Consider the following 214,585-nt stretch of genomic DNA (forward strand, 5'->3'; position numbering starts at 1 on the left):
CAGACAGCACCTGCCCTGAATGCTTCCCAGGGTGGTTATAAGGGTCTCATCAAGTCACATGTGTCAGGGTGCCCAGTGACCCACCCATGAAGCGCTGCACTCAAGAGGAGAGGTTGTCATCAGTGTGGTCAACACTGGCCCTGGGGCTGAAAGGGCTCTTAGTTGTGGCGATGGCCCCAGATGGCTGTGGTCTCCCTGCTAACCGTTGACCACCACGGAAGGAGAAAATGCTGGGACGTTGGTTGGCCACCAGAAATGTCCCTCTGTTGTGCTGAGGGGATTTTGATGATCTTGAATCTAGAAGCTTCTCCCCCACCCAAGCTCTTGCACCTGGGGAGGGTGACCCGATGAGCCATGCTGTCCTGGCAAGCCACTGCCCCCCTCCCCCGGTGCAGAGCGGAGGCTGTTTCACTGAACAACTGCCCAGATCTGTATCTCTAGACAGCCATGCGGTGGTTGGATGGATACACAGCTTCCTGTCTATCAGACCTCCATGCCTTCCCCAGGGAAAAAAGTTCATGGCACAAAACTAGGTTTGGGGCCTTCACAGCTGGAGAGAGGTGAGTGGTACATGGGTTTCTTTGGGTTAGAAGGAGTTCGGTCGCCATTGAGCTAGGCATCAGGTGTCCGTTCTTTTTCCTTGTTTGAGTATGTCCCGTGAGGACAGTGCTGGGGGCATAATTTGGAGAATAAGGTGGAGTTTGAGTGGGCTGGGAAGTGAGGAGCAGAGTGTCTAGAGGCATGAGGCCAGTGTATGAGTGACTCTTGTTCTGCTGTCAGGTGTGGGGCCACCACGGGGCCCTCCACACCTCTGGGTGGGCACTCCCATGGTACAGAGAAAGGAACAGAGGCGAGAGACATGGGTTGGAACGAGAAGGCTAAAGCATCATTTTTTTTAATCTTGGCGATGGCTCTCCATGCACCGAATAAATCCAAGCATTCTTTTTTTTTTTTTTTTTTTTTCATTTTTCTGAAGCTGGAAACAGGGAGAGACAGTCAGACAGACTCCCGCATGCGCCCGACCGGGATCCACCCGGCACGCCCACCAGGGGCGACGCTCTGCCCACCAGGGGGCGATGCTCTGCCCATCCTGGGGGTCTCCATGTTGCGACCAGAGCCACTCTAGCGCCTGAGGCAGAGGCCACAGAGCCATCCCCAGCGCCCGGGCCATCTTTGCTCCAATGGAGCCTTGGCTGCGGGAGGGGAAGGGAGAGACAGAGAGGAAAGCGCGGCAGAGGGGTGGAGAAGCAAATGGGCACTTCTCCTGTGTGCCCTGGCCGGGAATCGAACCCGGGTCCTCCGCACACTAGGCCGACGCTCTACCGCTGAGCCAACCGGCCAGGGCCCCCAAGCATTATTCTTGATGTCCTTCCTTTCCCCCAACACCAAGCCCCATCAGGTTTGTCTTCTAAATTTCTTCCGAGGACATTACCCACTTTTCCATTTCCGCGGCCATTACCGAAGTCCATGTCACTGTCATTTCCTCAGCCAGTTCCCATAAAGGTGCCCCTCACCCCATTATTCTCTTACGCTCTGTCTTCCGGTCAGCACGAGGCTGAACCTGGAGAGGTCGGAGGCTGGTCCTGCTCCTCCTCCGCGTCAGGTGCGGGCCCTGGAACCCGGTAAGTTTTTTAGGGAGGTGTCATGGAGAACTCCTTATGAGTGCATAGCTAATATAAAAAGTCAATGTTAGTGATTTAGTAATTAGGTGTAGATAGAATTCTACGTGTCACTTCAAAACCTCTCAATGTGGACTGACTTTCGCGGCTAACGGTTTAGGCTCTCTAGCAGGCTCTCTGGGGTGTGTCAGGACCCGCATCTGGCCTCTGTAGCGTGCTGTGATTGAACTTGGCCCTGAATTTCAATAAGTGTGCTTTTCTATCTCTTTATGTCAGAAAACCTCTGACAGGCACAGAAGTAGGGCAGCATAACGACTCCTGCGGATGCATCCATTTCGGCGGCAACCAGCTTGAGGGCCAGCTTTGTTTTCTGTGTGCCGCGCCCCCCCCCCCCGCCCCCATAGTTTTGAAGCAAACCCCAGACACCATACGGGTATCATCTGTGAATAATAAATGTGCTGGGCAGTGCCACTTCCAGGATTGCATGTATGCCTGCCACATGGGTCCTTTAAAGGCTCCCTGAAGGCTTTGTGAAACGCGACAAAGTCACAGTTAATGCGAAACCTGTGGAATAGGGAGTCCCGATCGATCAGATATTGTTTCACGGAATTATCAGCTAGAAAACCCTTACCGTTTAAAAAGGAGAAAAGCTTTCAAGATAAGCGTCTGCTTTCCTGCCTGAATAGGTATGGTACTGCAAACAGTCTAATCTCTTCATCTCGAGTGTGATTGATTTTCGCTCCTGGGGGATGTGGCCCAGCGGGGCTGGCTGTTTCCATCACAGATTTGTAGTCAGGGGAGGGCCCCGGTGAGCCCGAGCCAGTAGCCCCTCCCATCTGCCCCTCACCGGCCCCCCCCAAGGCCAGATGGCAGCCTGTTGGTGTCCCCGGGTCCGCAGCCCCCATCAGTGTAACTGAATGACCCACTGGGATATGCATACTGTCTGCCTCCCCCCACCCCAGCTGCCCTGAGTTGACCAGTTTTTCCCTCTTCCCTCCAGTCTCTGTCCAAGGAGCACGTGCTGACGGCTGAATTTGAACTGGGCTCAGGGAACACAGAACACAGCAGGGACTGTATTGAGACACAGCAAAATCTGTGAGTGTGAGTGATGGAGTCAGCCTGGGGTGCACAAGGCATGGCAGGAGCAGGTCCTGGAACCGGGGTTGGGAATGTCCCCTTGGTAGGTGGCACCTGAGCCAGGAGCCAGCAGGACGAGCAGGGTCAGCCAGGCAAAGGGACAAAACCCACAGGAGAACACTTTCCATGGGCAGGAAGGCCCACGACCCTAACCCCTTAGGCACACGCAGCTGGGCCCCCCCCCATCTCCCTGCTGCGGCTTTTTCTTATGTTATCTCTTCTGTCTCTTGAAGTTCTCTCCTCTTCCAATTGACTCATTCCTCTCCACACACCTGTTTCTCGAGTCTCTCTGCTTCTAACCTGCCTTTCTTTGGCTTTCAATCTCTCCCGCAGAAATGTCATCCGCCCCCATTCTGCACCTTGATACGTGGCTCCGCCAGCCACCCTATCGCTCGAGGCAGAAATTCAGGCCTCGGCCTGGTGGCTTCCTCCCTTCCCGCCTTCAGTCTGTCAGGACATCCTGTCCGTGTTCCCTCCGACATAATCACTGGTCCAGCACTCCTCATCGCCCCACCGCCATCGCGGGCATCTGCACTGCCATCGCCTGGCCCGTGCTGTCACGTTCCCCAGGTTTCATCTCTGGCCGCTGCTCCTCATCCCTACGGAACTAGAATCAGCTCTTTAAAGACACGAGACACATGACACATTGTGTCTTTCCCCTGCATAAATGTCCAGTGCTTCCTGTTGCCGTTAGACTAAAGTCCAGATTCCCCACCATCTGGCTCTTGACTGCCCTGGGCTAGTGACCACGTCTCTGGGCCAGAGAGTCTCCATCTGTCAACTGTGGGTGGTGGCACTTGGCCCCTGCTGGGTTGCTGCAAAGATCAGTGGTCCTGCATTGTAAACATTCCCGCTTCGCTGCTTATCGCCTCTCTTCCTGGCCTGCTTCCTCATTCCCATCAAATCGTGTCTTTCAAATTTCTCAGCATTTATGAATGCTGCTGCAAAGACCATCCTCCTTTTTAGTGTCCGGGAGTTGTATGATTCTCCTCTCCCTACGGCACCCTGCCTGCCCCCTTTTCACTGGTCAGATCCTGTGTCTGTGCCATGGACACAGCCGGTACAGGTCAGCATTGAGTGGATCCTAACAGAGCCTTCCTAGCTCCGGTCTAAAAAGGTCAGAAAAGAGCTTTCAGCTTTCTAACAAACATCCATCCCTTTTTCAAAAATCTGCTATCCTCCTAGCATTTCAGAACCTATTGCGCTTATAGAATCAAGTCCCTAGTCCTCAGCATGGCCTTCAGTGTTCTAAATGTGACATCGCCCCGGCCGAATAGCTCAGTAGGTTAGTGTTCTGGTGTGCAAAGGTTGCAGGTTCAATCCTTGGTCTGGGCACATACAGGAACAGATCCATGTTTCTGTTTTCCTCTTTCTCTCTCTCTTTCCCCACCCTTCCTCTTTTTGTAAAATAAAAATAAATAAATAAATAATGCATAAAAGTATGAATAAATACAACCTCATCTCCCGCTACTCCCTATGATGTGGCCCGGTTTCCAGGCAGAAGGGACTCCCTGCGGCGATGTAGCCACACCCCACAACTCGTCCCTCTGCCTTCGCCAGCGCCCCCTCCCCTGGGAGCCCTCGTGTTGCCCCCTCCCCAGCCTGCCCGGGCCCACCCCACTTCGGACAACTCCCAAGGCTCCACTTCCATCCCTCACAACACATGCCACCTTCTGCTTGGAAATGGGCCTTCACATGACCAGCCTTCCTAAGAACAGGGACCAACATCTCAATTATCAGTCATCTCCCCTGGCACCAAGCTTCTGAGTCCCGGGCACACACTTAGTAAGCTTTTGATTTAAATCACATCTACCACTCCCTGCTCAGGGTGATAAAATGGGTGCTGTTATCAACCCACTTCAGAGATAAGGAAGTTGAGGCTTGGAGAGTTGCATCTCATCAAGTGTGAATCTGAGCTGCAGACGTGGGTGTGTCTGGCTGCAGAGCCTCCTCTCCCCCCAGTGATCACAGCCGCCATGTCCCCGCCCTGAGCGGGGTGGTTTCTGTTTATCCCCTTTTTATCCTCAGAGGATCCTGGGTGGTAGAAATTATTATCCTTATTTTACAACTAAGACTCACCTTTTGTGTTAAGGACACTCAACAAACTGAGTCGAGGGAACTTCCTCACCCTGACAAAGGCATCCATCAACATCCCAAAGCTAACAGGTTCCTTAGTGGAAGACTGAGTGAGACAGGGGTGTCTGCTCTCCCCACTTCTGTTCAACACTGTTCTGGAGGTCCCCGTCGGGGTGGTTAGGCGAGATGCAGAGATGCAAGGCATTCTGATTGGAAAGGAAGAAGGGAAAACACGATGCCAAATATAGGCAACCCTAAAGGACACACATACAGCCATTAGAGCGAGTGCACGAGCTCAGCAAGGTCACAGGACACGAGATTGATGTACAAACATCAACTGCTTTCTGGGTACTAGCAATAAACAATTGCATGTACAATAGCTTCAAAGACAATAAAAAATACTTAGGAATACATTTAATCCAGGATGTGTAAGACTTCTAGATTGGAGTCCTGGCCGGCTAGCTCAGTTGGTTGCAGCACCATCCCAATACGCCAAGGTTGCAGGTTTGATCCCCAGTCAGGGCACATACAGGAATCAACCAATGAATGCGTAAGTAAGTGGAACAATAAATCAGTTTCTCTCTCTCTCTCTCTCTCTCTCTCTCTCTCTCTCCCTTTTTCTCTAAAGCTAATCAATCAATACAACTTTTTTAAAAAGATGAGTCAAGTCCAAAAAGTAAACCAATTAATCTGTTGTCAAATGATTTTCTCCAAGGATGCCAAGCCGGGGGAGGGGAGGGCATAGTCTTCTCAGTAAATGGTGTTTGGACTTAGGAAAAAAATAGTGTAAGTCTTCATGACCTTGGACTGGGCTACAGTTTCTCAGACATGACGTCAAAAACATAGGCAGCCAGGGGAAAAATTGATCAGTTATACTTCATCAAAAATAATCATTTTTGAGTGTCAAGGACTTATATCAAGAAAGTGAAAAGACAACCCACAGAAATTGGAGAAAATACTCGCAAATCGTGTTATCTGGTTAGGGGTCTGCTGTCCAGAACACATGACTCCTACAACTCAATGATAAAATTAAAAACAACCCGATGAAAAAAATTAGAAAATAATAGCCACCCAAATGCCCTTGACTTGACGAACGGATGATCAAAATGGTGTCTGTAGACAGCTAGATGGAATATGACGCAGCCATGAAAAAGAACGCCATGCTGACCCTGGCTACCACGTGGACAAACCTTGAGACCACCAGACACGGGAGACCTTGGATTGTATGATGACATTTATATGAAATGCCCAGAATACAGATGAGGTTGCCTCACATCGTTCGTTGAGGGCCAGAAACTGGAAGCCAAGAATTATCTGGCCTGGGTACCAATTTTTGTTGGGGAAAGAGTGTTTTTGAATAAGTCAGTGAATAAAACTGGGAATTCCAAGAGCCTCACAAGTGTCATTCTGCGTATCTCTACTCATGACAATGTATATACTATCGTATGGGACTATCTGTAAAAAAAGGGGGAGGGAGAAATAACACTGCACTGGCTATGCGGAGAAATCGGTTGTGCTGTACAAGGAATGAGCTGCCTTAGCCTGACCAAGCGGTGGCACAGTGGATAAAACATTGGACTGGGATGCAGAGGACCCAGGTTCGAGACCCCAAAGTCGCCAGCTTGAGTGTAGGCTCATCTGGCTTGAGCAAAAAGCTCACCAGCTTGGACCCAAGGTCACTGGCTCGAGCAAGGGGTCACTCGGTCTGCTAAAGGCCTGCGGTCAAGGCACATATGAGAGCAATCAATGAACAACTAAGGTGTCGCAACGAAAAACTGATGATTGATGCTTCTCACCTCTCTCCTTTCTGTCTGTCCCTATCTCTCTCTCTCTCTCTCTGTCCCTGTTAAAAAAAAAAAGGAATGAGCTGCCTGTCGGCCGCTTTGGTTGCAGCATTTAGCTGAGAGTCTGAGGAGCAGATGGAGAGCTGTGAACAGGGGACCCGGGTCTGACCTTGGAGATCACACACACCCACTGCGACAGCGGACAGCCACAATGAGGTGGCCAAAGGTAAAGCCCTTCGAACCTCTCCACATCTTGCCCTCTTTTCTCTAGTCACCATTTCCTCTAAATTTGAAATTGTCTTTATTTTGCGAATTTCTTTTTTTCTTCTTTTTTTTATTATTAAGGGTTCTTTGAGAAAATGACTTTGCATGGCCTCATAATGTCATCTTCCAGGGACAGCATAGTTTGCTCTGTTTTGTATTTTAGCCATTTGCTTAACTTTAGGCATTTGGGTTATATGGCAACTGTGGAAATGTGTCTCTGAGCTCTGTTTTGGGGAAATATAACAGACCAAGGGCCCGTCATTCACTGCTGTGCTCTGAAACCCCTCAGCCCATTACACAGGGCTGTGCCTCCAGCAGGCCTCTCCGAGCCAATAACTGTGTGCGGTGGGGACACTGAGGCCATCTCCCTTCTCTGACAGTGACTGTGAGGACTCCCCAACAGCCTTGCTGACCCCTCTTGGAAAAGCACTTGAGTCTCAGCCCTCCTTCCTTCCGTTTCCTTCCATAGGGAGCAGACCTGCCTGGGTCAGCCCTCTTTGCTGACTCCCCTCCCCTCCCCTCCCCTCCCCTCCCCTCCCCTCCCCTCCCCTCCCCTCCCCTCCCCTCCCCTCCCCTCCCCTCCCCTCCCCTCCCCTCCCCTCCCCTCCCCTCGCCCCTCCTCCGCCCCCCTCCCCTCGCAGGCTCGGCTGCTGATGAGCCCTTTGCCCAGAGAATTTCATCCTGCTGCCCACTTCCCCGAAGACTTGGGCTAACACAGGTTGGATCCGCTCTGGTTTCCTTGTTTGTTCTCCATGTTATCATGAATGCCGTATCAAACAGAAAGCGAGTGTATCCCGTCCAAGCATAGGGTCGTCTCCTTGGGAAATTTCATGATGGTTGAAATCCCAGGAGGGGGTTACCAGGTGAAGAGTAGGATCTTTTTTTTTTTTTTTTTTTTTGCATTTTTCGAAGCTGGAAACGGGGAGGCAGTCAGACAGACTCCCGCATGCGCCCGACTGGGATCCACCCAGCATGCCCACCAGGGGGCGATGCTCTGCCCCTCTGGGGCGTCACTTTGTTGCATCCAGAACCATTCTAGCACCTGAGGCAGAGGCCACAGAGCCATCCTCAGTGCCCGGGCCATCTTTGCTCCAATAGAGCCTTGGCTGCGGGAGGGGAAGAGAGAGACAGAGAAGAAGGAGAGGGGGAGGGGTGGAGAAGCAGATGGGCGCTTCTCCTCTGTGCCCTGGCTGGGAATCGAACCCGGGACTCCCGCACACCAGGCCGACGCTCTATCACTGAGCCAACCGGCCAGGGCCAAGTAGGATCTTTTTATTATAAGACAGACAGCAGCTTCCAGAAGTGGCTGAGCAGGCTTTCCCCATTGCGACCTCATCATCACACCATGTCAACTATGAAACCGCTGCTGATCGGTGGGCAGAAGACAGGATCTGCTTATTTGCCCTTCTTGGTTACGAAGTGAGATGGAGCATGGTTTCACGTGTATTGGCTATTTGATTTCTTATCTTATAGTAAAACATCTCCTTCCCTCCCCCTTCTTCTCCTCCTTCTCCTCCTTCTTTCTCTGGTCTCTCTCGTCAGCTGATTGCTCCTTCGAGTTCCTTTTTACTTTCCTCTCCCCTCTTAAGTCTCCTGAATAAGAAAATGATGTTGCTTAAAAGCGGTTTTCTTGCAGCTTTCTATCTCTCCCCCGTCCTTCCCTTTATAAATCGGCAAGTTCAAGCTGTCACTCGGTCACAGAAAGCTCCCCCCTGAAATAAATAAATCCTGTTATTAAGTTGGTTTTTGCTTCTCTGCGACCCTTGCTTATTGGTTTATCTGTCTTCCTTCACTCTGTAAGGGGCACTTGACTTTTACCATTCCTTTGAAGGGTTGTGATTGCAAGACCTGCCATGGACATCGTTTGGTGGAGGAGACCGCACCTTGGTCACAGAATGCCAGCATCTCATCTTTCTTGCCCCTTTCCTGGTTTTGACAGATCATCACAGAAAGGACTGATTACTTAGGAGACAGCATTCGTACTTAGCATTTGTCACGCTTATCACATGTGGGTGTTTCTGCTACGTGTTGTCACTTTCAGGAAAGGTGAGAATGAATTGGTTTGTGTTCTTTTTTTCCCTTTTCCATATATTGTAGTTGGTGATCTTGATTTCAAGGCGTATTTCTGGCCCTAATCTCTGTCCTCATTTCCCTTTCAAATCATTCTCGTTTCTGAGAAATGGGGAAAGTAGGCATCAAGGCAAGGGGCCTGGCTGGTGGGCCACCAGCGTCCAGCCGCGGTGGACGCGTCCAGCCTGTTTAAAAAAATTCTGATCCCGTGTGGCTCAACTCTGAAAAGAAAGGAAGGAAGAAAGGAGGCATCAGTCCCTCCTACAACGTGGGTTTTCATGAAATCATCACACCAAGTGACAGAAGTCAGACACAAAGGCCACATGTTATAAGATCCCACGTATTTGAAATGTCTGGAACAGGCAAGTCCACAGACAGAAGGTACATCCGTGGTTTCCCGGAGACTCAAAGGAGGGGAGTGGGGAGGGCCTGCCCACGAGTACAGATTCTCTCTGGGGTGATGACAGTGTTCTGGGGTTAGTGATGATGGTTACACCACTCTGTCACCTACTAAAAAGGACATGGAATTATACACTTCAAGTGGGGGACTTTGAAGTGTGTCAATGATACGTCTATAAAGCTGTTAAAAGCACCGATTCCAGTCCGGGCTGATTGGCTCAGTGGTAGAACATCAGCCCGGCGTGCGGAAGCCCTGGGTTCGATTCCCAGTCAGGGTACATAGGAGAGGTGCCCATCTGCTTCTCCACCCTTCCCCCCTCTCCTTTCTCTCTATCTCTCTCTTCCCCTCCTGCAGCCAAGGCTCCATTGGAGCAAAGTTGGCCCAGGCACTGAGGATGGCTCCATGGCCTCCACCTTAGGCACTAGAATGGCTCCAGTTGCAATGGAGCAATGCCCCAGATGGGCAGAGCATCGCCCCCTGGTGGGCATGCTGGGTGGCTCCTGGTCAGGCACATGTGGGAGTCTGACTGCCTTCCCGCTTCTAACTTCAGAAAAATATGAGGAAAAAAAAGGAGAAAGCACCAATTCCATCGAGATGAGTGGACAAAAAGCTGTGGTATGCTTACACAATGGAATACTACGTGGCCATGAAAAAGAAGGAAAACTTCCCTCTTGGGACAGCATGGATGGACCTGGAGAGCGTTAGTTATGCCAAGTGAGATAAGCCAGCCAGAGAAAGACAAGGACCATATGACTTCACTCATAGGTGGAGTCTAATGAACCAAATGAGCTAACAAGCAAAATGGAGACAGACTCATAGATAGAGAGCAGGCTGACAGCTGTTGGGGATGGGGCTGGGTGGGTGGTGGAGGGATTGAGCAAAAAGGGAAAAGGAACAAAAAAGAAGAGAAAAAACTCTCGGTCACAACAACAGTGTGGTGATCGCTGGGGGGCGGTGAGGAGGGTATGGGGGGTTAAATAGTGACGGACAGAGATCTGACTTGGCGTGGTGACCACACAGTACAGTGTACAGAGATGTGTTGCGGAATTGTGCACCTGAAACCCTGTATAATTTTCTTAACCAGTGTTACCCCCAATAGAGTCAATAAAAAGGGGGGGGGAAAGTACTGATTCCAGGGCCCAGCCCAGACCTGCTCAGTCAGAATCTCGGGGTAAAAAAACCCCAAAAATGAGCACTTTAGCAAGCACCCCAGCAGGACTGGCGACGTAATTAGCAGGGCCAGTGCAGAACAAAAGTGTGTAGGGCCCCCTTGTTCAAGAATCGTTATGAATTTCAGGATAGTGACAAGAGTGCATCAGAAGCAGAGTGGGCCCTTGTGAGGGCAGGGCCTGTGTGACCACAGGGAAGCGGCGAGGTGCCCCCCTCCCTGCAGCCCAGGCCTGTGTTGGGATGTGGGCCCTGTCCCCAAATGAAGGAAGGTGGTTGGTTAGCAGATAAGCCTCCTCCTCAGAGAAGCTGTAGGTGGATTTGCTGGAAACACCAGGAGAAATCAGAAACTTCAAAAGGCTTCCTTTCCTTGCAAGAACGCTGGGGTGGTTTGAGTCAGAACAGCGCAGCCCCCCAGCCTGCCGCTGAGTCATCTCCAGAGCTGTGGATTTTCTGGGGCAGGCTGCCTGATCAGAAGGGGGACCCGCTGGCCTCGGTGTGGTGTGCAGCTTTGCTCTGGCGGCGGCGGCTGCCCCAGGGGCACTGGCCACCCCTGCCTGCAGCTATGAACCCTTCACTGTCCCTGCTGCACCAGCCCCTGAGCTGCCGTCTGATCGTATTGTCATGGTCACATGCTGTGACAGAATAAGAAATATATATAGAGAGAGTTGGTCTTTGCCCCTCGCCCCCCAGTTCCTCACCCAGAGCTCCAGAAAGCCTTGGCTAGTTTCCAGAGCACTAGACATGTCCTTGGTTCTAATGACAACTCTCAGTGGACTCCTGGACAGCTTCAGGATGGGAGCTGGCCACCAGCAAGGCCACACCAGGGTTAGGAGTACAGGATTGTCAGCCCCACTGAAGATTGAGTTAATAGTCAGTCATGCCTGAGTAGCGAAACTTCCATAAATATCTCTAACTTGCGGGGCCTGAGGAGTTTCTGGGTTGGTGAACACACCCCAGGTGCTGGCCAGGTGGCCCATCCCACTCCGCAGGAACAGAAAGCTCCTGAGCTTATGACCCTCCTGGGCCTCACCGTGTGCGGCTCCATCCGGCTGTGCATCTGTCTGTGTCCCTTATCAGAACCCAAGTAAGGAGTGGTGGGACATGAGACTGACATGCAGGTGACCTGGGGGACTGTGATTGGCATCTGACCGTCTGTGGGTAGGGGACCATGTTGTGGGGCCGAGCCGTGATCCGTGGGGTCAGTGCCAGAACCGACTGACCTGTCGGACCCCTGGCTGGTGCCCGCAGAGAGCTGAAGAACTGCTCGGAGTCGTAAGCCCGCATTTGGTGTCAGGAGTGTTTGGTGAGCGCAGAAATGTCTTCCTTCGCGCACCCACGTGCTTGCTACAGGGAGGCCATGTTGGCCACTGTTTCGGCTCTTCTTTCTACCAAACTAAAGTCAGTCTCAAACTATTACCACTTCACTCATACAGAAACAAAGGTTCCCTTTTCCTCCGCAAGGAAGGGCTCAGTCAGCACAGCACAACCAAGGACAGGAGACGGACGCCTCTCTCTCCTCCGTCTCTCCTCCGTCTCTCCTCCGTCTCTCCTCCGCCTCTCCTCCGTCTCTCCTCCGCCCGAAGGAGTGAACGCCAGAATAAAATGCTCTGGTGGCCTTCCCACAGGCTAATGTCCACCCATCAACAAAACCATCCCCTCAGGGGTTACCGTCTTGATGTGATGGGAATTATTTGCATCGTATCAATTTTCTACAAGTCCCCAGGCGCTGACAGCTAACCCACAGTAACTTGTGCCAAACTAAGCCCATTCCCCGAGACCATCGCTGTCCGGCAGAACTTTTCTGCACTGAGGGAATTGTTCTGAATCTGCTGTCCACTATAGCAGCGCTTAAAATGTGGCTAGTGTGACCGGGACGGCTACGCCCTGTCCTGGTCCCTGGTCCCTGACACCCTCTGAGCAGTGATGCTCTCCTGCTCCCATGCTCAGGATGCTGGCCGCCGGGTTCTCCTCTGTCTGGTTCTGTTCTCTGTGCTTTAGAAGTGAGTCCCCACATCCCGCCCACTGACTGTCAGGGGGTAGGGAGCCCAGCCCCACCTCCTGGAGGAGAGATGTCAGAGAAATTGTGGCAGTAACACTGACCAGTTCATGTTTGGGGAGATTTCCGTGAGGCTGTGTGCATCCCTGTTTCTGCTCAGAGGTGTGTCGGCTCGTTAAGGTCCCTGCAGGGACCAGCCGGTGGCAGCTGTCCCTGTGGTCCGGGGGCCACTCTGTTCCCCTCCCTCCTCCTGCGTTGCTGCCTTAGAATTCTATGAGTAACCCCTTCTCCTCCGTTTACTTATTTATATTGCTACAGACTAGTGGGTTTTTATTTTATTCTTTGGAAAGATAAATGTTTATCTTTTTACCTTATTTCCCAGTTTCAAATAGTTTTTTCCTCAATAATAGTGAAGGTGTTCCGATATTGGACAGTCAGAAAGAATGATAGAGGTTCTCCACAGGGGGTGCTTATGGAAGAACTGACCAAAGCATTGTCACTGGGGGTTAGGGTGTTTCGGGGTTAGAGGTCTGGTGGGGGAACTTAAGAGAAGTTCAAGGTTAAAATAGCAGAGTCCTAAGTTTATACTGCCCCCCCCCATATAAGAACTTGGGCAAGTCATGTTACCTGTTTGGGCCTCAGTCTCTCCCCAACTAAGATAAAGATGAAAGTGCTGGTTGACTCCAGGATAGGGATTCTCAGGTGTAAGTGTGTGTGTGTGTGTGTGTGTGTGTGTGTGTGTGTGTGTGTGAACAGCCTGCTCTTCATTAAAGAGCAGGTTGCTGGCTGCACCCCCAAACTGTCGGACTCAGTAGGTCTGCGGTGGGGCCCCCGGCCTGCATTTCTAACACACTGTTGCTGGCCCAGAGACCATGCTTTGAGAACCACTAGTCCAGATGACTTCTAATAGCCGGTTAGCAGCTCTGGGCTCAACATCCAGTCAGGTGATCAGCGCTTTGGCCCTGACTGTGGAAAAGTCACTGACCAAGTGGAGGAACAGGAGCCGGGGACTGGAAAGGCTGTGAGGGCCACACAGGGGACACCGGAGTGCTTGACCTGTGCACCGTCACTGCTCAAGGAGAGACAGAGGTTGTTGGACAGAGTGCTCAAGAGGTAGCTTGAATCCGGGTCGCACCATTTAACAGCTTTGTGCCCACAAGCAAGTGACCAAGGGACTTTTGGCTTCAGTTTCTCAAGAGGACGATAATGGTACCTACGTGACCTGGCATAAAGAAAATGCCCAAGATATGACCCCCCAATTCCCCTATCACAACATTCATGACAGATAATGAGAAAAATTCAAAATAATTTATTAAATAGGCCCCAAGGGCTCCTCCAAGCACCATTAACAACACTCACATACAATAAATATCCATAAGTTAATGTCGTCGCCACATCCTGCCCTCATAAAGGTGTCAGGAGAATAATATATAAATAAGACATCAGTCTGCCCAAGAGAAACATTCAATAAATACCAAGGCTAACAACAATGACCTAGTTCTGTTTCAAGTTCACATGTATTTGTATGTCAGTTTCCCCAGGAACTGGTCCTTCTAGGGGCGGTGCACTGAGATCACGCATTGGAACAACTGACTTGCTAACTCACAGCAGAGTTCGCACACTTCGCGGTCACCCCTGTTTTACCGAGGCCCTGACGGCCTGGTACAGGGATTTCATGCAGTCGTAAAACTTATGTAGAACAGCCAAGGTGAACCTTTTCTCTTCAAAGCTAGCTGTGGGCAGCGAAACTTCGACTTCTGGTCCTCGTGGCAATTTGGTTTTACTGAGCTGGTCTATGATTTTATCGATGACAGATTTGTCCTCCAAGAGTGGTCGGATGGCCTGGAAGTAAGGCAGAGCAGCTGAGCCATTGAAGCCGTGCGGTCTCTGGCAGTCGGAGGCGAAGGCCAAGGCTGGCAGCGTGTTGGACGTAGAGGGTGGCAGGCCATTCTCGTTCTTCAGAGGCGGAACAGGGGGAGAGACGGTGAGCATTAGCTTTGCTAACCATCCCAACGGGAAGCTTCTGGTTGCTTCCTCTGACTGGCATGGGGCCCCTCCCCCGCCCCAGCATTTCCTCATATTGGTGCCCTGGCCCTGGGGGGCTCTGGTCATCACTGCCCCAGAAGAAACTAAGGCTCAGGGGGTTTGTGGAGCTGGCCCAAGATCCAGTGGCTGGCCGGATTCTGACCCACGCCTGGGAGCTGTTGCGAAGCCTGGGCTGATCACTGCCCCATCTTGCCTCCTCTCCCCATCTGGCTGAGGCCTCCACAGCCTTCTGGAATCTGTCTCAGCTGCTCTGGGACTCAGAGAGCTGGGGAGTAAGCGACCCTCTGGGTTCCCGTGCTGCTGCTTGCTCTTGGTGGCTCTGGGGCGGGGGTGGGGGGTTTGCCTCCTGGAAAGGCCGCCCAGATGCCCAGGAGAGCTTGGCCAAACATACCTGGACTCCGGACCACACCCTCCCCTGTCCCTCCTTCTGGGGACTAAGAGCTTTTGGGTTCAACCTGAAGAGCGAAGAGCACCCAACAGCCTGAGCTGCCTAGTCACCTCGCTGACAACAGCCTCTCTCTGCCTTTGTGTCTATGAAAACGGAGGCCAAGGTTTGAATGCCAGGGTAGAAGGAAAGGTCAAGGCTGACATCACAAATTGTTTCCATGCTTTGGTTGTTGTCTGTCTAATCAAAGCTGCCTAAGAGGTTCTGAGAAAATGAGGGACGATGGACACCGAGGCGACCCCAGCCACCCCCCCGAAGGGGCGGGCCCAGCCGGGCCTCAGCTAGAAGCAGACCAGGTCCCACCTGAACCACGAAGTCACAGAGGAGCAGACGCCCCATTTGTTCACTGTCCTTCTCCGCGGTAAGCAATGCTTTCCGTGACCCACGCGAGGATTCTAACATCCAGCGTTGACAGGGACACTGTTGACACTTGGGTTGGTGTTCACTACTCCTTCGTGGGCTCCTGGACCGGGTGGCAAGATGGCCCGCACCAAGGTATGTACTACAGATGGGAAATGTCACTCCATGGGACTGTGAACCAAACGTGTTAGGGCTGGACGGGCCCACTAACACAGCCCATGAGAGATTGTTAGGTTTGGGGCTCTCTGGGCTCCTCTCTGCCTCTAAGCCCTACTCACATAAAAACTCCACAGTAGCTGTCTGTCTGTCCCTGTCCCGTCTGACACGCCCTAGCTTCAGGTCTGAAAAGGGCCCCTTCTTCTGGGGTCAATAAAAGGCGTTTTAAAGAAATGGCTTGGAAGAGAAATCTTCAGGGACTTACGTTTCTGTAGTTTTCCAGAAGCTTCTTAGATGAGTCCCATAATTCTATGATCATTACTTGTAGATCGTTACCGACGGGCGCCATGTGGACGGACAGCAAGGGTCCCATACAGTAGAGCAGGAACAGGGCAAGCCCGGAGGGTCCTGGAGAGAGAACGCGGCTGTGAGGCACATGGCCAGGCGCCCCTGCACACCTGGCCGCAGCCCCTGCCCACCCGGCCACAGCCCCTGTGCTGCGCCGCCCGGGGTCCTCGCTGCTGGCTGCTGTACCTGCATGGGAGACCATGGCGAAGGGCAGGGTCGGCTTTGGGAACAGCTCCGGGAGCCAGCTGTGCTCGCCATGTCTGCGGGAGGTTTATAAAGGGCCCGACGCAAGGAAGGACACTTACTGTCCCGCCCATGGCAGGACTATTGCTCAGCTTTTCTCTAGAAAACGCTCTTCAAAGCTCTGCCACTCGGGGCTGAGTGAAAGCAGGGCTGGAAGGAAATGCTGAGGTTACCCTCAAGGTGGGCAGATGCCTGACTCAGTACAGGCACACACACAGGAAGGCACACACATCTTTGCCAGGACTTCTTGGAAAGTGCTTGCTGAGGTGACGAGAAGAAATTTTGGAGTCCGGGGTTGACAGTCACGGCCACCAAGAAACTGATGAGACAGGAGGGGCTGGCCAGCGCCCCACAGGGAGTTTCTGGGGAGGGCCACAGCTGAGCGCGTGTGGGCGTGAAGGGAGCATGTTTGCAAAATGCATTATCTTGGTAAATTTCTGAAGCGTGCTCGTGCCAGCGTGCGAGGCCAGTGCTGATAACCACCGTAGATGTGGTGCGTCAAAGGCTTTATCTCCCCTCTGCTCCGTCATGAGCTGTGTCTTTGCCAAGGCAGGGCCTGGAACCGGAATCCGTGCTCAAGGGTTCTTTGTTGCAGCCACTTGTGCTTATTGTGTGCCAGAGGTGACCAGGCACTCCTCTAAGGCCTCAGGGATGGTGGCAAAGAGTTAAACAAGGTCCCTGCCCTCAGGGAGCTGGCATTCTAGTGGGCAAGGGATACCACAGTAGTAAACAAGAAAGCATCAGCCCAGAGCTACTGGCCCATGGCCGCCAAAAAATACTAGACATGCTAAATGAAGGCTCAGCCCGGGATCTGCGCAGCTTGCAGCACATTGGCCAAAAGAAGGCCCAGCTCATCTTGGGCTGGAGGGAGCTCCACAGCTCCTTCAGCCAGGTGGAGGACTTGGAACGTGTGAAGGTCATGTCAGGGAAGCAGCTGGAGTCTTTCCTGAAGGCAAACATCTTGGGTCTCGCCGCTGCGGGCCAGCGCTGCCGCCCCTCCTAACTGAAAGCGCCTCTCTTCACTCGGCCTTTTTTTTTTCCCCCCCCTCTCCAATCCTGTACAACTGCTCCTTTTATAAATACAGTTTTAACTCTGTTAAGAAAAAAAAAAAAAAGAAAGCATCAGCCCTGGCCAGTAGTTTAGTTGGTTAGAGCATCGTCCCGACACGGCAAGGTTGTGAGTTCAGTCCCCAGGCAGGGCACATACAAGAATCAACCAATGAATGCATAAATAAGTGGAACAACAAATCAATGTTTCCCTCTCTCTTTCTCTTCCTCTCTCTCAAATCAATAAATATTTTTTAAAAAGACAGCATCAGGCAATAAGAACTATAAAAATCTAACAAGGTGATGGGATAGAGAGCGTCAGGTGAGCCTCTTTAAGTCAGGTGACCAGGAGACGTCTCTCTCAGGAGGTGATAAACTGAAACCCAAAAGATGAGATGGCCCTGCTGTGGGAAGACCTGAGGAAGGTGTACTCGCAGCAAAGGGGACCATCTCACAAAAGTATTCAGGCAGAAATGAGCTTGTGACCAAGGACAGGACGCGGGTCGGGGTAGCTAGAACGAAGTGAGGGAAGGGGAGGATGGTGGACAGGTGGGCAGAGGCCAGGTCAGAGGATAAGGACTTTGGTTGTATCCCAGGTGTGATGAGGCAGGTAGGAAAACATAGGAACTGGTTTACTTTAAGAAGAGAAGAAAGAGAGGCTGTCGAGTGGAGAATGGATTGTGGGAATCCAATATGGCAGCCGAGAGGCCAATGAGGAGGGCCGGCACCTGTGCGGGCGAGAGGTGAGAGTGGCTTGGACCAGAGTAGAATGGATGAAGATGGTGTCCACAGAACTGGCTGATGGAATCATGTGGAGTTGAATTGAAGACAGGAATCAAGGTGACCTCTGGGATTTTTTTTTTTTTTTTTTTTTTTTACAGAGACAGAGAGAGAGAGTCAGAGAGAGGGATAGGCAGGGACAGACAGACAGGAATGGAGAGATGAGAAGCATCAATCATTAGTTTTTCTTGCGCATTGCGACACCTTAGTTGTTCATTGATTGCTTTCTCATATGTGCCTTGATCGCGGGTCTTCAACAGACCAAGTAACCCCTTGCTGGAGCCGGCAACCTTGGGTCCAAGCTGGTGAGCTTTTGCTCAAACCAGATGAGCCCACGCTCAAGCTGGCGACCCCAGGGTCTCGAACCTGGGTCCTCGGCATTGTAGTCCGACGCTCTATCCACTGCGCCACCGCCTGGTCAGGCGACCTCTGGGATTTTAATTGAGTGATTGATGTGCAGTGAGGAAAAAGAAGTCCAGAGAGGGGAAACCAAAAGTCCTGTTTGGAATGAGTTAAGTTTGCAATACCCAATGGGCATCTGTTTATTCAATGTCAAGTCACCCTTTGGATAGGAGTCAAGAGCTCAGGGAGAAGAGGGTCAGGCTAGGGTGGACCATAGAACCCAAGACGTACAACAAAGACACAGACACGAACTACCTCCCACCTTAATCCTGAGTCCCCTTTTAGCCACTGCTAGTCTCTTTCCTCTTTTTATCCAAGTTTCTTCTTCTTCTTCTTTTAAGATTTTTATTTATTGATTACAGAGATAGATAGAAGGGGGGGCAGCAGGAAGCTTCTCATATGTGCCTTGACCAGACAAGCCCAGGGTTTCAAACCGGCGACCTCAGTGTTCCAGATCAACGCTCTATCCACTGCATCACCACAGGTCAGGCCTCATCCAAGCTTCTTGACAGAGCAATTCAGGCTCACTTTTACCTCTCTTCTCAAACTGCCACAATATGGTTCTCACCCTAACGCTCTATTCAAAATCCTCTAACAAAGTCTGTGGTAGGGAGGATCTGGCCCCCATGACTTTCACCCTTCGGTGTTCACTTCCATAATTATGTTATGTTACACGGCAGAAGGGACTTTGCGGATGTAATGACGGTTACTAATCAGTTGATGTTAAGATGGGTAGATTAGCAGGTGGGTCCCATGTGGTCACATGAGCCCGTCCGAGCAAAGAGGAAGACAAAAGAGAAAAGTCAGAGAGACTCAAAGCACGAGAAGGATTCAAGTGCCATTGCTGGCCAAGATGGAGGGAGCCACGTGGAAACCCAGAGAAGAAAACGACCATGTCCAGTGACCAGTGAGTTTGGAAGAGGACCCTGGGCCATCAATGAGAACCATAGATCCAGACAATAACCTCACCTTTGCCGGGTAAGACCCTGAGCAGAGAATCATGTTTTACTGTTCTGAATTTCTGACCCACAGAACCTGTGAGACAGTAACTGTCGTTTTAAACTGCTAGGTGTTGCCGTTTTTATTTTTATTTTTTTAAATTTTTTTAAGTTTATTTATTTTTTATTTTTTTCTTTACAGGGACAGAGAGAGAGAGAGAGAGAGAGCAGAGAGAGAGTCTGAGAGAGGGATAGATAGGGACAGACAGATAGGAATGGAGAGAGATGAGAAGCATCAATCATCAGTTTTTCGTTGCAATACCTTAGTTGTTCATCGATCGCCCTTTTATATGTGCCTTGACTTGACCGTGGGCCTTCAGCAGACTGAGTAGCCCCTTGCTTGAGCCAGCGACCTTGGGTCTAAGCTGGTGAGCATTTTTTATTTTGCTCAAACCAGATAAGCCCGTGCTCAAGCTGGTGACCTCGGGGTCTCAAACCTGGGTCCTCAGCATCCCAGTCCAACACTCTATCCACTGTGCCACCACCTGGTCAGGTGGTGTTTCCATTTTTAAAGCAGCAATAAAGAACCAACGGTCTCCAGGGACCTCATGGTGCCAACCTTACTGGGTTCTTTATAGACTTCATTTTGCTTGTCCCCTCCATGGCATGCAGTAATACCAACCACTTCTACTATCTTTTTCTAAACCAGCATTGTTATCTCTTTAATTTTTCCATTGATTTGAAAGAGGGAGAGAGAAGCATCAACTCGTTGTTCCACTTGGTTTTTTCATTTAGTTATGCAATCGTTTGTTGCTTCTTGTATGCGTCCTGATCAGGGATCAAACCTGTGACCTCAGAGCCCCGGGATGATGCTCTATACAACAAGCCACCCACCCAGGACTACTTACACCTTCTTGAAAACCTCTTTTTCTTCTCCTTCCCGATTACACAATCCTGATACATTTTGGCCCCTCTGACCCTTCTGAGGCTGAACCACCTTCCTGCATTGCCCTTTAATGGACTTGTCTCCAAAGGCTTCACCCTTGACTCATGCTTCTCACACTTCAGTATTTCTCTCCTTCAGACTCCAGATCTAAATGTCCCACTGCCTAGTGGATGTCTCCACCTGAATGTCCCATCTGTGCCCCACACAGACGTGTCCAGAGCCGAGGACCTGAACCAGGGTACTGGCGAGCAAGAGATGATGTCATGTGGACGGCCTGGAGAAGTCTGAAGCTGGAAGAAGCCACAGGAGGTGATGACTGACTGGATGTGGGGAGCGTGGAAAGGGAGGAGTGGAGGGTAACTGGTAGGTGTCTGTCTGGTTCTGGCAAGTGGATGGATGGGGGTGCTGAGAACAGGACCAGAGGGCTCAGTGATGAATTCAGTTGTTGATGTGGAGAGAAAGATGTGTAGGGACCTCTCGGGTGAAAGGCATTGAGCAGGCCACTGAACATTTGGATTTGGAGCTTGAAGGGAGGAACTTGGGGCATATATCTGGGTGCCATGTGTAGGTTGTGGTTGAGAGAACTGTAAGCCTATGAGGTAGGACCACCATGAGGTGTATAAGTCAAGTGTGGAGCTCAGGGACACACCTCCGTTTGCAGAACAGGAAGAGGAAGATGATGACCTAGCTCTGAATACTGAGAAGGAGCTCTCAAGAGGAAAAGAGACGTAGAGAAAAGCATGTTGTCATGGAACAAGATGAAAAGTGGTTTTCAAGAGGGAGGAAATGATCGGCCCCATCATAAACTACAGAGAGGTCAGGTAAGATAAGGGCTGAAGACAGTCACTACGGTGGGAACATGAGGTCACTGGGAACTTTGCTAGGGGAGTTTGAACAAATCGTCCGGGGTGGAAGCTGTATCATGGTGGTTTAAGACGCGAGAATAAAAGTGAAACCACCCAACTGCTTATTCAAAATCCCAGGAATTAATCTTGATTCATCTCATTGATTGGTTTATATCACGATAGACTCACAGATCTTTATTTTACTATTTAAAAAAAAACCACAAGTCTCTTTTTACCTTTTTTCATAGTTTTGCAGAATTTTTCTTAATAATAGGAAGAGTGGTTGCCTACAGGGAAGGAAAAAAAGATTGATAAGCTATCCCCCACACACGGTGTGTTTGGAAAAAAAATCAGTCTAAATTGGACTTCCTCAACGTTAAACATTTGTTTGCTCTTCTAAAGACACTGTGAAGAGAATGAAAAGACAGGTCTAGACTAGGAGAAAGTGTTTGCCAATCACAAGTCTGACAAAGGACCCGTGAGTGGAATAGACAGGGAAGTCGTCAGATGCAATTTTACGGATCAGATAATGGTTTCTTCAAGATGAGACCAAGAGTACAAGCAACCAAAGGAAAAAATAGATAAATTACACATCATCAGAATGGCACACTTTTGTTTCTCCAAAGACACAATCAAGAAAGTGATAAGAGCCCTGGCCAGATAGCTTGGTTGGTTCGAGCACCATCCTGATGCGCAGAGGTTGCGGGTTCGATCCCAGGTCAGGGCACAAGAGCAGATTGATGCTTCTGTCTCTATCTTCCTCCCTCTCTAAAAGCAATTAATAAAAATAATTTTTTTTATAATGAAGTGAGAGGAGGGGAAGCAGAGACAGACTCCCCCATGCGACCCGACCAGGAAGTTGATGCTTCCTGCTCCTCCTCACCCTTTCTCTCTCTCTCTCATCAAATAAAATCTTTTCAAAAATTAGAAAAATAGCCCTGGCCGGTTGGCTCAGCGGTAGAGCGTCGGCCTAGCGTGCGGAGGACCCAGGTTCGATTCCCGGCCAGGGCACATAGGAGAAGCGCCCATTTGCTTCTCCACCCCTCCGCCGCGCCTTCCTCTCTGTCTCTCTCTTCCCCTCCCGCAGCCAAGGCTCCATTGGAGCAAAGATGGCCCGGGCGCTGGGGATGGCTCTGTGGCCTCTGCCCCAGGCGCTAGAGTGGCTCTGGTCACAACATGGCGACACCCAGGAGGGTCGCAACATGGCGACGCCCAGGATGGGCAGAGCATCGCCCCCTGGTGGGCAGAGCGTCACCCCCTGGTGGGCGTGCCGGGTGGATCCCGGTCGGGCGCATGCGGGAGTCTGTCTGACTGTCTCTCCCTGTTTCCAGCTTCAGAAAAATGCAAAAAAAAAAAAAAAAAAATAGAAAAATAAAAAACTAAAATTGGTCTTGGTGCTGAAACGGGTATGTATGTAGACAGTAATTAAAACCCAAGTCAGGGGTTAAAGAGATCCACATTTGGAATCCATTGATTAGAGTCTCGAGGTCGGCTTGGGGCTCATTTCTCCTTTCCAGAGCTGTCAAATCGGTATGAGTATTAAGCACTTTTCTTGCGAGAAGTGGATGAGCATCCAGGAAGCGCTCGCACCTGCCCAGAGCCGCTGCAGTTCCGACCCCCAGCCGCGGTGAGACCTGTCCCGTCGCCCCGCTTTACAACAGCTGCGAGCAAAGACAGTCCAGAGGGAAAGCTTGGGCCGCCTGGGGCTCAGTCTGGGTCTCGGGTGGGAAAAGCGGGCTCCACCCGCTGATCGTGGGGCCCCGGCACGCCAGCGCCGGCGCTCGCGGGGCCGCCTGGAGTACGTGCGCGTCCCGCAGTTGCTTAGCAACCGGGAGAGCGTGGCGGCCGAGAGACCATGGAGGAGCGGAGCGGCACCGTGAGCGCCGCGGTCCGGGAGCACCTGCGGCAGCTGTGTCTGCACGAGTTTCCTTGCGGCGTGGGCAGCTGGGTGCGGGCAGCTGGGTGCAGGCGCCGGCCGGGGTGGCCGGAGGGAGCTGCAGGTGGAAGGAGGGGACGGACGGACGGAGCATCCAGGGTCTAGGGACTGGTAGCCGGGCGGGCAGGGCAGGGGGGTATGGGCGCTGAGGTGGGCGCGGGGCTCAGGGCCCCCACCTGGGCCTGAGGGAGCTGTTTCTGGGGGTAGAGCGCATCGGGCTGACCTGGGCAGGGTCTCCCGCTCTCCTGGAGACTCCGGGCCCCTTTTGAGGCGAAGAGCTTATTCCGAGAGCAAGGCCAGCAGTTGGGACCCCGCCGCGGTGTGGCCAGAGGGCCGGGTCATCAGCGCGGTCCCCGTGGTGGGGAGAGGAGGAGCCGGACAGGGAGACGGGGCTTCTCAAATGTGCGGAAACTCCCTGAGCCTGGAAGGGTCGCGGTGGGAAGTCGGGCCCCACGCACTCAGCGCCAAGGGGGAGTCGCTGTTTCCTCAACAAACATTGCTTGAGCACCTACTGTGTGCCTGGCATTATGCTGAGCTGTAGGGTTTCATAGAGGCCTCACTCAAGAGTCCCCTGGAGAAAGGAAGGGGGAAGGGAGATTCTGGGTCCAACTGGGTCATCTCCCAGGACGGCATCTAAAGGTTCTGACTTGACCTTGGAGCCTTGCCACCTCTTCAAAACCCTTCCCTTTGTTAGTGACATCCCACAAGTTGCCCCTGGGGCCTCCTGGCTTCCAGAACACAAGTCTTGCCTTAAATGTTTGATCCCTTTCACTTGAGTCTGCCGGGTTCCCAGTCAAGAGCAAACTCCTAAAGGCAGGAACGAACCTTTTTATTATTTTTTCGTGTCCTTCGTTTGTAGTTACAGCTACGGCTGATGATCACTCACAAGCATTGATTACTTATTGTGTACATGTCTCAGTTCTTTATCCCTGACTGTCCTATTGTGCAGTCTGTTCAGGTCGGAGTCATAAACAGAAATTCTCCATCTCCACCACTACAGAACAAGTCGCGCTTTCTTCCTCAAACTTGCCGGCCACACAGGGAGCTGATCCCCAGAGAGGAGGAGGCCGGGAGCCCCTGGGAGGAGACGGTGGGGGACTTGCTGGGCCTGGTCTGCAGCCCCCAGTCGCCCTGGGCTCTGCTGGAGGGCTCCAGCGCTGAGGACAGTTTCCTGAGACAGCTGGCTGTTCGGAATCCCCTGATGGTCAAAGACGACTTCTTGTACTCCTATTTCAGGTCCCTTCGGGTGGTAGACAAGAAGGTGAGTGCACCGGGTGCAGAGGGGATGGTAGGAGGCCACCCTGCTTAGAGCACTTCGGGGTAACACCCGGGTGTTGTGTGGAGGGGGGATGGATGAAGATAGCTCTGCCCTCCTAATGAGTCTCACCAGCCCGTCCACCGAGCAGAGCCAGCTGCTCACTTGTTCTTTATTGTACGTTCTCTTCCTTCACCCTGGGCGGAGGTCCACCGTTTGTCTTAAAGAGCTGACCTCTGAAGCACCCTGCCATCGACCTTCCCAGGTCCTAGTAGAGACCTTTCAAAGTGTTCATATTGGTTTTACTTCATTTTAACTGTGGGGGCCAATGTCTGGGTTGGGGGGCAATGTAGTGCTATAATAAAGTCCTGTTACTCAAAAGCCTGTGCTTATATCAAGAGCAGAGTGCAAAGTGTGCACAGAAACGTGGCTCAGACTTCCCAAGTTCGCCCCTGCGTGCCCAGAGAGACTGTGCATAACACAACCCTCAGGGGCGAGGGCAGAGCAACCAGCTTGCCTGGGATTCATAATGCTCAAATGTTCATGTCCTTGGAGCCCCTCAATCCTAGGCAAGCTGGCATGCTGCTCAGTCACCCTAGAGAAGAGAGGCCCAGCCAAGAAGGGCCCTTAATGTCTCTGGGGCCACAGGGAGCTGCAGCCTCATGAACAGGCTCCTGTGTGCAAACCAGAGTGACTCCTTAAGACCCGAGGGTTCACCGTGGTTCGGGGGTGGACAGCAAAGGAGGTGGGACTCCTGTCCTCGGGAGCTCCCAGTCCAGCAAGGGACATAGGACATAAGCTGGAAATTGTACCATGCCCACAGCCAGAGGAGGGGTGAGGGCTGAGGTGAGAGGTGACCACAGTGCCTGAGATGCCCAGATCCTGGCAGAACGAGGCAGGAGAGGCTCACAGGAGAAGAAGGGGGTTGGGGGCTTGGGAGATGACTCTGTGCAGATGGGTAAGCTGTCGCCGTCCTCACTTCTACTGGGTTTCTGCCCCACCGCTGTCTTGCCCACCCAAGCTTGTAGCATCTCTTCCTTCATTTCCAGGTGAGCCTGGTGGATAAAGACCTCCTGAAATTTCCAAAGCTCAAAGAGTTGGTGCTGAGTGCTAATCAAATCAAGGAGATTGATGCCGTCAATCTGCCCCCAACTCTTGAAGTAAGGTGCCCTGGTTCCATTTCAGGCCTGTGAGCCAGCTAGACCCAGAGGCCTGCCCCACCCCGCCCCACCCTGCCCCGCACGCAGAAGGTGTGGCCGCCATGGCTGTGTGAGGCTGTCCCAGGCTTGTCAGAGGAGGGTCAGAGTCCTCAAAAGTGTAATTTCTGTAGACCCAGCCATTCCCTTCCTAGGAATAGCCCAACAGAGTCGAAGGCAGGGACTCAGATTTTTGTATGCCAATGTTCATTCATGGCAGCATCATTCACAAGAGCCAAGAGGTGGTGACAACCCCGCTGTGGTCTGTTCCTACAGTGGAATATTATTTGGCCATAAAAAGGAGTGACCCAGGCTACACCAAGGATGAACTTTGAAGACATTACACTAAATGACAAAGGCCAGACACAGGAAGGCCACATATTAGATGGTTCCACCTCTGTATGTAGAAGGGACAAACAGGAGCAGCAGGGGGTGGGGGTGGGGGTGGGCAGTGGGGAATTGTGGCTTAATGGGTACGGAGTTTCTGTTTGGGGCGATGACAAAATTTGGAAATATTGATAGATTGTGATGGTGGTTGTATAACAGTAAGAATGCACTTAAGGCCACCGAATCTTATTCTTAAAATGATAATTTATATATATTTTAGCACAGTAAAAAATAGCTTACCGTGGCCTCTGCCTCAGGCGCTAGAGCGGCTCTGGTCGCAACAGAGCGACGCCCCAGTTGGGCAGAGCGTCGCCCCTGGTGGGCATGCCAGGTGGATCCTGGTCGGTCGCATGCGGGAGTCTGTCTGACTGCCTTCCCGTTTCCAGCTTCAGAAAAATGCAAAAAAAAAAAAAAAAAAAGCTTAGCCCTGGCTGGATGGCTCAGTTGGTTAGAGCATTGTCCCGAAGCACAGAGGTTGCGGGTTCAATCCCTGGTTAGGGCACCTACAGGAACAGATTGATGTTCTTGTCTCTCTCCCTTTATTATAAAATCAATAAATAAAAAAAGAATAGTTTAAAAGGAAAGGTAGGCTAGGCTTTATCATAAGCCTTGAGCCCCGCCTATCATAATGGTCTCAATATTATTTTAATTTAAATTTTATTGTTTAATTGCAGTTTACCTTCAGTATTACTTTGTGTTGGTCTCAGGTGTGCAGCATAGTGGTCAGAGGGTGGTCATACACTGCACACCGTGGGTCCCCCGATGTCCCCCGTACCCACTGGGCAATACTATCGACTCGATTCCCCTGTGCTGTACTGTGCATCCCCATGACCACTGTGGAACTTCCAATGAGTGCTGCTTAATCCCATCAAAAGCAGTCTCAGATTAAAATCAGAGGCTGAGATGAGCAGATTTAGTGACAGAAGGCACTGAGAATGACATCTCAGTGCCAGGCTCAGGACAACACCAGGCGAGGCCGTGAAGGCAGCACACAAGAGCTCACGGCCGTTTCCGTGCGGGACTCTCTGCTGCTCGACAGCCCAGGATTGAGAGATGGGGGCTGGGGAAAGGAAAGTGGGCTCACTCAAGAGCCAGCAGCCTGGGAAGAGGGTGGGACTCTCGTCACCAAGGCCCTGTGAACATCTCGGTGCAGGGAGAGGTGGTTATGAGACAAGAGAGGGAAAGGAGAACAGAAGTCAAGGGCAGGGGTTTGAACCGGTCTCTGCGTGCAGACGGGCCTGGTCTATTCTGATAAGGATCTCAAATGGGTCAAAGGACGGTCTGGTGTATGTCATCTTGGTTTTACGCCAGTCTGGTTTTATGTTACCCTGGTTTTATATCATCTTGCCTTGATGTCATCCTGGTATGACAGTTGAAGATCAGCAAATGCCCCAGAGCCCGGACACCTAAAGGTGGGAGTCTGCCTGCTTCTATGGAAGTGAGCTCCTAGGATTCCTGGACCAACATGCCATTTACCTGCAGTTACAGATCAGTCAGTCAGCACTTTCAGGGACAGTGTCAGAAGGATGGTAGCGTGGGGTACACAGAGACTCAGCGCCATGGGTTGGGAAGTCGCCAGGTGTTAGGTGTGTCCCCTCCCAAGCTCACCAACATCAACTCCCATTCCCAATTTTAGTTTCCTTCACAAAAGAAAAACTTCCCAGTACCGGCTGCAGGAATAGCTCCTTCCCAGACCCCGGGGGGCTGGGGAGGCGCACATGGCTGATGGGTGCTTCCTCTGCTGCGTTTCCCGGGCGGGCGGACGGTGCCGGCTCACGGGTGCCATCTCTGCCCCTTGCAGGTGTTGGAGCTCTACGGCAACGTCTTGACCAGCATGGAGTGTCTGTGCGCTCACCCGCCGCCAGGCCTCCAGCACTTGGGGTTAGGTCACAACAAACTTCAGGGCCCCCTGCAAAGTCTGTACGTCACCTCGGAGCACTGGTAACTCAGGAGCCTCAAAAGGGAGAGTAGGGGAAGGGGTTAAGCGTTAGATTTGGGCGGTCCCACCCTGGTAGCGTGCAGGACCTAGCTTTGCTCTTTTCTATAACTCCTGGTTGGCTGCTGACTGCAGACCTCAGGTTTATTTCTCTGGCCCCATGAAACAGTCCCACGGAGGGCCAGGAAAGGACAGTGAGGGGCGCTGGGAGTAAGTCGGACCTTTGCTCGGGTGCCCTGTTTTAGGGCGGGGTCTCACGACTGAGCACTGTTGACATTGGGCTGGATAACTCTCCAGGTGGGGCCATCTTGTGCATGGCAGGAAGTTGAGTAGCATCCCTGGCCTCTGTGCCCACCGGGTGCCAGTAGCACCGCCCCACACCACTTGTGACAACTGAAATGTCTCCAGATAGTGCCAAAGGTCCACTGGGGACAAAATCACCCTGGGCTGACAATGGCTTTCCTATATACGACTATTGGTTTGACTTTGTCTCCTTGGTGGAGAGTGGGACACTGAAAACCCTGGATCTGAGGTTCACTGCGGGTCCCGAAGGGGCAGAGGGCACAGGTCAGCATTGCTCCCTGCTTTCTCACGTACCCCGGGGGTGCACTCTCAGAGGTTCCTCTCTCTGACCACCGTTTCCTTCCTCCCATCTCTGACTCCCGGCCACGCTGCCTTGGCTGTGTTTGTACGATTCTGATCACTCTCTCCCACCGACTACAGCCGTCAGGGATGTTGGATTTCAGACTTGTGCCATGGACAGGGTACCAGGTGTTCCGACTTTTTATTTGGAAAATAATACTTTACCATAAACCTAGGCAATCTCGTTAATGCTGAGTGTGGATTTCATAAATACATAGATGCGAAACCTCCACCTTTCACCATTCTGAAAGGAAAAGGAGGGAGGGTAGACATCTTGTGACTTGGCTTTGCTGACGCTTCCCCTAGTTCCGTTGAAAAGGCTGGTATTGGGTAAAGTTTGTGTGTTTCCCACTGACTGGCGGGCCACCATCACAGGCAGGACGGGCCATAGGAGGGCAGGGGACAGGGCGGGGGAAGTACCGGAGCCAGCCTGTGGGATCGCTCTGGTGTTTGGTGGCCGTGCAAGGGGGTGCTGAGGAGCTGTCTCCCTGTGTTTATCTTGCCTCAGTTCTCAGAGCTGAAGTCACTTTGCTTTCTCATTCGCTGGGTGTGTGTGGGGGGAACCACCCTGCCCCCTGCCTGGTCCTCACCCCCCCACACACCAGTATGCTCTCCTGCGCCATGGGCCCCAAGAGAGGAGCCAAAGGGCTTCCTGTGATGGGCCACCAGTCTGGCTTGGGAAGGCGTTCTCCATGCCTAGACCCTCACGTCTCCTGCCTCCCTCCCGGTCTCCATATTACCTTCCAGGGTACTCGCACGCACGCCCCTACCCATGGTCATTCCCTCTGCCTTTCATGACAGTCGGCCAGTCTTCGTCAAGAACCTTCTAGATGCACAAAACAGTATCAGGTTCCATGGGAGATACTGAGATGTTTATCCTGTAAGAGATCTGTGTCAATAGGAGTCAGGCAGAGGCAGGATGTGACAAGGGCCATCTCTGACCTGTGAGGATGGCAGTGCCACAGAGAGAGGGGGCAGTAGAGCCAGGAGGTCCTTGCCTATGTGTGGAGGGGGCTAAGTTGGGTCCTGAGCTGCCCAAAGTGTGCCAGTCTGCCATGCGGCCCTCAGCATCAGGCCTGCCGTCTGCCCTGGACCGGGAGCCGGGGAGGCTACGCAGGCAGGCCTGTCCCCACCTCTCTGCTCACCTCCCAGGCCCAACCTGGTGTCTCTGGACCTGGGCTTCAACGACCTGACGGACCTGCAGGGCATGGTGGCCAGCCTCAGCACCCTGCAGCGCCTGCGGCTCCTGCTGCTGCAGGGGAACCCGCTGGCCCTGGTGCCCTACTACCGCGGCTTCACCATCGACAGCCTGGCCCACCTCTGCGTGCTGGACGACATCACCGTGTCTCCCAACGAGAAGCACCAGTTCCGGGGGCTCCACCACAGTGCGGGTGAGCGTGCTGATCGGGGCGTCGCCACAGCTCCCTGGGCAGCCCAGACCCTGGTTGGGTGCAGCTCACCTCCTTTGTCAGAGTTCTTGCCCAGATTTGGTCCCTGTGGTTGGGGTTTGGGGGCAGAAGGGGTAGGACCTCCTCGGTCCCCTCTCGTCCCAGGCCAATGGAAGGCATTCTTTAGATCAGCATCTCATCTTCCGTGGTGACTTGAGATCGCCCCCTTGTGGCCTAGACGCCACCAGCAGCACCAGGGCAGTCTCCAGGTCAAGAGGATCAACGTTGACAATGACAGCTGCGCCTACTGCGTGCACGGTGCATGTGCTGTAACCATCCTGCAAAGCCGCTGCTGTCATTCCCCTTATGCAGACCGGGAACAGGAAGCCCAAGAGGGACGTCTGGCCTAAGAGGGGTGTCTCGCCCAAGAGACTTACCCAGAGTCACTGTGATTAAACCCGTGTGCAAACTCAGGGCTTAGCGCGTGTGGCAGTCTACCGCCCGGGCCTCTTGCTGCCTGTCGTCTGCCGCTTCCAACCCCGCAACGCCCTCATCCCTGCCCGTTTCTCCTGGCAGACTTCTTGGCCTGTGAGGCACAGTTGGTGGTGACGATTGGAAACATCAGAGGGGTTCTGGACAGCTCTGTCTTGGACCCAGAACCAGGGCCCCAGGGCCCTTTTATCACTTACAGCTACTACGTGACCTACGACTTTATGGAAGATGAAGATGGCAAAGTGAATGAAGACGCAGAGGCGCGGGCCGAGGTGAGCGTACTGGGCGGGTCCTGAGAGTAGGTGGGCGGAGTCCTGCTCTGGGGTCCACGTCTTCCATGCAGGCGCATCTGCTTCTGGAGGCCCTGGGGTGGGGGTGGGGTCCTGAGCAGGGTTCCTGTGATTCAGCCCTGCTCGGAACCAGGAACCACCTCCCGCGCCACCTCCCAACTGCACGCACTCTTCTGTCCCCCCCAATGTCAGCAAACGGCCCTGGCCAGGTGGCTCAGTAGGTAGAGCACTGTCCTGGTGTGCTGAGGTTGTGGGTTTGTGTAGCCATCAATGAGTGCACATCCAAGTGGAACAACGAGTTGATGCTGCTCTCCCTCTCTCCCTTCCTGCCCACCCTTTCTCAAATCAATGGACATTTTTTAAATTAAAAAAATATATGAGCAAACAGCCTCACAAGCGCGCAGCCTAGAACTTCACCCCCAGACTGACCACTCCTCCCACATCCTTAGTCCAACTCATACACCTCCCATCCCCCCCATCCAGAGGAACCCCAAGGAAGCCACCCACTGTCTCAGGCACCGGTAGTCACTGTTTACACTCTTGGCACAGACCTTGCGGGAGAAACAAGCTTGGCATTCTTTTTAACCTGCATTCCCGTGTGTGCTCACACTGCAAGTCCATCCAAAAACGCTGACCCACGTCGGCTCACCCACATTCACGCTGCGCCTGGGGGAACCTGGCCGCACAGCCCTGTTCCCGCGTCTCTTCCCGCAGATCCTCAAGCCCCCTGCCAGCGCGGAGCAGCTGGACGAGGACATGCCCGCAGAAGTCGGCTCCCCCACTGCGCCCACTGCGGCCGCCCTCCCCAAAGAGGCTGAGGAGGTTGCGGAGTCCTTGTTGGCCACCGTGTCCCAGTTCCCGTCGGCAGAGCTGGAGGGCTCGGTGGGCTCGGGCGGGTCGATATCCTTGCCCAGGTCCGTGGACTCTGTAGAGAAGTTGGCAACGTTGCGACCGAAAGTGGACCCCCGGCTTTGCCCATTGCCAGGGTAAGGATGGAGGCCCGGTGGCAGTAAGACCCGGGGTCGCCAGGCCTCCCCTGCCTGTCCGGACACCAGGCCCCTGAGGCCACTCTCTCGGGAGTGTTTGGGCCTCGTGTTCACTCTCTTTCCTGGGGTCCTGACCTTGCCCCCAGAGGGCAGGTGCATCTCCTCCCTGAAGGGCCAGGGGGCCCTGAGGGCCTGACTCTTCAGTCACCTGAAAACAAACAGATGCACAGCCCTTCGCACTTCGGCCTTAGGGCTGGAAACCTTTCTGGTTTAACTTGAGTCCATCTTGAACTGACTCTGGCGTCTGGCGCATGGCACGGATCTTCCAACCCGAGTGCTGCCTCTTTCTCGCCTTCCTAAGTCCCGTCTGGTCCTCTCCACAGCATTCATGTGTTGCAGTTTCTTGCTTTGATAAAAAATCCTTTTTTTAAAAATGTCACTTTATTGATTTTAGAGAGAGAGGAAATGAGGGAGAGAGAGAAACATGGATTTGTTGTTCTACTTATTTATGCATTCATAGGTTGTTTATTTAAGAGAGGAAGGGTGAGAGAGAGAGGAGAAACACGAGCCTATTGTTCATCTATTTGTGCTCTCATCGGTCGCTTCTTGTCTGGGCCCTGACTGGGGATCCAACCTACAACCTTGGCGCACTGGAACGGCATTCTATCCATTGACCCACCTGGCCAGGGCTTAATTACTCTTAACAGGCATGATTCTGGGTCTACAGACAACAGGATAGATGGTGACCTGTCGGGCCCTGACCCATCTCGAGAGGGAAATGACCAAACAGTCGTTATCCCACACCCTGCGTAGTAAGTGGCACTCCAGGGAAGGGCGGGGTGTGTCTGTGCCCCTACAGTGACACGAAGGGGGGGACAGATGGCAGGAGCTTGAATGTGGAGGAAGGTGGGGATTGGAATGGTGGACAGACAGAAAGATAGCCTACTTTCTATTAAAGGGATACCATGAACAGTTTTAAGCAGGGCCGTACCTAAATCAGATCTGCCTTTTGGGAAGGTGACTGCAGTGGAGACAATGGTCTGGAAGTAGATTGTGTCGCCTGCTCTCTCTGGTGCATTTTTGAGTGTTATTCTTTTTTTTTTTTTTTTACAGAGACAGAGAGAGAGTCAGAGAGAGGGACAGATAGGGACAGACAGGAACGGAGAGAAATGAGAAGCATCAATCATTAGTTTTTTGTGGCAACACCTTAGTTGTTCATTGATTGCTTTCTCATATGTGCCTTGACCGGGGGGCTACAGCAGACCAAGTAACCCCTTGCTCAAGCCAGCGACCTTGAGTCCAAGCTGGTGAGCTTTTTCACTCAAACCAGATGAGCCCACGCTCAAACTGGCGACCTTGGGGTCTTGAACCTGGGTCCTCCACATCCCAGTCCGACGCTCTATCCACTACGCCACTGCCTGGTCAGGCTTGAGTGTTATTCTTAAAGTATTTATTTACAATATTTTATCACCAGGGTTTTTTTTTTTTTTTGGCCTGTATGTTTTAGTTCAGGTTATAGAATTTCTTTACCTTGCCTGGGAAGTACAGTTAGTCACATTCTGTCTCAGATTCTGTTTGTAGCACTAATGTTTTATAGACCTATTTTTAACTGATTGATTTTAGAGAGACAGAGACAGGAAGAGAGAGGGAGAGAAGCATTCATTTGTCGTTTCACTTAGTTGTGCGTTCACTGGCATCTCCCGTACGGGCCCTGACCGAGGATCGAATCCACAACTGGCTAGGGCTTTGGGACTAATTTTTTAAATTCGTCATAGCCACATGTTTCCTCCATTAAAAATTTTTTTAAATTTATTTATTTTAGAGAGAGAGGAAGGGGGGCAGAGATAGAGAGAGAGACAGGAACATCAAGCTGTTCCTGTATGTGCCCTGACCGGGAATCAACCCGGCAACGGCTGCAGTTTAGGATGATGCTCTAACCATCCGAGCTATCTGGCCAGGGCATTCCCTCCATTTTCATGTTTCCCTTTTAACATTTGTGTTTGCCCAGTTGATTCACACTGTATGCACGCTCTGGATTGAATTGTTTTATTGGGCTTAACTTCTGTTGGATTTCAATTCATAACTGTCTTTGCATCCTCCTTTGAGGGAAAAGTTTCTTCCACCTCAGTGCTGGAAGAAGTATTTTATTCTACTTTCTCTGAGTTTTTATCACTTCAAATTTGTGATCATTTAGGCCCTGGCCAGGTAGCTCAGTTGGTTAGAACATCATCCTGACATGCCAAGGTTGCCAGTTCAATCCCCGGCCAGGGCACATATGAGAATTAACCAATGAATGCATAAATGAGTGGAACAACAAATCAACGTTTCTCTCTCTCCCTCTCTCTCTAAAACCAATCAATAAAAAATTGAAATAATTTTGTTATATTATTAATTCTCCTTCATGCTGTAATCCAGTTTTTAAAGCAATGTATGTTACACTATTTCCTACCATGGTCACATATGGTGTCTAATCCTAGTGTAATTCTAATTACGGATTCTGAATTCTGGTCTGGGGGATCGCTGTTTCTGATTTTGACCCAATATCTTACCACTTTGAGAACTTTTACTTTCCAATATGCTTTGGAATCTGGCTGGCATAAGTAACATTTATTCACTTACGAACGACCCCTTCTGTTCGTCAGCACCTGTGGCAGTGTGTCAGGAAGCAAACGAGGAGGCCCTGGGTGGATGAAAATGAGCAAGGCCACACCACACTCCTGGGGGGGGTCACACCTCACAACACCATATCCTTTTTTATTGTGATAAAAGACCGTCACAGAAAATTGCCCACTTTCACCACTGTAAGCACACCGCTCAGGGGCATTCCGTGCGTTCACGTCATTGGGCGGCCATCACCAGCATCCACCTCCGAAACGTTTTCCTTTTCCCAAACTGAACCAGTTCCCATTAAACACGAGCCCCGCCCCTCCCATCCCTCCGCCCCTAGGAACCTCTTTTCTATTTTCTTTCTCTTTGTGAGGAGTCTAGGGACCTCACACGAATGGAATCACAGCTTTTGCTTCGTGTCTGGCATATGTCACTGGGCATCATGTCTTCAGGGTTCATCCACGTGGTGGCATTTGCTTCCTTTTTGAGGCTCAGATTCAGGGGGCAGTGATCCCACATCTGTTCCTGTTGACTGACGTGGGCCATTCCGAAGGGTGCCGCGCGCACCTCGGGCTGCAGACATCTGTCTGAGCCCTGGCATCCTCTCCCGAGTGCATGGTTGGAACTCCCCCAGTTCCTATTGGCACCAGAGAATCACTTTGTAACAATTCAGGGAATTCAAAATAGTTTTACTCCTACCTTGCTTTCTTTTTTCAACTTATGATTCATTTCTGGTTGGTTTCCACCCACTATTTAGTGCACAGTCACCCCCTGCAGGAAGTCCCCATGTTGTGTTCACTGTCCCCACAGCTTTGTCCGCTGTGCCCGTGTCCCTTCCTGGCTCCCGGCCCCCTGCGCCACCTGGCCGTGGTCAGCGCCAGGCCCATATTGTCCCACGGTGCCCCACAGCCTGGTGGGCCCTGCCTGACGGCCCCCTGGGTCATGTCCCCTCTCAGGACAGTCCTCTTCAGCACCGTCCGCAAGCCCTGGGCTGATGTCATCCCCTGCAGCTACGAGATGCAGCACACGCTCAGGGACCTTGTGGCACTCAAGGCCTTCCTGCTGGCGGGGACCATCGTGACCATCGTGGAGGAGAAGGTGGGCACTGGCGTTCCCCGAGGTGGACCGTTTCCCACCTCCCTTCGGTTTTCTGCCCTGCTCCCTGGTTGGCGGGTCTCAGCCCCTTTCCGGAAAGACCCCAGGGGGTCCCAGTGTGGCCTGTGTCGCTGCCCCCCAGGTTCTCTCCTGGCCTGTAGTGGCCCCTCCTGTGGACAGTCCTTTGCCCCCCAAGAAGGGAAAAGGAGAGAAGGACAAGAAAGGGAAAGGCAAGGCTGCTAGAGAGGACCAAGAGATGACGAAGGTACCGCAGGCCGCGGGTGGTGACGCGGGGGGCCGGGCACATCCCGGCACATCCCTCCTGGCTGCTCCTCCCTGGAACAGATGGGGTCCAAGAAGAAGAAGGAGCTTCCTAAAGAGCTCCGTCAGGACCTGCCCACCCTGCGGGTGCTGGGCAGCTGCTTGGTGGTCCTGGAGCCTCTGCTGGCCGGGGAGTCGCTTGTGACTTCCCTGTGCAACTTCGGGGTGATCCGCACCTTGGAATCCGACAGACTGACACTTTCCAGGGTACCGCAGGGCCCCCGCCACACCCTCCCCCACAGGAAGGGTACTGGGGGGCAGGTGGTGGGAGGGGTGGGGTGGGAGGCTGGGGGAGGAGGGGCCCTGAGCCCTGAGCCCCCTCAGGGAGCTGCAGCACTGGCAGGACCCTGGGAACGGGAACGTACAGGCCGGCCAGGGACCGCAGGGCCTCTCCCAAGCTCATGGGGCGGGGGGGGGGGGGGCAGCTCTGTGGGACACAGCACATCAGGCAGCCTTCTCAGGGGCAAGGAACAAGGCAAGAGGGCAGGTAGGGCCCCGCTCCCCCTGTGAGACGCAGCCCCCATCGGGGACCAGGAGAGGCCCTGGCAGGGCTGGGAGCTCCCACAAGAAGGCGCTGGAATCTGCATCCACCCCTCACCCAGCATCTCTCACTCTGTGAGCCAGCGTCTTATCTGGTGGTCCTTTCTCTCAGGATTCAAAGAATAAGAAAGCTAAAAAACGTAAGAGCCAGTGATGGTGACCGCGGGCAGGGAGCATACCCTGAGGACCTGCCTTCATCCACTGGGGCTGCGGTTAACAGCACCACAGATGTGGCAGCTCACGAACAACAGACATTTATTTCTTGCAGCTCTGGAGCCTGGGAAGTCCAAGGTGCCAGCACCGTTGGGTAAGAACCCTCATCCTGCTTTGTAGCTGCATTCTCACAGGTCCTGCACATGGTGGAGGGAGGAGGGAGGGCTCTCTCCGGAGCTTTTATTTTTTTAAATTTTATTTTATTTTTCTGAAGTTAGAAGTGGGGAGGCAGTCAGACAGACTCCTGCATGCACCCCACCGGGATCCACCCGGCATGCCCACCAGGGGGCGATGCTCTGCCCATCTGGGGCGTTGCTTGATTGTAACAAGAGCCATTCTAGCGTCTGAGGTGGAGGCCATGGAGCCATCCTCAGCGTCTGGGCCAACTTTTCTCTAATGGAACCTTGGCTGTGGGAGGGGAAGAGAGAGACAGAGAGGAAGGAGAGGGGGAAGGGTGGAGAAGTGGATGGGTGCTTCTCCTGTGTGCCCTGGCCTGGAATCGAACTCGGGACTTCCACACACTGGGTTGACCCTCTACTGCTGAGCCAACCAGCCAGAGCCTGGAGCTTCTTTTATAAGGGGGTGCTAATCCCACTCATGATACCTCTGCCCTTAGGACTTAATCACCTCCCAAAGGCTCCACCTACCACTACTACCACCTTTGGGGGTGAGGATTGCACATATGCATTTTTGGGGAGGACACAAACATTCAGATCATAGCAGGATCTGCTGAGGAATCAGCCTGATTTAGGACCAAAGACCAGAAGGATGGAGGATCCTATCTTAGTCTAGTCAGCAGTGAGGCCACACCACCCTGAGGACCAAGCTCTGTGTCTTCCCTGTGGTCTTGAGACAAGAGGGGCTTGATGTGGGTCATTACATGGGCAGGAAAGCATTCTGGGATAGGAGCCAGGCTGAGGTGGGACAGGGACATTCAGAGTGGGGACTGACCCATAGTCCTTGTGGCTCTATGGGTCCTATAGATTCACCAGAATCTCAGACATAATCCTAGAGGGATTTTTTTTTTTTTTTTTTTTTTTAGAAACCTGCAATCTGGTTCTAAAATGCATATGGAAATACAAAGGACCTAGGACGTACAAAATAGCTTTGAAAGAGCACGAAGGATTTATACCTCTGGCCTTCAAGACCCACTGCTGTAGGCTTTCAAGTGATTGTGGGAATCCTTCTATGATACCAGATCAAATATGACCCCCTAGTAGTTTTTTGAAGGTTATTACAATGTGGAAGTTGAATCTATACAAATGAATGTTTTCATATTCAACTATGTTAAAACCCATTGGGCTACAAGCGCATTTTGAATGGCTGTCTTACCCATAACATTGGTTCTTTGTATAATATTAGTTCCAAGTGTAGACACGTTTCCATTATATGTTATCCAAAAATCACATTCTTTTTTTTAAAAATTATTTATTTATTTATTTATTTAATTTTTTTTTACAGGGACAGAGAGAGTCAGATAGAGGGATAGATATGGACAGACAGACAGGAACGAAGAAAGATGAGAAGCATCAATCATCAATTTTTCGTTGTGACACCTTAGTTGTTCATTGATTGCTTTCTCATATGTGCCTTGACCGCAGGCCTTCAGCAGACTGAGTAAACCCCCGCTCGAGTCAGTGACCTTGGGTTCAAGCTGGTGAGCTTTTTGCTCAAGCTGGCACCCCGGGGTCTCGAACCTGGGTCCTTCTGCATCCCAGTCCGATGCTCTATCCACTGCGCCACCGCCTGGTCGGGCAAAAATCACATTCTTTAATATCACCAGCCATGTCATGAGTCTTTGAGTGTGGAAAGCTAAGTTCATGCTGACAGACACAAGGTTCCAAAATTCTGATTTTGCCTGACCGGGTGGTGGCGCAGTGGATAGAACGTTGGACTGGGATGCGGAAGACCCAGGTTCGAGACCCTGAGGTCGCCAGCTTGAGCACGGGCTCATCTGGTTTGAGCAAAAAGCTCACCAGCTTGAGCCCAAGGTCGCTGGCTCCAGCAAGGGGTTACTCGGTCTGCTGAAGGCCCACGGTCAAGGCATGTATGAGAAAGCAATCAATGAACAATTAAGGTGTTGCAATGAGCAACGAAAAACTAATGATTGATGCTTCTCATCTCTCTGTTCCTGTCTGTCTGTCCCTGTCTATCCCTCTCTCTGACTCTCTCTGTTAAAAAACAAACAAAAAAAAAACAACAAAAAATTCTGATTTCTATTTGAAAGCTCAAGTGTTAGATTTATTTATCAAAATGCTTTTAGTTGTTTTCCCTGAAGTGCCAGGCTTACTTCATTCGTGTTTGTTTTTTTTTAAGAGCCTATCTGCCAAATATTCACATCTTAATAACCAGAGTCTGTCAGTGTTTTTTGTTTTTTGGGGGTTTTTTTGTTTGTTTGTTTGTTTTTTGTGGCAGAGACAGGGAGAGTCAGAGAGAGAGACAGATAGGGACAGAAAGACAGGAAGGGAGAGAGTTGAGAAACATCAGTTCTTCATTGAGGCTCCTTAGTTGTTCATTGATTGATTTCTAATATGTGCTTTGGGGGGTGGCTATAGCAGACCGAGTGACCCCTTGCTCCAGCCAGCGACCTTGGACTCAAACTGGTGAGCCTTGCTCAAACCAGATGAGCCCGCGCTCAAGGTGGCGACCTCGGGCTCTCGAACCTGGGTCCTATCCACTGCGCCACCGTCTGGCTGTCAGTGTCTTTTTAAGTAAAACGGTGGTCCCCTAGTTAAATGCGACTTCATTTTCCCTATTTCCGAGTCTGAGCCTGAGAAGGGTTTGTGTTTTGGGGACAGTGACGAGCCCGCCCAGAGAGGCGGAGAACGGCCCGCCCACGTTGCGGACTCGCGTGCTCGTCTTCTCAGCAGGCGAGAACTACAAGCCGGAGCCCCTGACAGTGGAGGTCCAGATCCAGCTGAACCAGTGCCGCTCGGCCGAGGAGGCGCTGCGGACCATCGCCGCGTAGTGTTGCCGCATTAAAGGCTGTTCTGGCGACTGCCGCCCCGCGTCTGTCCTATCCGGCCCTGGCGCGTCGGAGAGCGGGCGGCCTCCCCGGAGGCCGCAGGGGCGCGTAGTGGGAGGGACGCAGCAGTTTAGTGGAGCCCGGGTGGGAGGGGCCCACTCCGGACCCACCGGCCACAAGCCCCGCCCGTATGTGGGCGTGGTCAGCGGTAGGCCCTGGTCGGGCTCCGCCCACTGCCGAGCAGAGCCGTGAGCGTGCAGCTGGTGCTCCCGCTCGACGCTCCGCTGCGCGAGCTGCCAGCCTAATTCCTCGCCCGTGCCCGACCCGCGACAAGGCTCAGGTAGGTCCGCGAGGGCCGACCCGCGACACGGTTCAGGTAGGTCCGCGAGGGCCGCTTCGTGCCGGGCGGAGCGCCTGGAGCCCCGCTGCTGGGAGGGGGGCTCGTCTGCAGAGGGGCGCCTCGCCTGTCCGGGGGACGCCGTGATCGGCAGGCAGGTAGGCGGCCCTGCACCCCTGTGGACGGTGAGGACCGCTCGGCTTCGGTTCACCCCGGGTGTTGGGACGGAGCCAGCCTGAGCCGCTTGCCCCGGACGCCTCGACGGGCGGCGCTGCTCGCTGTGCCCAGGTTTTTGGGGGGAGGGTGTCCACCACGGGGCTCCTGGTCTGTGCTTTGCGACCCCGCAACAGCGCTGTAGACTCACGTGGAAGGAATGAATTAGCCTTTGGCCGTCTGCCTTGTCGTGGCATGACGGGGCACCCAGCCCTGTGAGGACCAGAGGCGTCTGTCACCCCAGAAACAATTGCAGACCTTTGGGACTCGGCACCCCACTTAGAGGGGGCCGTGCACTCGCTGACCCCGGTGCCGGTTACAAACCAGGCTTGGTGGGCTCACGGTAGGGAGGGAGAATCCCTTTAGCAGGCTTGGTGTGGGGCGCCCCGGCGATGTGGGGCCCCCGGGGTTTATGGGGCGGAGAGCAGAGGCTAGCCGCGTCACTGCGGCGCGGGCTTGCAGTTTTTCAGGCAGTGGGGGGCGCCAAGACGCTTACGAAAGAGTACCGCCGCCTCTTTGCGCCCTTCTGGGTAACTGGCACCACTACTCATCTGGGACGCCGGCACTCCCAGCCCGCGTGCGTCCACACCTGAAGCCCATCCAGCTCTTTCCTCCGCAGCCAGCGCCCTGGCCGAGTCCTGAGTCCTCTCCAACGGTTTTCATCTGGGCTCGGCTCCGTTTTTGCTCTTCCACAATCAGTTATCTAGGCAGCAGCTGTAATGACCTTTCAAACAATAGTTTTTTTTTTGAGAGAAGGGGAGACAGTGAGACTGACTCCCGCATGCGCCCCCGCCGTGATCCACCCGGCCACCTGGTATTCGACAACCCCCGCCTGAGGCGGATGCTGGGACCAGTGGAGCCACTGGCTGCGGGAGGGGAAGAGGGAGAGAAGCAGATGGTCGCTTCTGTGTGTCCCGTCAAGAATCGAACCTAGGCCCTCCATGCTCTAGGCCGATGCTCTATCCACTGAGCAAGCCGGTCAGGGCCACAATGCCAATTCTTTTACTGCCTCTGCTAAATCCTCCAGTGGGTCTCTGGGCGCCTACAGTGACACCCAAGCCCTTTCTCTGCCCTTCACCATGACCCTTATACGAATCTACTGTGCCCCTTCGTGCCAGTTTCTTCGCTCTATACTCCAGGCCACTGCGCTCCTGTTGGGGACAGCAGCCTGCTGCTCAGTCCGCAGCTCTGCGCTTACCTGTTCCCTCTGCCTGGCACACTCTCCCCTAGATCTTTATGTGGTTTGGCTCAAATGTCCATCAAGGTGGGCTTTCTAAACTACTGCGGGTTAAAGAAACTTCACTGTCGCTGGATTTCACAACACTGCTTTAATGTCCTCAGCATTGTCTGAAGTTTGTACTGGGCTTTTGGGGTCTCTTTTCTGAGGGCTGAGAGCCTCCCTGCCTGTTTTGTCTGCCACACATCCCTAGCAACTAGACACTTGTGTGGTGGTGGTGGCAGAGACAACAGGCTGAGGCTAATGCGGTACACTGGATGGAGTGAGGGCGTGGGGCCCAGACAATTTGGCCAGGGGGAAGATGAGGGCATTAAGGCCTGGCTTTGCTACTCAGGACCTTAGCACATGCCTCTGCTGGTTAGCATTTCTGGGCCTTCTCTTTGGATTGCTGAGAATCTTATTGAGACTTGGCACCTCAATTTAAAGTGGCAGCAAGTCATTTTGGGAACAAGTTGTCTACCTAAGAACCCTTTGATGATAGCAGAAGGTAGGTGAGAGCCAGCATAGCAAAGTGTGCTGAGTCCGTCCTCTGGGAGAGGGACTTGGGAAAGAGCTGGAGGACAAAGGCCAACAAGGACTTAGCTGCTGGGCTGTGGGTCATGGTCGTTCTTGGGACTGGGGAGGCGGAGGCTGGCTGGGGTTGCGCCAGCTGCTCACACACTCTTCCCCTGCAGGCCCTGCCATGCTCCGCAGGCTGGGCTGCCTTGTCCTGTACAGCATCGCCGTACTGCTGCTCAGCTGCCTGCTCTTCCTGAAGAAGGAGGTCAAGCCAGCAGGGACACTCATAGCCCACCCGCCCTTCTGGGCGCCCCCGGGGCCCCACCATAGCCAGTGTCCACCCAACCACACAGTGGCTAATGCCTCCCAGTCCCTGCCTAGCCGTCACCGCCTCTTCTTGACCTATCGCCATTGCCGCAACTTCTCCATCTTGCTGGAGCCTTCTGGCTGTGCCAAGGACATCTTCCTGCTCCTGGCCATCAAGTCACAGCCTGGCCATGTGGAACGGCGTGCAGCCATCCGCAGCACATGGGGCCGGGCGGGGGACTGGGCTGGCAGCCGGAAGCTGAGGCTGGTGTTCCTCCTAGGGGTGGCCAGACCCACACCCCCGGCCCAGCTGCTGGCCTATGAGAGCCGGGAGTTTGATGATATCCTGCAGTGGGACTTTGCTGAGGACTTCTTCAACTTGACACTCAAGGAGCTGCACCTGCAGCGCTGGGTGGCGGCTGCCTGTCCCCAGGTCCACTTCATGCTAAAGGGAGATGATGATGTCTTTGTCCATGTCCCCAATGTCCTAGAGTTCCTGGAGGGCTGGGACCCAGACCAGGACCTCCTGGTGGGAGACGTCATCCGCCAGGCTCTGCCTAACAGGAACACCAAGGTCAAATACTTCATCCCGCCCTCCATGTACAGGGCCCGCCACTACCCGCCCTATGCTGGGGGTGGGGGCTATGTCATGTCCAGAGCCACCGTGCAGCACCTCCAAGCAGCCGTGGAAGAGGCTGAGCTCTTCCCCATCGATGATGTCTTTGTGGGCATGTGTCTGAGGAAGCTGGGGGTGAGCCCCATGCACCATGCTGGCTTTAAGACATTCGGGATCCGGCGGCCCCTGGACCCCCTGGACCCCTGCCTGTACAGAGGGCTGCTCCTGGTGCACCGCCTCAGCCCCCTGGAGATGTGGACCATGTGGGCACTGGTGACGGACCAGGGGCTCAAGTGTGCGGCCACCCCCTTGTCCCGGCTCCCAGGGGTGGGCTGAGTGTACTGGGTGTGTTTTTCTATCATGAGAGTCACTTGCAACGACCCATGATGGTCTACAGGAAATGCTTAGTTTTTGTAATCCCCTCCCAAACTTTTCTAACTTTGATTAAAAGCACTGAAACCTGGCTCACTTGTACCAGCTCGTGTTGAATGGGAGCCAAGCACAGCAAGTGCTGCCGGCCCCCTGGGGGGCTCAGCCAGTCTGAGGCGGAGGCTGCAAAGTGGGAGGCTGCGGAGGGTCCCAGAAGACACACACACAGTTTTTAAATGCAAAACAATTCTTCTCCGGACACAATACAGAAACATGAAGGAAAAGAACACGAGAAGCATGTGTTGGAGTTAAGGCCTGTGGGAGCACCAGGGAGTACTCCTCTTCCAGTCCCTGCAGAATAACTGACTTTTGGCACCCTGGCCTGAGCTGTCCTTACAGCCTGTGGGGCCAGGTCAGAGGTGTTGAGAAACAAAGAGATCTTTATCAACAGGACAGGCTCCCCTCTCCCCCTCAAACTCACTTCCCTATGGGGGAAGCAAAATGAAATCCTATTTGAAAATGTAAGATTGGAAACGGGTTAAAACAGCTACTGAACCTGTGGGCGTGACACAAAGGGACTTCTGCCCCTGGCCAGGCTGGTGAGGTGCTCCAGGCAGGCAGGTGGGAAGTAAGACTGGTGGGTGAGAGGGCAGCAGTGGAGGGGGGAGCAGTGCCCCAGGCGGCCAGGGGGAGGGCAGACACTCCCAGCTCACAGAGGCTTCTGACCTGATGGGCCAAGGCAGGACCTGGCGTCGCCTCTCCCTGCAAAGCAAGCTGTGCCCACCCCAGGCTGAGTGGGCATGTGGGCAGTAGCCGAGGCCCTCAATCTTCACGCAGGTAAGCCTCCTGTTCTGGCTCAGCCCTGTCGTCCCCCTCCTGGGTTTTCTGACGGAGTTCTTCTGTCTGTGCTTCTGCCAACTTGGTTTCTGCTTTCTGGGAGAGCTGGCGCACCTCCTGCACCTGTGACTTCACCAGCTGAATGTGATTCCTGGCAGTTATGGAGGCCTGGTCTGCTCCTGCCAAGAGATGGGACAATTAGCCTGAGCAGGCAAATGGCAGGTGCAAGTGGACACAAGGGAAGTTGGGGGGCTCCATGTTGTCATCCGAGCCCCTCTTGGGGCCACTTTCCCTGTCCTCCATGCCAGCCTTCTCTCCACAGAGAACTCTGGGATTCCACATTCAGGTCTGCATTTTATTTATTGTCAAAATCCTAGCATGTTTCTCCAGCTGAGTAGCTAGCATTATGGTTGTTAAATGCAATTCCCACAGCTACGTAGCTCCTAAAACAGATGGTTTATGAATTTAATTTTTAACTACACATATTTTTGACAAATTAAGTAATCACTAATAAAATTGTCAAAGATTTCTTTCCTCACCCTAACCAATCTTCAAATATAACCTGTTGGAAGTTTAAAAGACATCTTTTAAAATGAGACCATGTACATATGGAATACCTAGAAAAACACTGTTGGTGTAAATTTACATAATAGCACAAAAGGTATTGAGTGTATTTTGCAGTTTTGTTTAAAAATGTCTTGGAGCTCTATCATTTCTTTTACCAGCTGCTGGTATATTTCATCCTACAGCCAGGTATAATTCTCAGTTAGCCAAGCAATGTGGGTGATTTCCCATCTTACTGCATTAAGGAGAACCTTCAGTACAATGTTGAAAGGTAGTGTATAATAGCAGGCATCCCTCTCTTATTTCTGACCTTGATGAAAATGCTTCTCATATATCACTACCAAGTAGGATCTCTTAACCTGTATCATTTAAGAAAATTCTCTCTATTCATAATGGACTCAGATTTAAATCATAAATGGGCACTACATTTTACTAAAGGCTTTTGGGGCATACATTGATAGGATTACATGGTGGCTTTTCTCCTTTACATAGATAATCTCAAGTAGTGAATTATGTTGACAGTTTTATTCCAAAGATGAATTAGCACTGTATTTTCAGGGTAAATGGCTATATTTGATTTACATTTGTATTTGTGACACTGAACTATATTTTTATTTTGGTGCTGGCCTAGTGCAGTCTCGGATCAGGCCTGTGCTGGCTCTGTACAATTGTACTGGTACACTTTCTAGAACAGGAATTATGTTTCCTGAAGAGCTGATAAAACTCCCCCACAAGCAACCTGGGCATAGTGTCCACTTTTGGGTCACAGAATCTTTGAAAACTGTTTCAATTTTTATGGTTATTGGTCTTTTTTGGGAAGTTTAATTCTCAGGCCAATTCAGGATTCACATAACAATGTTCATATAATGTAAAAAATCTTCCTAACTATAATAGCCCTTTCTCAATTTACTTCTGCTCTCTGAAAATCATACTTGCCCTATCTTTTCAAGGAACCAAATTTTGCCTTTTTCTTATACCTTTTATTTCTTTTATTCTTATACTGTGTGGATTTATTTGCTCTTTCTCTAAGTTCTGGGTTAAAGATAACTTGGTACCTCTTGCACACTGCCTGTCACTCATGGCTCTGTTATTGGTATTGACGCATAAGGCCTTTAAAGCTGTCAATGTCTCTTTAAAGCTGCTCTCCCTGGGTCTGCTAAATACTGCACTTGTTATCACCAATTCTAAATATTTTTAAATTTCCATTTTGATTTTTGGTGAGGAAGAGGTGCAAAGGAATTTCCCGAGTCTCTGTCACCTGGCACAAAATCAATTTTTGTATGTGTTCTATTTGTGTTTGAAAAGATTTGGGGAGAAAGGAGTGAGCAAAATTTTCTTTTCAGCATATATATTTTATTAAACTTCTAAAAATCATTCTGTTCCAACCCTTTTAGATTTAATTTTTTTGGTCTCGACCAGAGTCTGAGGTGTGTATAAAGCCCAGTTTCTCCCTCTGAAAGTCTATCAGTCTTTAACAGTCTTGAGGGGGAACAAGAAAACGGAAAGACTGATCTGGTACCATATGAAGCTGAAAAAATGAGGCCTTAAACATGAGTGGGAGTTTTACTGCTCTGTAACCTAAGACTCCCCCATGCGCCCTACTGGGATCCACCCGGCATGCCCACCAGGGGGCGTTGCTCTGTTGCAACCAGAGCCATTCTAGCGCCTGAGGCAGAGGCCATAGAACCATCCCCAGCGCCCGGGCCATCTTTGCTCCAATGGAGCCTCAGCTGTGGGAGGGGAAGAGAGAGAGAGAGAGAGGAAGGAGAGGGGGAGGGGTGGAGAAGCAGATGGGTGCTTCTCCTATGTGCCCTGGCTGGGAATCGAACCCAGGACTCCTGCACGCCAGGCCGACACTCTACCACTGAGCCAAACGGCCAGGGCTTCTGATTCCTTTTTGATTCCAACATTGCTCTGGAGCTGTTTGAGGGTAACACTCTTTGTGAGTTTCTTCACTCATTCAGTTTTTTAAAAAAAATAATTTTCAACCTTCCTATGCCATTTTGTTTAAGAGGTGCTTCTGTAAATGGTCACAGCTAGAATTATTTTTTTGAGCACAATCCAAAAAAATCATTTAATAACAATAAATTTAATCTACGATTGTGATTCCTGATGTCTGATCACGTTGCTTCAGACGTTCTTTTCAGCCACTCCTGTTTGTGTCTGCCTCTTCCCTAATCCTCTTTGCAGTGCGTTTAATATCTAATTTTTTTTTTTAATATTTTATTTATTGATTTTTTTAGAGAGAGAGGAGTGAGAGAGAGAGACAGAGAGAGAGAGAAGGGGGAGGAGCAGGAAGCATCAACTCCCATATGTGCCTTGACCAGGCAAGCCCAAGGTTTCGAACCGGCGACCTCAGTGTTCCAGGTCGACACTTTATCCCACTGCGCCACCACAGGTCAGGCATATCTAATGTTAAGTAGACGTGTTTCTCCTTCCCCAATAAGGTAAGAAGGCTTAGCATGCTTTTACTTCTTCCCTATGTTGATTTTTAAATACTCAACCTCTGTCAAGTTTTACTAATTTTTTTTCATTATTCTTGTATCTCAGTTGCTTCTAATTTTCTTCACAGTTTTTCCAGAAAACATATATTTGGGTAAACCATGAGTCTTTGTATGTCTGAAAAAAATCTTTCATTCTCAATTTTAATATTTGGCTAGATATAAAATTCTAGGTGATTAGGTTTATCACCTTGCATCTAAAATTGCTAAGACTCATGTCTGATTATATTTCCTTTGTAAGTACATCTATTTTTTCTATGTATACTTTACATTCTGAATCTTCTTTTGCCATTTTATTTTTTAAGTCTGTTCAGAACTTGTGTGAGCCCTGTCAATCTGTTACAGGAAATGTCTATTTCTCACAATGCTTACACTTCAACTTCCCTCGTTCTGTTCTCCCTTGCTCTCTGTCCCCCTCTGTGGGTGGGGTGGGTGGGGTCTGCCCTGCTGCAGGCCCCTCCCAGCACCGCCCCCCCCCCCCAGGCTCCTTTCACACTACCACTGTTTGGCTCCTCATTCCAGTTCTGTTTCCAGAATCTCTGATTCCTTAGGTTTTAGTTAGCTAAGAATTCTTTTTGTTTTTACTTTAAAAAAGTCTTTTGTATCCTTTTTAAGATTTGGTGCTCAAGTCCCAAGTCTGATATCCTGGAATCAGAAAAGTGGTGGGTTTCTTTTTTTTTCCTTTCCAGAGACAGAGAATCAGAGAGAGGGATAGACAGGGACAGACAGGAACGGAGACAGATGAGAAGCATCAATCATCAGTTTTTCGTTGCAACACCTTAGTTGTTCATTGATTGCTTTCTCATATGTGCCTTGACCGTGGGGCTACAGCAGACCGAGTAACCCCTTGCTTGAGCCAGCAACCTTGGGTCCAAGCTGGTGAGCCTTGCTCAAACCAGATGAGCCCACACTCAAGCTGGCGACCTTGGGGTCTCGAACCTGGGTCCTCTGCATCCCAGTTCAACGCTCTATCCACTGCGCCACTGCCTGGTCAGGCGTGGGTTTCTTTTTTAACTGTTTATTGATTTGAAAGAGGAGATAGACGGGGAGGAGCAGGAAGAACCGACTCCTAGTAGAAGTTGCCTGTCCTAGGTGCTTGGACCAGGCAGGCGGGGGTTCTGGGCAGCGACCTCCATGGTCAGGCTTTCTCCCCTGTGCCACCACAGGCTGGGCAGGAAAGTGTTTTAGCATACCGGTTTCTTAAGCACTGGTCGTGGGCTGTCATTTCTGTGAACTACCTTTTTGGGACAGGTCAGGTAAGATGTTAAACTGGAGTTTCTCTCAAAATACATTTAATTAAACAACCATTCTGTAGGCCCAAAAAACACACTGGTGAGTGAGAAGCTGCATTTTCTACACGGAGGACCAAGGAGCAGGGGATGCAGCCCGGGCTGAGTTCCAGTGTGGCTGCTTGCTTCTCACACACAATGTCCTGGGGGAGTTGCTCAGCACCTCTGTCCCGTTTCTTCACCTGTAAACTGGGAATGAGCAATAGGGCCTACTTTAAGGGAACTGGGGGAGGGGTGTGTGTGTAAATTAAAAGTGCCTATAAAATGCTGACCACAAGGCCTGAAATATTCATAAATTATCTGTTTTATAAAAAAGTGCTTAATAAACTATTTGAAAGCAGCCAAATTTTTTAACTGGTGGTAGTTTTTATTGTCTAGGTATTGACAACATTGCCTCCGCTGGCCTGGTCTACAGAAGCATTAATCTTCCCTATTGTGCAAATAAAATGCTGGATATACTGGAAATGGGGACCTTTTCTCACCAAGTTAGAGCCATGGGGGCTTCAGACCATCTAACCCAAAGCCCTCATTTTACAGCTAGAAGGAAAGACCAGCACCTCCACCGAGACGATGTTAACCTACCAGTATGGTACGCGGCTTCTGCTGCCATTTCCGAGAGACCAACTGCGGTCATCCACGTGGATTCCAGCCTCAAATATTCTTGTTGTTTTGAAGTCATCTGTAAATTAAACAAAGTGCTGCAGACAAGTGGAAGAGGTTAAGCACATTTAAACGGGCTTATTCAAAACGTTAGACTTAGAGCACAAACACTGGTGAGACCTCTACCCCAGTCCTCAGACGCCACGAGGCAGGGGCCGCAGCACAGACAGGCCTAGCTTTCTGCTTACCTCCACTCGGGCTCCTATAATCACTTGCCACACTTCATCTTCCTCCTGTGAATTCATTTTCCCGAGTAAACTTGTATATTGTCGGTATAGGGAAACCAGGGTATAAACAGCCTGCAAATATAGAACAAACAGGTCTGCATGATGTAAGTGAGGCCTACGGGGTAGGGCCAGGGAGACGGACACCTCCAGATGTCCCATGACTGCAGACTGGCCCTTCAGTCCGCACTACTGTGTGAAGTAGGGCCATATGAGAATTTTAAATAATTTTGATTATTCACATGCTCTATTAGCTCAGATAAATGGGGTCCAAATTGTCCTCACAGAGAAGGCCCTGGTGTTGCTGATGGTGGGAGACTTGGGGCCCTTTTACCCCTAACCAAACCAAATCAGCTTGGTTCTGTTTTATAAGCTGGGCTGCTATATTTAAGACTTTCTTTTAAAAACCTGTGACTTAGATCAGGGTGAGAGTGGCTCTGTAAGCCATATAGTCTGTTGCAACTATTAAGTCACAAAAGCAGCCCTTGACGATACTTAAACACGGGAGCCTGGTATGTCAGGTACCTACAAAGGCAGACACCCAACTGGACACAGCCTGTGAGCCAGTCTGCTTACCACTGGTCTAGGTGGCTAAGATTTAACAGGAGGACACTTACCTTAGTGTACTCAGTGATGGCTTCAATCAGTGCGTATGTGGTCTGGGAGAGAAAGGTGGAGGTGCTGTCTGTTACCAGGGACACAGCCCGCCTCATTAGTGCATCGTTACTAAGAGAATGAGGCTCTGATTTCTGAAAGACAAACATTTTCACTCAACTTCCAAAGCCTAGCTGAGATGGTCGGTCACCACAGACGGCCAGGTGAGAAATGTAATTCTCATGCAACTGCACCATGCTTCTTTGTACCAGCAGTTTCTTTTCAAGCTTTCTCTTGGCTATTTAAAATAGCAATAACTCCAGCTTGTTTTCTACCTACTCCTTTAGTTTCTGCTCCAAAAAGCAAAAGTATCTCTTTATATAAAAGGCTATTAATTATGACCAATAAATTTCAGGACATTATGATTCATTTATTACCACAGTACTAAATGCTTGGGATATGAAGATAAAAAAGATATTTTCTGCCCTCAAAGATTTCAGACAGAGAGGGGAAGTGCCAGAGCTTACAGAAACTTGAAAATCCATGCAATCAGTGTCAGGGAGCTGAGGCAGAAGTCTGTATGGGCCAGAGCAGGGGCCACGGAGGGGAGCAGTTGCTTCTCAGGTGAATGAGAACAGCTTAGGAAGGCTTCAGAGCTGAGGGTAAGCTAAATAGAGGAAAGTAAGTGGGCAGAATGAGCGGTACAGTTTTGGGGACTCTTCACTCTGACCTCAGCTATTATGTTAAAAAAAAAAAAGCCAATATCCTTGCCTTTTTCTTCCTCAGCAGAGCATTTATTATACTAGAATGAAGAAACCAATCCCTCTATTGTCTTGTTCTTGCCAGAGTATAACACGCAGAATCGTGCTGACTGACATGGTAGTGGAGAAATCATTGATACATGAACAAATCAAGAATTTATTTACCATGTTTATATTTCATTCAACCAAATTATTGAGTTTTCATTACATACCAGGCACTGAAAGGCTAGAAATGAAGGAATGATGTTATCTGTGCTTATGAGATGCTAAGATGGATCTATTCTGACAACTTATGTCTTCACGATGCCCACATGTCACCGTGCACTTCACCGGTTCCCCACTGCAGTCTGGGCAGCACCACTTCTTTAACAGATAAGGAAAGGGAAGCTCAGAGCAGTTATATGATGGCACCCAGAAGGCACTCATCTAGACCTCACACTCCAAGGTTTCCATTACGGCCAGGAGAGTGTCAAATAAATCATCAGCAGATAGAAACAACAATATGAAGTGGTCAGAAATGGAGACTGTTGGAACTAGGAAGGGTTTTAGAGAGAGGTAGATTTGGGCCTGAAGAGAAGCAGGGTTAGAAGGGCAGGCGCCTGGGTGGAAGAAACCAAGGAAAGAGGAAGGAAGGATGCAGGCAACAGGCAACGCTCAGGAGTGGAGCCCGGACAGTGGGAGCAAGAGGGTGAGCTGGCTGGGCACATGAGCGCAGGGGAAGGTTCTAAAGAACAGAACTGCTGTTGCTGCAGGAGAACGAGAGGCGCCTGGCATGGGGCCCAGACAGAGGTAAATAAGGCTTGAGAACAGTACATAAACTCTGAAAGGCCAAACCCCAAAATGTCCTAATTGTGGCTGAAAATGGCCTGCTGCTCAGTTAAGGGTTCTAGGGTTAGAGTCATCCATATGCAGTGATGAGGACTGGAGTAAGGCCCAAAAAGCTGAGGGCTCAGGAGTGAGCCTTGGACGATGCTGAAAACACTTATAATAAATGGGATTAATCATATTGTGATAAATACATTGGAATCAGGAATAGTTTGCTGATTTCCTATTTTTTTTTTTAATTTTTATTTTTTACAGAGACAGAGTCAGAGAGAGGGATAGATAGGGACAGACAGACATTAACGGAGAGAGATAAGCATCAATCATTAGTTTTTCTTCATGACACCTTAGTTGTTCATTGATTGCTTTCTCATGTGCCTTGACCATGGGGCTACAGCAGACCGAGTAACCCCTTGCTCAAGCCAGCGACCTTGGGTCCAAGCTGGTGAGCTTTTTTGCTCAAACCAGATGAGCCCGCGCTCGAACTGGCGACCTTGGGGTCTCGAACCTGGGTCCTCCGCATCCCAGTCCGATGCTCTATCCACTGCGCCACCACCTGGTCAGGCTGCTGGTTTCCTATTTAGTTCTTCCTGATAAAGCATATAACCAGCGATTTTAAAAAATAAGGTAGCGCCTGACCAGGCGGTGGTGCAGTGGATAGAGTGTCAGACTGGGATGCAGAGGACCCGGGTTCAAGACCCCGAGGTCGCCAGCTTGAGCGTGGGCTCATCTGGTTTGAGGAAAAGCCCACCAGCTTGAACCCAAGGTCGCTGGCTCAAGCAAGGGGTTACTCGGTCTGCTGAAGGTCCGCGGTCAAGGCACATATGAGAAAGCAATCAATAAACAACTAAGGTGTTGCAATGCGCAATGAAAAACTAATGATTGATGCTTCTCATCTCTCTCCGTTCCTGTCTGTCTGTCCCTGTCTATCTCTCTCGCTGACTCACTCTCTGACCCTGTAAAATAAAAAAAAGTAGCACTTTTAGCCTGGCCTGTGGTGGCAGAGCATAAAGCATTGACCTGGAATGCTGAGGTTGCCAGTTTGAAGCCCCTGGCATTGCCTGGTCAAGGCACCTACAAGAAGCAATTGAGTTGGTGCTTCTGCTCCCCCCACCTCCTCCTCTCTCTCTCCCTCCTCTCTAAAATCAATAAATAAAATCTTAAGTAATAAGGTACTACTTTCACATCAACTGTCTACTTGGCAGTTCCACCTATATGTCTGCTAAACATCTCAGACTGTCATTTCCAAAGCTGAACTCTATTTTTCCCAAAACCTATTCCTCTCTCCATCCCAGTAAATGGCAACTCCACTGTCTCAGCTGCTTAGGTCTTCTGAAAGCAGTGGAATCTGGGTAGTACACTCCACATCTAACCCCTCAGCAACCCCTGCTGATCACATGTCCCTCTTCTCTCCACCTCCACTACTGCCCACCTAGACCAAGCACACTATTACCTCATGCCTGGACTCATATTGGTCTTCCTAGTTCCATATATACCTTTCAAAATTTGTCACCAGATGACATGATATTACATATGGAAAACCCTAAAGACACCACCAAAAAACTATTAGAACTAATAAATTCAGTAAAGCTGCAGGACACAAAATCCACATCAGAGATCTGTTGCGTTTCTATACACCAATAACAAATGATCAGAAGGAGAAATTAAGAAAACAGTCCACTCACAACTGCCTAAGTGTAAGATACCTAGGAAACCTGAACAGACACTTCTCCCAAAGAGACATACAAATGGCCAACAGATATATGAACAGATGCTCATCTTCGTTAGCTATTAGAGAAATGCAAATCAAAACTACAATGAGATTCCACCTCACACTGGCTGTAATCAACAAGACACGTAATAGCAAGTGTTGGAGAGGCTGTGGAGAAAAAGGAACTCTCATTCACTCCTGGTGAGAATGTAAACCGGTACAGCCATTATGGAAGACAGCATGGTGGTACCTCAAAAAATTAAGAATAGAATTATATGACCCAACAATCCCTTTACTGGGTATCAACCCAAAAAATTCAAAAACATTGGTACACAAAGACACATGCACCCCCATGTTCATTACAGCATTATTCACAGTAATCAAGATATGGAAACAACCAAAGTGTCCCTCAACAGAGGACTGGATAAAGAAGAGGTGGTACATACATATAATGGAATACCACTCAGCCCAAGAAATGATGGCATATTGAGATTTATGGCAACATGGACGGACCTTGAGAACATTATACTGAGTGAAATAAGTCAGAAAAAGCTAAGAACTATATGATTTCACACATAGGTGGGATATAAAACTGGGACTCATGGACATAGACAACATTGCAGTGGTGCAGCCCTGGCCAGATAATTCAGTTGATTAGCACCCTGTCCCAGTATATAAAGGTTGCGGTTTGATCCTTGCTCAGGGTACAGACAGAAACAGATCAATGTTTCAGTATCCCTCTCTCCCTTCCTCTCTAAAATCAATAAGTTTTTTAAAATATTAAAAAAAAACCCAACCTGGTTACCAGGGGGAGGAGGGCAAGAAGAAGGGGAGTAAGGGGGGACAAATATACAGTGATGGAAAATGAGCTGACTTTGGGTGATGGGCACACAACACAATTGACAGTTCAAATGCTACAGAGATGTTCACCTGAAACCTATGTACTCTCATTGATCATGTCACCCCATTAAATTTCTTTAAAAAAAAAAAAAAAAGGATACCTAGGAATAAATTTAACCAAAGAGGTGAAAGTCCTGTACTCTTACAACTGTAAGATAAGTGACAGATTCAGTGCAGTCCCTATTATTATAATACTAATGGCATTCTCCTCAGAATCAGAACTAATCCTAAAATTTACATGGAACCACAAAAGAAAACTAAATGACCAAAGAAATCCTGAGAAAGAACAAAGTGTTATCACTCCCTGATATTAAACTATACTACAAAGCTACAATAATCACACAGTATATTAATAGTGTAAAAAAAAGAACAGAATAGGGAGCCCAGAAATAAATCTTTGCTTTTATGGCCAATCAGACAAAAAAGGCAAAGATATACAATGGGGTAAAGACAATCTATTCAGTTAAGTGGTGCTGGCAAAACTGGACATTTTCTAGCTCCATATACAAATTCAAAGTAAATTAGAGACTTATGTTAGACCTGAAACCACTGATCTCTGTTTTTGGTTTTTTTTTTTTACCACTGATCTCTTAGAAAACAAAATAGGCTATAAACTCTTTGACACTGCTCTTAGCAGTATTTTTTTAAATGTTATCTCCTCAAGCTAGGGGAACAAAAGAAAATATAAATGGGACTGTATCAAACAAAAAAGCTTTGCATAGCAAAGGATACCATCAACATAATGAAAAAACTTACTGGATGGGAGAAGATATTTGCAAAAGTTACATCCAGGCCCTGGCCAGTTGGCTCAGTGGTAGAGTGTCGGCCTGGCGTGCAGGAGTCCCGGGTTCGATTCCCGGCCAGGGCAGACAGGAGAAGCGCCCATCTGCTTCTCCACCCCTCCCCCTCTCCTTCCTCTCTGTCTCTCTCTTCCCCTCCCACAGCCAGGCTCCATTGGAGCAAAGATGGCCCGGGCGCTGGGGATGGCTCCTTGGCCTCTGCCCCAGGCGCTAGAGTGGCTCTGGTCACGACAGTGCGACGACAGGAGGGACAGAGCATAGCCCCTGGTGGGCAGAGCGTCGCCCCCTGGTGGGCGTGCTGGGTGGATCCCGGCCGGGTGCATGCAGGAGTCTGACTGTCTCTCCCCATTTCCAGCTTCAGAGAAATAAAAAATAAATAAATAAATAAATAAAAAGATACATCCAATAAAGAGTTAATATCCAAAATATATTAACTCATACAACTTAACCTCCCCCCCATCCAATTTAAAAATACCAGGACCTAAACAGAACTTTTTCCCAAAAAGACGTAGAGATGGGCCTGACCAGGCGGTGGCGCAGTGGATGGAGCGTCGGACTGGGATGCGGAAGGACCCAGGTTCGAGACCCCGAGGTCGCCAGCTTGAGCGCGGGCTCATCTGGCTTGAGCAAAGAGCTCACCAGCTTGGACCCAAGGTCGCTGGCTCCAGCAGGGGGTTACTCGGTCTGCTGAAGGCCCGCGGTCAAGGCACATGTGAGAACGCAATCAATGAACAACTAAGAAGTCGCAACGCGCAATGAGAAACTGATGATTGATGCTTCTCATCTCTCTCCGTTCCTGTCCGTCTGTCCCTGTCTATCTCTGCCTCTGTAAAAAAAAGACGTAGAGATGGCCAACATACATGAAAAGAGGTTCAACATCACTTACCATGAGGGAAATGCAAATTAAAACCACAATGAGTTACCACCTCACACCTGTCAGAATAGCTATCATCAACAAATCAACAAATAAGTGCTGGTAAGGATGTGGAGAAAAGGGAACCCTCCTGCACTGCTAGTGGGGTTGTAAATTAGAGGAGCTACTATGGAAAATAGTATAGAGGTTTCTCAAAAAATTAAAAATAGAGCTGCCATATGACCCAGAAATTCCACTTCTGGGTACTTATCTGAAGAAAATAAAATCACTAGTTAGAAAAGATATATGCACCCCTACGTTCATGGCAGCATTGTTTACAATGGCCAAGATACAGAAACAACCTAGGTGTCTACTGATAAATGAATGGATAAAGATGTGATATGTATGTCTGTGTATGTACACACACACACACACACAAGGTAGTATTTTTTTTTTTTTTTTTGTATCTTTCTGAAGCTGGAAACGGGGAGGCAGTCAGACAGACTCCCGCATGCGCCCGACCGGGATCCACCCGGCACGCCCACCAGGGGGCGATGCTCTGCCCATCTGGAGCGTTGCTCTCTTGCAACCAGAGCCACTCTAGCACCTGAGGCAGAGGCCATAGAGCCATCCCCAGCGCCCGGCCCATCTTTGCTCCAATGGAGCCTCGGCTGTGGGAGGGGAAGAGAGAGATGGAGAGGAAGGAGAGGGGGAGGGGTGGAGAAGCAGATGGGCACTTCTCCTGTGTGCCCTGGCCGGGAATCAAACCCAGGACTTCCACACGCCAGGCCGACGCTCTATCACTGAGCCAACCGGCCAGGGCACAGTAGTATTATTTAGGAACAAAAAAAGAATGAAATCTTGCCAGTTGCAACAATATAGATGGACCTAGAGAGTATTATGCTAAAGTGAAAAAGTCAGCTAGAGAAAGACAAATACTGTATGATCTCACTTATATGTGTAATCTAAATAAAGCAAAATAAATGAATAAACAAAGAAGACACAAATGTAAAGAACAGCAGATGGCTGCCAGGTGGGAGGGGATGGGAATAAGAAACAAGTAATTACTACTGAGGAGCACAGAGCCATAGGCAGTACAGCTCTGTGTTTAACAGAGGTTTAACATAATTCCCTCTCACTGAAATTAATACTGCTTATGTAGAACCCACAAGTTATTTGATAAGGCTTAAAGTTTTATTTTCACCATATTTGAGAGAACCAGAATGGGAAAAAATTAATTTAATGAATCTTCTAGATGTCTTTAAAATATTTCTATTTTATATTTTTAAATATTCAAGAATAGAATCCAGTCAATTAAACAAATATACTTTGCATAACTGAAGAAACAGAAATATCTAGGTGGTATTTTCTAAGCAGCCTGCTAAATGTATGGAACTCTCTGTGCTAAATGTACTTCTTCCAGTCATATACAACAGTCTCAGATACATGCAATGAATAGATTGCTATCCTTAGAAAATCTGTACTTTTTATTTTGAAGAAAATATAAATAAAAAATTAAAAGTTACATCAGATTGTAATAATCTTGTGCTAAAATCCTCTGTGGCCTCCTTTTCAGAAAAATCTAAAACTTTACAGTGGCCCACAATATACAAGACACAATTCAATCCTCAGCTGTCTATGGCCCCATCGTCTTCCTCATTCCCCTCCAGCCACATTCCACTCCAGGCACAGCCCAGCTTTCTCCCTCTGCCTGGCAGGCTGTTTCCCAGGGTATCATACGGTCTCCTCTCAGGTGACTCTGATCTCGGCCTAAAGACCACTTCCTCAGCAACCTTCGACCACCCTATCTCACACAGAACAGCTGCCTCACAGCACTTCTGATTCATTTACCATTTTCTGCACAGCACTTAGCATCGCCTGGCATTTTAAAATTTACTGACTTTTAGAAAGGAAAAGAGAGAAAGCGAGACACATCGTTTTTGGTAGTTTTTTAAAATTCATTTTTATCAGAGAGAGAGGAGAGAGCGAGAGAACAGGGGGAGGAGCGGGAAGCATCAACTCCCATATGTGCCTTGACCAGGAGATCTCAGCATTCCAGGTTGACGCTTTAATCACTGCACCACCACAAGTCAGGCGAGAGAGACATCGTTTTGTTGTTCCCATTATGTCAGTGGTCGACTCCTGCCCATGCTGCCACAGGGGATCTGACCTGCAACCACCATGAACCTGGGACACTGCTCCAACCAACTGAGCTACCACCCAGTGCATTACCTGGCACTTTCTGTTGATTTTCTTCCTTTTCTTGTTCCCGGAGTAAGCTTTAAGAGAGCAGGAAGTGGAATGCTGAGGTTGCAGGTTCCTGTCCCTGGGCTTGCCCAGGGCAAGGCACATATGAGAAGTAAAAACTAGGAGTTGATGCTTCCTGCTCCTCCCCCACTGCCTTTCTCTCCCTCTTTCTCTCCTCTGCCTACAATAAAAAAATAAGATCTTAAGGAAAAAGAGAGCAGGAACTTTGCTTTTGCTCAGTGTGTGATACACAAAAAGTGCTCAGTAAATTTTTGTTAAATGAAAGACTATTTTGTTGATAGACTAATATACTTATTTCTCTCTCCTCTATACAATTTGACCAACCTGACATACCATTCCAACCAAAACAGACAATCAAAATGGGAGTATTAATATGTTTGTTTAGCTCTGAAAAGATGTGGTACAGTCCTAAGGGTACCATTATGTGCGCACGCCCAGGTGTGAGAGCACAGGTTAACTGTGAGAGCTTTTTTAAAATTATTTTTTTATTATTTATTATTTTTTGTATTTTTCCAAAGCTAGAAACGGGGAGGCAGACAAACAGACTCCCGCATGCGCCGGACCGGGATCCACCCGGCATACCCACCAGGGGGCGATGCTCCGCCCATCTTGGGGCGTCGCTCTGCCGCAATCAGAGCCATTCTAGCGCCTGAGGCAGAGGGCACAGAGTCATCCTCAGCGCCCAGGCAAAACCCCGCTCCAATGGAGCCTTGGCTGCGGGAAGAGAGAGACAGAGAGGAAGAGAGGGGGAGGGGTAGAGAAGCAGATGGGCGCCTCTCCTGTGTGCCCCGGCCAGGAATCGAACCCGGAACTTCTGCACGCCGGGCCGACGCTCCACCACTGAGCCAACCGGCCAGGGCTATTATTTTTATTTTTATTTATTCATTTTAGAGAGGAGGGAGGGAGAGGGAGAGAGAGAGGGAGAGAGAGAGAGGGAGAGAGAACGAGAAAGAAAGAGAGAAAAGAAGAAAGGAGAGAGAGAGAGAAAGGAAAGAAAGAAAGAAAGAGAGAGAGAGAGAGAGAGAGAGAAAGAAAGAAGGAAAGGGAAGGGGAAGGGGAAGGGGAAGGACAGGAAAGAAAGGGAAGGAGCAGGAAGCATCAACTCCCATATATGCCTTGACCAGACAAGTGCAGGGTTTTGAACCGGCGACCTCAGTGTTCCCAGGACGACGCTTCAACCACTGCGCCACCAGAGGTCAGGCTGTGAGAGCTTTCTGATGCTTTATTTTCCACGAGACAGCAAACACGAAGTGACACGGCAGTACTCTACCTGTGCAACAGGAACGGCACACAGGGCCACACCAAACCCAACGGCCACAGTTCTGCGACACGGTCTCATCAATACCGAAAAACAGCGTCTCTTCAAGTCAGCCATGGCAGGGGCACACTGTCTGTACCTAAACACATAAGTCAGATTTAATAAAAGGCACAACCACCCCTCAGCTGTACAAGTTGCTCCCACTTCTTTTTTTTTTTTTTTCCACTTCTTCATAGGGGGTGGAAACTCAGCCTGGGGCTACGCAGGAGCCCACGTGAAGAGGTCGAGTCCCGGACTCGCCAAGGAGCACCCGCTGCCCAGCTCGCGCGAGCCGCCGCCGCCGCGCGGGAACGCGGCCGACGGGTCAGGAGTTCAACAGGTTCCAGGTGTGGCCGGTGAACGGGAGACCTCAGGGCTTTTTAAAAGCCTCCCGCTCGAACAAGTGCTTCTGCAGGCAGGCTTTCCTCTGGATGAAAGCAAGGCGTCACGGATAGGCGACACCCGGGGGCCGCGGATGCGGCGGGGCGCGGGGTGTGTGTGTGCCGACCAGTCCCGGGCCCGCTGCCCCCGGGGAACTGTCTCCCCCGCCCGCCGGGCGCCCCAGGAAGACTGCGGGGGCTGGGGGACCGGCTTCCCGCAGGTGCACTAACGGAGAAGCCGTCGGCGAGGAACGAACCCCGGTCCCGGCCGAGGGGGCGGGGGCCTCGGGCCCGGCGGAGGCGGGACATCCTCAGACCTCTGAGAGGGGCGGGCCGCCGCGGCCCGCTGGGCAGAAGGGAGAGTGAACGCCCGCAGGGCCTGCGCTGCGGCTGCCGCCCAGCGCTGACTGCGTAACCTGCCCCCACTTCCATCCTGCCCTCCTGCACTGCCGCAGCGATACCTGAAAAAGGAGGACACGCTCCGCAACCACCAGCTCCGCAGAGCCGCCATCCCGCTGAGGGTGGACGCCGGAAGTGACGTGTTCGCGATCGAGGGCGGGGTCAGGTTTCCGCTTGAGAGGGCCTGGCCCCGTGACCACGCCCCTCCCCAAGGGACCAGCCGGGGATTGGACAGGTGCGGAAGGCGGAGCTTAGGGAAACGGCTGTAACGGTCGTGTCTGGTGTCCAACCGCCGGAGGTTCCGTACGGGGCTGCCCGGGCCTGAGCGGCGCGGAGGGGGCGGAGCGAAGACGGCCGTAGTGGCAGGACTGGGGCCTGGGTCCGGGCGGTGCCTCTAGACTCAGGTCAGGTCGGGACAAGAAGACGGGAGGGGCGGGGAGTCAGGGCGGAGGCGCTGTCACTTCAGCACCAGGAAGTAGGTGGTCCAGCCGGCCAGCAGCAGCGCCCCGATGAGCACCGTGTAGCTGAGAAGCACGAAGGCCAGCAGCTCCCTCAGCAGCTGTAGCACGTGGATGGTGGACGAGGCCGGCATCGTCCCGCGTCGGAGGCCCGAGGACCTGCGGGGCAGGGGCACCGGAAGATCCTGAGTACGCAGAGGACGGTTTCTGCCCCCGCGGGATCCCAATCCGACAGCAAGGCTGCTGAGCCAAACCCTATTTTCGGCACCGTGGACGCAGGTGGCTGCAGGTGGCTGGATTATGTCCCCGCCCTCCAAAGAGGAAACACTTTCCTAAAGTTAAGGAAGCCCAAAGTATTGATTTTCTCCTAATTAACCATCTGGATGTTCTATGCATTTCACTACAGCTTTTTTTTTTTTTTTTTTTAACAGAGACAGAGTCAGAGAGAGATAGACAGGGACAGACAGACAGGAACGGAGAGAGATGAGAAGCATCAATCATTAGTTTTTCGTTGTGCATTGCAACACCGTAATTGTTCATTGATTGCTTTCTCATATGTGCCTTGACCATCGACCTTCAGCAGACCGAGTAACCCCTTGCTTGAGCCAGCGACCTTGGGTCCAAGCTGGTGGGCTTTTGCTCAAACCAGATGAGCCCGCGCTCAAGCTGGCGACCTCGGGGTCTCGAACCTGGGTCCTCTGCATCCCAGTCCGATGCTCTATCCACTGCGCCAATGCCTGGTCAGGCAACTACAGAATTCTTCTAAACCCCATTCTTGGGCTCCTGATCTACATACAATAGATTGAGGCTTGGAGGACAGCGCTGGCTGCTCTGTGAGTCTTCATCCCGGCCCTCTCCTTCCATCCACCTCCTGCATTTTTAATGCTACGGGTGCTGCTAATGGGCTAGTGGAGTAAAGCTTTCTTTTCCTGTCGCTCAGCCGCTACTGCGGCTGTCTGCGGCTTGGGGAGGGGAAGAGAAGAGAGACCCACTTGGGGAAGGGGAAGGCAGCGGCCGCCCTTCCGCGATTCCTCTGGCCCCAAAGCTTGCCAATAGCAGCGTCTGATCTCTGTGGTCCCACATGCTAGCTAGCCCTTCGGGCCAGCCAGGAGTGCAGGGGTGCTGAGAGGTGGGTCTCAATTTGATGCTGGGCTTATCTCCTTCCTCATGGTCCTCTTGTCCATCTGTTCCAGCCCCACGGCTCGTCCAGCACAGCCAGAATCAGATGGTAACCATCACAAACGAGCTCTTACCTCCATTGCTGCCCTGCCCAGAACTCCCCTCAGCACCAGCCACTAGCTTCCCTCTCCCCATTACACTCACTCAGCAAAGTTCCCAGGGCTCCTCTGCCAGGGCGGCTCTGAGCTTCCTCCCGGATCTTATCTGCAGTCCGAAGGTAGCTTGTGTGCACTCCAGTGATCTCCACAGAGCTGAGGGATTCTCAGGCAACAGCTGCACTCATCAACTAGGTGTGGTCTCCAGACCAATCACAATCTCCACGTGGTCCCTGAGCACCCATGGAGCTGCGCAGACGCCATCCCAGGCCAGGCGGGGCATTGGCAACCCTGCCCGCCCCCTTTCCCTGTGTCACCACCACTGCTCACCACCTCTGCCCACAGAGCTCCCAGGTTGCCTGCAAAAGCTCCTGTCTTAGATGGGCTGAGCAAATGGTACAGTAGGGAGTATTTCATGCCCTTTCTTGTCTGCTTTTCTAAACTCTGTGGGTGGGATATAGTTCAAATCTGTTTCTAACACATTGAGAGCAACCCCATCCTACTCGCAGACTAGAACCACTGTACAAACTACATTCAGTATGACCAAAAAAGCTGTTGTCTTAAAACACATGGAAGTGTCAGTATGCATGTAACAACCAGGAGCTGAGAACCAAAGCTCCTGAGTGCTTGGTTCACAGAGTTAAGCAGGTTAGAGACTCATCATACAGTCACCTCTTCAATGTGCCCACTTCCAATTTTAGGTCCTCTAACTGAAAGGCAAAAAGAGCCAGTCAGTATTGCAGCAAATACAGAACAGACCCTTTTCCAGATGTAACAGTGCAAGAAAACACAAACTTCATGCTGCTTCTATTTTGCTATTTGCAGTAGTTCATAGTTACTGTTTTTCTGATCCCCCCCCTTCAAAAAAAAAAAGCAGGCAGTGTGCACACCAATCCTTTTATCAACATCATCATGCAGAAGCAAATGGCTCTTTAATTTGATCAGGATCTCTTATTATCAAATCATTGTTCTGGCCGCAGCTCAGCTGAAAACCAGAGCAGTCCATTACCAACCTGCTCAGGAAGTCAGTGAGTAGGAATTACTCCCCGAGAGAATTGGTCATCTGAAGGGCTTCTGTGCCCTGCATAGTCACAGGAAAGACAGTCTGGCTAAGATTATACCCTCATCCCACACCGAAGTAATAGATGAAAAGAGAGGCTGTTAAAATAGGCCCATTCTGTTCCTTTACCTCTCACACCCTTCAAATGAATGTCTCAGGGCAGTGGCATTCTAGCCTTTGCAGCCACTAGTCACCACCCAATTCTGAATATTTTATAGCAACAGAGTAACAAACTAAAATACGCGGCTTCAAGTTCATATGCATTCATTTAGAAATGCGAGCATCTGAGAAATTTTAGGCAGCCTCTGCCTTCTGTAGAATGCCATCATTAAACCATGTGATGATATAATACACCAGGCTCTGGTATAATCATGATCTGTTCACAATTCATGGTCTATGTAATGTCTGTGTTTCTATGCCTTGATCTAGGCCTTGCCATCCCTATCACAGCCCCCTTCCTGTCTGCACTCAGTTCCCTTTGCTATTTTAAAGTATTTCTCCTTGAATTCAACTCTGCTGAATGTAAATACTTCCTCCTGGTGATAGGCCTTTTTTTTTTTTTTTTTTTTTTTTTACAGAGAGAGTCAGAGAGAGGGATAGATAGGGACAGACAGATAGGAACAGAGAGAGATGAGAAGCATCAATCATTAGTTTTTCAATGCGACACCTTAGTTGTTCACTGATTGCTTTCTCTTATGTGCCTTGACTGGGGGGCTACAGCAGCAGAGTAACCCCTTGCTCGAGCCAGCGACCTTGGGTCCAAGCTGGTGAGCTCTGTTCAAACCAGATGAGCCCGCGCTCAAGCTGGTGACCTCAGGGTCTCGAACCTGGGTCCTCTGCATCCCAGTCCGATGCTCTATCCACTGCGCCACTGCCTGGTCAGGCAGGCCAGTCTTTATTTAAAGTTTTTTCCCATTGATTTGATAGAGAGAGGGAGAAAGAAGCATCAACTCTTTGTTCCACTTAGTTCCATTTTTAGTTGCACGCTCTTTGACTGCTTCTCGGATGTGCCATGACTGGAATGGAACCCATGACCTCGGGGCATCAGCTGCTTTATTTATTTATTTTTTATTTTAATTTTTTAAATTTTTCTTAAGCTGGAAATGGGGAGGCAGACAGACTCCCGCATGCGCCCGACCGGGATCCACCCGGCACGCCCACCAGGGGGCGATGCTCTGCCCATCCAGGGTGTCGCTCTGTCATGACCAGAGCCACTCTAGCACCTGGGGCAGAGGCCAAGGAGCCATCCCCAGCGCCCGGGCTATCTTTTTGCTCCAATGGAGCCTCGGCTGCGGGAGGGGAAGAGAGAGGCAGAGAGGAAGGAGAGGGGGAGGGGTGGAGAAGCAGATGGGTGCTTCTCCTGTGTGCCCTGGCCGGGAATCGAACCCGGGACTCCTGCACGCCAGGCCGACGCTCTACCACTGAGCCAATTGGCTAGGGCCAGGACCGCTTTATTCACTGAGCCACCTGGTCAGGGCCGACAGGCCCATCTTTAACGTACAACTGAGAACAAGAGACAAACCGGTACATCATGATCAATCATAATCCACTTCCAGGGAAAGCAGAGCTAGAATGGACTGGACCCATATGGCATCTTCCCCTCCCAGTTCTCTCCAAGAACTCAATGTGCTCTTTTTGATCTACCTCCTTTTAACCATGACACCCTTACTCCACAGTTAAACTACAATTCAAATACTCATTTCTCTGCTGGCTAACATTCAAAAGTGTATAGTAAGACACAAAACAGTGCCTATGTAGCCTTCTTTGTCCACGCAGACTCCTTTTTAGGGGACTGCTAGTGTAGCAGAACTGTCTACACAACGAGACAAAAGTCCAGACATGATGTAAACAATCCACCCTCTCCAGGAATAAATGTACCATTCACATACTCTCTCTCAGTAAGGTCACACTCCTTTGAGACAAAGACTGCTTCTAGTATTAAGTGAACGAACACAAAGGCGTATAATATATAATTATCCACCACTTTCTATTTGCATACAAATGAAGCAATTGATGTTTTTTTTAAGTCTTCTGTGGAATGCAGTTTTAGGAGCTGACCTAACTATGCTCTCAGCAGGCAAGTGGAGAGCCATGAGTGAATGTGGACACATGAGACACAACTGAGTATCTGTTCATAGCACAAAAACCTCGGCCAAGGAGACTTGACCAGACTTGAATTGAATCCCATGAGCTAAACACACTGAAGGACAAGGTGCATTCATTTCATTCTTGGAGGCAGCTGAGGCTGACAACCGCCAGGCTGGAAGGTATAAACTAATCTCCCTGGGATAACAAGGATCTGAGAAAGGATTTTCTAAAACAGGAATCATTTTCCTTACAGCCATTTCCAAATACTGAATGCCAAGGCCAAATTAAATCCAGGACAAGCAAATCTTCTAAATATTGCCTCTTCAACATCTCATTCTTAAAGAATTTTTTTTTAAAAATTTCTTTTTCACTACATAACATGCAAGGGCTGTAGAACTGTCAACTGGCCCTAGGGCCCCCAGGCGCTGGAATGGGGCCCCCATGCCCCTCGTCCACAGCCTAGCAGGCCCCTGCAGGAAAGGTGGCAGCATGGCTGCCGGACTCCAAGATCCTCTACAACAGCGGTTCTCAACCTGTGGGTCGCGACCCCGGCGGGGGTCGAACGACCAAAACACAGGGGTCGCCTAAAGCCATCGGAAAATACATATTTATTATACAATACATTTTAAAATAAAATATTTTAAAGTCCATGCAGCAGGGAGATGGAGCTGCAAGATGCTGAAAAAGCAAAGGTGCCACCCATCACACTGGGGCCAGTTGTATGTTGGGCCCATGACGGGCAGGAAAAATAACTGAAACCTCAACAGAGGCACCCACCACTGAAATATCTTAGGGTTAATACATGTGCACTAAGACTGTGTCCTTGAATGATTCAATTCTCAGGAAGCCGCTCCCCAGGTATTACCTCCTTCTGTGTAAAAAGCCCTGGATAAGTGCAGAAGCCACACATTTGCAACTGATCAGATAGGTTATAAGCTTGGTTTTGTGGCAATAAGCTCTCCCAAACCTCTTGCTTTATAGGAACAAATCAAAAGAACATGGAATCAAAACTTGCCTTAATGGTCGGTTAAGACAGAGGTGGCAACACTGAGTCTGATGTACCACACTGTGCAGGAAAAAGAAATCTCCACCCGGTGGTCTACCACCTTGAGCCCCCAACACAACCACTGCCCTAGGCATGTGACTTCAAGAAAGTTGGCTTTACTTAGTAGGGGTTTGACTTTTCACTTTTATTTCCATTTTTACCTGCTTGGTCCCTGCTCTCGTTGAGACCTGGCCCCCTTTGTGCAGCTGTATGGATGCTCCGTCCCCATCGCCCTTCGTGTATTTCCGGGGGTCTCTACCGAACAGCCTGAGCTGAGGGCATGAAGAACTGGTGTTTCTTTACCTGGGTCGTTCTCTTCTGTTCTCCTTTCTTCAAGACGTTAGCAACACAAAAGAGAAACAGGAAGGAGAAAACAGCACATTCAAGAGGCTGACCCCCAAGTGAATTCTGTGTTTCTGTTATTCCTCTGTGGGGTTGCACTTCCTTCCAGCAACTTCTCGCCACTTCTTCAAAGGGGCCGTTGGTTCAGCAGTCTGCTTTGCAGCCCTCTCTAAATACCTCACAAAAGCTTTTCCATCAGAGACTCGATCCAGGTGGCCCCGTTCATCAGTTTCGTGGTGGCAATGACGTATTCTGTGCCTCCATCTTCCAACTGCGAGAGGAAGCGCAGGGCGGCAATCTCCGCGAAGGTCACGCCCCCGAGGAAAAAGATCAGGGTGACTCGGTTCTCTCCCAGCTGACCTGAAATTGGGACGTTTCAGAATTAAGAGTTATTATTGGAGCTTCTCTTCCCACCTCTTAAAAAACCACATCATTTATAAGGGAAATAAAAAAGTCAAGCGTGCCTTGGCCCGACAGTTCATTGGAAACGCAAGCACACATTTTTGCTCTCCTGTTTTTTCTAACTGCTGAGATCCTCAACTCTGGAGCTGAAAGCTGCTACCCCCGAGGGAATAATAGGCTCCCATGTTTACAATATACATTAGCAACTAACAACAGGGGTGCACTGGACTCTGACTCCCAAGGATCTGACAAATGTATCTTACGAATCAACCGCATAATACATGGAAACCATGCTCACAGTACCAAGCGATCTGCAGCCCCGTTGTGGACTCACGTTTCTTCTGCAGGCCCGTGGGCAGCAGCTGCCGTTCTTCAAAGTGGGGTCCTGGGAGGATGCGGAGAACCTCCTCAATGCTCCGCCAGCCTGGCCGGGAGAGCAGCTGTGCCAGCCGCACGCTGAGCGGGGCGTAGCCGCTGTACACATATGATATGTCCGTGGGGTTCTGTTCAGTAATGCAGGGGGAAAGACTGGAGCTATAGAGACCCAGAGCCACCTAACTGCGTCCTCCTCTCTGTGGCAGTGCCGGAGGCTGGCTGTTCCTCCCCCCCACCACCACCAGAGGCCTCCCACCCCTCGCCTTGGTAGATAGCCTCTCTGTGCTGTTCTTCTGTCGTGGTAGGGACAGGTTTCTGGGGTAGACCCTCTCCTCACCCTGAGGCCTCGGCCGGGAAGGGCTGCCCACTGCACTGCCTCTCTCTAGTACCCTACTCCATCCTACTGAAACTCTCCTCCAACTACCTCCTGTCTCCTGCTGGGATCCTGACAGGTGTAACACACACGCACATGCATGACTTTTTCACAAACATCAGAAAACTGTTTTTATACAGCAAGTTGGATATGGGGATCGAGTAGCAGAGGCTGTCACCAAGACGGTTAACCAATCACTAACTGTGTGGACGTGGGGAGGGTGCCTTACTTGTTCGTTTACATCATCCATCCAAAGGCGTAAGGTTTTCCGGATCGTTGGGTAATTGTTTCTGCCCCCCGCCTGTGGTCTCAGCAGGCCGGCTTTCTCCAGGTTGTGTAAGGTCAAAATGTGCTCGTAGCCATACGTCTACAAGAGAAGTCATTGGACGGGGATGTTCAGGAAAAGGGTTTCTGCAATTTTCAAAAAAGAGCACTTCCATTTAACCAATGTGGGTTGCAGCGCAGGGTACATTACTGAGGTCCAGGTAATGACTGTTGTCATGGGCGCAGGGAGAGGACAAGGGATGGAACCGGCCCCAAAACTGCTGGTCTTCCAGTTAACCCAGCTCACTATTTCAGAGAGGGATCTGACATGTTTAGAGTTAAAATTTATGGGCTCAACTTAACTAAGCAAAGTGAGCATCAAATCAATTCGTTAACCCTGAACAACGGGGTTTTGACCTCCACAGGTTATACATGTGCTATTTTCACTAAATACATACAGTACTGTAAATGTATTTTCTCCTCCTGACTTAATCTTAACATTTGCTTTTCTCTAGCTTTGTTTATTGTAAGAATATAGTATGTAATACATAGAACACACAAAACGTGTTGATCGACTGTTTATGTTATCTGTAAGGCTTCTGGTCAACAAGCAAATAGTAATTAAGTTTCTGGGAAGTCAAAAGTTATATGTGAATTTTCAATACCCAAGTTGGTCAAGGGTCAGCTATGAAGTATATATTTACATGAGATTTAAATAAGTATAAAAAAAAGAATGAGGCAGATCTATACACCCTGATAAGAAAGATCTTGAATACAGTCCTAAGAATAAAATAGTAACAATAAAATATTGTCTTTGGAAACTAAATAGCATGTTATTAAATAACGAATAGGTTAACAATGAGATCAAAGAAGAAATTAAAAAATTCCTAGAAACGCTCGTTATCAAGTATACATCAACTCAAAATTTATGGGACACAGCAAAGGCAGTCCTGAGAGGGAAGTTCATAACATTACAGGCATACTTCAAGAAGCTAGAAAAAGCTCAAATAAACAACTTGACTCTGCATCTAAAAGAACTAGAAAAAGAACAGCAAGTAAAGCCCAGAGCTAGTAGAAGGAAGGAAATAATAAAGATCAGAGCAAAAATAAATGACATAGAGGCTAAAGAAATAATACAGAGGATCAATGAAACCAGGAGCTAGTTCTTTGAACAGGTAAACAAGATCGATGAACCTTTAACCAGACTCACCAAGAAAAAACGAGAGAGGACTCAAATAAATAAAATTAGAAATGAGAGTGGAGAAATAACAACTGACACAACAGAAATACAAAATATTGTAAGAAAATACTATGAAGAACTACTGTACACCAAAAAACTAGACAACCTAGATGAAATGGACAAATTCCTTAAAACATATAATCTTCCAAAAATTAATCTGGAAGAATCAGAAAATATAAACAGACCGATTACAATAAATGAGATTGAAACAGTTATCAAAAAACTCCCAGCCCTGGCCGGTTGGCTCAGCGGTAGAGCATCGGCCTGGTGTGCAGGAGTCCCGGGTTCGATTCCCGGCCAGGGCACACAGGAGAGGCGCCCATTTGCTTCTCCACCCCTCCCCTTCTCCTTCCTCTCTCTCTCTTCCCCTCCCGCAGCGAGGCTCCATTGGAGCAAAGATGGCCCAGGCACTGGGGATGGCTCTGTGGCCTCTGCCTCAGGTGCTAGAATGGCTCTGGACGCCCCAGAGGGGCAAAACATCGCCCTCTGGTGGGCATGCTGGGTGGATCCCGGTCAGGCGCATGCGGGAGTCTGTCTGACTGCCTCCCCGTTTCTAGCTTCGGAAAAATGAAAAAACAAAAAACAAAACAAAAAAAAAACTCCCAAAAAAGAAAAGTCCAGGGCCTGATGGCTTCACAAGTGAATTCTACCAAATATTCAAAGAAGAACTAACTCCTATCCTTCTCAAGCTATTTCAAAAAATTCAAGAGGAAGGAAGACTCCCAAGCTCCTTTTATGAGGTGAGTATAATTGATTCCAAAACCAGGCAAAGACAACACAAAGAAAGAAAATTATAGGCCAATATCTCTGATTAATTTAGATGCTAAAGTCCTCAACAAAATATTAGCAAACCGGATCCAGCAATATATGAAAAAAATCATACACCACGATCAAGTGGGATTTATTCTTGGGAGGCAAGTCTGGTACAATATTCGCAAATCAATCAATGTGATTCATCACATAAACAAAGGAAGGAGAAAAACCACATAATAATTTCAATAGATGCAGAAAAAGCATTTGATAAAATCCAGCACCCATTCATGATCAAAACTCTCAGCAAAGTGGGAATACAGGGAACATACCTCAACATAATAAAGGCCATCTATGACAAACCCACAGCCAACATAGTACTCAATGGGCAAAAATTAAAAGCAATCCCCTTAAGATCAGGAACAAGGCAGGGATGCCCCCTTTTACCACTCTTATTCAACATAGTTCTGGAAGTCCTAGCCACAGCAGTCAGACAAGAAAAAGAAATAAAAGGCATCCAAATTGGAAAAGAAGAAGTAAACTATCATTATTTGCAGATGATATGATATTGTATATAGAAAACCCTAAAGTCTCAGTCAAAAAACTACTAGACCTGATAAATGAATTCAGCAAGGTGGCAGGATTTAAAATTAATACTCAGAAATCAGAAGCATTTTTATACACTAACAATGAACTGTCAGAAAGAGAAATTAAGGAAGCAATCCCCTTCACCATTGCAACCAAAAAAATAAAGTACCTAGGTAAAATTTCACCAGGGAGATTAAAGACTTGTACTCAGAAAATTATAAAACACTGATTAAAGAAATCAGGGAAGATACAAACAAGTGGAAGCATATACCGTGCTCATGGTTAGGAAGAATAAACATCATTAAAATGTATATGTTACCCAAAGCAATTTATAAATTCAATGCAATACCTATTAAAATACCAATGACTTACTTCAAAGATATAGAACACATATTTTAAAACTTTATACGGAATCAAAAGAGAGCACGAATAGCCTCAGAAATCTTGAAAAGGAAGAATAAAGTGGGAGGTATCACACTTCTGGATATCAAGTTATACTACAAGGCCACTGTACTCAAAACAGCCTGGTACTGGCATAAGAATAGGCACATAGATCAATAGAACAGAAAAGAAAACCCAGAAATAAACCCACACTTTTATGGACAACTGATATTTGGCAAAGGAGGTAAGAGCATACAATGGAGTAAAGACAGCCTCTTTAATAAATGGTGTTTGGAAAATTGGACAGCTACCTGCAAAAAAATGAAACTAGACCACCAACTTACACCATTCACAAAAATAAACTCAAAATGGATAAAAGACTTAAATGTAAGCTGTGAAACCATAAGCATCTTAGAAGAAAACATAGCAGTAAGCTCTCTGACATCTCTCACAGCAATATATTTGCCGATTTATCTCCATGGGAAAGTGAAATAAAAGACAGGATAAACAAATGGGACTATATCAAACTAAAAAGCTTCTGCCTAGCTAAAGACAATAAGAACAGAATAAAAAGACAAACTACACAATGGGAGTATATATTTGACAATATGTCTGATAAGGGGTTAATAACCAAAATTTATAAAGAATTTGCAAAACTCAATACCAGGAAGACAAATAATCCAATCAAAAAATGGGCGAAAGAGGCTCTGGCCGGTTGGCTCAGCGGTAGAGCGTTGGCCTAGCGTGCGGAGGACCCAGGTTCGATTCCCGGCCAGGGCACACAGGAGAAGCGCCCATTTGCTTCTCCACCCCTCCGCCGCGCTTTCCTCTCTGTCTCTCTCTTCCCCACCCGCAGCCAAGGCTCCATTGGAGCAAAGATGGCCCGGGCGCTGGGGATGGCTCTGTGGCCTCTGCCTCAGGCGCTAGAGTGGCTCTGGTCGCAACATGGCGATGCCCAGGATGGGCAGAGCATCGCCCCTGGTGGGCAGAGCGTCGCCCCATGGTAGGCGTGCCGGGTGGATCCCGGTCGGGCGCATGCGGGAGTCTGTCTGACTGTCTCTCCCTGTTTCCAGCTTCAGAAAAATGCAAAAAAAAAAAAAAAAAATGGGCGAAAGAAATTAATAGACACTTCTCCAAAGAGGACATACAGATGGCCAATAGGCATATGAAAAAATGCTCAACAAGCCTGACCAGGCGGTGGCACAGTGGATAGAGTGTCAGACTGGGATGCAGAGGACCCGGGTTCGAGACCCCGAGGTCACCAGCTTGAGTGCGGGCTCATCTGGTTTGAGGAAAAGCCCACCAACTTGAACCCAAGGTCACTGGCTCCAGCAAGGGGTTACTCGGTCTGCTGAAGGCCCGCGGTCAAGGCACATATGAGAAAGCAATCAATGAACAACTAAAGAGTTACAACGCGCAATGAAAAACTAATGACTGATGCTTCTCATCTCTCTCGTTCCTGTCTGTCTGTCCCTGTCTATTCCTCTCTCTGACTCACTCTCTGTCTCTGTAAAAATAAATAAATAAATAAAAATGCTCAACATCATTAATCATTAGAGAAATGCAAATTAAAACCACAATGAGATATCACCTCACACCAGTCAGAATGGCACTCATCAACAAAACAACACAGAATAAGTGCTGGCAAGGATGTGGAGAAAAGGGAACCCTCCTGCACTGCTGGTGAGAATGCAGACTGGTACAGCCACTGTGGAAAACAGTATAGAGATTCCTCAAGAAATTAAAAATTGAACTGCCTTTTGACCCAGCTTTACCACTTTTAGGAATATACCCCAAGAACACCATAGTCTGTTTGAAAAGAAGAAATGCACCCCCATGTTTATGGCAGCATTGTTCACAATAGCGAAGATCTGGAAACAGCCCAAGTGTCCGTCAGTGGACGAGTGGATTAAAAAGCTTTGGTACATATATACTATGAAATACTACTCAGCCATAAGAAATGATGACATCGAATCAATTACAATAACATGGATGGCCCTTGATAACATTATACCGAGCAAAATAAGTAAATCAGAAAAAACTAAGAACTATATGATTCCATACATAGGTGGGACATAAAAATGAGACTCAGAGACATGCACAAGAGTGTGGAGGTTATGGGGTGGGAGGGGGGAGAGGGAGAGAGTTGGGGGAGGGGAGGGGCACAAAGAAAACCAGTTAGAAGGTGACAGAAGACAACTGGACTTTGGGTGATGGGAATGCAGCATAATCAAATGTCAAAATAACCTGGAGATGTTTTCTCTGAACATATGTACCACGATTTATCAATGTCACCCCATTAAAATTAATTTAAAAAAATAGAAAAAAAATATTGTCTGGTTAAGAGCAAGGGCACTAGACCAGTTGCCTGGATTTTAGAACTGGCTCTGCTCTAAAACCTGGTAGCAGGGTGACCGTCAGTAAGGCACATGACTACTCTGTGCCTCAGTTTTACCATCCATATAATGGGGATGAATCACAGAGCTGTTGTGAGGATTAAACAAATAATGAACACCTATAAAGCCCTCCCAATAGAGCCAGGCACATGTAAAAGCTCAATAAACCTTAGCTATTATTATTATGCAAACACAGTAAACAATGATTAGCACTAAAGACAATTCCTCTAAGTGCTAAGAAGTTTAAAATACAGTGGAAACAATACACCAAAACAGCAAATATGGGAAGTCTTTTTAAAAATGTTTTCTCCCTTAGCCCTGCCCGGTTAGCTCAGTTTGTTAGAGCATCGTCCTGACATGCCAAGGTTGTGGGTTCGATCCCCAGTCTGGGCAAATACAAGACGCTACCAATGAATGCAAGGATGAGTACAACAACAAATAGATGTGTCTCTCTCTCTCAACCTTTTCCCCTCTCTAAAATCAATCAATAAAATTTTAAAAATAAAATGTTTCCTCCCTCAGCATATTAATAACTTAGAAATATACTGACCTGGAGAATTTCTCTTTTGTAATAATCCAAAACTTTCTGTTTGAGTCCACTGTTGCACACAGATTGGAGGCAAATTAGTCTTAACACCTTGATCAGAGGATGCTTTTGGGCAATACAATCCTCAATGTAACTGTTGACCTGGAAGCAGTACACAGACACATACAAGCACCTGGTTTGGGCACCTCAAGGACATGTTATATATGACTGTTTTTCAAAATCAAATAAAGGAGATAGGGGAAGAAAGGCTCATCTGACCCCACATTTCCAAAGGCCCCTCCACCTCTGCTGCACACACCCATCACGGGGAGCATGGGCTGGCAAGGACACACTCAGAGAACTAAATGCCTGCCTGGACTCATCCATCTCTGTGTAAACCTCCTGAGAGGCCTGAGGGACCCAGTCTATCCCAGGAGAGTGGCAATTCATCACAGACAGGAGTTTTTTGGTTTTGTTTTTTGAGGATGGAAGTTTTTACAAATTAATCATTTAAAATTTATTAATAGAGGTGAATCTGTAACGAAGTCATATGACCAGGTCTCTCTGAAAGTGAACACTTTGTCTCTCAGCCCTGAAGCTCTGGTTTTGGGGCCGGGTCCCGCCTCTCCATGCTGCACAAAGCGCCCTCCGCAGAGTGACGTTCAGTATCTGCTACTCGACGAAACCTGCATTGTCACATTTTGCATTTGCTCCTAAAAATATTTAAGCAAGACACTGGGGTCAAAGCCACTGACTTCTAGCTATGATCTTATGTTCGATGAAGTATCCATCATTGGTTAGATAGTTTCATTGTTTATGTACCTTATCGGTGTCTATTCCCGACATAAACTCCTGCTCCACAGTCAGCTTATCAAAGAAGTCTTCAGAAGCTAAAATGTAATTAGGAAATTTACAACTTAGAAATGAAATAAACGACCACCTGTCTGAGCTGTGTGCTGTTATGAACACAGCAAGGTTAAGAAAAGAGACGTGCCAGAAAGCAAGCAAGCAGAAGACTGGCCCTGGGTATACCAGGCAGCGCGGGGAGCCCACCGCCCCGCCAGACACTCACTGGTGACATCTTTGATCAGCTCTGCAATTGAGGTATGGTTCGCCAGGGAGCCTCTTGCCGCCTGCATGTGGGGCAGCTGAGAGACAAACTGCTTGATCTCCCCCACCGTCTTGGCGTTGTGCCTTTCCTGAACCGGGCAGAATGGCAGAAGCATTGAGAAGGGAAGACACTCACTTTTAAGGGTTCTGTTCTCTGTATTGCTCAGAGGACGTTTAGTTTCTTTTAATGTGACAGGAAGAATGGGATACAAATGAATCGAACTAAAATCAGCTCCAGCATCACAGAGAAGAACAGAAAAGGTAAGTTCACAGCCTGTTAAAGGCATTAGTCTACTGCAGAGAGCAATCCGCCATTGTTTTCTCTTCTGATGCACAGCTCATGCTGTGAACAGTATTTTGTGGGTGTCTGAGTATCTTTGGGGAACAGTACTGGCTATAAAACACTAAAATGAAAACAGTATGTTAAGAGGGAAACAAATAGCAGAAAGCTCCCTCTATCATAGGGAAAAAATCCATTCTAAAAAAAAAAAGACATTAAAAAAAATCCATTCTTCCTGCTGAACCTCAATCTTGAATAATGTCTGTACACAAAGGGAACCTCAGCAATGAGAAAATATTTTTTCCACAAAGTTGAATCATTTATACCAAAAGTAACTTTTGGTATAAGACATAGGGAACTCAATTAATGAATATAATTCCTAAGAAAGATAAAATCTGCTGCTGATCAGGTGGTGGTGCAGTGGATAGAGCATCGGACCGGGATGCAGAGGATTCAGGTTCGAAACCCCGAGGTCGCCAGCTTGAGCGCAGGCTCATCTGGCTTGAGCAAAAAGCTCACCAGCTTGGACCCAAGGTTGCTGGCTCGAGCAAGGGGTTACTCGGTCTGCCGAAGGCCCGCGGTCAAGGCACATATGAGAAAGCAATCAATGAACAACTAAGGTGTTGCAACGAAAAACTTATGATTGATGCTTCTCATCTCTCTCCGTTCCTGTCTGTCTGTCCCTATCTATCCCTCTCTCTGTCCCTGTAAAAAAAAAAAGAAAGATGAAATCTGGAAATACATACTCCATGGAACATTAGTTTTCAGAAATTCTCCAAATTCATGTCTCTGAAGTCTAAGGATTAGGTCTGTCATCTTACTGATTGCCCGCGTTTCAGAAATGAGTGTCACTAAGAGTCCAGTGGGGATGGGGCCGCAGGCAGCAGGAAGGCAACAATGAAGCTGCCGCTGGAAAAGCTCCAGGCCCTGGGGACCTCACTCTCATTATCACCCATCCTGTCTGCAGGGGTCCCCGGCCACTGGCAGGCTGTCAAATTGGGAGTTTTCACCCCAAATTGCAAGTTCTATTACACAGGATCTTTTATTTATAGTACAGCTGACTTCCTCTTAAATGAGGTAGAAAATCATGAAAAAGATGGGAAACCAATGTTTATGACAAAAGCTTTAAACTGTAAACACTGTCTCACCACCACCTGCCTCCCCCCCCCCCCAAAAAAAGGGAGAAAAATTTAAAAAGATACCTTTTCTCATGGGCCTGGGGAAAAGTTTAAAAGAAACCCTGGGTCCTCCAACAGCGGAGCCTGCGGTTTCTGAGGACGAGAAAGACGCCACCACACTGGAGTCTGGCTCGTGGCTAAGCCCGTGGGCAGCCCTCACTCCTGGTGGCGGGTAGTCTAGGCTGAGACCAGAGTGGCAGGGTGAGCCAAACCGTCTCACCTCAAACGCTGCCGAGATCACCTTGGCTTTCTTGCTCAGCACGGTGCCCACGGCGTTGAAGTTCTTGTCTCGAATTTCGGCGTATAGCTCCTCTGCGGAGTTCAGCTGAAGCTTCTTGGCTTCCGTGGGGAGATCCTTTCCACCATCACCCTGTTTCTTGGGCGCAAACTTCTCTGGGGGTAACTTCACATAACCTGGACAACATGGGTGGGGACATGCACCTGTGTGGGACCTAAAAGGACCATTCACGTGCCTACGTGCAAGGCAGAATTTTCCTACTTGGAAGAGATGAAAGCCGCCTTTATGAAAAAATGGTGTACAACACTGAGGGTTTTAGCTTTTTTCATGATCAAAGCATACTCTGGTCATAAATAAGTAAATCAGGAATCATTATTAAAATTTTCTCCAATTTTTAACACTGACAGAAACAAACATCATGTGGGCCAAGACCAAACCAAGCATGTTTGTGACCTCTGACCTAAAAATCTGCCAACCCTACACGCCTGCAGGCCTTGTCACCCATCTAGTGTCCCCAACCTCCAGTATCAGCCTTTCCCCTATCATGACGTCCCCAGCGATTGTTTCTGCTTTAGCAGGCTTTCACCTCATCACCCCCACTCTGATTACGCTGCCTGCCCCTCACCAGCACCCTCTAAACACTACCTCTTGCCAAACCCACCCTAAGACCACTCCCCACAGCTTTCTTGCATGATTTCCAGCCATGAGGATCTGTGTTCTCCAACTGTGGTGCCACTTTCTTTTTGTTGTTGTTTTTACAGAGACAGGGAGAGAGTCAGAGAGAGGGACAGATAGGGACAGACAGATAGGAAGGGGAGAGAGATGAAAAGCATCAATTCTTTGTTGCAGCACCTTAGTTATTCATTGATTGCTTTCTCATATGTGCCTTGACTAGGGGGCTACAGCAGAGTGAGTGACCCCTTGCTAGAGCCAGTGATCAAGGTCTCAAGCCAGAGACCTTGAACTTCAAGCCAGCAACCATGGGGTCATATGATCCCACGCTCAAGCTGGCAACCCTGCCCTCAAGTCGGATGAGCCCGCGCTCAATCCAGTGACCTCAGGGTTTTGAACATGGGTCCTCTGCATCCCAGTCTGATGCTCTATCCACTGTGCCATAGCCTGGTCAGGCTGTGGTACCACTTGTATTAACCCTGGGTCTTTGCTCAGAAGGGACAGGCACATCTTCACACTACACATCTGACCAGCTCTTGTGTGGCCAACAGTTCGTTTGGATGCTGTTAAGCTCTATTTTTATATGTTCAAATATTCTCTGATCTATATGCAAAGAAAGTACCTTTAAAAAAATGACCTTCTGGATATTTTTCATCAGATGACCTATCAGTAAAAAGAGGCAGCACTTTACTTACTGTTCTGAATGCCATAAATTTCATCGATGAGTCCTTCGTACGTGAGCTGAGTGGCAAGAGGCGTTAACAAGTCCACGTTTCGATCAAGCAACAGGAGATTATCAAACACAGGAAATATTGAATTTTGGCTTCCTGTAAACTCTCTCTTCATCCTGATCATCATATTGGCCACTTGCTGGAAACAAAACATTGGATCAGGTGGAACCCTCCTGGGAATGAGATTTTAAAATTTGGCTAAAAAGAGAAAGATGGTCAAAAAAGTAAAAAAGGCCCTGGCCAGTTGGCTCAGCGGTAGAGCGTCGGCCTGGCGTGCGGGGGACCTGGGTTCGATTCCCAGCCAGGGCACACAGGAGAAGCGCCCATTTGCTTCTCCACCTCCCCCCCCCCCCTTTCCTCTCTGTCTCTCTCTTCCCCTCCTGCAGCCAAGGCTCCATTGGAGCAAAAGATGGCCCGGGCGCTGGGGATGGCTCCTTGGCCTCTGCCCCAGGCGCTAGAGTGGCTCTGGTCGAGGCAGAGCGACGCCCCGGAGGGGCAGAGCATCGCCCCCTGGTGGGCAGAGCGTCGCCCCTGGTGGGCATGCCGGGTGGATCCCGGTCAGGCGCATGCGGGAGTCTGACTGTCTCTCCCCGTTTCCAGCTTCAGAAAAATACAAAAAAAAAAAAAAAAAAAAAGTAAAAAAAGAGGAAAACTGTGGAATAGTGAGATAGATGAGAAATAAGCAGCTCCAGAAAATCATGTGCTATTGGCCGTCTACTCCAACACTTACACTGTAGCGGCACTGCTTTCTCTCAATAAGGTACAAAGTCTGATACGATCTATTTTTGTTATTCCTGGGAGCTCTGTTCTATAAAGTCACCATGAACATGAATTAGTGGCTACTGAGCCACTGTTCCAAGGGGAAACATGAAGTGAGGTTCCTGTGAGTTTCTGGTCACAACTCATTACCTGGTCAACGTGGAACCTTGCTTATGGGTTTCTGTTTGAAGACACTTTATTTAATAGTATATATTGTTGATTCACTACCATTGAACTCACAGCCAACAACCCTACCACTCATGTCTGAATGAGATGAATCTAACCCACGTGCCTTCTCTGTAAGGCCTGTCACAGCCTTCCTGCGTGCAGGGACAGTGGACAGCACTGTCCACTGCACTGGACCGTTTTACAAGCAAAATCACCAACAAAGACCACAAAAATGCAAAAAATGTAGCATTAAGTAGCGTGTGGACCCAGTTAGTGGCGGAAAGAACAGTGTTTACAGTGGGAGCTGAAACAAGAGGGCAGAGCCTTGCTTTGTTTGACTTCAGCTGCCAACACGCACGTTGGGCAGCTCACATGTCTTGTCGCTTTGGGAGTGTCCACAAAACACTGCATATCAATTCTGGGGCTCTGAATGAGTTTCAGCAAGCAGGCAAATTCCCAATTGGAAAGGAATGACGGGACTTGCTTGTAAATGGCTTCCCACCCCTCCCCCTGCGTGGGTGCTGGGGGACCACTCCCCTCACCGCCAGAAACACCTGCCATTTCTCACCCGGGCGCACTCTCCTTTCCCAAAGATCTGGGGGATTGTCCCGTACAGAGCCTGCAATGTCATCAGCCCCTTGGCTGCATGGTAGAGGCTGGTCTGGTCGCTCTCCAGGTAGCACTCCTGCGGGGAGAAGGGTCAGTTACAGTAAGACCACGGTCACTGGAGCGCCCGCCTAACTGGCAGTGGGATTTGTCAGTGGATAAGATTGTCTCCACTCTGCCAGGGAAGCAGGAAATGGGACCCAAGTCCCTTTCACAAAGTTGCTATTTGGCACTCTAGGCCACAAAGCCAACACCTCAGCTCTCTGAGTACAGCTGTGGAAGCAATTCTCCTGCGGCAGAGCCTTCTGGAAGAAAGGTATTCACCAAGCCTACCAGCTCTTAGTTTATCAGAAATGACTGATGAATGAAGACTTCCATAGGTTCTTTCATTCGCTGTGCTGAGTATAAGCTTCAGGAGGGCCACATGCTAATACCCACAAATACATGTGTCCTTTGAGCCCCGAAGTCCCAGATGACCACACAGCAGAATGCTTTGCAGTTTTTACAGACAAGAGGCAGGTTTCCATATGTCCCAGCAAATAAAGGCCATAACATCAGGAGACAGGAAAAGGATAGTTGAACAATCTTTACAGCATAGTCTCGTTCTTAGAGAATGTATTTTACTTTATAAAATATACAGAAGTGTATCTTGTAGAGTATACAGCGGACTATCCGTTGGGGAGAAATAATTAACTCCCTACCTCACTTCACATACTCCACACAAGTCAATACACGATTCAAGCTGGATTAAAGACCTCAAGGTGATAACATGATACGAAGTGAAATAAGTAAATCAGAAAAAACCAGGAACTGCATTATTCCATATGTAGGTGGGACATAAAAGTGAAACTAAGAGACATTGATAAGAGTGTGGTGGTTACGGGGGGAGGGGAGAAAGGGAGAGGTAAAGGGAGAGGGGGAGGGGCACAAAGAAAACTAGATAGAAGGTGACAGAGGACAATCTGACTTTGGGTGATAGGTATGCAACATAATTGAACAAGATAACCTGGACTTGTTATCTTTGAATATATGTATCCTGATTTATTGATGTCGCCCCATTAAAAAATAAAATTATTTTAAAAAATAAAAGACCTCAAGGTGAAAAGCAAAACTTTAAAACTTTTAAAGGAAAATATAAATCTTCAGGGTGAAGAAGGATCTATTAAGTCTCAAAAGGCACAAACTGAAAGGAAAAAAAGTGATATATTCAATGACTTTATGTTGGAGGATTCATAGCCCCCAATTTTAAGGCTTACAATGTGATGGTAACCAAGACAGTGTGACTGGCCAAAGACAGACATACTGATCAATGAAACAGAATTGAGACACCAGAAATAAACTCATTTATGGAAACTGATGTTTGACCAGATAGACAAGGTAATTCACAAGGAAAATCGGGTCTTTCAGCAAATGGTGCTAGAACAAATGGATATCCATGTGCAAAAGAATGAAGTTGGACCCCTAGCACATGAACATATAATCAACATGATTAATCATTACAGAAATGTAAATCGAAGTCACAATGAGACAATACTTCATGCCCAGTAGGACGGCAAAATTTAAAAGACAAACATTCACAAACATTGGCGAGCATGCAAGACTGGAACCGTCATACACAGCTGGGGGGAGTGTAAAGTGGTACAACCCCCAGGAAACAGTCTGGCAGTTCCTCAGAATGCTAACTATAGAGCATGCATCCCAGCAATTCCACTCATAGTCAGTCTATCTAAGAGACACGAAGACATGTCACACAAAACCTCGTACAAATGTTCACAGCATCATTATAGCCAAAAAGTGGAAAGTCATCAGTTGTCTAACACAGATAAATGATAAACAAAACATGGGATGGCATTATAATAGATTGCAACAGTGTGTCTGTAAAGTCATGGTGCACTTTTGACAAGTCACAGGAAAGCAACAAAAGATGATAGAGGCCCTGGCTGGTTGGCTCAGCAGTAGAGCGTCGGCCTAGCATGCGGAGGACCCAGTTCGATTCCCGGCCAGGGCACACAGGAGAAGGGCTCATTTGCTTCTCCACCCCTCCGCCGCGCTTTCCTCTCTGTCTCTCTCTTCCCCTCCCTCAGCCAAGGCTCCACTGGAGCAAAGATGGCCCGGGCGCTGGGGATGGCTCTGTGGCCTCTGCCTCAGGCGCTAGAGTGGCTCTGGTCGCAACATGGCAACGCCCAGGATGGGCAGAGCGTCGCCCCTGGTGGGCGTGCCGGGTGGATCCCGGTCGGGCACATGCGGGAGTCTGTCTGACTGTCTTTCCCTGTTTCCAGCTTCAGAAAAAAAAAAAAAAAGATGATAGAAATGTGAAATCTGCACCAAATAAAAGGAAAACTCTCCCAGTTTCATACCTATTCAGTGCAGTTCGATGTGGGCTCATGCACAGATTTTTTAGGGCTCCTTAGGCAGCTATCCCGTATAGCCTCTATAGACTCATCACTGACGGATGGTCTACCAGAACGGAGTTTCTACACCAAACTGCAGGTTTCCTTCAACTGCTTATCCCACCGAGTAATGTTATTCCTATGTGGTGGCGCTTCGTTATAAATGCGCCGATATTCACGTTGCACTTTGGTCACAGATTCGAATTTAGCAAGCCACAGAACACACTGAACTTTCCTCTGTACTGTCCACATCTCAACTGGCATAGCCGTGGGTCACTCCACTGTATACACGCTGTTATGTCATCATCTGCGCATGCGCACATGCTGCCACATCATCCTACAGAAACTGGGAGGGTTTTCCTTTTATTTGGTACAGATTTCACATTTCTATCGTCTTTTGTTGCTTTCCTGTGACCGGTCAAAACTGCACCATGACTTTACGGACACTGTATTTGGCCATAAAAATCGATGAAGTACTGATACATGCTGTTACACAGATGGACCTTGAAAATATGACGCTAAGAAAGAAGCCAGGACACAAAAGACCACACAGTATAAGATTCATTGATATGAAATCTCTAGAATCAGAAGGTCCATACAGACTGCAACAGACTAGAGACTGCCAATGGCTGGGGGAGGGGAGGGAGGAATAGACAGGAAGGGACTGCTAATGGGCAGAGAGTTTCTTTTGGGATGATGAAAATATTCCAAAATTAGACAGTGATGACAGCTGCACAATTCTGTGAGGATATTAAAAACCACTGACTTGTACACTTTTTGAAAGGAATTTTGTTTTGTGAATTATGTCTTAATAAAGCTGCTATTAAAAAAATTTAACTACTTTATCATTGGAAATGCCTACATGCTAAACTAAAGTCATAACTAAAGTTAAGAGACAAGCCACAGACTGGGAGAAGAGTTGGAGCTTTTATAACCCACAATGATAAGCATCCAGAATACATAAGGAAATCTTCAAAAAGAAAATCTGGGCAAAAAAACAAACAGGCAATTTGTAATTTACTAAAAAAAAAAAATCTTAACCATTAATGTACCCGTGAAAAAGCTCTGCTTCCTACTAACCAAAGAAATGTAAATAAAAACTATAGCCATGACATTGTCATTCTCACAAATTTGGCCAAAGTTAAAGTCTGACATTAAAAAAGAAAACACCAGCCTGACCGGTGGTGGTACAGTGGAGAGTGTCGACCTGGGACACTGAGGTCTCCGGCTCGAAACCCTGAGGCCGCCAGCTTAAGCACTGGCTCATCTGGCTTGAGTGTGGAATTATTGACATGATCCCAAGGTCACTGGCTTGAGCAAGAGGTCACAGGCTCAGCTTGAGCACCCCGGTCAAGGCCCGTAAAAGAAGCAATCAATGAACAGCTACAGTGCTGCAACTATGAGTTGATGCTTTTCATCTCTTTACCTTCCTATCTGTCTGCTTCTCCTCCCCAACCCCTCTCTTACAAAAAAAGAAAAAAAAAAAAGAAAATGCCAAACTTACTTTGAAGGCACCCTCAGATTCCATGGATAAAAGATCCCCATCAAAGGGAATGAGGTCCAGGCTGTACTCCTCCCTGTGAATGAAGGAGCCCAAAACACCCAGATCCTTCAACCGCTGTTCGCACAGTAAGCTACGTCGTGGCACGAACAGAATGTGGAAATCTCTTGCTGGCCCACGTCTGTCTTCACTGCAAAAAAAGGTAATGTCTGTTAGCTTATCAGCTCAGACTGTTTCAGAGTCTTAGACTATTTTGCTTATGTGATTCTCAGATTATTTTGCTTATGTGATTCCCAGAGCTGCTCCTATGCCTGGTACACAGCAGGCACTTCATTAAATAAATGCTGGCTACCAGTGTTGACTTTCAGACCCAAATTGTTCCAGTCGCTCTCTTTTTTATCCTCCCTGACCAGAAAGCATCACTGGTTCAGAGCCATGACTTTGTAATGCATTTTCTAGCTTCCTCTTAAATGACTGATGAGGCCTTAAAAGCTCTCAGGTTTACTGAAACAGGATATCTGTGCCTTCCTGAAAACAAATGGCTCTTTAAACCAAAAGAATGCGGTGATATGGGGATTTACATTAAAACGCAAGATCATGCTTGACTCCCACCTCTACTCCACTTAACAGCAAACTTCCCAAAATAGTCCATTTGCTTTTAAGCTTTTAGGGGCCACATCAATCAATTGTACTACAGAGTGCAGATTGGTTTCGGACACTGTCCTCTATAGAGAGATGCTGTATTAAAGTTTAAACAGCTCTTACTTATTCTGCTTCTGAGATTCAATCATACTATATTTGGTATATTGAAAAATAACCATTAAAGGTTTCCTTTTTTTTCCCTTTAAATTAGGGTCTCTAGTACTGATACAGGTCCAAAATATTTAACTGTCCTAAAGAATAGTGTTCAACTCTCAAACTGTCTGAACAATGTGACAAACTTCCCATCCCCCTCTTATCCTTTCAGGCCTGCCCCAGATTTCCAAAAGACCACCTTCCAATACACTGGCAAGAGAAGGGAGGGGGGCTGCAGTGAGGAGCTCAGTACATTAAGACTACCTGAAGGACCAACCTCTTTTGGACCAAACATAAGCTCTGAGAAATACCTGAGCACATTTTCAGCAATTATATCCATCAATTCTAGCCTGGGTCTGACAAAAAAAATAATATTCTTGACATCAGCTGCCGGCAAACGACTTCCTTTAAGGGTGAACATTTTTTCCACTTCATGTTCCTATGAAAACACACACACAAAAGATTAATAAAAAAATCCGTCTTCCCCTATCTTATCCAGACTCAGGTGTCAAACACTTTCAATCAAATGCACTTAATACTTAATTGCCCAAATTTAGATTCCCCAAAGTCAGATGTATAAAGCAACAAGTTTCAGGATGAAGTTGCCACTGTTGCATCTGTATCCACAACTCTTACAGGATGAACTATCAAAGATACCAGGTAATGGTCACACAATACAATGCTAGTAATCTCTCTAGAATTAGAATCAGTATAGCATCGCGGGCCAAAGGACCACTGTATACTAAACATTAGTCATGAATTAGTATCAGTGTTTGTTTTTTTTGTGTGACAGAGACACAGAGAGAGACAGAGAGGACAGATAGGGACAGACAGACGGGAAGAGAGATGAGAAGCATCAATTCTTCACTCTGTTTGCTCTTTAGTTGTTCACTGATTGCTTTCTCATATGTGCCTTGACCAGGGAGCTACAACAGAGTGAGTGACCCCTTGCTCAAGCCAGCAACCCTAGGCTTAAGCCAGCGACCTTGGCTTCAAGCCAGTGACCTTTTGGCTGAAGCCAGGGACCATAGGGTCATGTCTATGATCCCATGCTCAAGCCAGTGACCCTGCACTCAAGCTGGTGAGCCTGCACTCAAGCCAGCAACCTTGGGTTTTTGAACCTCGTTTCCTCTGTATCCCAGCCTGATGCTCTATCCACTGCACCATTGCCTGGTCAGGAAGTATCAGTATTATATAAAGACCAAACAGCTTTACGAACCAATTACTCAGGAGGAAATGTAAAGACCCCATTATTATTGCTAACGTGCAGAATTATTATTTTTTTTTTTTTGCTTTTTTTTTTTTTGCATTTTTCTGAAGCTGGAAACAGGGAGAGACAGTCAGACAGACTCCCGCATGCGCCCGACCGGGATCCACCCGGCATGCCCACCAGGGGGCGACGCTCTGCCCACCAGGGGGCGATGCTCTGCCCATCCTGGGCATCACCATGTTGCAACCAGAGCCACTCTAGCGCCTGGGGCAGAGGCCAAGGAGCCATCCCCAGCGCCCGGGTCATCTTTGCTCCAATGGAGCCCCGGCTGCGGGAGGGAAAGAGAGAGACAGAGAGGAAGGAGAGGGGGAGGGGTGGAGAAGCAAATGGGCGCTTCTCCTGTGTGCCCTGGCCGGGAATCGAACCCGGGTCCTCCGCACGCTAGGCCGACGCTCTACCGCTGAGCCAACCAGCCAGGGCTAGAATTATTAAAAATTAAAATCTGGCCTGACCTGTGGTGGCGCAGTGGATAAAGCGTCGACCTAGAAATGCTGAGGTTGCCGGTTTGAAACCCTGGGCTTGCCTGGTCAAGGCATATATGGGAGTTGATGCTTCCTGCTCCTCCCCCTTCTCTCTCTCTCCTTCTCTGTCTCCTCTCTAAAAATAAATAAATAAAATTAAATTTAAAAAAAAATCTGAACAGCTCACTTACCTTCAGTAGTGAATACTGTGCAATCAGGCCAAATGGTCCTGTGAGGTACTCATCCCAAACGATAGCCTATAAGGGGGGAGAAGTATTCTCTTATTATGGTATACATCAGGAACTTCAAACAGTAACAAAATAGCAGTCATACATCTTAGGACTATGTTTCAAACTCTGAATTAACAAAAATTTTAATAGGCTCTGACCACATTGATATCCTGCGGGTCTCAAGAAAAACAGCAAGGGCAAGTAACACTATTGTTGGTCATGGAACAGTTAAGATTTCGTCACCGTCCTCAACACAAAGAAGGAACTGTAGTTCGCTGTGTATCTGTGTCACGGTATTTCAGACTAAACCATGTGGAGACTGCCAAGGGCAAAGTTCAACCTAGTATTTTATATATGTAGAAGTATCAAGTAACCCAATTATATAAAACTAAAACCTTTGAGATAGGTATTACTAATCTTATTTTGACAGAAGAAATTTTAAAAAGGCTCAGGAAACTAGAGTAACACATCAAAGGCCAGATAGGAACCTAGGACCTTACATATAGTGAGTGTAAGAGAGTCAGGACTCCAACCTAGGACTTAACAACCTACAGGTCACTGCTCTGGGCCTCTATGAGCATTTCTACTGCTAAATTCTGGGGTCATCTCTTTTACTTTTCAGTGAAATTTTCTTTTTTTTTTTTTTTTTTTTTTGCATTTTTCTGAAGCTGGAAACAGGGAGAGACAGTCAGACAGACTCCCGCATGCGCCCGACCGGGATCCACCCGGCACGCCCACCATGGGGCGACGCTCTGCCCACCAGGGGGCGATGCTCTGCCCATCCTGGGCGTCGCCATGTTGCGACCAGAGCCACTCTAGCGCCTGGGGCAGAGGCCACAGAGCCATCCCCAGCGCCCGGGCCATCTTTTGCTCCAATGGAGCCTTGGCTGCGGGAGGGGAAGAAAGAGACAGAGAGGAAGGCGCGGCGGAGGGGTGGAGAAGCAAATGGGCGCTTCTCCTATGTGCCCTGGCCGGGAATCGAACCCGGGTCCTCCGCACGCTAGGCCGACGCTCTACCGCTGAGCCAACCGGCCAGGGCCTCACTGAAATTTTCATTGAGATAATTTAGAGGCCACTTCTACGTTTTACCCAGTTTCCCAATGGGAGCATTTTACAAAGCGCAATTACAGCCAGGATATTGACACTGAGCCAATCCATGATATTATTCAGATTTCAGCATCATTTCCTGAGCATGAACTGGGCACCTAGGACTTAGCCTGCTTTCTTCTTCCTTTAATTACTGGAGCACCCACTCTACCTCCTGGGTTTCTAGTTTTCCTAAGACTGATTCCTGCATTTCCTCAGTTCTCCTTTTCTGTTCAAGGTTGTACTGCCAGTAATTTATAAGGGCAGAAAAGTCCTAAGGGGAGAGGTAATATCACTTAAAATAGCCTGACCTGTGGTGGCGCAGTAGATGGAGCGTCGACCTGGAAATGCTGAGGTTGCCGGTTTGAAACCCTGGGCTTGCCTGGTCAAGGCACATATGGGAGTTGATGCTTCCTGCTCCTCCCTCCCTTTGCTCTCTGTCTCTCCTCTCCTCTCTCTCTCTCTCTCTCTCCTTTCTAAAATGAATGAATGAATGAATGAATGAATGAATGAATAAATAAATAAAAGTTTTAAAATAAATCCCATGCGCTGGCCGGATAGTTCCGTTAGAGCATCATTCGGAAGCACAGGGGTTGCGGGTTCAATTCCCCGTCGGGGCACATACAGGAACAGATCCATGGATGTTTCTGTCTCTTTTCTTATTCTTCTCTCGCTAAAATCAATCAATAAAAATAAATCCTATGAAATCCTTGACCTACAGTTTCTGATTCCATTGTGAGCTGGGTGCTAGTAGACGTCTAACAGGAGAAACAATCTTATTTCAGGAAGGTCACCGTTAAATCCTCACATAACTACAACTCCTCTCCAATCCGTGTGAGCAGCAGATTGGAAGGTGTTGATGCCTCAGAGACGTTCCCACGTATGACTGGCAACGACATGTATGATCTCTGTAATGCATGACACCACCACCCCACGGTCCCGGAGTCTCCGGGGACAGCGGATCTGCCCCTCTGCACCTGTGGGGCACCTGACAAGCTACCTCACAGGGGCTGAGAAATCACGGTGGCTGATTCTGATACCACCAAACAGTGCGACGGCCACGCGGACCCCGGGCTGTTTGCCCCAGGCCCCTCTCCCCGTCTGCTCGCCTCCTCGGAAGCTCCAAGGACCTCCAACACCAGGAGCTCAGGAGGTCGCACCGGATTAGGCCAAGCCGGATGTGGCTCCAGAACACTGTCGCCACCTCCCTTCCCTCACCTTGCTCCCCGCGCACTTGTCCAGGAATTCGCGCAGCTCCCGACGCACCGCCTCGCGCAGCACGTTCAGGTTCACTCGCCCGTAGGACAAGTGCGCCGCCATCTTGCCCCTCCGCCTTTTCTGTCTCCACTCTTCGCCCTCCAACCCAACGCGTCCCCCGGCCCCTCGGCCAGGCGCGCCGGCGAGGTCACGTGACCGTCCCTTCATGTGACCACGCCGACGTTTGCGTGCATACCCGGAAGTCCGAGCCAGCTGGTCTGCTGCTCCCGGCTCCAGCGCCGCCTCTTTCTTCCGCCAACGCCGTCTTGGTCCTGGTACGCTGGACATTGAGAACTGACTTGTAAGGCGGAGGCTAGATTCTCTTCGTCCCGTTTAAATAAATAAATAAATAAATAAATAAATAAATAAATAAATATATATATATATATAGAGAGAGAGAGAGAGAGAGAGAGAATTTTCCCATTCACAGGTAAAATTTTTCTGGGAGTCAATCCAGGGAATGCAAAAGAAAGCATCTTTTAAATCTAGAACTGTTAATGTTTGCTAGATGCTAGGAGGTTGGTCAACAGAGTGAAAGGTGAGGAACAGTATATATATATTTTTTTTCTTTTTTTTGTTTTTTCTTTTTTACAGAGACAGAGAGAGAGTCAGTGAGAGGGATAGGTAGGGACAGACAGACAGGAACAGAGAGAGATGAGAAGCATCAATCATCAGTTTTTTGTTGCGACATCTTAGTTGTTCATTGATTGCTCTCTCATATGTGCCTCAACCGTGGGCCTTCTGCAGACCCAGTAACCCCTTGTTCGAGCCAGCGACCTTGGGTTCAAGTTGGTGAACCTTGCTCAAACCAGATGAGCCCGTGCTCAAGCTGGCAACCTCGGAGTTTCGAACCTGGGTCCTCGTTATCCAGGTCGGATGCTCACTGCGCCACCGCCTGGTCAGGCTATATATATTTATAAATTGCCACTTTCTTTCTTTTTTTTTTTTTTAACAGGAACAGAGAGAGAGAGAGGGATAGACAGGAACGGGGTGGGGGGGAGAGATGAGAAGCATCAATCATTAGTTTCTCGTTGCGCATTGAGACACCTTAGTTGTTCATTGATTACTTTCTCAAATGTGCCTTGACCGTGGGCCTTCAGCAGACGGAGTAGCCCCTTGTGGAACCAGCGATCTTGGGTCCAAGCTGGTAAGCTTTTTGCTCAAACCAGATGAGCCCGCTCAAGCTGGCGACCTTGGGGTCTGGAACCTGGGTTCTCCGCATCCCAGTCCGACGTTCTATCCACTGCGTGGGCCACGGCCTGGTCAGGCTAAATCGCCACTTTCTTAACAGCAAGCGTACTCATTGTGAAATGGTAGTTTGAAGCCAAGCGTGCATGGAAATCTTACTTATAGCAACCAAAAGTGGCTTTTTTGGTTTTGGGGGCGGAGAGCCAATGTTGACAAAGATGGCCGGAGTCTGGAGGAACCTCGAGTGCCTTGTCGGTTTAGCTCATCCTAGTAGACTTTTAGTGTATCTCACACAAATACTGTCCGATGTGGAAGCCACTTGAGTCATCAGCAACTTTTTTTTTTTTTTTTACTTTACCTTGAGAGTTATGGGAATCCTAGGATCTTGTGAGTCACATAAAAAGCTTATCGGGCCCTGGCCGATTGGCTCAGTGGTAGAGCGTCGGCCAGGCGTGCAGAAGTCCCGGGTTGGATTCCCGGCCAGGGCACACAGGAGAAGCGCCCATCTGCTTCTCCACCCCTCCCCCTCTCCTTCCTCTCTCTCTCTCTCTCTCTCTTCCCCTCCCGCAGCCAAGGCTCCATTGGAGCAAAGATGGCCCGGGCGCTGGGGATGGCGCCTTGGCCTCTGCCCCAGGCGCTAGAGTGGCTCTGGTCGCAACAGAGCGATGCCCCGGAGGGGCAGAGCATCGTCCCCTGGTGGGCAGAGCGTCGCCCCCTGGTGGGCGTGCGGGGTGGATCCCGGTCCAGCGCATGCGGGAGTCTGTCTGACTGTCTCTCCCTGTTTCCAGCTTCAGAAAAATACAAAAAAAAAAAAAAAAAGCTTATCGGGGTGCCTGGGACTTAATTGCTCAGTAATTACCTGTTATTTTAGGATGATAAATGTGTTTCAGTACTTTGAGGTAGAAATCGGCTATTTGGGACCTGGGGAAAGGCCAATCCTCCCACCCCACCGCCTGCCCCTTCAGCCTTTTGTTCTTGTTATAAAGACAAAACATGACCATGGAGCCCGAGTGAGCAAAGAGGAATTCGGGGATATTTTAAAAAACAATCATACATCTATCTATACAACCTTCCATTCTCAATTTTTTTTTTTTTTTTTTTTTGCATTTTTCCGAAGTTGGAAACAGGGAAGCAGTCAGACAGACTCCCGCATGCGCCGGACGGGGATCCAGCCGGCACGCCCACTAGGGGGCGTTGCTCTGCCGCAATCAGAGCCATTCTAGCACCTGAGGCAGAGGCCACAGAGCCATCCTCAGCACCCAGGCAAACCTTTGCTCCAATGGAGCCCCGGCTGCGGGAGGGGAAGAGAGAGACAGAGAGGAAGGAGAGGGGGAGGGGTGGAGAAGCAGATGGGCACTTCTCCTGTGTGCCCTGGCCGGGAATCGAACCCGGAACTCCTGCATGCCAGGCCAACGCTCTGCCACTGAGCTAACCGGTCAGGGCCATTCTCAATTTTTTGATCCTATCAATGACATTTAGATTTTAAAATAGTTTCCACTCATGCAGACTGTTCACGACCTATTTCTGAACCTGTATCACAAATTATCCCATATGCATGCGGGTCTTGTGCTCAACAGAGAATGTGTATTATTTTAGCACCGCCTGTGAGAATAAATGTTGAGCTCAGCAGACTGTGTCATGAGCGGTTAAGTGAAGCACAAGTTATCTAAGAGGAAAAGCGCCCAAGGCTGGTGAAATCTCAAGCCCTCAGAGTGGGAGCAAGCCAGACCAGGGTGATAAACTATCCTCCTCTACGGGATCAGGGTGCGAGATGACCAGCAGAGATGTTCTACTTGAACACAATGTTTGCAGATCTTGCATTCCTGATGTATTTGCCCTGTACATACTGCATACTTGTTTTGTGTTGTCTTTTTTAGGTGTACATAACTTGCTATATGTGTATATTGTGAAATGATTACAATTAGTTTAATATAATATTTTGAGTCTTTTAATCCCCTACAGTCAATACTGAAGTCAAGGACTACTGTCAGTTTTATTTAGGTAAAAGAAATTGTTCTTGTTCAACTACTACAGTAAGTCTGCTTTGGAAATATATGTGTGAAAGTCTGCTCATAAAGTAGATGTTTGGGCCCTGGCCAGATAGCTCAAGCAATAAAGCATCGCCAAGGTCACGGTGTCAATGCCAGGTCAGGGCATGTGGGGGAAGCAATCAATGAGCGCATAACTAAATGGAACAAGTAAGTGGAACAACGTAATGCTTCTCTCTCTTTCTATCTCTCTCTCTTCCCCACTCCTTCCTCTCTCTCAAATCAATGGAAAAAGTAAAAAAAAAAAAAAAACCACCAGAAAAAACTCCAGATGTTTGGTTCAGTAAGCATTTTGGTAAATATTACAGCAACTTTCAGAGTTTCTAAAGTTTCATGGATTGAGAGTTGGCACTACATTGTGCCACTTATATTTCTGTCAGGTTATATGGTATGACATAGTAACAGATAACAACCTTAGGTATTTATTTTATGCTGAGTCATAGAATGCTTTGAGATAAGGATATACCACATTTCTCTCTCTTTTTTAAAAATATTTATTGATTTTAGATAGAGGAGAGAGAGAAAGGGTGGGGGAGAGCAGGAAGCATCAATTCATAGTAGTTGCTTCCTGTATGTGCCTCGACTGGGCAAGCCAAGGGTTTGAACCGGCAACCTCAGCATTCCAGGTCAACACTGTATCCACTGTACCACCACAGGGCAGGCAATATACCACATTTCTTAAAAGCTGCTTATCAGCAAAACTGTAGTAGGAACTGCTATTTGGATCTACAGCACTTGATTAATTTGAAAAACCATTAACCATTATGACAAACCTGAAAATGACGATCAGATACTACTACTGGGCAAAAAAGTATAACCATTTATTAAAGTAGGTACAGAACATCTGTTTGCTCAAATTTTAATACTGTTTTACATAGTGTTTGTGAAACAATCCCTATTATGTTTATAACAAAAATTGTAACTGATTACAAATTTTCACTTGTCAAACACGTAATCATCTCGAAGGGAAAATACATCAAAGGCATATATACAATTATAGAAGTTCTTATTATACATGTAGCATGGAAGATACATTTATTTATTACTTTTTACATCTTCTAAAAGACATTCAAATCAAGATAAATAGATTCAAACTGTTTGACAAACTTCTGGTGGCTGAGGTCCTTCATTTAATTTTTTGTGATAAGAAAATCCAAAATTATTAATGTTGAATTTCTCATCATACATTCATCTAAAAACACAGTAAGAACAACTTGTAAAGATTGTAGATTGGTTGATGTAGGTGTTGTATAGTGGCTGATTATCTAATTAATTGACTGCTGGAGGTATCTGCTGAAGAAGGAAAAAACATATGTATGTATGTATTTATTTATTATTTATCTATTTGTTTATTTATATCCTGTAAAGAAACAAAGACAGAAAGAAAAAATAGTTCCCAAGCCGTGTGATGCTATTTCTGACCTAGCCCGCTTTGTCCTGATAAACGTTCTAAGTGTTCTTGTTTCTCATAAAGGTAAGAACCTAAAAAGAAAGACACGTTGTGTATGCTTTTTTCCAAAATAGAGATTTTTAAAAAATATATACATATAATATATAGAAACTAAAATTATGCAAAACCAATAAACAAAATGCCACAGTAGAGTGAGTGAGTGCAGCATATCGATTATAAAACGTGCCACAGCAGTTGGGGGCTCACCCGTCCCGTTACCTGTCTCATGACTTTAGAAGCACACCGAAGTGTCCCCACGCCTGAAGTAAAGGCACTACTGACAGCAGGTAGTGCAAAGAGCTCAGTTAGTTCCTCAATTACGAATAAAATACTTTAAATGAGGAGGATGAAAATGCAAAATGGCACATTTTTTTTTCAATTCATTCCAGTGTCAAAGCTTAACCAAAACCCCTAAATATACAAATGCAGCCTGGAAGGATTTTAGTGCAAATATGAAAAGTAACAGCATAATTTAAAGTTACTTAAATAAGGTACTGGAAGGGGAGGGATTGTCCCACAAGGTTTCCCTCAGGACAGTACAGGTAATGGCCTCTGGTGCAACATCTTGTGAGAACTTCAAAATCAAGCAGACAGAATGAGAGGTGAAGACTCACCTATTAAGTTATTTATTCTTATAACTTATAAGAGGAAACTACAAGGGCAATTTGTTGAAGATCAAAATATTTTCTTAAAATTTGTTGATGGGGGTCCAAAAGAATAGCGTGAGTTGTCCTGAAATCTGCACACAGAATGCTGGTGTTCGGCTACCTCTGTGCTTGTGCCCCTGAGAAAGCCCAGTTCTTGGGTGGCGGCATCATCAGAAGGTCTCGTCATCATTGCAGTTGGTTGCCCAGTGCCCGAACATCTCACAGATCTCGCAGTACGGGCGCTCTTCGCTCCGACGGCCGTGGTGTGTGGAATGGGGTGGGTCCTCAGACATCTGTGCCTGGGTGGGACAATCCTCTGTGTCGTGGAGGTCGAAGCAGTCACATATGTCACAAAAGAGGCGAGGTTTCTTCTTGGCCTGTTTCTCCTGGTCATCACTGCAAATGGTAATGTGTGTAATCAGAAGCTCATCTCTAGCAGAAGAAATTCAAGAGACAGTGCCATTTGTAAAGAATAAAAAATAAGCAAAGAGTTGTGGCCAAATGTGGGAGCCTCAAGTGTAACCACTACAATCCATATTTTAAAGTTTCCTGTCAAACTCATTTGCAGTATGTCTCACTTTTGCCAAATTTATGGAAATAGATTTATGGCCATTAACCACAGAGCAAGTGTTTCTCCAATCCACTGGAAAACCTAACTTTAAAAACAATTTATTGTCCTGGCTGGGCTGCTCAGTGGATAGAGCGTCATCCTGGTGCACCAACATCATGGGTTCGATCCCCTGTCAGGGCACATATGAGAAGCAACCAATGAGTGCACAACCAAGTGAAATGAGTTGATGCTTCTCTCTATCTCAAATCAATGGAAAAGTAAATAAAACTATTTTCAAAAAAACAAATAATGTTTAGGTGGAACTAAGGTTCTGATCAGCATTGCTTTATAAGAAATACCTGTCATAATCATTTAGGTCATCACCGTTCCCATTAAGAGCTGCTTCTGACATCATCTCCACCTTCATCTTGAGGTCTTGATTCTTCCTTTGAAGGTCCACTATTACTGAATTTAGGAAATCAATCTAATTTGTTCAGAAAAAAAAGAAACAGATCTGTAAAATGTCTAATGTGTACAGTAGAATATCAAGGAGGCATGGGTGTGGATTCTCATGCTATGGCTGCAGAATGTGCTGGACATCACAGCGGCCACAGTGGCCATTACTAAACCTATGTTTCATACACACACACACACACACACACTTTACGGAAAGCACAACTAGGGAGTTGTCCCATTCCACTGATGGGCCAATCCACAACTTAGCATCTGTAGATCTGAGAAAGTATGGGGAAATTCCCCTCATACCACATTGACTGATGAATCATGGTGGGATGGTAACTGGGTCTTCAGAGAAAAATGGAAGACATTTTAAAAAGAAGGCTCAAGCTCCATTTTCACCTGAGGGAACTCGCACACACTCAGGCTTGGGGCAGCGTTCAGGTTCCACAAGTGGGAAGAGCAACAAGCCAAGGTTCACTCTGACGGGCTGACCGGCCGGAGGAAATGACCAGCCAGAGGAGATGCTCATCCTCACATTTGCTTTCAAACCCAACGCACTTTCATTGAGAAATCAAGTTTCTTCCCTCTTCTACAAATAATAAAAAGGTCTCATTTCTCTAGATAGCCATGAAAAAAACCCCTGCTTTACAATATTAAAGAAATGTGCTCTGGACAGGTAGCTCAGTTGGATAGAGCATCATCCCAATACACCAAGGTTTTGGGTTCAGTCCCTGGCCAGGACACATACAAGAATCAACCAATGAATGCATGAATAAGTGGAAAAACAAATTGAGGTTTCCCTCTCTCTGTGTGTGTCTCTCTCCCTTCCTCTCTCTCAAAATCAATTAAAAAATTTTAAAAAGGCTCTGGCTGGTTGGCTTAGCGGTAGAGCGTCGGTCAGGCATGTGGAAGTCCTGTGTTCAATTTCCGGTCAAGGCACCCAGGAAAAGCACCCATCTGCTTCTCCACCCCTCCCCCTCTCCTTTCTCTCTATCTCTCTCTTCCCCTCCGCAGCCAAGGCTCCATTGGAGCAAAGTTGGCCCAGGCACTGAGGATGACTCCATGGCTTCCACTTCAGGTGCTGGAATGGCTCTGGCCACAACAGAGCAACGCCCCAGATGGGCAGAGCATTGCCCCCTGGTGGGCATGCCGAGTGGATCCTGGTTGGGCACATGTGGGAGTCTGTCTCTCTGCTTCTCACTTGGCAAAAATACAAAAAATAAAAATAAAATAAATTTTAAAAATGTGTATGAGTATATACACATAGATATTTCCATTCTTTTTTTTTTAATTTATTCATTTTAGAAAGGAGGGGGGGAGAGAGAGAGGAGAGAGAGAAGGGGAGGAGCAGGAAGCATCAACTCCCATATGTGCCTTGACCAGGCAAGCCCACGGTTTCGATTCGGTGACCTCAGCATTTCCAGATCGACGCTTTATCCACTGCGCCACCACAGGTCAGGCCTAGATATTTCCATTCTTAAAGAAGCAGTTGGCCCTGGCCGGTTGGCTCAGTGGTAGAGCGTCGGCCTGGCATGCAGGAGTCCCGGGTTCAATTCCCGGCCAGGACACACAGGAGAAGCGTCCATCTGCTTCTCCGCCCCTCCCCCTCTCCTTCCTCTCTGTCTCTCTCTTCCCCTCCCGCAGCCGGGGCTCCATTGGAGCAAAGTTTGCCCGGGCGCTGAGGAAGGCTCTATGGCCTCTGCCTCAGGCGCTAGAATGGCTCTGATTGCGGCAGAGCAACGCCCCAGATGGGCAGAGCATCGTCCCCTGGTGGGCATGCCAGGTGGATCCTGGTCGGGCGCATGCAGGAGTCTGTCTGACTGCCTCCTGGTTTCCAACCTCAGAAAAATACACACACAAAAAAGAAGCAATTGGCCTTTTCCTCCTACAGAGCTAGCAGTCAGTAGCTTGGTGGTTCTCTGCAGAATATCCCTACCAACACTGCAGGCAGACCCACTCTACATGTCCATTCTCACTTCTTCAACTGCAGTTTCTAAGACTTTAACATGTTAGGAGCTCTGTTTCAGGAAGAAGAAAAAGGCACAAAATGGATGTAAGGATAGTGGGAAACCATACATACACATGCACACGCACACATACATATACACACATGTGCTTGCAAATTAGGAAACATAAAACAAACCATTTGCTGATTGGAAGGAAAGTGTTGGCAGCAGCAGAAACAAATGGAAGCAGAAAGGAAAGGGGGAGAAAGAGAAAACATTGTTAATTAAGTTGCTGTTTATTAGACATATACACTAAGCAGAAAGTGCTAACTAGGGGAAGTTAGTAGTCTGCTGGGCCCCCTCATGCCTTTCAAAGCAGCTGTCAGACAAATCCCAAACTCCCTGAGCTTTCCTCCTATTTACAATGATAGGTAGCTTTTGTATCTGTGGTTTTTAAACAGGATAAATATTTCCAAAACATATTATTAAAACTGAAGATTAAATACTTGCTGTCTAAGTGCTATTACATTTCTAAATAGAGAACATACTGTCTCCAGATAATCCCATTTTTAAATTTAAGGCTGTTCTGTTCATTTTGGCTTTAGGAAACAGTTTTCAAGAACCCCATCTTTTTAGCCCTGGTTGGTTGGCTCAGCGGTAGAGCATTGGCCCAGCCTGTGGAAGTCTGTTGTTCAATTCCTGGTCAGGGCACACAGGAGAAGTGACTATCTGCTTCTCCACCTTTTTTCTATTACTCTCTCCCCTTCTCACAGCCAAGGCTCAAATGGTTTAAGCAAGTTGTCCCTGGGCTCTGAGGATGGCTCCAAGGCCTTGCTTCAAGCATGGAAATAGCTCAGTTGCCGAACAACGAAGAACTGGCCCCAGATGGGCAGAGCATCGCCCTGAAGGGGGCTTGCCAGGTGGATCCTGATCAAGGTACATGTGGGAGTCTGTCTCTCTGCCTTCCTGTCTCCCACTTAAAAAAAAAATAAAAAGAACCCCATCTTTTTAAGGTAGAGATAAACAAGGGACCTTTTGACATAGCAATTCTACTTCTAGGAATTTATCCCAAAGAAATATTAGTATATCTGCAAAATGAGGGATGTCTAAGATAATTCACTTCAGCATTGTTTACAATGTATCTAGAAGGTCAGAAACATCCCAAATGTCACATCAACACATAGAGAACTAATTACATTAAGGTATGTCCATATAATGGAACACTATACAGCTATAAAAAAGATGAGTGCAGATAAGTTTATGTAATATGCCATCATTTATGTAAAAAAGGAAAGAAAAGACTATGAGTCTTGGCTTATATGTACTTTTTTAAAACCCCTGAAAAGATAAAAAAAAAAAAAAAACCAACTGAGTGGGACATCTGAAACTACGTCAACATAATAAATCTAAAAAAAATTTTTTTAAAGAACAGTAATAACAGCAATTACCTGTTTGGAGGGTTGGGATCTGACCAGAAGAGAAAAGTTTGGAGGGAGATTTTTTACTGTCTATATTTTTAATATGGTTTAATGTTTAGACCATATGAATGTATAACTTGTTCAAAAGATGAAATGATTTTTTAAAAAAGAGCTAGTAAGCAAAGCAAAAGGCAGGAATATTACCTGACTTTCCTGGACTCTTTCATCCTCTTCTGCCTGAGTATCAGTATTACCTTAATTTAAAAAATAAAAACAAAAGTGAAGAGGGGTTATTAAAATATAGCAATCCTTCTTTCTTGCTATCCCAGTGAAACAGCCGGTGTTAGAAACTCATTTTCTGTGGCATTCCCAGACGTGCCTCTTTGAGAACCACACATCACGAGCTCCTGTCTCACACCCGGTCCCCTAGGGACCGGCACCCGCAGTGGCTCTGCCCCTTCCGCTGTCTCCCTTCGGGGCTGGCTCTCCGCTGGGTAAGAAGGGCCCTCCCATTTATCCGAACCTAAAGAAGCGGGGGACCCTCCCTGCTCTCCATCACTGGTCACTTTCAGCACCCCCCACAGCACTGGGACGGCAGCCGGTCCCCACCACCTTAAGTTCACCCCCCAACACTCAGGCCCGCGGGAAGGACCAGAAGTGGGGAGACCAGGCATGCTCCTCTGCCTGAGCCCCGGGTCGGGCCAGCCCGCTGTCTGATGAAACGGTGGCGGAGCGAGAGCAGGGGGTGGAGGACTCACAGGGGCAGAGCATTGGCTGCCTAATGGGGCATCTGCGCCAGGGTGCCCCCTGCCGGGAGCACCGGGAAGCAGCAGACTCGGAGAGCAGGACCACACACCTGAGGAGCTGCTGAGCTGCCGCTTGTTCTCTTTGAGTTGCAGCTCCAGGTTCTTCACTTTGAGCTCCAGCTTCACCTTGTCGGACTCCAGAGACTGGACCACCGAGTGCAAGGACTTGGCGGAGGCGTTCTCTCCCCGCAGCACCGTGACCTGAAACACAGCGTTGGTGCGCGGCTTAGGAGCGGCGTCACGCAGAAAGGGGGTGGTGGGGACGGTGGGAACAGTCGCCTTGGAGTCACCCTACCTCGTTCCTCAGCTTCTCCAGCTCTGCGTCCTTCTCTGTGAGTAAGGCACTCGTCAGGCTGATGGATTTCTGCAAGGAGGCTTTCTCTTCATCGGCGTCTTTTATTAGCTTGGATTCTCTAAAAGACCAAAGAGTTAAACATTCCAGAAGTCAACCGAGAGAGTGATCCATTGTACCACTGTCCTAGAGCAGACACGCAATTAACTTTTAGTTAATGTAACGGAAAAAAAAAAGTCTATCACAGGTAAGTTTTATAGGGGGTTCAGGCTGTTAATGCTTCCAAATTTTACTTGAAATTTTACTTACTGTGAGGGGAGAGAAAGTTTACTACGCACAGACATGCCAGATTCTGCATAGCATTGTCTCCATTTGAATTTAAAGACACAAGTTAATGACTCTGGAAAATGTACAGTTAGAAAAAGCAAGACTGTAGCACCCCCAACTAATTCCTTTAAATATCTAACCCCCCCCAGCTGAATTCTGCTACTTTGTCAATAAATTATTACCAAGCAATAACAACAATTAAAATACACACATGCAAAGCGAGTATACGGATGTCATGCAGAGCAGCTTTTATGCTGGAAGTATCGATTGGTTCTCACTAATTTCAGTCACTTTTAAGCAAATTCCAAGAATGTGTTTTTGAGATCTTATGGGCCAAAATAGTAGCAAACAGTCCTGCTATTCAGACTGAAGGGTTCTTAGTTTTCACCCATGGAATCTGAGAAGGACGTTCAATTGCTCATGGAAACGAGAGATCATTACAGAAAGCGCCAAACAGAAACATGAACATGGGTCTCCAGGTACAGAGTGAGAGCGTGGGGGCGACAATGGAGGAAGAAGGCCGGGGCACTGGGCTCACCGTCTCAGCCTGGCTCAGCCTTTGGCTATCAGCAGAGGGAAGGGACTGGGCCTTTGATGAGAGGAAGACCCTGATCTTGGAGGCAAGGGAGTGGGGACAGAAAGGGAAAGATGAAGGAAAACAGGGAGAGAGGGCAAGACACAACAGACACAGCCCAGAAGGGCTGGTCATGACGTGTTTATGTGTGTGCGTATTCACATCTTTGTTGGAAAAATTACACACATTTGCAAGTGCCGCGGTCATGGTCACCAGGACTGTTACAGACTGACAGACTGGAAGAGGCTAAGGATATATGACAACTGAATGCAAGGTGGTATCCTAGGTTGGATCCTGGAAGAGAAAAAGGACAAAACTGGGGACATCTGAATAATGTCTAGAATTCTATGGCTAAGCATATACACACCAATGTCGCTTTCTAAGTTTGGATAAATGGACCAGGGAATGTAAGATGCACACCAGAGGGAGGGGCATGTGGAAACACTCAGAACTCCTCTGCAACTTTTCTGTGACTCTATAATTTTAAAATAAAAACATTTTGTTTGTTAAGTTACATGCAGTGTGAAACAAGGAAAAAGACCTTGTAACAGCAAAAATATTTTGGGCAAAACAAAACTGGAGAAAACTTTCCTAGCTAGCTAGCCCTCAGGCCACACAACCTACACACTTCATGAATGTAGCTAAAAACTAGTGAGAATTCGTAACTTAAAAAACAACAAGCCAAACTGCTCCCGGTTCTGAGAAATAACCGGATGCATGTGGAGCATGTCAAGGTTCGGTCTGTTTCATGACCAACTGGAAGAATCGGAAACTGAGGCCCAGGTTAGAAATGGCACAATGCATGTCTGGTTAGTGAGACCCAAGATATCCGGCACACGAATTACAGAATTCTCGTGATTTATGGGAAATTGAAATTCTACACAAGAGGTAAAAATATAAGTGTTTGTATTTATCTCATTGTGTGGCTTACGCCTTACACTCCAGAATAAGTAGTAAGAAAAGAATTTGAGACTTACAGACATTTCTTGAATTCAACACCCAAGCATTATTTGTACACTGAAAAGGGGGGGGGTGGGCACCAGTGACTCTAATGTACTGAGTAACACCTTGCTAGGAAATAGGATCTCATTTAGGTAGAAACAAATCAGATTTTAACGGAAGGAATGTATGAAGACTTCTTCCACCTGGAAAGTAAACATCTAATGTTATCCAAAGAGTTCACAAAGCTTAGGCTGTTTAGGCCTCTATTCAACCTACCTGTGAGGTTACTCTATTGTAAAAGAAAGATCTTCATTTATTGTAAATGCAGCTCAGATGTGAACATTATTTAAAATGTTTTTACTGATAAACACCAGGATTTCGGGATTAGTAGACCGATTCAGAATCTCCATAATCAGGACCCTGGTGGGTCAAGATGTCACAGAGGCTTTGTGTCAGGGACTGTCAGCGGGCAGGAGGAGAAGGTACAGGCATATTTACATGCTTATCACCCGACACGAACAACCTGTAAGCAAGGCTGCTATCTAAGCAGAACGCTGCTTGTCCAAGTTACCAAAAGATGCGTGGTTAAGAAAGGGACCTAACTTGTGAAAGATGACAGGACAGACAGACGCTGGCAGCTCATCTTTGTGACAGATCTTCACTGCGGGCATCTCGGGCTGTTTCTTAGCCCTAATCCCACCATGTGAACCAACAGGGGCTGATTAAACCGTTTCTGCCAACGCCACTGACATCTGAGCTGCAAGTCACGCTGACGGGAGGGCCGAGTTACTTTTAAGCCACCCTGACTAGAATGACTCGGTGTCACTCAAAATATCAAAAAGGGAAGATAAACATAATATGGAAGAAGGGTCGGAATGGGTCAGAAAGCTTTTTCCCAAGGGAACGTACTACCCAGATTCTTTCCTTACTACTTTCGTAAGAAATACATTCTAGTGACAAAGCAAATACCTTCAAGTGTGACTGGGCAAGCTTCAGAAATGCAAGGTAACAAGAACCAAATATTAGAAACATGAAGAGAAATGCAAGTCAGTGAGGGGAACTATGTTGGCACTAAAGTTCTTTGCTGTATTTAGGTATTAAAAAAAAGACCATATAATGTGTGTGTGCGTGCGCATGTGCGCACTGCTGAGAATATTTTACAAAACAAAAGCAAGACACAGAGGGACAAAAGCAGCCAAAAATATATACAACAATCTGGTTTACTAAAAATATATGAAATTTATTTATTATAACGTGGATAGACTTTCTTTAGTCTTACCATGAAAGACACACAGATAGAGCAAAGGAAGCAGGAGTAGGAAGGGAAAAGAGAGGGTGAGATGAGCATGGTGAGCAGCACGAGCTGGAGACAGTCAGCCAGCCACCCACAGTGCGCGTAAGGAGCCAGAGGAGCGAGAGGCCTCGGCAGGGTCTGTGACAGGATCGCCGCCCGGGCTTCAGTCCTGACAGCGACCTCGCGTTTACTCGAACATAACTGATTCTGACTCCACGGGGTCCACATCTAAAATGTTTGGCTCTGAAGTCCCTTTCTTGACATCAAAAAAGCCTCGAGGAGGGAGAAGCCAAACGAGTTCCCCAACCTGCTGAGGGCAAGCATTAGCTGTCAGAGGGACCCCATACACACTGTCACTTACAGCAGTTCAAGGTCACCTCTGCCTCATCTCCTGGAACCCGCTTGAAGGGGGTGTGCCTAACTCAGAGGCCAGTTTTCCAAAGAAATCTTACATTTTTAAGAGAACACTCTTCGTACTTATTGCCTGCGACTCAATGTTTAGATACCAAAAAACTATAGCAATAGAGGATGATGTTACTAATTTCTTAATGATAAGTAGTTTCATCCTATATCAGGAGTGAGTTCTGCACTTCCATACAATGACTATGTGAATTGGCAATTACAGTATATGCTTTCTTGACTATTATGTATACTCAATGATCACTTCTAAATTAGACTGTCCACTAAGATCTCAGTTCTTGCTTAAACAGCTACATTTCAAATATCTTTGCGATTTAAGGACTTTCCAGGCTTTTCAATTAAGAGCGTATCAAATTCTTTTTTGCATTTTATGCTAAATACACTCAACTATTATACACATAGACCTACGTACTAATCTTTTACCAGACTGATTTTAGAAGGCACTTAAGGGCCTAATTACTTGTTCAAATATAGATTTGCATTCATATTTCTGAAACAGACATAACTTTTCATGAGGGTTAATTAACAATGTGACAAAAAAAAAAAGGTTGTAAATATGACAAACTAGATTTAAAATTTTTTCACTCCCAGAAAAAAATGACCTTAATATGCATTCATTGATTAGCAAGAGTAATTTTCAAGAGACAGTCTCCTAAACATACCCAGCAGCTACAACGGGGATGGAGACAGAAAAGTATGAAGACAGGAGTGGACCTGTACCCACATCAGTCCCATCTTTTGAAGCCATGAAAAAATTCACATGCCCATTCGCATTTTGAAAGGCATATGATTTAGTTAAAGTCATATGGTAAGGATGAACAAAGCATACATCTTTCTTTAAAAAGTAATAATAAAGCCTGACCAGGTGATGGCGCAGTGGATAGAGCGTCGGACTGGGATGTGGAGGACCAAGGTTCGAGACCCCGAGGTCACCAGCTTGAGCACGGGCTCATCTGGCTTGAACAAAAAGCTCACCAGCTTGGACCCAAGGTCGCTGGCTCAAGCAAGGGGTTACTTGGTCTGCTGAAGGCCCGCGGTCAAGGCACATATGAGAAAGCAATCAATGAACAACTAAGGTGTTGCAACGAAAAACTGATGATTGATGCTTCTCATCTCTCTCTGTTCCTGTCTGTCTGTTCCTATCTATCCCTCTCTCTGACTCTCTCTCTCTCTCTGTCCCTGTAAAAAAAAAAAAAGTAATAATAAATATCCCTGACTGGGTAGCTCAGTTGGTTACCGCATCGTCCCCATACATCAAGGTTGCGGGTTCAGGGCACAAAGAAGAATCAACCAATAAATGCATAAATAAGTGCAACCACAAATCTATGTTTCTCTCTTTCTCTCTAAAATCAATAAATTTTAAAAAATTAAGTAATAATAAATAAATGTATAATAAGACAAGAACCAGCATAAAAACCTGAGGACCTGGGTGTCATGCCTGTGTCTGAGTTCTCGGCCAAGTGGCCTAGCTCTTTGAGCTTTCGTTTCATCCTTTTAAATGCATGTCCCACCATGCATTTCACTGGGTTGTTTGAGATTATATAAACCTGTGAATTAGGAAGTGCTACATAAACACAAGGGGACATACTAGTACTTATATCAACCTGTTTTTATATGTCCCCTGGCCAGAATGTCACAGTATAGCCCTATGGAGTTGTTCTGGCAGAACTTTGTACATGCGGTTCTTTTTAAAGAAACAAAGCCATACGGATAGAAAAGTAAACATTCTGAGCCCCACGTAGGCAGGGCTGTGCCTGTACACAGGAGCTGGGTTAAGGCACGGGAGACCAGTCACCACAAGGATGCCTAGCTGGACCAGAGGGGTGGCAATCCGAAACATATCCATTCTGGTGAGAAACTTTAAAGAAGAATGAATCGAGATATTCCTTAATTAAAGAGGGAAAGGCGGAAAGTCACCCCCTGGGCCAAGGCCTAACGGCTCTTCAAATGTAGCTCACGGAACCCAAATCTCTTTGTGGGCCGAACAAAGCCCTCGGGTTCCTGAGCCGCAGCCTGGGCAGAACGCGTGGGACAGCGGTCCAGATGGGCATCTTCTGCCCTGACCGGCAGGGAGAGAACACTCTGCAAGAGCATGGAGCATCCTTTTTTTCTTTTGTAGTATCTCTAGATACAAACTGAACATTTTAAGAAGAGCAGACTTACTGTCAGGGGATATAGATAAGCATCAAGCTTCTAAACAATTATTTCTGTGGGCCCTTTCCTTACTGAAGGCTTCTGTTTGAAAGCTGTTTATCATGAAAAAAAAAAGGTATTTTTTCAGAAAATAGATAAGAATCATTTATAACTGTTACCCATTAGAACTAAAAAATTAAAATCTTATAAAACTGATATCAGTATTTACACGCAGATTGCTGACTCCACATAACATGACAGTGTTTTTAGTCACTGGAACGAGGAGGGAACAGCAGTGTGAGAGGATCTAACCAGAGAACACCTCTGAGTAAGTGCAACCAACCATGGCCTAACAGTTCAGCTCGTCTTTGTCTAAGTAACTGACACTGAAACTTCTGCAAGTGAATTTTCGTCATTTGTCAATTATGAGTCTCAAACTATCACAGCGCAATTTTCTGAATGAGAAGGTCGTATGTTCTCTACAAGTCACCATCCACATCATGTTCTAATGTTTTCCTTAAAACACACACAAACACTCACACATGCCAACGATAAACAGAAGAGGGAAACCTACCTCTTTTTCATCTCTAACAACTGATTATTTAGCACAGATCTTTCTTCTTCCACCTGGAAAAAAAAGCACACATTAAAAAGTTCAGTTCCTCATAAGCCCACAGAGAGGTCTATCTCTCATACCACGGGTCACGTTCCCAGGCTTCAGGGCAGCAAAAGCAGTGGTCGCTACATCACCGGATATACAGTTACTAGTTTACAAATCACTGGTGACCCGACTGACCTCCCTTCCTCATGGACTTGCGAGTTACAAATAGTAACAGCACTTCAACAATCCACATAGTACACCCTAGACAAGCAATACACATTTGTTAAGCACTGAAGGGAAGCTCCACCATGAACATTCTAGCCCCTTTACTGAAACAAGAGGCCGAGTGTCACTAACTCGAGGAGGGCTGGGAGCAGGCCATTGACTCTGCGTGGGCCCCATTTCATGCCTGCTATATTCCAAGCACCTGTTTCTCACCTGTGAAATACGGCAGTTACAAATGAACGTCCAGTGGCCCTTTACTTCTAAAACTCTATTATTCCACAGAAGGTAGAGAACAAAATATTCCATTAGTTAATTTGAAAGAACCCTCACCACTATCTGCACCCAAGTTTAGCCAACTGCTAATTTCAGTTCACATTGTTAATAAAACGAAGGGGTGAAACGCTCTTGTGTGGGACTTTTATTTAAGTATAACACCAGAGACTATGTAATGACTTTTTTTCAGTAGCCTAGGATTTAAGCTATATGTAGTTAAGGCCTTATTTCTGTTTATGTATCTGTTATGCACATGCTTTGCTATAAGGTCTTTATACCTAAAAAGTTCTTAAATCTACACAGACATGTTTGAACATTAGATTATATTTATCATGTCTATCAAGGTTAAATATAGTCTTTTACTTTTTTTTTAGTTTGCTATAGTAGCTGACCATACTACAAACAGTATGTTCAGAATAATCCTGGTTTTTTTTTAAGATTTATTTATTGATTTTAGAGAGAGAAGAGGGGAGTAGGGATGCAGCAAGAAGTATGAACTCATAGCTACTTCACCATTCATTGCTTGCTTGTCGTATGTGCCTTGACCAGGCAAGAGGCCAGGACTTTGAACCAGCAGCCTCGGCGTTCCAGGTTGATGCTTGATCTACTGTGCCACCCCAGGTCACACAAGGGGATGTTGATTGCAGTGTAAGTTATGACTGTATATATGCCATTAAGAATGAATTTTAGGCCCTGGCTGGTTGGCTCAGTGGTAGAGCGTCGGCCTGGCGTGCAGAAGTCCCGGGTTCGATTCCCGGCCAGGGCACACAGGAGACGCGCCCATCTGCTTCTCCACCTCTCCCCCTCTCCTTCCTCTCTGTCTCTCTCTTCCCCTCCCGCAGCGATGCTCCATTGGAGCGACGATGGCCCAGGCGCTGGGGATGGCTCCTTGGCCTCTGCCCCAGGCGCTAGAGTGGCTCTGGTCGCGACGGGGCGACACCCCAGAGGGGCAGAGCATCATCCCCCAGTGGGCAGAGCGTCGCCCCTTGGTGGGCGTGCCGGGTGGATCCCGGTCGGGTGCATGCGGGAGTCTGTCTGACTGTCTCTCCCCATTTCCAGCTTCAGAAAAATACAAAAAAAAAAAAAGTGAATTTTATACAAATCATAGCTTAAGAAATATGCCTTTGGTCTGACTGGGTGGTGGCGCAGTGGATAGAGCATCGGACTGAGATGCAGATGACCCAGGTTCGAGACCCCGAGGTCACCAGCTTGAATGCGGGTTCATCTGGTTTGAGCAAAAGCTCATCAGCTTGGACCCAAGGTCGCTGACTAGAGCAAGGGGTTACTCGGTCTGCTGTAGCCCCACGGTCAAGGCACATATGAGAAAGCAATCAATGAACAACTAAGGTGTCACAACGAAAAACTGATGATTGATGCTTCTCATCTCTGTCCGTTCCTGTCTGTCTGTCCCTATCTGTCCCTCTCTCTGACTCTGTCACTGTAAAAAAGAAAAAAGAAAAAAAAAGAAATATGCCTTTGGGGGAAAATGGCAAGTTTGAGTAGTAATTTCTACAATGTAGCTTTTGTTAGAAACAAAAACTGTATGTATACCCGCATCTGTACAGGCTGTTACACACATGAAGGACAGTATGGGAAAAGACACCAAACCATTTATAATGTTGCCTCAATGAAGGGGCAGCAGGAACAGCAATAACTTGGAAATACTTGGAAATGACATATGTTTGTATCCCGTCATATTTATAAACATGTATTTCTAATTTTAAAATAACGCTGTAATTTTTTTTCCAAACTGTAAGAAAGTTTATGTAGAAAGTCAGAGGTAGAAGTGAGCTGTTGAAGACGTGGGCTCGGGAAACAAGTTCTGAAGGCAGAAGAGGGGCCCCTGAGGTGAGGAGAGAGGGGCCAGGAAAACGTGCCTGGGGGAGGGCCAGGGCTGGGGGGGGCCGGGGAAGGGCAGTGGCCAGGGGGGCAGGGGCCGGGGAGGGCAGGGCTGGGCGACAGGGCTGGGGGGGTAGGTTGGGGGAGGCAGGGGCTGGCGGGGCTGGAGGGGCAGGGGTCAGGGGGGCAGGGGCTGGGGAGGGCAGGGGCTGGGGAGGGCAGGGGCTGGGGAGGGCAGGGCCGGGCGACAGGGCTGGGGGGGGTAGGTTGGGGGAGGCAGGGGCTGGCGGGGCTGAAGGGGCAGGGGTCAGGGGGGCAGGGGCTGGGAGGGAGGGCAGGGGCTGGGATAGGCACCAGTGCTTCACAGAGAACCGCTAAAGGAATAAGTGATTCTTATTTTTAGATACAAAAATATCTACAGATGAAATGATAGGCTAGCTAGGACGTACTTCATATTAATCCATGATGGGGTGCAGGCTGAGAGGGGGCAGTGCAGAAGCAGCCCGATGGCTTTCGGAGCCGGTACGTGGGGGCCCCCTGTGCTGCTCTGCTCACCCTGCCTCTGTGTGTGGTTGAAATCTTTCATAATACAAGGCTGAATAAAAGGGAAGATTACTTTGAAGAAAACTATTAAGAAAATAATATTACAGTGAAGGTAATATACAAACAATCATTGTCTCAAAGAGCTTATCTATCCATAAAACTTCTATAAATATTAAACACGGGTAATTTGCTTTTTTTGTTTGTTTTTGTTTTGTTTTGTTTTGTTTGTATTTTTTCTGAAGCTGGAAACGGGGAGAGACAGTCAGACAGACTCCCGCATGCCCCCGACCGGGATCCACCCGGCACGCCCACCAGGGGGGTGACACTCTGCCCACCAGGGGGCGATGCTCTGCCCCTCCGGGGCGTCGCTCTGTTGCAACCAGAGCCACTCTAGCGCCTGGGGCAGAGGCCAAGGAGCCATCCCCAGCACCCGGGCCATCTTTGCTCCAGTGGAGTCTCGGCTGCGGGAGGGGAAGAGAGAGACAGAGAGGAAGGAGAGGGGGAGGGGTGGAGAAGCGGATGGGCGCTTCTCCTGAATCGAACCCGGGACTTCTGAACGCCAGGCAGACGCTCTACCACTGAGCCAACTGGACAGGGCCGGGTAATTTGCTTTTAAACTATCATTTAGCCATGAAAAATACTAGGTTATGTGAGAGGAAGGATGTGCGGAAGTTCGAAGTTATTACATACACAACCCCTGCTTTTGTAGGCTCAGTAATACCACTTAAATAAGTTTTCAGGAAGGAATAGCAATTTCCTCCTCTGCTTTGTTCCCTGCTGTCCCCACCACCCGGGCACGCTGGCAGGTACCCAGAAGCTGTGTGCTGGATGGACAACTGTCAGCTGGAGGGAAGCCCCTGCCATCCCCAGGGCCTGGGCGAGCTGGACTGGAGTCTTAGAATGGACTCTGCTGGACTCGTCTGATCAAGCCAGAGCCCAAACCCATGCCTTCCTCACTGACTCCCCAGTGAGGCTTTGGGCTGGTTCACATCTGGGCTATTTCAGTCTCTTCTCCAAGCAAATGCTTTGAGGTCCAAAACAGCAGCTCCACCTTGACAGCACAACACACACAACACACACTCACTCCCGCATCTGAGGAGTCTAGTCTGGCCGTCTACACACACACACACAGGCTGCTGCCGCCGAACGTGGACACGGGGGTGGGGAGAAGGAAGAGGATTTAGTGAGTTCAGGAATTTCGGTGGACAAGATCTCTCAGAGAAGAAAGGAGGGTGGCGTGGACCCTGGGAAGTGCTGCACAGATCCCATTTTCAGGCCCGGCCTTGTCGCCAGCTTCTGGGGGTGTGGTCGGCAGGCAGCCCCCTGCTGTTGGCCCCTTCAGGGGTCACTGCAGCAGAGCCACCTTTGGCCAAGGTCACACCCCCTTCTCAGGATGGACCGCCCCCACTGACAGACATGGGAATATCACAGACCAGCTATCTGGTCCACTTGGGACAGATGCGAAGAGCCACCCAGCCCCAGAGCTCCCCCTGGGGGCGGTCGGCCCAGGCCCCCAGCAGGGCTCACTGCCCCTCCAGCCCTCTCCAGCCTCCAGGCCCGCTTTCCCACGGGCGTCTGGGGGCCCGGCCTCACACACAAGGCGCACACCACCCCGCACTCACAGCCAGCTGCCCGGGAAGCCGGACCATGAGCGGGGGCGCTCATTTACCGCCCGTTCTTAGAAAAGACCCAGGAAGACAGCAGGCCTCGGACACTGGCTTGCGTTTATATGAGTTACGTAAGGAAATAAATATAAACACATTCACATCCTAAAAACATGCACACATAGGTCTCATTGTCCTTTACCAAGAATGCTGCTGATGGTGTGGCTGCTGGGCAGGGGAACAGCAACTGGATGAGCCATTCACTCCACGTGAAGTAGCTCTCCATACAGTGCGTGCGCGCACACACACAGACACACATCCCTCAGCCATCCACTTCTACTCCTGGGTGCTGAAGAGACTGCAGCTGCTCTTCCCAGAAGGCTGTGGGCATGGTCGGGGCAGTTAAAAAGCATCCTCGCCTGACCAGGCGGTGGCGCAGTGGATAGAGCGTCAGACTGGGATGCGGAGGACCCAGGTTCGAGACCCCTAGGTTGCCAGATTGAGCGCGGGTTCTTCTGGTTTGAGCAAAAGCTCACCAGCTTGGACTCAAGGTCTCTGGCTAGAGCAAGGGGTTATTCGGTCTGCTGAAGGCCCATGGTCAAGGTACATATGAGAAATCAATCAATGAACAACTAAGGTGTCACAACGAAAAACTGATGATTGATGCTTCTCATCTCTCTCCCTTCCTGTCTGTCTGTCTCTGACTCTCTCTCTGTCCCTGTAAAAAAAAAAAAAAAAAAAAAAGCATCCTCTGCGCGGCCGCACACGCCCTCAGCCGGGCAGAAGCAAGCTGAGCAACCCGCATGCCATGGCTGAGACACCCTGGCGGTCACTGACGGGCCGAACCACATCTCAGTGTGAGGATGGCCTTGCTACAGATCTCCTCTAAAGCTAGAGAGGTTGAGAGGACTGTGGAGAAGCCTACAGGGACGTCTCAGATGGGACACTTACGATATGAGAGAGAGAAGATGTAGGAAGAGAAAGACCTTCAGCAGCTAAACTTGTACCTTGGCCCATTTCCTGAAGGCAATGCTTGCAAACGTCTTATTGGGTGAAAGGAAGATTCCCGCAGAACCCAAACAAATCCGAGTTTTTGGCTTCAGCAATTTCTCAATTGTAGATTAAATTGTTATTTTAAAAGAATAATCACTCTATTAATGATACATGCTCTGCCCTGGCCAGATATCTTGGTTGGTTCGAGTGTCGTCCTGAAGTGCAGAGGTAGCGGGTTCGATCCCTGGACAGGGCACATACAGGAGCAGATCAATGTTCCTGTCTCTCTCTCCCTCCCCCTTCCTCTCTTGCTAAAATCAATAAGTTAAAAAAAATTTTTTAAAGAATCATTTTTAGGAATTTTAGCAAGACAGACTCCTGAGATGGCAGAAGATGGTGTCTAGCCTCAAAGGTTTTTCCTGGACTTCTCCCCCAGGATAAGTTTCTCCAAAGTGGATTGGACTCAAGGATGGGAAGAATTAGAGTGAAAATCCTCTGGACTTTGCTATTTGTTTTCCCTTCTCTTACCACTGTGAACACAGCGTCAGGGTCAAATCACAGTTTTGCTTTTCTTGGCTGTCTATTTTAAGGTTTACAGCATGAGGTGGACTGGCTTTGCAGGATTTTCCTGGAGACATTTTTTAAATTTTATTTTATTTTATTCTGTATTTTTCTGAAGCCGGAAACGGGGAGAGACAGTCAGACAGACTCCTGCATGTGTCCGACCGGGATTCACCCGGCACACCCACCAGGGGGTGATGCTCTGCCCACCAGGGGGCGATGCTCTGCCCCTCCAGGGCATCGCTCTGTTGCGACCAGAGCCACTCTAGCGCCTGGGGCAGAGGCCGAGGAGCCATCCCCAGCGCCCGGGCCATCTTTGCTCCAGTGGAGCCTCGGCTGCGGGAGGGGAAGAGAGAGACAGAGAGGAAGGAGAGGGGGAGGGGTGGAGAAGCGGATGGGCACTTCTCCTGTGTGCCCTGGCCGGGAATCGAACCCGGGACTTCTGCACGCCAGGCCGACGCTCTACCACTGAACCAACCGGCCAGGGCCCTGGAGACATTTTTTTAACAATCAAGAAAGTGTGCTCATTTCATCAGATATTAAGAGAAATATCTGCCCTCTCTGCCCAGAAGTCCCCTGAGCCCCAGATTAAAATTTTGGTAGCTGATGATCACCATTTCTCCAAGATAAAACAGGACAAGTTAAAAATAGCATTCCCTTTCTAAACATTCAGGTGTGGGAATTCAGGCTTATTTAAAAGGGAGGCATTCATTCATGCATCAATTGAGAGGCTAACCCCAGTTTTTTGTCTACTACATGTGTTATAACCTCGTCAGGAAGGACTGGGTATGAAATACAGTTACTGAGCCTCTAATCCCTGCCTCGTTCCTCACAGGCAAACTGTAACCTTGTTCTGCAAATAACCAGGGGGAAAATCAGCACTGTTCCCATAGTGACAGCTGAGAGGAGCTGTAATCCTTACAACAGGGAATACGCGTGAGGTTGGGAAGGATAAATCAGACATTTCCAAGGTGATTACCTCAGGTGACTATCAGAACAGAGCTCACGTTATTGGGATTATTTTTAGTATTCTCTATGAGGAGAAATAGTGCTCTGAATGGTTTCCATTCATCTTGAAGTTATGCCATGACGTCTGAATTCACACTGTATGCATACGCCATTCACACATAGCAAAACCCACTCATTGGAAGACCGGGGTTTTGGCAACACATATGTCTATATATATAAATATTAGATCTACATCACAAGAAGAACTATCTGTGCTCTTTCTCAGTGATCAATATTGTTAACGATTTCTAGCATCGAAGCCTCTGAATACTTGAGTTCACATCCATTTGTGTGTGTGTGTCTCTCTCTCCCGAGTAAAGCATAGAAAACTGCAAAGGGCGTAACAACCCCATCCCTTAAGGGAAGTTAGTGTCTTAGTTGTTCCTTTGTAGGTGCTATTTTCTAACACCCTTTTTAAAGTCACTGATTTTCAAATGTTTAGTCACAAAGCCTTTTCAAAAGGAAGTTAATCCAGATCTTGATACAGAAAAGAGAAAGAGCTGAAAGTCGGACAGGAGACCTGAGAACTTCTGCCCAAGCACCATGATGCTTCCTTCCGAACCCTGTCTGGGCCTGGGTGACGGAAACAAAAACGGAACCAACCATCCGGGGACAGGCTGACCTCTGGGTGTCCCTCTCATTTATGGAATCCACTCTCTCTTCCAGAGAAGTTCATCCCAATGAGATAAAGAAGCTGGGACCATCCCTTGCACGTCCTTACAAACACACGGACCTTGGGGCACCCCGGCGGTCAGACGCTCAGGCCTGTGCCAGGGAGGAAGCCATCTCTGGTCAGAGGGCTCCCACTTGCATGTGCTCCGACCTCTCCCACACCGATCAAAAGAGACGCAGCCACCCTCTCAGGCCCCCTACCCTGACTCTGCCAGGCCCGGGTCAGAGGAGGACCGACAGCTCCTGACACCACTGGCTGAATGGGGGTGAGTAAATCACTCTCTTCTTTGTGTCCCTGCCCCTCCTTTTACAAGTGGGGAGGACAGTGCCATTTCCTGGAATGACTGAGATGACAGCTGTCACTGGTAAGTGCCTGTCACAGAGCAGGACCCAACAGAGAAGAGAGACTGGAGGCTAGAGAGATGTGGCACCCCTCTCGTGAAGTAAAAAACTTGTGGAGAGCTACAACGAGGACTTTAAGGTCAGAAACCAGCTTTGCAAAAGGGGCTCCCGGCAGACCGCTCGGGGCCCACGGGGCCCCTACAGCTCCCAGACTGCTCCGTCCCGTCCCGTCCTGGAGAGCAGGGTGTTTGCAGAGCATGCTAGGCGGGAAGTACTGCCCCCGACAGGCAGAGCAGGAAGCGCTACAGGTAAGATTCTCTTTGCAACATCATCTTGAGCTGCTGCCTTGAGATGAGATGAGATGAGACTAATAACCCAGCACTTTTGACCCAACTGATCAAGAATAAAGAGCAGAATAAGGCAGTTTTTCACATCAGTGTTCATTGTTGAACAAACTTGTCAGAGACCCATGTGATCTCACCACAGGAGCCTGTGGGCGGCTGGCGCACACCCCGGGTGTAGCACGCATTCTGTGTACCATGCACCTGTGCACACAAGGGCGCGCACGTGCACTGCTCCACTGAGCAAGGTCTGCAAAACTGTGTCTGATTTCGAGGAAAGCAGAGTTCTGTGTAAAAACAGCTGCCAACCCTCACACCAAAGCCACACTCCCAGACTCTGTTTCCTTAAAACCAATTTTGATGAAAGGGGAAGAAAAAAAATCTTAGAAAAAAAATAATTTTAAAATTCAAGCAGTAGTACGAAGAAGACACAGCCCCTCTCTGTTTAGATGCACTGCTGTAAGGCCAGCTGACGAAGATCTTAATTTCTACTTGCTTGCAAGTTCCCAGTGTCGGTCCTTTTTTTTTTTACCTGAGTCCTACCCTGGGCCCCAGAGCAGCAGCGCGCTGGGAAACAAGGAGAAGGGACTCAGGTAACATGAGTCCCACCTGGGAGCACCTGGACCAGCCGCACGGAGCTCCAGGCAGCACCCGGGCTGGGCCAGGCAGAGTGAGGAACGCCCACCCGCAGCCCACTGACCTTTTGATGACTGGTAACTTCGTCCCTGCTCCTCCCCAGCTCCTCGGCAAGTTTCACATTCTCCTCTTTCAGTGCTGAAAGCTGCTGGGACTTCTGAGCTGCTGCCTGCTTCAGGGTTTCTCTGCATGGACAGCGGGTGCAGGGTTACCATAGAAACAAGACAGGCAGGGAAACTGTGGGAGACGACCAACTCCACAGCACTGGCGAGAACAGATCTGGGTCACGTGCCCGACAGGCTCTATAATAACAGGAGCAGTGTTATCTCCCTGTGGGAGGGGCTAAATGACTTTCACCTGGAGGGGGGGAAGTGCCACTCATAATTATTATCTTTTTTAAAACTTAATGAACACTGCATCCAGCCTCCCACCATCCACATTTACCTTACTTCTAAACACTCCCCACACAAAATGCAAAGTTACTTTAAAATAAATGGCAAGTGAGATGGTTAGTGTTCCTCTTGTCTTTAGGACTTGAACCATTAGAAAATTATATATACTAAAACCTACTATGTAGACCAAGGGGTTTACTTTGTGGCTGATGCGCTCTGTTCTAACTGCGCAAGTCTGTCGTCTGGTTTTTTCCTGGCAGAAATCAAAATCTACTGGTCTCCTTTGTCGGTATCTGTCAGCATCAAGTGCCGGCACGGATCCCGGTATATTTTTTGGTCAACTAGAGGTGCAGTCAAAGGAAAGGCAGCTTTCTGGTTATGGATCAGGTGCTTTATTTGGACGATAGTTGCCCCACACTGCTAATTTGTAAATAAATATATAGTCGGCTAACCTATCTCATGGATGCCAGCATACGAAACATGAGCAGGGTAAGCTCATTAATTTGGCATCTTTCCAAGATAAAAAGCAATCCAGAATATACACTCCAAATTGTCACCCTTTACACGTAGACATCCAAAATATTTCATGTGATCCACCGGACTTCCGTTTCATGCTAAAGCAGGGTGATGCTCTATAAGTTTGAGTCTGTGTGCTGGCTGTACCCCACTGAGTGAGCTGTCCTCTGTGGCTGAGCCCTGAGTCCAGTCATCTGTGTATGAATCCATCTGCTGACGCATGAGCACATCTATTTTTAACTTCAATCATCTAAGGGATGGTGTTGCCTGGGTGGCACCTCAGTTCTCTTAATTTCTCATTCTCCATCCACCTATCTGATGCACACTGGGCTGACCTCATGAAGATTTAGGACAATAGATCTACCAAACAATTCTCTTAGCACATTAGACATGGCATTTTACAGAGATGCTTAGTTAGTAAGTGAAGAAAAAATGACATAGAGGAATTTTAGCCTCAGGTAATGAGTCATTCAAAACCTGGGAGGCTTGATTTTAACTGTGGATCAAAATAAACACACATATGTGACAGATGAAGTTCGTCTTCTAACACCCATTACTTCTTGACAAAACAGAAGATTTTGCTCCTGATGAAAAATCATAAGCCAAGCCTTTTGTTCTTGGGTGGTCATCTCAGTGCCTTTCTCAGGGGACGTCTGGTCCCAGTATTTGTGTGGCCTATGAGTGACATTTATGATCCTGCTCCTTCTCTATTAAAGATTTTCATCTTTTGCCTAGCACATGGTGGTGCAGTGGATAGAGTGTGACCTGGAACGCTGAGGTTCCAGGTTTAAAACCCTGAGGTCACCAGCTTCAGCATGGAATCATCAACTTAAACCCATGGTCGCTGGCTTGAGCCCAAGGTCACTGGCTTGAGCAAGGGGTTACTCGCTCTGCTGTAGCACCCCGGTCAAGGCATATATCAGAAAGCAGTCAAAGAACAACTAAGGTGCCACAACAAAGAATTGATGCTTCTCATCTTTCTCCTTTCCTCTGTCTCTGTCTCTCTCTCTCAAAAAAAAAAAAAAAGATTTTCATCTTTTAAAGCTTTTTAACTCCTTGGTGTCTATTAAGAGCCCACTCCAGGGAAAATTAAAACAAAGAGTCTAAGAAATATCCAAATGTCCTAAGTACTTGTCCAATGTTTTAAAATCTACAAAATGCTTTTATGTACAGTTTCTCATTTAACCCTCAAAGCCTAGAGAGGCTACCATTATTATTTGTATTTTGAAGATGAGAAAACGGAAGCTTGGGGAACTGAAAAGATTTGCCCCAGATCATAAAGTCAGTAAGTTGTAGAAGCAAGACGACTGGGCTTAAAGCTGGCAGACAGACACAATTCGAATACAGAAGCACCTTTTTCCTTTTGAGCGCAGTGGGCACATGCACTTCGTAGAGGAAGGAGGTGTTCTGCCCAACTCCTGGAAATACGCTAAGGGATAATTCTGAAAATATCTACAGATATACAGTGTGTCCGTAAAGTCCTGGTGCACTTTTGACCGGTCACAGGAAAGCAACAAAAGACAATAGAAATGTGAAATCTGTACCAAATAAAAGGAAAACCCTCCCAGTTTCTGTAGGATGATGTGGCAGCATGTGCGCAAGCGCAGATGATGACGTAACACCCTGTATATAGCGGAGCAGCCCACGGCCATGCCAGTCGAGATGTGGATGGTACAGAGGAAAGTTCAGTGTGTTCTGTGGCTCACTAAATTCGAATCCATGACCAAAATGCAACGTGAATATCAGCGCATTTATAACAAAGCGCCACCACATAGGAATAACATTACTCGGTGGGATAAGCCAGGGGTCCCCAAACTTTTTACACAGGGGGCCAGTTCATTGTCCCTCAGACCATTGGAAGGCCGGACTATAAAAAAAACTATGAATAAATCCCTATGCGCACTGCACATATCTTATTTTAAAGCAAAAAAATAAAACGGGAACAAATATAAGATTTAAAATAAAGAACAAGTAAATTTAAATCAACAAACTGACCAGTATTTCAATGGGAACTATGGGCCTGCTTTTGGCTAATGAGATGGTCAATGTCCGGTTCCATATTTTTCACTGCTAGCCGTAACAAGTGATATGACATGCTTCTGGAGCCATGACGCGTGCGTCCTGCATCACCGGAAGTAGTACTGTACGTGAGCGACGCTGCGCTTTGCGGTGCTGCCACATACAGTACCTCAGGAGCACAGGATATGGATGCATCCTGTGCTCCCCTCACTAACCACCAATGAAAGAGGTGCCCCTTCCAGAAGTGTGTCGGGGGCCAGATAAATGGCCTCAAGGGGCTGCATGCAGCCCGTGGGCCATAGTTTGGGGACCCCTGGGATAAGCAGTTGAAGGAAACCGGCAGTTTGGTGGAGAAACCCCGTTCTGGTAGGCCATCAGTCAGTGACGAGTCTTTTTTTTTTTTTTTAAGGAGAGGGGGAGGGGTGGAGAAGCAGATGGGTGCTTCTCTTGTGTGCCCTGGCCGGGAATCGAACTCGGGACTCCTGCATGCCAGGCCGACGCTCCACCACCGAGCCAGGGCCTCAGTGACGAGTCTGTAGAGGCTATGTGGGATAGCTACCTAAGGAGCCCTAAAAAATCTGTGTGTGAGCCCACATCGAACTACACTAAATAGGTATGAAACTGGGAGAGTTTTCCTTTTATTTGGTGCAGATTTCACATTTCTATTGTCTTTTGTTGCTTTTCTGTGACCGGTCAAAAGTGCACCATTACTTTACAGACACACTGTACTTCAACTATTTTTAAGGCTACCTTTCCTTCTACATGACAAGATACCATGAAACAGAAAAGAAGAATGTCCGTTACAAAATTGAAGCAAAATAAACAGTTAATGTTGAGTTGCTAACATGTGACTTATGGATTGATCCTAAAGCTATTTATTAACTGCTGTGCTAAACATATCCTAGATTTATCACTGTGCTAGGCCAGTAAAGACAAAAAAATTAGACTGCTTATGTCATTTCCCTTAGGATTCAATATTACACAGCGGAGAGAAACCATTTTATTCGTTTTCTCCATCTGAACGTAGGAGCTGGCTAACCCAGATCAAGTTAACTTGAGTCTAGTGAGCGGCCTTGAGGAAAAGGAACGTGTAGTTCTAAGTGCTGGCTTCCCAGTGCCATGGGTGACATTGTGTAGGAGACAATTCCTAGTAGACCCGTGTCTATTTTGGGGTCCCGCTCCCTCGAGGAGCAGCAGCCCCGTCGGGTGAGGGAGATGCCAGGGCAGGCAGGGCCCCCGTATACGCTAAGCCACAGAAAAACTTGCTCGCTCTCTAGCTTTCAGCCCTGATCAGCTAAGGAACAGGCAAATGACTGTTTTTTTTTTGGGGGGGGGGGGTTGTTTTGTGTTTGTTATTTTTTGAGAAGCACTGTTCCCATTACAAAGTACATTTGTATCACATGGTCTTTGGGATGTGGCCAAGTCTCGGGCAGGGAATAACATGTCTCTGGGGGCAGGGGCTCACTCAGGCTACCCTCCTGTCCCCCACCACCAGCTCCTGACATGTTACCGGGGTGGCCCCCACTGTCCTCCCTTCTGCTAAGAATCCCAGGCAAGTAAATGACACAAGACTTGAGTCTCTAAGGCAGCGGTTCTCAACCTGTGGGTCGCGACCCCGGCGGGGGTTGAACGACCAAAACACAGGGGTCGCCTAAAGCCATCGGAAATACATATTTTATTTTTTAAAAAATGTATTGTATAATAAATATGTATTTTCCGATGGCTTTAGGCGACCCCTGTGTTTTGGTCGTTCGACCCCGCCGGGTCGCAACCCACAGGTTGAGAACCACTGCTCTAAGGGCTCCCTGGCCAGAAAACACTTAAGAATCAAAAGCAGCCTAGGTCTGTCCACCCTATAGTCTGGCTGCTCAGACTACTCCCCTCAGGGGTCTAAGCCAGAGATACAGCTCCAGGGAAGACAGCGGGCCAAGCCAGAAAGGCAGTGGCAGGGGCCACAGGCTTTTGCTCCTGATTCTCTGCTCCCAAAGACACAAGGCTAAGATTTTATTGTTCAGTGGGATCATTCAAGGAAGGGGGCACAGAAACAACTGATCTCTTAGCATGATAGAATGGCTTAGTAAGAACTCCAAGCACTTAAATATGTACTATGTAGGCCTGACCTGTGGTGGCGCAGTGGATAAAGTGTTGACCTGGAAATACCGAGGTTGCCGGTTCAAAACCCTGGGCTTGCCTGGTCAAGGCACATATGGGAGTTGAGGCTTCCTGCTCCTCCCCCTTCTCTCTCTCTCCCTCTCTCTCTCTCTCCTCTCTAAAAAAAAAAGAAAAAAAAAAAGTACTATGTAGATCAGTGGTAGTCAACCTTGTCCCTACCGCCCACTAGTGGACGTTCCAGCTTTCATGGTGGGCGGTAGCAGAGCAACCAAAGTATAAATAAAAAGATAGATTTAACTAAAGTAAGTTGTTTTATAAAGATTTATTCTGCCAAACAGCAAAAATCCGACATAAAGTACTTGGTAAGTAATTATTATTATATGCTTTAACTTGCTGTAACTCTGCTTTATAAACTTTATAAAGTAAAGTTACTTCCCTACTTTATAAATCACCATTACTGTGGAACCAGTGGGCGGCTAGAAAATTTTACTACTAACAGAGATACAAAAGTGGGCGGTAGGTATAAAAAGGTTGACTACCCCTGATGCAGATCAATGTAATGACCACAAAAAGAGACTCCAAAGTCATGAAGTAGGAAAGAGGAATTTCATCAGATCCCCTAGCTCTCCTGGCCCAGCCCGCTGGGGCCCTGCCCCTCCGTGACCTTGGGCAGCCCAGAGGGTTCAGAGGGCCCAGAGGCCAGATTGCGGTGGGTGGGGAGCTGGCCCAGGAGTCTTCCCCTGAGGCTCAGACCCTCCCTCACCAGCTGCTTGTGCGACATCAATGAACTCAAGTTAAACTCGGTGCTCCAAGCGCTCCAGGTTAGCCTCACTACCATGTCGGTGGGGCGGGGGGGTGGGGACTCTGAGCTGTACTGACCCACCCTCTCCACACTGACCCTGAGTTCATGTTCCCCATCATGGTGACCAGTGTCTGTGTCACTGGCTGTAGCAAGCCAAGGAGTTTAAGCCTCTCTGAACAGCCATCACCACAACTGCAAATTTGCGAATCTGCGTCCACAGAACTGCTGGGAACTGCCCGAACGGCATCAGGAGAAGTACCACGGAAACCAAGACCGAGGCAGGGAACAGCCACCAGCACCGGAAACCTCAGCCGAGAGGACTCCCAGGGGTTTTTAAGAACTCTCTGAAGAACCAGACATGTGCTACCAGTTTGATTCCCGTGTGAGCAGCAAGTAGTGCTGAGGACCGTAACTTTGAGCTGCAGTTCAGAATCCCATCTATTTGTTTGATCAGAACTGCACATAAATCATATAAACCCTGGAGGGGCAGGGACCACACAGCATTCAGCTCTGTATCATTCTTCTTTTTTTTTTAATTTATTTTTAGAGAGAAGAGAGAGAGGAGAGAGAGAGAAGGGGGGAGGAGCTGGAAGCATCAACTCCCATATGTGCCTTGACCAGGCAAGCCCAGGGTTTCGAACCGGCAACCTCGGTATTTCCAGGTCAACACTTTATCCACTGCGCCACCACAGGTCAGGCCAGCTCTGTATCATTCTTGGCTTACCTGTACCTCGCCTGAAGGAAACAACACTCCAATGTTCGCCAGAATCACCAGCTTAAAGTTTTTAGTTTCGCAGAGCAGATACAGCATAGTTCTCAGAACAGAAAAGCAAAATGAAATCCACGTCCGAGCTGTCCTTAAAAATACCAGCAAAATAACCACCTGCACAGCGATGCAAACCAAACCAAGATGGCGGTGCTGACAAAGGACAAATGGGCAGCTGCTCGCCTTGCGTTGAAGTTGAACCAACAATGTACCGGGTAACTCTCAATTAGAAAAAAATCTTGCAATATTCTGCCCATTTAATTTCCACGCCAAGAGACTGGATGACTCTTAAAAAATCAAGATTAGCCTGACCTGTGGTGGTGCAGTGGATAAAGCGTCGACCTGGAAATGCTGAGGTCGCCGGTTCAAAACCCTGGGCTTGCCTGGTCAAGGCACATATGGGAGTTGATGCTTCCAGCTCCTCCCCCCTTCTCTCTCTCTCTCTCTCTCTCTCTCTCTCCCTCTCTCCTCTCTAAAAAATGAATAAAAAAAAATCAAGATTATTCATAATCTCAGTAATGCTAGGTTTTGGGGTTTTTTTTTTCACTTCTAGAAAGGGTTTTGAGGGATTTATTAATAACGGGGGTTTGATGTTACCAAATGGCTATCATGTGATCATACAACTTTACAAAATTGTGATTCCACTTGTATTTTCTTTCTTTAGCATGTGAGAGACAGAGACAGACAGGCAGTAAGGGAGAGAAATGAGAAGCATCAACTCATAGTTGTGTCACCTTAGTTGTCTATTGATTGCTTTCACATATGTGCCTTGATGGGGAGGACTCAGCAGAGCTAGCGACCCTGGGGTCATGTTTGTGATCCCACGCTCAAGTTGAATGAGCCAGTGCTCAAGCCAGCGACCTCAGGGTTTTAAACCTGGGCCCTCCGTGTTCCAGACCGATGCTCTATCCACTACACCACTGCCTGGTCAGGCCCGCTTGCATTTTCATAAGCCTTTCCAAAGGCACATGTGAAGCCCAAACGTCCTAACCATCCGCCAGCACACCCTGTGTGATCCTCCCCATACCCAGAGTTCTGACCTAGAGCACTGGCCGCACACAGGGGCTGCCGCTCAGGTGCGGTTGCAGTTAGGGGACCGTTGTCATTTCATGTACTCACAAGCATTTTTTAAAAAATAATTAGCACTAATTTCACTTCAGCGATTTGGGGTAAGTGCTCAGCCTCCCCCTTTTCCCCCCCTCGGGGGACAGACTCACATCTCCTTCCGGAACTGCTCCATCCTGTGGTTATCCGCCGTCAGGAGCTCCTTCGACTTGTTCAGCTCCTCCACATTTCTCAGGTTGTCCTCTTTGAGCGTATCCAACTTAAAGACCAAGAGAGAAAAACGTGGTGGAATTACTTCACTCTCCAGCACAGCTGAATACAGACAGATGATTTATGAAAACGTACATTAAAAAAAATAGGTGAAATCAGTCGCTTGTAAAAAATAATAAGTAAATAAATTAAGTCCGCTGGGTGGAGAGGTTACAACTAAACGAGTCTGTCACAAACTGCAAACCCCTCCTTCCCTTTTAATGGACACTTCCTGCACACCTGGCCCAAGGGTCAGGCTAAACTGCTCCATAAGTTAAAACAAGAGCTTCCTTTCCCCTTGTGCATAATTACCAATATTTATCATTGAATTTGCTAGTCAGGTATGAACCAACCATAAAAAGAAAAACAAGAAATAAATTGCAAAGACATGATACCAATAAGTGTCGTTCTTTGTAACGAAGTGAAACCCCTTTCCCTCCTCATAAATTAGCAATTTAGGGTATATTTTTCAATACCAGTCCCAAATGTACATCGTCCTTATTTTAAAATTATTTGAATCAAAATGTGCATCAATGGGGAAAATTTTTAGTTATCCATCTGAAAGGGAAAGAGCCATTCAGTGAGGCCAAGCGGCCCTCACACACAGCCCCATCGCCTGCCACGGGGCACGCGGCCGACCAAGGGCCTACCTGGCCCCTGGCAAGAAACCCAGACGTGTCCCAGCAGTAACTGGGGATGGGGCCGGCCACAGTCCCTGGCAGGAGCTAGGGTCCAATATGTGGCGCCCCCATCGAGGACGGGAGCTCGCTATGGGCCACCTGTCACCCCAGCTGTGCTCTGGTGCCACGCTGGCTTTCTGGGAAGTGTGCAGTCACCTCCCCCAGCCAGAGATACTTTCGCTATGACACATGTCACCAGTCGGGAAGGAGTCCTAAAAAATGTCTTGCTAGTTTTGACAACACCATCTTCCATTTAATGCCCTTTAATGTTCCAGGTTCACAGAACAAGGAAAACAAAATATCACAGTGGGTCCAAAGAAATGATTCACCCAGACCTGTATTCAGGCTGTTATAACAAAGACACCGGGGGTATATTATGGAAGCACCCAATTCTCCCGGCTCTATCCTCAGGGGTTGGAGACATTCCCTAAAATATTCTCATTTACTTTGGCTTCTAATTTTGATTATTGTCAATGATTTTTTTAATGCTTTTATATTTTTAGCTCAAGTCTTCTCTGAAGACTGTCAGTTCTATGAATATATTCCCTCCTATGTCATTTTATTTACCCTATAATTATCTCAACATGTTCGTGTCTTTCACAGGTTTCCATCTTGGACCTTCAGCAAGGTTCTTTATTGCAGGTATTCAGTCTGGCTGTCCCTTCCCTCGCTTTACTTAATCTCCTACCTGTGTTATCACTTTAAAAAGCACCCAAAGTTCGCCCTGGCCGGTTGGCTCAGCGGTAGAGCGTCGGCCTAGCGTGCGGAGGACCCGGGTTCGATTCCCGGCCAGGGCACACAGGAGAAGCGCCCATTTGCTTCTCCACCCCTCCACCGCACCTTCCTCTCTGTCTCTCTCTTCCCCTCCCGCAGCCAAGGCTCCATTGGAGCAAAGATGGCCCGGGCGCTGGGGATGGCTCTGTGGCCTCTGCCCCAGGCGCTAGAGTGGCTCTGGTGGCAACATGGTGACGCCCAGGATGGGCAGAGCATCCCCCCCTGGTGGGCAGAGCGTCGCCCCCGGTGGGCGTGCCGGGTGGTTCCCGGTCGGGCGCATGCGGGAGTCTGTCTGACTGTCTCTCCCTGTTTCCAGCTTCAGAAAAATGAAAAAATAAATAAATAAAAAGCACCCAAAGTTCTATAGAACATCATGTACTATAACTATTTTGGTGATTCAATCTGCTTAGGATTTAGGTGACATCTTTCCAAAGATGGAAAGGAGTGGAGTTGGGAGGGTGCAAGAAGGAACTCAAAGAAGGGTGTAAAGAATGAGAATTGCGGCCTGACCTGTGGTGGCGCAGTGGATAAAGCGTCGACCTGGAAATGCTGAGGTCGCCAGTTCGAAACCCTGGGCTTGCCTGGTCAAGGCACATATGGGAGTTGATGCTTCCAGCTCCTCCCCCCTGTCTCTCTCCTCTCTCTCTCTCTCTCTCTCCCTCTCTCTCTCTCTCCTCTCTAAAATGAATAAATAAAATAAAAATTAAAAAATTAAAAAAAATATTTAAAAAAAAATAAAATAAAATAAAAAAGAATGAGAATTGCTAGTTTTGGATGGGATCAAAATTATCTTGATGCCACAAATTTGTTCAAGACCCAGAAGTGACTCATTCAAGATGACACAATTGGGAACCAGTACTGAATTAGGCCAACAAATGTCTATGCCAAACTCAAAGCTGAGGAATAAAATTTTGTGGCTCCAAGTTGGCAGGGAGTTGAGAAAGAAAAATGTATGTGATCTAAGATAAAAGCTACAGCCCTGGTCGGTTGGCTCAGTGGTAGAGTGTCGACCTGGCGTGCAGGAGTCTCGGGTTCGATTCCCGGCCAGGGGACACAGGACAAGCGCCCATCTGCTTCTCCATCCCTCCCCCTCTCCTTCCTCTCTGTCTCTCTCTTCCCCTCCTGCAGCCAAGGCTCCATTGGAGCAAAGTTGGCCCAGGCACTGAGGATGGCTCTATGGCCTCTGCCTCAGGCGCTAGAATGGCTCTGGTTGCAACAGAGCAACACCCCAGATGGGCAGAGCATCGCCCCCTGGTGGGCATGCTGGGTGGATCCCGGTCGGGCGTATGCGGGAGTCTGTCTGACTGCCTCCCTGTTTCCAACTTCAGAAAAATACCAAAAAAAAAAAAAAATAAAAAGCTACAACTAGAGAATGTTATCAGCCTCTCCCCTCACGTGTTCTATCACTGAACAATTACCATAGAAAGCCATGCCATTAGGGTTTCCCCCTCATTTTTAAAAGGTTGATTCTACTAAATAAGTAATGAAGTCATACAGTTTATTTAATACCCTCATTGTTCTGATGTATATACATGCAACTCCACTAACATCGATCAAACCTGTATGAGGCCAAACTTCAAAAAATAAGACAATCATCCCGAGTTAGTGATCACACATCCCATGAAGCTGATAAGCTGTCCTTTGTACAAAAAGCCACTGAAATCTGATTACTTCATTCTGTAGCTTTTCATTTGTTTGCCTGGTATCCTCCAAGGAGGCCAGAGTCTCGGTCTTCTCTTTGGTCATCTGCTCCATTATCTGCAGGGCATCTTCTGCCGTCTGTGCAGCCTGAATACAAGAGAGCACGGTGAGAAACGTGGGCAGCTTTGCTCCCTGAACCACCACCCCTCCACCCCCCCAGGTCTGCACGGTCCAGGATCCACACAGAGAGGACGGGCAGGCCTGACGTCAGCACAGACGGACTGAGCCGTGACCCATCTCTACTCCCAAGTAGAACAAACACAGCCTTTCCAGGCCATCTTTTGAATAAGCCAATTGTCGGGTGCAGTCTGCAAATCTCAGACCCCTCTTAGCCTGCAACTCCCAGTGCCAGTTCCAAGTGACACTGACAAGTCGTGCTGGTCGCCTTGGCTACATCTGGGAGAAAACATTCAGGTATGATGAAGAGTAACATCCTCATATGGCTGGGCTTTTCCTCTTAATTGTAGGTACTGCTACACGTTTCAGATGCTAGTCTTACTATCTCCAATTTGGGGCTTTTGAAATTGCTCAGAATTTAGGCTGGGAATTTTTCAAGTGGAAATAAAAATTATTTGGGCAAGTGTTTAATGAGAAGCACTGAATGGAAAAATCTAGGAGAAGCTAAGGGTAAATGAATATAAACATGGCTGTGAATAAAAAAGATAACATCAACATGGAAACAAATCCTTGGCGGAAAACCTATTTTAAAAAAAATCATAAAACAAAATGAAAATCTTTACAGGCACTTGCTTACAACCTCACGAGGTCTAATACAGCTCACAGGAGTTCTGCGTTGTGCCCCTCCCCATGACCAGCCATGGAGGTTTCGCTGGAATCTTCCAATGCCAAACCGACAGACACAATGAAACAGTTCAAAGCCAAACAGAAGACACTCTGTGTTTCAACATGTGCCCATTTTACTATGGTAGGTAAGCCTTTAAGAACCACATCTGTTTCAAGAAAATTTCCCCTTAAATTAAAAAAATAATATCCTTGTTATTCACAGTTTGCAATGTTTTCTAATGAAAAGAGAGAGAGAGAAAGAAAGAGACTACTGTAATTAGATATTTAGTAAAAACCTGTCCTTCCAGGTGGCAACAGACAAGCTGGAGACAGACAAGCGGCTGACTACACGGGGATGACTTCCATCTAGGGACAGGTACACAGGTCCCTCGGCTTCTAATGGGTTAGTGCACAGTGTTAGTAGTCGGGCACTCAATGCTGGAACCTCCCACTTTACCGTGAGTGAGTGAAGACTCTCGAGCTCCCTAATCTTAAGACTGAGCTTGCTCTTGTCTTTCCTCAAAATACGGTTTTCACTTTGGGACTCGAGGAGATTGGCTGAAATATGGCTGTTAGTCTTGGCCAGCTGGCTGATCTCCTTCTGGAGGACAAAGTAGCTCTCTGCCAGCTTCTCCTTCTCCTTCAGGAGTACGTCCTTTCTCTGCGCCATCTCCCGCTTCTCCGCCAGCAGGCCCTCGTTGTCCTGCACCGCCTTGGCGCACTCGGCCAGGGCGGCCTCGTGGTCCAGCCGCAGGTCGCCCAGGATCTTGGTCAGGTCGCTGTGCAGCTCCTGCAGCTCGGACTTGGACTTGGACAAGGCAGCAAAGTCGCTCCTCAGAGTATCGATGTCGGCTGCCAGCCGCGCCGTCTCTGCCGCCAGGAACTCCTTTTCCTGAACGATCTCCGCCACCCTTTGCTCTGACTCGGTCTTCTCCTGGACTAGAGCCGAGTTTTCGGACTGGAGCTCCTGGGTGCCTGCCCGCAGCTCTCCCAGCTCCTGTTCCAGCAGCACCATGTGGCTGCGGAGCTGGCTGCGCTCAGACAGGGCCGCCTCGCTCTCCTGGGCCCTGGCCTCCCTCTCCAGGACGAGGGACCGCCGCGCTGCCTGGACCTCAGCGCGCAGCTTGTCCTCCTCGGAGTGGCAGGTCTGCAGCTCAGCACGCAGCATCCGGCACTCCTCCTGCAGGCTTACCTGGTCCTGGCATACATCCTCGTGCTCCCGCTCCAGGCGCTGCCGAGCTCCCTGGGCCTCCTGCAGCAGCAGAGACAGCTCACACCTGCTGGCTGCTAGCGCTTGGTTTTCTTCACTCCTCTCCTGCAGCTCTTTCTTCAGAGCATCGAGATTCCCGAGCAGTTTCATCTTCTCCTGAGCGAGAACCCTCCGGCTTGCCAACTCCTGCTCGTACTTCCTTTTCAGCTCCCCCAGGGCATCGATGGAACTCTCCCTTTCTGCTAGCAGATCTCTGTTCTGCATTTCCAGCGCAGACTTTTCTTTTAGGAGACTGTCCAGCTGCTTCTTGATCTTGGAGATTTTCTGACACGCCGCCTCCTTCTCGGAGGTCAGGGCCACGATCCTGTCGTTCAGGCCCCTCTCCACGCGGGCCGCCTGCAGCTGTGTGGCCTCCACCTGGGTGGTCCGCAGGGCCCCGCTGCTGTCCCCCAGCTGTGCGCGGAGCCCACTGGTTGTGCTGCTTAGCAGCTGTTTGGTTTGCACTGCGGCCGCCAGGCCCACACTCAGCTCCTCCTGGTCCTGCAGCAGCGCCCACTTTTCCAGCTGAAGCTCCTTCTTGTTCTGAAGGAGGCTGTCTCTTTCGACCTTCAAGGCCAAGCATGTGCTTTCCAGACCTGACCGCTTCTCAGACGCCGACTTTTTCTCAGCAGTGAGGTCCCTGATGTCCTGCACCAGGGTTTTCTGGTCTCTGACCAGCTCCTCATAAGAGCTCTGCAGCTTCTGAACGACCTCATCCTTGTCTTTGGCCAGGGCAAGGTTGTCGGCGACGAGCTTCTGGACGTGACTTTCCAGGCGGTCTTTTTCTTCCCGGTTCTTCTGACACTCGGCCCCCAGGTGATCTCTGCTGACCTGCAGTTCTTCCACGAGAGCCTGCAGGGTAGCTCTGGAAGCCTGCAGAGAGTCATTGTCCGCACTGACCTTCAAGAGCTCTTCTCGAGCCACTCGGACTTCTCTCAGCAGCTCCTCCCTGTCCGCGGCCACTGCTTCCTTCTGGTGACACAGCTTCTCAGCATCCTGCTTCTCTCTGAGGGCTCGCTCCTTCTCTGCGGTCAGAGCTTCATTTATGGACCACAGTTTCTGCTGGTCTTCCTGAAGCAAAGTGAATTTGGCCTCCAAGTCTACGAGCTTGGATAAAAGCGAACCTTTCTCTAACTTTAAAGCATTTCCCTCCTGAATGAGAAGCTGCTTCTCTGATTTCAGACCCCTCAGCTCTTCTGATATTAGTTCAATTTCTTTTTTGGCTGACGTTAACAAATAAGTTAGCGACTACAGGAACAAAAGATAGAAAGAATGGGAACAAAATGAATCAAGCAGACAAATGCAAGCCCAAATAGCTTAATGTAACCTGAATCATAAGTTAATTATTATTATTATTATTATTTACAATAAATTCCACAGAAACTATCTGGGTAACAGGGGAAAGAATCCAGGTGAACAGAGCCCATAAAAGGATAACACAAGGCAGGTCTCGTCCTGCAAAGGGCTCATTCAGCTACTCATTTATTTTATCTTTGAAAGAATTTTTAAAATTATTCCTGATAGCTACCTACGAAGATAAAAATAATGGTGTGATTTTGACATCAGGGCATAAGATTCTTCCCTGCCATTCTAATTATCCAATCATTTCTAACGTAGAAAGGATACATAAAAGAATCTTTTTTTCTTTTTTTGTGTGTGACAGACAGAGAGAGGGACAGATAGGGACAGACAGACAGACAGGAAAGGGAGAGATAAGAAGCATCAATTCTTCGTTGCAGCACCTTAGTTGTTCATTGATTGCTTTTTCATATGTGCCTTGACCGTGGGGCTACAGCAAACCAAGTGACCCCTTGCTCAAGCCAGAGACATTGGGCTCAAGCTGGTGAGCTTTGTTCAAACCAGATGAGCCCATGCTCAAGCTGGAGACCTCAGGGTTTCAAACCTGGGTCCTCCGTGTCCCAGTCTGATGCTCTATCCACTGCGCCACTGCCCAGTCAGGCCATAAAAGAATCTTTAAAAATACAATCCAACACACACACACACACACACACATAAAAAAGGTGGATTAGAATGAGTGGAAAAAACTGTTGCTTTCTAACTCACTGTAGGACCTTACTTAATAATGGACAATCAATAGCCTGACACTGATTAGTCCCAATATTACATATAACATTAAAATTACAGGTCCTGGCCAGGTGGCTCAGTGCATAGAGCACTGTCCTAGTGGGCCAAGGTCATGGGTGTGATCCCCAGTCAGGGTACATACAAGAAGCAACCAATGAGTGTACAACTAAATGGAACAATTATGCAGAACGAATTGATGCTTTTCTCTCTCCCTTCCCCCTTTCTATCTCTCCTTTCCTCTCTCATTCTCTCTTAAATCAATGGAAAATTTTTAAAAAGTAAAAATACTACAGACTTAATTTGCTAAGCTTCAGCAACTAAAATAAACGTTTTTCTTAAAAAAAATGCATTGGTTTATAAAATAAAAATGTGACCCCAATGTCTGTAACAGCGCTGTCCAGCACTGTCTGCAAGGGTGTTAGTGTCCTTGGGCTGCACCATCCAATGTGGCAGCCACCAGCCCTGTGTGTGACTTGTGAGCACTTGAAACACAAGAAGTGTGATTACAGAGCTGATTTTATTAAAAATTTGACTACTTTATCATGGTAAGCGAAGTCAGGAAAAAGCTAAACATCACATGATTTCATTCATACGTGGGATATAAAACGGAAATTCACAGACACAGACAACAGTCTGCTGGTACCAGAGAGAAGGGTGGGGACGGGGCGGGGTGGGGTGGGATGGGGGCGGGGCCTGGGCAGGGCTAGTAAAGGTAAAGGAGGCCGAGTAATACGGTGACAGGAGATGCTCTGACTCTGGGTGGTGGGCACACTGTCCAATGTACACAGATTATGTATCATGGAATTGTACACTTGAAACTTATCTTAATAACCAACGTCACCCCAATAAATTTAATTTTAAAATATATATTAAAAAACCTGACTAATTTACATTTAAATGGCCTCATTAGGCTGGTGGCTACTATACTGGATAGCACCACTATAGATCAATGGTTCTCTAAACTAGGGGACACAGATGCTTCATGGACTCCACAGGCCTCCTGAAATTTCATATGAAACTTGCTGAGTGGATATATAAACGTTCCTAGGTAAAATATCTTAAGGTTTCATCACATTCTCCAAAAAGCCTGTGAGCCACTGCTGTTGACAAACACTGAAATCCACAGAAATCGAATATCCAGACAACTCTGGAAGGGAAGCAATTCTGCTATGTTAACCAAATGGCCCTCATAAAAAAAAATATTTTTTTTTGTATTTTTCTGAAGCTGGAAACGGGGAGGCAGTCAGACAGACTCCCGCATGCACCCGACCAGGATCCACCCGGCACGCGCACCAGGGGGCGATGCTCTGGCCATCTGGGGCGTCGCTCTGTCACGACCAGAGCCACTCTAGCGCCTGGGGCAGAGGCCAAGGAGCCATCCCCAGTGCCCGGGCCATCTTTTGCTCCAATGGAGCCTCGGCTGCGGGAGGGGAAGAGAGAGACAAAGAGGAAGGAGAGGGGGAGGGGTGGAGAAGCAGATGGGCACCTCTCCTATGTGCCCTGGCCGGGAATCGAACCCAGGACTCCCGCACGCCAGGCCGACGCTCTACCACCGAGCCAACCAGCCAGGGCAAAAAAATTTTTTTTTAAATAAAAATTACATATATATATATATGTATATGTATACACACACACATTAATATATTTATGTTAATGTGACTTGACACAAACTGCTAGAATGCGGAGGTCTGGGCAGGCTGTAACATTGTTAAGGGAAACCCTAAAAACAAGCCTGTCCAGACCAAGGGCATGCAGAGAGGAAGGTCCGGAAGTTACATGCAGTGTTAAGTGGCTTGTGGAAATGTTTCACAGGGAGAGGAAGAAGACCTGGTGGTCAGCATGCAGGGGACAGGAAATGCGGGCATCTTATATATGACATTATATGATGTCACGGTTCACTTAATGGGATCAGTTTCAGGTCCTACGTATGTCCTTTCTCTATCTCTTAGTAAACTCTCCTCCTAGTAACATTTCTTTGACACGTTAAAAATAAGCAAAGACAAAACTTTACTTTTCTTTGAACAAGTTCAATAGTAATAGAAATAGCTAAATACTAGTCGGAATTTGAACTTCATTAGCTTACCAGGGTCAAAAAAAATATCTGCTGGGGCAGAGATGCCAGCCATCCTGGCATCACAGAATTAAATGCAACACTTCCATTCTACTCAGTTGGGTAACGGTGTTTCCTCACGGTCCAGCCGGTGGACCCAGCTCCCTTGTCAATGAGCTCAGGGTGCTGTTCTGAGGACACACACAGGCGCTCTCTGGGGCCTTGCTTCTGAATTTCCCGGGAGGTCCGTTCCTCCCACTTTGGTCCTCCCCGCTGCCCTCCGTCGGCCTCTGCTCTGGCTTCTCTGCAGCAGGGCTCCCCTGACCAAGTAAGGAGGCAGCCAGACCACCATGGGGAGAGGAGCAAGCTTCCCTGGGGCCACAAGGAGAGGAGAGGAGCAAGCTTCCCTGGGCCACAGGGAGAGGAGCAAGCTTCCCCAGGCCACGGGGAGGGGAGAGGAACAAGCTTCCCCAGGCCACAGGGAGAGGAGCAAGCTTCCCCAGGCCACGGGGAGGGGAGAGGAGCAAGCTTCCCCACAACGAAGAGACTGTCACCAGCAGGCACAGAGAGCTTGGGCAACAGAAGACTCTTTGTGGCTGCTGGGGAAGAGCAGCAGGGGGTGACGGCTACACAGGACAGGACTTGCGAGGAGGGGGCAGCAGCGGGTACAGAACACGGGGAGCCACAGGGAACGCAATTTGCCATCTGGTCACACGATAATGATCGGACGGCGAACGCTTGTCAGTGCCACCAAGCTCTTCCATGGGCAGAGCGCCCTCCCCGCCAAGGAAGCACAGCCCGCGCGCACCGCACACTGACAGGACGTGAGCTTCTCCGCGACGCCATGCCACGCCACGCCACGCCACACCACGCCACGTACTCTGGCTTTGTCGGCCTGCTTTCTCAGTTCCACCATCTCCTGCGACAGGTCCTTGTTCTGCTCCTGGGCAGCCGTCAGCCTCTCCTCCGCGGCCAGTAGCAACCCCTGTAGCTTCTGTAGGGCCTCCGCATGCCTCGCCTTGCTCTCAGAGGTAGACTCCTCGTACCTGGCCTTCAGCTCCTGGCCCTGCTGGCGGCTCATTTCCACCTGCTTTTCCTGCAGGGACCCCGAGAGAAGGGATGAGCCCCGTGCCCCCCCCAGGGGCTGCCCCGCCCCTTGCCTCCCCACTCCCCCCACCCTACCCCCCGCCCACAGACAGCCCCATTTATTCCCTGCTCACCAGGTCCAGCAATTTCCCCAGCAATTCTTTCTTCTCCTCCTCATGCTTTTTAGTTGCTTCTTGCTGGCTCTGCTCAGCTTTGTGAGTTACTTCCCCAATACTTCTCTGAAGAGAGCTTACATTGTCATTGGCCTTTGTAAGTTTTAGCTGTAACTCTTCTACGTCTCTAGAACAGGTTCAATACAAGGGGTCAGCTTTTTCAAAAGAATTCTTTCAATTCCAGGGTTCTACTAAAAAGGTACTATTAATAATAACTATATTAATAGTTACAATTAGCATCTGTAATAAGCAACAACAGAAGACTTGACTTGCCCTGAAGAATAATTTTGATAACTATCATATAAATATTTATAAATGCATTATTTAAAGTAACAACTACTATAATTGTTAGGGTTATTTTATGGCAACAGATCTATAATGGAAAAAATGAAAAGTAAACATATTGGGCACTTACAAAATTTCAAAATTTTAGCAGGCTAAATGATCAAAAACTCATTCTACTGATGCTTCACAACATAAGATATAAAAACGGCAGTCAATAACTTGAAGTTCTTCCAGCATAAAAACCATGTGGTCGAACAAGAGGTACAGAAAACGTGGGACGCTGGCCTAAAGGACAGGCAGGGAGCCTGGCAGCACCTCTGGGCTTCCCACCTATAAAACACCTACAGAGGCCCTGGCTGGTTGGCTCAGTGGTAGAGCGTCGGCCTGGCGTGCGGAAGTCTCGGGTTCGATTCCCGGCCAGGGCACACAGGAGAGGCGCCCATCTGCTTCTCCACCCCCCCTCCTTCCTCTCTGTCTCTCTATTCCCCTCCCGCAGCCGAGGCTCCATTGGAGCAAAAGATGGCCCAGGCGCTGGGGATGGCTCCTTGGCCTCTGCCCCAGGCGCTAGAGTGGCTCTGGTCGCGACAGAGCGACGCCCCGGATGGGCAGAGCATCGCCCCCTGGTGGGCATGCTGGGTGGATCCCGGTCAGGCGCATGCAGGAGTCTGTCTGACTGCCTCCCAGTTTCCAGCTTCAGAAAAATACAAAAAAAAACAAAACAAAAAAACACCTACAGAAAGGAGGCTTCCCCAGGACCCAGGGCTACAGCCACTAGCTGCACCTGCCTCGCAGCGAGTCTGACCAGAGTCGCCCAACCAGGACCCCACTGCCAGGCACAACAGACACTGAGCTGTGCATGGTGTGTGGCCGGGTGTAACTTTGCCAAGTAGCAACACCTTTAGAATCAGAAGTCTAATGGTCCCCAAATGTCCTCTAAAAGTTTTTGCCTTGTAAAACATTTGATTTTTACACGGTGGCTATGAACAGGAGAAAAAAAAATCACACCAGACCTCAGGACAAAGACGAGAGCAGAGGTTAAGACTGCAGAAGTATCAGCAAGGAGGGAGTTCATGGGCGTGGTTAAGAGCAGCAAGGGCTCGGGGACCAGACCGCCTAGCAGTCTGAAACTCCTGGCAAGTTACTGAACCTCATTAAAGCCTCAGCATCTTTTTTCTTTCAAATGGGAACAATACACTCACCTCTAGGATGACTATGAGAATTAGAAAATACACTTTATTTTTTCTTTTAATTTTATTTATTCATTTTTAGAGAGGAGAGAGACAGAGAGGGAGAGAGAAGAGAGACAGAGAGAGAGAAGGGGGAGGAGCTGGAAGCATCAACTCCCATATGTGCCTTGACCAGGCAAGCCCAGGGTTTCAAACCGGCAACCTCAGCATTTCCAGGTCGACGCTTTATTCACTGTGCCACCACAGGTCAGGCTACACTTTCTATATAAAGCTGTTAACATAGTGCATAACACATAGTAAGCCCTTAATAAGTGTCACCTATCGTTACATTGAAACAGGTTAAAAATATTCTTAACTGCCTGTAAAAGATGTTACTGCCATTGGTCAATGTCTATCTTTCCTCAATCAATCAATAGAAAGTCTTGAGTTCCTTAGAGGTTAATAGTAGATTCAAGGGTACACTGAGGTGTTGCTCAGAGAAAGAAGAGACAGGAAATGAAAACACAGCCACGCTGAGGATCTGGGCCCCCCTCCTGCTCAGACCTTCTTCAGGGCCCAGTCTAAGGCAGGTGCACTTGTGAACACCCATACACACCTTTCTTTCTGGCGTAACTCGTCATTCATTTTTGTCAACTGAGAGGAATGATCCCCTGACATCTTCATTATTTCTGCGATGCTGTTTTCCAGTTTTTCTTTCGCCTTTATCAACTGCTCCTCTCTTTCATCTCGCTCTCTGAATTTTGCCTCCATGTCTGAGTATATATATAGGAAATAAAGAGTACTGTTGTGCTGTCATCAACAAAAACTTCCTGCCTGTGTCCTGCACGCCAACCCTCGCCCTGGGAATATATGCATATAGCAATCCCTGCGGAAGTTATATCCTAGCAAAGCAGACAGATGATAAACACAATCGATGAAGAAAATAAATGGTGTAAAAGAGAGTGCTAAAAAGGAAATAAACAAGCAGAGACAGGTGCTAGGGAGAAGCTGGGAGTTTAAATCTCAGATAGAGGGGGGAAAGTAAGTGCAAAGGCCCTGAGGCCGGAATGCGCTTGTCATGCAGGAATCACCAAGGAGGCCACTATAGTGGAAGTGGAAAGAACAAAGGGAAAAGTAGTACAAGAGGAAAACAGAGAGAAAGCAGGGCCCAAGGTCGGCCAGGACCACATTTCTCACTCTGAGTGAGCTGGGGGCCACGGGCAATCCCAACCAGAGAAGCAGCACGAGCTGACTTGAAGCAGAGGGGTCTCTCCAGCTGCTGTGTTGAGAAGACACCGCAGGGGACAAGGGCAGATGCAGGCAGACTGAGAGGCCAGCTATTACTCTTACGGAAGCTCAGAGGGAAGACGGCTGGCATGGTTCAAGGACAGCAGTAGGAGTGGAGAGAGGGCTGGACGCTGACTGGTTCGAAAACAGGGCAGAGAGGTTCAGCTGAAGGTTACAGACCTCAAGCAAGTGTTTTATCCCATCATGTGACCAAATGAGTGGAGAAGTTCAGCCCAAGAGTAGACGTGTTATTGAAACATACTACAACTATCTCAAATCCTAGGAAGCCTGCTGCATTTAATGTTTAGTAACCAGAGACATCACCTTACCTGTTAAATTTCCTCTCAACTTCTCCAATTCAGAAGAAAGCGCATTAAACTGCTCCTCTTTTTGATGTAATTTATTTACAGTTTCTATTTAGGATAAAATTCAAAGTTTAATATATTTCATATTTAATAAGCCACCTAGAGCTTGGCTATCTTACAATTAAATCAAATCAAATCACACGATGTCACAGGAATACTAGGGTCCCATCACAAACCAAACACTGAGCAGTGAACAATCTCTTCTGCCTCTCATATCGGTGGGTTAGGCAGGGACCAGGCCTCCTTCTCCGGGCAGCTCTGTCCTCCTTTCACTTAAACCTCAACAGAGCTATCAATGACTCAAGTGTAAATAAGACAACACTTTTCCCAAGTGTACTTACACTTTAATATGAAACACACTTTAAGTCAACAGAAGGAAAACACGAATGGGAGTCTGAGGCTTCAGGAAGCCAGAGGAGGCCAGTGGCCTGGGGGTCCTGCAGGAACCACCAGACAGGGAAACCAGACCATGGGCCGGGTGTTCTCTGCGGCCTCCAGAGGCCAGCTCCACCGTGAGAGCAGCGCACTCCCTGAAGCCATCTGTGCGCACGTGAGTAACACGTACCTTGCATACTTCTCTGGACAGAGACTGCCTCCTCCGCAGCACCCGCAAACTTGTCTTTCTAAAGAAAAAGCAATGGTTGTTCAGAACAGGAAGATTTTGACTTATAAGAACTAAAAGTTTTAATCAGTTATATAACTACGCTATTTACTTTTTGCGGCTGGTTTTGTTTCAATGAAACTAACACGTAAAACATGTCTACACCAATTAACTACCATGTGCACACACTGTGCATGTGCATGCATGAGCAAATGAGGTTTGCACGTGTGTGTGCATGCCTGGGTATGCATGTGTGCCTGTAAACACGTGTGCATACTTATTTAAGTATGTGCGTGTGTGTAGTTAAGTGTGGTTCACGTATCTAATGTCTCCATAAGCCTACGACTTTCCTTTCTCGACACGTGTGGGTATCGCCAGCAGCGCCATGGTTACTGGCCTTGACTAAGCTCAAGTTTTTGACGCAGGAGGTGAGGCAGAGGGGAGGACATGTCCCAACTAACAGCAACGTTCAATGCCCAAAATACTGAGCTTGATGTCAGCAAGGGGGCCCTGAAACAAGTGACCCCATTTACATCACTTTTATTATGGTGTACTGTTATCATTGTTCTACTTTATTATTAGTTATTGTGATTGCTAACCCCTTACTGTGCCTACCTGGGAAATTAAACTTGATCATAGCTATGTATACATAGGAAAAAACAATATAGCTGGGGTTTGGTATATCTGTTGTTTCAGGCATCTGCTGGGGGTCTTGGCATGTACCCCCTAAAGATCAGGGGGACCTGTAATACCTACCTTTATTGCTAGTTTGGGTCTGATCCGATTCCCCTCAAGGTATTTATCAGCCAATTACTAGGACATGCAACTTAAATCAACATTTTGAAAGAGCAAGGAAATCGACGCCATACGTCTTTCTTTAAGATTTTTGTTTTTAAACAGGAACAATTCAAACGGCCATGAATGCCCGGATTCAGATCCACAAGTACTTACCAAAATCTGAAGTTCTTTCTCCAAAGCCTCTTTCACGTGACTGACTTCGCTCAAGTGCTCCTGAAGTTTATTGAGCGTTAGCTCTTTCCCCTGCAGCTCTTTGGTAATGCTACTAGCCTACCACACAGAGTTACCCGGATGGAAGCAAATGGACAAAAACAAAAAAAGAATGAGAAACAAAAAATACGACAAACACAAAAAACTGATGAGAAACAAACACAACCAAACACAACTGAAGGGGATAAAGGTGTGGATAAGAAATCTTTTTTTTGCCCTGGCCGATTTGCTCAGTGGTAGAGCGTCGGCCTGGCGTGCAGGGGTCCCCGGTTCGATTCCCGGCCAGGGCACACAGGAAAAGCGCCCATCTGCTTCTCCACCCCTCCCCCTCTCCTTCCTCTCTGTCTCTCTCTTCCCCTCCTGCAGCGAGGATCCATTGGAGCAAAGATGGCCCGGGCGCTGGGGATGGCTCCTTGGCCTCTGCCCCAGGCGCTAGAGTGGCTCTGGTCGTGACAGAGCGATGCCCCAGAGGGGCAGAGCATCGCCCCCTGGTGGGCAGAGTGTCACCCCCTGGTGGGCATGCCCGGTGGATCCCGGTCGGGTGCATGCAGGAGTCTGTCTGACTGTCTCTCCCCGTTTCCAGCTTCGGAAAAATACAAAAAAAAAAAAAAAAAAAAGCAAGGAGAAATCTTTTTTTGTTTGTTAATGCTAAGAAACCAATGACTTTTCATGGTGTTCCAGATGTAATTGTCTACTGGCTATTTCAAGATAATCAAAATAGAGTATTTTTCTACCTAAATTTGGAATAGCAGCATGACTTAAAGCAGAAAGTACTGATGCTTACTTTCTGAAAGAGTTAGCTAAGCAGTTTCATTTCCTAGGCTTTAAAAACCTTAAGATAGGGATGATGGATACATGTGGTCTATGTTACTATTCTCTGTATTCTTTATATACCGCAAGTATTTCAACATTTACATAAAAATGCACTGGGCACTAGAGCAGTCATCAGAAATAGGCTTCTTAAATCTTGATGTAAAAAAAAAAGTGGACCAACCATTAGCAACACATTCTTCACTAATTAATTTTTGTAATTTGGCATTTTGGAACCAAGTGAAGAGATTTAAGAAAAATGTCCTGTAATTGGTTTATCATCTTCAATTAAGGCTACTTAGCACTTTTTCTGTTCTGTCTGCCCCCACTCCACCCACTGAACCCTCACTACCCTTCCTTCTTTGCCAAGAGAGCAGCTTTTCCCCCAAAAAGGGCAGAACACTCAACATCAAATACCAGCACCTCTTCTGGATGCCTCAAATGGTCCTTAAAGTGAAGGCGACATTTAGCAAAGGCTAGCTATAAGAAACGTAGCCGGAGAATATTTCGTATAATTTCCTACGCCTTGACCCAAGTAGACCCATCCAGGCTTTACCCAAAAAAAAGCTGGAAACAGACTGCATTCTCCTTGCGGCAGAGAAAAGCCTCCGGGCTTTTAACCTTCGTTGTGCTGGGAACGCCACTCAGCGCAGCATGGTCACCTGGTCACAGTCAAGTGCGCTCAGAGTTCACATCCTGTCTCCATACAGGACCTCGCAGATGAGGCCATTAGGGCAGTTGGGAAGGGAGACAACCATATAAATTTCTATCTAATTCATGCATCTTTTACCTTTACACCATCAGCTTAGGTAGTTCTCCGTTTTAAAAAGAGATTCTAGATGGGAACTGTACTTAAACAGGAGCTCACAGAACAGCACAGAGATAAAGTAATTCACTACCAGACAACAGGAAAGGAAACCAAAATTCACAGAACCGACCCATCATTTTCTCAAATCTCCTCAGATAAAACCACCCTCAAAACACTCAGAAGATAGTAGACTCAACTAAGAAATGTTACAACCAAGCCACCTGTTTTCATTAAATCAGGAATTTGGAGGATGAGTCACCTCGACTCAAAAAATAATTCACAGTGCAAAAATAAGAATGAGAAACAGAAAGGAAAATGATGGCGGATGTCAATACAAACCTTGCAGCTTTCAGCATCCTTCTCAATCTCTAAAGCTTTAATCTGTTTCTCAGCGGCCTCGAGCTGCTGTCTAAGCTTCTCGCTTTCCGATTTACCTTCAGAACTGGCTTTCCGAAGCGTGTCAAGATCCGAGAGCTTTTCCTCGGCAGCCTTGAGCTGTGACGTAAAATTATCAATAACCTTGGTTTGTTCACTGCATTTGGCTTGTAGTGCCTCAAGCTCCTTTACCTTTATCTCAGCCTCCTGTAGTTTGCTTAAGGTGTCCTCCATTTCTACCAGATGCTGGTCTTCCGCTTTGTCCAGCTTCGCTTTGATGGCTTCCAGGCTGTTCTCCTTCTCTTGAATGACCTTCGTCAACTTGGCCCTGACGGCTTCTAGCTCTTGAGCATGAGCAGACCGTTCAGAGTCTTGTTTGCTCTGCAAGTCTTCTATTTCATGCTGGTAATCGAGTCTCACTTTCTCTATCTGCGTTTTTAACTCGGCAAATTCTGCTGTCTCCGAGCCCACCCTCTTGCTGAAGGACACCTTCAGCTCCTCCATCGCCTGCTGGTGGGACGTGATGGCCGTCTGCAGCTTGGACTTCCACAGCGCGATCACATCCGAGTTCTCCTTGTTGGCATGATCAAGCTTGCTTCGAAGGGACTCGTTCTCTTTGGAAAACTTCTCAGTGGCGGCCTGGAGAGCCTTGATCTCCTTCTGATGCGCCTCTTCCCGGGCATCGGAGTGCTCCTTCAGAGAGGTGATTTCCCTTTGATGGTCGGTGTGGGTGGCTTCTAACTTCTCTTGCAGAGAGCTTATCTCTTGCAGAAGGGAGAGTGACATGTCCACATCCCCGGCAGGCTTATTGGCCTCCAGCCTTCTTCGCAGCTCTGTAACTTCCTGTACTCTCAACGCTAGGTCTTTCTCTAGCTCCATTATACGAGACTTTTCTGATACGGTAGCCACCTAATCACAGCAGTCCAAAGAAAAAGAGATCATTTAAATAACATATCACGGATCATCTTCTTTAACCTTGAAGATCTTAAATAACTAACTCTATCTCAAGGCAGAGGTCAAACTACCCCGAAGGCCCGCAGGTTAAGCTGTCTCTAACTAGGATTGTGGCATCGGCCTAATTCTGGGAGCTCCAATTCAAAACTATCATCTTTGGCAAAAAAACTTCCACCATGTTCAGATGTTAAGTGATCTGAACTGGGTATCGAGTTTAACTCCAAGATTATTTCTTTTTCCTCCTAAGAAGCTTAAATGGGGGAAGTGCCAATGAAATGATAAAGCATTAAAAGAAACAATAACTTTTATAGATTTCAAATATGTATATCTGCCTGCCTGAAGAAAGAACCCTCCTTGCTCTGCCCGTTTTTCCCACCCCACTTCACTCAGGATGTATAAATACTCATTGATCTGGGGGAGATGATTTTAAAGAACAGTGCTGTCCAGTACGGTAGCCATTAGCCACATCTGGCCACTGAGCACTTGAAATGGGGCTCATCCCGAAGTGACATGGGCTGTATGTGTCAACTACACATCAGATTTTGAAGACTTGGGGAAAAAAGAACATAAAATATCTTGTTAATGACTTTTATATTGATTACATGAAGAAATGATAATATTTGGGACATATTCATTTAAATAAAATACAGTATTAATGTCACCTCTTTCTTATATATATAAAAAAAAGTAAGTTAATGTGGGTACCGGAAATTTTTCAGTTATCTACATGTGGCTCATATTATACTTCTACTGAATAGCATTAATATCAAAGGTGTAAAATTACCTCTCAAATGCTTCAATGAATATCACACCAACTGTAGAATAAAACCCTCACTGGATGATGAAGTAATTTACTAACCTTTTTTTTTAATAACAAAGAAAGAATGATTACTTACCTGCAATTATATAAGAATCCTATAGAGCGCCCCTTTTGGATTTTCTAATTCTGGGAGAATTCTGATGCACGTATCTTGTTCCCCTAACCCAGTGGTTCTCAGGCGTTAGTGCACACGCGCCCCCTGGGATGCAGGTTGACAGTGCAGGTCCTGGGTACCCCGCACTATTCTGATTCTATTTCAGCTCTGGGATAGGAGGCAGCAGCAGCCTGCTTCTTTTAGACAAACACCCCAGGACTAAGAAAAACACTTTCATGACCTGTGTGCCCTTTTAGCCTCAGGAAATTACTTCCCTCTGTTCCCTGGGAGGCAGTCAGATGAGTGCACAGAACATGTGGGGAATGGCAGCTTCAGGAGCAAGAATTACTGGACTAACCTGGGAGTAGAAGGGAACAGGAGTGACTTAAAACACACCACTGAGCCCCAGACCCAAGGATCGAGCCCCTCCTCACCGCCTTTACCGGGACAGAAAGGGACTGATACGCTGCCTTTATTTCCTCTGCCCGCTTACCAGGCTGTGATATTGATACAGACTAAAATGTCCATGAAAAGATAGGAGAAGGAAGTCCTCAGGTCTCCAAAACCACATCATCAAGTCATTACATATTCCAGCACTGACTATAATTGTCGTGTTGAGGGGTTATAGCTATTTCAGCTTAAAGGTGATGATAATTCCTTAACATACTTTTTCTGGGGTGTGGGGTGGGGTAGTTCAAAAGTTTGTAATCACAAAATAAGTCACTGAATGTTAATAAACCCCACGGCTACAAGGTCTGTAACCTAAATAAATCCAATAGAGCTATAGCTCTTAATTAGAACAAAACAGTCTCACTGAGGAAACGCCAAGTAAAAACGAATGAGTAGAAATAACAAATAGTGTGATGACACTTCACGTGGACATTTTCACAGTGCTTCTGTTTCTTATTTTATTTCCTAAAGTCTGCCCTCAGGCAGAACTATCTCTGCCTCAGCCTTTCCTCTTAGCTGGAGGCCAGACACATCAGGTATCATTTTTACTTTCACTAATGTCCCAACAGCTCCAGGCACACTGTTTACCACCTGCACTCACTGGCTGAGGGGACAGAGGTGATATGAAACATCTACAGGTCACTGGTCAGTTTCACACTTGACAAACCAAGAGCGAAGGTCAACAGAAGACACGACTAGCTATAGAAAAATGGCCGGAACCTGACCGTGAATGACCCAGTCCGTGAATGGAGATCTCCTTATTCACGGCCAAAAATAAAATAAAGGCATCAAAGTTGTTTGCTGACGAACCGCTTGGGAGAGGAGTTCAGAAGTAAGTAAGTGTCCTTACTTCCACAGTCAGTCACCCTATAGGAGCTCAAGCATGTCACCAGTCCCTTCTACCACCCAGGTTAAGTCTCTGGCTCTCAGCCATGAAGCAATAGCACCAAACTACCGAGATGTTTTTCTTACCAAACACACAGGAGACAGCTTTAGTTTTGAGGCTGACTGAAAGCATTTTCTTTCTTCTTAAAAAGAAAAAAAACTTACAATTTAGAGAGGGGGGGAAAATCACTTGATTATCTAGATTTTTTAATCAGTCGATTTCTCAACAAGAGAAATTTCTAAAACTACTAATAATTAAAAAGGAAAAAAATCAGAGTACCAATATTTGATCAGAAGTAGAGCAATTCTTGAAATTTTGAAGTTAAGGATCTGGGTAATTTAGCCATTAACAATTTAAATCAAATTCATATATATACACACACATCCATGTTTTCTTCTATGCGAATGACTTGAATTATTTTGTAAATGTTTCAGCACAAAATTATTTCCATAATGAACAGACTACTCCATGTTGTTAAGGGCACAGACTCTGGGGCCAAACGGCCTAGATACAAATCTTGGCCCCACCTTACTATTAGCTTTGTGACCTGAGGCAAATTACTTAGTTTCTCTGTCTTGCTGTCCTCATCTATAAAAGGGGAATAATACTACCAACTCCCTCCCGGGGCTGTGGTGAGACTGAGTGAGTTGACATGTATACCGTGCTCAGCGGGGGCTGGGACTAGAGAGAAGCCATTCTGCGCCCAACACACGTTTCCTTCCTGACAGCTGAGGTTTTAACCTCCTAGGTGACAGAAAGGATGGAAATGTAAAGAGAGATCAGGTATCCAGGAAAAGAGAAGGTAGCCAGGGTCACAGTCCTTAATTCTCATGAAAAAGAATCAATGTGTCAACTCCCTTCCCCCCGAGAGGCCAGGGAAGAAGGTGGGAAGGTGCTAACATGAAACAACCACAAGTCCCAGTAACCAGAGGCCCCAGTAACCGGGGCCGTCAGAATCAGAGGACAATTGACTGCTTGCGCCAGACCGGAGAAACATGTGTCACAGTTTTCACAAAGAGAACCTCCACACAACGTACACAGTTGCAGAGCTCCTGATGGTGACTTTGGTTGAACGAAGCAAACGAGTGAGTCTTGACATTTGACCAAAGATTTGATATAAAGCTCCTGTGCCTACCCATCCGTTTATGCTTGTGAACAGTTATCAAGACCAAACTCAGGTTGAACCACTGGGTCGAGACCTAGGCCAGCCACGAGGCACGTCACCCGAGGTGTCCACCATTCACATACATGGGTCTGCTTCATTAAATAGCGAAAACCATTACCCTAGTGTCTTCTAACTCCCTCTGGAGTTTGTCAGCTTTGGTCTTTTCAAAGAGCAGGCTCTGTTCAAGCTCCTTAATGCGGGCATGCTCCAGTTTGGTCTGCGTCTGTTAGTAAAAAGGAAGAGGAAGAGAACACAACAGTGCCACCATGACATGCCAGCACAAGAGGAGAGACAGCGGCATGCAGGCTGAGCCACCAGAACCTTCCGCCAGAGGGTCAACAAGACGGGCAGTGGCGCAGGGAGGAGGATGGAATGAGATGCGGGGGCTGGGGCGAGGATGAACACTACCAACACAAGGAGGCGGTGGGTGGCGGGCATGGGCTAGTCTACCGAGAAAGGAAAAATGGAAAACATGTGAGGCACAATGAAAAGTGTCAGACGCATGCAGCCAAACAGAAGTTATATTGATAAGTGAAGTTTATCAGCACAAATTAGAATAGTTAATATCCCTCTAAACTAGTATCCCCCCCTCCTCCCCACAACAGCTATTTGACATTCACGTCAAATATAACTGACTTGGTAACTCTAAAAAGTATATTGAAGGCCCTCATGGGGTGGCTTAGTGGATGGAGCATCGTCATGGGCACCGAGGTCATGGGTTTGAGCCCTGGTCAGGGCACGTAGGAGAAGCAATCAATGAGTGTACAACTAAATGGAACTACTAAGTAGAACAAAAAGTTGATGCTTCTCTCTCTCTCTCTCTCTCTCTCTCTCTCTCTCTTTGCCTGCCTCTCTCTCTATCAAATCCATGGAAAATCTTTTTTAAAAAGTAGACTGACCTTCTATCACCTAAATATGGAAAAGGTAATGTTGGACACCCTGTACGCGTCCAGGAAATCCCTAGAGCAGAGCCTTGCACTCTGGCGTACAACTTGACACGAGCGAGGGTCACGCATAACACTGACAAAGGGGGCTGGGAACGGGAGCTGAGGAATCACACCAGCGCCCTTGGCTGAGATGAGGGAGGAGGAGCCAGACTCTCAGCAACGTGCTTCCGTCTGACAGGCGTGAGCCGTTCAAGCTCAAAGTTCTTTTCAACAGTGGTTTCCCCAAAGGCTATTGGTCACCAGAAAAAGAAAAAAAAGGGGGGTGGGTCAGATTTACAAAAAGAAGATTCAGTAGTAAGTATGTGCCGCCACCCCCATTCCGGAGGCTCAGAATGGAGAACAGTCTGGCCGGAACTGGACTCTCTATGCTGATCCTAAGACATAGCTCGTATCAGCTGAGAGGTGAGAGACAGTGACTGGACACAAAGCACGAGCTTAAACCCCATGCAAGAAGAGCTGCTGAGAGCCGGCCATGTTTCAGAGCCTCTGGGGGTCCCCACCTCGCTCACTCGGATGATCCCTGGTGGAGCACTCAGACAGTGATCCCTTCCTAACAGGTGTCAGTGCAGCAGAATCCTAGCCAATCACCTCAGTATCAGTCTGGGGTCCCTCTTCCCCACTCGCCTCTACTCCCCAAGGGATTCAGCAGTATCATCACCTGGGAGAGCCAGTGGGAGGGCTGTTCCCGGAAGCTTCCCGTCACTTCTACTGACTTAGATACACTGTGGGTCTAACTGGTCAGCTCCAGCTAGACCATTATGGGCAATGAGAAAATGACAACAAACTAAATAAAGTAACAAAAAGCAGAAGAGCAGGGCTGGGAGACAGTGGAATGTTTGACACTACAGATGCCTCAGCTCTGTCCAGCAGCACTCTGTGGCGGCCGACGCATGCAAGAGCTCACTCTGCTTGTAAACCAGGTAGGAAGCATCATGGAATATTTAAGCAGAAAACACACTGCCCTGGCCAGTTGGCTCAGCAATAGAGCGTCGGTCCGGTGTGTGGAAGTCCCGGGTTCGATTTCCGGCCAGGGCACACAGGAGAAGCGCCCATCTGCTTCTCCACCCTTCCCCCTCTCCTTTCTCTCTCTCTCTCTCTTCCCCTCCCGCAGCCAAACTCCATTGGAGCAAAGTTGGCCCAGGCACTGGGGATGGCTCCATGGCCTCCGCCTCAGGTGCTAGAATGGCTCCAATTGCAATGGAGCAACACCCCAGATGGGCAGAGCATGGCCCCTGGTGGGCATGCCAGGTGGATCCCAGTCAGGCAAATGCAGGAGTCTATCTCTCTGCCTCCCTGCTTCTAACTTCGGAAAAATACAAAAAATAATAATAATAAATAAATAAAATAAAGAACACAAAATTAAAAAAAATAAAATATAAAAACAACTTTCACCTGCTTCAGCTCTTACACTCAACAAAAATAATCACATTGCAAACCTAATTGCCTGGATAGGCCCCTTTGTCCCTAAGTGCCTTAGGGAGTGGTTGTTCAATTTACCTGCTTTTACAGGAAAAGAATCTAACTCAGATCTCCGTTAACTGTGGTCACGGCCTCAGAGCACTGAAATCCCAAAAGCAAAAGGCAACCTTTCCTCTCCACCAGACACCAAGTTCAGTGTCCTGTGGGTGATAGGTCACCTCTTCAAAATAAAATACATATAAATACCCATTGAATGGGGTCTTCTCCCCCTCCCGAGGCCTTCCAGATTACTGCAGCGGCGCCCCCTGCTGGCAGGGACGCATACAGATGGCCTGGGACTTGGTGGCTGTCTGGATCAGCCACCAGCAAGGGACCTAGAGACCCGTTTCCATGACATGGTATGCAGTAAAAATATCACACTGGACAGGACAGCCCTCCTTTCTAAATTACTACTTTCTTGGAATCAGACCCGTATCCTAGGAGGGTGGTCCTGGGACAGGGGACTGAGAGGGAAAGCAGAGGCTCTGCGAGAAGCGCACAGAGAGGCAGAGGAGGCCCATGCAGACTGACACCGGACGCAGCGGAGCCTGTGTGGGGAGGACAGCGGAGACCCAGATCACTGAAGTAGCATCACAGGAAGGAAGCCTTCAGAACGGAAGCTGTTCTAAAAGTCCAGTCTTGAGTTGTCTATTTGAGCGGTCAGGAGGCGATGGAGGGAGAAACCCTCTTTGTTTTAATTCTGTTCCCCTGTGGTGATAAATTGAGTCTAAAGTTTTTAGGTTTTTTTCAGTTGGTATCACAGTTAACAAGGGGCACCAAGAAGCCAGGCTTCCAAGGTAACTGGTAAGATTGGAACTGGGTGTTTGATTCTAAGTGGAGGGAGGGAGGAAAAGAAAAACACCCACATGCCTACTAGCACTGCTACCTGAAAACCTCACTTTGAACACAATAAATTTAAAATATTCAGTCTCTTCCTTGAAGAGTACTCGCCCCTAGTTTCAAAAAACTAGGCTAAATATTGCAGCAATCAAGACCATGTTTGGATTTCTAGTCAGCTGCAAGGACATGTACTGGCCAGCAGGGGGCACTCGCACCAAAGGCAATCAGTCTGGGAATCCCAAATCCCTTTAACTCGTCTGGGAATAAAATTAAACAGCTTGAGAAAATTTCCCCCAGATTTCTGTCTCCTTCATTGGATACGTTTTATGCTTCAGTCAACTGTTATCCCTTTTGCAATAATTCTATTAAAATTAGAAGACATTCTGAATTAAGTAAAGGCCAAGCCCCCAGACAAAAATTCTTCTTTCTCCCCATTTTGACAAAATTCTTTATAAAGCAAACATGACTATGCATTAAACAAATAGGTTTATAGAGCTTAGTCATTACATACAATTTCTTTGGGATACAAGTGTAATCGCTTTAAAAGCCACATGCACAGAAATATGAAGGCCAATGTCTCAAGGTCAGATTATGCAGTTAGTATTTGAGTATATCAATAAGCATTTTAATCTGTAATTGATCTGTGTTAACACGGGAAATATCCACACAGTTAAGTGCCCTCTTACATTCTCAGGATCTTCAGAAATCTGGCTCTTTTGCTATCAGTAAAAAAATAAAAAATTAAACAACGAAAAGAGATTCAACTAAAGTTTCAAAATGTTCGGGCTTCAAAATAACTTTGATGAATTTCAAGTAAGTTTACCAGGCTATATACTAGCCTAGTGCTGAAGTAAATATTTTAATTTGTCCCTCCCACAAATATCCTAGGCTATACTTTAAATGGATTAATGATGACATGGAACTTCTAATGAGACTTTGGGGTGTTTTTAAATGGATGAGAATAACACAGAAGTCAACTAAAGAAATGTAATAGTATATGAAATGAGTGAAGGGTTATTATTATTATTAATCCATTAAATCCTGAGCTTTAGAAAACTAAAACTCAGAAAATGTTTTACTTACTTTTTGTTAAGTATATAAAGATACGTTTATTTCCAAAGAAATCAGAGTTCCTATTTGGAAGGACCCTTGAAATTTAAGCATGGTGTGGGCAGTCAATAGACTCTAAAATTGTTAATGGTGGCACAAATGTCTATTCTAAGAACTGCACAAAAAGTTAAATTTTTACTAAAATATTACAGATTCAAGTACCAAAAATCTGAAAAATTTAATAATTTATATTTGACATAGATCTAGCAGTGGTTTGAAAAGCATCAAAAGCATTTAACTCTGGTGTCCAATTAAAAAAAAAACTAGTATGAATCATTGTTACTAGATAAAATTTGATAGTCAAGGAGAATCTATTAATTTAAAATATGCCATGGAAGGAAAAGAAGCTAAAATTTAAACTGCTCTTGTTTTTTTTTTCTTCTGGTAATTACTTTTTGAAAAATGAACTATTAGAACATATACCTATTCCTTTTACAGGGTTATAAAAGATTTATCCTGCTTGACTGAAAAGCAACACTGAAATAAAGCAAAGAGCTTTGTGTTGGGACTATGAGGGTGACCACTTTGGCGGCTAAAACTGGGACAAAGTTTTCAAAAAACACTCCCCATCAAGAACGCCATTGCTGGTCATCGGAGGAGTATGTTATGGACACACTGCCAGATTTATGACTCGATTAACTCCAATTCAAGGTTTTAAATTTCAGAGCACAAGAAAAGAGTGGTGAAAATTTCCCTAGAGCACAGGAGGTGGGACGGCACAGCCACAGGACAGGCTAGTCACCTCAGCCATATCCGAGGAGCCACACTCGCAGCCCTGCTGGCCAGAGACTGTGGCTCCCGCCGTTCCCTCTGCTGCCTGTCCTGGCCACATCAGCAGGCTCAGTGATCTCATCCACACATTTCTCATCACCAGGACCCACAAAAGCTTTAGAGAATTGGAGGGTTTTACCTCTAGATCGCCTTTAGTGATTGATTCTTCCTCAACCCGGAACTGAAGGTCTTCAACCTTCCTGTGGAACAAAATAGAAACAAAGCACTTAAGAAATAACTAAGGAGCCTGACCGGGCAATGGCACAGTGCATAGAACGTCGGACTGGGGTGCGGAAGACCCAGGTTCGAGACACTGAGGTCGCCAGCTTGAGTGAGGGCTCATCTGGTTTGAGCAAAAGCTCACCAGCTTGAGCCCACGCTGGCTCGAGCAAAGGGTTACTCGGTCTTCTGAAGGCCCACGGTCAAGGCACATACGAGAAAGCAATCAGTGAACAACTAAGGTGTCACAACAAAACACTAATGATTGATGCTTCTCATCTCTCCGTTCCTGTCTGTCCCTGTCTATCCCTCTGTCTATTCCTCTCTCTGACTCTCTCTCTGTCTCTGTAAAAAATATAAATAAATAAGGAACAGGCCCTGCCCGGTTGGCTCAGTGGTAGAGCGTCAGCCTGGCGTGCAGAAGTCCCGGATTCGATTCCTGGCCAGGGCACACAGGAGAAGCACCCATCTGCTTCTCCACCTCTCCCCCTCTCCTTCCTCTCTGTCTCTCTCTTCCCCTCCCGCAGCCGAGGCTCCACTGGAGCAAAGATGGCCCGGGCGCTGGGGATGGCTCCTTGGCCTCTGCCCCAGGCGCTAGAGCGGCTCTGGTCGCAACAGAGCGACGTCCTGGAGGGGCAGAGCATCGCCCCCTGGTGGGCAGAGCGTCACCCCCTGGTGGGCGTGCCGGGTGGATCCCGGTCGGGCACATGCGGGAGTCTGTCTGACTGTCTCTCCCTGTTTCCAGCTTCAGAAAAATACAAAAATAAATAAATAAATAAATAAATAAATAAGGAACAGCGTGCTTTACCAACATGTGTGTGTATGTGTGTGCGCACATGTGTCTACAATCAGATGACGCGGAAAGAGATGACTTAGAGACACAGAGAGCAAATGCGTCACCAGGCCTCTGGTTAATGCACCTACGAGCTACACTCCACTACACTCCACTACACTCGGGACGCTCCAGACTTTCATCCAGGCACAGATTCCAGAAGGCAGGAGATAGGAGGGGGAGAAATCAACCAGTTCCTTCATCACAACCACCAGAATGGATCTAATCAAGACAAGATCTGCCTAGTGGGAAAAGGTCTGATCACAACAGGTTTGAGAATGCAAGTCTACAATGTCTACTTCCCAGTAACAGACACAGGGGAAAGGGGCATGGAAGACAAGTCATCTTTATCACACTGTATATCAGCTATGTTAGAGTGAGGTAGGCAGGCTGCCCAGGCGGAGATCCCTGGGAAGACACCACTACCTGTCCCAAGACTGGGAGAATAAGGCGGTGAACGCTTTGGGGGAGAAACAATCAAGAATTCTACATAGTTGCTTCTAAAATGCACATTTTTTTTCACATTTTAAAATCTGTGATTCCTGCTATGGGTTTCAATCAATGCCATCACAAAACCAATGAAATACAGTATTCTGAGGATTCACAAAATCTGGGTAACATCCACATTATGAATCTTGATAGAACTGGGTACAAGAGAAGAAACGGGGGACAAAGTTCATAATCTACATGCAAAAAATAATCTTTAGCATTTCTAGAAAAATTAAGAAAACAAGATTCTACTAAGGTAAGTCAGAAATGAGTGAGAGCCCCAGAGCCAGTGCCAGGCTGGGAGGATGGTGCCCCTGCTGGTGGTCAGCGCAGGCATTGGAATGCAACGAATGGTGCAGGGTTGGCCACGCTCGCCCCTTTCCTTGTAGCAGCAGGGAGGGTGCAAGGAGAAGTCCCTGTGCACTGTGCTCCTCTCTCCCCCAGAGGTGGGGGGTGGGGAGGGAGTGTGACCCTGCTGAGAGTGTGCTCTACCACCACGTGGTCCACTCACCACGCATGTCCAGGACCCTCCTGAGCTCAGCGACACTAAATCACTGGTGAGTTAGGTCGTTGCTCTCAGAAATGACAGAAGGGGGCCCTGGCCAGTTGGCTCAGCGGTAGAGCGTCGGCCTGGCGTGCAGGGGACCCGGGTTTGATTCCAGGCCAGGGCACATAGGAGAAGCGCCCATTTGCTTCTCCACCCCCCCTTCCTCTCTGTCTCTCTCTTCCCCTCCCGCAGCCAAGGCTCCATTGGAGCAAAGATGGCCCAGGCGCTGGGGATGGCTCCTTGGCCTCTGCCCCAGGCACTAGAGTGGCTCTGGTCTCGGCAGAGCGACACCCCGGAGGGGCAGACATCACCCCCTGGTGAGCAGAGCGTCACCCGTGGTGGACGTGCCGGGTGGATCCCGATTGGGCGCATGCGGGAGTCTGTCTGACTGTCTCTCCCCGTTTCCAGCTTCAGAAAAATACAAAAAAAAAAAAAAAAAAAGAAATGACAGAAGGGGTAGTAAGGGCAACAATATGACAAACATCCCATAACCAGAGGTGGTGTTCACTTCATGAGGGTTCCCATGAAGACCCCCTTTTTTTCAGAGACGTTGTTTGTTAACTACCTCAAATAATCTTATTAAGAACCAAGCTTGCTTTTTCTGTCTCTCAGGTTAGCATCTGATTTCGTCCTGACCTGGATAATTCTCTAATTGCTTCACACTAACCAGAGGTGTTCATGTGGTTCCCACAAAGACCCCTTTCTTTTCAGAGACATTGTTTGTTAATGACCTCAAATATAATAATCTTTTATTAAGAACCAAGCTTGCTTTCTCTGTCTCTCAGGTTAGCATCTGATTTCATCCTGACCTGGGTAATTCTCTAATTGTTTCACAGGAGTCTTGTTTTTCTAATAAAGTACTGAGTTCCTCAGGGGCAAGGGCCTCAGGTCACCCCATACCCAGTACACTTTCACTGGCTACACAGAAGGTGTTCCAACAGCCCAGGCAGCTCAGACTGAGTACCCCTCCCTGGGAGTGGCTCCAGGGGAAGCTGAGTGTGAAGACCCCCACCCCTCCACCGCCCCGCGCTGGCTGAGGCTCCTCACCAGGAGGCTTGGCACACAGTAGGTGCTTGATAACATTTGTTCAGTTCATCAGGCCATGTCTAATGAATGATTCCAAATGACTCAAAACAAGTCCAACCCGCCTCACACAGAATTAAGACTCCCATTTCCACTGAACAGGTCACTCCTTTGGTTCTAAGGGCTGCCATCAACATGGCTGCTAATGGGAAAGGCCGCTTAAAAGGAAAGGGCCCCCGTGCACCAGGGAACCGGTTAGGATCACCTTTTCTCCTCTTCCAGTTGGTTGAGAAGCTCCACCTTCTCCCTGTCGGCAGCTTCCACCATGGCTCGCAGCTGGTCCATCTTGGCCTCCAGTTCCAGGACGTGCTGGGGAGAAAAGGGGGTCAGTGAGCGGCCTCCGTCTGACCACAACAGGCCCCAGGAGGTCTCCGAACAGCCTTGGCTAAGTGGTACCACTGCGGGCTGGCGCTACTCTAAAGCCTGTTTACGTTCAAATACACCCTATGGTCCTTAATAGATACTCTCAGCGGCACTCCCCGAAGATGATGATGGAAACCACACCATTAAGGCAACTGAGGGCAACGTAAAAACAACTCCCGTCTCTTGGAAGCTGAAACTCATACAAAGAATAATCTACAAAACAGAAGTTATAATCAATCGTGAACAAAGTCCTAGTAAACAAGCTCACCTAACATGGACAGGCCAAAAGACTTGGATGTGAAGACCAAAAGGCTACGCTAGACTCAAGAAGCACAAAATTCCATCGTTACAATGACGCAAACCAGTCCCCTGGGTCACAACTTTCAAACAAGCCCAGCAGAGACAGTCCTAGTGCCCCCGGGACTAGCTTCCTGGCTCCAAGCACAAGGTAGGCAGCTTGGCCTTCCCCCTCGATCTAGAACCTGTCTCCGTCTCTGCAGCAAGATTGGCTCAGAACCCATCACCATCGCCACAACGAGGCCAGCACCAGACTTCACCTGGTCATGTCCGTCCCGGGCCAGCGCTAGCTCCTGCTCTATCTCCCCCACGTGGCTCGTGGCCTTGGCCACCTCCGCCCTCTCCAGATCCCGCTCGGCCAGCAGCTGCTCAATGTGCTGCTGCTTCTCTTTCAGGGCCTCCTGGAGGGCAGTGGTGCCGGAGATCTTCCTGGCGTACCGGGAGGAGGTCTCGGTCAACTGCAAAGGAAAGTTAGAGACGTGAAGGGCGAGGACACGGCCCAGGTCGCATGGCGGGAGCGCTGCCCGCAAGGCAGGCATCTCCTCGGCAAAGCAGTAGCCACCCCGGCTCCTGGCATGCGGTCATTTAGGTATAGCGTTTCATCAACAACACAGCAGAGCACTGCCTCCTGTCTGTAAACTTCACACACAACACTCAACGTAAAGGGGTCATGGAACAGCCGGAGATGTTCGGAAGCGTAAGTGGCTCAAATCAAAAGTCGCCTGAGGTCAGCTGACAAAAGAAAGATGCCACAGAACCCATTTAATGGCCTTTTCTCAACTCCATTTCCACCTGCGCTTCATTTATAGCTATTTTCTTGTCGTGACATTTTGGGCAATCTTTTGATCTTTAGATTTGAGATCGTGACTTTTTCCAACTTAAGCATCTAAATACCATTAAGTAACCAATAGGTCACCCTTGGCATCATGAACCTTCCCTCAATTGGTTAAATAGCTGGACCTTTGTCAGGACCTTCTTTATCATTGTTTCAAAGTGACAGGCAGAGGCGACCTCAGCCGCCACCAGCCTAGAGGGGCTGGACCCACCACCAGAGGGACAGATAAAGGCGCGACCAGCTGAGGGGAGAGCTGTCCCTGGCTCCAGGTGTGTTGAGGGGTGGGGGGCACGTGTGCACACGTCTAGGCAAGGACACACACGAGAAAGAAAGAGAACACAAGAGAGAAAAGGAGGGGAAGAAATGTATGAACAGAGAGAGGCAGGGGTGGTGAGGAGGGAGAGGAAAAGGGGTGGAGGGTAGGGCGAACGCAGAGAAGTGAAGGAGAAGGACCCGCTGGGTGAGGGGGTGGGCATGTTTCAGTTCCGGTGTCTGTGTCACAAACCCAAGTCCTCCCTTGTGAGGCTGAAGTCAAATGAAAACAGCGGAAAGAACCTCCTTTTGCATGCAAACAGGTAACAGAGCAAAGGGAGCACTGCTCTTCCAGGTCAGGCCCAGAGGCTGAGTCAAGGAAAAGCCGTCCCCTTGGTGGGCATCTGCCCGAGGCCGACTCCTTAGCCATGGCCAGCTGGCGCCCCATCAACGCGGCCTTGAGCCATGTGCTGCTCCAGCGCTCTCCTCTCCTCTCCTCTCCTCAGCCCAGTGGAGCTCCGGTCCGGACCCGACTTCGGATGAGGACCTGCAACAGCGCGATTTGTCAGCGATGAGAGTCAAGAGGTCCGATCAGGCCCATGTCCTCTTTTGTGGTTTCTATTTAGCGAGGTTTCTTGAATTACTTACACATGTTAATTAATAGGTATCATTTTCTGAACAGCTATTAAATTGCTGGGATATAAATATTATGTTGTTTAAACTTAATTACCTAATAAATAAAACTGCAGCTCTTTCCTTTGGCCTAGAGGCACCATGAAAAAACCAACACCAAAGGTACTATGAAACCAGGAGGTCTGGGCTCCTCTGCGCTGAGAACTCTGAGAAGATCATTTCACATGAAAGAATCTTTTTTTTTTTTTTTTTTTGTATTTTTCTGAAGCTGGAAACAGGGAGAGACAGTCAGACAGACTCCCGCATGCGCCCGACCGGGATCCACCCGGCACGCCCACCAGGGGGCGACGCTCTGCCCACCAGGGGGCAATGCTCTGCCCCTCCGGGGGGTCGCTCTGCTGCGACCAGAGCCACTCTAGCACCTGGGGCAGAGGCCAAGGAGCCATCCCCAGCGCCCGGGCTATCCTTGCTCCAATGGAGCCTTGGCTGCGGGAGGGGAAGAGAGAGACAGAGAGGAAGGAGGGGGTGGGGTGGAGAAGCAAATGGGCGCTTCTTCTATGTGCCCTGGCCAGGAATCGAACCCGGGTCCCCCGCACGCCAGGCCGACGCTCTACCGCTGAGCCAACCGGCCAGGGCCGAAAGAATCTTTATAGACTTTTATATACATACATGAATAGGATTATATTGCTGAGATGTATTTCTAGGAAGTCACACTTCAGTTTCTCTATATTCTTTGACAGTGATTTCTGATTTGGAAACTATAGCTAACCCGTATAAAAACATCCTTTACGCAAGCCGTTTCAGGAGAAGACTCACTGCTCTTCTGTCAGCGTCCTTCCCTGAGCAAGGGGAGCTAAGGAATGCAGAGCTGGTCCAAAAGTGAGAGGAGAGACTGGGAGAGCACAGGGAATTGGGTTCTTTCCCAAAGAAATGGACTTAAAAGCACAACGTAATAAAAATTACTCAAGAAAGAACTCCTGACGCAGGCCCAACACTTCTGCGGAACTGTCCAGGACAGGCGGAGCGCACTCGCTGTCCCCACTGGAGTAAGGCTGTATCCAAACTGCGGGGTGTCTTCGCCTCCGTCTCCTTGCTCTTGTCAAGCTGTTTCATCAAGTCCCTTTGTCACTTTTCTGTTAAAGGCACAGACTTTCTCTCCAAATGCAAAATGGAACAATCTGAGCAGGTTTTCATTTCACCCTGAACACAGGAGGAAGACAGTGTGGCTGGCAGAGGACACGACCCCCACTTGATGGACAGAAGCCTCCACCTTGTATTCCCGGCCAGGCAGCAACTCAAAGAAGACAAAACGAAAAAAATCACACCCCTCAGCATGCCCACTCCTGTCTTAGCTGACCCTTGCAAGGCTGAGATCCCAAATCCAGTCTGGAGGACAAGGCTGTCATTTCAAATTCACACGGTATTTGCCCTCCTGCAAGCAAATACACTTGAACGGCAGGGGACAAAGCCAAAATAAGTCATTGCTTTGACCCTCACGAAACTCGTGAATAACCAGAATGAGATGCTGCCTGTTTTCTTTCAATTGTGATGACTCCAGTTTTAGCGATCTGAATAGGAAAAGGGGGCAGGGAAGCAAGGGGGTAGGAGGGGGAAATGGAGAGAGGAGACAAAACGAAACAGCCCTTCTGAGCATCCTTTCTAGCCCCGGAAGTCCCCCTGTGTCCTCTGCCCCAGCCGGAAGCACTCCACACATTAACTGCTTTCAGGGGGCTAGACTACATCAATAGTAAAATTCTAAGATAGTAAATCAATAGTAAATTTCTCAAAATATGTTGTTAGTTCTTAAAATTGTTTAAAATAAAAGAGAGACTTATGTCCTTGAGGAAAAGAACCCCCCCCCAATTTTCCTGCCATTCTTGTGCTCAAAGTAATCTCAGAGAAGTCACTTCACCAGGAGTTACTATAGTTCGCCCAGAGCTGTAACCTCTTAAAGCCTTAAGATCCTGAAAGGAGTTGTTACAAGCTTTCTTTTAAAACATGTATTCTGGCTAGAGTTTGACTCTGTGAACCTGTAAGGACTTTCACAAGCGACAACTGACACTTAGCACAGGGGTCAGCGAAGCAGGTGCGGGGCCGTGAGCATGTACCACACCTGGGCAGCAGACACATGCTGTAAGAAAAGAGGGCTTACTAATCCTGTCCGGCTGGGCTTGCTGCTCACAGAGGAGGCCACCGAGCTCACGGAGCTGAGTGAGGACGCGGACGGGCTGCGCTTCAGGCTGGCGGGCGTGGTGGCCATCACGCGCCGCACGGCCGCAGCCTTGGCTTTGGCGGGCGTCGTGGATGGGAAGCCAATCTTGGTCACTTTGTGGACGGGAGCAAACAGGCCATATTTGGGTTGACACTGAAAATACCTTTAGGGAACAATAAGAACAGTAACAAAAAACTTAATTATGAGAAATAACAACTAGAATGAAAAAAGCTCTCCTAACTCTTAAATTGTGACTGGTGTGCAGGCACTTCTACCGATCAGCTGGGGTGGCGCATAGCACACATCCCACGGGTGTGACTGAAAAATGACCTCAACAGTGTTTCAGAAAACACCCTCACAGGTAACAACAGGACACACAGTGACAGAGTCCCTCATCTGCTACTCGGGCACCGAAGGGAATGACTGTTTCTGCCATCAGCAGAGGAAACAGCAACAGAGTGACCCCCACATGATGGAACCTTGCCAAACGAAGGGAACAGGAAACAAACGTGCGCCTAACTCCAGCAGCAGGTGAGCCGCTCATTCCCACGTGGGTATACACAAGGGGCTAGGTCTGCTAGAGCGCCTTCATGTGCACGAGGGAGAGGCGACACTGAGCAGTTCCACACCCACCTCGTTCCAGCGACAGCCCCGTCGTTCTTCCCGAGAGGCTCATCCAGCTCCACGCCGCACCATTCCCCCTTGGCAAAGTCCGTCTCCCCGAGGAACCGTACTACTCCGGCCTTAGTGCCACCAACCTGGAGGAAGAGAAGATCAAGAGGCAGGGATGAAGGCAATCCCATAACCCTTTGCGGCTGCAGCCGGTCACAAAGCACTGCCATCACTTGTATCAGCAGGCTTCCCTTCACCTTTCCCGCTGCTCCGCTGACAGTCGTCCACAGAGGCTGGCAGAGCTGGCCTGAGTGACAATTCGATTCCTGATACAGCCCAGTAACAAAATAGCCTATGTAATATGGAACTATTAAGGCTGCTCATTTATTCAATTATTCCTGTCTTTAGAAAAATACTTGATTAATCCAGAGCGACCTTCCTGCTTCCAAGTAAGTATCTGCTGCAAAAGCAAAACCATCACATCATTGAAGGAAAACAAAATTCACCCATAATCCACTATGATGATTATTACATTTGTTTTCTCATACTCCCTTTATACCTTTATACACGGAACTCCGTAACACGTACATATTCGGGACAAACATCCATGCGCATCCAAACACCTTTGCCTTTGGCTGCTCCAACTATATGTTACCTGAAATGGTAAGTTCTCTGAAATACTGCTATTTTCCATGGCAAGGCTCTCTGTTTCTTCACAACTATTGCAGTGATCCCGCCTCTTTCACACATTAATTTACGTGAACTGTTCAAAGCTGACTCTTTTGTAAAGGTCTGACTTTGCCCCAGCCATTGTTTGAGATAGTATAGGCACGTCATTTCCAACGTTATCCCATCCCACCAGCATTTATTAATTGCACCTCTCCTGCCATGATTTTTCTCCTTCAAACGTTCACTGTACCGCACGGTCCCCCATATGCACATACCCCCACACGAATGTGTCTGGGTCCTTCCACAGGTGCGGGATCTGCGGCTGCCACAGCCCGCACCTCGTCTATGGGTGTGGGTCACCCTTACTCCCCTCTCCTCTTCAGAATAGCCTTCCATTTTCTTTTTCTGAGCTTCTTCTTTTTTCTTCAATTTCCTTTCTTTTTTTTAATTCCACCAATTTTAAAAGAAGTAGATCACTGCAGGAAACCAACAACATTACAAGCAAAAAAATAAATGCAGTAACCGTGCCCTCACAGCCAGAGGGAGTCACCGCCGGCCGGCCGCCTCACTCTCCCTGCGATAGTCCCACGGTGGCCACGTGTGCCAGACAGGTGTGCCAACAGTGTGCACGTGACTCACTTTTCATTGGGCATGTTTACCTTTTTCTTATTGGTTCAAAAAACTCTTTATATATCATAAGCTTAAGTTAATTCTTCAATAGCCAATATATTCTAATGGTTCCAAAACTGTAATATGTACGGAAGGACGAGTCTCACCCCTTGTCCCTTCTGCCCCTCCCCCATCACAGAGAACCATAATAGTAACTGACGTGCAGTGCGACCTTCCTCCCAGCATTTCTTTATGCATAACAGAAGCAAAAGTTAACTTATATTTTTGTCCTCCCTTTTATTTTTACCCCAAAGCCAGTGTGCTGCATGCATGGTGACCCTTCTCTGCGTTCACGATCACATGCCACTCCTGGACGGACGCATTATATTAAATCAGCCCCTACTGACAGACGTGAATTTTGTGAGCAACATTCCTCTTAAGTCAGCGTGTTTACTTAATAAATTTAAAAATCATTTTAGCTAATTCTTTGTAAAAATCTACTGGGATTGTGTTAAATGTAGATCACTTTGGGAAAGTAATTTATTTTATTGATCTTGATAAGAAACCACCTTTAAGATTTTCTCTTTTGTTTTTCATGTTCTTTATTTTATTTAATTCACTTTGTATCTTTACTATTCTCGTTTACCTAGTTTTTCTTGGCTTATTGTTCTTTCCTTCCTAATTTCTTAAGACCAATACTAAGCTTATATTTTGTCTTGCTTTTTAATAGTAAAGGCATTTGTTTCTACTTTTTCTCCAAATATAGCTTTTTATGAGTTTGGGATGACATGTAATTTTTCCCCTGCTCTGTTTAATCCTTGGTTGAAGACAGAAAACATTAAAGCCTTAAAGCTATATACACTTTTTCTATGACAAAGAAACTTTTTTTTAACATGAAATTTATTTTAATTTATTGTGTTTACATAGATTCTAGTGTACCCCTGAATACATCCTCCACTCCTCCATGTTCCTCAGTACCTTCCCCCTGTCCCCCCGCCCCATAATGCCCTCCCCTTTTCCCTCCAGGATTTGCTTTTCTGCTCTCATCCCATCCTATCATCCCCTTTCCCTCTGTCTGCTTTCCCTCTGGATCCTTTGATCCCGCCTCTGTCTCTATTACGTTCCTCAGTTCATACTGTTTGTCAGATTCCTCAAATGAGTGAGGTCATATCATATTTTTCTTTCTCTACCTGGCTTATTTCACTTAACCATAATAGTTTCCAGATCCATTCAAGTTGTCGCAAAAATTAGTATTTCCTTCTTTTTCATGGCCACATAGTATTCATTGTGTATATATATACAAACTTTAATTTAATTGATTTTAATTTATTGTGTTTACATAGATTCTAGTGTTGCCCCAAATGCATCCCCTCTCCCCCACATTCCCCTCAGCATCTCCCTTGACACCCTCCCCATAGCGCCCTCCCCTTCCCTTCAGGTTTATCCCATCCTATCATCCCTTTTCCCTCTGTCCCCTTTTCTTCTGTTCCCTTTGATCTCTCCTCTGTCTCAATTTCGTTCCTCAGTTCACATTGTTCACTGAATTCCTGAAATGAGTGAGGTCATATGATATTTTTCTCTTTCTGCCTGGCTTGTTTCACTTAACATAATAGTTTCCAGGTCCATCCATGTTGTCACGAAAGGTATGATTTCCTTCTTTTTGATGGCCCCACAGTTTCCATTGTATATATGTACGAAAGTTTTTTAATCCACTCGTTCACTGATGGACACTTGGGCTGTTTCCAGATCTTCGCTACTGTGAACAATGCTGCCATAAACATGGGGGTGCATTTCTCCTTTTGAAACAGTGATACGTGTTCTTAGGATATATTCCTAAAAGTGGGGTGGCTGGGTAAAAAGGCAGTTCAATTTTTAATTTTTTGAAGAATCTCCATACTGTTTTCCACAGTGGCTGCACCAGTCTGCATTCCCACCAGCAATGCAGGAGGGTTCCCTTTTCTCCACATCCTCACCAGCACTTATTTTGTGTTGTTTTGTTGATGAGCGCCATTCTGACTGGTATGAGGTGATACCTCATTGTGGTTTTAATTTGCATTTCTCTAATAATTAGTGATGTTGAGCATTTTCTCATATGCCTATTGGTCATCTATATGTCCTCTTTGGAGAAGTGTCTATTCATTTTTTTTGCTTTTTTTTTTTTTTTCCTTTTTTCTGAAGCTGGAAACAGGGAGAGACAGTCAGACAGACTCCCGCATGCGCCCGACCGGGATCCACCCGGCACGCCCACCAGGGGCGGTGCTCTGCCCCCCAGGGGGCAATGCTCTGCCCATCCTGGGCGTCGCCATATTGCGACCAGAGCCACTCTAGCGCCTGAGGCAGAGGCCACAGAGCCATGCCCAGCGCCCGGGCCATCTTTGCTCCAATGGAGCCTTGGCTGCGGGAGGGGAAGAGAGAGACAGAGAGGAAAGCGCAGCGGAGGGGTGGAGAAGCAAATGGGCGCTTCTCCTATGTGCCCTGGCCGGGAATCGAACCCGGGTCCTCCGCACGCTAGGCCGACGCTCTACCACTGAGCCAACCGGCCAGGGCCTTTTTGCTCTTTTTTTTTTTTTTTTTTTTAATATTTTATTTATTTATTTAAATTTTTTTTTTTTTTTTTTTATTCATTTTAGAGAGGAGACAGAGAGGGACAGAGAGAGACAGAGACAGGGGGAGGAGCTGGAAGCATCAACTCCCATATGTGCCTTGACCAGGCAAGCCCAGGGTTTTGAACCAGCGACCTCAGCATTTCCAGGTCGATGCTTTATCCACTGCGCTACCACAGGTCAGGCCTTTGCTCATTTTTTGATTGGATTGTTTATCTTCCTGGTGTTCAGTTTACAAGTTCTTTGTAAATTTTGGTTATTAAACCCTTATCAGACATATTGTCGAATATGTTCTCCCATTGTGTGGTTTGTCTTTTTATTCTGTTCATATTGTCTTTAGCTGTGCAAAAGCTTTTTAGTTTGATATAGTCCCATTTGTTTATCCTGTTTTTTATTTCACTTGCCCGTGGAGATAAATCGGCAAATATATTGCTCGAGAGATGTCAGAGAGCTTACTGCCTATGTTTTCTTCTAAGATGCTTATGGTTTTACGGCTTACATTTAAGTCTTTTATCCATTTTGAGTTTATTTTTGTGAATGGTGTAAGTTGGTGGTCTAGTTTTATTTTTTTGCAGGTAGCTGGCCAATTTTCCCAACACCATTTGTTGAAGAGGCTGTCTTTACTCCATTGTATGCTATTTCCACCCTTGCCAAATATCAATTGTCCATAAATGTGCGGGTTTATTTCTGGGTTCTCTGTTCTGTTCCATTGATCTATATGCCTGTTCCTATGCCAGTACCAGGCTGTTTTGAGTACAATGGCCTTGTAGTATAACTTGACATCCAGAATTGTGATACCACCCACTTTATTCTTCTTCAAGATTGCTGAGGCTATTCGTGTTCTTTTTTGGTTCCATATGAACTTTTGGAATATTTGTTCTATATCTTTGAAGTATGTCATTGGTATTTTAATAAGAATTGCATTGAATTTATAAATTGCTTTGGGTAATATGGACATTTTAATGATATTTATTCTTTCTAACCATGAACACGGTATATGCTTCCACTTTTTCCGAGTACAAGTCTTTAACCTCCTTGGTTAAATTTACTCCTCTAGGTAATTTTTTTTTTTTTGTAGTTGCAATAGTGAAGGGGATTGATTTCTTAATTTCTTTTTCAGACAGCTCATTGTTGGTGTATAAAAATGTCTCTGGGCCCTGGCCGGTAGGTTCAGCAGTAGAGCGTTGGCCTGGCGTGCGGGGGACCCGGGTTCGATTCCCGGCCAGGGCACATAGGAGAAGCGCCCATTTGCTTCTCCACCCCCCCTTCCTCTCTGTCTCTCTCTTCCCCTCCCGCAGCCAGGGCTCCATTGGAGCAGAGATGGCCCGGGTGCTGGGGATGGCTCCTTGGCCTCTGGCCCAGGTGCTAGAGTGGCTCTGGTCGCGGCAGAGCGATGCCCCAGAGAGGCAGAGCATCGCCCCCTGGTGGGCAGAGCGTCGCTCCTGGTGGGCGGGCCGGGTGGATCCTGGTCGGGCGCATGCGGGAGTCTGTCTGACTGTCTCTCCCCGTTTCCAGCTTCAGAAAAATACAAAAAAAAAAAAAGAAAAAATGTCTCTGATTTCTGAGTATTAATTTTGTATCCTGACACCTTGCTGAATTCATTTATCAGGTCCAGTAGTTTTTTTACTGCGACTTTATGGGTTTTCTATGTACAGTATCATATCATCAGCAAAAAATGATAGTTTTACTTCTTATTTTTCAATTTGGATGTCTTTTATTTCTTCTTCTTGTCTGACTGCTGTGGCTAGGACTTCCAGAACTGTATTGATTAAGAGTGGTGAAAGGGCCCTGGCCGGTTGGCTCAGTGGTAGAGAACCCTGGCGTGTAGAAGTCCCGGGTTCGATTCCCGGCCAGGGCACACAGGAGAGACGCCCATCTGCTTCCTCACCCCTCCCACTCTCCTTCCTCTCTCTCTCTTCCCCTCCCGCAGCCGAGGCTCCATTGGAGCAAAAGATGGCCTGGGCGCTGGGGATGGCTCCTTGGCCTCTGCTCCAGGCGCTAGAGTGGCTCTGGTCGCGACAGAGTGACGCCCAGGATGGGCAGAGCATCGCCCCCTGGTGGGCATGCCGGGTGGATCCCGGTTGGGCACATGCGGGAGTCTGTCTGACTGCCTCCCCGTTTCCAGCTTCAGAAAAATACAAAAAAAAAACAAAGAGTGGTGAAAGGGCCCTGGCCGGTTGGTTCAGCGGTAGAGCGTCAGCCTGGCGTACAGGAGTCCCAGGTTCAATTCCCAGTCAGGGCACACAGGAGAAGCACCCATCTGCTTCTCCACCCCTCCCCCTCTCCTTCCTCTCTGTCTCTTTCTTCCCCTCCCGCAGCCGAGGCTCCATTGGAGCAAAGATGGCCCGGGCGCTGGGGATGGCTCTGTGGCCTCTGCCTCAGGCGCTAGAATGGCTCTGGATGCAACAGAGCGACGCCCCAGAGGGGCAGAACATCAACCCCTGGTGGGCGTGCCGGGTGGATCCCAGTCGGGCGCATGTGGGAGTCTGTCTGACTGCCTCCCCGTTTCCAGTTTCAGAAAAATGGAAGAAAAAAAAAAAGTGGTGAAAGGGGGCACCCCTGCCTTGTTCCTGATCTTAAGGAGATTGCTTTTAACTTTTGCCCATTGAGTATGATGTTGGCTGTGGGCCTGTCATAGATGGCCTTTATCATGTTGAGGTATGCTCCCTGTATTCCCACTTTGCTGAGAGGTTTGATGATAAATGGGTGCTGGATTTTATTGAATGCTTTTTCTGCATCTATTGATATTATCATGTGGTTTTTGTCCTTCCTTTTGTTTATGTGATGAATCACACTGATTGATTTGCAAATGTTGTACCAGCCCTGCCTCCCCAAAATAAATCCCACTTGATCGTGATATATAATTTTTTTCATGTACTGCTGGATCTGGTTTGCTAATATTTGGTTGAGAATTTTAGCATCTAAATTAATCAGGGATATTGGCCTATAGTTTCCTTTGTGTTGTCTTTACCTGGTTTTGAAATCAGAATTATGCTTGCCTCATAAAAGGAGCTTGGAAGTTTTCCCTCCTCTTTGAATTTTTTGAAATAGCTTGAGAAGGACAGGAGTTAGTTCTTCTTTGAATGTTTGGTAGAATTCGCCTGTGAAGCCAACTGGCCCAGGGCTTTTGTTTGTTGGGAGTTTTTTGATAATCATTTCAATCTCATTTGTTGTAATTGGTCTATTTAGGTTTTTTGATTCTTCCAGATTGATTTTTGAAAGATAATATTTTTCAAGGAATTTGTTCATTTCACCTAGGTTGTCTAATTTTTTGGCATACAGTTCTTTTTCTTTTTTAAGATTTTTTATTTATTGGCCTGACCTGTGGTGGCGCAGTAGATAAAGCGTCAGCCTGGAAACACTGAAGTTGATAAAGCGTCAACCTGGAAACACTGAGGTTGCCAGTTCAAAACCCTGGCTTGCCTGGTCAAGGCACATATGGGAGTTGATGCTTCCCTGCTCCTCCCCCTTCTCTCTCTCTCTCTCTCTCTCTCTCTCTCTCTCTCCCCCCTTCTCTCCTCTCTAAAATGAATAAATAAATAAATGTAAAAAAAAAGTTACTTTGCATCAGAGACTTCCTTGTTTGCATATTGCATTAAAGATTTAAAAATAAATAAATAAATAAAGATTATTATTTATTCATTTGAGAGGAAGAAGAGAGACAGAGTGAGAGAGAGATATAGAGAAGGGAGGAGGAACAGGAAGCATCAACTCCCATATGTGCCTAGCCCGGACGAGCCCAGGGCTTCGAAGCAGTGACCTCAGCATTTCCAGGTTGACACTTTATCCACTGTACCACCACAGGTCAGGCAGCATACAGTTCTTCATAGTATTTTCTTACAATCCTTTGTATTTCTGCTGTGTCCATTGTTACTTCTCCACCCTCGTTTCTAGTTTTATTTATTTGAGTCCTTTCTCTTTTTTTCTTGGTGAGCCTGGCTAAGGGTTCATCAACCTTGTTTACTTTTACAAAGATACAGCTCTGGGTTTCATTGATCCTCTGTATTGTTTTTTTAGTGTCTATGTCATTTATTTCCACTCTGATCTTTATTATTTCCTTCCTTCTACTTCCTCTAGGCTTTACTTGCTATTCTTTTTCTTGTTCTTTTAATAGCAGGATTAAGTTGTTTATTTGAGCTTTTTTCTAGCTTCTTAAGGTATGCCTGTAATGCTATGAACTTCCCTCTTAGGACTGCTTTTTCTGTGTCCCACAGATTTTGAGTTGTGGTATGCTCGTTTTCATTTGTTTCAAGGAAATATTTTATTTCTTCCTTGATCTCATTGTTGACCCATTCTTAATAACATACTGTTTAGTTTCCAAGTGTTTGAGTGTTTTTCAGTTTTCCTACTGTAGTTGATTTCTAGTTTCATGCCATTGTGGTCAGAGAAGATGCTTGATATGCTTTCAATCTTCTTAAATTTGTTGAGACTTATTTTATGCCCTAATATGTGGTTTATCCTGGAGAATGTACCATGTGCACTTGAAAAGAATGTATTTCTGCTGCTTTAGGGTAAAAGGTTCTGAAGATATCTATTAAACCCAGTTGATCTAGTGTGTCCCTTAATTCTGCTGTTTCTTTGTTAATTTTCTTTCTTGAGGATCTATCCAGTGATGTTAGTGGGGTATTGAAATCCCCTACTATTATAGTATTGCTGTTGATCTCTTCCTTTATGTCCATCAAAATCTGCTTTATATAGGTATATTTAGGTGCTCCTATATTAGGTGTGTAGATATTAATAATGGTTATATCTCTTCCTGTTGGATTGCTCCCTTTATCATTATGTAGTGACCTTCTTTATCCCTTACTATAGTCTTTGTTTTAAAGTCTATTTTGTCAGCTATAAGTATTGCTACTCCAGCTTTTTTTTCATTTCCATTTGCATGAAATATTTTTTTCCATCCTTTTACTTGCAGTCTATGTGTATCTTTTGTTTTGAGGTGGGTTTATTGTATACAGCCTATGTACAGGGTCCTGTTTTCTTATCCATGCAGCTACCCTATGTCTTTTGATTGAAGCATTTAATCCATTTACATTTAAGGTTATTATTGATATGTAGTTGTTTATTGCCATTTTATTCTTTAAATCTACCTACCTCTTTTACTATATATATATTTCCCCCCACTTTGTTCTGTCTACAGCATGCCTCAACATTTTTTTTTTTTTTTCTTTTTTCTGAAGCTGGAAACGGGGAGAGACAGTCAGACAGACTCCCACATGCGCCCGACCGGGATCCACTCGGCACGCCCACCAGGGGGCGATGCTCTGCCCCTCCGGGGCGTCGCTCTGCCACAACCAGAGCTACTCTAGCGCCTGGGGCAGAGGCCAAGGAGCCATCCCCAGCGCCCGGGCCATCTTTGCTCCAATGGAGCCCCGGCTGTGGGAGGGGAAGAGAGAGACAGAGAGGAAGGAGAGGGGGGTGGAGAAGCAAATGGGCGCTTCTCCTATGTGCCCTGGCCGGGAATCAAACCCGGGTCCCCCGCACGCCAGGCCGATGCTCTACCGCTGAGCCAACCGGCCAGGGCCATGCCTCAACATTTCTTGCAGCATTGGTTTGGTTGTGATGAATTCCTTGATTTTTTTTTTTTTTTTTTGTCTGGGAAGCTTTTTATTTCTCCTTCAATTTTAAACAATAATCTTGCTGGATAAAGAAGTCTTGGTTGTAGGTTCTCGTTCTGCATCATTTTGAATATTTCTTGCCATTCCCTTCTGGCCTCAAGTGTTTCTGTTGAAAAGTTGGATGTCATCCTTATGGGGGTTCCTTTGTAGGTGATAGACTGTTTCTCTCTTACAGCTTCTAACATTCTTTCTTTTTCTCTTAGCTGGTATTTTGATTATGATATGTCTTGGTGTGAGTCTCTTTGGGTTCTTTTTAATGGGGTTCTCTCTGCTTCTTGAACCTGTGTGACTCTTTCCTGCATTAATTTAGGGAAATTTTCAGCTATAATTTCTTCAAACAATTTCTTTATTCCTTGTTCTTTCTCTTCTCCTCCAGGAATCCCTATTATGTGAATGTTGTTTCTCTTCATGTTGTCACAGAGCTCTCTTAGTCTCCTCAGACTTGTTGATCCTCTTTTCTTTTTGCTGTTCTACTTCCATGCTTTCGCTTATCTTGTCCTCTAAGTCGCTGATTTGATCCTCTGCTTCATCAAGCCTGCTTTTAATTCCTTCTAGTGTAGTCTTCATTTCTGATATTGTGTTCGTCATTTCTAACTGGTTCCTCTTTATGATTTCCATGTCCTTTTTGATGCTTACAATTTCTTTATTGAGATGTTCATTAAGTCCATCCATTGTAGCTTTCAGATCCTTAAGCATTCTAACAAACATTATTTTATACTCTGCATCGGTAATTTGATTATTTCCGTTTCATCCAGGACTTTTTCTGAGGATTTGTCTTGTTGAAGCAGATGACTTATGCTTCTCTGCCTTCCCATTATTCTCTGTATGGCTTGTAGGCTTCTTCCACTTGTGGTCTCCTTACCTAGTAGAGCTGCTTTGAAGTCTTGATTCATTTGTTTTCTTCTCAGTTTTCTTAACTCAGTGGTAATCTTGTTTACTGATCTCAGCAGGGGGCTTATTTGAAACTGTATTCAGGAATGTAGTAGGTATAACCTCTGAGACTCTGAAGGCTGTTCTGCCAACTGCTCTCCAGGGGCGGGGTGCTTTCTCAGCTTTAGTAGGGGGAAGTGTATCTCAGATCTCCCTGGAAACCTGAGTTACTGCCCCTCCTCCCCACTTCCTGTTTTTAGCTGTGTCTTTTTGCACTGGTTGGAGCTGGAGAGCTTTCTGGAGGTGGGTGATGGGGAACCACTTTAGGCTTGTGCTGTGTGGTGGGATCAACACCTCCCCCAGCTATGGCCACCTCCGCACTGGATGAGTCAGCTTCTCAGGTCATCCCAGGCATTCCTCTGCCTGTCACCATCTGTCTCACTCTCCCCACTTTCCTTTTGGAAGACAAGCCTGTCCTCTCAACCCTCCTTGTCCCCAAGACCCCAGGCAAGTGGCTGTGAGTTATATTTTCTGTTCTGTCCCTTTAAGACAACCCCATCTCTTCCTACTCACATATCTTTGCTCTTTTTCATCTGTCTCCTCTAGTTTCTGGATTTCTAGGCTGGGTCTCCGGTCTGAGACTGAGGGCCCCCGTCTCTCAGGGTCTCTCTCCTTGTAATGAGAGCCCTTCTGGGCTCTCAGCCTCACCCCCCCTTTGCTCCTGGAAGCAGGGGAACCCCCACCATGCCTCCACACTCCCTACCAAGCTCAGTGTGGCTTCTTCTTTGCTCCTTGGTTTTTGAGACCTGTTCTTTTAGTCCAAAGTTGGTTTTTCACGCTGATTGTTCCTAAATTAATTTGTAATCCAGTTTGGTAGTGTGAGCTGGCAGTCTGTGCATCTGCCTACTCAGCTGCCATCTTGTAAATCTTGGAACTCAATAAATAAAATTGAGGTTCAGGAGCCAGAATGACCAGGTCTTCATGCTGAGCATGCTGTACTGCCCCCGCTGGCTGCAGGAACCTAAGGACTCTAGGAGGGGCTTTCCAGCATAGCTAGAGATATGGGCACCACCGTGTGGCGGGGTGTCGAGACGCATTGTGCACTCCTCCTTCCCACTGTTCGCCTGGGGCTGAGAATCCAGGAAGGCGCCAAGGGGGACCAATAGGGTTGTGGGACAGTCAGGGAACTGGAGGGTGGAACCCCGGGACTCCTGGGGGTCACAATGAAAGAGAAACTTTTTGGTGAAACTGACTTGAGAAACCGTAGTTTCCTCAAAGGAAAGGAGTTGTGGTTTAAGGTCCCCTAGAGGTCACTGGGAAAGATTGAGTTGGAAAGCTCCAGGCGGAGGCTCTGTTGTGTCTGGCACTGAAACTCACACTGCCCAGCCGAGTGGAGCAGGCACTCCACAAAGACGTGCTGAGCAAATGAAAGGTGACCTTCTCCATGGGGACCTAAATAGAAAAGGCCACTTCTCCATGTACTCCAACAAAGGAGAAAGCTATCCCATGGCAGGGGCTATATTTGATGTCTCAGAAGCAAGCAAAGGAAGAAATATACTTGCACTAACTCTAAAGCTGGACAAATTCAAATCCAGCTCTATTAACCAGTCCAGTTGCTTAATTTCTAAATTTATTTCCTCACAACTAAAACAGGGATCACTGGAGGACTGATGTGAAAATTAAATAAAAACGCCTGACCAGGTGGTGGTGCAGTGGATAGAGCATTGGACTGGAATGCAGAGGACCCAGATTAAAAACCCTGAGGTCACTGGCTTGAGCATGGACTCGCCAGCTTGAGTATGGGCTCAACAGCTTGAGCACAGGGTCGCTGGCTTGAGCATGGGATCATGGACATGACCCCATGATTGCTGGCTTGAGCCCAAAGGTCACTGGCAAAGGGTCACTCACTCTGCTGCAGCCCCCCAGTCAAGGCACATATGAGAAAGCAATCAATGAACAACAAATAAATGATGCTTCTCATCTCTCTCCCTTCCTATCTGTCTGTCTCTGTCTGTCCCCCTCTCTGTCTCTCTGTCTGTTGCAAAAAAAAAAAGAGAGAGAAGAAAATTAAGTAAAAATAGCCCACGTAAAATTGTTTATCAGTGTCTGACAGAGTGCAGGAGGTCCAGTATACGTTTGTTTGTTTTTTTACAGGTACAGAGAGTCTGAGAGAAAGATAGATAGGGACAGACAGACGGGAACAGAGAGAGATGAGAAGCATCAATCATCTGTTTTTCGTTGTGACACTTTAGTTGTTCATTGATTGCTTTCTCATATGTGCCTTGACCGCGGGCCTTCAGTAGACCAAGTGACCCCTTGCTCAAGCCAGCGACCTTGGGTCCAAGCTGTTGAGCTGTTTGCTCAAGCCAGATGAGCCAGTGCTCAAGCTGGCAACCTCAGGGTCTCGAACCTGGGTCCTTCCGCATCCCAGTCCAATGCCCTATCCACTGCGCCACCACCTGGTCAGGCGGTCCAGTATATGTTAACAGCTAGTTTGCCCATGCCAACAAGCCTACAGTTTTATATTTGGCACACCTGACTTTTTAACACTCTTATTGGTATTTGTGGAATCTACAAATAGTCACCTCTGTAAAACCGGCCTCAGTTTCTCTCTTCTTATCACAGCCTTCAGAACAATAGTCTAACCCATATCACATGAGCAGAACACAGCACATTAGTTAGAGATGATGCAATCTCCTCAGATATTCTGTTGAATTCTTTGGGGGTGAGTCTATGTCACTGTCATGACATGGCATCTAATAGGCTGCCTTGTTGGTAAAACCTCCATTCAAACCACAGGCTTCATTCAGATCAGAAGCTTTATAAAAAGTTACCACTAAATAGAATAGCAACTTCTGTGTTTCTCTAAATGCAGATAACATAATATACATTTACTCTGGAAAAAAATATGTGCCATGTCACTAAGTTTATTTAGCTTCTAGAGTGTGCAATTTTCTTATACTTCCCCCCCCAACACTAAACCTTGACTCAGATAAATAGACAAGATGCTTTCCTTTTCCCTGTAAAAAATCATGAGTAATCATCCAAAATATCTTTGACAAAGAGAAAGTCATGTGAAGTCCTAAAAATCACTCAAACCCTTTCCTACTTAAACATTCTACAGTCAAAATTTTTTTCTAAGTATTTAGACATGAATTTACAAAGTTACGTTTTACTTCTCTTGTGTTCCAGAGAATCCTAATATGTGCACTTAGCCATAACTTTCAAATTTATGTTTTAGGGGCAGAGATCAAGATTATTAAAGAAAAAAAATGTCAACACTAAAATAAGAAATAGATTTCCATGGCAAACGCAAGGAACTACCTACCATTCATTCTCCTTCCTCCCAGAATACACACTGAGGTCAACCTAAGTCAAAATGAATAATCACTACTGGAGACACAATTCATGTAAACTAGAAACCCAACTCAAGGAAGACCTCGTTATATTCACGCTTTAGAAAAGCTCAAAAATTTTTCAGTTCTCACTCATTCATTCAATGAATTATTTCTTGAGTGCGTGGGCCCTTAGGATACAAATATAAACAGAATACAATGTTTGTCACTGATGCAGAGAGAGAGAGTCAAATAGTTCTAGTAAAAAGTGGTTTTTCCTGACCAGACGGTGGAGCAGTGGATAGAGCGTCGGATTGGAATGCGGAGGACCCAGGTTTGAGACCCCGAGGTCGCCAGCTTGAGCGTGGGCTCATCTGGCTCGAGCAAAAAACTCACCAGCTTGGACCCAAGGTCACTGGCTCGAGCAGAGGGTTACTCAATCTGCTGAAGGCCCATGGTCAAGGCACTTATGAGAAAGCAATCAATGAACAACTAAGATGTCGCAACAAAAAAACTGATGATTGATGCTTCTCATCTCTGTCCGTTCCTGTCTGTCTGTCCCTATCTATCCCTCTCTCTGACTCTGTCCCTGTAAAAAAAAAAATTTTTTTTTAATTTTTTTTAAGTGGTTTTAAGAGGTTTCTTTAAAAACACTGTGGGAGCCTGACCAGGCAGTGGTGCAGTGGATAGAGTGTAGGACTGGGATGCAGAGGGCCCAGGTTTGAGACCCCAAGGTCTCCAGCTTGAGTGTGGACTCATCTGGTTTGAGCAAGATCCCACCAGCTTGAACCCAAGGTCGCTGGCTCCAGCAAGGGGTTACTCAGTCTGCTGAAGGCCCACAGTCAAGGCACATATGAGAAAGCAATCAATGAACAACTAAGGTGTTGCAACGCGCAATGAAAAACTAAAGATTGATGCTTTTCATCTCTCCATTCCTGTCTGTCTGTCCCTGACTATCCCTCTCTCTGTAAAAGATAAATAATAATTAAAAAAAAAAAAAAAAACACAAAAAACGCTGTGGGAACCGAGACACGCACCCTTCTCCTAAGCTCTCGGGAAAGAGAACAGCACTGATGGACTCTGCCGTGCTAATGAATGGGTCCACAAATAAGAAATAGGAAAAATTTAATCCTCTTTGAACTCTCTAATCTATTCATTATGAAATCCCAAACAAGTCATTTGATCTCACTGGTCCTTGGTTTATAAAGCTATAAAATGTCCAATGAGTGATAATAAGGGATTATTTCACAGGAATTTTGTGAGCAACAAAATTTTGTGAGGTGGCTTCCTTATGATGTCATTATGAGCCCTCCTCCACCATCTACATAAACCCTCTTAAAAAAAATAACATAGCCTGACCTGTGGTGGCGCAGTGGATAAAGCGTCGACCTGGAACACTGAGGTCGCCGGTTCGAAACCTCAAGCTTGCCTGGTCAAGGCACATATGGGAGTTGATGCTTCCTGCTCCTCCCCCTTCTCTCTCTCTCTGTCTCTCTCTCTCACTCCTCTCTCTCTAAAAAATCAATAAATAAAATATTTCTTTGACCTGTGGTGGCGCAGTGGATAAAATGTCAACCTGGAAATGCTGAGGTTGCCGGTTCAAAACCCTGGGCTTGCCTGGTCAAGGCACATATGGGAGTTGATGCTTCCAGCTCCTCCCCCCTTCTCTCTCTCTGTCTCTCTCTCTCTCTCTCTCTCTCTCTCTTGTCTCTCTCTCTTCTCTCTAAAAATGTATAAATTTAAAAAAAAAAGACTCCTTAGGGGAGCGCTGGGAAAAAAAATAACATGACAAGAGCAGATGATGTATAACAGATACTCTCTTACAAACTCTAACTCTCCCTAAAACGAACAGGGAAACAACAGATGACATAATTATGAAGACACCGGTGAAAAGATGAAAAAGTAAAACAGTTACACTGGACTTGCACTGCAACTCTTGAAACTAATCTCCCTTTCTGAAAAGCATATTAACTCCTTCAGGATCCAGGGCCCCAAGAGTATCAGAAACAGGAAAAGAAAGAGAGAGAGAGAGGCTAACTTGTTACCTTAGAGAATTGGTATAGAACTGCTCTTTAATATAAGCACCAAAAATTTGACATTTTAAACCATGAGCATGAATTGTTTTCATTTTTTTTTAATTAAAACTAAATAAACAGACAAGTGGATAAATAAGATGTGGTATATTCATGAAATGGAATATATTCAGTTGTGAAAAGCAATCAACTACAATAGGGTGAACCTTTACATATAAAATTGAAAGAAGCCAGACATGTGAGAACTGCATATCATACGATGGCATTTCTAGGAACTGTGCAGGGAAGGCAAGTGTGCAGAGATAGACAGACAGCAAAGCTGCAGAGGCAGACAGATGGCAGGTCAGTGTCTGCCTGCGGCTAGAGGCAGGAGTGGAAAACTTGGCAAACTGGCATGAGGCAAGTTTTGGGGGATGATAGAAATATGCTAAAACTGTCTTTATAACTCTACATTTATTAAAAGTCAGTGAATTTATATATATAGTTAAAGTGAATGCATAAATTATACCTCCATAAATATACTTAAAAATGAAAAAGATGGCCCCGCGCGTGAGCAGCTGCAGTGGCGGTGGCAACATCCAGTGGCGGTACCAACAGTTCCAGCCCGTTGCTTTACTTTTTAGCGGCACGAACATAGTCATTATGCCGAAGAGAAAGTCTCCAGAGAATACAGAGGGCAAGGATGGATCGAAAGTAACTAAACAGGAGCCCACAAGACTGTCTGCCAGATTGTCAGCGAAACCCACTCCGCCCAAACCTGAGCCTAAACCTAAACCAAGAAAAATATCTGCTAAGAAAGAACCTGGAACAAAGAGTAACAAAGGTGTTAAAGGGAAGAAGGAGGAGAAGCAGGAAGCTGGAAAGGAAGGTACTGCACCGTCTGAAAATGGTGAAACTAAAGTTGAAGAGGCACAGAAAACTGAAACCGTAGATAACGAGGAAAAGTGAATTATCATGAAAAATTGGGGTTGATTTTATGTATGTACCGCTTGGGACAACTTCTAAAAGCTATTTTTACCAAGTTTTGTAAATGCTAATTTTTTTAGAACTCTACTAGTTGGCATACGAGAATATACAAGGATGGACATTTTACCTTCTCATAATCTTTTTGGAAATTTCCATCATCCTCAAGTAAAATAAATTAAATATTGGAAGCTGGCTGTAAAATTCAGCATTTCATACATTTGCTTTAAAAGATTATTCCTGTGTATACTGTGGTGTTTTTACTGTGCATATTTGAAGTGTACACGCAGTTTTTCTAGAGCAATAATCAGTGGTGCTTTTGTACCTAGGTTTATGTGATTTTAATGAAACATGGATAGTTGTGGCCACCTGCTATTTGTGGTTTAAAATAAAAAGTTTTCTTCCCTGCAATAAAAAAAAAAGAAAAGAAAAAAAAAGTATCACTTAAATAAGATAGGTTTAGCTTAAAATAAGACAGAGGGTAATACATGTATGTCAGAGCAGCAAGAACAGTATTTCCTAATGGGCTGGCAATGCAGAAAACCAAAGTGCCACTGGGTGTCACACTTGTACTCGTTTTTTGGGTTTTTTTCTTCTTACACTTGTACTTGTTTTTTAAAATAAAAGGCATAGAACGATTTATAGAGATAGTAGTGTACCCAACCACCAGATGAACTTGTGAATATTTTGCCTTATTGCTCACAGTATTTCTACAGTCTGACACAAGAAATAAGCCTAAATGTACCTGACCAGGTGGTAACGCAGTGGAAAGAGCATTGACCTGGGATGGTGAGGACCCAGGTTCAAAACCCTGAGGTTGCCTGACCAGGCGGTGGCGCAGTGGATAGAACGTTGGACTGGGATGCAGAGGACCCAGGTTCGAGACCCCATGGTCACCAGCTTGAGCGCGGGCTCATCTGGTTTGAGCAAAAGCCCACCAGCTTGAACCCAAGGTCGCTGGCTCCAGCAAGGGGTTACTCAGTCTGCTGAGGGCCCGCGGTCAAGGCACATATGAGAAAACAATCAATGAACAACTAAGGTGTTGCAACGCGTGACGAAAAACTAATGATTGATGCTTCTCATCTCTCTCCGTTCATGTCTATCTGTCCCTATCTATCCCTCTCTCTGACTCACTCTCTGTCTCTGTAAAAAACAAAAAAACAAAACACACTTATTCCGCTGTCTCACTACTATGAGCAGGGGTGGGCAGTGTCACCCGTGGATGTGGACAGCAGAGACTGTGCTCCACTGTGCACGAGGGGGATGCGGCAGAACTAACACCCGTCAGCATGGCGCCTGCAAGGCTGTGCTGAGCGAGGCTGAAGCCTTCTGGAAACTGAAACTGAGAAAAATCAAAACAAACTGCAGAAAAAATAATTAAAATCAGCAGCAATCCTCACTGCAAAGAAATGAGGCTAAGTAAACCGTACTGTGCTGGGAAAGATCTCAACGGTCAGCCAAGGGCTCTAGAGAGAGAATTCCAACAAAACGTGGACATCTGGATTCGGGCCAGACATGACAGCTCCTTCTATTAATAACCACTGTACCACAATCAAGGTCAGGAGAGGCCACGGTAAAGAACACCCTCCTCAGAGCAGGACCCCCATACCAACAAGAGTGAGACTCCCCCAGGCAGATGATGAACTAACACCCAACGTAAGTGCAATGTCACAACCAGCCACATAGATTTGGGATTTCTAAGTCACCAGTAAAGAGATGAGGAGAAGAAATCATATTATTAGAAAGGGCATACTTGGACTCGTTGCGGGACAGAAAATAGTAAAACCCTTTTTAGATTGTAATATGGCAGAATCTATTACAACCTTAAATGTTTATGTACTCCATGATTCAGGAATTTCATTTCTAGATGAAAAAATAGGAGCAATCTAAGTGTCTATGGTGAAATGAGGTGAAATACTGCCAAACTGCAACACCAAACAGCAGCTAAGTATTTCAAATGAGTATTTGTATTTCCTAGCACAGAAAAGCCCCAAATCTATCAAAGTAAATTGTGAAATGGTGAATATATAATATGACTCCACTATGTGTGCTTTAAATTTATATATTATAGAGAAATCTCTCAAAAAATGTTAAACAAAGGAAAAAAAACACACAAAAAAGTACATACTGGATGAATTGAAAATTATTAAAGGTTCAAACACAAGCAAAATAGATCTTATACATAAAGGTATTGTTGGCCCTGGCCGGTTGGCTCAGCGGTAGAGCGTCGGCCTGGCGTGCAGAAGTCTCGGGTTCGATTCCTGACCAGGGCACACAGGAGAAGCGCCCATCTGCTTCTCCACCCCTCCCCCTCTCCTTCCTCTCTGTCTCTCTCTTCCCCTCCCGCAGCCAAGACTCCATTGGAGCAAAGATGGCCCAGGCGCTGGGGATGGCTCCTTGGCCTCTGTCCCAGGCGCTAGAGTGGCTCTGGTCGCAGCAGAGCGATGCCCTGGAGGGGCAGTGCATCGCCCCCTGGTGGGCATAGCGTCGCCCCCTGGTGGGCATGCCAGGTGGATCCCAGTCGGGTGCATGCGGGAGTCTGTCTGACTGTCTCTCCCCGTTTCTAGCTTTGGAAAAATGCAAAAAAAAAAAATGCATAAAGGTATTGTTTAATTCTCAGGATTTCTTTCCCCTCTCAGTGTCTAAAAGACCTATAAATGTGCACTATAAGGTTCTTAGAGTAAGAGCCCTGGGAGCCACTCACAGAAAGATAAAGCTTGTCATTAAAAAAAGTCTGAAATCTCCTCCTCATATCTAGTCATAAGCTAAGAATCCAGCTTAGAACATATAGTACCTGACATGGAGAACATCAGCCCTGGCCAGGTAACTCAGCTGGTTAGAGCATTGTCCTGATACACCAAGGTTACAGGTTCGATCCCTAGTCAGGGAACATACAAGAATCAATCATTGCATGCATATATAAGTGGAACAACAAATCAATGTTTCTCTCTCTGCCTCCCTACCTCTCAAATAAATTAAAAAAGAAAAAAGAAAACGTGACATCATACCCTTGAAATACCATATATACTCTGACACTTAGATTGCTCCTATTTTTTCATCTAGAAATGAAATTCCTGAATCATGGAGTATATAACTTCCTTAATAAATTAATTTTGAAATACAAAAGTTTTAGGTCCTGGCCTGGTAGCTAGACCATCTCAGAAACATTCAGGGTAATTAGTTACCCCAGGGGTTCCCAGTCTGGAAGTGTCGGAAGCCGATCAACAGCTGCTGGTTGACAAAGTCACAGAAGAAAAGATCAACGGCTGCTGGTTGACAAAGTCACAGCAGAGAAAAGGCACAACGATACTTCCCCCTTTAACTTTTTGAATTAATTTGGCCTTTTATCCCCCCCTTTTCTGGGTGTGGGTGCTATCATTTATGGCACAGGGATAATAGCACCGTGCTTTCCCTGTAGATTCGTAGTAATTTCTTTGGAAATGAGACAGAGGGTGTGAGTTCCACAGAAAAGCCTGTAAGCCCCTTTGCCAGGGCTCATAGACATAAGAGGCTGGCTATGATATTCCTCAAAAAGGGTTAAGTTTGTAGGAAAATTCCTTCCTATTAATCATGTTAGAAAAAATAGATTGTGACTTATGAATAGGTAGGAAACAGTAACTATACACAGAAGCACCTTTCAGCCTTCACTTAATTCATTACTTTACCTCCTTAGCCTTTTCATGCGGTAGAGAAACTTTCCTTTCCTCTTACATACCTGACCTGCAGGTGGTTGAACACTCTGAGAAAAATAAAGTTAGAACTTAACTAGTGTATGAATATAGTAGATAAATAAAATTTGACTAGACAATAGACCCTTAGATAAAATAGTTATTAATCAATACTGATCTTTTAGAAATTTGCGCCAATATTGTTGTTGCTACTCAAGTTATTGTATAACATACTTAGAATGACTTACCACCTGATTTATAGCTTATAGAAATGAATTAACTGTTGCCTAGAAATATGTAACCATAATGAAATAAAAACAATTATTAATCAATGTATTCTGAATATCATGTGATTGTAACTTAGTGTGTGTGTATAAAAATAAAGCTAGACTAGCCATTGCCAGAGATGCCTGGCAGTGAATGCTAAAAAATAATTCGGCTCTCTCACTCGATTCGCACCGACACCGTCTCTTCCTGTGGGACCCCTGGATTCCCCCGGGGCTGGAACCCGGCATGGAAGGAAGTATGTCTCTGAGTCAAGTGAACCTGGAATTCATCACACTGGAATATTCGTGAGGACAAACAGAAAACAAAGAGGCAGAAAGAGGTGGACAGGGCGCAGGTGGGTTTGTTCTAAGTGGCTCTGAGGGACCCTCCTCGAGTCTCCAGATCAGGGGTCGGGAACCTATGGCTCGTGAGCCAGATGTGGCTCTTTTGATGGCTGCATCTGGCTTGCAGACAAATCTTTAATTAAAAAAATAATAACATTAAAAATATAAAACAGGCCCTGGCCGGTTGGCTCAGCGGTAGAGCGTCAGCCTGGCGTGCGGGGAACCCGGGTTTGATTCCCGGCCAGGGCACATAGGAGAAGCGCCCATTTGCTTTTCCACTCCCCACCCCCTCCTTCCTCTCTGTCTCTCTCTTCCCCTCCCGCAGCCAAGGCTCCATTGGAGCAAAGATGGCCCGGGCGCTGGGGATGGCTCCTTGGCCTCTGCCCCAGGCGCTAGAGTGGCTCTGGTCGCGGCAGAGCGACGCCTCGGAGGGGCAGAGCATCGCCCCCTGGTGGGCAGAGCTTCGCCCCTGGTGGGCGTGCCGGGTGGATCCCGGTCGGGTGCATGCAGGAGTCTGTCTGACTGTCTCTCCCCATTTCCAGCTTCAGAAAAATACAAAAAAATAAAAATAAAATAAAATAAAAATATAAAACATTCTCATGTATTACAATCCATTCATTTCCTACCACTCATGTTCATGGTTGTGGGTGGCTGGAGCCAATCACAGCTGTCCTCCGGGACACCAAATTTTTATTGGATAATGCGGAACATACACGGGTCATTGTATGGCTCTCATGGAATTACATTTTAAAATATATGGCGTTCATGGCTCTCTCACCCAAAAAGGTTCCCAACCCCTGCTCCAGATGCTACCGTAGCCAGCACAGCTCACTGGTCACCTGCTGGTCACTCTGGGCCTAAGGGATGGAGGTGACAAGGGGCAGCTCTGCCACGCCCTGACTGACTTCCTCCAGGCAGGAGCGCCTTCAACAGCCCCATCTCAGGAGCCCGTCTTTGGCTCTTACAGAGGTCATTAGGCCCGACACCATAGCTAACACAGAAGTCCCCATCCCACTCCTCCTGCGATAAGAGGAAGCCCTGAGGTTACGCAGGCCAGGTGCGTGGGGAAAGTGGGCTCAGCCCTGCCCTCTAGGTGCTGGCTCAACATGGCGGGAGCCCTGTGGACACTGCGGGCACTGTGAGTGGGCCTGGGAAAATTCCATGCTAATCATCACATAACGATAATCTAATAACCTTAGTTCCAATAGGACTGTGGCAATCAACAGAATTTTTCTTTATTTAGGGTAATCCAAATCAAATATTTTAAATCTAACTTTCTTAATAAATTAATTTTGAAGTACAAAAGTTTTAGGCCCTGGCCTGGTAGCTAAGTTGGTTAGAGTGTCATCCCAATATGCCAAGGTTGTGAGTTTGATCCTCAGTTACAACACGTACAAGAATCAACCAATAAATGCATAAATAAGTGGAATAAATCAATGTTTCTCTCTCTAAGATAAAAAAAATGAAATACAAATGTTTTAGATTTCTAAATGAAAGATTTCTATTAAACAGAGCAGCATATTAAAGCAGAAAAAACATAGGAACTAGGGATAGGAGGACACAGTGACGTGTGAGTCCACATACCACACAGCCACATGACCGGAAGGCAAGTCACCTTCCTTCTCTGGGCTGTAGTATTGCAGGCAAAAGGGGGCATTTGGTGAACTCAAAAGGTCCTTTCCAGCTCTACAACTCTGTGATTCAGAGATACTCCAGTAATTTCTCCCAGAAACAGTAACCAAAGGCAGTAAATAATTTTATCACCCCCAATAACACACTCATAAGTCTTCAGACTCTCACAGATTCAAATAAAATTCTGCGTGCAAGTTTTGAACACGTAATTAAAATTTACTAGAAATGTGGCATTCAAACCTCTCCAAACCAACCAGCATTTGCAGAGTCTCCTTTTTCCCTGTAAAAATGAAGCAAGCCTCCCTCTCAATCCAAGGCCAATCAAGCCTGACTGGTGGTAGCACAGTGGATAAAGCATTGACCTGGGATGCTGAGGTCTCAGGTTCAAAACCCCAAGGTCACCAGCTTGAGTGCAGGCTCACCAACTTGAGTGTGGTCGCTGGCTTGAGCTCAAGGTCACTGGCTTGAGCAAGGAGTCACTTGCTTAATTGGAGCCCCTCTCTATCAAGACACGTATGAGAAGCAATCAATGAACAGCTAAAGTGATGCACCTAAAAGCTGATGTTTCTTATCTCTCTCCCTTCCTGTCTGTCTCTGTCTCTGTCTCAAAAAAAAAAAAAAGGTCAATCAAGGCCTACGTGTGCTCAGGATGCCTCCTCTGCTACCTCCCCAGGAAGCTCGTTCCATCACTGATCCACCCTCACTATGGGCCTTCACACTGCTCTCCAGACCGTTTCAGTCAAGATATTGATCACTCTAGACTCTGCCATTTTTAAATAAACAAACACACTCTTCCCCAGACCCACCACTCGTCCAGCATCTGCCTGACCACCCTATTCTCCTCAGCATCCAATTTCTTCAAGGAGTGGTCACCCCAAATTCACTCTCATCCACCTCTATAGGTACCAAGCTCTCAGAGGACTCTGGCTAAACTATAACCCTAATCGCATCACTCGTCACTCTCACTGCTCTTAAAGACAAAGTAAGAATGCTCAACACACTGCATCCTAGTAGGCTCTGTGTCACTGGTCCCTGCAGGTCCCACCTAGCAAACCAGCCTCCTCTCCTATCATGTGCTCACTGCACCCGGGAAAGGACGCTGGCCTCATCCTCAAACACGCCAACCCCTTCTCATCTCGGGAGTCTGCCCTTGCCTGTGCTAGAACGTTCTCTCTCACCTCCCATCTCCTTCTGCCTAGTCAATTCTTGTCCTTCCTTATTTGAGTCTACTTGAATCATGACGTCCTCACAGAAACCTTTTGTTCTAAGGTAGAGCAACCTGATTTTGTCATTTTTTTGTTTTAGCACCCAAACAGCATACTACCTGACTAGTACTCTAATTTTTTCTCACTTTAGTTGGTGGGAAGGAAAAAATCATTTTTTTTTACTTTTATAAAGACATCTAAGTTTATTTCTGAGCCTGTTATGTCAGGCATGAACTCAATGTTCTCTTGACTAAACTGGCAGATAAAACTAGAATCGATCATTGCAAACTTGTGCTCATGCTATGCTCCAACCACATGGGCAGGTTCTAGTCTGTAGCACGGCTTCTCAGACTCTGACCAACGAGGAGAGCTGATTAATTTCTCTCTAAATGAGCAGTCGCCCCTCCGCACACACCCGGAGTCTGTATTTCAACCATGCATCAGTGATGAAGCCTCACTTCAACACAATGACTCCAGAAGGCTCTGGAACTCACCAACACTCTGTCCCCAATCTTGAGCTCCCTCTCTCCTTTCTTGACTGAGCCGGCCTCCGAGAGGTTGGAGATCGACTCGCTGGCGGTCTTTGTCAGGTTGCTGATCGGAGGTGTCACTGACGGTTCCTTCGTGGTCGGCTGGGGCACTTTCTGAGGAATGTTCGAGGGGGTGGCTGGGGCGGGGACCGGTGCACTGGCCATGGACGTGGACAGGGGCGAAGTGGCCCTGGCAGTGGGCATGGTCTGTAAGCCGTTCGCTTCATCTTCTGCCTGCACCTTCCTCGCCAGCTTTGAGGGGCGGGTGAATATGCCCTTTGAGGGTTCACACTGGAAATACCGAACACCAGCCACCGACCCATCGTTCTTGCCTATGGGTTCATCTAAAACGATCCCAGCCCACTGGCCTGGTGCGAACTGGGTTTCTCCCAGAAACTGGATGAATCCAGGCTTGTTCCCATTCACCCAGACTCGCTCCCCGACGCGAAAGTCATCCACGAATTCCTCCTGTGTCTCAGAGGAAGGGGCGCTCGGTGCCTTTTCACTGGGTGCGCTTTTCTCCACTGGAGCTGGGGCTGAAAACAGAAGAAAAGATGGGGAAAGATTCAATTTCAGACTCAGGCGGACATCTCCCACCTTAAAGGGGAACATGCCTTTATTCTCCTTTAAGAGGAAGCCACAAGCAACAGGAGTAGCCACAACTCCTCTAGAGGCACTCTGCTTCTCTTTCTTGCTTCTTTCCTTTTTAGCAAGGAGGCAAAAAGGTACTTGATCCATCACTATCATTTTCCATGCTGTCCAAACTCAATGGGATGGTGAAAGGTAATCCTTACTTGCAATTAAGATTGGAAGAAGTCAAAACAAAAAAAAAATTAGTCCTTTTCCCAGAGCTCATAATACAAATCTGATTTCACTCTTTACTTCATTTCACTGCCCACCCTGAACAGCATGAGCAAACACCGCTCAGATCCACCGAGACGGACTCTGTTCCCATGTCGGAGTAGTTGGTGAAAGCTGGAAGGACAGCACCGATCATGCCCTCAGAGGGCTCAGTCTAGAGGTGAGGAGACAGGCAATAAGTAGAAACACAACAGCTCAGGTTAGGTCGCCTAAGTGCTGTGGAGGAGACAGCGTCTTTGGGCTAAGCAGTTAGAGAAGGCCCCCTGGAGCAGGTGACATCTGGCCTAAGAACCTGATGAGTAGGAGTCAATCACGCAAAGGCTGGGGAGCAGAGTGGTCTGCACGGCCAAGAGCAGGTGCCCAACATCTCTCTACACTACCCTGAGGGAGATTGTGGAGTTTCGATTTATGGCAAGCTTTTTGTTGTTGTTTGTTTTTTTTTGTTTTTGTTTTTTTTGTATTTTTCTGAAGCTGGAAACTGGGAGAGACAGTCAGACTCCCGCATGCGCCCGACCGGGATCCACCCGGCACGCCCACCAGGGGGCGACGCTCTGCCCACCAGGGGGCGATGCTCTGCCCCTCTGGGGCGTCACTTTGTTGCGACCAGAGCCACTCTAGCGCCTGGGGCAGAGGCCAAGGAGCCATCCCCAGCACCCGGGCTATCTTTGCTCCAATGGAGCCTCGGCTGCGGGAGGGGGAGAGAGAGTCAGAGAGGAAGGAGAGGGGGAGGGATGGAGAAGCAGATGGGCGCTTCTCCTGTGTGCCCTGGCTGGGAATCAAACCCGGGACTTCTGCACGCCAGGCTGATGCTCTACCACTGAGTCAACCAGCCAGGGCCTTTGTTGTTTGTTTTTTAAGAACAGTTATGCCTGACTAGGCAGTGGTGCAATGGATAGAGCATTGGACTGGGACGCAGAGAACCCAGGTTCAAAACACTGAGGTTGCCCGCTTCAGTGCAGGCTCATCTGGCTTGAGCACAGGCTCACCAGTTGGAATGCAGAATGGCTGGCTTGAGCGCGGGATCATGGACATGACCCCATGGTTGCTGGCTTGAGCCCAAGGTTGCTGGCTTGAGCAAGGTCACTCGCTCTGCTGTAGCCCCAACCCCACCCTGTCAAGGCACATATGAGAAAGCAGTCAATGAATAACTAAGGTGCCACAACAAAGAATTGATGCTGCTCATCTCTCCCTTCCTGTCTCTCTGTCCCTATCTGTCCCTCTCTGTCACAAAAAAGAAAGAAAGAAAGAAAGAAAGAAAGAAAGAAAGAAAGAAAGAAAGAAAGAAAAGAACAGTTACTACTCTGTCAAAGACAGGGCCTGACTATTCCGTTTTTTTTGGTCTGTTCTAGCTTTGTACATCAGCAGCTCCTCTTCCCCAGGTGCTGCAAGCAAAAATTTCTGAAAAACAGTCTTCATAAAAGCGCCTTGAACTCCTTGGCATTTATTTCCTTTTAAGCATATAAGTTTTAGCCTGACCTGTGGTGGCGCAGTGGATAACACATCGACCTGGAAATGCTGAGGTCGCCAGTTCGAAACCCTGGGCTTGCCTGGTCAAGGCACATATGGGAGTTGATGCTTCCAGCTCCTCCCCCCTTCTCTCTCTCTGTCTCTCTCTCTCTCCCTCTATCTCTCCTCTCTAAAAATGAATAAAGAAAAAAAAAAGAAAAAAAAAAAAAAAAAGCATATAAGTTTTAGTACTAATAAGTTCTAGTGTTAATGTGCATGAAAAGGGCCAAAAGTGAAAAAGAGAATTCTAAAATGTGACCATCACGGGGAAAGGCTTCGTGGAAGGGTTAGCATTTGGAGGAGGTCTTAACAGGAGGGAGGATTTTGAGGGAAGGAGAACAAGAGAGGTCAACTCTGACAGCTTCCCTCTAAGGCAGGGGTTTCAAACTCGCGGTCCGCCGAACAATTTTGTGCGGCCCGCAGACTAATCCACGAAGTTCAAAATATTTTGGATAAAATTAAGTAAGCCTAGGGGCCTACTTGTATTTTTCATTTCTCTAGCATCCTAGCTAGATATTAGCTTAGTTAACAGCAGTTGTGATGCGAACTACAGTTTCTGGTCGTTTTGTGACACTGAGTAAACTGCATGTACAATTGTGCTTGTTGTACTGATTTTTTTTTGTTTTCAACTGCAGTGAGAAGTGTTGCATAACAGTTGCCTTTTGTAGACCTAATGTGGCCCGCCGAACGGCTGTGATCTTGCTCTGTGGCCCACATGCTGAGTTGAGTTTGAGACCCCTGCTCTAAAGTAAACAGCCCTGGAACAAATCCATTTCTTCACAATTCTCTATCGGTCAAGCTTCCCTATCACCTAAGATGCTCCGTGGCCTTTCTGATAACAACCAGGTTTTATCTGACACATAAAACTTGGGATCTCCATTCAATCGACAAACATTTGCTGAGCTCCTCTTCTGTGCCAGGCAAAGGCCTGGGTATGTGGGTAACAACAGTGAAGGAACAGACACGAAGGTCCCCACCCTCATGGGAGAGTTGAGCTTCTTCACAGGAGGACTGAAACAAGGTTGGACTTAACGCATTACGGTGGGCCCCTATCTGCAATGACTGATGACATAAGACGTCCCATAGAATATGAGCCACATAAAAAGACCATAATAGCAAGCATTAGATGCCCTCTCTCCTGTCTCTCCTATTAAAGACTGAAGCTGATCACATGGGCTACAGATTAAAGGAGTGGAGAAGCAGTCAAGGAACAGGTAAGAACAGGGTGCTGATGAGCACAGGTCCATCTCTCAAGTGGGGCCCTGTCCTCCGGCAACCAGGCCTGTGCCAAGGCACAGCCTGCACCCTGATGCCCACGGTCAACTTCAGCTCAGTGAGCATCCTCACAACTTTCAAGCCAGATTGGTCTTTGTTTTCTCTACACATCCCTCCATGCCAAGGTCAGGATGAGTTCGGAAGACCCCCAGGCAGGACAACTAAAGAAATACCTTGTCATTGTAAGGGTCACACACAGAAGGTCTTTAACTTGACAAGTATGTTATCACATGACACTAAATCAACTAAAGTAAATGAAGATAACCTACAACAAAGTAAATCCTTCACTGATTAAGACTTTAGAACATAAAATGCTATTCTGTTCATTGTCAAATGTTTTCAAGAACAGGAAGTTGTAGAAGAGAATCTTTCTATAAGTTTCACACTGAAGGCTTCCGAGAGGACTGTCAGTCACTTGCAGCTAAGGGAAGGGTGAAGCATCACCTGCAGCGGGTGTCTTCAAGGCTGTGGCCCCAGGCTTGAGGATCTTGGAAGGGACCTTGAGGCCGCTGGGTTTTAGCATACTCATTGTCCTTGGTAGGTCAGCGCTGCTTTTCCTTCGCCTGTTGCCACTATCTTTCCCGGACCATGGATACAACTGTGGGTGATTCTATAATGAGATCGGTCTCTAGGTCACACCTGCCAAGAGAAAAACATAAGGGAGTTTAGAGCCTGTGGGAGAAAAAAGGTAGAAACAACAGTTGTTACTGAAGTGGCTTTCATAGCCTACACTTTTTTTTGTTGTTGTTCCCTTATATAGTAGTCCGTTATTCTACTTTTTTATTTATTTATTCATTTTAGAGAGGAGAGAGGGAGAGAGAGGAGAGGGAGAAGTAGAGAGAGATAGAGACAGAGAGAGACAGAGAAGGGGGGGAGAAGCAGGAAGCATCAACTCCCACATGTGCCTTGACCAGGCAAGCCCAGGGCTTCAAACTGGTGACCTCAGTGTTTCCAGGTCAATGCTTTATCCACTGCGCCACCACAGGTCAGGTTACACTTTTTTTTTTTTTTTTACAGAGACAGAGAGAGAGTCAGAGAGAGGGATAGACAGGGATAGACAGACAGGAACAGAGAGAGATGGGAAGCATCGATCATTAGCTTTTCGTTGCAACACCTTAGTTGTTCATTGATTGCTTTCTCATATGTGCCTTGACTGTGGGCCTTCAGCAGACCAAGTAACCCCTTGCTCGAGCCAGCAACCTTGGGTCCAAGCTGGTGAACTTTAGCTCAAACCAGATGAGCCCGCACTCAACCTGGCGACCTCGGGGTCTCGAACCTGGGTCTTCCGCATCCCAGTCTGACATTCTATCCACTGCGCCACCGCCTGGTCAGGCTACACTTTTTAAAAAAAAAAAGATTTTATTGATTTGAGAGAGAGAGAGAACGGGAGGGGAGGAGTGGGAAGCAACAACTCGTAGTAGTTGCTTCTCATATGTGCCTTGACTGGGCAAACCTAGGGTTTCAAACCTGTGATCTCAACATTCTAGGTCGACACTCTACCCACTGCACCACCACAGGTCAGGCCACTTTTTCTTATATAGAATAATAAATTATCTGTGCACTGAACCTAGGAGCCTGGAAAACTCAAGCTGTTTAAAAACATGAAATGCTGCTCAAATGGACTTAAATGCAAGTTGCTATCCTGAACACAAAGTTACTAACAGGAGCAATATATTTTCACTGTTCTTTGCAGTATACAGTAATAACACCCACCCAACATAGTGCCTACAAACACACAATCCACAGAAGAGGGTTCAGAAAAAACATGCACCACACATAATGGGGGGAGAAGGGAGCTTCCGGTTTCCATTTCATTTGCTTCTATGTTGCATGAGTATTATGACCACAAGATGTTTTAGCTGTGTGTTTTTTTAAATCCACAGAATTATGTAACACTCAATATAAAAACACGTATATATTAAATTCGAGAAATGTTCAAACTCTAAGAAAAAGCCATATCCAGGAAGTGCTGCAGGAAACCTCTCTCTATTCTGTCTAGAGAAACACAACAAACCTCACATTTACTCAGGACCAGGTATGAATCTATGACTTTGGTCTCAGGCAAAATAGTATCTTGTCATGTTCTCTTTAAGAGAGGAAGAAGAGCATGAGATTCTGGAACATGGAAAAAACATTTCTAGCCATGGCTGGATAGCTCAGTTGGTGAGAGCATCCTCCCGATGTGCAAAGGTTGCTGGTTCGATCCCCAGTCAGGGCACAGACAGAACCAGTTTGATGTTTCTGTTCCTCTCTCTCTCTAAAATCAATCAATAAATTTTAAAAAATATTTCTAGACATAACACCTAAAATCAGAACTGGGCAAAGAGAAAATTGCTATTTATAAACTCCCTCCTGCATCTTCCTCTACTGGCACAGACCCCACTTCCCACCCTGACTCTCTCACGGGCGACACCAAGTATCAGCAAAGCACCAGGCCACTGTAGTAATGACTACCTCCCTTCACAGGAGAACTTAAGGTCGGGTATATTTTTCATTTGTTTTTAAGTCAGTCACAGTACTTCATAACATCACTTTCCAAACTACAAGATTGCAACCTATACTACATACGCTAGCCCAGAATCCTCTATTTACACCACTGACTGATGGGATAGTTCTAATATTCTTTCAAGCCAAGAAAGAGCCACTTAGAAAATGCTTATCTCTAGAACCTAACTCACTTCGGAACAGTCAAAAATAACTACTGTTTTGCTTGTCCATTTTCCAAAGGAAGAAGCAGGAAAGGCGATCTGCTTCCAAGCAGCAGCAAAGGAACAGGGGAAAGGGCTCCTGGACACAGAGGGTTGGGCCGTACTGTCCCTCTGCCGCTCTTCCCTCCCATCAAAACCTTCAAGGTTCCACCTACAAACAGGAAGCACTGCTGTTAAACCTCAACACCAGACAGAACAGTGTTGTTTATTTCAGTGTGACCTACAGGTTTATTTTAAGAGACAAAAAAAAAAAAAAAAATGCAAGCCAGGCCTGAAATGAGCAAAACTTTTGAACTGGATGAATATCCTACTTTGTGATTTAACTCTGAGATCTGATCTAAATAACAAATTTTAAAAGGGCAAGATACTTATTTCAGGGAAGCAAATAACCTTAGAAAACAGAGCCTCTCTGGTATTTCCCAAAGTGAAGTGTGCTTTTATGTGTCTTGAGGAGGTCAGTTTTAACTCAAAGTTAGGATTCCAGAAGGTAGAACTCTTCCCCTTCTGTCCAACAAAAAAATGTGTCCTGCCCTCCCAAAAGAAGAGCATGTTAGATGTTAGGAAATATCAGCATCTGGGGAGATTTCAAACAACGGAAACAATGCTAGCACATGGTAAGCACCAGGAATATTGGCTGTTATTATTTCTAAGAATCCAAGCACCCCACTTTCCTCGCAGATAGAACCTCTCCCACCACACATTATTCCAACAGGAGGCACATAAAAATCTGTCTTCTATTTATTTTTTTATTTTTTATTTTTTTGTATTTTTCTAAAGCTGGAAACGGGGAGAGACAGTCAGATAGACTCCCGCATGCGCCCGACCGGGATCCACCCGGCACGCCCACCAGGGGGCGACGCTCTGCCCACCAGGGGGCGATGCTCTGCCCCTCCGGGGTGTCGCTCTGTTGCGAACAGAGCCACTCTAGCACCTGGGGCAGAGGCCAAGGAGCCATCCCCAGCACCCAGGCCATCTTTGCTCCAATGGAGCCTCGCTGCGGGAGGAGAAAAGAGAGACAGAGAGGAAGGAGAGGGGGAGGGGTGGAGAAGCAGATGGGCACTTCTCCTGTGTGCCCTGGCTGGGAATCGAACCCGGGACTTCTGCACGCCAGGCCAACACTCTACCACTGAGCCAACCGGCCAGGGCCCTGTCTCCTATTTAAACAAATTTTCAGAGGTTGGGGATATAGTTTAAGACCACAGACTTGAAACATAGAACATAGGCTTACTGTACTTACTCCTTTTAACAGTAATCGCCTAAATATGCCTCATAAAGGTAAGACTATTGAAAACTGCCAGATAAGGAAAATATATACTTGTAATAAAAAAAAACAATGGGTTGGTTACCAGGACCTTAAAAGGGAGGAGTTGAAACAAAAAAACAACTCATAAATAAATCTAGTCATGAATCCCAAGCTTGGAGGTGAAGCTAGGGCCATCGAACACTTTGTACAAGGCACGCAGTGAGGTTCCTGTCCCAGCTGCCCCAGGAAACTACCAGTCTCAGTTCAGGACGCCTCTGGGGTCAGCCCCCTCGGCTGACACCCACTAATTCACACCCCGTCCCAATAACCTTTCCACGAAAGAGATCTTGCAAAGGGAATGGAAATTACGAAGTGCAAGATTCTGTTCTGTTCTCCTTTGTATGAAAGTAAATGCTGAAAGCACAGAACTGTTTTGTTTGTTTGTTTGTTTGTTTGTTTTGTGGCAGAGACAGGGAGAGTCAGAGAGAGGGACAGACAGACAGGAAGGGAGAGAGATGAGAAACATCAATTCTTCGTTGCGGTTCCTTAGTTGTTCACTGATTGATTTCTCATATGTGCCTTGACAGCAGGCCTTCAGCAGACCAAGTGACCCCTTGCTCGAGCCAGCGACCTTGAGCTCAAGCTGGTGAACCTTGCTCAAACCAGATGAGCCTGCGCTCAAGCTGGTGACCTCGGAGTCTCAAACCTGGGTCCTCCGCATCCCAGTCCGACGCTCTATCCACTGCGCCACCACCTGGTCAGGCCAGAACTGTTTTTAATAAAAACTTTTCTAAAGCGGTTACATACTGTCCCTGTAACAACGACACTTGGCTTGAAACAGACAATTTTATCTCTACAGCCTCTGTGTACAGGATGGCTCTTCTCTAAACAGCGGTCTTATAGGCATCCCAATTAAAGAGAAGCATTTGAAAGGGAGCACACCCACGGAATCCATAAAGGGCTCCTCACCCAGAAAAAGTACGTTATAAGACTTTGGGTCTTACATGCTGAAGAAAATATGGACATGTGACTGTTACAGAGGAGGATAAAATTAGGGAACACAGAGGACAAAGCTCTAAAACAAGCAGTCTACTTCCAAGAATGGGATGTTGAGCCTCTGATACTGATACGCTACGGGAGGGGGGGGGAAGAGGTAACAGAACAAAAAAAGTGGGGGGAGGGGGAGGCACATAATCTCTGAACTTAAAACTCACAGAATCAAACTTAGAAGAGGTCCAATATCTACTTAAGAGACGGGCATAGATAATGATATTATCAAGTGCTTGCACAACCTTTAAGAAAATGATACCCTCGTATTAACCCTCAGAGACTCATTTTCTGGGTATTCATGTAAACCAACACCTTTTCGCCCAACTCCCACTAACACAGGTACAACGAGGAAAGCAATAATACATTCAAAACCAAAAGGTGACAATGTCTCAATTGTGGTGCGTGTGAATTTAGCTCTCTGGGTCATAAATAATTGATACCACTGATAACCGCATCTCATCATTTCAAATTATTCCTTGCCTAGTGCCACAGATGTGCTTTCACAGAACAAAAAATATATATATTTGTAGGGGACAGGAAAATTGATAGCAAACTCCACAGCAAACGGAGCCAATGGGCCTGGCGAGAGCAGCACCACCGCCACGGAGAATGGTGAACCGCACACTCATTCACACAAGAACATGCTTCCGCTCTAGGTATAGCCTTCTGTTTGTGAACGTCCTGCCAGAGGATGTTTTAACACAGTGATTGTTGTTACACAATCTTTCTCAGTAAACTACGGGGAGGCTGCCATCGATGTCTTCACTTGGTACCTACAGGAAGTCCCAGAAAAGGCAACCCAGATCTACCAATATGGGACAAAGCGATACCTCATGGTGCCCGTAGAACAGGGCCAGGCCTCGGCTCGTATCCTGCCAGGAGCTGGGTGAACATTTTGAGCCATCCGGGCTGTGAGGTCAGGATGATGACCTCACAAACAGGAGTTCTGATGCCGACTGCCTCTGGGATGCCACCCACCTCAGCACTTTGAGGAAAACCCAGCACATCCCGGATCTCTGAATCTGGAGCTAATGGCTGGAGAAATGTACCATCTCCCAACAGAGAGTCCTCTCATCTCCAACCGGCAGCATGCCCCCACTGCTGACTGGCATGAGCAATGTGGGTAAGCAGAGAACCCCCACACACACACCTAACAAGTCGGCTTGCACCAGGAATGCATTTATATATATATTTATATATATATATATATTTCATGTTTGTAAGTTTTTATTTGGGTTCAGTTTGAAACATATTTTCTTAGTATTCTCTCCTTGAAAATTAAGCTATCTTTAAGAATTCTGGCCCTGGCTGGACAGCTCGATTGCTGAGAGCATCGTCCTGAAGTGCAGAGGTTGCTGGTTTGGTCCCTGGTCAGGGAACATACAAGAACAATGTTCCTGTCCCTCTTTCTCTCTTCTTTCTCCCTTCCTCTCTCTCTAAAAGCAATCCACACACACACAAAAAATCTTAGTTGGAAGTATATGTTATATAGGATTAATAATCCTCATTTCCAAGTGCTGGGATTATTGCTAGTTTTTCTATCTTCTTTGTGTTTTCTTCGGTTTCTCAGATTTTATTTACTGAACAGGTATAATTTCATAAGCAAGAAAGAAAACTGAATGATTTTTGAGCCACAGTAAAATAGCTTCGACCAGGCAGCTAGGAAGCCGACTCCATGAGGCTGCTTTCTAAATAAGGGCATCAGTGCGGCACGGGGCCAGTATGACACGTGGACACGCACATGCAGGGGGTAGGTGTCGCCAGGCCTGTGTTCTTCCTGGAGTAACAGGCCTTATTTGCCAGCACCCTCTGCAACTTCATGTGGCCATGTAACGGAGTTCCAGCCAATGTAGCGAGAGGTGTGTGGGGAAAGCGCACCACTCCTCGGCCTGGCCCCTAATGCCTTCCTAAGTGCACTCCCCCAGTGCCGAGGCCCTGCCAATGGCTGTCATGATGACAAGCTGAGCAATGTCAAATGCGTGGACTAAGGGCAGCAGGGTCACAATGTGGAAGAAGCCTGAATCCCTGAGTCTCTTCTCCCCATTCTCTTCATCAGGAAAAACCTACCCTGGGCTTTTTCATAACTGAAAATAAACTTTCACCTGTTAAGTCACTAAAACCAGTGGGGTCTGTGACAGCAGCTACTTTATCTGACCTCATACATCGGCAAAGGGAGAAAAACTTTGCTTGGAGCTTCGGGATCACCTCAGCTAAGTAACCTGCTCTAGGAAACTTTTAGGATAGGCACCTGAGACAGAAATGTCTCATACCACAAAAGGCATAATTATATGACTAATAAACAAAAGTACCATCGTTTCTTAAAAACAAAAAGATATGTTTACTGGCAGGAGCAAAATAGGTTAAAAAAAACAAGTTTGATGACAGCCAGCTAAAACTTACATAAGAAGACTGATGATGAGTTGATACCTGTTCAAGTCAGGTGATGGTACCATTCTCTCTACTCTTGTCTATGTTGGACACCTTCCACAGGAAAGTTTGTGTTGTGGAGATAGTTCAGTAAAATCCAGACCCCGTTGCCCTGTCAACCTCTCATAACCCAAAAACCTCTTAAGCAGTTTACAGAAATAAAAGGTTCCTCAAAACAAGCAGTTCCCCCAACAAGCATGGTGTCAATTATGGTCAGATAGAAAGAAATAATAGTCTTCATAATTCCTTTCGGATTTCTTAAGGTTTTGTTTAGTTTTTATTTTGTTTCTTAGTTCACCCATAAAAAAAAAATATGTGGCTTAAATAAACAGATGTATAAAAAAAAGAGGTAGCCTGACCAGTGGATAGAGCGTCGGACTGGGATGCAGGAGACCCAGGTTCGAGACCCCGAGGTCGCCAGCTTCAGCGCGGGCTCATCTGGTTTGAGCAAAGCTCACCAGCTTGGACCCAAGGTCGCTGGCTTGAGCAAGGGATCACTCAGTCTGCTGAAGGCCCACGGTCAAGGCACATATGAGAAAGCAATCAATGATCGAACAACTAAGGTGTCGCAACGAAAAACCAATGATTGATGCTTCTCATCTGGCTCCGTTCCTGTTTGTCAGGATTCTGTCCCAGCTGAATGACCTTCAGCAAGTATTCTAACCCCTTCCAGGCCTCAAAATGCTCATCTACAACCTGAGGATAAATAAACCTGAGGGCAAATAAGACTCCCTTTCTAAGGCCATCCTTTTGTAGCTCCAATGTTTTTGAATTTCAAATCCGAACTCAAGTGCAAGGGCAGGGATTCACCAGTGAAAGAGAAGAGACTGCAACTCTAGGCTCTGGCGCTGCCGAAGTAAGAGGAGCACCAAGCAGCACCAAGCAACCCGCCCGTGAAGAGGAGCCCGGATCTGATAAGGTCGGCTGGCTTCTAACAAGCCCAGCGTCTCCTGGCACTCTCTGGCTGGGCACGGGATCACCCGAGGCCAATCACGCCTCCACACTGTGCCTCTCTGTCCCCTCACGGTCCATTTTGTCCCATCAGCAGAAACAAACAAACATGCTCCTCTGCTGACTGCACCTGAAGGTTCTGTTGGGAGGCAAAGGCGAGTCGAAGAATCTGGCCAGGACCTGAGCCCGCCAGGAAAGGCAGTTTCGCACGGGGTCTACAGGAACGGGCTGCATGTGAGCGCTACCAGAGCAGCCCTGAGCAAACCCAGCGGTACACAGGTCAAGTGACTTACCTGTGGAGAGCTGTGCGCTCTGAGACTGCGGGCTCCCTTCTAATCCTAAAGTGCTCTGCGGCTGTGAATGTCACAACTAAAGGGAAAGGAGCTCTGTGGGTCATGGGAAGTCGAGTTTGAGAGAGAGATGTTTCTCACGCGGAACTTTCAAGCCAAGTGAGAGAAAAAAAATTCAAAGGCTGTGTTCAAATATCCTATTCCTGAGCTTGGGAGGCTCGCTCACAGCTTGATCCCGTCCCCTGAAGTCATGGTTATATAAGTGTCTGTTGCATGCTGTGTCACTTGCTGTCCCCCACCCCCCAACACAGGAGACTGCACTGTAACCTGAGCTCCTCTGCTTCAGCCACTGAAAACATTACACAACATCCCGGGTAGCTTTCCAAATTGACTTGCTTTTCTACAAAAAAAAAAAAAAAAAAAAAAAAAAGCAAGTTATTCTATTTTTTTCCCCTTTCGGTTTCATTCACGTTCATCTTTCCACAGATAAAGAAAAGACTGAAGGCAACAACACTGGCTGGAAATCATTTACATATGTTCATCTATCCCTGAGTAAAACATGAAAGGTTTTCACTTCACAGAGGACTAGCAAAGCCTAATCAATAAGCTGATGTAGGCCTGCCTGGGACCAATTTAAACACATCCCATATCCTGACTGAACTGAACTTACGGTCCAGGGCTAGGAAGTGCACAGCTACGCCTCGTCAGCGAACAGGTTGTTTCTACACCCAAAGCCCATACTTTCTCAGAAATTGACTCGCAAGAACACAGACGCACCACCTCCTCTCAGGGTCTCCTCTGACTACACTTCCTGCCCCTTCTCCCTGCCCCTCTGGGCTATTCCAGCCTCTGTGCAGTCTTCTATTATTGAACAATGAATCACACTCACTCCCGTCTTGTTTGCATATCATGCTATGACTAAGTCCCTCATGGTCAGGGATAGGATTTGTCTTTGCACCCAAAGGAGCTAAAAATGTACTTGGTACAGACTAAGAATTCTAAAAAGTTTTGCACTGACTCAGCGTCAAAACAAGAACCCATAAAATGGTGTGCTACTGCAATTTCAAACTAGAGCATCAAGTAACTAAACTCACCCTCTAAGCATCTGATGAGCACAACAGTGTTAGAGGATTTCCCAAGCCTGGAGCCTTCTTTTAAAAGTAGGCCAATGAAGCCATGGGCAAACGGCTTAATTACTACCTCCAATGAGTGCTATACAAGAGCCATGAGTCTCAAATTATATCATTATCTTTCTTGACACTGCTGTACTCTTCTAGAACAGTGCTGTCCAGTAGAAATATAATGTCAGACGAACGTATAATTTTGAATTTGGTAGCAACCATGTTTTGAAATATTAAAAAAAAGCCCTTGCTGGTAGCACAGGGGATACAGCATCAAGCTGGAGCACCCAGATCATGGGCCTGATCCCAGGGTCGTTGGTTCATTCTTGAGGGCTCAGGCTTGGCCCCAGGTCAGGGTATGTATGGGAAGTAATCAATGGATGCACAACTAAGTGAAGCAAAAGGTTTACGCTTCTCAATATCTCTCTCTCTCCCTTCCCCTTTTCCCCTTCCTCTCTCTCAAAATTAAAACAAAACAAAAAAAGCTGAAATAACCTTTTATTTAATTCAATATATCCAAATTATTACTTACAATTGTAATCAATATAACAATTATTAATGAGCTATTTCACACTGCTTTTTTCATAGTAAGTCTTTGAATTCCACTGCGTGTTTTATACTTAGAGCACATCCCAGCTTGGACTTGCCACATTTCTCATTTCGAGTGCTGAACAGCCGCATGTGGCTGGTGGCTACTGTACTGGACAGCGTGGGTCTAGAACACAGGTTGAAGGCAGGAGAGAAAGTAGCTCTCAGATTGGCATTGCTGATAAACTCAGATGGTCCAAACCCCCCTGGGTGGGCAACATTTGTCTTTCCAACATCACTGCAACCCATAAGTGAGGAAAAGAGCAGGAAAACTCTTGCATATAAAACTGAATAATTTAATTGTTTTTAAGACAAAAAAAGGAAAAAAATAGCTTTCACAGTAAAAGGACCTATAAAATCCCCATTTGATGGCTTACATAATGTATAAAGACTCTGCTTGTAGCACAAGGATCTGCCCGATAAAACTGACAGCTCAACACGAAGAGTTTGAAAATACACCCACACAAAACTCAAAAGTACAGAGACTGAGTTCCAGATGAGAACTTAAGAAATGTGACTTAAGATGCAAGGAAGGGGTCTGGGAGCCAGCGCCCGGCAGATGAAGGGCTGCCGTGGCTGGAGGAAGCGCATCGGGTGGGCACAAAGCAGAGGGGAGCCGTGAGCCAGGCAGCAGACCAGCCCAATCGAGCGCCTTCTGACTGCAGAGAGCCAGGCCCATGGGATGAGAATGTGGGAACCGGCCTGGGGTCTGGAGGGCAGCACTGTGAGAGAAAGAGGGAAAGGATGTGACTTCAGTGTCACTTATTCATTTCTTATTAATCGGGTAATCCCCCCCAACATTTAGTAAATTGCCTTTGACTATAATTTAAAAATGTAAGACCCAGGAAAGAACAAGTGCTATAACCCATTTTAACACCTGGGAAACCTGTTAGTCGGGACAAAGACACAGACCCCTCTGTGGGGGGTGGAGAGGGGCATCTCCTCCCAGGGCAGAGAGCCAGGCAGGGACCAGTGGTCAGTCAAGGTGGACTGATGATGAGTGACAGGAAGCCACCAGAGGTCACCACCCATCACTGTGCTGGCCTCCCCAAGATTGTCCCTTGAACACAGAGGAAATGGGCATGATATCACCAAACACAGTCGAGGGCACGGGCCCTCACAGAGGGCCGTTGCTCCAGATGAGTGCAGGGTCGAGTGAGCTAACCCCAGAGAGAAAAAAGCAAGCAGGGGACCGGAGCCATTTGGTTTCAGCAGCAAGTGTTGCATCTAAAGGGCCACAGTCAGCCCTGGCCGGTTGGCTCAGCGGTAGAGCGTCGGCCTGGCGTGCGGGAGACTCAGGTTCGATTCCCAGCCAGGGCACATAGGAGAAGCGCCCATTTGCTCCTCCAACCCCCTCCCCTCCTTCCTCTCTGTTTCTCTCTTCCCCTCCCACAGCCAAGGCTCCATTGGAGCAAAGATGGCCCGGGCGCTGGGGATGGCTCCTTGGCCGCTGCCCCAGGCGCTAGAGTGGCTCTAGTCTCAGCAGAGCGACGCCCCGGAGGGGCAGAGCGTTGCCCCCTGGTGGGCAGAGCATCACCCTTGGTGGACGTGCCGGGTGGATCCCAGTTGGGTGCATGCGGGAGTCTGTCTGACTGTCTCTCCACATTTACAATTCAGAAAAATACAAAAAATAAAAAATAAAAATAAATAAATAAATAAAGGGCCACAGTCAGATCTTCCACCTGGGAGGAGTCTACCAAGGCTGGTGCCTGAGCCGGTGAAGGGGGAGATGACCAACTTCTTGACCCCCCCATCTCTAGGGCCTCATTCCAAGACCGGGCATAATGAAAAGATGAGCCAAGGGAACGGTCTAATAGTGCCGACAAAAATACACAAACGTGAGACGCGAGAGAGAGCCACTTTCTAGAGCGGAAAAAGACAGAAAGAGAATCCCTCTTCCGGAGCAACAACTGGGTTCTCCCAGGGCATGTGCCTGAAAGGGTGGGGCACTGTCTCCAATTTGTTCAGGAGGCCAGAACATCTGGAAAAAGTGGATTTCTGAGCAGAATACCATCAAATACTGAAATACAGTACAAGGCCTAAAATTTTTAAGTAGAGTAGAGTAGCAGGAGCCTAAGACTTTAACTAACTCAACGCCCCTACGTAGAGTAAAAAGAAAAAATGAAGTTAAGAAGACCACTGCTTATTATTTAATTTTTCACACATGTGGGAAAAAGCAGTATCTTTGTCCGGCTTGAAAATGACCAGCATTCTCCAAGAATCACCTGGCAGAAGAAACAGAACCTTCTAAGGAGTGCACGTTGCCAGAAGCCTCACAGTTCAGTCAAGCTATTTTTGTACCTCTTTTGATAAACTTACAGTTAATCCACAAGCTGAAGACAGAGCTGGCAATGACTTCTATTCCTGTACTGCCAAATTTATTCATTTCATAAATCAGTATAAAGCATGACACAAAATAATAAAATCAGTTCAAAGGAAGGGAAAAGAGCCCTGGCTGGGTAGCTCAGTTAGTTGAGAACGTCGTCCCAATACGCCAAAATAGGATTCACTGCCCCTGCCCCCAGTCAAGGTACAGACAAGAATCAACCAACGGCCTGACCTGTGGTGGTGCAATAGATAGTCGACCTGGAACACTGAGGTCGCCGTTTCAAAACCCTGGGCTTGCCTGGTCAAGCAACTACGAGTTGATGCTTCCCACTCCTCCTCACTGCCTTTTTCTCTCTTCTTTCTAAAAAAAAAATCAATAAATAAAATATTTTTAAAAAAAGATTAAAAACACAAACTGCCTATCTCCAGCAAGGATAAAGTACAAAAGATGAGTTAGAAGGTGACGGAAGACAATTGGACTTTGGGTGATGGGAATGCAGCATAATCAAATGTCAAAATAACCTAGAGATGTTTTCTCTGAACATATATACCCTGATTTATCAATGTCATCCCATTAAAATTAATCAAAAAAGCCTGGCCTGTGGTGGCGCAGTGGATCAAGCATCGACCTGAAACGCTGAGGTCGCCGGTTCAAAACCCTGGGCTTGCCTGGTCAAGGCACATATGGGAGTTGATGCTTCCTGCTCCTCCCCCCCTTCTCTCTCTTTCTTTCTGTCTCTCTTCTCTAAAATGAATAAATTTTAAAAATAAAGAAAAAAAAAGATCAGAAATAAATGACTAAAAAAAACTTTAAAAAAATTAATTGAAAAAAAAGTACAAAAGATGAAAAATAAGTAAATAGCGCAGTCATTGTTTAAAAAGATCAATGTGAAAAGCCCATTTAGACACTAAAGGACTGACACAAGTCAGTAAGGGTCAGAAAATTAATTGGCTCTTTAATCCAAATGGTGCTACAGGGGAGTTGTACTTGCAATTTCTAACTGGCAGAGCTCTTAAAAAGCAATTAATGAAGTCAGCCTACTAACCTTAAGTGTTGGCTTGAGAATATCATACAAGTTACTGAGAAAGTTTTGCCACATCTTTCAAAGTCCGAAGTAAAATTTTAAGTAATTAAAGACTCAGTTTAGGATGTTTGCTGAATGAAGTCAGAACAGTGTATCAATAGATAGACATAACCCTTTCAAAAATTATTTTGTGCTTGAAAATTACATTTTAAAATTTTAAAGTATGTATGACATAATAGTATAGACTACAAGCTTCATACCCAGTTTCAAAGTCCATACAGAATTTTTTTTGTTTTTTGTTTTGTTTTTGAGAGAGACAGAAACATCAGTTTGTCATTCTACCTATTCATGCATTCACCGGTTCTTTTTGTTGTGTGTGACAGACACAGAGAGAGGAACAGATAGGGACAGACAGAAAGGGAGAGAGATGAGAAGCATCAATTCTTTGTTGCAGTTCCTTAGTTGTTCATTGATTACTTTCTCGTATGTGCCTTGACAGGGAGGGGGGGCTACAGCAGACCTAGTGACCCCTTGCTCAAGCCAGCGACCTTGGACTCAAGCCAGATGAGCCCACACTCAAGCTGGCGACCTTGGGGTTTTGAACCTGGGTCCTCTGTGTCCCAGTCCAATGCTCTATCCACTGTGCCACTGCATGGTCAGGCTCACTGGTTGATTCTTGTATGTGCCCTGACCGGGGATCATACCCGCAACCTTGGCGTGTCAGGACAATATTCTAACCAACTGAACCACCTGGCCAAGGCCCCATATGCAGTTTTAAAAATGAGGAGGGGGCCAAAACCCAATCAAGGTATGGGGAGAGTTGGACCATTAGACAATCTTTTGGAACTCTGTGCCAGGGTGCAAACTGCTGTAACTATGAATATATTGGTACAGCTTAGTCTGAGTGAAAATTATGTTCCTGCTCCTCAGAGCTAAGCAAAAAATAAGCAGCCTCTCAAAGTTCCTCCTCCATCTGCAAAAGACCTGTAAAAGGGAGATTTGAGGGCAGATATAAAAAGCTGAATAATTTGAGTTATTTTGCTCATTTGCACAAATTTCACAAAATCCTGTGGCTTTGTAACTTAAATACCACCAGCTTAAGAGAGATCTGAAATTACTAGACCTGGCTGGTTAGTATCTCCCAGAAGAACTTACTTAATAGGTCGACAGCAGTCAATTATACTAATGTGTAAAAATGAGGAAATGTGCTTAATATAGCATCATAAAATTTTAGACTCAGAGGAGACCTTTGCAATCTAGTTCAACTTCCTCATTTTTCCACTAAGGAAAGTGCTTCTAAAAAGTGAAATCAGGTGCAGTGGATAGAGCATCGGACTGGGATGTGGAGGACCCAGGTTTGAGACCCCGAGGTAGCCAGCTTGAGCACGGGCTCATCTGGTTTGAGCAAGGCTCACCAGCTTGAGCCCAAGGTCACTGGCTCGAGCAAGGGGTCACTCAGTCTGCTATAGATCCCCGGTCAAGGCACATATGAGAAATCAATCAATGAACAACTAAGGAGCCACAACAAAGAATTGATGTTTTCATCTCTCTCCCTTCCTGTCTATCTGTTCCTATCTGTCCCTCTCTCTGACTCTATCTCTGCCACAAAAAAAATAAAATAAAATAAATAAAAAGCGAAATCATTTGTTAAGGTTACAGTTACTTACCAGTCTAGGACTTAAACTCCAATCTCCAGATGAGACTCCTGACCTAAAGTACGCTGACAAATCAGTTTCTGATCTGCCCACTCTAAACACAAGCGCACCCCAACTGTTTGTTCTGAACAAGACAACTCACAGGAATCAATTACTTCTGTGTTTTTTATTCTCTTTATTAAAGCTTTCTTATTGTCACTTTGCAAATGAGCAAATTTAATAGTTGCTACAAGTTCCCCCCACCAGGAGGGACATGCCTCCTCCCCTCAGGGAAGTCCTTTTTCCCCTCTAGTGATGTACATTTACTGTTGTTCCCCCTAGAGCAGGCATCAGGAACCTTTCTGGCTGAGAGAGCCATGAACGCCACATATTTTAATATGTAATTCCGTGAGAGCCATACAATTACCCGTGTACGTTACACATTATCCAATAAAAATTTGGTGGTGTCCCAGAGGACAGCTGTGATTGGCTCCAGCCACCTGCAACCATGACCATGAGCAGCAGGAAATGAATGGATTGTAATACATTAGAATGTTTTATATTTTTAACGTTATTTTTATTATTATTAAAGATTTGTCTGCGAGCCAGATGCAGCCATCAAAAGAGCCACATCTGGCTCACAAGCCATGGGTTCCCGACCCCTGCCCTAGAGTTATAGGTCTCTAGATCCAATGAAAAAATAACCACATTTGTATGTTCACAATACCTACTGAAAGATACCTGGCTATCAGGCGCTAGAGTGGCTCTGGTCGCAACATGGCGACGCCCAGGATGGGCAGAGCATCGCCCCCTGGTGGGCAGAGCATCGCCCCTGGTGGGCGTGCCGGGTGGATCCCGGTCGGGCGCATGCGGGAGTCTGTCTGACTATCTCTCCCTGTTTCCAGCTTCAGAAAAATGCAAAAAAAAAAAAAAAAAAAAAAAGAAAGAAAGAAAGATACCTGGCTATTTTTTTTTCTAAAAATATACTTTTAAAAATTTATTTTCTTAATTTTGATTTATTTATTTTGTGACAGAGACACAGAGAGAGGGACAGACAGGAAGGGAGAGAGCTGAGAAGCATCAATTCTTCATTCCAGCACCTTAGTTGTTCATTGACTGCTTTCTCATATGTGCCTTGACTTGGGGGGCTACAGCAGACTGAGTGACCCCTTGCTCGAGCCAGCGACCATGAGCTCAAGCTGGTGAGCCTTGCTCAAACCAGATGAGCCCACACTCAACCTAGCAACCTCGGGTCTCAGACCTGGGTCCTCCACATCCCAGTCCGACGCTCTATCCACAGCGCCAGCACCCGGTCAGGCAAAATATTTTATTTATTGATTTTTAGAAAGAAAAGAGAGACAGAGACAGAGAGAAAGATGGAAAAGCAGGAAGCATCAACTTGTAGTAGTTGCTTCCTATATGTGCCTTGACCAGGCAAGCCCAGGGTTTTGAACCAGTAACCTCAGGATTCCAGGTCAACACTTTATAAACTGTGCCCCCCCCAGGTCCTGGCTATTTCAAGAGAAGATACCGCTCTACTAAATTTACTCTGAAGTCCCTAAATCAGTTTCCTATACAATCACCCTACATGCTGCAAATGGTAAGAGAAATTGGTTTCATTTGAATCTTAACACTCAACCTCATCATTGGTTATTTTTCCCCTGTTTTGGTAACCTACACAGACACATAGAAGGTTCTACCTTAAGTGAAACTTATTTTATTTTAGCAGCAATTCTTTTTTTTTTTTTTTTCTTTACAGAGACAGAGCGAGGGATAGACAGGGACAGACAGACAGGAATGGAGAGACGAGAAGCATCAATCATCAGTTTTTCATTGCGCGTTGCAACAACTTAGTTGTTCATTGATTGCTTTCTCATATATGCCTTGACAGCGGGCCTTCAGCAGATCAAGTAACCTCTTGCTTGAGCCAGCGACCTTGGGCTCAAGCTGGTGAGCTTTTGCTCAGACCAGATGAGCCCGCGCTCAAGCTGGCGAGCTCCGGGTCTCGAACCTGGGTCTTCCGCATCCCAGTCCAATGCTCTATCCACTGCGCCACCGCCTGGTCAGGCTAGAAGGTTCTACCTTAGAAAGAGAAACCCCAGTTGTCATTAAGCTGTGGAAAACAAAACTGGCAAGCATACTAAAGGGCTTGAAACCCGGCAAGGCACAAGCTCTGACATGAGCAGTACAAGTTGTTTTTCTGGGATGAGTATCTAACTCCTCAGAAATGACAAGTTCTTCAGTGACAACTGTTCATGAAAAATATGCCCTTCAATAATGGCAAGGTGCCTGACCAGGTGGTGGCGCAGCGGATAGAGCACTGGCCTGGGACGCTGAGGACCCAAGCTCAAAACCCTGAGGTCGCCAGTTTGAGCACGGGGTTTGCCAGCTTGAGCACGGTGTTGCCAGCTTGAGCATGAGGTCGTGTTTACGATGGTCACTGGCTTGAAACTCAAGGTTGCTGGCTTGAGCAAGGTGTCACTGACTCAGCTAGAGTCCCCCAGTCAAGGCACATATGAGAAGCAATCAATGAACAACTACGAGTTGATGCTTCTCATCCTTCTCCCTTCTTGTCTGTTTTCCTCTGTCTGCCCACTCCCTCTCACTAAAAAAGAAAAAAAAAGAAGAAATGAAATATGGACACATGCTTCAATGTGGGTGAAACCTGAAAGTATTTTGCTAAGGGAAGAAGTCAGTCATATTATACAATTCCACTTTTACAAAATGTCCAAAATAGGCAAAGCTACCGAAACAGAGAATAGGGCTGGGAGAGTTGGGGGAAAACGAAGAGTGAGTGCTAACAGGTATGGAGAGTCTATTCTCAGTATGAAGAAAATATTTTAAAACTGTGGTGCCTGATCTGTGGCAGTGCAGTGGATAAAGTGCCGACTTGGAATGCTGAGGTTGCCGGTTTGAAACCCTGGGCTTGCCTGGTCAAGGCACATAAGAGAAGCAACTACTATGAGTTGATGCTTCCTGCTCCTCCACTCTCTAAAATCAATAAATAAAATCTTAGGGGAAAAAAAACTTGCCTAGGGTGATGATTGCACACTATGAGCAGAAACGGTAATTGATATTCCCAGCAGTTTTCCTGTTTAGCCCTACAACCAGATATTTTTGATCAAACATCCAGCAAAGAATTGCAGAAATCTCAGTGATTTTAAAATGATAAAGACCAGCCTGACTGGTAGTGGTACAGTGAATACAGCATTAATCTGAGATGCTGAGGTCCCAGGTTTGAAACCCCAAGATCACCAGTTTGAGTGCCTCGCATCTGGCTTGAGCATGGGCGTGGTCGTCGGCTTGAGTGTGGGTTCATCATGATTCTATAGTCACTGGCTTGGGCCCAAGGGTCACTGGCTTGAAGCCCAAGGTTGCTGGCTTGAGCAAGGGGTCACTGGCTCAGATGGAGTCTCCCCCCCAAAGACATATACAAGAAGCAGTCAATGGCCCTGGCCAGTTGGCTCAGCGGTAGAGCGTCGGCCTGGCGTGCGGGGGACCCGGGTTCGATTCCCAGCCAGGGCACATAGGAGAAGCGCCCATTTGCTTCTCCACCCCCCACCCCCTCCTTCCTCTCTGTCTCTCTTCCCCTCCCGCAGCCAAGGCTCCATTGGGGCAAAGATGGCCCGGGCGCTGGGGATGGCTCCTTGGCCTCTGCCCCAGGCGCTAGAGTGGCTCTGGTCGAGGCAAAGCAACGCCCCGGAGGGGCAGAGCATCACCCCCTGGTGGGCAGAGCATCGCCCCTGGTGGGCGTGCCGGGTGGATCCCAGTCAGGCGCATGTGGGAGTCTGTCTGACTGTCTCTCCCCGTTTCCAGCTTCAGAAAAATACAAAAAAAAAAAAAAAAAAGGAAAAAAAAAGAAGTAATCAATGAACAACTAAAGTGCTGCAACTACGAGCTGATGCTTCTCTTCTCTCCTCTCTCTCTCTCTCTCTCTCTCTCTCCCTCTTTCTCTCTCTCTCTCTCTCTCCCTTCCCCCCCTCACTAAAAAACAAAACAGGAAAGAAAGAAAAAGCTAAAGACCAATAAGATGGACTCATCAGGGCAGGGAAGCCTCTCCTGGATATAAACCCAAACTTCTTAGTTTTATTTCCTACAACTTGCCCGCAAAGTACAGGGCAGTAGACTTCTGCTGTTACCTCAGCATACCACTTTTTGCCTCGTATCTTTGCTCGATCTGGCCTGGAATGTTCTACCTCGCCTATCTATCCCTGCCTAGAAACCCTAGCTCTCCACCAACGCCAAACACAAGTGGCTCATTCCAACTTCGGAAGCCTCCCCTGGCGGCCTCCCACGCGCAAACGCTCAGGGAAAATGAGCTGCTCATCTTCCACGGGGCTGTCTCTGCACGGTTTCAGCCTAGGCCTCACAACAGCAGTTGTCTCACCCCATCAGCCAGAGAGTTCTGTGTCCCTAGCACACAGTCTTCACAGCACTCAATGAATGTTTGATAAATTGGCATTCGGAGGGCTTTCTCTCACCCCACAGGATACTTTCTATTAGTCACATTCATCTGAAAAGCTTTGCTATCAATGTAACCATGCTACAAAATAAACCAGGTGACTCACAGGCCAGTGAGGCAGAACTGGCCCTTCCTGTCTTCTCTAGCCTCTCTGGTATTTGAAAGGGCTGAAAAGGTGTCCTGCAGATCTCTAGCCCATGGAGGCCAGTCCTTTTCATCAGTACAGCAACTCCATGGGGTGGAGAGAGCAGAGGTCACCCCCATCATCACCCCCGTCATACAGAGAGAAAAGCAGATAGTGAGAGGGTAAGTGACTTGTTCAAGTTCACAAGACTCACAAAGTCAAGCCCGAAGCACATCCAGGACTTCAAACTTAATAGTCATTCTGATTCCCCATTCGGGTTTGCTAAGGATATTTCCAGTGAAAATATTACACTTTTAATTACTTAATAGAAATAAAGATCCAGACATAAATATTTTAAGTATTAAAAAATATATATTGCAAGGACATGCTCTAAAATACTGACATGATTTTCTCTGGACAGTAGAATTATAAATAATGTACTTTTTTGCCCTGGCTGGTTGGCTCAGCGGTAGAGCGTCGGCCTAGCGTGCGGAGGACCCGGGTTCGATTCCCGGCCAGGGCACACAGGAGAAGCGCCCATTTGCTTCTCCACCCCTCCGCCGCGCTTTCCTCTCTGTCTCTCTCTTCCCCTCCCGCAGCCAAGGCTCCATTGGAGCAAAGATGGCCCGGGCGCTGGGGATGGCTCTGTGGCCTCTGCCCCAGGCGCTAGAGTGGCTCTGGTCGCAACATGGCGACGCCCAGGATGGGCAGAGCATCGCCCCCTGGTGGGCAGAGCGTCGCCCCTGGTGGGCGTGCCGGGTGGATCCCGGTCGGGCGCATGCGGGAGTCTGTCTGACTGTCTCTCCCTGTTTCCAGCTTCAGAAAAATGAAAAAAAAAAAAAAAAAAAAAAAAAAAAAAGAAAAAAAAATAAAAATAAAAAATAATGTACTTTTTTTCTGTGTTTTTGCATGTGAGTGTGTTTTATCCTTATGCACTGAACCCACATATTATAAGATATGTTATGAAAATGTGAGGGGCTCTTGGATTGTGAAACTAGTATATAAGGAAAAAAATAAATCTGAGAACCTCAAAGAAATAATAAATCCACTGGAAAACTAAAATCTAAATCCTGATACTAGATTCTCTCTCTCTTTTTTTTTTTTTTTACAGAGACAAAGAGTCAGAGAGAGGGAGAGATAGGGATAGACAGACAGGAACAGAGAGAGATGAGAAGCATCAATCATCTGTTTTTTGTTGTGATACCTTAGTTGTTCATTGATTGCTTTCTCATATGTGCCTTGACCGTGGGCCTTCAGCAGACCAAGTAACCCCTTGCTCGAGCCAGAGACCTTGGGCTCAAGCTGGTGAGCTTTTGCTCAAACCAGATGAGCCCGCACTCAAGCTGGCGACCTCGGGGTCTCAAACCTGGGTCCTCCGCATCCCAGTCCGACGCTCTATCCACTGCGCCACCGCCTGGTCAGGTCGACATTAGATTCTCAATGGAACAACCTAAGTAAGAAGCCTAACAACAAAAATTATCAATATGGCTTCATGTAATACACCCTTTTTTCTAGTCACCCATATATGAAATTATTGATAAAAATTTTCTTTCACTGAGGCTGCAAACAAAAATATTACCCTGCCTATAAAGTTTAGTTATTCTGTAGTCTGGAAAAGAAAAGTCTAAATAGGTTCCTTCCTGCCTTAGGTATTAAAATATAACACTTCCAATAATAAATCATTTAATGGAGGAAATCGGATAAAGATTGCCTGACCTGTGGTGGCGCAGTGGATAAAGCGTTGACCTGGAAATGCTGAGGTCGCCGGTTCGAAACCCTGGGCTTGCCTGGTCAAGGCACATACGGGAGTTGATGCTTCCAGCTCCTCCCCCCGTCTCTGTCTCTCTCTCCCTCTCTCTCTCCTCTCTAAAATGAATAAATAAAATAAAAAAAAAAAAAAAAAAAAAAGAGAGAAGGCAGGAGATCACAGACTTGACTGAAACATTTTTTAGGGCCCTGGCCAGTTGGCTCAGTGATAGAACGTTGGCCTGGCATGCGGACATCCCAGGTTCAATTCCCGGTCAGGGTATACAGAAGAAGCACCCATCTGCTTCTCCACCCTTCCCCCTCTCATCTCTCTCTCTCTCTCTCTTTCTGTCTCTCGCTCTCTCTTTCTGCCCCTCCTGCAGCCATGGCTCAATTGGAGCAAGTTGGCCCCTGGCATTGAGGATGTTGGCTCCATGGCCTCTGCCTCAGACGCTAAAGAGCTCGGTTGCTGAGCAATGGAGCAATGCCCCAGATAGGCAGAGCATCGCCCTCTAGCAGGCTTGCCAGGTGGATCCCAGTCCAGGCGCATACGGGAATCTGTATCTCTCCCTTCCCTCCTCCCACTGAATAAAAAATAAAAATTTTAAAAATTTTTAAAAAATTTTTAGGAAAGTAGCCCAAATATCTCTTATGTTTTCTGAGAGAGGAAAAAGATAAACCAAATATCTCAGTGCATTATTTGACTAGGGATTTGTAGAATCAGAAGGAAAAAAAAGAAAACATTAAAGTTCCTTCCTTTTATACGTCCTTCATACATCAAACCTGAATTCTGGGCAACACGCACATCCTGAACATCTGGATCGTAGGTTCTTAACTTCAGAGAACGCACAGTAAGTCAAGGACTCGGCAACTCTGAGTGTAAAAAGCGGGCAGAGTTAACACTGGGATCTAATCCAAGCTATACTTAGACCAAAGTAAGCAAGAGGGAATACAAATATCAAACTACTTAATTCAAGTCAGAAGTACATTAAACCTTCTGCTTATATAAAACATTAGGGCCACCAAACATCTCTCTCTCTCTCTCTAGTCTCATTAGGATTCCTGAGAACAGGCAGATAAGAATGCATCTCCCTAGGGGAAAAGACATACCAGAAAAAAGTTTTCAATAGGGATTCTGTAACAGGACTACTTCCTCTTTTCTAATATTCTGCAAAGAATACTTGTCAGATTTTGTTGCTGAACCACAATAACAGAGACAATTTTTTAAAAAAGACACACCCATTGAGTTAGTACAAGTGGAATCTTTCCTTCTGGAAGTGCCAGATGGAGGTTGGGCGGGGGGGGGGGGGGAGCTCTTTACTAATTGTGGCCAAGATTCCTCGGTTCCTTGGTAGTTGGGCCAGGGCCAGGATATTAACCCAGATGTCCTTGCCAAACTCACGGTTGGTTAATTAAGTCTGCCAACCTACCAAAAGTAAAAAAAAGATCTCTTCTGTTCCCCTGATTGAAATCTGAAGAGGTCAGTCTTAGATAAAATTCCTGTGTAGTACCATCAGCCAGTATGATTTCCCTTAAAAGTGCATGTGGCCCTGGTCAGGTGGCTCAGGGTAAGGAGTGGTAGACTGAGGTTAAGGGTTCGATCCCCAGTCAGGGCACATATGAGAAGCAAACAGTGAGTGCACAATGAAATGGAACAACAAAATTAAACAACAAATCGATGCTTCTCTTTCTCTCTTCCTCATTCTCTGTCCCTCCGTTTTTCTCAAATCAATGAGAAAATTAAGAAACAAAAGTGCAAATGCTGATTTAAAGCATATGGAGTCTCCGAGTTCCATCTACATGGGAAACATACACTATGCAAATTAAAAATATATAAGATGCTATCATACTTTAAGGCCTCCCTAAACAGATCTCTAAAAAAAATTCATATCCAGGGTGATCTTGCCACTGCTTTCCAATGAAAGATTTAGGAGACCTACATAAAGGTTTCTATTAAACACAAATTTTGAACCATGAAAGTTTTGAGGCTTAAAAAGGAAGGTTTTGCTGCCAGGAGCACAATTCCAGGAAAAAGGTATATTTGTAAATATCAGTCACAAGGCCTCCCAGGGTTGAGCAAAGATCCACCCAGCAGCAAGTCTGAACATCAAGTACTGGGTCCGGCCTTTCTGCCAGATACTGAAGGTTCCACTGCCAACATAGTCTGTGCATTGCTTAACACAGCGTAAACTCAGGTTCCATCTCTAGCCCTGTGTTTACTGGCTATGTGGCCCTTTAGGTAAGTTAGTGAAGTTCTTTGAGCCTCTGTGCCCCTATCTTTAACTCTTTCTTCATCAAAATTGCTACAGCCTGACCAGTGGTGGTGCAGTAGGTAAAGCATTCAACCTGGAATGCTGAGGTAGCTGGTTCGAAACCCCAAGCTTGCCCAGTGAAGGCATGAATGGGAAGCAACTACTACAAGTTGATGCTTCCTGCTCTTCCTCACCCCCATCTCCCTCTCTCTTTCCCCTCTCTAAAAATCAACAAATAAAATCTTTTTAAAAAAATCACTAACAGGCCCTGGCCGGTTGGCTCAGTGGTAGAGCGTTGGCCTGGCGTGCAGAAGTCTCGGGTTCGATTCCCGGCCAGGGCACACAGGAGAGGTGCCCATCTGCCTCTCTACCCCTCCGCCTCTCCTTCCTCTCTGTCTCTCTCTTCCCCTCCCGCAGCGAGGCTCCATTGGAGCAAAGATGGCCCAGGCGCTGGGGATGGTTCCTTGGCCTCTGCCCCAGGCGCTAGAGTGGCTCTGGTCGGGACAGAGCGACGCCCTGGAGGGGCAGAGCATCGCCCCCTGGTGGGCAGAGCCTCGCCCCTGGTGGGCGTGCTGGGTGGATCCCGGTCGGCACATGTGGGAGTCTGTTTAACTGTCTCTCCCTGTTTCCAGCTTCAGAAAAATACAAAAAAAATAAGAAGAAAAAAAAATCACTAACAACATGGAATTATGCACCTTTCACTATTTAAAAAATTTTTTATTGCCTGACCTGTGGTGGCGCAGTGGATAAAGCGTCGACCTGGAAATGCTGAGGTTGCCGGTTCGAAACCCTAGGCTTGCCTGGTCAAGGCACATATGGGAGTTGATGCTTCCAGCTCCTCCCCCTTCTCTCTCTGTCTCTCTCTCCTCTCTCTCCCTCTCTGTCTCTCTCTCCCTCTCTCTCTCCTCTCTAAAAATGAATAAGTAAAATAAAATTAAAAATTAAAAAAAATTTTTTATTAAGTACATATTTAGGATTATAAACTATACGGCCCTAAATTATATGCCCCCTCCCAAACCTACACGTCAGGACCTTTACACTTGCTGTGCCCGCTTCCTCGTATGCTCTTCCCTCTTCTATCTATATTCCCTTACTTACTTCCTCTAGATTTCTACTCAAAAGTCACATTTTCAGCAATGTTGCCTCTGACCACCCTGTCAAAAATTTCCATTATCCTAACTCTTGTCCCCAAAACTTAATATTCCCCCTTCCATGGTTTCTTTTTTTTCTTAGCATTTATCACTACCATAAGTTTTATTAATATGGTTATTGTCTGCCTCCCCTATTTGAAGGGAAGTTCCAAGAAAACAGGGATTTCTGTTGGTTTTATTCACTGTTGTATCACTGGCTCCCAAAATAGCACCTGGCACACAGTAGGTGCTCAGTAAAAATTTGTTGCGTGAATACTGAAAGAGAGCTAATTACAGCTCAGGGACAGGCAAACTATAGCACCTCAGGCTGCCTTTGGGGAGACCTTCACAACACTTCAAAGATACTGTACAGGAGAACACAGCCACGCAATGAGTAACACTGTCCATTCTTCCATCATAGAAAAAGACACTCTACCTCCCAGCTCACTTGTACAAGGAAGGGATTAAAGAAGCTGATAATTTGGATAAGTGGAAAGTTATATGAGGTGAAAAGTCTCACTTCAGTTAACACTGACTGTATGGACAAGGTTTTCTTTTAATGTTAACAACGATTAAGCCATTTGCCTATGATTTTACCACACGACCTTCTGTTCTTTATCTTTCTTTAGCTTTGACTTCTATAAAACCAGTCTTGAAACTTATAGACCTCATAATTCACTAAGTAATAAATATTTACTGAGGGCATGGGACTCTGCAGAATCCTGCAGAGGGTGCTATAAAGTGCAATATATATGTGGCAAGGACCTTATGCATGGCAGGACACCCCCCCCCCCACGCACACACACACACACACACACACACGTGTGGGTTAGATCAGAACTATCGTATATCTGCAAATGAAGAACTCCAGGCAGCCAACATGTGATGAATTCAGAGGTGCCTATCTTTGCACAGATTATAAGGGAATCAATTCACCTCTTACACTTCATTCATTAGGTTTAGAATCCCAACAGAGACAGCACTTAAAAAACAAGAGTCAAACATTACTAAGTTAAGTTCACATGTATTTATGGGTCACATGAGATGCAACAGACTCAATGTTAGTAAAAATAAATTACTTTAAATATAAAGAAGGGGCCTGACCTGTGGTGGCGCAGTGGATAAAGCGTCGACCTGGAAATGCTGAGGTCACCGGTTCAAAACCCTGGGCTTATCTGGTCAAGGCACATATGGGAGTTGATGCTTCCTGCTCCTCCCCCTTCTCTCTCTCTGTCTCTCCTCTCTCTCTCTCTCTCTCTCTGTCTCTCCCTCTCCTCTCTAAAAATGAATAAATATAAAGAAGGGTACCCAATTCTAAACTGCTCAAGAACAGAAACTAGATCAAGCTTATACCATGCTTAGGCACAGGTAGGAGCTTAATCAACTGTTACTGCAGGGAAGAGTGTGATCTTTATCTTCAGACAATACCTGCAGCTTTCCACCCAGTTTTAGGTTGGTTTGGTTTTTTACTCATTTGAACCAGACCCAGTAGGAAGCCTAGGATGCACTTCTTTCTGCCAACCCTAAAAAACTCAGCACCAGCCCTTGGCCAAGCAATCACCCACTTTGCTTTAAGGCCAATCTGGCTCTCTGCTAGAGATTGACTATCCTAATTTAATTATTAAGCACCTGGAGTCAGAATACCTGAGCTCAAATCCTGATACCACCACTTATTAGTTGAGTGACCCTGGGCAAGGCACCTAACCTTTCCATGCCTCCTCTATGAAATGGGGATAATGGATAGCACCCTCACTGAGTTAGCTTGATTAATGAGATTAAACACATAAAAGACTGGCCCACAGCCTGACCACAAGAAGCCCTCAATAAATGTTCATTGTTGTTATTTTCAGAGGAAAAAAATGCCCCAAGGCTAGGGAGCAACATCAACATACCAGAGGATTCTTCCAAAAGGTTATCATTAAAGCCAAAGTCAAACACTGTAATATTGAATGTCAACTGTAATTTAAACAAACAAACAAAAAGCCAGCCCTGGCTGGGTAGCTCAGTTGGTTAGACTAGCGATGGCATGATACACCAAGGTTGCAGGTCAGATCCCTGGTCAGGGACATACAGGAATCAATCAATCAATGCATAAATAAGGGGAACAACAAATCGATGTTTCTTTCTCTCTCTCTCCCTTTTGCTCTCTTTCTCTCTAAAATCAGTAAGTTTAAAAAAAATTTTAAAGCCAAAGTTAGACTATTGGCCTCCAGACTTCTGGACACTATAAGTAATAATAATGGTAATAATACTAAACCAGTCACACCAAGCAGAATCATAACCAGGGGTAATCAACCTTTTTATACCTACCGCCCACTTTTGTATCTCTGTTAGTAGTAAAATTTTCTAACTGCCCACTGGTTCCACAGTAATGGTGATTTATAAAGTAGGGAAGTAACTTTATAAAATTTATAAAGCAGAGTTACAGCAAGTTAAAGCATATAATAATAATTACTTACCAAGTACTTTATGTCAGATTTTCGCTAAGTTTGGCAGAATAAATCTTTATAAAACAATTTACTATAGTTAAATCTTTTTATTTATACTTTGGTTGCTCCACTACCGCTCACCATGAAAGCTGGAACGCCCCCTAGTGGGCGGTAGGGACCAGGCTGACTAACACTGATGGCTATGATTTTCATAACCATTAACAGCAGCAGCAACAGGAACCCTTCCCGAGCTCCAGTGGCCAGGCACTGTCCTAACATAGGAAGGCAAGACTGCTGAATCCAAGAAAAAAAAAATTGCAGCCTTTTTTCCACCCTCCTCCTTAAATAAAACTTGGTGCCCAAGTTTTGCTAAAAAACAGGTTATCTAAAGGGACTGTAAATTTAACGTGCCATTTCTTCATGCCAACGAGGTGGGGCTGTGAAGGGGGAGGAGGATGGCGCTCGGTCCCTGCCAGATGGAAAAGCCACATGAAGTGGAGAAAACAACCGAGTTCAGGATTTAATCCCCAAACCCAGATAATACGTGTGAAGCCCAGGCCCTCCTGAGGGGAGGGGAATCGGAAGGCTCTGCTTTTCAAAATCACCTCTGTACAAGTGTCATCTGTCTTCTGAGCCAAGCCTCTGCCCCAGCAAAAGGGTCTGGGTTACAAAGCAGCGGTGTTATTTCACAAACCCTTGTCACCTTTTACCCTCCACCTTCTCCAAGAATCACAGTTCCATCTGGGGGGTCGGGTGGGGTGGGGGTGGGGTGGACGAGAGCCCCCGCCAGCCAGGCCGGGGCCATCCCGCCGGCCGGCGCCCGCCACGGAGGCCACGGCCAGGGTGCCCTCCATTCCGGCTCGCGGGCACCAGTGCCCAGGGCCTGCGGAATGCCCGGGGGCAACAGGTCCGGCCCGGCCTGCCCCCTGCCCCCTGGGCCGAGCGGCAGTGAGAGGGGCGCCGGGAGGGAGCGCCGCCCGGGGCGGCGCAGGGCAAGGAGTCCAAGCTCCATCTTGAGGCGGGAGGAGGGCGGCCAGGCCGGGCCCGGCGCTCGCAGGGCCGGCCGCTCTCCCGGCTCTCCCTGGCAGCACCTCGGACGCCGCCGGCCTCCAGCGCCGTCCCCACACCCGGGGCTCCCGGCTCCGCTCGGGGGCGGCCCGGCACGCGGGGCTCGGCTGCCGTCACCGGACCCGAGCGGGCCCGGCCCGGCGGGAGGGGACGCGGGCGCAGGGACGGGGAAGGGAGAGGGCCCCGCTCACCGCCGGCCGCCGCCTCGGTCGCCGCCAGTCGCCGCCACCTGCACCTCCGCAGCAGGAGCAGCCGCCGCCGCCGCCGCCGCCTGCCGCCTCCCGGCTCCTCGGCTCCGTGCGGGGGGAGCGTGACGCGCCGCCGCCGCCGCCGCCGCCGCCGCGGGGCTGGGCGGGCGCGCGCCGCCAGCACAGGACGACGGGCGGCTCCTCCCCGCCGCCCCGCCCCCGGCCCGCGCCCCCCGCCCGCGCCGCCGCTTTGTCTGCCCCCGCCCGCGGCGGCCCCGCGCCGGCCCGCCCGCCCTCCGACCCTCTGCGGCTCCGGGTGGCGAGAGCGGTGCGCGCGGGGGAGCCCGCGGGGCCTGCACGCTGGTTGCTTGGCATGGCAGTTCCGCGTTTCCGCAAGTGTGCCGAGAGGGTGCCAGTCACACCCCGTGCAGCCGGCACCCCAGCCGCTTACGCTGCGGCTGTCTTTTATTTGGGGGGGGGGGGGGGGGACGGCGGAGCCTGGACAAGAAACTCTTTGAAACAAGCCAGGAAGAGCTGCTCGGTAGGGCGCGTCCTCTTTGCCTCCAGGCGAAGA

The 214,585-nt window shown here is 47.4% G+C and overlaps 8 protein-coding genes across 19 annotated transcripts; 3 read left to right on the plus strand and 5 right to left on the minus strand.

Moving 5' to 3' along the window:
- Window positions 1-14,145: 14,145 nt before the first annotated feature.
- IL31 (interleukin 31) lies at window positions 14,146-16,073 on the minus strand. The gene is made up of 3 exons (XM_066254472.1): window positions 16,058-16,073; window positions 15,789-15,931; window positions 14,146-14,472 (listed from the first exon to the last, which is right to left on the minus strand). Exons 1-3 carry the CDS (start codon window positions 16,071-16,073, stop codon window positions 14,146-14,148), a joined length of 486 nt encoding a protein of 161 aa, XP_066110569.1.
- A 6,849-nt stretch (window positions 16,074-22,922) lies between these two features.
- LRRC43 (leucine rich repeat containing 43) lies at window positions 22,923-41,721 on the plus strand. Of its 6 annotated transcripts, none has more exons than XM_066260654.1 (13): window positions 22,923-23,020; window positions 24,009-24,269; window positions 25,313-25,423; window positions 27,648-27,787; window positions 29,577-29,815; window positions 30,389-30,576; window positions 31,309-31,580; window positions 35,144-35,285; window positions 35,425-35,547; window positions 35,628-35,810; window positions 36,256-36,283; window positions 36,412-36,450; window positions 39,224-41,721. In XM_066260654.1, the coding sequence occupies exons 1-13, from the start codon at window positions 22,928-22,930 to the stop codon at window positions 39,322-39,324; spliced, it is 1,920 nt and encodes a 639-aa protein (XP_066116751.1). In that variant the 5' UTR covers window positions 22,923-22,927; the 3' UTR covers window positions 39,325-41,721. The 6 variants fall into 6 exon arrangements, with proteins under 6 accessions (XP_066116751.1, XP_066116753.1, XP_066116754.1 ...); XM_066260656.1 differs by having other exon boundaries at window positions 39,227-41,721; XM_066260660.1 differs by having other exon boundaries at window positions 22,982-23,034.
- Window positions 39,653-43,002, plus strand: B3GNT4 (UDP-GlcNAc:betaGal beta-1,3-N-acetylglucosaminyltransferase 4). The gene is made up of 2 exons (XM_066260661.1): window positions 39,653-39,661; window positions 41,783-43,002. Exon 2 carries the CDS (start codon window positions 41,791-41,793, stop codon window positions 42,862-42,864), a length of 1,074 nt encoding a protein of 357 aa, XP_066116758.1. The 5' UTR covers window positions 39,653-39,661; window positions 41,783-41,790; the 3' UTR covers window positions 42,865-43,002.
- Window positions 43,003-43,126: 124 nt separating this feature from the next.
- DIABLO (diablo IAP-binding mitochondrial protein) lies at window positions 43,127-59,884 on the minus strand. The gene is made up of 6 exons (XM_066260662.1): window positions 59,820-59,884; window positions 58,952-59,078; window positions 49,590-49,721; window positions 48,937-49,047; window positions 48,671-48,767; window positions 43,127-43,913 (listed from the first exon to the last, which is right to left on the minus strand). Exons 1-6 carry the CDS (start codon window positions 59,867-59,869, stop codon window positions 43,720-43,722), a joined length of 711 nt encoding a protein of 236 aa, XP_066116759.1. The 5' UTR covers window positions 59,870-59,884; the 3' UTR covers window positions 43,127-43,719.
- On the minus strand, window positions 59,878-61,702 carry LOC136325778 (uncharacterized). The gene is made up of 2 exons (XM_066260663.1): window positions 61,539-61,702; window positions 59,878-60,374 (listed from the first exon to the last, which is right to left on the minus strand). Exon 2 carries the CDS (start codon window positions 60,347-60,349, stop codon window positions 60,215-60,217), a length of 135 nt encoding a protein of 44 aa, XP_066116760.1. The 5' UTR covers window positions 60,350-60,374; window positions 61,539-61,702; the 3' UTR covers window positions 59,878-60,214.
- Window positions 61,703-63,303: 1,601 nt separating this feature from the next.
- Window positions 63,304-88,202, minus strand: VPS33A (VPS33A core subunit of CORVET and HOPS complexes). The gene is made up of 13 exons (XM_066260677.1): window positions 88,013-88,202; window positions 85,670-85,735; window positions 84,059-84,186; window positions 82,956-83,142; window positions 79,024-79,140; window positions 77,493-77,667; window positions 76,108-76,301; window positions 74,392-74,518; window positions 74,142-74,209; window positions 73,344-73,481; window positions 67,404-67,541; window positions 66,761-66,929; window positions 63,304-66,384 (listed from the first exon to the last, which is right to left on the minus strand). Exons 1-13 carry the CDS (start codon window positions 88,112-88,114, stop codon window positions 66,203-66,205), a joined length of 1,791 nt encoding a protein of 596 aa, XP_066116774.1. The 5' UTR covers window positions 88,115-88,202; the 3' UTR covers window positions 63,304-66,202.
- A 3,882-nt stretch (window positions 88,203-92,084) lies between these two features.
- CLIP1 (CAP-Gly domain containing linker protein 1) lies at window positions 92,085-214,201 on the minus strand. 6 transcript variants are annotated; one of them, XM_066260666.1, is made up of 27 exons: window positions 214,015-214,194; window positions 198,186-198,314; window positions 185,692-185,886; window positions 181,570-182,141; window positions 157,281-157,405; window positions 156,588-156,810; window positions 152,976-153,173; window positions 152,261-152,364; window positions 149,025-149,085; window positions 147,691-147,723; window positions 143,878-143,982; window positions 139,355-140,299; window positions 137,341-137,457; window positions 136,354-136,411; window positions 135,753-135,836; window positions 134,753-134,909; window positions 132,647-132,812; window positions 132,307-132,522; window positions 125,230-125,346; window positions 122,008-122,114; window positions 114,248-114,368; window positions 105,120-105,172; window positions 98,859-98,976; window positions 98,614-98,764; window positions 97,962-98,011; window positions 94,294-94,418; window positions 92,085-93,780 (listed from the first exon to the last, which is right to left on the minus strand). In XM_066260666.1, exons 3-27 carry the CDS (start codon window positions 185,774-185,776, stop codon window positions 93,555-93,557), a joined length of 4,317 nt encoding a protein of 1,438 aa, XP_066116763.1. In that variant the 5' UTR covers window positions 185,777-185,886; window positions 198,186-198,314; window positions 214,015-214,194; the 3' UTR covers window positions 92,085-93,554. The 6 variants fall into 6 exon arrangements, with proteins under 6 accessions (XP_066116763.1, XP_066116762.1, XP_066116764.1 ...); XM_066260665.1 differs by lacking the exon at window positions 198,186-198,314; XM_066260667.1 differs by lacking the exons at window positions 198,186-198,314; window positions 214,015-214,194 and adding an exon at window positions 193,920-194,140.
- Window positions 173,543-174,133, plus strand: LOC136323250 (high mobility group nucleosome-binding domain-containing protein 3-like). Of its 2 annotated transcripts, XM_066255072.1 has the most exons (2): window positions 173,543-173,864; window positions 173,906-174,133. In XM_066255072.1, the coding sequence occupies exons 1-2, from the start codon at window positions 173,639-173,641 to the stop codon at window positions 173,917-173,919; spliced, it is 240 nt and encodes a 79-aa protein (XP_066111169.1). In that variant the 5' UTR covers window positions 173,543-173,638; the 3' UTR covers window positions 173,920-174,133. The 2 variants fall into 2 exon arrangements, with proteins under 2 accessions (XP_066111169.1, XP_066111168.1); XM_066255071.1 differs by having other exon boundaries at window positions 173,543-174,133.
- Window positions 214,202-214,585: the final 384 nt, after the last annotated feature.

Source organism: Saccopteryx bilineata, chromosome 2 (assembly GCF_036850765.1).
Source record: "Saccopteryx bilineata isolate mSacBil1 chromosome 2, mSacBil1_pri_phased_curated, whole genome shotgun sequence".
NCBI classification, from domain to species: Eukaryota; Metazoa; Chordata; class Mammalia; order Chiroptera; family Emballonuridae; genus Saccopteryx; species Saccopteryx bilineata.

What these genes read in the sequence shown, in the direction of transcription:
- IL31 (XM_066254472.1), bottom strand. An exon ending in TTCTGGAAAACTACAGAAAC is followed by an intron (nt 14,473 to 15,788) that starts GTAAGTCCCTGA and finishes CCGCCTCTGAAG; the next exon opens with AACGAGAATGGCCTGCCACC.
- LRRC43 (XM_066260654.1), top strand. Translation starts at nt 22,928, where the DNA reads ATGGAGGAGCGGAGCGGCACCGTGAGCGCCGCGGTCCGGGAGCACCTG. An exon ending in TTCGGGTGGTAGACAAGAAG is followed by an intron (nt 24,270 to 25,312) that starts GTGAGTGCACCG and finishes CTTCATTTCCAG; the next exon opens with GTGAGCCTGGTGGATAAAGA. An exon ending in ACGCAGAGGCGCGGGCCGAG is followed by an intron (nt 30,577 to 31,308) that starts GTGAGCGTACTG and finishes CTCTTCCCGCAG; the next exon opens with ATCCTCAAGCCCCCTGCCAG.
- B3GNT4 (XM_066260661.1), top strand. Translation starts at nt 41,791, where the DNA reads ATGCTCCGCAGGCTGGGCTGCCTTGTCCTGTACAGCATCGCCGTACTG.
- DIABLO (XM_066260662.1), bottom strand. Translation starts at nt 59,869, where the DNA reads ATGGCGGCTCTGCGGAGCTGGTGGTTGCGGAGCGTGTCCTCCTTTTTC. An exon ending in TTATAGGAGCCCGAGTGGAG is followed by an intron (nt 48,768 to 48,936) that starts GTAAGCAGAAAG and finishes TTTAATTTACAG; the next exon opens with ATGACTTCAAAACAACAAGA. An exon ending in AGAAGCCGCGTACCATACTG is followed by an intron (nt 43,914 to 48,670) that starts GTAGGTTAACAT and finishes ATCTCTTGGCAG; the next exon opens with GAGCAGACCAGGCCTCCATA.
- LOC136325778 (XM_066260663.1), bottom strand. Translation starts at nt 60,349, where the DNA reads ATGCCGGCCTCGTCCACCATCCACGTGCTACAGCTGCTGAGGGAGCTG.
- VPS33A (XM_066260677.1), bottom strand. Translation starts at nt 88,114, where the DNA reads ATGGCGGCGCACTTGTCCTACGGGCGAGTGAACCTGAACGTGCTGCGC. An exon ending in AATCTGAGGGTGCCTTCAAA is followed by an intron (nt 79,141 to 82,955) that starts GTAAGTTTGGCA and finishes TTCTCCCCGCAG; the next exon opens with GAGTGCTACCTGGAGAGCGA. An exon ending in GCTGATCAAAGATGTCACCA is followed by an intron (nt 74,210 to 74,391) that starts GTGAGTGTCTGG and finishes ATTACATTTTAG; the next exon opens with CTTCTGAAGACTTCTTTGAT.
- LOC136323250 (XM_066255071.1), top strand. Translation starts at nt 173,639, where the DNA reads ATGCCGAAGAGAAAGTCTCCAGAGAATACAGAGGGCAAGGATGGATCG.
- CLIP1 (XM_066260670.1), bottom strand. Translation starts at nt 185,776, where the DNA reads ATGAGTATGCTAAAACCCAGCGGCCTCAAGGTCCCTTCCAAGATCCTC. An exon ending in CTTGAAGACACCCGCTGCAG is followed by an intron (nt 182,142 to 185,691) that starts GTGATGCTTCAC and finishes TTCTGTTTTCAG; the next exon opens with CCCCAGCTCCAGTGGAGAAA. An exon ending in TTGTTAGAGATGAAAAAGAG is followed by an intron (nt 98,977 to 105,119) that starts GTAGGTTTCCCT and finishes TTGGTCTTTTAG; the next exon opens with AGAATCCAAGCTAATAAAAG.